General features: G+C 44.4%; 3 protein-coding genes and 1 pseudogene across 13 annotated transcripts; all 4 read right to left on the bottom strand.

The window, feature by feature from the left end:
- Positions 1-14,351: 14,351 nt before the first annotated feature.
- Positions 14,352-147,636, bottom strand: SRGAP1 (SLIT-ROBO Rho GTPase activating protein 1). The gene is made up of 22 exons (XM_066634383.1): positions 147,411-147,636; positions 71,836-72,031; positions 68,425-68,587; positions 63,328-63,390; positions 55,026-55,208; positions 50,016-50,144; positions 43,991-44,212; positions 43,092-43,193; positions 42,381-42,578; positions 42,186-42,270; positions 39,713-39,740; positions 37,820-37,853; positions 35,757-35,817; positions 34,569-34,646; positions 30,464-30,598; positions 28,889-28,994; positions 26,826-27,050; positions 24,621-24,700; positions 22,480-22,660; positions 20,679-20,813; positions 20,002-20,347; positions 14,352-17,697 (listed from the first exon to the last, which is right to left on the bottom strand). The coding sequence occupies exons 1-22, from the start codon at positions 147,475-147,477 to the stop codon at positions 17,320-17,322; spliced, it is 3,195 nt and encodes a 1,064-aa protein (XP_066490480.1). The 5' UTR covers positions 147,478-147,636; the 3' UTR covers positions 14,352-17,319.
- On the bottom strand, positions 107,571-107,687 carry LOC136658188 (5S ribosomal RNA; annotated as a pseudogene).
- Positions 147,637-172,387: 24,751 nt separating the features above from the next.
- RXYLT1 (ribitol xylosyltransferase 1) lies at positions 172,388-185,244 on the bottom strand. 2 transcript variants are annotated; one of them, XM_066634010.1, is made up of 6 exons: positions 185,060-185,244; positions 183,088-183,249; positions 181,036-181,138; positions 178,066-178,380; positions 176,960-177,130; positions 172,388-174,409 (listed from the first exon to the last, which is right to left on the bottom strand). In XM_066634010.1, the coding sequence occupies exons 1-6, from the start codon at positions 185,208-185,210 to the stop codon at positions 173,989-173,991; spliced, it is 1,323 nt and encodes a 440-aa protein (XP_066490107.1). In that variant the 5' UTR covers positions 185,211-185,244; the 3' UTR covers positions 172,388-173,988. The 2 variants fall into 2 exon arrangements, with proteins under 2 accessions (XP_066490107.1, XP_066490108.1); XM_066634011.1 differs by lacking the exon at positions 185,060-185,244 and adding an exon at positions 184,213-184,288.
- Positions 185,245-205,096: 19,852 nt separating this feature from the next.
- Positions 205,097-255,799, bottom strand: IMPDH1 (inosine monophosphate dehydrogenase 1). 10 transcript variants are annotated; one of them, XM_066633353.1, is made up of 15 exons: positions 255,371-255,799; positions 238,518-238,566; positions 234,848-234,949; positions 234,068-234,145; positions 232,049-232,255; positions 231,538-231,625; positions 229,923-230,122; positions 225,039-225,129; positions 223,847-223,933; positions 221,476-221,619; positions 220,909-221,053; positions 220,111-220,254; positions 219,017-219,078; positions 206,081-206,122; positions 205,097-205,915 (listed from the first exon to the last, which is right to left on the bottom strand). In XM_066633353.1, the coding sequence occupies exons 1-15, from the start codon at positions 255,466-255,468 to the stop codon at positions 205,881-205,883; spliced, it is 1,572 nt and encodes a 523-aa protein (XP_066489450.1). In that variant the 5' UTR covers positions 255,469-255,799; the 3' UTR covers positions 205,097-205,880. The 10 variants fall into 10 exon arrangements, with proteins under 10 accessions (XP_066489450.1, XP_066489452.1, XP_066489451.1 ...); XM_066633355.1 differs by having other exon boundaries at positions 218,995-219,078; positions 255,371-255,798; XM_066633354.1 differs by having other exon boundaries at positions 205,097-206,122; positions 218,995-219,078; positions 255,371-255,798.
- Between the last annotated feature and the right edge of the window lie 968 nt (positions 255,800-256,767).

Here is a 256,767-nt window from a genome sequence, read left to right as displayed (position 1 = left end):
CTTGTTTTTCCAGTTCTGGTCCAATTGATTAGCTCTAGCAGTGGCTAACAAGAGGACCTGGGTTTCCTCAATGGTGAAACCCTTAACAGTAGGTTTGCCACTACCACTCTGGTACAACCAGACTTCTCAGTCTCAGAGGAAACTTAAGTCAACAGGCTTAGTAGCCAACTCTTGCAGCCCTTGGCACTCCACAACTTACAGGGGTCCAAGTCTCAGGATTCTGGTCTTAAACAAACATTAGTAGCAGGTTGAATGGCTAGGCCAGATTTAGATGCATCCACACTCCCCCAGTACTCAATAAAACACAGACAAAAACATATTTGGTTTATTTTAGATATTAAAGAAGGTTATATACGTAAGGACAGGAACAGAGATCGTAATAGAATATATACAGAACGCAGACAGATAAAAGTTAAACTTCCTAAGAACCTAATACATACCCAGGTGGGTATCTCTGAGCCTAGTCTAAGAGGGATTAACCTCCTACCTCATCACATGTGACTATGTAGGCATGATGGAATAGTGAAACAGTCACACCTCTTCCCAAACGGAGTCCTTCTTTATACCCAATTAAAAGTCAGAACCTGCTGTCAATTTGAGAAGGTTATGTAACTGACAAACTACTCACCTGCATGCCATTTTCAGTCAAGGGGGCCTTGGCTAACTGATCATGGTGTGGTCACTCCAGACCAGATAACAAACACCTTCCTTAGCACACTAATGAACTACTTTTCCAGGATGGACAAAGGCAGGTCCCAAATGGCATCAAGCTACAGCCTTCCTTGTGGTATCTGAACCTGATTTTCCCCTTTCTGTGACGGTACCTGCTACTTTTCAGGTAGGGCTCATATTTCATTTGAAAATAAGCTCATTTGAATGACTCCTTGGTGCTTATTCCCCATGAAGGTCAGAAATTTCATTCAGTTGAATGGCTCTGGAAGTTGGGGTTAAAACTTCCTCCCCTGCTCCATAATTCAGAATTGATCCACAGTACAGCAACTGAAGAATGGCTCCCTTTGGAGTTCTCCAGTGCCATAAAGCTGATGTTCCAGTGGTGTAGAAGGACGGATGTTGCTCAGCAGTCTGGGACCACTTTTCAGACGGCTACGTAAGTTGCATATGCTGGCTGTCCAGAACTGTCATTGAATATGATATGTATCAAATAAATTGGAATGTTTCCAATATAGATTGACCAGTCCAAAGCATGCAGCACCCCCACCCCTCACTTGCAGTGCTGCTGACAGATGAATCCCTACATCAAAGACCTGCAGGAATGGCAAGTCTGTTTAGTCATCTAGACCTGGAGCAACCAGACACCCTTCCGTTTTGGCTTGGCTATCAGCAACAAATGTGAGCAAATCAAGTCTAGCTAGGAATTAGGATGTGATTTACATGTTTGCTTTGTTTGATGTGTTTTCATTATTATTTGCTATTTACCTTCCCCCCCCCAACAGAAACTGGAGCAACACAACATCAGGGGGCTTCTGGGGGAAAAATAGCAGGCACCAGAATCTGACTGCCAAAATGCTGTGAAGATTGAGCTCCCCTGACTCCTTTCTTTTGCCCCATAGGTTTCCCCATAGGTATTAAGCAGGCCCACTACCCTGCTTGTATAGTGTCACCAGTTCAATCTTTGGCTTCCAGTTAAGGAATCTCTGGTGGCATGACTGGGGAAGGCCCCTGGTTGAAACTGATGGTCCACGGATGAGGTGAAACATTGGTCTGAGCTGGCCACGGCCACGGCCACGCCCTGCATCTATATATAAAGCACGAACCTGCCCTGTAATCACTTCCATGGCTCAGAATAGCAACTTAAAAGCTTTGCTCATTTCCAATTCCATAATCTTGTCACTTCAGTTAAAGGTCAGCCTTCAAGAGGGAGAGTATTAAAAGTAGATTTTTCTACTGCAAGTCTACTTGCAGCTCGTACATTTTTAATACTGTGCGCTTACATGCAATGTTTTCCTTAAAAGAAAAAAAAATCCATTGCTATCATATTGAAAACAGAAAGTGTTGAAAGTTGAGGGTTCTGGTGAATGTTAAGGTATGAGTTGGGGAGAGTGAGTGAGCAGCATTCCTTCTTACAATTGTAATGGTATCAAAAAATTTGTTCAAAGAATTGATTTCCTTGCCCCTTCTTTATGGCATTCACCTTCATTAGGCCTAGTTTTATTTAAGCTCCTGACAGAAAAACAGAGCCATACATTAAGTTTTAAGGCAGCCCCTGGCAAGTCCTTGAAGAGATGAAGGATTGGAGGGGGTCATAAAACTCCAGGGCAGTCGGAACATAAGGCAGGTGGTGCCCTCCTTCTCCACCTGGTACCTGGAGAGACTGAATGACCCTCATAAGAACATAAGAACAGCCCCACTGGCTCAGGCCAGAGGCCCATCTAGTCCAGCTTCCTGCATCTCACAGCGGCCCACCAAATGCCCCAGGGAGCACACCAGACAACAAGAGACCTGCAAGGCCTCCTGGGAATTGTAGTTAAGAACATAAGAACAGCCCCACTGGATCAGGCCAGAGGCCCATCTAGTCCAGCTTCCTGTATCTCACAGCGGCCCACCAAATGCCCCAGGGAGCACACCAGATAACAAGAGACCTGCAAGGCCTCCTGGGAATTGTAGTTTAAGAACATAAGAACAGCCCCACTGGCTCAGGCCAGAGGCCCATCTAGTCCAGCTTCCTGCATCTCACAGCGGCCCACCAAATGCCCCAGGGAGCACACCAGATAACAAGAGACCTGCAAGGCCTTCTGGGAATTGTAGTTAAGAACATAAGAACAGCCCCACTGGATCAGGCCAGAGGCCCATCTAGTCCAGCTTCCTGTATCTCACAGCGGCCCACCAAATGCCCCAGGGAGCACACCAGATAACAAGAGACCTGCAAGGCCTCCTGGGAATTGTAGTTTAAGAACATAAGAACAGCCCCACTGGATCAGGCCACAGGCCCATCTAGTCCAGCTTCCTGTATCTCACAGCGGCCCACCAAATGCCCCAGGGAGTACACAAGAGAACACCCCCTGCATTTGACATAGCCCACTTCTAAAATCAGGAGGTCGCAAATACACATCATGGCTTGTAACTTGTAATGGATTTTTCCTCCAGAAACTTGTCCAATCCCCTTTTAAAAGCATCTAGGCCAGATGCTGTCACCACACCTTGTGGCAAGGAGCTCCACAGACCAACCACAGTGGTTGTCCTCACAGTGGACTTTCACTAATGGGCTGCCAACTCTGACTGAAGCTATTCTTGGAGATTATTTTTTTCAACATAGTGTTGTGCAGGAAGCTCCAGGCTTGCTTTCAGTAGTCACCTGCAGATTGATGCTGGTTCCTGGAGACTCCAGGCCAATCTCAGAAAGTTGGCAACTCTTCTCAATGATCTGTACTGGGCTGGCGATGTGACTGCCCCTTCATTCACATGTGCTTTGAGAGGAAGAGAGTCCAGAAAGAATGGCTGTTTTGTCCTTATGTTCTCCTGTGTTTGGCTTTTGGAAGGATAAGAACTTAACTGTTCTGCACTTGAGTGCTAGTGTGAAATGTCTGTCTTTGCCTACAAATTCTCGCACTCAGTAGCAGGGTGTCCACATCTCTGTATGTTCAACCTGTGGAGCAGAAGCTTGCATCTGTTTTGGGGAGCCTCAGTAATACTTCAGGGTGTGTGTTGGGGAGCAAATTCAAAAAGTTTTGGGAACACAAAAATTAGGCTGAATTTGCAAACAAAAATAATCCAGGAATTGCCACTAGGGGGTGATATTAAGATAGAAACTCGAAAACCAAGTATATAAAAGTGACTTTTTCTAGTCAAATGTCCTGCTTTTAGCTGTCACAAAAGCTAGGAATGATGCCTGCTGTTGGTGTCTCATGTGAATGGGGCAATCCACACACACAGTGCCCACATTTTTGCCACAGATACAAAGTTCTGTCTCTCTCACACACACACAGACCCAAGACTGAAAAAAAGTTCAAAAGTAAGGTTGAACTGGCAATTATGTCTAGATTCATATTGTGTTGTCCTTTGGATAATTGTGTATAGTTTGATCTGGTGCATGGTTTGCAGCTGTAGCTTTTGTTTTGTAGATTGGACTTCTCCTTTTGGAGAAGGAGAGGAGGAAGATGACGAGAGGGTAAGTGTACTCTTTCTGACTCTTTGTCTTTCTAACTCCTTGTCTTAAATCAACCTTAAAGCAAAATTGAAAGTTAGCACCTAAGGGAGGTGCGTAGGTCTACTCTGAGCAGGAGCAGAGTCCTACTTGTGAGTAAAAGCCCAAGGGTCAGGCACTTAAATCAAAGTTGAAAGTTAGCTGCACCTAAAGTAGCACCTAATCGAAGGAAGGGAGGAGGATAAAGTGGAAAGCAGGTTTTTCTACTTTGTTTTAAATTAACCCTATACTTAACCCAAGTTAAACTTAATCTAAGTTAGAACATAGCCTAAACAGTTCAGTAAATTGGGACACAGGATCTAGAAAGCAATAAATAATTAAACAAACTCAAATAAAAACTAGCTTGAGGTTACAAAACAGTCCAGCCTAAGAGAACAGAACTAGGAGGGAAAGAACCTAGGAAGGGCCAATTCCCAGCCACCCAGGCATAGTCCATTTTAGAAATTCAGCATCACCACCTTTAGGAGGTGATAAGAGCCCCATTAGGCTAATCCAAGCACTCCATTCAGGAGCCTGCAGAGTAGGTTACGACCATCAGCAGCCTTTTGTCTTCCTGAGCTTTTGTAAACTCACCTGGGAAGACCAGCCCCCCTTTCAATCAGCAAGGAAGGAGGGAGGAGGAGCCAGCCAGGAGTATAAAGCTAGGCCTGCCATCGCGTGAGGCTCTCTCCAGATGCGTGTGGCCTCTGGGAACCCCAAGTGCCTCTGGGACCCCAAGTGCCAGGTAAACTGAGAGTTTAGCATCTGGGCGAGTTCAGCAGCAGGGCGAGGAGGCCAGGGCCCCATACACTGCCCTTCCTCTTCCCTTGAGAAGAGGGCTGCTAACCAGTGTAGGGTTTTTAAAAGTACCCCTAAATAAAACAACAGCAACAAAAAAGCTATGCAGTCAGCCAGCCAGCAGCAGGGTGGGGGCTATCCAGTGTTCTGCATTGAGTGCCACATGTATGATTATATGTCTCTGGGGCATAAGTCATGGGTGTGTCCTCGGTGCAAGGAGCTCCAGGGTCTCAGGGAATGTGCCCGCTCCCTTGAAGCCTTGGTGGCCGACCTGGAGAAGCGCAGGCAGGCAGAGGAGGACCGTGGGGAGACTTCTGGGGACAATCAGGCTTCATCCCAACCTCAGGCGTGCAGCTCCTCAGCTGCCCGGGTGGGAAGTCTCGGGACTGGAGGACGTCATCCTGGAGAGGAGGGAAACAATCCCCTAGGGGGGACCCCTTCTCCAGGGGATGGGCCCATATCCGAACGCACTCAGGATACTCCTCGGCAGGAGGGGGGTCGGGGGCTTCTTGTAGTGGGGGATTAGATTATTAGAGAGGGGGGTTTGCGACGGATGTGAGGACCGCATGGTGACTTGCCTGCCTGGTGCGAAGGATGCGGACATCACTTCTCGTCTAGACAGGCTGGTAGACAGTGCTGGGGGAGAGGTAGTGGCTGTGGTGCATGTCGGCACCAACGACGTGGGCAAGTGTAGCTGGGAGGTCCTGGAGGCCAAATTTAGGCTTTTAGGCAGGAAGCTGAAAGCCAGGACCTCAAAGGTAGCGTTCTCTGAAGTGCTACCTGTTCCACACGCAGGGCCAGCTAGGCAGGCGGAGATCAGGGGTCTCAATGCGTGGATGAGACGGTGGTGTAGGGAGGAGGGGTTTAGATTTGTTAGGCACTGGGGAACGTTTTGGGACAAGCGGGGCCTGTACAAGAGGGACGGGCTCCATTTGAACCAGAATGGAACCAGACTGCTGGCGCATAACATTAAAAAGGTGGCAGAGCAGCTTTTAAACTGATCCCTGGGGGAAGGCCGACAGGAGCCGAGGGGCATCCAGTTCGGGACTCCTCATCCCTATGGGATGAGGATGGGGAGGTTAGAGAACAACAAGACAAAGGCAGAGTAGGATAAGAAATTGGGAAAGGTAGCGTGATGGGATGTGATAGATGGTTTGGCACAATGAGAGGATGCGGGGACAAAGGAGTGAAGAAGCAGCCCATCCTAGGGCATTCTGTGTACAAATGCTTTTATGCAAATGCCCGAAGTCTACGAGCAAAGGTGGGAGAACTGGAATGTCTGGTGACAAGGGAAAACATTGACATAGTGGGCATAACGGAAACCTGGCGGAATGTGGAGAGTCAGTGGGATAGCGCAATCCCGGGCTATAAACTCTACAGGAGGGACAGGCAGGGGCGTGTTGGAGGTGGGGTGGCCGTTTATGTTAAGGAAGGGATAGAATCCAGCAAAGTAGAGACTGAAGGTGGGTCCGACTCCACTGTAGAATCTCTGTGGGTTAAATTACCAGGCTTGTGCAGCGATGTAATACTGGGGGCGTGCTATCGTCCTCCAGACCAGAAATCTGATGGGGACCTTGAAATGAGGAAACAGATCAGGGAGGTGACAAGGAGGGACAGGGTTGTAATCATGGGGGACTTCAATTATCCTCATATTGACTGGGTCAATTTGTGTTCTGGTCATGATAAGGAAACCGGATTTCTTGACGTGCTAAATGACTGTGGCTTAGAGCAGCTAGTCACGGAGCCCACCAGAGGACAGGTGACTCTGGATTTAATATTGTGCGGTATGCAGGACCTGGTTAGAGATGTAAACGTTACTGAGCCATTGGGAACAGTGATCATGCTGCAATCCGTTTTGACGTGCACGTTGGGGGAAGAATACCAGGCAAATCTCTAACAAAAACCCTTGACTTCCGACGGGCAGACTTCCCTCAAATGAGGAGGCTGGTTAGAAGGAGGTTGAAAGGGAGGGTAAAAAGAGTCCAGTCTCTCCAGAGTGCATGGAGGCTGCTTAAAACAACAGTAATAGAGGCCCAGCAGAGGTGTATACCGCAAAGAAAGAAGGGTTCCACTAAATCCAGGAGGGTGCCCGCATGGCTAACCAGCCAAGTTAGAGAGGCTATGAAGGGCAAGGAAGCTTCCTTCCATAAATGGAAGTCTTGCCCTAATGAGGAGAATAAAAAGGAACATAAACTGTGGCAAAAGACAGTGATACAGGAGGCCAAGCAAGACTATGAGGAACGCATGGCCAGCAACATTAAGGGGAATAATAAAAGCTTCTTCAAATATGTTAGAAGCAGGAAACCCACCAGAGAAGCGGTTGGCCCTCTGGATGGTGAGGGAGGGAAAGGGGAGATAAAAGGAGACTTAGAGATGGCAGAGAAATTAAATGAGTTCTTTGCATCTGTCTTCACAGCAGAAGACCTTGGGCAGATACCGCTGCCCAAATGGCCCCTCCTGACCAAGGAATTAAGTCAGATAGAGGTTAAAAGAGAAGATGTTTCAGACCTCATTGATAAATTAAAGATCAATAAGTCACCGGGCCCTGATGGCATCCACCCAAGAGTTATTAAGGAATTGAAGAATGAAGTTGCAGATCTCTTGACTAAGGTATGCAACTTGTCCCTCAAAACGGCCACAGTGCCAGAAGATTGGAGGATAGCAAATGTCACGTCTATTTTTAAAAAGGGAAAGAGGGGGGACCCGGGAAACTATAGGCCGGTCAGCCTAACATCCATACCGGGTAAGATGGTGGAATGCCTCATCAAAGATAGGATCTCAAAACACATAGACGAACAGGCCTTGCTGAGGGAGAGTCAGCATGGCTTCTGTAAGGGTAAGTCTTTCCTCACGAACCTTTTAGAATTCTTTGAAAAGGTCAACAGGCATGTGGATGTGGGCGAACCCATGGACATTATATATCTGGACTTTCAGAAGGCGTTTGACACGGTCCCTCACCAAAGACTACTGAAAAAACTCCACAGTCAGGGAATTAGAGGACAGGTCCTCTCGTGGATTGAGAACTGGTTGGAGGCCAGGAAGCAGAGGGTGGGTGTCAATGGGCAATTTTCACAATGGAGAGAGGTGAAAAGCAGTGTGCCCCAAGGATCTGTCCTGGGACCAGTGCTTTTCAACCTCTTCATAAATGACCTGGAGACAGGGTTGAGCAGTGAAGTGGCTAAGTTTGCAGACGACACCAAACTTTTCCGAGTGGTGAAGACCAGAAGTGATTGTGAGGAGTTCTAGAAGGATCTCTCCAGACTGGCAGAATGGGCAGCAAAATGGCAGATGCGCTTCAATGTCTGTAAGTGTAAAGTCATGCACACTGGGGCAAAAAATCAAAACTTTAGATATAGGATGGGTTCTGAGATGTCTGTGACAGATCAGGAGAGAGATCTTGGGGTGGTGGTGGACAGGTCGATGAAAGTGTCGACCCAATGTGCGACGGCAGTGAAGAAGGCCAATTCTATGCTTGGGATCATTAGGAAGGGTATTGAGAACAAAACGGCTAGTATTATAATGCCGTTGTACAAATCTATGGTAAGGCCACACCTGGAGTATTGTGTCCAGTTCTGGTCACCGCATCTCAAAAAAAACATAGTGGAAATGGAAAAGGTGCAAAAGAGAGTGACTAAGATGATTACGGGGCTGGGGCACCTTCCTTATGAGGAAAGGCTATGGTGTTTGGGCCTCTTCAGCCTAGAAAAGAGGCGCCTGAGGGGGGGACATGATTGAGACACACAAAATTATGCAGGGGATGGACAGAGTGGATAGGGAGATGCTCTTTACACTCTCACATAATACCAGAACCAGGGGACATCCACTAAAATTGAGTGTTGGGCGGGTTAGGACAAAGAAAATATTTCTTTACTCAGCATGTGGTCGGTCTGTGGAACTCCTTGCCACAGGATGTGGTGCTGGCATCTAGCCTAGACGCCTTTAAAAGGGGATTGGACAAGTTTCTGGAGGAAAAATCCATTATGGGGTACAAACCATGATGTGTATGTGCAACCTCCTGATTTTAGAAATGGGCTATGTCAGATGCAAGGGAGGGCACCAGGATGAGGTCTCTTGTTGTCTGGTGTGCTCCCTGGGGCATTTGGTGGGGCCGCTGTGAGATACAGGAAGCTGGACTAGATGGGCCTATGACCTGATCCAGTGGGGCTGTTCTTATGTTCTTAACTACAATTCCCAGGAGGCCTTGCAGGTCTCGTTATCTGATGTGCTCCCTGGGGCATTTGGTGGGCCGCTGTGAGATACAGGAAGCTGGACTAGATGGGCCTGTGGCCTGATCCAGTGGGGCTGTTCTTATGTTCTTATGAACTGCAGAGGGAAACAAAGCAGACTTGAAGCAGTCAGATCTCTGGTTTCATTTCACCCTTGCAGAGGAGGGTGGGAGGGAGGGAGGAAGGGTCTTCCATTTCTATCACGGCAGCAGCCTTTGGGAAATGCTTAATCTTTTTCCTCACACAGGATTTCCTGATCTAAGGCACCATCCCATAGCTGCCCTTACTCCCACCAGCAGGTGGGTGAGGGATGGATGACAGTGACTCATATTGCAGTGTTCCTCAACTAGTAGTACGGGTATCACCAGTGGTACTTGAGGTAGTGTCTGGTGGTACTGGTGGGACCCCCAGACATCTGCTGCCCAGCAGTGAGACAAGTAACATGACAAAAGCCCTCCTGTCTACACTAAGCCTCTTACTGGTGTTTGTCACATAGCATCTGGCCTCTCAACCCAGAAGTAACTAGCAATGACAACATCACCAATAGGTGGATCATGCGAAGTGGTACGGTGGGGGAATCGATGCTGAGAAACACTGCACTAGAGGACCCACAAAGACACCCATCTGTGGGTGGGGCGTTGGCAACCACAATAGAACGAGTCAGTCAGCTGGGTCATGCAAATGATTCAGGCCGTTTGGGGGTTGGCACAAGCAGGCGGACCCTCGGCCATCACCCGATCAGGCTGAGCTCTGATGCTGCTCCTGCTCTGCTGTTGGCAATTAGATGCTGGAGCAGAGTTTGAAACCGGAAATTACAAACCCTCGCTTTCAGTCTTACCGCAGGTATGTAATATTTCTCAGCCAGGACTCGCTTTAGAAGATAATGATATTCAGTTGGTTACTATGGTAATGATGTACTAGTTGCCATGGTGCTTGAGTATATATTTTTTATCAATTTCTTTGAAGACAGCAAACTGCAGGTGGTCTTCAAATGTAATAATATGGCTCAGAAATGCACAATGTGCAGGTAGTCTAGATGTAACATTAGATGTGCAGCAACTGTATGAGGCGTACAGAGCAAAGAAAGGAATCAAAGCTCAAGCCCCAGCGTCTTGCCCTTCATTCTTCTTACATCCACTTTGTCCCAAAATATGTTGTTTTGCCTTGCACAAGATTGTGAAAATCAAACCATGCCTCTTTACTATGTCTTGTTCCTGCAGTGTCTTCTGTCTCCTTGTCACATCTTGAATCCCCACATCTTTCTTCAGGAGTCAGAACTATTCCACAAAAACCATCCATCCAAGACTTTGCTGATCACACATCCAGATTAATGTTTGTTCTACAGGTGAAATGCACAGTTGCCTTAGGAAATGTAATTGACATCTTTGAGTTGCAAGGTAAACTGACATACGCAAGCACCACACATTTGGTGGGGGCAGGCTACAATTTATGGAAATGATGATCTATGAATCGGGAATCGCTTCATAGTAACTTGTCCCCCACAAACTATGTCCAAGTTTATTTATAGCAATTATATCCACACCAAAGTATGTCACTCATGCTTTATGATGCCACTCATGCTTCATGATGCAAAAAATATCAGAATGCCAGGTGCAAGGGAGGGCACCAGGGTGAGGTCTCTTGTTATCTGGTGTGCTCCCTGGGGCATTTGGTGGGCCGCTGTGAGATTCAGGAAGCTGGACTAGATGGGCCTATGGCCTGATCCAGTGGGGCTGTTCTTATGTTCTTAACTACAATTCCCAGGAGGCCTTGCAGGTCTCGTTATCTGATGTGCTCCCTGGGGCATTTGGTGGGCCGCTGTGAGATACAGGAAGCTGGACTAGATGGGCCTATGGCCTGATCCAGTGGGGCTGTTCTTATGTTCTTAACTACAATTCCCAGGAAGCCTTGCAGGTCTCGTTATCTGGTGTGCTCCCTGGGGCATTTGGTGGGCCGCTGTGAGATACAGGAAGCTGGACTAGATGGGCCTATGGCCTGATCCAGTGGGGCTGCTCTTATGTTCTTTCAGTTGTGGTCTTTAGAGATCACAGTATTGTTTCTTAAAAACAATAAAAATTATTGATGTCCACCCTCTGTTCTTGTTGCTGTACTTTGCAGATTATATGAATAATGCTGGTTGCTGTAACTTGCAAGCAATCTAGGGTCTCCCCCCATTTCCTTTCAAATTGTTCCCATTAAGGTAGTGATTTTCAACATTTTTCTTCCCCCAGCACTCTGACCTCTAAGGTCTTCACCTCTTGAGATGTCACTTCTGGGAGACTCTTCCAGGTCCTGAGCTGTATTTCTAGGGCAACTGTCTATAATAATTAACTATCCCTCTTCCTCCACTGGCTGAAGTTGCCCTAGGAAAAGAGCTGCAGAACCCCAAAGTTTTTTCCAGCAATTTTCAACCACTGTGCTCCAAGTTCCCACGGCACACCTGTGGACTGTTTGCAGCACACCAATGCGCCACAATACGGTGGTTGAAAATTGCTGCATTAATGGGATAGAAGTTGGTTGAACAGTGAGAATGATTTCACTTGAACAGCCCTCTTTGGAGGTATTCTTTATTCATCGCCCACCCTGCATTTTCCTGACAGGGTTGGCAGACATAAAAAGGAACATTTGCATTAGTTAAATATTGAAGCATCTCATTAAAGCACAAGAGGTTGCATGGTTGTAAGGTGTAAGGGAGGAGGCCACACATTTCGGCTTAACTTCACTGCTTCCAAATGCAGCTACCGTTGAACAAGATTATTTCCAGAGCTAAGTGGAAGCTGTACATGGCATCAAAATAATATAGCAAGGTCCAGCACCAAAAAGACAATGCACTGAGTCTCTTTCCCATAAAAACATATTGCCTTGGTATATTCCTCATGCATTATGGTTTCACATCAGAGTACTAGAATAACCCTGCTCTGTAAAAAATTGGTTATTCAGTCTTTATAATATGTAGCTTTCCCTTGCAACAAACTTCATGGAGCTGTCAGAAAATGAGAGGCTCCCCAGTTCTCAGAGTATTTTGAAACTCAAAGACATGGCCTCTCCATAACTGCTTGGTGGATTTAGGGCTCAATGTCCAAAACCCAGAAGAAGCAACCCTGATGTACCGTTGAAAGCATTATGTGCTTTCACTTGCCCCTCCTCATCACTTCTGATGCCCTTTACAAATAGAATTTCCTCCAAGAACGCATTCAAACACCCTTAGCCTAAATGTCAACACTCTGCTTGTGACCAAGTCCACAGCTTTTTCCGTTGTGTTTGTTGTTCTTCTAGCCCAGCAATTGTAAGCCATTTCTGCTCAAAGTGGCATATACGCAACAGGGACCAAATGTGTATACCAGTGAGCTGGGAAAAAGTGGGTTAAAATGGTGCACCACAGCACATTGGTGTACCATGAAATGTCCACAGGTGTGCTGTGGTAGTTTGGAGCACAGTGGTTGAAAATCAGTCAAAAACTCTCCCAGAATCTGCAGCTCAGTTTTTAGAGCAACCATCTGTAGTAATGAATTGTCTGACCCTCTTTCTCCGTTGGCTGCTAGTGCAGGATGAGGGACAGGCAATTCATTACTACAGATAGTTAAGAACATAAGAACAGCCCCACTGGATCAGGCCATAGGCCCATCTGGTCCAGCTTCCTGTATCTCACAGCAGCCCACCAAATGCCCCAAGGAGCACACCAGATAACAAGAGACCTGCATCCTGGTGCCCTCCCTTGCATCTGGCATTCTGACATAGCCCATTTCTAAAATCAGGAGGTTGCACATACACATCATGGCTTGTAACCTGTAATGGATTTTTCCTCCAGAAACTTGACCAATCCCCTTTTAAAGGCATCCAGGCCAGATGCCATCACCACATCCTGCAGCAAGGAGTTCCACAGACTAACTACACACTGAGTAAAGAAATATTTTCTTTTGTCTGTCCTAACTCTCCCAACACTCAATTTTAGTGGACGCCCCCTGGTTCTGGTGTTATGTGAGAGTGTAAAGAGCATCTACCTATCCACTCTGTCCATCCCCTGCATAATTTTGTATGTCTCAATCATGTCCCCCCTCAGGCGTCTCTTTTCTAGGCTGAAGAGGCCCAAATGCCGTAGCCTTTCCTCATAAGGAAGGTGCCCCAGCCCCTTAATCATCTTAGTCGCTCTCTTTTGCACCTTTTCCATTTCCACTATGTCTTTTTTGAGATGTGATGACCAGAACTGGACACAATACTCTAGGTGTGGCCTTACCATCGATTTGTACAACGGCATTATAATATTAGCTGTTTTGTTCTCAATACCTTTCCTAATGATTCCAAGCATAGAATTGGCCTTCTTTACTGCCACCACACATTGGGTCGACACTTTCATCGACCCGTCCACCACCACCCCAAGATCTCTCTCCTGATCTGTCACAGACAGCTCAGAACCCATCAGCCTATATGAGAAGTTTTGATTTTTTGCCCCAATGTGCATGACTTTGAGAAAATGAGAAAATGAGAAAAATGCTTTGGGACATTTAATGAGTTATTGCTTCCTACTGTCACCCAAAGTTCAGTGCCTGTGAATAGTTGCATAGATATTATAGCAAGCATCTGTTTGTCATTGAGACAAACTTGTGGGATATAAATTATTTCAATAAATCAATAGGAGACATGGCCTGATTCCAGCCATGATTCCAGCACATGCTCAGAATGGTGACTACCTGTCTGATCTGTGTATCCATGGCAGGCAAATAAGTTATGTTGCTCTTATATAGACACATAAGATCCTCTGTACAGGATTTTGTATAGCTTAGTAATCAATGGTGAACAACAGGATCCTGTTATAGGACAATGTCTGTTTTGAGTTCCTGGACTGTAGTACACCCACTCCTAATTTTTTTATGCTGGCTGGCAGAGCAGTTTCGGTATTTAATGGGCCTGATGCTGCCTTAATAGCAGTACCTACCTACTTGACTGCTAACATCCTACCTGCTCAATCTGCATAATTGTGCATAAACATTGCAAGACTGCTCTCTCCTTCAAACTTACTAACCTTGTAAAGCTGCCCTGTATCTTCCCGTCACTTAGGGAAGGGGGGAGGGAATGCAACATAATATGAAGCAGATAGTAGTTACTGAACATTTGCAAAGATATGCATGGAAAACACACTGACAATTACACACCATTAAAACAAGACACAGACAGCTATTCTCCTTTATTATAAAGTTACACTATGAGAAACAAATCTGAATGTATATTGAAGTCGGCAATGGTACATGCCAAAATGTACAGTACTATACATAAAAGTGCATTGTCACAACAGCTTAACAGTACATTTTTTCTTCTTCTTTCAGGACTGTGCAATTGTAACTTTTCTGTTCTTGGAGAATGGAAGGAATGCAATGAGAGTACAAGAGCCGAACATGAAATGGAAATGCAACAGTACAAGGCTAAAGCTCCTCTAAAAATGTAAAGGCACTTCACATGTACATACTACGGATGTACATTGACACAATTAGGTAACAGTCAACAAGCAGAAAGCTACCAGCACTGCAATCTATCAAACTGACAGTCAAGGACAATACTGATTCCATTAGGTACACAGGCAGGACTTTTGACGGTGCCTGTCGTCGTATCGTCTTTCCTGGTACATACCCATTCACTATACTTGAAGTAGCTATAATAAACCATCAAACACACATTTTTACTCATGTGAATGCTGCAAGTGGAAGCATTCACTAAACGCACTGTTCTAATATTTTTCTTCACTAAACAATTTCTAATATAAGCAATATGAAGGCCAATACAGTTATTCAGACATATAAAATTTCCCTATGCAGATTCAAAATACAGGCACCCACCTCAGTTATGTCACAATCTATGTAATTAAAATCACTAGGCTAGAACTGCACTTAAAGGAAAGCTGACACTTCTGTTTGTCCCAAGGTCCAAGAGTTGGGCTACATAAGACAACAGGCTAGTATGGTCATTGCAACATTTTAACAATGATTGGTGTTGGCTACATGCTTTCACTACAGTGTACAGGACCTTAGTTAAGTCTCCAGGGTGCAGTCAAGAGATATGTGACAGAGTTCCTCCCTACATGGTGGCAACTTTGGTGAGTGTACGATTTCCTATGGTCTCGTCTCCCATGGATACAACACAATTCAGAAGACTACATTCGGAATCCTACAGTTTAATCTAAGCATGTTTCCACAAAAATAAATCCCACTGAGTTCAATGGGTGAGTGTGCTTAGGACTGCACTGTACGGGGACTTTTCTTTTTTTACCTTATTAGGCAATCCAATTAAGGACTTATATGAATATCACCGGCTATTTGGTTTCAAATTCAGGCTTGTAAACTGTCGCTTGCCTGGTATAGGAGGTGAGTAACAGTTGCCTCCAGAAGAAAAGGGCAAGGAAGTAACAAAAGATAGTTCTTTTTTTTTTCTTTTTTAGACCATCAGTAACCAAACATGACAATGTGCGGGCAGGCAAGCTGATGCGCATGTTTGTAGGCTCATAACGCTCATGAACATTTTTGCAAGACTATGTAAATGTCTCTGCCATGACCGGGTGTCACGGCACACAGCATCCCAGTCACCTAATTATAACCAGTAAACTGCCATGATAATAAATCAGTTCCAAAATCATGATAATAGCAGTTCTGCCAAACTGTTACACACTAACAGGTTGTGTCACAGGACAACTACTTTGCCCCCATTTATAATTCCACAATGTGTGAAAAGTATTTTGCTGGAAAAAGTCAAGTCCTAATGTGACAACAAGTGCTATGAGAGAACAAACCCCTTATTTGGATCCAGTTTTGCATGTACAGTAGGATATTGTAAGAATCTCCTCCACCCCTACCCATCCCATCCCATCCCACCCCAGTTTATCGAGGAGTTCACACTCCAAAGCTGGTACTTACACATGATTTCAGTTAAGTGGCTGACTGATTAACAACACAGGATAAATTAGCATGTAGAGGAAGAAGGTGACCTTGTAGAACATTCATGGAAATGATATGGCTTAGTGTTAGTTTGTGCAAAACAGTTGTACAGTTAGTTCATATGCAACAGCAGCAGCTAAGACCCTAATCATGAAGCACTAAGCAGGCTGATAGTTTTCACTCACACATACACAAACATGAAAAAAGTACTGACATTTTCCATTTGGAAAAAAAGTGGTTCTGATATATTTTATTCAGATTTTAGAGTAGAAAACAACATCTTTGCCCTGTTTCGTCAGTAGGAGTCATTCCAGTTTAGAAACAGATAAGTCATTTTAACAAACAAAGAAATGACACAATTCTTTTTTACATATTGTGTATCATAACCAGTGAGAATACAGCAGCTTCAAACCATGGGTTTCACAATCTTTCTTTCACACTTTGATCAAGCCCAAGGAATGTTAAGGAAAAAAAAAGTTGTTCAACTAAGACATTTTACTGCAGAAACATCCCAAGTATTGGCTCATAAGATTGTAAACATGTTTTGTAGTGAATTGTTTGTGAGAAGGATTTGGTGAGTAAAAATCTAGCTTTATTGCAGTGCAACAAGCCTGAGTGCAACCACTGGAAGCTACTCAGTAGCCTCTTGACAAAAGTATTTACTTTAATTTGGAGAGCTGCCATCTGCATCAGTGTAATAAGCACATTCTTTCCCCAGACTGTACTATATGGCCAATGTGTCTTGATTCCACTTTCCCTGTTCACTTCATATAGGCCATTTAATAATTCTCAGGTGCCAACTTACAGCCCTTACCATATTGGATCCATACTGGAGCCAATTATACAAACAAATCTATTAAATTAATCCTTTTCAAATCAACATTCATAAGAGTTCCTTATGAAGTCTAAACATTAATGTAAAGGTTTGAACTCTGTGGGGTTGCTGGCTGTGACCTGTGGTGCTTTGATTAGAAAAGGTGCAGTGTGGAAGTTTCAAGTATGTGTTCCTGTTGTTTTAAAATGACTCACTGAATTGTCCAGTTTAAAACTGAACCCATCTTAAATGCCCACGTTCATGTAGGTAGCTCAAGACATTATATTAAAAACATGTGAAGACAAAACCTCTGCCATTAAAAATACAAACTAACTGTGTTGCGGAACCCAGGCATTTCTCAGTGATCCACTTTTTTGGGAGTTAACTCCATGCTTGTCACGTACATTGACAAGTTGGGTTCTACATTGTGCAAGACTTGTCTGTTGGACCTTGGGAAGGAGAGGAAGGGCCTATGCTTGGGTTTGTTTTTGGAAGAACGACAGGCTTTGGCCTAAGGGCAGGTGGCTTCAGTTGCACTCCCATTCTGGGTGCCACCAGGGGCTTGAAGGTACTCATGGTATCGCTGGAAGAGCTCGTGCTACGCCGAATCTGAGGCTCAGTGTTTCTTAACACCACACTGTGAAGTGGACTCAACAATTCTGTTGAAGTGGTGCTGGAAGGAGAATTTTTCATTTGTTCCAAGGTATCCAGCACAACATCTGGAGCATGTTTTGCAGAACTCTGACGCTCTAGTTCCCGGAGTTCATTCAGAGCTGTGTTCATTGTTTCTTCAATATCCTGTTCAGAGGAAGAAACGCACCAATGAAAAATAAACGCTAAGTACCAAAGAGAGCGCTAGGGACATCCAGACATGACATTACAATTGCTTTATGCATTTGCATCAAACAGCTGTCAAGAAAAAGTGAACCTGTACTGTATTTTGAACTTGTATATTGCAACTACAAGGCCCATATAATCAATCAATTGATCAAGATTAATCAGTATTATTTAGAAATGTCAATACATCTACAGATAACTATATCATATTTATAGGACACATGTTGACCCCATTCCAGCTGACATTAGTCGTCACTGAAATTATATTAGTTATGTGATGGGCAGCCCAATCCTACCTAAATCCCCATGTGGTGATGCAGCAACGCTGGTGTGCATACTGCTATATCCTGTGAAGTATTTTTGGCTGCTGGAGGTCTCTTTGGGCTAAGCAGACATTTTCCTCCTTACTCCAAGGTAAGCCTCAGCAGTGGGTGCAAAGCACTAAGTTTTGCAGGAAGCCTCACCATGGTGTGCAAGTGGCCCCTCCTCTTTGGAGCCATTCCAGGTGGGTGGAGCAAAACAGAGGTGAATGACAGAGGAGACCCAGAGAAGAGGTGAATGCCTCCGTTTTGCGCCTGGAATAGCTCTGAAGGGGAGGGGGAGGGGCCACTTGCACACTGCAGTGAGGCTCCCTGCAAAACTTAGTGTTTTGCACCCCCTCCAGCTATGCCACTGGTTCCAAGCTCATTTAGTAGAAAAGCTGAAGTGGGAGAAGGGAGCCACAAGCTTTCAGGGAGGAAAGAGAGATGGGCTTGTTTAGTTGCCCAAGAGAGTTGAACCTTGTTTGGCTAGAACAGGGGTGCCCCAACCCCGGCCCTGGGACCACTTGCAGCCCTTGAGGACTTGCAAGCCAGCCCTCAGGGTGACCCCAGTTTCCAATGAGCCTCTGGCCCTCTGGAGACTCGCTGGAGCCTGCACTGGCCTGATGCAATTGCTCTTAGCATGATGGCCAACTGTTTGACCTCTTGCATGAGCTGTGGGACGAGGGCTCCCTCCTCTGCTTGTTGTTTTATGCCTGTGATGCAGCAGCAGCAGTGAAGGAAAGGCTGGCCTTTTATAGGCCTTGAGCTATTGCAAGACCTTCAGTCATTCATTGTTCCATTTCTAATATATTCATTTATGTAAATTTATTCAAATTTGAAACGTAAATTAATTCTTTTCTTTCCTGGCCCCCGACACAGTGTCAGAGAGATGATGTGGCCCTCCTGCCAAAAAGTTTGGACAGCCCTGGGCTAGAACAAAAGAACACTATTTTCTTTATAGTGAGGAGCCAGAGGAGGAGAGGAGCCAGTCACAGACCAAACAAGAACAAGACCAGGTGTTTCCTGCTTGTCTACAGCACAAAAACTATGCTTTGAAAGTCAAAGTTCAAGGGCCCTTCCAGACACCTTAGCAAAAACACATTTTATCTTTAGCGCTATTGTGGTATTTTCAAGTGCTTAAGCAGAAGCACACAGAAAGCCTTGGTGCGATGGCAATTGCGGGCAAACCCCCCTTGTTAAACGGCAAACCGACAAGGCTGCTAGTTCCCAGGCTGAAGTGTGACAATAGCTGATACAGCACTCTGAGAAAAGAAGCACCCATTGTTCTCACCCCTGTATGAGATTCTAATGTGGCTTTATCTGAGAACCGAATGTAGCAATGTTGCAAGTACAATAAAAACGCAGGAGGAGGCTAGCAGAATCAGCTTCTCTCTCTCTCTGCACTCTCAACCCTCAATATGTCTGCTGTCTCTTGATTTTCTGTCTGACCATTCAAGGCTTCTGCTCTCGCACCTATATCCAGCAACCTGACCCCTGGGCTTTGGTTGCTCCCCCAAGGGTCACTGCAACATGCTATAATGCACAAAGAGTGGGTCACCTTGCTGCACGTCAGCGGCCTTGCTGTAGCGAAAGAGCTTTTAAGAAATGGGGTTGGACGACTACTCTGACACTTGCTTTGCAAGGCATGGAAGGCTGTAAAGAAATCCAGTCAGTGCCAATACACTTGCAACCACTTTCCTATATTGCAGTAGGTAGGTTAGCTACTATTAAAGGTCATGGGGTGTGCGTGTGTGAATTTTCTAACAAGGTTATTAGCTGTCTTGTGTGCCAAGGATTAAAACAAAAGACCAAACAAAAACAACACAACTCATGCTGGGTGTGTGGAAGAAGGGCAGATTGGCATACACTAAATCTGTTTGCTTAGTGTATGGCTCAGAAACCACCACTAAGACGCGAGAGCATGAGAACCTTGCTCCCTTCTATAAAAACGAACAAGACATACCTGAGCAATCGATTCTGGGTCAAGTGGCTTGTGGTCATTGAAAACTGGGTATTGGCCAGATGATGTGGATCTTCTGATTGGAGGGCTGTCCATTTTCTTCAGTGATTCGTGCCTACTAATATTGGTGAGGCTGCCATGCCCTGGTCTCCGTCTTCTTTCTGGACTGTCTGTATTGAGGTTGCGATTCTGAAGGACAGTTCGAGAAGTGCTGTGGCCTGGTGCACTTGGGGAAGCCAACTCCAGTGCGGAATTAGCCAGGGTGTGTGGCGGGTGAACCGGACAGTGGCCGTCACTGGTCCTGCCAGGACGTCTTCCAGGAACCGACAATTCGGCTCTCTTGCGTTGCCTGTACATATATGAAGAACTCCTGTCACTACGTGACCAAATAATTTGCCAGTGAAGTGTAGTAGTAGGAATGTAGGCTGTAAAGTAAGTCACCCATTCAAATGTTACCTCAGCCATGCAAACTCCAGGTGGCCTTAGACAAGCCAGTCTCTTCTCAGTCTCAACCTCCCATCAGCAATAAAACTGTGTATCGTAAACAGTTATTGCAGGAATTCCTGAGATCGTTTATGTGAATGAAGTGCTTTGACACTCTCAAGCACTACGTAAATGCCAAGTACAGATGCTGACACTGACAGAAGGAAATGTAACAACTTACATCCTGCCAAACTTACCTTCCTGGATATATATCAGGATGACGATCTGTGGGTGAACTCATGTCCTTAGAGGAGGACTTGTCCTCTGTTACTGCCCCACTGCTGGTCTTGCTGTCTGCTTTCTGGCTTAGAGTGTCTGAGAACGTATCGTCCCTGAATAGGAAACAGACAATATTATTCTAGGGAAACTCACACATTTTGGGTGGAAAGAACAATCACACTCTTGATTTTTTAAAATATTGCTTTACAAATGTTTGATCACCCAAATATACAAATTTAAATCAGAAAAAAATGCTGAAAAGAAGAAAGATGATACACAGCATCCATTTTAAACAAATGTTCTTCTCCCTGCTTCCACCTCATTCCCAGATGTCTCTGGGAAAACCACAATGATCGCTATCTTTTGTAGACATGAAGCAAATACATGATCCAGTGTTGGTCAGAATGAAGATTGCGGTGGAAAAATTAGGAAACTCTCTGGGGACAGAGAAATATCGTCACCAGGACTTCGCTTTAGAATTTTGTTTCTAATTTCAACTAAATTTCATTTAGAGGCGGATGCTCCTAAATGATATTTTGCAGTCTAAATGATGATTGATAGAGATTATGTGGAAGAAAACATCAACATATCAAATTAAACAGCAACTTTGATGCTTTTAGCAGTCTAGCAGTGGAGTAAGATTTTTTAAAGGAGAAAGCTCTTATTTTTATTTAAATTCAATTCTTAAAGAGATACCGTGTTTCCCCAATAATAAGACCTATCCCGAAAATAAGCCCTCCCCTTACTGTGTAAGATTCCTCTAAAATAAGCCCTCCCCCGAAAATAAGCCCTATTGAGATTGCTACTGTAGTGAAGGTGATCCCCTGCACTACACGCTACATTACGGTACCCTCTGTATGCACCGTCCCCCCCCCCGGGTGAAACGCACGCCGCGCTCCGAGCTGCATCCAATCAGAGCTGCAGCAGTGAGCGCGTCATCCTGTTCTTCCCCAGTGATTTGCTTGCTGGCGCCATTGAGAGCAGTGCCGCGGAGGAGAGCTGAGGCAGGACAACATTAAAACCCGGTATGTAAGCGGGAGTGAGGGGGCATGATGGAGGATAAAAGAAGAACTCAGGAGGCATGATGGAGGATAAAATAAGCACTCAGGGGGCATGATGGAGGATAAAAGAAGAACTCAGGGGGCATGATGGAGGATAAAAGAAGAACTCAGGGGGCATGATGGAGGATAAAATAAGCACTCAGGGGGCATGATTTGTTCACATTTACCTGTTTATTAAAATTGCTGTCAATGTTCATTAAAATAAGCCCTCCCCTGAAAATAAGCCTTCTGGTGTTTTTCTGTCCAAAAAAAAATAATAAGACAGTGTCTTATTATCGGGGAAACACGGTAGCAAAAAATGATATTGCACTGTATATTTATGAAAAAAATTTATGTGCACTGCAAATGACACAGAATTTGATACTGAAAAGAAAAAATGGTTTGAATTTAGAGCTGTGGAACAAAGAACTCTCACTACTGCAGTCTTAGATTTAAGTTTTGTCTTTCTCTAGCCTTCTTTGAGCAGAATCCCTGCCTGGCGTCTCAGTGAGAAAGAGGACAGTGTGCACACATAGGAAGAATAGTGCTTCTCTCTGGGCTCAGCAAACCATCCCAGAGTCCCAAGAGTCACCCCATCCCCTGTGGGTGTCCAGTGCCCCATCCCAAGGAACGTGCTATACAGTTTCAAAACTAGGGTTTGGAGAACTGCTGCCAGGGAGGTTCGTCTGGTCTACGTTCAGTATAGAAGAGGCATTTCATTTCCATGAGCTGTGCTTACATATCTTGAACTACGATGTACTGGTGAGGTACAAGGCCATCAATTCCGTTATGTCTTCCTTCCCACCAGTCATCGGAAGCTCGATGATACAAAAGCAAGGAGGCGCCTTTTTTAAAGGAGAGCTCTCGCGCAGACCTTCCCACATAGTCAAACTTGGCAATCGCTTCTATCGGTTCACATTCTGTGAAGGAAAGACAAACCAGAAGACCTCACACCAGAAAAAAAACAGTTTCAGAAGAAAGCAGCAAGAAAAGGTAAAAAAACACAACTTGAACTGCAAGTTACACACAGTGGGCACCCAGTACCTGCAGGCTTGGCATCTATGGATGCTAAGCCTGTGCCTCAGAGGGCCTCAAGGATATGACCAGAAGCCACTTAGACCCACACTACAGCAGCCCCACACTAAAGCCCTCCAAGTCCTACCATGATTTGAAGCTGTTTCAACAGCCCCACCCCACAGTGCTATTTTAATAAAGTCATGAATCTTTTCTTTTTTTAACAACTTTTATTAAAATAGCACTGTGGGGTGGGGCTGTTGAAACAGCTTCAAATCATGGTGCCCTCCCCCTTGCATCAAATTTGCACGTAGCTCAAGTTTGATTCTAGATGCATGGATAAGTCGAGAATGAGTGTACTGTCAGTTGTTGACCATTAAACACTAATATTCCAGCTTAGAGGACTTCTTTGTGCTGCTTTTAACAATGAAACTCTGGCCCAAAGACTCTGGAAGAAGCACTGTTATCAACTTCACTTCCTCAGGCTCAGGTCATTCTGGTATCAAGGCACAACCGCCTTTTGCAGACTCCATAGAAAAAGCCTTAGTCGTGTTCTGCAATCAGTGCAAGAGAAAAACGAAATCACTCCCCTCTAGTTGTTCCTTTTGAATTACAATTAAAAAATCTATTTACTTGACTATTCTCTATTTCCTTCCACCTATATCTAGAGATAGCATAGTATGCCAATAATATTAATTATGTGTGATGAATTCCACATCAGCAATTATCCATCTGTTAGGCACTTCCTCAGAAAATTCTCTCCGATTTCCTCTTGAAACAGATATCATAAACTATTTTATTTTTATCTAACTAGAGCAAAATAAATTCTAAAACCCATTAACTGTTGTGGAAGAGGCATTATTTTTTGAAAATAAACACCCCAGCCTTATCAGATAGTTCTTGGACCAATTTTCTGAAAGGCTGATCAAGTGAGAGTGTTTCTGGGACCAATTCCCAGAAAAATATTTTGCTTTGTGTTTCAGAGTAAAATCAATTTATTAGCAAGGCAGCTGCAGGCTGCCACTCCATACAGAACAACTCTCCATTCCTTCCTAAAACTTGCAGCATCCAACCGAATCTTGGCAACATAATAGGATGGCAAGTTTCCAGAATCAATATGTGCTTCCATAAAGATAAAATTCAGTGGAAATATGGTAAAAAGCATCTCAAACAACCCCAAATTCTATACTGATACTACAAACCACAAATTCCACAATTCTCCAAACCCTCACATTGCCGTATCCTTCTTTGTTTTTGATCCCTCGCCAGTTGACCACCTTTGTTTTTCACCAAGCTTTTTAATACAGGAGTACAACTTTTTTCTGTGGCCGACTGTGTTGCCAGTTGGTCTGTTGCTTTTAAGCTATTTTTTTGTTATAGTATTTTTGTATTGTTATTTTAATGCCTTTATTATTCTGGTTTTGTGATGCTTAGCCTCTTTCATTGCTCCATTTTCTGATGTGAAAATCAGGATACAAATGGTTTTCATTAAATATCTGCTGGTTCCCTCTCCCCCCTGGCACACAATAAAATGGACCCAGATTGGTCATGCGGACCACAGCGCAGTACATAACAAAGTTTAAATGGCGCTTGGACCGCAACCATCACCAGAAAGTCATTTGTGCTGCAGGCTGCAGAAACATTTCATCAGTTCATCCTGTGACTGTGTTAACCAGGAAAGAAGCAAGGAAGCAGCTGCCAAAGACAGGCAGACTTAAAAACAAAGATGATATCCCAAAAACACCAATTTAGTACATCATGCCAGAAATTCTTCACCGAAACTCAAGGCAATGAGGAAAACAGGACTTCGTCCATGAATCCCCAACCAACATTTTAGGAGGGAAACAAGGCCAGCGACAGGCCTACCATCTTCACTGGTGTGTGGCTCGGTGCTCGCATCCAGGTCCACTTCTTCCACCGTTCCATGTTCACTGTAAGGGCTGTCGCTGCCGAGATAACCAGGAATTAATATTTCATGAACGGACACACTGGAAAACACAGCACCAACTGCTTCTGAAAATACCACTTAACACTTTCCATTAAGAAAAAATGCTGCCATCATCTTAAATACTTCTGATAGTTGTTTAGGCATTTCAAGACGTCTTCATGCCAGACAATCTGCAGACCATCATATATTTTTCTTTCTTTCCAACTGACACCTTCATTTTTGAGCTGGATAACAGCCTAGGAACATGTGCTTGCAGTCAGGCAGGCAGTAATTCATATTTACTGCCTGCCTGATGAAGAGTTGTACAAGTCACCAGAAGTCCTTCTGGTTAAACATATGTGGTTAAACACATGTCTAACCAGACAGCCATGTCAAACATCAAACACAGCTTGAGGACAGTGGCGACTGGGAACAGAACAGCACTGGAAGGGCAAGGAAAAGGGGGTGCTTAATGCTTTTCACATTGGCTATTTATGCTGCTCCAGTTAGCGGAGAAAGATTTAAGGACCTTCTGACTCTTTCCTCTGCAAGCAACTTTTGATTTAAAAAATAACCTGGGTAATGTTACATGCATGGGTGTTTGTCACCTAGTTTGACCCCAAGTACCAAAGCCTTCTAATGTTCCCTGATCCTTAATACTCTGCAAGGACAGAAACAACATGAAAACATTCCATTTTACACCTTTACAAATAATTAAGTACCTACATTAATTAAGTACCCCTGGGGGCTGGGGTTAAGAATAGGCCCTCAGTTTGGCTGTACTTGTCGTAAGAGGTGACTAAACAGCCACCGGGCAGATGGGACTCGTCAGACTGGGAAGGCAGCTCATCTGAGAGAAGGAAAACTCTGATCCCAAACCTCCACTGCCTCGTGGCTACATCCAGTTATGGAAAAGGCTTCAGGAGTCAACCTCGAGGCAAAATCCGCAGCCGGAGTCCCTGAGGCAGTTCATGGCTGAACACAGTCACGTTCTGGCAACTCCTGCGACGCCGCTGGAACCAACCGTATTGGCCTCTGCCTTTCCATTGGACCATTTCAGCGACGTGGAGAGGGGGGATTTGCTGCATGGGTAACAGCCTATCCTCCATACCTGCTTTACCCAGGCTTCACGCACTGGAGAGGACATTCTGTTCCAGAACCACCATTCAGAGCGTGACACCATAGTCTTTCGAGACTGAAGGATGCCAACAAAGTACCTACACCAAGAGTGGCAACAGGCAGACACAATATGCAGGAGCATGACAGGCACTAACTGGAAGAGAAAACTAGTAATCCTATTTGCAGATATCCTAATTTAAAAGCTTAACACCTAGCTTGACCTGACTGGCTTTGGATTCTCTACAGGCAGGGTTAGCAAACAGGGGTCAGTTACAGAGTGCGATGTCATCATTTTTTGGCACATTAGAAACCATTTTCTAATCACAAAATGGCCTAAAAACACATAGTAAAAGATAGGTGGGGAAACTCTTTTAAATATCACTTAAATTAAAAACATCTAGGCTTCAGGAATCAGATAGATTTAGGTCGGATCAGGTGGGAAGTTCACTTCTTCATGGTAGGACAGATTCATCAAACATCTTAATGGTTGGCAATGTAATTAATAACTATGCACATTATGCTCAAAAACATCTTATTTATATTTAAATGTACAGGTCTCTACATGGTCCTTACAGAGACTGACAAAATAATTAAAAGCCTAACCATCCACTTTAAATTTTTAAGAAATAATGGAACAGTCCTATACCTAAAAACAGATAAAATAGCAGCTTGTTGCAGAATGACTTTTGGGAACTCGAAAAGCCTGGGGGGATACCATTTGCCACCTCAAATATAGGCTTAAAGATTTCATTTTACACAACATGTAGTCATTTGTGCCGAAAAAATTGCCCATCCCTGTTGAAATGTAAAGGGAGTTGTAACGCTCCCCATCTTTTGCAATCATTAAAATGGCTTAGACACAATAATTTATTTGACCTACTGGAATAGAGCTACTGGCATTTGTATGATTTTTCCCCATGAGAGTCTAGTGTGAGGAGAAACTTTACAGAAGCTGTGAGTCATTCATACATAGCTGAGCCAAGGTGATTTTGCTAAATGACTGAAGGACAATTCCTTTAACTCACCAGAAGTCACCCCCAGCCATACATTTTTCATAAACTGGGCCATCAAGCTCCTTCGTGTCTGGGAAAATGGTCTCATGGTGAATGATGATAGTTTTGATTACTTCATTCACATGGGCCTGGCATGACACCTGCTCTTGTATGTCTGGAACAGGCATCAGTGTTGGGCCAAAACAGATGGCCAGGTTATAAGGATCCATCATGTTTTCATCACTGTACTGGGAAAGGCTGTTTTAAAGAAAGAGACAGAAGAAAAGCGGGTATTTGGTCCTTGAGTGACCTTCTAAACAAGAGGGATACTTCATCTGCTCTCACAATATTACTCACCCCCCCCCCCTCCATTTTGCACAGGAATATCATAAATACACATTGATGAAGAAACGTTTTCCCAACTAGCAATGACATGAAGTACAGGCTACTACTTGTGAAGAAAGACTATGAACAGTCAATGGAAAGATACCAGTGATTGATAATAATGCTGCATTTGGATAAAAAAATTAAACAATGGGTTTAAACAAGAATATCAACAACTTGGGAGAGGATTCAGCAGTGAGCAAAGATAATGACCTGGGCTGCCAAAATATTTAAGCAGGCCACCCCAACAGTCTTCAAGTATCTGAAAGGTTGCCATAAATATGAAGAGGGAGAGTTGTCCTTCTCGGATCTTGAAGGAAGGACTAGAGCCTATGAGCTCTTTAGGTTACACAAGACTTGGCAATCATGGCACTTGCTTAGTTCTGGTTGTTTTCTTCACTGTAAAGTGCAGCCTGGGACAATGTGGACTGGAGCCCTCCCACTCCTATGAACACTAAAACACAAATAAACACACCAGCATCTATAGGGTTAAATACATAATTAATGCCATGTCTAACTTTGGCCCTTAATTTCATGTCATAGAACCAAAATCAATGTGATAAAATTGTGTATCAATGTGATACTGGCCTCAGTAACTGAACGACCAACATCTTTTCCTTTTTCAGAAAGCAGCCATAGGCCTCCTCAATTTTGATGGGAACTGTGGCACTCGGAAGCTAAGCAGGGTCAGGCCTGGTTAGTACTTGGATGGGAGACTGCTTGGGAATACCGGGTGCTGTAGGCTTATACCATAGTCTTTCGAGACTGAAGGTTGCCAACCATGTGGCACAGGGGAATCAAACTCTTTCCTGCCTCATCATAGCCCCGATTTCCCTAGTAGCAGAGGGATAAACTTATCGGAGCAACAACTGTCCTGATAAGTTTTCTTCTTCAAAACAACTACCAGTTGCAGGAGCGTGGGCAAATCAGCATGTAGGAAAAGACTTCACCTGTACTGTGGCCCTGATCCAAAGCAACCCTTCTCTCTTTCACAGCTGTTCTTTGAAAAAGATGTTGGGAGAGGCAGGTGGGAGTGGGGGGAAGGGTGGAATGGGGGGCAAAACTGGGTGGAGAAGGGATAGAAGGGGGGCAGGGATGTTGAAGGAGGGAGTGAATCTGGTGGCGATGATGCATGCTGAATCTTATCCCCTGCATGGGCAGTAGAGAAAATAAGCCTCCTCACTCCCTTTCTCTCCTTGGACTCACACCAGCAAAAGAGCTGGTGCAGTTCCAAGGAAACCCAATGGGGAAAGGGACGCTTATGGAGGTGTAAGGGGATTTAAATCCCCCTTCCCCTCTGAAGCCTCCCAATCTGCCTCCCCCTCGTTGGAAACACTGCACCTGTTTTTGGCAGGGCTGCACCAGTGGGGGGGGGGAGGGAAGGATAGGATTTTGCCCTAATTTTCTTGATCAGTAGAATGCCTTCTGACTGTTCCATCTTATCTGATCTGGCAGGATAAATCCGAGGCATGTCTCTTACCCTGCTATCTCCTTGGGAGTTGCACTGTGATATGATGCAAAAACACTGACCTTTTGTTTTACACTTCAACTCTCATTCCTCTTACTGCAACATCTCTCAGTTAACCTAATTTCCATTTGTTTGAAAATCGTAGCTCTGCTGTCAATCAGAATATTCTCTTCTGTGTTAAACCAAAATATACATTTCACAAGAACTGTCAATAGTATTTTGATATGAAATTTAGGGTACTTACTGGTTGAGGAAGGCAAAGAGATATCTCAGCACTATAAGGACTGATCTGGGCAAAGTCAAGAGGAGTTTACGTATATGAAGAGCCCTCTCATAGAGATTTTCTATTCCTGCAACATATAAAGAGACAGTTCAGGTTTTATTAGCTATGTGAAGGTGCAGAATGTGGCTTCCAGAAGTGTGCAGTGGAACCCTTTCTGGAATTTTCTGTCATTACTGTTCACCTGATCATGCTCCAACCAACAGCAAATGCCCAACTACACTCTAAGCTTTGGCTCATGATTAGAACAGTCTAGATCAGTGGTCTTCAAAGTGGAGACAACTGCGAGATGGTAAAGTCATCCCTGGCATGGATGGAGCTTACCATTTTGCCCTGGGGGCCTCCAGATCACCCCGACCTTTGCGACAGCCAGCCAGCCAGCCGCACATGCCCAGAAATCCAGTTGCAAAGCCAGCTGGGGTGAAAGAGTCCAGAAATAGCTGGCAAGTGTGATGATCGGGGGTGATCTGTGGCACGAACAGGAGGCTCCCGCAAGGAACCGAAAGCACCATTCACACGGGGGAGGGACTGGGCAGGGTGCTGGATCTGGCCCGCAGGCCTGAGTCTGGGGAGTCCTGGTCTAGATCAGTGGTTCCCAAACTGGTGGGCTGCAACCCACCAACCTAACTGGAAGATGACCATTGCCCTTCTAGGGGAGCGGCCCAAAAATGACTGCCCCAATGGTGCTGCAGTAATTGTGCTTCCACCGTTACCAAAGGACTTTTTAATTTACGTGGGGCATAGGATCCGGAGGGCGTGGGGGGACTCACACTCCCCTCTGCAGCCCTCCCTGCTGCCTACTTCTAGTTTTCAATAAACAGAAGAAAATTCTGCCCCCCTCTTGATCAGAGAATTACAATTCCAGGGAATCTTCATCCCTAATTCACCAGAAGCATTTTTAAAGAGGATTTTCAATCACCTTGGCACAAGATTTTCAGCCACCATGGTGGCACTCACAAGATGATGGCACTAACACCGGAACCCTACGCACACTTACCTACAGTAAACCCCAGTGAACACAGCGAGACATACAAACAAACGTGAATAGGACTGCACTGCACAGCAGCTTAAAGACAAGTATGTGTGCTTGAAGCGGACAGTCATTTGGAGCCTTTGTGTGCAGGAACAAACATCTCTTCAGTCTCAAAAATACCACTGGTGGTATTTCGCCGTGTGTATCAGATCCACTGAAGGGAAAGGTACTGGTGTATGCATCACCAGCAGACTATTTGCCACGTGATATTAATCCAAAAATTAATAATCTCAGGATGTTTGAATAAAAACAGTTTAGAGAATTTTAGCCAGTCAATATATTTGAATGCAATTAAAGGAATTTCCTTGGCAAGTAGAAAGGACTATGGAGAGAAAACACAACATACGGAAGTTCAAATTATCTCCTGGGTACAAGCAAGATGACCTGCCTGCCATATGAGGAACAAGGAGTTCTGTTGCACATGCATCCACCTGACTGAAGGGAGCATGCCCAGAAAGATGTCTGAGCACCTAATTTTAGAGAAGATAAAGTGAAATTGAACTTACGGACATAAGAAATAAGATCATTAAATCTTTCCTTAGGAAAGACAGGGTTCTCCAGCCCTCGGAAATAGAGCTTCAGTACTCCAGCAACTGAGTTAATGTCATGATTACTTTGGTCATCTGCCAAAGGATTTTCACCTGCAAAAATAAATCAGGTTAAAGACTTCTTGGCAGCCTGGCTGAGCAGCATTTTGTTACACAGGATCCTGAGCAGCATCAACAGTTAATGACCAATTTAGTGACTCCAATCTGTGATTAAAATGAATGTGGTAAAACTAAAACCAGCCACCCCCTTGATTATTTAGCTTAGCAGCGCCTTGTGTCCTCAGTCAGAAGGACTATACCGGGATACGCATGCCATGTGGAATGAATTGAGCCTATTTCTGGACGAAAATCTTTTATTCCATGGTAGTCTCACTGAACTAAGTTGTACTACCCTGGAGTAATTGAACTGAGGACTGAAAAGTTAGTTAAGTCTGCCTTTAGGGCCATTCTCAGTTGTGCTGAATATGAAACAAATACAGATTTCTCCAAGCTGCACATCTTCCTTTGAGCTGAAAATGTAATTAAAGTAACTAGAATCCAGGCCATTTAAGAAACTATGTGAAGTTAACCCCTGCTAACTGGGGAAGAGGCACTTTTCAAGTGGGTTCTCCTCTTTTCTTTATCAGGGGGAGAGTAACTGGCCCTCCTCACCCCAGCAGTGTCTCTTCTAGTGGTTGCCTGCTGGTGATCTTTTGCTTCTTTTCAGATTATGAGTCCTTTTGTGACAGGGAGCCATCAGTTATTTGATTTTTCTCTGCAAACCGCTTTGTGAACATTTGGTTGAAAAGCGGTATATAATAATAATAATAATAATAATAATAATAATAATAATAATAATAATAATAATAATATTTGGCTAATAATAATTTGGCTAATAAAAATATTTGGCTAATAATACTAACAAGTTTGGCTGTACTTGTCGTAAGAGGCGACTAAACAGCCACCGGGTAGATGGGACTCGTCACCCTGGGAAGGCAGCTCATCTAAGAGAAGGAAAACTCTGATCCCAAACCTCCACTGCCTTGTGGCTACATCCAGTTAAGGAAAAGGCTTCAGGAGTCAACCTCGAGGCAAAATCCGGAGCCGGAGTCCCTGAGGCAGTTCATGGCTGAACACAGTCACGTTCTGGCAACTCCTGCGATGCCGCTGGAACCAACCGTATTGGCCTCTGCCTTTCCATTGGACCATTTCAGCGACTTGGAGAGGGGGGATTTGCTGCATGGGTAACAGTCTGTCCTCCATACCTACTTTACCCAGGCTTCGCGCACTGGAGAGGACATTCTGTTCCAGAACTACCATTCAGAGTGTGACACCATAGTCTTCCAAGACTGAAGGATGCCAACACTAATAATAATAATAATAATAATAATAATAATATCCAGAGTTCTGCTCGGTACTGGGATGACAGAGAATGGATTCTAAATGCCAAACTCCATTGGGGAAGACCAGGACTAAATACGTGCTTTTCAATGAGGGCTGCCAACAGATTCAAGTGTTCTTGGGAGGCCTGCTTGTTTTGATTTTAGCTAGCTGATTGACAAATCAACCTACTATGGCGAGAACTTTAGTACCTCCTTGCAGATCCTGTTTAATAAAGGTAACAATTATTTTTTATGATTTAATAATGTGACAAGTCCTTTAATCTTTGAAAGTAATTGTAAGAACTCATCACCTGAATCACAGAAACACCAAATGGTTGACATCACATGCTTTTAGTACAGGACATTTCAAAGAAAAGCAGGGTTGCAATTACCCCTTGCCAATTTGGCGGAAGGAACAGCAACTACCCCAGATGGGCAGGCAAATGAGTAAGCAGTGGGGGTGGAAGTCCTGCACTGCCAAAAACAATCCAGTTCTACAAAAATTGTGCTGTCTGTTCCTCCCAGACCTCAGGCCAAGGGAAGAGACGACGACAGCAGGCACCGAGAGCCCGTCTAGCCAGAACAAGGACCGGCCTGCTGTGACAGCTGGGATGGCATGAAGAGGGAGAGAGAGAGAGGGAGAGGAAAAAGTGGGGTGGGAGAGAGAGATGGATATACAAGGATGGTGTGCAAACGTCAAAATCTACATATTTATGCTGGGTCTTGTGCCTGTTTCACAGACTGCGAAAGTGAGGTGCCAGCAAGAGGACAGGTGCAAATGATTTTCAAGCCTTCCTGATAACAGCCCTTTGAAGAGCAAAGTCCAAGAGTTTCCCACATGGTGGGATCACTGAAAGGCGGCAGTCCCTGCCTCTGGCATAAACAGGGGCAAGAGCAGCAGGGCTCCTGTCCAGTGGACTCCTGTAGCAGTGGCCCTTTCCCTGCAGCTGCTGGCCTCGCAATGCAAGGGCCCCAGTAGGCCTCAGTTCCCTATAACCAGTACAGGTGTGTGCCACTTAATGACCTTCCGATTAAGGACAACAAAGCACAACAAAGACGCTCTTAATGAGACAGTCAGGTCTCCCATAGCCTGCAGCAGAGTGTCTCTTTACACAACAAAGAGGCTCTTAATGCAAAGAAGAGGAAATCTACCTCCAGTAGTCTGCCCAGCCAGCTATTGTTTGGCAGGGAGTGTCCGTTTACACAACAAAGGTAGTAGACTGGGCTGAATGTTTGCTTAAGGACAGAGAACCTATCATTAAGTGATGCACACCTGTATAAAGTCATAACCAGGATCTCTTGGTCAGTGGGCACAAGTGTGTGTGATCCCTCTACTCTTACCATTAACAAGCAGGATGAGTACAGTAAGCCACCTGGTTTCTTAAAGATCTCAAACACTGTTGTATGGTAAGCTGTACCTGCTGAGAAATTCTCCTTCACACACTCCTAGCCCTCCTTCCAGCAAAGTGAAACAAAATGGCAGCCAGAGTATTTGGTTCAGCAGTGCTTTTTTTAAAACAAAGAAAATAGGGGTCATGGCCTCCCCCAGTCCCATCCTAGAGCAAGTTTTACTACTGCCACCTATTTAGTTCCACATTCCCTTCAGATCAAATCCTGACCCTCTTAAACTCAGTGCCTTTCACCATCTTTATGAAAAAGAACACTTCTTCAGAAATTGTAACAAGCAAAGGTTGTCATGGCAGCTTAAGCTCACTGAATACGACACTTAGCATCAAAACTGGATTGCTCTGGCAGCCGCACATTCTCTACCATGCTCTGGCTTAAACAGGGGCAATAGCAGCAGGGCTCCTGTCCAGTGGACTCCTGTAGCAGTGGCAAATGCCCCCTTTCCCTGCAGCTGCTGGCCTCACAATGCAAGGGTCCCAGTAGGCCTCAGTTCCCTCCTGGCAGCCGCACATTCTCTACCATGCTTCAAAATTCTGTCAACCTCAGAGCTTTGAAGAAGATATTTCTGAGCTAGACAGCCAGGCACAACAGACTGAATGAATGTTGACTTTGACAGCTGCTCTGTGTTGGGCAGCCCAATCCTATTTAATAGTCCAATCCTAACCAGTCTAGCACCGGCAGAATGAGCGGTCATGCTTTCACCAGCACCAGTCAAAGACCAGCGCCCACCAGAGCAGGTAGGAATGGGAGCGAAGAATGGGGTGGGGAGGGAGCGGATCAGGTCTGGGAGGGACAGGGACAGTGGCTACCATCGTAACCTATCCCCCTTCCCAGGCCCGATTTCCCAACACTGGGCTGCTTGGACTTGTGCTAGCAATTACGGCCAAATAGCACAAGCTTCCAGTACGTGGAAAGTTAGCACAACCGGCACTGGTGTTCTACTGACATCCTAGGAAGACTGCATCATACGGCTTGACCAGGGACCCCAATGCCTTCTAAGGCACTTTTGGTTTCTCAGTGTAACCAGAAGTCATGTTTTTCGAGCTATACAGCTCAGTTTGAGCCTGGCAGAGACTGGGGATGGATATCCTCGGCCTCAGCTGAGCTCAGACTCCCCTCCAGAGACAAGTGGAGCACAGCTCCCCTCACTTCCGGAGGGGCACATGCAGGGGTGTGTGTGCTGGGGGGGGAGCCCTGGACACGATCTGCAGATAACTGAATCCATGGATATGGCCCCTCCTGTACTTCTCTATTAAACAGCTTAGAATAGTGGGTTTGGAACAAAATATAATTACCTCTCTCAAATGAGTTTTTAATATCATTGACTTCCACCTGGGAGCCTGACACTCTGAAAATGCCCTGGTGTTGAAGACCTGAAAAAAAAATGTAATAAGGTCACACGTGCTATTAAACGGGTCCAAAGACTCAAACTATTTCAAAGGGAAAAAATTACTATCACATTAAGATGTATCTTTTCATTTTGTTTATATCCTGCTCTTTTTTTTTAAAATCTGCAGGTCCTCCTACTGATTTTTAACACTGTATTTCAAAATGTCAACTTCTTATTCCTGCTGGTCCTACCCTTCAGACTGCCCCGGGGAGGAACCCGTGCTGGAGCCTGCTCCTCCTGCTTCCCACAGCTACCTCCTTGTTTCTGATCCACTACTGTTTGTTTTTCACCTAATTCCATTCTTACTCTGCCTTTCCTCAATCTTGCTGCCTTTGTGTTGTGTCCTCCTGTCTTGGGCACGTGCAGTTCTTGCAAACTGTTCCATATTCTCACCACAAAGTAATTGAGGGGGCTGCCATCTTATACACACTTTCCTAGGACTAAGCCCCACTGAACAGAATGGGACTCACTTCTGAGAAGACATGCAGAGGATTGCACTGTAAGCTGCTGGGTAGCCCAATCCTAATGGGACCGCCCATGCCAAAAACAGCCACTGCTGTATCCTCAGTGGGTAGAGAGGCATCAGAGGTCTCCCCGATGGGGCTTCTCGGATCTGACCAACTCAATCCCTGGCGCAGAACTGAGTACCTCCATGTAGGGCTTGCAGGCACAGATGGGGGACAGGATCTGGCAGCAGCCTCTGCCGCCACCTTCAACCCCCTCCTGGACCTGAACGGCCTTCCTCCCTGCCCTCCCCCAACCCGCAGTGCCCCTCCCTGCCTTCCCTGACCCAGAATGCATGTCTGCCACTTGGCAGCAGACTCAACACTGACAGCTCCCGGATCCTTTCTGACCGGTGTGAAGGCCCAGCGCCCACCTTCACTGGCCTCCGTGCCAGAGCCTCCCTCCTTCTGGCCACCGCAAAGTGCTTTACACCACTTTCAGGATGGCCATTTCCCCTGCAGTACATGCAAGACTGGTTCTGCTGAAGAGCAGGAGCAAGCCCTTAGGTCAAGATTAAACCTTCCTGAGTCCTCTTCCTGTGATCAGGAAGTAATTCAAAAATTCAGAAAAAGCACAATTTAGAACTTACCATACAAGTTGATAAACCGGATACAGCTTTCTACTATTAGGGGAATTACTTGCCCTGAATCCTGAGGAAAAACAAATCACCAACAATATGCTACAAATAATGACAAAGAGATTACCTCTGTGAATAGGAATTATCATTAGAGAGCAGGCTCTTACAGTCACAAACTCATAACAAACTGTAAATACAAGTCTGGCCAGAATAATACTTGCACAAGAAATACACTTGGAACATCAAAACCTTTACTTATATATATATTTTTCCCGAACTGATTTATGTTTCTCTGTTTGTCAGGGAGCAGCAAGCAATGCACAGCTAAACAGTGCTTATGCTGTATATGTTTACTGGGGACCAAACAGCTAGTTAGACCTGGCAAGTCTCACACCTTCAAAGAGGGGACTGGCTACTCACCAGTAGTGACAAGGAAGCCATACTGAAAATAGCAAATCTTTCTAAGGCATCTGTGAAATGCTGTCAGCTTCCCTCCCCAAAGCCCACATATGAGACTGGAAATGTGATTATTTGTATCTTGTGTTGGTTCTACCCTTAGAACATTGTTCTACCTCATTTTTAATAACATCTATTACAATGTTGTGTTGCTATGGCCTATGACCAAGACAAATAATAACTGAACCTTTTACTAGTAAAACAGCTACTTGGTCAGCGAGCCGATCTAGTCTGGAACAGGGCAGACAGCCCATTCTACATTGCTTCTCTCTAGGCAGTGCTAAGAGCACTTCTGCAGGCTATTCAGGAGAGAGAAACAGAAATGCTACCATCTTCCAAAATTAATATGCATGATTCTCAATATAAAGCATAAATCAACTTAAAATACATGAACCATATTTCCTGTTAACACACTAAAATCTGCAAGGAATGTAAAAGAGCTAAAGGAGGAATGTTTGCAGTAAGAAATTCAGAGATTAAAAATACATGCATTAATCCATTTCTGCCACAATATGAGACTTGATTCTGTCTGTTAAAATTTCACACTTATCTATTTGAATGCCAGTCCTAAAACCCACCAAGGAGCTGTCTGACCAGCTTATGAGGAAATAACTGAAAGCAGGAATCTGTTTCCCAGGGCTACCATGACTCTTTTCAATGCCAGGAATTGACACAATAGGTTTACTATTTAATCATTATTTTTTAAAATACAGATGATCCCTATAACCCCTGCTAACTGGGCAAAGAGGTACCTTTTAAAACAGTGCCCCCTTATATTTAGCAGGAGGAGAGCAGCTGTCCCCCTTCACACCAGCATGGAGTCTCTCCAGTGGCTGTTGCTGGTGTCACTTCTCTCTCTCTTTCTCTTTTTTTTAAGATTGCTAGCCATTTGGGGACAGGGAACGTTTGATTTATTTTACTGTGTAAACTGCTTTGTGAACTACTTCACACTTACTGCGAAGTGAAAAGTGGTATACAAGCATTCTTAACAACAACAACTACTAATACCATCACCACCACTTCTCTCACAGGATGAAAAACATTAGGGGAGGGGAACAAGATAGACACAATTCTGAGTCAACAAATGTCAGAATAGAAAGAGTTAAGTAGCTCTTCCTCCAGCTGGTTGTCCCCTCATGATTTCAGTGTCATTTTTGTTAAAATAAAAATGTCGGGAAGAATAAACACAGAAGTGCCTTTCATTGCAGTTTGGCTCTAATTTACCAGCAAGTAAGAGTTCTTTGTGCTCACTTCCTGCCCCCACAATACATACCACATGAAATCTTTCTGGAGGCTCTGTCACTACATGACGCAAGGCAAAGCAGTCACTCTCTCTTTCTCAATCGTTTTCACACTCATGGTCTCCTAAGGTTAGTTATAATGCTTGGTCCTCGACCAGAATTATTTTAGCTCTTCTAAATTAGAAACTACTCAAAAGTCATCATAATGGGTAGATGTGATAGACAGAGTGTTTGTATCTTGCAAGGAACACAAAAGAGAGAGGCCAGGCATTTCTGTCCAGCCCCCAGCTTCCCACCCCGCAGACATTACACCTGGGGGTCTTTATAATGAGAATGGAAAACCAGACAAAACTAATGGAGCATTTTCATTTCTTGTACCTGATGTCTGCTGTGGGAATTCCTTCTTCCTCGGCTGTGTTAAAGATAAAATACAGACAAACAGGGTGAAGATTGTAAACACAGAAGTCGCAAAATACTGAGCAGGAGTTTCTAAAATTTATGTAGCGTTAAGAACTCTGAAAGTCATTGGCAAACAAAGTTTAATTCAACTAAAACTTTGACCAGAACATTTTGCAGTTTCATCTCCTTCAAACAATCTGAAAAAATCAATGAAAGAAAGCCCCTTATACCAACCAGCCTCTGAATTCAGCTATTTAATTATTGTGAGGATATTCTATTCTTCTTCCTCCCTGACTTCAGCAAGCATTATACTGAGCAGAGAGGCAGAAAGACTCCCAGGATATATTTGAACTCAATGTACTCAGATTAAACCAGAACACCACAGCCTCTGCTCAGCTACCACCACTGGCTGGTGCCAGTAACTTGATGAACAATTCCAAATCATCGCTGAGCAACCTATAACGTGTTTACTCAGACGTAAATCTAATGGCAATCAATTGGGCTAACTCCCAGGAAAATGTGTACAGGGTTGCAGTCCTAGCCTTATACTCTGATTTAACTGTGGGCTGTCTGGAGTTGGGAGGAGATCTTGAAGTCTTCAAGAAGACTTCACCTAGCACACAGGTCTGTGTGTGGACAAAAGAGTTGGGAGTTCAGGGAAAAGACCCTCATATGCCCCTCTGAGTCCCTAGGAGGAAAGGTGGGTTGATGAGGATGAGGCTCACACGACAGCTAAACAAGGGGTGGCAAAATTACCTGAACAGTATAATGGGGGGGGGGGGGAATAGCTTTCACTTCCATATACAGGGCTGGCCCAAGACCTCCTGATGCCTGCAACAGCTTGCCAAGAGCTGTCCCTCCACCCCAGGATGTTCCAGGCTCTGTTCTTCCTACTCTCCAGTCTCCTAGCTCAACATTCCTTTCCTCTTTGACTCTGTTCCCCGCTTCCTTCTCTCATTCAGGGAGTGCATGGGGGGGGGGGTAATACCCTCCACAAATCTGTACATTTCAGCTTTCTCAACAAAATGCCTATTCAAGGGGATATCACCTATTAAAACAAAACAATATAAACATAACTAACTGGTAAATCAACAACTCCCTAGTCTTTACGGCCCATTGCAACTAAGGCTGCAATCCTAACCTCACTTTCCCGGGTGTAAGTTCCACTGAACACAACAGGACTTACTTCTGAGTAGACCTGCTTAGGATTGTGCCCTAAGTCATACATAAAATAATTACATGGTCTTCCCCCATTTACCCTTGGCACATCCTTCCTCTACCATCTTTTTGGTGCCTGTTTCTAGATGTGTCCTTGTGAGAGACGTGTCCTTTTATCTGCCCTAAGTGCCTTCACTACATAAATAATAACTACAACAGTTGTGGGACCTGGGAAGCCCAAATGAAGTAGGTGTGTCCCCTCCTGGTGCTTTCCAGATTCAGGATATGACCTAGAACATAACTGTGGTGAGGGCTTTTTACCCTCCCACACAGGGACCCCTCAGCAAGACTTCCTTTTCTGTGCATGTGCAACCCAGCTGCAGCTTTCCCCCAGTGCATTCCAAGCAGACACAATCTACGCACATAGATTGACCTGGGGTAAGGAAGCTGGCTCTCCTGCTCCGGAATCCAGAGACACCTGCCATTGCTACTGCATAGAATATGCACAGGGATCACACGGGGAGAACCAGCTGTGCACAGGAGGTAGATGCCAGTGGCAATAGGCACCTCTGGTTCTTGGAGTCATACTAGATGCAGACACATATGTGCAAAATGTATGGAGGAATGACAGCAATTTTTTTCTGCAGTTTATGAACTTCATTATCTTTGTAGATTTTGACAACACAAAGAATGTAAAAGCTTTCAGTTTCTTACCTTGTGGTCATGTATTCTGCTTTATGACCTAGAGGGTATTAACAAATAGTGAAACAATCATTTGAAAATGGTTTTCCTATTTATTTACTTACTCACTAAAGTTTTACTCTGTGCTTCTTCCTGGAAGGGGACCCAACGCGGCTTATAAATTATCAATTTATAAGAATATAAAAAAATCATAAAAAACCTTGAGGTTTCCTACACTTCTGCTGTCATGATCTTCTGTCCTCAGCCATTTTCAGCTGCAACTTCCCCATCTATTTCACACAAGATTTATGCTTGCATGCGGAGGGAATTGTTCCCCATTTTCAGCATGACTTTTAAAATATTCAAAAGCAAAACGGGTACAAAGTACCATTTCAAAGCGTCTCTCTTTTAAGAGCAAAGGGGTTTCAGGCTCTAAGTTAAGCAAAAACAAAATTTCAAGCCGTCTTCCCAGTCTGTGTGTGCAGATTTTAATGAGCTATTCAAAGTTCAAATAAAGAGAGAGGGTTGCCAGGCCTGGGTGGCACATCGCCAGAAGCCACATAATTTAAAATGCATCCTTATTAGCTGTAGCGGCAGTTAGAAAAGTAAACATTTAGAATCATGCCATATAAGAATGTGTTAACTTCAGATTAAGTAAAATGCATTGCATCTTTCCTGCATTTTCATGGGCACCGCTGAGCAGCTCTGTGCAAGTCCCAATGATGCGCACATGGAGGCTGTACCAGTGCATAGCCAAGTACAGAAAAGAGCAATCAGAGCAGTGGCATAGCGAGATGGGCTGCAAAGCACTATGTTTTGTGCAAGTGGTGCCCTCCTCCCCTTCAGATGGGGGGAGCAAAATGGAGGTGAATGACAGAGAAGACCCAGAGAAGAGGTGAATGCCTCCGCTTTTATGCCCAGATTGGCTCCAAAGGGGAGGGGCCGCTTGCATCCCACAGTGAAGCTCTCTGCAAAGTTTAGTGCTTTGCATCCCCTCTAGCTATGCCACTAAGGGTTCAATCCTATCCAATTTTCCAGTTCCGGTGCTGCTGTGCCAATGGGGCATGCACTGCATCTTGTCATAGGGCAGCAGTCGCAGAGGTCCCCTTAAGGTATGGGAACATTTGTTCTTTTATCTTGGGGCTGCATTGCTGCTGCATTGGTGCTAGAAAATTGGATAGGATTGGGCCCTAAATCAGAGATTCATAAAATGATGTTATTCAAGGTGCACTGGATTCACAAATCAGTAGATACTAGTTCAATAGTACCCCAAATTAACACAACTAGGGAAATTAAGTTCCACAGGACAGAACAGCCACCTCGGGTGCCCTCCAAGAAAGGCAGATTACAAATCAAATAAACAAATAAAATAAATAAACATGTTTCTGACTCATTCATACAGCAGCAGGCCTAGTGTTGGGCCCACCATACAATCATGCAAACAGGCTTTAAAAACTCTTAACACTATGGCCCAGTCCTAAACTCTGATGAGGAGAAAACCGTGGGATATATCTGTGCAGAGGGCAGGGAATATAGTCAGGTAGGTATTAACTTCTGCGGGTAGCAGACATTTTTAAACTCATTTTTGCAGGCTGCAACAGCATGATTATTAATCCCACCAGGGAAGGCTAATTTTCTGTGATTCATGATAATACAAGAAATCCCACTGTTACAAGAATTACTCTACAAGGAGCACATCTTGGAATGCAAGGCACGTCTTCTCAATAATATAATGAGCAATGGTACACAGGCGGTTGCCTACAAGGCTTTGGAATGCATTCTGCTAATTATGAGGCACGATTCCAGCCTTCAGGGAGGGAGTTAATAAGTACTACAGCAGAAGATGCAAGGTAATGCTATTAAGAAAGAGAGATACCACCACTCCTAGGAGTTATAACATAGAAATATTTCATACACAAAATGGGTCATATGCGGCCTGGCACAGTGGGATGGCTAATTCTGCCAAAGCACCATTTTTTTCCATTGCAGTCTTATTTCATCCTCCCTATTAGGGTTTTTCCCCTCATTAGTTACAAGTACTAGTTATGTTTCCAAGACCAATTGTGATGATCTAATAAATTATTTACATTTCTCTCAAGAAGCTTTTCTGTTCCTTTTCCAGCAAAAGATAAACAAACAGCACAAAATCCTCTCTGCCTCTCACAGATCCCCTGTCCAGAGTAAAACAGAACTATTAAAGAATTAAGCTTTGAATTGTTGCTCTTATATGCACACACAACACAACAAAAAGCTCTGTTGGCCCTGGCCTGCATCACAGAAGTGATTCCCAAACTGTGTGAAATGCTTCCGCTATGCATTCAAGTGCGCGCCAGGGCCAATGGAACCGGTCGCGCTGAGACTCGTGACCCAGAAGCAGTTTCTGGGAGTTCCCACTACTGCTCTGAGCCACTGAAGCCAGCACAGTCCATGGTGCTTCCTAATATTTACCCACAGTAAATATTTTAATTATAGTGCAGTGCAGTGCAGTTTATTGTGAATTAATTACCTTCTCCAAGCGTTCGCTGCAGTAAATCATGCTTTGCTTGAAGCTTGGTGATGAGGTTACTTCCCTCCAGGTACTCTCTGAACTTCTGCAGAGGGAACGATCAATGCATCTGATATCCAAATATTCTATTTAAGCTTTAAGAATGTTAAATCAAATTTGGATTCTGTCACCCAGGTGGAAAAGCACCCAGCATACCATGAAATAGAACTGCTCTGTCTCCTGCTGGTTAGCTCTTCTCTTAGCAATGCTGGGTTTGCTCAGGTAGGTCTCAGAGACTGTTGATTTCACAGACTCAGTTGAGCGGCTGTGCTGGAAACACTCAGAAACATCATAGTCCTCAATGGTGACCATGTCCTGTATGGTCTGTAAAGTAGCTTCAGCCGTCTTCTTAACCTAGAGTTAACAAGTATTCCAGAATCATTACAGAAAGTAAAACTATTAAGTGAAGTTAATTATTTGATAAAATCACTAATAAAATTATGCAGAAGAAATCTTTTTTTATTGAAAAAATATGAGATTTCAATATGCTCTAGATGTAGCCCCTTCTTTCAAGTAATAAAAGCAGACACCAGCACCCTGCAAGAAATAACGTTACTTACATTAAGCACAAAATAACTATATTGATGCAAAATTCTTAATTGCCGGTCTTCAAGGAGCCAATTGCAAATCCCAAGATAATTACAATGGAAGGGTTTGAAACTGTCACTAAGGATCTAATATTTCCCCAAGCCCACAGATTGAACACATGGAATAAGGATGCCGCCCCCACAAATGATGCCCAGAAAGCCATGCTCAGGAGAGCTCAGTTCAGTAGAATCCCACCCTTACTCACATGTGAGAGTTTCTGACATTGCGAAGACAGCTACAGCACAGTTTTACCAGACCACAAGGAGAGGCAAAGCTTACCTCCTCGTTTTCAATCTTCAGCGTGGCCAGTCGAGACTGTAGCTGCTGGTATCTAAGCATAAGTTCCCCTTGGACTGGCTGCTGAGCACTGACCTGAGAAATCTAAGGAAGTAGATTTCAAAAAAGCAAGCAAGGAAGGACATCAACATACGCACTTTTGCTTCGGCCTAAATCCAACAAATCAGTACTGTAATTGTTAGGACACAGATGAAAATAAGTGATGCTGATTTATGGTGCTTTGAAAAATATTTATTTCAAGCGTACTGGTTGAACTGCTGGAAGTCACTTTCACCTTCAGAACTGCTTGAAGTACTGTAGCACAACAGCACAAGTCTGACCAAAGACCATGATGGGACACAAAAAACAAAGGTGTGTTGTAGCTGAACAGGATTCTACAATACCACTTCCAAGTCTTTGAAAAGTTTTCAACTGTTTACTCTTCGGCTATCACTATACTTTTGAATGTGTGTGGAGCTGCTCTAAGTGTCACAGAGCAGAAGAAGAATGATCTAAACTAACTTTCTGTTTCCCCTCCTTACATGATGAAAGCTATTTGGCCAAGCTGCAGAAAGTTACCAGTGTTGTGGCAGAATTCAACACGCAGTAATGAAGGGTTCATTTGGCATGGGATTTATTTAGAGTAGCGGGCAAATTAAGTTCTACAGAAAACATTCTCTCAATAGCATTCTTGGTGTAGTTTGTTGATCTTCTTGTATCTGCATGAATAATACTGCCCCTCAGTTTATCCTAACCAGACTTTTTGTTTGAGTGGATAAAAGCGAGAGGCTGACAGAAAGGAAATCACAGTTCACAACAGAGGGAAGTGCTCATCCAGGCACAAACAAAAATCCCTTTGGATTTTCTCCTTTCCTGCTTCTAAAGAGTCACCAGCTACTGACCTCATCGCCCATATGGGGCTGGAACTCAAATCTCATTGGAGGGCAAAAAGCTGTCGGATACATCTCCATGAATCTCTGCTTGTCACTTCGAGGCTCCAAATTGTCAACAGCATTCTCAATGATGTCCAGACCCTCATGTCGAGAGGTTTCAAGATTATATTCTGCAGAGAGATATGTTCTTAAGGCTCTGTTCAGGCTTGCGTGATATCCAAGATCGCAACACTAACAGAATATGAAAAAGAAAATATATCAGAAAGTAGACAGCAAATTCCAAAATCATTATCATTAAATACCAGTTGAGAATGGTAATCTGTCAGAATAAAACTTTATATGTGCTCTAGATTATAACAAGCTTTGCAAATGTTAATTAATCTTCACAACAGCAGCAATCTTAAAATATAGATTATTATTGCAGTCTGCAGATGGGAAAGAAGAAAACAAGAGACTTGGTACTAGAACAGGAGTAGTATTATAATAAATTGGTCTTTATATTATTTCAATTTTACTCCATTTTTTTTTAAAAAAACACCTTTTTTTGGAAAAAAAAATAATGCAAACAATATATAAGTGATTTCTAGTTTTGAGCAAGCTTAGCATTGAGAATGGGAAATTATTGTCTTGATCCTAACCATTAGTGCTGACATACATACTCACAATGCCAGAGTATGGGAGCAATCTCATAGAGCAGTGCTTCCCAAACTCCTTCAAGGGAGTTGGGAGCACTGTAAGTAGTTGCAGGGGAGGGAGGCTTATAGGCTTTTGAGGTTCTTGCTGTGGGATAATAGTATTCAAGAAAAACTTCTTTAAAAGCCATACTTTAAACTCCATTTAATCTATATTTAACTCATCCCTTTTAGCAAAGAGCACTTCATTTTCAGTCATGTCACACAGGAAATTACATTTTCATCACTTTTGCAAAACAGAGCTTTGGACTTGTCACTCAAACCACCTTCATACTGCAGAACTTCCCAACCTTTCAAACTAGATCTTAATAGGAGTTTAACAGTGCAGTGTGTTTCAGCTATTTCCTTCTTTCATTATGTGGAAAGAGCTGATTCACCCAGCTGATTATTTGACTGGAATGGCAAAAAATGGAGGACAATCAAAAAGCAGGTCAGTGCAGCTGCTTCCTTTCACGCATGTTAATTCCAATGAGAGCGCAGGGTCATTTAAAGTGAACAGCAGATGGAACACAAGGAAATGACTTCTTTTACAAAGTTGTTGTATTACTGTATCCATAAAATTGGGATGCATCTATAAAATGGGAATACCAATTTAATTTCCAACTCTTTTCAATAATTCTGTGACAAAATATCTTCTTGTTGTGACATGTGAAAACAATTACTTCATCGTGAAAACAATTACTGAAACTGAAGTATATACTACAGTTATTATTATCCCTTCTACCCTACCTTATTTCTAATTGCCAGTTATTAATCTCTCCTTCTGACCTGTACAGATAGTATAGGGAAGGCCGTGATGCAGGCATTAGATCTACAACATGCTCTAGATAGGGTAGCACGTCCTCTGAAAGAGCATGTCTGCAGCCTGGGAGTCTTCCTGGATCAGCAGTTGTCCCTGGAGGGCCAGCTGGCCATTGCACCTTTGCCCAGTTTTGACTGGTGTTTCGGCCTGGACATTCCCTATGGTCTTCAGACAGGGACCTGCTTAGGATACTGACACCATCAGAAACCAAGGGGGTAGTGGCAGGATGCGGGGCCTTTTCAGTTGGGGCACCACATTTCTGTAAAGTCTGAGGATGGCTGCCACTTTGCATGATTTCCGGGTAGGTGCAAAAAACATGCCAATTCCACTTGGCATTTCAGGAGGGAGGGAGCTCTTAGGGAATCCTTTTAAAACTAACACCTACAGGTCTTGGTTGCCGTATTTTTTGTTGTTGCTATTTTTACATTCTTAATTGCATCTGTGTCATTTTAATTGCTTTTAATTTTAAGTTTTTTACTTAAATGTTTTATTATTGTATTTTATTATATTTTATGTTGTGAACCACTTTATGTAGCGGAAAAATGGTATACTTTTAAACAAATTATAGAATGCAAGGTTCACCTCATGTTGTTTCAAGTATACTGCACAGATGTTTTAAATGTACTACTAAAAAGTAAATTTCTTGCATATAGTTCTCATTCTGCATCAAATATTTAAGAAACTTAATAGAGGGAAGGAATAGCTGACATTCTTATCTCACAATATATATATATATCTGCACAATAGAACTAAACACTGAACCTAAGATTGCATCTGACTTTTGCCCCTCCAGTTACTAAATTGTAAAAAAGTTGTGATGCAGAAAGGACTGAAGTGCTATACCGGGGCGTCAAGCATAAGGCCAAGGGGCAGGATGTGATCCAGAAAGCTTTTGATCCAGCCCATGGGCTCTCCCAGCACCACCCTCAGGTGCTCTCAGCTGCTGAGCTGGGCTGAGATGTCACTGCTAAAGGGCTGCTCGCATAACTGGGATCTCCCGTATCTTGAAAATATGATCAAGATTTTTATATTTTCTCTTCTCTAATTTGCAGCTGAGTTTCTAAGTGAAAAAGTGCTTATCTCTGGCCATGACCTGCTTATTGACATCACTTCAGTCCCTCAGCAGGCATCATGAAAGCTATTTCGCCCACTGTATGAAATGAGTTTGACACCCCTGTGCTATACAGTGCAATCCTATGCTTTCCTACTCAAAAGTCCCATCGCATTTAACAGGACTTACATTACATTAAAAGTACAGTCCCCTGCTTGTCCACTCAGAAACCACTCTCACTGTCTTTCAATGGATAAACTTTACAGGGAAATATGCATAGGATTGCAGTTGGGCAGCCCAATCCTAACTAGGACTAGGCATTTATGACACAGCTGACTGTGGGCAGTATATGCAGAGAGTTGTCAGCGGCCATTTTAGATCCATGGCCACAAATGTTGGTGACACTGGTGGTCTCCTATTGCTGCCAGCTACCTCTGGCACAGGTTAGTTGGCACCGGGGGTGGAGAATGGCTAGAGTGGGTATAATGGGGCAGGGAGGGGGACGAACGGGAGTATCTGAGTAGGGGTGGGTGGGCAGGAGGCAGAATGGGAGAGGGAGGGGATGGGTTTAAAATGGATTTCAGAAGCAGCCCATGTCGCAAGTTGGGATTTGAGGAGAATCGCAGCTCTTGACAAGACCACGGGCCTAGGCTACTGAATTAAACACGGCAGTTCAGCTAATTCCAGTTTTTTAAGCTTGAGTTTATATCAGAACCTTAGATAAGAGCCATAAATACCATCAGAAGTTTGGAGTGTTAGGCAGTTATCCAAGACAAAGAGATGAATATTTAAACAAGAAGTTTATGTTTATCACAGGGGAATAGAAAGGAACAAATAAGCAAAGACACTTGCTAAAATGCTTTTTAAAGGTTGCAGCTCTAGCTCTGTACTCTTTTGTAACAGATGTTACGGTTAGGAACAGGCTGCAGAGTTTATCTGAGTTGCGGTACAAGATTAGAAGTTCAATTTTCCATGCATCATAATTTGTATGTTTCTCACTAGAATGATGCTTTCTCAGTAGAATGACTTTCTGTCTCCAGTGTCTGTGGAGATCCCTTTCCTCCATTAAAATGTAAAGCTCCTTAACATTGAAGCTCTAACTCCCCTTCTGCTATGGGACTCCAATCAATGTATCAAATTACAGTTAGTCAACTCTAGAGTCCTGCCAAAACCCAATTCCACCATGGAAAATGTTATGTTTCAACCAAACATGGATACTTCCTTTCTAAGCAGACATTCATCTAAAACCAATTAGCTTACTGCTGCATCAAAGGCTTACATAATCTGTTCCTAGACAGTGAGCAAGAGACAGTAAACAATTCTCTTGGCGGAGATCTGAAGAAAGAAAATACACAGTGGCCTTTATTAGCAGATAAAAAGAGCAACCGTTTGAATATCATTCATCTTAAATGGGAAAGGAACTTCAAATGGAAGGCTCATTTACTGCTTGGTGATACACCATATGCTTTGTATATACAAAGTCCCATGTTCTCTCTACTGATAGTGCATTTTCTTTAGTTTGCTCTGAAAACCATTCAAGTTAAAAGGTTTTCGCAGAAAATGTTTGGAAAAACCCTTAAGTTGTTTCTCAATTTTTTTCAAGAAATCCTGGAAAAGTGGATGAAGTATGGCCCTCCACCAGCCAGTCCCAGGGCCTAGGAGAGGGGGGTAAAGGGGATAATTTGTACCTGGGCCCAGGGTCAAAAAGTGGGCCCAGGAGCCAAAAGAGGGGGCCCAGAAATTTCCTGGCATCTTACATTTTCCTACCTACTCAGAATTGTTGCCTGCACGGGATGCTGGGGACACTACCACAAGCCTGCGGCTACAGCAACTTGCAAGCCATCTGTGCTGGGCCGAGGAATGCATACATGCCAGTCCTTAACGCAGAGTCAAATCTGGGAGGAAACTGGACTGCTACAGTAGCTCTTTGGCGTGTTTGATCTGCTTACCGTGAAAGAGTGTTGAGGAGCTCAGGGACACAGCTGCAGGACTACAGCTGCTGCAGAAGCAAGTTTTGGTGCACACAGGACATTTTCCATTCTAGTGTGAGCCTAAATACAATGATGCTAATTTTCTGTATGATTTTCTATATTTAAAAGATTTTAGAGAGGCTTAGGAGTGCCAATGCCAATGCCACACGGGTGGGTATACCTGTGCCACACAGGTGCCACACGGGTGGGTATACCTGTGCTCCAAAGACTTGGCAGCTGTCACCACCTCCCTCCACCCTGTTTTGCCCCTCCCTGCCCCTATTCTGCTTGCCCATCACCATGCTCCCCCACTGTTTCACCCCTCCCCCTTTGCAAAGGGACCCTAAAGAAACGTTGCACCCCTGATAAAATTCCTCTCAGAGGCCCTGGCCAGTCCTCCTTCCCACAACAGAAACCACAGTTTTGAGAATCAGGATGGACGGGTAACCAGCAATAAGAAAGCCTCACTGGAGACAGGTGACATCTGGTATCCGCTTATCACCATCATTTCCTGCTGAGGACCTTAGAATTTGTAGGGTTTTTTGTATTTCAGTCTTTCCATTGTGAATTAACCCCCACCACCATTTTCTCTGGGATTTCTAAGTTAAAGGAATATGAGACAGAAAGGCTGGGTAATTATTGCTGCATTAGGACTTTGATGATGCTAGTAAGAGTCGACAATTATGGGCTCGATGAGTTGTAGTTATAGTTCAGTGAAAGATGGCTATTTATATCCTAATCTGATAGGTGTTGGAAAGTCAAATCTTCTTTGAAGATATAATACAAAATAAACAGACAAGCCACTTTCCTTCCTTGACAGCTGAAGTTCAGCTCAACAAATATCCATTCTTCCCATTTGACTACAGAATGTAGTATGGTAGAGGGCCATACTTCATCCAATTTTGATTCAGTATAAATGGTTTTAATGCCAGAAGTATTTGTTAGCAAAGGTAGCATGCCTAGCTGTCCAGCAATTTTTAACTGCGAAAGGTCCACAGGTGTGCTGTTGGAGTTTGAAGCACAGTGGTTGAAAAATGATGAAAATTTTTTCAGGTTCTGTGGCTCTGTTTGCATGGAAACTGTAGCAAAGAACAATCTGTTCCTCTTCCCCCTTTGTGTTGGAAGAGGGACAGACAATTCGTAACTACAGAAAGTCGCCCTACAAACAGGGCCATAGAAGCCGGGAGAGTCTCCTGGAAGCCAGAAGTGACATCACAAGAGGTGAAGGCCATAGGAGCTCAGTGTGCCACAAGAAGAAAAATACTGAAAATCACTTTCTTAGATTAACAGTCTGCAACTGAGCATACTACTACATCCCATATTCAAATAATCCCTCCCTAAAGACTTTAATGGCATGATATGTATTCTATAATAGATCTTCAAAATAGACAAGAAATCAGCAAGTTCCATTACAGCTGTGATTAATACAGCACTGATTATACTCTTACTGGAAATGAAAAGCACCAAGAAAGGCCAAACACAATTCCTAGACATAAGACTTGCATGAACATCAACTTACGTCAATCAGATCAGAAAGGTCATGAATATAGTACTTGAAAACGGAAGCATTGGTTGCTTCAAGGGTTAGCAGATACTCATTTCTGGCTTTAATGGATTTCAGCTTGTTTTCAGAATATTTTGCTTGGCGCTGCAAAAAAAATAACGTTAACATGGTGAAAAATGCTTTAATTACCTCAACTTAATCATGCAATGAATTATAAATTTCATATATAAATTTGAGGGCAGACTTCCCTCAAATGAGGAGGCTGGTTAGAAGGAGGTTGAAAGGGAGGGTAAAAAGAGTCCAATCTCTCCAGAGTGCATGGAGGCTGCTTAAAACAACAGTAATAGAGGCCCAGCAGAGGTGTATACCGCAAAGAAAGAAGGGTTCCACTAAATCCAGGAGGGTGCCCGCATGGCTAACCAGCCAAGTTAGAGAGGCTGTGAAGGGCAAGGAAGCTTCCTTCCGTAAATGGAAGTCTTGCCCTAATGAGGAGAATAAAAAGGAACATAAACTGTTGCAAAAGAAATGTAAGAAGGTGATACTAGAGGCCAAGCGAGACTATGAGGAACGCATGGCCAGCAACATTAAGGGGAATAATAAAAGCTTCTTCAAATATGTTAGAAGCAGGAAACCCGCCAGAGAAGCGGTTGGCCCTCTGGATGGTGAGGGAGGGAAAGGGGAGATAAAAGGAGACTTAGAGATGGCAGAGAAATTAAATGAGTTCTTTGCATCTGTCTTCACGGCAGAAGACCTCGGGCAGATACCGCTGCCCGAACGGCCCCTCCTGACCAAGGAGTTAAGTCAGACAGAGGTTAAAAGAGAAGTTGTTTCAGACCTCATTGATAAATTAAAGATCACCGGGCCCTGATGGCATCCACCCAAGAGTTATTAAGGAATTGAAGAATGAAGTTGCAGACCTCTTGACTAAGGTATGCAACTTGTCCCTCAAAACGGCCATGGTGCCAGAAGATTGGAGGATAGCAAATGTCATGCCTATTTTTAAAAAGGGAAAGAGGGGGGACCCGGGAAACTATAGGCCGGTCAGCCTAACATCAATACCGGGTAAGATGGTGGAATGCCTCATCAAAGGTAGGATCTCAAAACACAAACAGGCCTTGCTGAGGGAGAGTCAGCATGGCTTCTGTAAGGGTAAGTCTTGCCTCACAAACCTTATAGAATTCTTTGAAAAGGTCAACAGGCATGTGGATGCGGGAGAACCCGTGGACATTATATATCTGGACTTTCAGAAGGCGTTTGACACGGTCCCTCACCAAAGGCTACTGAAAAAACTCCACAGTCAGGGAATTAGAGGACAGGTCCTCTCGTGGATTGAGAACTGGTTGGAGGCCAGGAAGCAGAGAGAGGGTGTCAATGGGCAATTTTCACAATGGAGAGAGGTGAAAAGCGGTGTGCCCCAAGGATCTGTCCTGGGACTTGTGCTTTTCAACCTCTTCATAAATGACCTGGAGACAGGGTTGAGCAGTGAAGTGGCTAAGTTTGCAGACGACACCAAACTTTTCCGAGTGGTGAAGACCAGAAGTGATTGTGAGGAGCTCCAAAAGGATCTCTCCAGACTGGCAGAATGGGCAGCAAAATGGCAGATGCGCTTCAATGTCAGTAAGTGTAAAGTCATGCACATTGGGGCAAAAAATCAAAACTTTAGATATAGGCTGGTGGGTTCTGAGCTGTCTGTGACAGATCAGGAGAGAGATCTTGGGGTGGTGGTGGACAGGTCGATGAAAGTATCAACCCAATGTGCGGCGGCAGTGAAGAAGGCCAATTCTATGCTTGGGATCATTAGGAAGGGTATTGAGAACAAAACGGCTAGTATTATAATGCCGTTGTACAAATCTATGGTAAGGCCACACCTGGAGTATTGTGTCCAGTTCTGGTCGCCGCATCTCAAAAAAGACATAGTGGAAATGGAAAAGGTGCAAAAGAGAGCGACTAAGATGATTATGGGGCTGGGGCACCTTCCTTATGAGGAAAGGCTACGGCGTTTGGGCCTCTTCAGCCTATAAAAGAGACCCCTGAGGGGGGACATGATTGAGACACACAAAATTATGCAGGGGATGGACAGAGTGGATAGGGAGATGCTCTTTACACTCTCACATAATACCAGAACCAGGGGACATCCACTAAAACTGAGTGTTGGGCGGGTTAGGACAGACAAAAGAAAATATTTCTTTACTCAGCGTGTGGTCGGTCTGTGGAACTCCTTGCCACAGGATGTGGTGCTGGCGTCTAGCCTAGATGCCTTTAAAAGGGGATTGGACAAGTTTCTGGAGGAAAAATCCATTATGGGGTACAAGCCATGATGTGTATGCGCAACCTCCTGATTTTAGAAATGGGTTATGTCAGAATGCCAGATGCAAGGGAGGGCACCAGGATGAGGTCTCTTGTTATCTGGTGTGCTCCCTGGGGCATTTGGTGGACCGCTGTGAGATACAGGAAGCTGGACTAGATGGGCCTATGGCCTGATCCAGTGGGGCTGTTCTTATGTAAATGTAGGAGGGTGTTTCAGAAAGTTAACAGAAAATGACTGCACGCTCAAGATGAAAAAGAAATTGCGCTTACTTTCCAAAATACCCTCACACTTACTTTCAAGTTTCTGTTATGTAGGCTTGAAAAAAATACAAGAATACTTGGTTCATCCCATATGAGATACAAGGTCCAAACATGATGTAGACTAATTATGTTGATGTATTTTATTTTGCAGAACATTTACTTCTATATAATGCTTTATTTATTTATTACAGATACAGGTAAGGAAAATTGGATAGACTTAGGGCTAGGACTACATAGGTTACACACGAGGGTAGTGGCCATCGATTACAACAAACATTAATCCAAACGAAATTAATAATCAATACAAAAATTATCATATTCTTTAACCCAACTGGTTAATACTTTAACATTCCATATTTTTCCTCTAACCTTATCTATCCCATCATAAAAAAAACACTTCAAACTTTTACTTATACACTCTTCTTACCACTAAACTAGTCTCTAAAATAAAATCTTTCTTATCTGATTCTTAATTTCTAATATGACATCTAAAAAAGAAGTCTCCGATTACCATTGTATTACCTCCTTCAATATCTCTTATAACATTATACATCATTTTCCATAACTATCCAATCAAAAAGGCTTCAAATTTTTACTTGTAAACTCTTCTTACCACTAAACTAACCTCTAAAATACAATCTCTTATCTGATTCTTAATTTCTAATATCACATCTAAAAACAAATATCTCCAATTACAATAATATTATACTTCGCTTATCCACCACATATTTATTAATCCAAAATACGGGTTTAATATTTTCTCCAAAATAGACTTCTATAATTTATTTTATTTACCTTCTATTTTATAAAATAACCCTTTTATTTGTCTTAATACCACTATATTTTACACAATACTTATATTCCAAAATTGCAGTTCCATCTAATTTATTTCATATATTTACCACTTTAATTTTCACAATACTTATATTCCAAATTCCCTTTTCATCCACTTTAGTTTAATCTAATTAATAAAATATTTATCTTAATACCACTTAATTTCCACAATATTTATATTTCAAATTTTCATTTACATCTATTTTAATTTAATATGTTTAAAAAAAAAATTCTATTTATTATTCAACCATTTGCCCTTCTTCTTATTGTTTACTTTGTACTCTATCTTATTGGTGTTCCCTCTTAGTCCTCCTACTGATTCTTCCACTTCTTCTTTTTCTTCTTAAGTCCCCCCCTCTGTTTTTCTTTCTTCTTTTTCATTCCGTTATTCTTGAATTCAATCCATAAATTCTTCCTCTTCTTGAGACAGCTTGCTCTCTGAACATTTCGTCTTTTTTTCTTCCTTAAGATTCCCAGTTATAACAATTGCTTCTTCCATCTCGTGTCCCATTTCAAAATACTCCACTTCTTTAACTTCACCTGACATCTGATCCATTCTTTTTTCTTCTCTATTGTTTATAATCTGTTCCCGCGAGTTTACAAGGGAGGAGCTTATTTGCCCAATTTGTTCAGAGAGTTCTCTGACTTGTTGCTCCATTTCTCTTCTAAAATCCATCAGAAAGTCCACCAACAAAGCCTGGCTTTCATGATCATCTTTTAGATTTTCAAAAGCCATTTTTATCAACACCAACTCGAGCCACTTCCTGCAGGGCTACTTTCTAATTTTGTATCCAGGGCTACTTTCCAAATTTTTATATCCAAAAAAAGTCAATCAAATCCACAGTCAAATTAGGTTAGTATGCCTTTAAATGACCAAAAGAAAAAAAAATTCAAGCCTCTTGCTGAGAAACCGAAACCGAAGCCAGCAGTGTCCAGGCTTAAATAAAGGCTTTTTGCTGGGAAAATGAAGGTAGACTTTATTTCCTTCGTTGAAGATTACTTATTTATTTCTCTTCGGTACATACCATTAAAAAAAATATAATCTTGTACTTACTCCAGCAGGGGAAATACCAATTCACCTATTCCCCCCCTGGGTGGCTAACGGCCAGCGTGAATAATCTTGAATTATCTCCTCCTCCTCCAGACTTCTTACTTACAGTTCTCAGTAAAACTTTTTAACGAGCCAAATTCACTCAGTCTTAATAGCTTTTTTTGCTGCAATGTTGTTGTATCTAGGCCGTGGGAGGACGGGTTTTCAGCTCTCCGAGCTTCTCAAAGATGTCGCCCGGGATAGATATGCTTCAGCACAGAGCAAAACAGAGAGAAATCCTTGAAATTGCCTGTTTCTAAGGACCCCCCGTTCAAGCTCTCAGCTCTTCGTACCGTCTTCCTGGCACCGAAGTGTGCCTTAGTTGTTTAGGCACATGAAAACATATCTATTTCACAGTCTCTTCGGGAACCCCCAAAGTTCACTGCAACTTCGCTGAAAGTTAGCTCCCAGAACATTTACTTCTAAATACAGTACACATATTCTGTACAAGCCTAGGCCCCTACCCTCCGAGGAGGACTGGAGCTCTATTGTGGTGACTGGAAATGACTGATGGACTATGAAACCCGTCTTACCTTTTCCTTCATTTTTTCCATTTTCCTCACAGAGCTCCATCGCTGGTGCCGTTCTTCCAGCCGCATATGAAAAACAGGATCTCCTGACCTGCTAATTTGCTTTTCTTCTTGCTTCTCAGCCTCCTTCAGTTTGCTTTCCGCACTGATGCTCTCTGTATGATACATATGGTATGTTTTCATGACCTATGACAGAAAAAGTTCAAGGTGAGCTCAGGGAAAATGAAGAAAACCTTTCCTACTTCCAGGATACCATACAGTGTTTCAATGTATTGCCTGATCTATTTCTAGGGTTCAGGGTAGGTTACAGTACAGGGGCAGGAGGTCTGGTCTAGAGGGTAGAGCCTCCGTCTGCCTAAAGATAACATCCACAAGGTCGCCAGTTCGAGGCCACCGGCACTGTGCGACTTTGGAGTAGCTGACAAGCTGAAGCCGAGCAATTCCATCTGCTATGAGCGTGAGAGGATGGAGGCCAGAATGTGAAGCCAGATTGGAATGAAACACCTTGAATGTAGTCGTTCTTGAAAGAAAGAAACTTCTTTGAAATTGTAAAAATCCCTAGTTAATAAGGGATTTAATAAAGCCTGCCTGTGTAAACCGCCTTGAATAAAGTCTTGAATAAAGACCAAGAAAGGCGGTATATAAATACCTGCTGCTGCTGCTGCTGCTGCTGCTGCTGCTGTTATTATTATTATTATTATTATTATTATTATTATTATTATTATTATTATATTTTAAAAGAATAAACAAAGTGTTAAATAAAAGCCTTTATAGGCTTAAACAACAATGAATGTCTCTAAAGGAAAAGAAATTCAATCATTGTAGGGCACAGAGAATATTTCTCTACCTATAACTTGATCAGGAAGGTGCTTTTGGTTGATCTCCCAAATGGTAGAGATTTGAACTGTTCAACAGAAATGAAATGCAGGCTGCCCATTTTCACTACTGGGAGTATAACAGTGGTTCCCAAACTTTTTCGGGCTAACGCCCCCTTGAGGCCCAGGAAAAATTCCTAGCACCCCCCATCTCTTTGCTTAATAGTCTACTGCAAATTCAAAACAAGTAATACAACACTATAAAAAAAAAGCGTATGTATTTGACAAATAAATCTAGTAAACAGTATTTACAGTTAAATATATAACATTTAACATTTTTAATAAATAACATTTTTAAAAAGCTAAATTTGCATCTCTTCTGCAACTATGTTGTCTTCACAAGTTTAATGGGATGGATGTATCTGGTGTAGGGATATCAGCTTATCAACATCTGGCTGGAAAGAACTAAGGAAAAGTCTTAGATCCCCACGTTCAATAATGTTCAGTCTGTTTCTTTGCTTGGAAAGTAGGTAGGCGACTGCACTGAAGCCTCGCTCCACTAAATATGATGTAGGGAAAGCAATGAAGTACATCTTAACTTTGTTCCACAGTGCAGGGTATCGGCCAAAAAATTTTTTTTGTAACCAAAAGTCTTGATATGACTGTTTGAACTTTGGCCTGAGCTCAATGTCATTTTGGAGTGAAATAAGTTCTTCCTCTACCATTCCTGTTTCATCATTGCCGATATCTAGGAATGGATTTATCACCCAGTCTGGTATCTGAAGCAAAAAAAGATCCTGAAATCTATCAGACATGTTTCTGTGCAACTCATCCAGGTGTGCACAATACACTTGTAGGTAATCGTCTGGTATGCTTTTCTCCTCCAATTCAGAGAGGCTCGGAAACTGAAAGGGCTCACGACGGGCTATGTTACGTCTGAACAACTGTAACTTCGAGCGAAACGTGGAGAGAACAGATTTGACTTTGATAAGGCTAATCTCATTTCCTTGCAGTTGCAGATTAACTTCGTTAAACTTTGTGAATACATCAGACAAGTAGGCGGTATCATGCTTGATGTTTCTTAGTTCATCAGAGAGAACAGGATTGTTGGAAGAATTCAACAACTGTTCCAAAAACTGAATAGAAACGTCTCAGGCAGTTTCCCTTTGACAGCTTCTTCTGTGTGCAACAACACTTCTGTGTTGCAACAACTTCTTCTGCAACACTTCTGTGTTGCAACTTCTGTGTGCAACAACAAATGTTCAAACTCTTCATCGTTCTCAATGCAGAGCTGTCGAAACAATCGAGAATTGAGAGCATGTGCCTTAATTTTATTTATCGCTTTGATAATAGTGTTTAATGATTCGTGAAGTCGACTGCTTAGGTTTTTTGCGATCAAATGTTGCCTGTGAATTACACAGTGGACTGTAAACACACCAGGTACAGCTTTTTTCAAGAAACTGATGAAGCCACGGTAACGACCTGTCATCGCAGGTGCCCCATCTGTTGCACAAGCAAGAATGTTGGTAAGCGGGATATCTTTCTCCTTGGAAAAAAGTCTCAACAACACGAAATACTGACTCCCCTTTTGTATCTGTTTCTAGTTGTCTTGCAAATAACAGCTCTTGAACCAAACTTTCATCTTTGACAAAACGAACATAAGCAAGAAGCAAAGATTGATTGCCTGGAAGAAAGGACTCATCTAATTGTAAACCAAATTCTATTGTTCTAAGCATGTTGCACAATGTGTCTTCAATATTTTCAGCCATTTCATCCACTCTTCTTTGAACAGAGTTATCACTGAGTGGAATAGCTTTAATAATTTGTTCGGGTGACTTGTGTAGAACTGTGCGCAGAACCTCACTGACTGCTGGCAGAATAAGCTGTTCCCCAATTGTATGAGGCTTACCAGATCTAGCAATTAGCAATGAGATGCAGTGATGACGCAAACCATCACTGGATTGCTGTGAAGTGCTAGCAAACATATTTACAATATTTTTCCTTTTCTGTAATTGTTCCCGAAGTGACTGAAAATATGCTAAGGTTTTGTCTGCTTTATCAGAGTGCATTTTCTTCAAATGCTGTAGGAGCCTGGAAGGTTTCATGGCTTCATTTGAAAAAACTCCCTCACACAGTAGGCACATTGGTTGCTGCTCGTTATTTGGTGCTGGTACAAATCCATATTTCAGATATTCCACACTGTATTGCCTACACTTCTTTTTTGTTTGCTGTGTTGGAGCCATATTTTATTCTGGAACAAGAATATGCAAATTCTTTGCAAAGCACGCACTCACTATTTGCAGCAAACTTTGCAACCAACCTTCTCTGCAGAGTCTGCAGAAGTCTCCAGCAGGCCAAGTCAAGAAACACCTGTGCAAATCACACACCACTATTTGCAGCAAACTTTGCAACCAACCTTCTCTGCAGAGTCTGCAGAAGTCTCCAGCAGGCCAAGTCAAAAAACACCTGTGCAAATCACACACCACTACTTGCAGCAAACTTTGCAACCAACCTTTTTGCATCCAGCATCAACCATCTTGTATATGTATAAATTTATAAATAAATATGTATAAATATATTGCATATATTTTTTATCTTGGGGCGGGAGGGTGCATGCATGACGGGATTTTCTTTGGGGCAGTGCAGGCAGATCCAGAGGGGTTGGGGGGCAAGACTAGTTAGGCTGCAATCCAAGCCACTTCATTTCAGGGGGCTTACTTCTGAGTAGACACAACTGGGATGGGGCTCAGACTGGGAGATAGAGGCTGCAGGTGCAGGGGGGATTGGGAGGGGGAGATTGCTGGGCTGGGGGCGAGCCCAACTGAGTAATGGACCTTACTTATGAGTAGACACAAGTAGGATGAGTAATGTTTTTAACGTAATGTATTGAGGTTGCAACCCTTAAGACACTTTCTTGGGCGTAAGTCCCATTGAATATAATGGAACTTACTTCTGAGTAGACAGCCTCAGGATTGCACACTTATACTTCCTTCTCCTCTTTTACCTGGATATCAATGGAGAAGGCTGCTGCTGAGCTGTGTTGGTCCCAGGCAGGCAGGCAGGCAGGCAGCACAACTCCGCTGCAGAGGCTGTGGTGGCGATGGCAGGCACACGGCACAGGCAAGCAGCTGTGGCCACACAGGCAGCAGGCAGGCACCACGACCAGCGCTGAGGCTGTGGCCACACAAGCAGGGAGGCAGGCGGCAAAGCGGCGCAGGGGAAGAGCACTCACGAGGCTGTTGCCTCAGAAGTCTGGAGTGCTCTGAGCGGTGAGGGGGGAGGAGCCTCCTTCTCCCGCTCATTGACTCCAGGCAGAGAAAAACAAATCAGAGGCGCAAGGACAAAGCGCGCCAAATTCAAACACTGGCTGCCTGGAACCCCTTTTTTTTGGTGGCGGCCAGCGTTTTTCACCTGGCCTGACCTGTCACTGCCCCCTATCGCCCACTTTGTCCCCATCGCCCCCCTAACGCCCATTTTACTTTCAACGCCCCTTGGATCTTTCCAACGCCCTCTGGGGGCGCTAGCGCCCACTATGAAAATCACTGGAGTATAATATTTCTCTACGTTTAAAGTGGCAATAGATACTCTTTTTGACACAATGTAACAGTGTTTGAGTTCCCGCAAAGCACCTAGCAAGGAGGAACGGTCTTCCTCCCCTACTCTAAAATGTTCAAGCAAGTCCTCTTAGAATAACACACCTGTAAGCTACTCCTCTGAAGTCCTGGAAGTAGTGAAAACTCTCCCTGCTGTGGCACAGGGGCTTGCCAATCCAGAAACAGCACAGTGACTGAAGGTGATAGATGTCCTTCAGGGTAAGTAAGGGGTCCTTTTTGAAAAATCCATACACTGGCTTTTTTTAAAAACAGAGATGCAGTGTTTGTGGGTGGGGGGTAGAGTCTAAAGGAGTATTAAAACAGGTTTTTAATTTGTAAAGACAGCATCCAATCAACCATAAACCGTAAAAAGGTAAAAGATGTCAATAAAGCAGATTCCTACAGAAGGCTCTGTAACACAACATCTTTGAATCTTGCTGTGCATCTGGGCACAAACAATGACCACCAACGGGAGTAAATAATCTTAAGACACAGTGCTGAATGGTGAAACACAGTAAAATTGGAACAGACTTCTGGTAAGGGAGGTAAGTCAAGAAGGTGTTGGACGTGTTTGTAAAAAGCCAGAACTACAAGCATAGCAAAAGGAAGCACATGCATGAAAGTATTTCACACATTCAACATATTAATATGACATACTGCATTTTAACTCAGTGTTAAACACCTGATTCTTTTCAGAAAATGTTTTGAATTCTAATATAATAAAGAACGACATAAAGTTGTAGAAATCTTAGGCTTTCTTTAATTTTAATACACCAAACTGAAAAGGATGAAATATACCTTGGGTAGATGTACCAAGAAGAGCCTTTGAGAAGAACCTATTTCATAATTTCCAGAACTCAGGGCATCAATTAAATTTTAACAGTTCATTCCTGGAGTCTCTGCTCCATTCCCCATTTCAGAATCAACCCAGTCTTTTGACTAACCTCTGCAGGCCAAACCTCCAGCATTTGTTCCTGCTTGTTCATTGTCTCAAATCTGATCATGTCTACAGCAGTAAAGCCAAATGCACTTGCATGGAAATAAAATCCCCTGAAATGACTTAATATCATGTACTGTGCATGGTACAATATCTCCAGTGTGCGGTGGCCACTGTATTTCTGCAAGATCAGATCAACCAGACATACAAAGACAGTGTTCTGATATCCAGTGAGATTGTGTGTGGGGGGGGAGGGGTCTTGAAAAACTCATCTATCAGGAACACAGATATAACCAAAGCTGCCTTTCTAACAGCAGTGTCCCAACAAGCCTTTGTGGGCTTTAAATAAAGAAAGATCTAGATTTTGGAGATGTTGTTCATTTCATCTGCATGTCTCACAATACTGAAGCTTTTTATGCTGAGCATGCTACAAAATCACTTTGTAGTTCATCTCAAAGGCTGGAAATCTGGGATTCAAAGAGACCTGGACTTCCAACTGCTTAAAGCACCTTTGAGTACAAGCAGTTATTTTTCAAAATCAAAAAGGCTTTTCATGCTCTGATACCTTCTCAACAGTAGGGGGGAAGTGTTTTAGACTTCAGTGAACTCTTCTCCTAGGACCCAGACCTCTGTCATAAACATATGGCATTCATAATCTATTGGTTTCAACAGCTTTGTTAAAATATACTCATGTAATGGCATGACACCTATTTTCAGATAATGAAGTGGCTGAAAATGAGTTGCCAACATTGACAGGAAATAAACAACTGTTCTTGGGGGATTAACAAACCATGTGTTACTTCCAATTTCATTTTGCACACATTCAAATCAGAACTTTGATTTAACCAGTTGTCCAAAAACGTGATGGAAGTCCAAACCTATACAATAATAGTGCCTACTACTATTAGTGTCTACTAATATTATGTATGGATTTTAAAATCCTAAGGGTTTTGGGGAGGGGGTTTTCAAGTTCTCCTTGATTTATGAATATCAACTTTGAACAGTTGAACAGACGTATAAACAGAAGTATTACTAACTGAACTCATATTTCACAGAAGTAAAAACAGCCAGGAATTAATCTGATGAAGTATTTAGGTTTCCCCTTGATTTGCTCTAATGGACTTTTAGCTATCACACACACACTAACTTTATAACCAAATCCTATCCACTGGTGTATCTCCACGTACCCTGACGGTGTAGAAGTCTGCCTGCTGAAGGACATGCCACTGATGCTGGCCCAACGCCAGAAAAATGCTGTGCCATTGTAGATCAGATTCATTTGGATGCTGACACAACTCTTCTGGGAGGAGACTGGGGTGTGACGTGGAAGGGACACGGCAGGAATGAGGAGGAGTCAACTTACACCATAATCTAACCTCCTTTCAGATGATGGATGTGACCCCAACACTGGAAGAACACTATGCCAATGACAGAGCTGGCACAGCCCCACAGGAACAACACTGAAGGGTAAAACAGTAGAAAATTGCACCTCCCACTATCCCCACCCCAACCACTTTATTACAACAGCGCATAGGTGCTCAGTCATCACATTCTGCAGCCACCCAATAGTTTTCAAGGCAGTCCCAAGCAGAATGCATTGCAGTGTTCTCTTCTCTGTGTGGCCAAGTAGCTATTCTACTGGGTGAGTGTTATGTTACATAAGATGACATATTAAAGCAATATGGCTTTATCATACAATTATAACAATTTTCTCTGCTCCTAATAAGCAATTCTGTGCACAGCCTTAGATCACCATGATTATTCTATAGTTGTAAACACCTTCCACCCTTTTGTACAAGCACAATTTTGCAGTAAACACCCAAGATTCACTCAGATGATTCAATCCTGCTATTACTTGTCTAGACAGAACAATTTAACCAGTAGAAATGCCAATGTAATTTTTCCCAAACAGAAAAAACCATGTAGCTATGTAACATGTAGAATCATATATTTCAGAAAAAAAATTTGTCAGTTCACAAGGGACTGAAAAAGCACATCAAACAATGTAAATGGAATGCAAACCCTTCCAGCTGGGGGCTCAATCAAATTCAATCCAGCTCTGACCAAAACCACCCCTTGAGTGCTTTTACTGTGTCAACACAAGGGCCCTGTCCTGTTTGCAGTGCAGGTGCATGCAGGTCAGACACACTGTACGTATCACAAACCTGAAGAATACGTTAGACAGACACGTTTAAGTGAATGCAAACTTACCATGCAACTAGCTCATCCTTTTCTCTATAGCAGTATTTTGTTCATCTTTGCTCAACTTCTTATTCCATCAAGAATTTGTTTCAACAAGTTGCACATGCAACCACAAACCCCAGCAGCCTTCTCAAATAATTCATTACCCAACCACGCATCCATTTTGCATTTCATCAGCATCCTCAAATCTACTTCTATAAATAATCCCAATAGTAAATAGATCCTCAAATATCAAAAGGACCAGTCAGAGGGCTCATGGCACTACATTGCTAAGATCTCTACTAATGGCTAGAATAAGCCGCCTTGTGGCACAAAGCATGGAAGTCTTTCTTCTGCTTCCACTGAAGTCAATGAAAAGCTCCTATTGACACGGCTGTAATTCAGAAAGCCAGACATGTGTTTAAGGCCAGGTGCTGTGAAAAACATGAAGCCCAACTATATTATTCTAGATACATAAAGTCACAAATTACAATGAACCAGCTAAATGCATTAAGTATACTAGACAAGTCAAGACACCTCTAAATTCTAGCTAAGCACATGGTGGATGTTACAAAGACAAGTCAGTCTTAATTGTCTTCCAGAAGTTTTAGAAGAATGTCTCTCCTAAGGCTACTTTAACAATCTTATTTGTGTAGATGTTGTCACGGAACTAAAACACAGTATTATGCCACAGGATGTTGACTCAAAACAATGTTAATATGTATTAATGGATTTTCAATGAAACATTCTTGCAACCAAATCCAAATCAATATGCTTACCGTATAAAGCTCATTAAGAACCCTCATTAAATCCTCATGAAGCTGGAATGCAATCTCTTTGCTCTGTAATTAAAAAGAACTTATTAGGCAATAGTCACTTAAAACTAGAGCTGAGCTGCAACAGACCACAGTTTTCACTGAAGCTTCTCTGCAAGACAAAGAAGTGCTCCTCCACGTGATTTTTCACTCTCCCTTGTGAAAGGGAGAAGAATTAATCGAAGAGATGCTGGAGAAGGAAACGTGGTCCTTTTGCTGAGCCAACTGGGCAGATGCTCTTCGCTATGCCGCAGTTAACTAAACCATCAGAACACAGCAAGACAGAGAGTGTCAATTAGGTTGTCTCACTAATGGGGTCATGTCCCCCCCCTAGAGTATCCATTCAGTACAAAGGCACTGAGGCTTTGTATACTTTTGGTGACATCACCACACTGTGGCTAAGCGACATTGTGATGTCACATCCACTATGTGATCCCTGATTAGCTAGAATCACTCAGATCCACATGGAAGAAGGGCAACGTTTTAATACAAAATGTATAATATCAACTCAGTGTTGCAGAATGTGATGACAGTGCCCACTGCACCTTACACTTGTCACTTATTGCTTGCAAAGTGATATATTGGCCCTACTCAGACACTGCCTGGGAACAGGAATATATGCATACCATGGTTCAAACATTTCCCCTTCACATGTTAAGGGAGGAAGAAGTCTTCTTATCTTGGTTTAAAGCAACCATGATGGGTGAACCTGGCTTGTTCTTGCCAGAGTTTAAAAACGAATCAGAATATGGAACACTGGTTAATCTCTGTTGTGCATGACATCTGAATTGTGCCATTAATTCCAAAAGGGTAGATAAAAGCAGTTGGCTATTGCAAACAAACAAAAAAAGACTTGTGGTACCTTGAAAACTTAACATATTCTGCATAAACTTTCAGGAATTAGTCTTCACTTTATCAAGTGCATGCTGCGGTATCATCAGTTGGTATGTGTGCCAACTGTGACAATTATATGTCATATCAAAGTCAAACTTTAAATGGACTTCTAGGATATTATGTCTTGAATAGCAAAATTAATTTTGGCTCCAGAAGGACTTCTTCAAGCACTGATACAAGCTTTCTCAATAGGACCCTGAATGGTATCTCAGTATCTTTCAACTTTGGTATATGAAAAAATGTACCATGTACACTTCACACTGCTGACCCCAACATCTGATTTAAAGAACTACCTTTTTCTTTTCTTTCTAGATCTTTCCCGAATAATGCCTTGACACGGAAATCTGGTGCCTAAGAACTTCAAAGACAATTTACTTGTCGGCAGAAAATGAAAAGTGCATAGCCTTCTAGTGTGTATTTATATGGGAATATTGCATTCAATTAACGTCTCCTTGAGCCTGTACATGGTTTGAAAGCTCAAGCAGAAATGACCTTCTGTTAAAACACTTTTTAGGGAGTTTTTTAAATATGATCTAAAAGCTTTTATGAACATCTATTTGGCAATCCTGTTGAAAAGCAAATGCTAGTGTTTCCAGTTAATTGGATCCTACAGCTACTGAACACCTCACAGCATATTTGGCTGGATAACAAATGAAAGGAGCATCTCTCTCCTCAGACCCTGATCAGAGACAAATTTAATTATTTTTTTAAGAGAGAAATGTTTATCACTAACATAGAATTAATGGTGCCACTGTGGTAAACATCTTAATTGAAAGAAGAGCTTATTCTAATTAAATTAAAATGTGAAGGGATTAAATAGCTGTTTTATCTCCCTCACCAAGAAACATTGAACGTTTTAACCGAAAAATTAGTACTAAATGTGTGCTAAAAGCTATTGTGCAATGTAGCTTTTAATTCAATTTAAACATGTATTATTTTTACTATTTTGCACAGGATAGATATTCCAAAACGCCATTAGGAATTTTGTAATCAGAAAGACAGATGGCACAAGCAACATGAATTTGAACTCAACCATGTTGCAGAATTTTACAAGTGGCTGAAAAGAGAGTGTTGCGTGTCGTAGAGGCTGATCCTCTGACAGCAGGACAGAGGCAGGAAAGCCCAGTGGAAATAACCAAACAGCGCCCCTTTAGCTGTCTTGAGTATAAAAATGGAAAGCCAAAAATACCCTTAAAAACTAGGTTATGGTTAAATGACTGATGGACATATCGCCAGCTAAAAATACTTCTTTAGTTCAGAGACCACAGATTCCCAAAAAGACAGCAGAATGATTCAACACTACAAGGCACGAATGCTTGTGATATGGTGTGCAAAGGTCTCTGTGACCTTGCAGTAGTTTTGCAATGAACACAATTAATAGCTACTACTGTATATCTGTTAAGCACAAAATAAGCAAAATAATGGCCCACTCAGGTATTTTTCTCATACATTTATCTCTATTCTTTTTTAATTGGTATGTGTAGAAGTTACAGTGGATGTCAGATATAAAACTTTACACTTTGATGTGCAGAGGCAGTGAACCATAGGACTTAAGACCTGCTATCAGGCTCCCAGAGCAACTGATCCCTCTTGATGTGATACTGAGGGCCCAATCCTATCCAACTTTCCAGTGTTGATGCAGCTGTGCCAATGGGTCATATGCTGCGTCCTGTGGTGGGGGTGGCTGTCACAGAGGTCTCCTCAAGGTAAGGGACTGTTTGTTCCCTTACCTCAGAGCTGCACTGCGGCTGCATCAGCACTGAAAAGTTGAATAGGATTGGGCTAAATGGAACAGAAAATAAGATGCCAATCTGCAGGGTAGTTTAGTATCAGGCTGCTCACAGGTTAAATAAGTCTATAGCTTCAAATCTCTATAGTGATTCACCTATTTAAACACACTATGATCACTAGGTTAATAAAATATACAAAATACAAGTAGACTTAAATCTTACATACAAAATATAAGATTTAGATCCCCTTCCTCCTCTGTAAGCCTGCTACTCTGCTACGGGTCTCCTCAGGCCCACGCCAGCAAAATCTCTGGTGCAAGTCCAAGGAGAGAAAGCGGGCACAGAAGCTGCAAAAAGGAAGGACCGAATCTGGTCTGTGCCATTGCCACTGGATTCACCCCTCCAGCAGCCTCCCTGTTTCCTGTTCCTCTCCTCTCCCCTGCCACTGCCTTACCTGCACCAGCAGGTCCAGCGACAGACAGGGAGTGCTGTCATTACCTCCACCAAGTCATTGCCACCCTGCGTGGTCTTCTGTCTCCTCCAAGCTCTTAAAGGGACATCCCTAGATAACTAGATTGCCTTCACTAAGCCTGCAGGCTCTTCTTTCTCCTTCCACGTTGTTAAGGGGACATCATTACTTATGTGAGGATAATTAAATTAATGGTTCAAAAGGGGTATAGGCGCTGTGTTATGGATTGTTATGAAAGGATATGGGGGGAGGGATGGTTTTGCCAAACCACTGCCTGAATCTCTCCCAGTATTGCTGTGCCACCCCCAATTCTGCCAACCATACTTCCCAAATTATGCATCTTCCTAGTGGCGTGAGCACGTGAGGTCCATTTGTCTGCCTGCATGGACAGCATGCGTGCTTCCTTGGCATCCAGCACTGCCATCTCTGCTGCTTCCCCTAATGCCCACAGAGGGAATGATGAACTCCTAGCATTCTATCCAATGGCCATGAGAGAAAGTGGTAGAAAAGGAGACAGAAGCACAGGATGGTGAGTGACAGAGGTGAGCCCCTTGGCCCCACCTGTTTCACTTACCTCACTCTCTCCTGGTGTCCAGCACTGTTGCTGCCACTACTGCCTCTAATGGCCACGGATGGATTGCTGAGCTCCCAGCATTCCTTCTGCTGGCCATTGGCAGAGGTGGAGGGAATAGTTGTGGTTCTGAATGCCAAAGCAGAGAGGTAAGCACTAACCCTCCTCCTCTCATGCGTACACACACACTTGAAGAGAATGCAGTTGCTTCCGACTCCATGGAGGCAGCAGGCTGGGAGAGGCTGCAGATGGGCAAGGGGTACCCCCCAATTTGCTGCCTTCTGCAACTTGTCACCTGATGTAAAGTTTACAAAGTGCACTAGCCCATTTCTGCCCAGCCCACAGGTGTACACATTTTATCCCTGTTGTGTATGCAATGTTGGGCAGAAATGGCTTGCCCTTGCAAGTGAGGATACTACTTTATGTATGCTCTATAGACCCTATCCCCATCTTATTCCATTGTTTCTTGTGGGAGAAAATTATACCAATATAGGCACAGATGTACATGAGGTCCCCATTAACTCCTATTTACATTATTTATTTGGGGGAAATTCCCATTTATAAGTCCAAGCTTTCCAGTTCCTCACCCCCCACATAAATATATATCGCGCAGGGTTGGAGGTGGCTTTGGCGCAACTCAGGGCAAGAAGTTACTTTTCCCCTTACCCTGAGCATTGCCCCATCCACTGTATTGGGGCTACTTGGATCTGTGCCAGCTAAATTGCTGGCGCAGATTCGAGCATCCTGGTGTTAGGCTGGGCTGCTTGGGAAGGTGGTTAGGATTCAGCCTAAGTGCCAGAGACTGGTCCAACCCCACTCCCGGGCCCAGTCCACTCGCTGCCCTCCCTTCCTCCACCCACCCCAGAAAGCCCATGAAACGTCCTCCTCCCACCCTTCCCAAATGCCAGCTCACTCGAAACTCCCACACCAGCTGGTGCGCACTTACCTTTGCTGGGGCTTGCTCTGGCGCAGGGAGGCCAGCAAGCATCCTTGTGTTGGCATCCCCAACCCCCATGGTGACAAGAATGTGCTTTACGGCATGCTCACAACACCTGTATGCTGGCACAAGCCACTTGCACCAGCTTAAGTGCTATCTAGGATTGAGCTCTAAATGTATGACCTCTTTCCCCCTTTACTGCAGATAACACAAACCTCTTAATACAAATGTTTGTTTCATTTACCCTTCCTATATTTAAAGAGTATGTTCTTGAAAGCCCCATCACAGAAAGCACTTTCCTCGCTACCTTTACAGTAAGAAATGTCACCAGGGAGTTTGTAATATGCTGAAGTAGGATAAGTTATTACATTACAAAGTTTCCTGCAGAGTATTCATTTAAAATTTATGCCTTCCGACACTTCCATCTCCATATAAAATCTGAAAAATCATAACAAAGTACCTTCTTGAACATCCTGGTGGAATCTTCACTGATCTGCATAAATCGCATGATGACATTGTTCAGGTAGATATCGCTTAGAGTTGCATGATCTTTGCTCTCCCGTCTCACTTGGTTGAGGAGTAAATACCAACAATTTACTGGAGACAGCAGGTTCTGGTCTTTCCTAGTAAATGCACATATTGGATATAATATGTGTGTTTGACATACCTTCCTGCAGCAGGCATATTACCAGTTTCAAACAGAGACATGGCCACAATATGATTGTACATTAAAGAACTACTGGTTTTAATGAACATATTCAGGCTCTGATGAGATTCTGTAACACCCTTAATCACACTTCAGCGTTCACAACCAAAATGGCTGAAGAATGATCGGTAGCTTCCTAGTATTATATCAGCAACTATTTTATGGGTGGATGGGGAGACGGTTCTTACTCCATTTAGTTACTTCTGAACCCTTGTCATGAATATGTACATGTTAGGCCTAGGTTAGCATGTAGAGCCTGAACCAAACTAAGTAACAGAGAAGTGGCTAGCAGTTCCTGGCTGCAAGAATGTGAGTAAACAAACAAAAAGATTGTTGTCTCTCCTTTGCTAGCCAGAAAGGACAGACAACAAGAATTACAACCCATTGGAATGTAGCACCTTTGCAGACAGAAAGGTGCCCTATCAAGCTGATGAAGTGCAGCTGTGGATCTCCAGTTGGAAAGGGTAAGAACTAGGAGGGCTGGCAACCAGACCCACTTCGAGAAGGTTCTGTCCTCAAAAGTTCTGATTGGACAGTCTAATAAGTATGAAGTCACCTCAGTACTATTAGCATAAGAAGTATAATAATGAGTGCCCAAGGGGTGTGTCCGCTTTTTCTTGGGCAGAGTTTTTGGGTGCAACATCCTGCACGCTGTGAGCTCCACTGTCCACCATGGGCATCTGGCCTCACAGGTAGCCTGGAGCTAAGAGATCTACAAGAGTAACTGACTCTGGTGAGAGATAGGGATTAATAGAGATAGCCAGCTAGTTTTATTATTTTATTGCAGATATGTTTCCTAGATGTTTATGCCTCTAGCATTTGCTGCCTTACTGTAACTTTATGTAACCTTATGTACTTAATAAACTAAAATCTCTTTTACCAAGTTGTTTCTCTGTCTGTTGGAGACAAAGGTTCAGAATCCTGCCTAGACGTTCAGCAAGCTACCAAGTGCTCATTGAGGTCTAGTAACCTGAGGACTGAAGCTTTAATTGGAAAAAGCACTCAGTGCCTGCAAGGGATAGAGTTAAGCCTAGAGGGTCTCAGTGTCCCTGGACTGAGGCACTGGCACATACAGGGTGGTGGCAGTACTACTGAACAGGGGGGCCTTGAGGGCTTTAGGGTTCAAGAGCCAAGAACTCTGAGCATCCCAAACCCCCCTAAGTTTGCCACAGCCCTGAACCAGGAAGTGTAATTAACACACAGTGCCAGCCTAAGTGCTGGTTCTGCCAGTCCAGTGACCTTTGCGCTGACCCAGAGTGTTGCAAAAGTATTGTAAAGTATGTATGTGATGACTATAGAGTGAGCAATGTCAGCAGGAAGGACTGCGTTGGCCCGCCAGCATTGCATCCAAGCCCGTGGTTGAAGGCCGAAACATGCTGAGCGGCATCCAAGTAGCCCCACTGGGCAGGCTGGGGCCTTACTCAGGGTAAGGGACAAAATACCACCCTCAGGAGACCTTCAGACTGCTTCTTACCTACAGTGGCTTCAGCATGGGCCACTTGGCCCAGCAGGTTAGGATTGGACTGTTAGATTCATTAACAAGGCGTGAGTTCTGTGTGAGTAATCAGACCAAAAATATGCAGAATGTTTAGAATTTACATTGTAGTTCCTATTTCTCAGCATTATATCAAAGCAGGAAATTAACAAACAATAGAAAATAAAGACTTGTCCAGATGGCAAGTTCTAGTGTTTCTAGTTCAGAATTGTAATGCATGACAAGGAAGATGGGAAATATGCAGGAAGACAAGGCACTCTCAGGCTCACTGTGGGAAAACAAGCCATGTGGATGGGGAAGACAAAAATATACTTTGGACAATACTAGGATTAGCATCAAGTAGGTAACTATGTCCTTGTGCTTCTGCTTCTTGCACTCACACTCTAATGTTTGAAGAGAAAAGGATGGTCACCTCCCTCCACAAGTTTCCCCCAAACTTCTCAAGACAACAGGACCATTGCAGACACAATGAGCTGCATCCAGAGTTTAGTGTACACCTGAGCCAGTGTTTACAGTGAAGGAAGCCACTTTGCCCACTCCATTCCTCCCCCCCCCCCAAGCCCTTGAGCTTCCTGAAAAATCAGGGGCCTTCTGGCAGTGACAAGGTGTGTGTGTGTGGGGGGGGGAGGGATGCATAGAAAGCCAGGCAGCACGGGAGCTTCATAAAGGAGGACAGGATGGGGAAGCTGGCTTCCATCAGCAGAGCTTCCATGAATGTTATTATCTAAAGCAGTGGTTCCCAAACTGTGGGTCCATGGCCCACCAGTGGGTCACACCCAATTTTTGGTGGTTTGCAAAACTGACAGGGTAGATTAGGCTTCAAGGGTTAAACACTGGGAGCACTGCTGCCCAATCACCATAGCCTAGATTAGTCTATGTGCATCAAGATTTGAAACATTGGGAGCACTGCTGCCCAATTGCCAGTATAGCCACAGAAGCCTGAGCAGCTGGTAAAATGAGATTTTTTTGGGTGGGTGCTGATGCTAAAAAGTTTGGGAACCGCTGCTCTAGAGTCTAGATGCAACCCACTGTTTTCTTAATTCAAATGCCTGTGTTTAATCCAGAAACTATGCCACTACTGCATAGTTAACCTGATCAAGTGGATAACTGGATAGACATGAAGTCAGTCAGATGTACAGACAAGAACCAGAGAAATTTGGACTTCAGATCCTTCTTTCGCCACTAACCTGCTGAACAACCCTATCCTTCCTCTGCTCATGCAGCAAGGATTCCTGGTTTATGTAATCCACGGTTCTGAGGGTCATACAAAGCTGGGAACTGTATTTTAACTCTGTCATCTAAACCAGGAAGTGAAACCAACTTCAAACTGTAGTTTCACATTCTGATTTGGAAACCAGAGTTAAACTACAGTTTCTAACTGTGCCTAAGCCTTGAGCTGTAGTTTATAGAAACAGGACACTCAGTGAGTATAGGAGATGAGAGAGCAAACAAGGCCTGCAGTTCTACAGGGCTCACTCGAACAGCAGGAAACTACATCTCTCTGCTTCACTTTTCCATCAATAAAATGCACACAGTATTACTCCAGTTCCCAGTTGATTAGAAGGATCAACGACGTCAACAGACCTTGTGCCATTAAAAGTATAATACAGATACTGTGATTTTAATATTATACTAAACAAAGCAATTCAAAGTAAAGAGCTTTGGCTTACTTGTATTGTTGATGATCCTTGGTACTTCTTGTTTTTGCCATGAACCTTTCTGCTAACTTTTCTAGATTGCGAGAGTACTCAGTCTCTATTTCAGCTTTCTTGCGGAAAAAATCCTGAAGGTCTTGAAGAAGCTGTACCCTCATCTCAGTCTGCTGTTCCAGGCATTTCTGTTGCTCTATCAGCTGAGCTCGAATCTCTGCAAGGGAACACACAGGAAAACAGATAACAGAAGTTGACAAAGCCAGGAAAACAAACTGCCTAACTTTTTCACATAAAGGTTCATAAACTTATGAAGCACTTGATACTTTTTTGTATTACATTACACAACTTAGCAAGAATCACATTATTATTAACAACAGTATTTATATACCGCTTTTCCACAAAAAAATTCACTAAGCAGTTCACAAATAAAATAAATTATTATTGTCCAATAATATTCTACTGTGTAGACTGCTCAGCTGGTTCATAGTGCAGCAACCTGGTTGCAAACTGGTACTGGGCAAAAGGAACACGTTATACAAGCATTAAAAATGCTATACTAGATATCAGTTCATTCCCAAGAGCAATTTAAAATGCTGGTTCCAACTTTTAAAACCCCGACAGTCTTGGGCCCAGGGTACCTCAGATAATACTCTTTCACAAACACCCCTTCCCCTGCAAAGTTGTACAAAATCCTGGCCATGGCTGCTTGATGTTCGACTGGTAGCTATGAGAATCAAAGCTTGTTCGGTGGTGGCATCTATTTTGTGGAAGTCCCACAGACTTTTGCCAAGTCCACCCTGTCCTTTAGGAGCGTGTCCAAGGCCTTTTGTTCCAGAAAGCTTTCTGGTAAGCTGGTTGCATAAGCATTTTAATTGCTATATTAAGTCTGGATAATTTTACTGCTGACTTTTGTGCTTTGTCAGTTTATTGGCTGTTCAGTGTCCTGATATTTTGTGAGTTTCAAGTTACATTTCTGCATTTGGCTTTCGTGATAAGACTTTAAGGCACCTGCAGATGGACCAAAAGATGAGGTAAACATTTTAACAAATGACCTGAAAGTGGTTTAAGGACAGAAAACTAACAGCCCAATTCTATGCACACCTCCTTGGAAGTAGGTCTAATTGTATTCAGTTGGACTAATTCCCAGGTGCGTATAGGATTGCAGCCAAACAATCCAATCTCCCCCATGAGATGCAGTGGCCCCAATGCAGTTCTGCTGCATCCTATGGAGGTTACTGAAATGCTGGCAGGCTCCTTGAGGTAAGAACATAAGAACATAAGAATAGCCCCACTGGATCATAAGAACATAAGAACAGCCCCACTGAACAGCCCCATAGGCCCATCTAGTCCAGCTTCCTGTATCTCACAGCGGCCCACCAAATGCCCCAGGGAGCACACCAGATAACAAGAGACCTCATCCTGGTGCCCTCCCTTGCATCTGGCATTCTGACATAACCCATTTCTAAAATCAGGAGGTTGCGCATAAACATCATGGCTTGTACCCCATAATGGATTTTTCCTCCAGAAACTTGTCCAATCCCCTCTTAAAGGCGTCTAGGCTAGACGCCAGCACCACATCCTGTGGCAAGGAGTTCCACAGACCGACCACACGCTGAGTAAAGAAATATTTTCTTTTGTCTGTCCTAACCCGCCCAACACTCAATTTTGATGGATGTCCCCTGGTTCTGGTATTATGTGAGAGTGTAAAGAGCATCTCCCTATCCACTCTGTCCATCCCCTGCATAATTTTGTGTGTCTCAATCATGTCCCCCCTCAGGAGTCTCTTTTCTAGGCTGAAGAGGCCCAAATGCTGTAGCCTTTCCTCATAAGGAAGGTGCCCCAGCCCCTTAATCATCTTAGTCGCTCTCTTTTGCACCTTTTCCATTTCCACTATGTCTTTTTTGAGATGTGGCGACCAGAACTGGACACAATACTCCAGGTGTGGCCTTACCATAGATTTGTACAATGGCATTATAATACTAGCCGTTTTGTTCTCAATACCCTTCCTAATGATCCCAAGCATAGAATTGGCCTTCTTCACTGCCGCCGCACATTGGGTCGACACTTTCATCGACCTGTACACCACCACCCCAAGATCTCTCTCCTGATCTGTCACAGACAGCTCAGAACCCATCAGCCTATATCTAAAGTTTTGATTTTCTGCCCCAATGTGCATGACTTTACACTTACTGACATTGAAGCGCATCTGCCATTTTGCTGCCCATTCTGCCAGTCTGGAGAGATCCTTTTGGAGCTCCTCACAATCACTTCTGGTCTTCACCACTCGGAAAAGTTTGGTGTCGTCTGCAAACTTAGCCACTTCACTGCTCAACCCTGTCTCCAGGTCATTTATGAAGAGGTTGAAAAGCACCAGTCCCAGGACAGATCCTTGGGGCACACCGCTTTTCACCTCTCTCCATTGTGAAAATTGCCCATTGACACCCTCTCTCTGCTTCCTGGCCTCCAACCAGTTCTCAATCCATGAGAGGACCTGTCCTCTAATTCCTTGACTGTGGAGTTTTTTCAGTAGCCTTTGGTGAGGGACCGTGTCAAACGCCTTCTGAAAGTCCAGATATATAATGTCCATGGGTTGTCCCACATCCACGTGCCTGTTGACCTTTTCAAAGAATTCTATAAGGTTTGTGAGGCAAGACTTACCCTTACAGAAGCCATGCTGACTCTCCCTCAGCAAGGCCTGTTCGTCTATGTGTTTTGAGATCCTATCTTTGATGAGGCATTCCACCATCTTACCCAGTATGGATGTTAGGCTGACCGGCCTATAGTTTCCCGGGTTCCCCCTCTTTCCCTTTTTAAAAATAGGCGTGACATTTGCTATCCTCCAATCTTCTGGCACCGTGGCCATTTTGAGGGACAAGTTGCATACCTTAGTCAAGAGATCTGCAACTTCATTCTTCAATTCCTTAATAACTCTTGGGTGGATGCCATCAGGGCCCGGTGATCTTTAATTTATCAATGAGGTCTGAAACATCTTCTCTTTTAACCTCTATCTGACTTAATTCCTTGGTCAGGAGGGGCCATTCGGGCAGCGGTATCTGCCCGAGGTCTTCTGCCGTGAAGACAGATGCAAAGAACTCATTTAATTTCTCTGCCATCTCTAAGTCTCCTTTTATCTCCCCTTTCCCTCCCTCACCATCCAGAGGGCCAACCGCTTCTCTGGCGGGTTTCCTGCTTCTAACATATTTGAAGAAGCTTTTATTATTCCCCTTAATGTTACTGGCCGTGCGTTCCTCATAGTCTCGCTTGGCCTCCCGTATCACCTTCTTACATTTCTTTTGCAACAGTTTATGTTCCTTTTTATTCTCCTCATTAGGGCAAGACTTCCATTTACGGAAGGAAGCTTCCTTGCCCTTCACAGCCTCTCTAACTTGGCTGGTTAGCCATGCGGGCACCCTCCTGGATTTAGTGGAACCCTTCTTTCTTTGCGGTATACACCTCTGCTGGGCCTCTATTACTGTTGTTTTAAGCAGCCTCCATGCACTCTGGAGAGATTGGACTCTTTTTACCCTCCCTTTCAACCTCCTTCTAACCAGCCTCCTCATTTGGGGGAAGTCCGCCCGTCGGAAGTCAAGGGTTTTTGTTAGAGATTTGCCTGGTATTCTTCCCCCAACGTGCATGTCAAAACGGATTGCATAAGGGAATATTTTATTTTCTTGTTGGCATCCTTCAGTCTCGGAAGACTATGGTGTCACGCTCTGAATGATGGTTCTGGAACAGAGTGTCCTCTCCAGTGCGCAAAGGCTGGGTAAAGCAGGTATGGAGGATAGGCTGTTACCCATGTAGCAAATCCCCCCTCTCCACGTCACTGAAATGGTCCAATGGAAAGGCAGAGGCCAATACGGTTGGTTCCAGCGGCGTCGCAGGAGTTGCCAGAACGTGACTGTGTTCAGCCATGAACTGCCTCAGGGACTCCGGCTGCGGATTTTGCCTCGAGGTTGACTCCTGAAGCCTTTTCCATAACTGGATGTAGCCACAAGGCAGTGGAGGTTTGGGATCAGAGTTTTCCTTCTCTCAGATGAGCTGCTTTCCCAGGCTAAGGAGTCCCATCTACCCCATCTACCCGGTGGCTGTTTAGTTGCCTCTTATGACAAGTACAGCCAAACTGAGAGCCTATTCTTATCCCCAGCCCCCAGGGGAGAGTTGATTTAAGAACACTGATTTAAGAGACACTGAACTGCTGCCATGCCACGTCTGTCCTTCCTCTCCTCCTTGTAACTTCTAATGCAAGTAATACAGTATAGAGCAGCCATTTTCAACCTTTTTCAGCTCACGGCACACTGACAAGGCACTAAAATGGTCAAGGCACACTACAAGTACAGTTTTGTACTTACATTAAATTACTACATTACAATTAATATAATTAATACAATTAAATCATTACATGACAAAGGACACAATTCTAACCAGGTCTACTCAGAAGTAAGTCCTATTTTGTTCAATGGGGCTTTCTCTCAGGAAAGTGTGGTTAGGATTGCAGCCAAAGACTCACAAGAAGTTTGGAGAGTATATGTGATTCTGGAAAGGAGGAAAAATGTTGTTATTAAAGTGTAATGCCAGAAAGTGCTGGCAAAGAGAGGTCAGACTGAGCACACAGTGGGGGGGAGGGGCAAAGAAGACACATCTGAAAGAAGTGCAGGATTCAGCTGGAGTGGGGGGGGGAATGTGAGGAAAGTGATTCTGGACCTTTGGAAGATAAGGAGGAGTGAAGGGAGGGGCAGTAAGAGAGGTGCTGACTGCAATTATGAGATTTGGGGGGAAGGGAGTGGGGTGGGGAGAAGTGCCAATTGCCTGATCCTGTATTTAAGAAAAAAGAGTGCGACCAAAAGCCCAATCCTAGGCAATATGTCTACTCAGAAGTAAGCCCCACTATAGTCAATGGGGTTTACTCCCAGGTGATTGTGGCCCACAGCCCTTCCCCTGAAAGATAAAAGACAAGGCAGGGGGCACCAGGACCCTTTGAGCCAGCCAGTTCTTGGGCTGGTGGCTCAGCAGTCTCGCTCCTTCCTACCTGCTCACCTGTTCCTGCCTCTCTTTTTCTCACTCACTCCGCAGGCTTCTCTAGCTGCCCAATGAGCATGCGGGGTGGACTTGATACCCAATCCTAGGCGTGTCTACTCAGAAGTAAGCCCCATAATAGTCAACGGGGCTTACTCCGAGGTAAATGAGGATCGGGTTGCAGCCTTCCTCTCACTCAGCAGCAGGAGATGCAAAGCAGCCACAGCTGCTCCTTTTTCCCCTGGCTACTGCATGAGGGTCAAAGCAGCCACTTCTCCCCTGCGCTCCTGGCTGCTGCCTGCCTCCTCCGGGCCCCGCGGCACACCTGAGGCTGCCTCGCAGCACACTGTGAAAACAGCTGGTATAGAGCATGATGTCACTGAAATGTTAAGTCTCCCTGCCCCCCACTTCACATCATTTGCAGGTGGGGAGGAGGAAGACTCTCAGTATAATGACATCATGTCAATCACATGCTGTTCGTGTTAGAACTTACAAGGAAAAGATGGAGCTGTGCCAGTTCTATCCACGCTGTATAATGTCTATCCACACTGTATACTGAAATTGCTGTTACTGGGTAAAAATCTCCACCTTGAGAAGTGACATTGATTGCAATGTGAAGCATGAGGTAACTGGAGGTTGGAACATTCATATCTTCAAGCATGAAAGCATCTGTTTTCACTTGGTGCTGTAATCACAGCTGGTAATTTTTTTTTCTTAAAGGAGTCTCTCATTGCAGAGAATGTTACGTTCGTTTCCTTTTTAAAACTGTGCTTCCTTTCTTCATTGGCCCTGCAACCCTGTCAGGCCTTTCAATATTTGGACTACGATCTGGGACAGGCTTTGGTACATGATCTCCATCTATAGCAAGTCTTACAGAAGATACTTTGCAAAATCCCAGCACTGTGTTAAAATGCCTCTCCACCTCCCCCCAAGTTTTAAGAACAGGATTTAGCACAAAGGCTCTTATAAGGAGGAAACAAGGGAAAGCAGCACCTACACCATGACCACACTTCCTCTTCCCTTAAGGACCACAGCTCAGGTGTAGAGAACCTGTTTAGCACATGGAAGGTCCCAGGTTAAGTCCCTGAGATTGTTAGGTAGGGCAGGGAAAGACGTGTGTCTGAGCCCTGGAAAGCCACTGCCAGTCATAAAAGGTCATACCGAGCTAGGAGGGCACTGGCCTGACTCCATAACAGGCAGCTACACAGGTTCTTATGCTACACTTCCAATCTGCTTTTTTAACTGTGAGAATCTGGAAAAGTAGCTTGGGGTTCGGCATGGGCATCTTGTGACAAATGAACACTGACAAGACACCTGTGAGCATGCAAAGCCTGTATGCACCTCACTCTGGGTCCTGACTTTGGAATGAGGAAGGGCTTCAACATCTGTAGGAAAATCCTCCCCCAAGATGCAGTGGTGTAGCTAGAGGGGCTGCAAAGCACTACGTTTTGCAGGGAGCCTCAGCACGGCATGCAAGCAGACCCTCTCCTTTGGAGCCATTCCGCTTGTACGCCTCCGTTTTGCTCCCACCACCTGGAATGGTTCCAGATGGGAGAAGGTGGGGCCCCTTGCATGCTGCGGTGATGCTCCCTGAAAAACTTAGGGCTCTGCACCCACTAACACTTTAAAGCAGGGGTGCTCACACTTTTTTGGCTCGAGAGCTACTTTGAAACCCAGCAAGGCCCGGAGATCTACCAGAGTTTTTTTTTTACAATGTTCGCGCCATCATAACATATAACATTTATGTGTACAATGTATGTTGGTGTACCTTGCATAACCGCATGAGCCAATATTGGATTAACATAGGCTCCATCATTACTAAGAGTAAATACCAAATTACTGCTAATTGCTATGGAGCTTTTAGTGCCCTAGAATTATGCTCAACTCCACCAAGACGTCTGTATTCCCATCAACCAGTTCACTTACCAGCAAAACAAAACCCCGTGAGCATTCTCACTGCTTAATACCTTGAGAGAACTAGCATGTTGCAATGACAAGGTTGTTTACATAATAATTACAATACAGTAAAGCAAAAAGCCAGTCCATATGATGCATTTTGTGGTTTATGTTCACAGCTTGGAGTACACATAAGCCTGAGAAGGGGTTGGCTGTCCAAGCGTTGCACTGGCCTCATTTACCAAAAAATTATTTTCCAAGACCCACAGAAGCACAACACAACCTGTTTGCCTCTTGGGGAGCGGCAGGAGACTCTCACCACTAATTCATCATATACGCACAGCACAGTTCAGCCTGATGCACTTTTTGCCTCTAACACCATAATATTTCCTATAGCCATGTAAGAAAGCTTTCTAGCAAGTGTCCTGTTCATCCAGATGAGCCTGTTGTACTGCTTTACATAGTTGTGCAAGGCCTTTTAAAGGCTCTAAGCTATTCCAAGACCTTCATTCAGACATATAAGTTCCATCTCTAATATATTCATTTATGTAAATTTATTCAAATTTGAAATGTAAATTAATTCTTTTTTTCCCTGGCCCCCGTGTCAGAGGGATAATGTGGCCCTCCTGCCAAAAAGTTTGGACACCCCTGCACTAGAGGCAACTCAAGATAGGTGAGGGGATGATGGTCGGAGCACCCCCTGTTCTGGAGGCACAGGTGCACATGCTGCAGATGGCGCTTGCTGACCTACTGGTTTGCAGCTTTGTTCATCCCTAGACCTATTGTTGTGCCCTAAATGGTCAGGCTGTGACTAGCGATAATTTTCATCAACATCATCTCTTGGCAAATCTTCAACATTCTCTCCTGGATTTGGACCTGCCAGTTATCATTCGCCCCTCTAGTGCTTGGCAAGCAAACTTCAGAAACTAAAAGCAATATTGAGGCTGACAGCACCTCTGGAAGTTTGAATAAGGAGTATTTATTGGTGGTTCTTTGGCTACAAAAAGTTTGCTGCTTGAATGAACATTATATTCACAATAAGTTTAGCATGCCTGTAGCCCAAAAGTCTTCTTTTGTTTTTATTTCTTAATTTGTTGTGGTTGTGTCTCTCTCCCCCCACTTAGTACATGCACACCAACTACATCCTTCCCAAATCTTCTCAATCAGTTTCATGTGCCCTACAAAAGATGTCAAAACAAAATTAGTTTGTCTCCCAAGTTCTACCAAATTACTTGTCTTTTGCTGCTAGAGATGATACAACTGCTATTCTTCTGCACTAACTGTGATTCTTGAATCCCATCAACCAGTCAGATCCTGGCACACCAAACCCAAAACCACCACTGAGCTTGTATTAAGATGCTTCTCAGTAAGATATGCTAAGAGTGCCAAAACTCTCCATGTGGCTGCAGGAGCCTTTGTTTTCTGTTCTTGGCTATTCATAATCACAGCTGATAGTCATTTGGTTGCCTGTGCTCCAGCACATCTGAATGGGTGGCACTCTGCCTGCCCACAACTTGGTAGCAGCAAGCAATGCTGTGCAACATTTCTAGAACCTTCTCTCCTGCAGAAAATGGCCATCTGTGCCAGCAATTAAGTGCTGGCACTACATCTGTCCTTCATGTTGATCACACAGCAAAGTCTGTCTTTTGTTCTTTGGCTGGTGGGGTCTGGGAACTTGAGGTCAAATCAAGGAAAGGAACAGAGTCTTCTCTTGCATTAAATGTCCCAGTTTGATCTGGAAATGTTATTGATCAAATGAAGCAGAGGTGCATGCTTCTCATACTAGCATCTGCAAAGAACTGAGCTTGGGATGGAGCTTTGAATTCAGCAGCAGTTTCGGTTGTCTCACACTGATGCTGGAAATGAAACTGGAGCTAAGAATAAAGTGGCATATCAGAGACCAGCTGCCATGCTGGTCCAAAACTCTGCCTCTCTTTAATCTTGCAATGACTTCTGTCTGTAGTGCTGGCAGAGGCAGGTTAGGAATGACACACAGCATTAACAACAATGTTCAGGGGCACGTGGTGCATGACACATCCTGTCCTCCACTTTGGTCTGGTGAAGAGATGCCTTCGGACATGACACTCACACAAAAACATTTTCCCCCCATGCAGTATCAGGCCTCCCTCACTGCCAAAAGGCCAAAGCTACTGAAAACTGTGAAAAGAAAATCTAAAAAGGAAAAGAATTAATATACTCCGGGACCCTGTAGAAGACTGTGCTTACAGCTAGCTCAATGGAATCATGATAGGTGGCTGGCAATCCCACAAGAGTTGCCAGGATGTAGTTGAAACCTTGCTTTCAGCTGAATGAAGCTTTAAAATGAATACATCGCGTGCATCCCCCCCTTGCGCTCTGAGAGCTCTCTAAGAGTAGAAAATGACTTCAATAACTCTCCTTCAAATGACTCTCTCCTTTGTAGCACTGCTGCAAATGCTAAGCATTCAAGAATCTTTCGACAAGAGCATTTTGGAGGACAATCTTCCACTCTTCCCTGTGAGTGTGTCATAGATTTATTTACATTTATTCAAATATTTAATATATTTTGCTACTGGTTCCATGCTCTTTAAAAAGGTCACACACTAAATCCTCTGCATTTGAGGCACGCTGCCAAAGGCAATTAAAGTACACGGGGTAAATAATGGAAGAGGAGAGCAACCACACTTTGCATAAAGCAGTCTCAATGACAGAGCAATGACACAGAGCATAAAATAAATGATCAAGGATTCATACAGAATTAACCAAATCTCTGAAAGTTCTCTAACCATTTGGTTATTGAAATATTATTTCAACCAGCGATTTACAGCCCAGTCCGATCCAACATCCCAGCATGGATGCAGCCGTGACAACAGGGCATGCGCTGCATCCTGTGGTGGTGGGGCAGTCATGGAGACCTCCTCAAGGTAAAGGAATATTTGTTCCCTGACCGTGGGGCAGCATTGTGGCTGCATCTGCACTGGGAAATTGGGTAGAACTGGGCTATTAGGCTGCAATCTAATCTAGGAGCAAGCACCACAGAACACAGTGGGACCTCTAAATAAACTTGCATTTAGAAAAGCCAGGATGTAGGAGTGGGGAAGCAGCGGTTCACATTCCTGCCCAGCCACAAAGTTCACTCTGAATCAGTTACCAATTCTCTATCTTCTGAGATGTAACCTGCACCAAAAGATTGTTGTAAGAATTAAATGGGGGTGGGAGAAACTTTTATGCCACCCTATTGGAGGAAAGGCAGAATACTAAAAAGATGGGGCTCTCAGGCTGCAGCTTGCAAGTCACAAGGGGATGATTTGTTTTTTTTATGCTTATAAAGAACAAGTTGGAAAACACAACTACAGGGTCTCAAACATTCAGAATTCTGACTGGTTTTGTTTCACACTGGCTGTTGTTCTACTCATCCCAGTAAACACCAGGAGATTTGCTTAAAAGAAAATCAGCTGAAAATCTGGGCTGCTTGTGTTCTGAAGTCTGGGGTTGACAAATCTGCACGTGGTTCTAGCATGATAAAATGCTGTGCATTTTATTCAGCTTAACAACTGCTTACACCATTTTAGACATTTCTGAGGTAGAAAATCAGGTTCCTGGCTCCAAATGAAACTTGTAGGGTAGGTTGCAATAGCTCCAAATTCTGTTGCTGAGGGACAAGGAGGCTGCTGAGAAGATGAAACGCTGATTATTCTTGGGAAGCTTCTTAATTCTAGCTTCCCACTGCTAGAGAGTTTAAACAGGATTAAAGAGCCTGTTTAATTAAATTTAGCTTTAATTGCTACAAAGGAAAGACAGGATGACCCTCTTGGGATTCCTCTTAAGGGTAGAGATGGAAAAAAAATATTTAACATCTCAAGCTTGGGATGCCAAGCCACTGCCTGCACCTGTCAACTAGCTTTCCCCTTCTTTTCCCTCCCCCAAGTAAGTTACCTAAAATAATATGCAGGTTAATACTCATTTTGTATGTTAGATGAAATGTGAGATAAAAAGGAAAAAGGTAAACTTACGGTAAACAATCCTCGTGTTGCATCAGTGCCAGGTGTTCCAAGTGTGCCATAAAGCACATTTGTGGCGCTGTGTGAACAGGTAGTGCTGGCAAGGAAGGCCTGAGCCAGCCGGCTGGCTCTGGGTCTGCAGCCTCTGAAGCTGGCAAGTACAGCACCGAGTGGCACAGGGGTGGGGGAGGGTAAAACAGAGGGGGAGAAGGGATAATTTGAGGCAGGGAAGGGCAGGGTGGGGTGGGGTCCATGGAGGAGGCCTCCACCATATCCTATTTCTCCTCCTGGACCTGGAAGCCATACAAGGGGCTTCTTGGACTTGTGCCAGCAACTTTGTTGGTGCAGATCACCCCATTGGGCAAGCTGGGACTCGACACAGGGTAAGGGATCAAATGTTCTTATCCAAGGAGACCGCCAGCCTGCTCAAACCCAGCGCTGCATACAGCATGGGTCATATGGCCCTGCTGCACCAGCGCTGAATAGGATTGGGCTGCCCATTTGAAGCTAAAGTGACAGACCATTTTATAAGAATATGTTTAACTGTTAAATCTCACACTGACACTCACTGGCTTAGCTACATGTTACATATTCTTCGAAGACAGAAGCGTTTAGTCTTTACAACAAGGTCCTGTTGATTCCTCTGGAATAATCCTAATCCTAATAACACTTGCAGTAAATGCACATATTTGGCTACGCACTTTATACTGTTAAATTTACTATGCTATTATTTACACATATACTGCATATGACATACATAGAAGCAGCTGCTTTATCCAGTCAATCAATTAATTGGACCAAGTGCTTGAAAGGTTCCCCACTGGCATCTCTACACTGCTGACATGGTTGACTAAGGGATCTGCAGACATGTGCTGGGGTGGTTCCACACATCTCTTTGGTTGCTTCCCTTAGATATTCCAGTGCTGCAGGTTTTCTGCAAAAAAGTATATATGAATTCGAGCTCATTAAAATATGTACACATTTTTGGGAGACACCTTGTATTCAAGTCTTTTAAATACATTGGACTACAATATAGCTCTAATTGTGAATTAAGGTGGCTCAGGGCTTCTTCAGACAATACCTGAAGATTATCAGAGTAAGACAAAAGTCACCTTGACTGCAGTGCAGGGCTAGCGCCAGCTTGCTGGAATCCCAGGACAAAGCCCTGCACTGGGTCTCCTGATGCTACACTGAGTGCTACCAGTATTGAGAGTTTAGGGATTGGTCTGACCAAGTGAGGACTGTGATAGGCGTGGACCCTCGTCCAGGGCCCAACCAGGCTGAACCTGATGCCAAGCCTGTTGAGATGCACTGCATGTGATCAAGCTCAATCTGGGGCAATGACAATACATTTATTCATATCCCATCTTTCTTCCATCATGGAACCCATAGAGGTGTACATGGGGTTCCTAGACAGTCTCTCATTCAGGCATGATCAGATCAAAAGTGGCTTCATTTCAGCTAGAAAGGACTATCATATGCCCTTGTGCCCATGACCTGGTACCAAGCATAAAGCTGCGTGAATTAGCTGAATCCTTTCCAACTGGGACTAAACTTAGCACAATGCAGACAACACTGGACTACATGGGTTCAAATCCCCCATCAGCCATGAAGCTCAGGCCAGTCGCTCTCTCAGCATGATCTACTTACTACACAGAGAGAAAAGCATAAAATAAAAAGATATATACATGTTCAGCCCAATCCTAAACAACTTTCCAGTGCTGATGCAGCTGCAATGCAGCCTTGAGATAAGGAAACGTTTGTCCTCTTACCTTGAGGAGGCCTCTGGGACTGGGCCCCTCCCACCATAGGATGCAGTGTGCACCCTGCTGCACTGGAAAGTTAGTTGAGACTGGGCTGTTTAACTTGCCAACAGAATCTGCAGCAAGATTTTCATTCTACCTACATAACAACCTTACTAGCAAACAAGCAACAACACTAGCCTTGGAAACTGAATAGGAAAAAGGGAACATTCACAAACTAGTTTAAGCAGGGTAACCACAACAGAACTCGTGCAAGGAAAGCGCCCTACAGGTAGACCACAGCTGCGATACAAGGACATCTGCAAGAGGGATCTGAAGGCCTTAGGAGTGGACCTCAACAAGTGGGAAACCCTGGCCTCTGAGCGGCCCGCTTGGAGGCAGGCTGTGCAGCATGGCCTTTCCCAAGAGACACTTGGTCAACAGTCTGAGGCTAAGAGGCAAAGAAGGAAGGCCCATAGACCAGGGACAGACTGCACTTGCTCCCAGTGTGGAAGGGATTGTCTCTCCCGAATCGGCCTTTTCAGCCACACTAGACGCTGTGCCAGAACCACCTTTCAGAGCGCGATACCATAGTCTTTCGAGACTGAAGGTTGCCAACTACCTGTTGTGATTACACCTCTGGTGCCATGGTTGTTTTGCTCTCAGTTAGCATCTGACTGACTGTGGGAGGGGGGGAGATAGAATGTTGCCCTTCATTAAACTTGGTGGTGACACTTGACTGGGGGGGTGGCACTTGGCTGGGGTGACACCTTTCCCATACCCAATATGGCCCACCGGTTTGATTTATGCAGAGTTATTACTAACAGGCCCTATTGACTAGGGACAGTATCAATTGTCTTATGCTTGTTCTTTGTAAATCACTTTCCCCACTTTGTCTTTGGGGGATTCCTTTTCAAAATGTTGCTTGTCAATTGTAATCCTTCAAGTGTCAACCCTCTTCCCCTAAGTTCCAAAACTGAAAATATTTCAGTGCTTGCAGCAGTGGTAGGGAGTAGTATCTTTTCTCTGGTGCACAACCCCAATCCACCATGTAATGCACAGGCCACAATTACACCTGTCGCAGCTGGTGAGGTTCATTCCAAACTCTAAATAACTTTCTGGAAGGCAACTGTTTTTCTTTTGCATCCTTAACAAAGCAGACAGATATCCCCTTTGATCAGTGCAGGATCAGCCATTGCAGCATCAAGCTGTAAGATTCAAGCTGCAACAAAGGGGTGTGTGCGTGTTCAAATGGTATGACAACAAATTCACAAAGACGTCTCAATCACTGCAATGTATGTTATTATTCATCAAACATTCATTTGTAGTGTGGCTGCTTACTGTGGCAAAGGTCTGGCCAGCACAGGCTTCTTGTGTTACGGGCAGATAACATTGGCTTTGGGGTATAAACGTAGTTAGGTTCTTCACAGATGCATACGGTTGGAACAATGAGTTCATATTACTCATGCCTGTTGAAGCTGTGTCTTTTCACACTCAAGCTGAACAGGGCTATCACTTCTGGACAGACTACAGGTTGGCAACTATCCATTCAGCACTTGGCATGTGGTGATCAGTGCCCTCTCCCAGATGTATTTTGTGATACATGATGTTTCAGCTACTTGCCACACACACATCCTCATAAATTATTGCAAACCTACGTACCAAGTGAAAATTCTCTTACTGACAGTGCAATCCTATGCAGCGCTGGTGCAGTGGGGCCTCCAGGCCTATGCTGTATCCCTCACTGCAACTGAGCAGGTGAAAGGTCTCCTTGGGGTAAGGGAACATTCATTCCAGCCTGCTTGATGGGGTTACTTGGATCTGTGCCAGCTATTTACGATGGGGGTTAGGATGCTCTGCTGCCCCAGCCCCTCCCAAACCTGAACCACCTGTTTGACCTGCTCAGAAACACCCCCTCTGGACCACCCTCCCACCGCCCCTCTCCCCCTCCCGGCACAAACCTTATATTCACTGGCAGCTAGTGGGCAGGATGTGGTGTCCATGAGATGGCACAGGCATTCCTGCCTGTGCTAATTACTTGCTGGATATTGAAAAGCTATTTACAGTACTTTTATGACACCCAGGTGGTGCTCACAGCCCACAGGATTGGGCTCTGCTTATGAAAAACTGAAATGCTTCTGAAGATTAAGATTACCCAAGTGTTGTTATGCACTGAACACTGACGTCAACTTAATTCCCTGCTATTGTATAAGCAAAGGGTAAGAAGTGAAATGGAAAGAAAAATAAAATGCTGTACAGCATATACAGTAGTTCTAATCTGCTAAACTATGTCAATTTCTCCCATCAGCCAAGCCTGGCAAACAGGGAAAACTACTGTACCTCTTGCAAAAAGGTCTACGATAACTATGAGGTCTCCCCCCTTAACCAATATAAGTTAGTATTTGATTAGGAAAAGCAATTATGAGCACAGTGTATAAAAATCAAGTCAGTATAAAAACCAAGTCAGTCTTGGAATGTATGCCTAGGAGTAGATAGAACCTCAAAGTTAAAGAGTAATTAGATCTGTTAGAGTAAAGATCTAATTAAACAGTAAAGATCTGTTAATTGTTTTCTTAAATTAATTTTAAATAAAATTTGAGGATCAATACTGAAGATATTTTTTATTCATCAGCAGCCCTTACTATAACAGTTCAGCTCTTGGAAAATTTATTTATTTGGAAGGCTATCTGTTACACGTAGGGATGAAAGAAGGTCAGCCATGAGGCAGTGTGGAATTTTTTAAGTATTATCCAGAGGGCAGGAAATTGTCAATTATTCAGCTTATTGTTACAGTTTTACCAAAATGAGGGAAACATCTGGATTTTCTGCTCCAGTCACAAACATTTCTGGGCAATCTCCCAGCATGAAAGCATTTATTAACTGGTGTGATTTGTTCAATAATGGAAAATATGAATTTTACAAAATTTTAAACATACTTTGATTGCATTGTTGCAAAAAATAAAAATGTGTTTATCCTGAGGCAGATAACTTGTTTTAACCTGGTTTGCCAAACATAAATAGTCTGTGTTAGCTGAACTGTGAGAAATAGTTTTCGTCAAGCAGTAGTGTCGTGTCACCTGTTCTGAAATACTTTTGTTGGCATCCTTCAGTCTCGGAAGACTGTGGTGTCACGCTCTGAATGGTGGTTCTGGAACAGAGTGTCCTCTCCAGTGCACGAAGCCTGGGTAAAGTAGGTATGGAGGATAGGCTGTTACCCATACTATACGTAGCCATATATGTAATGGTAATTTTAGTTGGCTAAGGAATCAATAACTTTCAAACAAGTCAGCAAATTAAAAAAAAAACAAACACCTTCCTTGCTTGGTTGACTATCCTATACAAATCCCACAGAATTTTCATTCTCCAAGGTGCAATGCCACCAAACAGCATGCTTGAAAGGTATTGAACTACTGATAAATACCAAGTGAGGTGACCCTCCCTTCACCAGCTCCTTAAGGAGGCAGTCCTTTCAGTGCTTGATTCTACTATGGAAAGTGCTTATAAAACCTGTCATCGCTTCTAGGCATTTCTTGATCTTTTCCATTTGCATTTTAGCGGCATGGATTGCTCACAGAATGCAGGAGACCTTGGCCTTGTTTTTCAAGCTGTCATTCACTCAGCGTTTAATCAATCCAAAGTGCTCTCCCACCTCTCAGGCACTCAGTCCCAGTATTTGCATGTGCTCGCCTGTTAAGTGTGCAGGAGAGAACAACATGGCAGCAGCTTCACTTCAGTGGAGGATTTCCAGTTCTCTTAGAATATCAATTTTCTCCTTCCTTCCTGGTTGCCATCATTCTTCCACAGAGAGTTCAGGTGTGATTATTTTTTTTTAAGATCTTGGTTGCCATAAGGGCAATTTCCTTCAGTACTACCATATTTTCAAAAGCTACTGAGTATTCATTAGGAGTGTCTATTACACCAGTGTTTCTCAAACTGCGGCTCTGGATCCACTAGGTGGGTCGTGAACCAATTTCAGGTGGGTCCCCATTCATTTCAATATTTTATTTTTAATATATTAGACTTGATGCTGCCATGGTATGTGACTGCATTTGGGGAAATCTTACAGAACTACACTTTTAACAAGCTACTATGTATATTCTTTTAACAATGATAGTAAATGGTACTGACTCCTGGGTAAGTGTGGATAGGATTGCAGCCTAAGATTGCTAAAATTTTCCTGATTGATGATGTCACTTTCGGTGATGACATCACTTCCGGTGGGTCCTGACAGATTCTTATTCTAAAAAAAGTGGGTCCTGTTAATAAATGTGTGAGAACCACTGTTAATTACACCATTTCAGCTAAGAAATGTCCATTTAAAGTAGGGCCATCTGGCAGACCTAGTGACTCAGACCACGAGCCCATTACTAGGACCCTTTCTGGAAAAGGTGAGGAATGAGCTCAAAATGAAATTATTCCTTTTGACTTTAGCAGCAGAACAGAGAAAAAGGAGACTCGGATTGAACGATAAGCTGCTTGAAGGGATTAAAAATGACAGAGAAAGTTAAGAGTTGGCCTGTAGTGGACAAGGCCAGCAGAAGACAGAGCTGCAAATTCACTCTACTCAACCCATATAATCCCCCGCCCAAGGAGAGCAATAGATGTGCATGCGGCACAAAAAGTGAGCTCCCTGCACAAACAAGTGCATAAAGATAACAATGTATGCTAGTCAGGAATCTTCCAGGTGCTTCTGACTGAGGACTCTAACACACACACCCAACAGCGTCCTCAAACTTCACTCCTGTAGCTGCGTATGAAAAGACAAGGTATTCCACATGGATACGCTGATCCAGAGAGTCTCCCAGTGAGGTTCCCATCTTCACTGTCCAGCTGGCCCACTCTGGCCCCAAAGCTTTTTCCCTCTCAGACAAACTGGTGCCATTTTTGCTTGCAGGGTCCTTAGGAGTGCTGTATCTCCAGCTCACACCCCTCAGCTTCTCCATATACACTACCTTCCAACGTAGTGGGTGCACAGTGAGATAGGAATGTGCCTTCCATTTGCGGTCTTGTGTGTTACCTCTCAAAAGGGTGGCTGTTTGCAGGCTCTCTTGTATTTGTGCTACCTGATAATTTACAAAAAAAGGTCTGCAGGGAACTTAGGAGCGTGTCAGTGGCTGGCCTCCTGCTGCCTATACCATGACAGTGTACACTCTGAAAGGTACCGTGGCATTGTTGTGTCTTGTCTGAATCCTGGGTAGTGGGGCAGTCTTGGGTTTAGTCATAAACATGCATCGACGGATTCCTTCAGTCTAGAAAAAAAGGCGCCTGAGCGGGGACATGTTTGAGACATACAAAATTATGCAAGGGATGGATAGACTGGATAGAGATGCTCTTTTCCCTCTCATATAACTCCAGAACCAGAGGATATCCACTAAAATTGAGTACTGGGAAATTTAGGACAGACAAAAGAAAATATTTCTTTTCTCAGCATGTAGTTAATCTGTGGAACTCCTTGCCACAGGATGTGGTGATGACGTCTGGCCTAGATGCCTTTAAAAGGGGACTGGACAAATTTCTGGAGGAAAAGTCCATCACGGGTTATAAGCCATGATGTGTATGTGCAACCTCCTGATTTTAGAAATGGGCTATGTCAGAATGCCAGATGCAGGGGAGGGCACCAGGATGCAGGTCTCTTGTTGTCTTGTGTGCTTCCTGAGGCATTTGGTGGGCCACTGGGAGATACTGGAAGCTGGACGAGATGGGCCTGATCCAGGGCACTGTTCTTTAGTATTATTTCCATATTCATGGCTCATCATTCCCTCTTCTGCTTCCCAGAAGAGGAGGAAGAAGAGGAGGAAAGGCAACCCATGCCAATTTCAGGTACAGAAGAAGATACAGCTGCAGCAATGAGGGATGGTGACAATCTATGTTTTAGGGAAGAGGGGAATGGGCCACAGTCTACACCAGAGATGTCAAACTTGTTTCATATAGTGGACTAAATATCATTTATGGCCTGCTGAGAGCTGGAAGTGATGCCATTAAGTAGGAAATGACACAATTATGACCAGAAATAAGCACTTTGTTCTCCTTTAGGAACTCATTATTTTCAAATGACAGAAAATATGCAAACTTTTATAATATTTTCAAGATATGGAAGGATCCAATTATCATGTGGGTCACCCTTTTGGCAGTACTGCTTCTGCTGAGGTGTCACTCTGCAGCTCAGTAGCTGGGAGAAGATTATGGTGATGCTGGGAAAGCTCAATTATCACGACAGCTGGTCCAAAGCTTCTGGGGGCCATACCTGGACCATAAGACTTATGTTTGACCCCCTTGGCCTATACAAATCAGGAAGTAAAAACCCCAAAGCTTTGCATCAGAACCAAAGGAGGTAAAGGGGGGTGAAAGGACATGGGTTAATGAGGCTTAAAGTTTGTTTGCTTGCTTAGGAAATTAGTATCCTGTTCTGCTCATATGGTTACAACATAAAAACCAAAAGCCAGCAAATTGGCAGCAAAAAATAACCACAAAACACAAATAATCACACATCCCCAGACAAAAGAAGAACCACAACCCAGCACAGCAACTTATAACAAACCACAACTGCATGTCGAAATTGGCACAGGTGCTGATATTGAAACAGGCCAATGCCTGCCATGGTGACCATACCAATCCTGAGTCATTTCTGGGACAAGAATTTCAGATTAAAACTCTGTTGACACTTCAGTGTCATGCCTGAGACTACACTGGCCTGTTCAGGTACAGAGACTACTCGGCAGCAGGGTGAAAGATATCCCACCAAATCCCATTTCTGTCTTGGTCGCCCAGCATCAGGAACAAGCACTCATGCAAACCACGTGACTGCTGAGCAAAGCACCTAGATACTGAGCTGGACACACAAGAGGCTACGGAGACCTTGCCTCCCCAGCCAGCCTAGTTCACTGTAGCATTCTGAAGCCTGGCAAAGGGTTGAGAGGAGGCACCCCCATCTTCACCATTTAACCAGGTTTTGGTGATGAAAGTGAGATTGGCCTACAAATTCCGGATCAAGTCCTTGGCAACTGGAGCTTTACCACCGACCACTACGGCATTAAGCAGCAACACTTTCAGCCCACAGAGATGGTCAGTAGCACCAGCATTGTTCACGAAGTTGGGAGAAGAGAAAGACTGGATAAAAGAATGGCTGTTAATGGCAAACCTTCTGTCATAAAGGCTTTGGTATAGGCTCAAATGACTGGCTATCACCATCACAGATCACACTGATGACTTCATGTGATTTTAACTTTCTACAAAAAAACCTTTTTTGTAGGACTTCCTCTTTGCCGACGATGCAGCTGTCACTACCCACTCTGCCAAAGATCTCCAGCAGCTCATGGATCGTTTTAGCAGGGCCTGCCAAGATTTTGGACTGACGATCAGCCTGCAGAAAACACAGGTCATGGTCCAGGATGTGGACTCACCTCCCTGCATTACAATCTCTGCGCATGAACTGGAGGTTGTCCATGACTTTGTGTACCTTGGCTCAACGATCTCCGACACTCTTTCTCTCGAGACCGAGCTAAACAAGCGCATCGGTAAAGCAGCTACCACGTTTTCCAGACTCACAAAGAGAGTCTGGTCCAACAAGAAGCTGACGGAACATACCAAGATCCAGGTTTACAGAGCTTGCATCCTGAGTACACTTCTGTACTGCAGCGAGTCATGGACTCTTCGCTCACAACAGGAGAGGAAACTGAACGCTTTCCACAGGCGCTGCCTCCGACGTATTCTCGGCATCACCTGGCAGGACAAAGTTCCAAACAACACAGTCCTGGAACATGCTGGAATCCCTAGCATGTATGCACTGCTGAAACAGAGACGCCTGCGTTGGCTCAGTCATGTTGTGAGAATGGATGATGGCCAGATCCCAAAGGATCTCCTCTATGGAGATCTCCTCTATGGAGATCTCCTCTATGGAGATCTATGGAATGACTCGTGCAAGGAAAGCGCCCTACAGGTAGACCACAGCTGCAATACAAGGACATCTGCAAGAGGGATCTGAAGGCCTTAGGAGTAGACCTCAACAAGTGGGAAACCCTGGCCTCTGAGCGGCCCGCTTGGAGGCAGGCTGTGCAGCATGGCCTTTCCCAGTTTGAAGAGACACCTGGCCAACAGTCTGAGGGAAAGAGGCAAAGAAGGAAGGCCCATAGCCAGGGAGACAGACCAGGGACAGACTGCACTTGCTCCCAGTGTGGAAGGGATTGTCACTCCCGAATTGGCCTTTTCAGCCACACTAGACGCTGTGCCAGAACCAGCTTTCAGAGCGCGATACCATAGTCTTTCGAGACTGAAGGTTGCCAACAACAAAAAAACCTTTATTTTCATACTCTATTTTCAGTTTTTCCTAGCTGAGCAAGCATTCATATGATGTGTGCGCCTCCCATATCAATTTCTTTTAAAGGTACAAAGAAATAAGCATCTTTGTCTTGTGCTATCACATTTGCACGCTGCGGAGGCATAACAGCTGTAGTTGGGATTAAGTACAGCAGAAAATGAACAATCAAAGTAAAGCCATAGAGAGTAGAAAAACATGAGGAAGGAAGAGGAATGTCCATATCTGACCTCTCTCTCTCTTGCACTTGGAGCAGGAGAACAAACTAAACACTCACTGAGCTATTACACGTTAGTAATTATTATGCTTTTATAGCATCAACCTTGTTATTCTAACGTGCAACAAAATGTAAATTTCAAAACAATTCAGCATCAAACAAGATGTCCATAGTTAGCTATATACTTCAAACGACAACAGTTTCTTCTGCCTAAAGTGTTGACTTAATATGCTTATGATGAACATGTTGGCAACCTTCAGTCTCGAAAGACTCTGGTATCACGCTCTGAATGGTGGTTCTGGAACAGCGTCTAGTGTGGCTGAAAAGGCCGATTCGGTGATGAACACAGTTCAGTCAAAGCCATGTACTTTAAAGTCCCTTGGTTTCAAATGCAAGAGCACTAAGCACAAGCTTAATTCTGGCTCTTTTCACATGTAATGCTAAACCATGGTTTGGCACTACGTGAACAAGTTGCACTTTTCTTCCTCTTCCTCTTTTCTGTTCCAATTTTCTCCCCAATTTCCTGTACAGCACAAACCATACTCTGCCATCATACCCAACAGCAGCAAACTCAGGTCTTGTGTTGAGACTGCAGTCAAACAGGGTCATCTGCAAAGAATATGGAGGTTTTGGGATACTCACTCAACTCCAGAAGTTTGCATAAGTTATAGTGCATGTCTACTCAGAAATAAGCCCCACTGAGTAATTCCAATGGGAATTACTTTCAGGTAAGTGTGCACAAGTCTGTGTCCTTTGTAACTTTCAAATACAAAAAAATCTCAAAACTAGACAAAAAAGTTCCCCAAATGCTTTGATTCTAAAGTAGCCTATGGTTAATGACAGATTGTGGACTCCTAGAAAGGTGTTCCTGTGCACTGGAGTTTTGGGCTGGTGGAGAAAGAAAGTACCTTCAGTGTAAGTGTTGTGTTGCAAAAATAGTGATATTTCATACCAAAAACACAAAAGAGACTCACTGGAGGGAGAGAGGGAGGGAGAGAGAAAGAAACTGGGAAGAATATTTGAAACAGAAAAAGATGAGGCTGGCTGGATTGCTTACTCCAGAGCAAACTCCACTGAGCCCAGATGGGACTTACAGGAAGCATATGCTACAATATTTTGTTATAGGGCCCCTCTGATAAGCACATGGGCAAATTATCCTTCAAACCACAACTGGAATACTTGATTTATTCAAGGTTTCCAAACGAGTATTGGAAAAGAAGTGGAAACCACGTGTGACCATTTGGAGGGTTATTGTGTGACCATGTCAAACTGTGGTTTGTTCTGAACTGGTCATCAGAACAGTCAAAGTACACAGGAAAAGTAGGAGGGAGTACACAGTCCCAAGGCTTCCTCATGTAAAACCATACCGTGACTGGGTATTACATAGGAACTGAGCCTCTGCCATTGAAATCTCAGGCATGCAGAGATGATCAAGGTCGACTGCTTCGTGGCTATTGTTCTTTCAATTTCTAAAAATGGCATCTGTGATAACAATGCTCTTCTATTAGACAGACAAATGTTATATCCTTGTTTCAGAGAGGTATCTGTTTGTGGGTATTTCACCCTGCTCAGGTTAGGAGCAGGTGTAGATTCCTTGGATGTCACCTCCTCAAAGCTATGTACCTTGTTACAGATTTTATTTTTAAGATGCACATGCAGAAATGCCACAGTCACACAGAAAAGCACTAATGGAGCTGTGATGTAAATGCCTAGGAAATAAAATTGTGTGGTAAATGACCTGTATAAAAGTTATTTGTGACACACCTTTTAAGTGCTTCTACTGAGATCCTTCTAAAGTCTAGCACAGACATGTTTTTAAATATATATTTCACAACTAAAAGTCGGAAACGTTTCAGGTTAGGTGTGAGTCAGTTTGCGCAGAGTACATCGTCTCAGAAGGAAAGAGGAAAACTGTCCTTATCACTTCCATTAGTTTAAAAAAGCAAAACAACATATGTTGGTTAGCTAGAAGTGCATTGTTTAAACTTCCAGGCATGTCCGGCTGCAGCCTACCTGCACACTCAGCAACTGAGATGATGGGGCAGAACTGAAATTATGACAGGCCACTCAGAGCCTGCTGTGGACAGAAATAATGCTCCTTTATAAAAACAGGAAACTACATAGAGGACTGCATTTTGGCACTCTTACCATTACTGGCACCTGGCCTAATGTGGTATCATCAAAAAATGGTCAGCATGAAGAATTAAAGAGTTTCAGACAAGAAAGGTTGTTTCTGTTGTTTTGACTCCAACAAATCAAAAGAGCTATTCTGGACACAGGCTTTTATAGTCTATACCCGGGGTGTCCAAAGTTTTTGGCTGGAGGGCCACATCATCTCTCTGACACAGTGTCGGGGGCCGAAGAAAAAAACCCAATTAATTTGCATTTCAAATTTGAATAAATTTACATAAATGAATACATTACAGATGGAACTTATATGAACAAATGAATTTTACTGAACTTTATAATACAAATACACATGAGAACTATAATACAGGCAAAACACATGAGAACTATGAACTTTGAGCACTATGAACAACATTGAACATTATGAACTTTGAGCACTATGAACTTTCAATGAGAGCGGTAGAGCTGTTGCCTTGATCTCAATAGTTCACTGTAATCTGGTACTAGTTTGGAGGAGCCAATGATCAATAATGACTTCAAATGCTCATCAGTTAATGTGAACCTGTATTTTGATTTTACATATTTCATTTTTGAAAATGTCTGCTCGCAGAGGTATGTTGTCCCAGAAACAGAGAGAGATCCACGAGCAAATTCTTTCAAATTTGGGAATTTCCCAGGCTGCAGAGATTTATAGAATTGTGCCAGGGTCTCCTTCCTTGTGCCTTGCTCTCAGCAGATCATTTGACTGCAATTCAATTATTTCCATTTGGAACTGATCTGGCAGTCTGTCCACGTCACAGTCAAAGGGATTCTGAAACATTTTTATTTCCTCTGCATGAGCATCCAGGTCAGAGAAGCGTTCTGTGAATTGTTTGTGCAGCTCCCTGACTTTTTCTGCAGCAGATGATGATGGAAATGCTGCTCCAGTCTCAGCCCGCAATTTTGCACAGGTGGGTAAGTGCTCCAAGTTCTGGTGTTGTACATTCCTTCCAAGGAGCAGCAGTTTGGACCTGAATGTCTTCACAAGTGAGAAGACATCACTGATTAGATTGTTTTTCTCTTTGCATGCTGATATAGAGTTGGTTCACATGTGATATCAAATCTACAAAAAAAGCCAGTTTTCATGAGCCAGTCAGTGTCATACAGGCCTGATACATGGTGATTCTTCTGTAGCAGAAATAATTTTATTTCCTCTCTGAGCTGGAAAAAGTGCGAGAGGACCTTCCCGCAACTGAGCCATCTGACTGCTGTATAGAAGGGCAAGTCTATGATCTCTGAATCAGTCTCCTTCAGGAACTCACGAAATTGGCGATGAATCAGCCCATGAGATCTTGTGTAATTTATTGTCTCTACCACAGGTTTCAGAACACAAGTCATGTCCACATATTTTACACACAGTGCTTGCTGATGGATGATACAATGCAGAAACATAGGCTTTGATAGTCCACTACTTTCCACTCTTCTTGTTATTTGTCCAACCAACCCTTTCTTCACCCCAGACATGTTCTTTCCTCCATCAATTGTCACATTTCAGCTTACTCCAGTCCAGTTTGCATTCTAATAAAGACTTTTCTAATTCTTTGAAGATGTCTTCCCCAGTTGTTGTGTCATGCATGCTGTGCACTGATGCCAATTCTTGAGTCACATTAAATTCGCTGTCGACACCACGGAAGAACACCAGGAGCTGAGAGGTGTCACACACATCTGTAGACTCGTCGAGAGCCAGAGAGTATACCTGAAACTGGTTTGCCTTGTCTACAATTTGATGGACAATGTTGTTTCCAATATCTTCTAATCTTCGCCTTACAGTACTTCGTGACAGACTCATCATGTTGTAAGCACTTTCAAAACCTGGGTTTATCTCTTCCACCATATCCACTACACAGCCTTTGATTAGTTCTGCATCTGTGAATAGCTTCCCCTTTCTAGCCAATCTGTAGGTCACCTTGTAACTGGCCTTGGTCAGAGCTTCATTCTCTGTTCTCCTATGTGTGAACACAGCACGCTGTGACTCCAAATTTCGTTTGAGTTGCTCCAGTTTCTCAGAACGCTGTGCTCCTGTGTATTGCGAGTATGTCCTCTCATGCTTGGTCTCATAGTGGTGACGCAGATTGTATTCCTTGAGAACAGCAACGTTCTCATTGCAGATAAGGCACAGAGCTTTCTCATTGCAGTGTGTGAAAAAGTACTTGGTGCTCCATTCTGGGTTGAAAATACGGCCCTCCTTGTCCACTTTTCTCCTCTTTCTATCCATACCTGAGGGAAGTAATGAGACAGCAGTATTAGTAATGTCACTGATGTGTGTGAGCTCTCTCTTTCTCACTCATACACACACAAACGCAAGAACCTACCTCTTGGCCAGGAAAAAGCATACAAAGCCAGAAATACGTGGAGACATAAGCTGACTCTGAGGCAGGATGCCCCCACAGATATAACTTGTTCAGAAACAGGCAGGATGTGCCCTGAAGCACACACCTTTTGGCAAGGAAGAAAAAAGTAAAAGGTCAAGGAACACATGGAAATATCAGTGACAGAATAGTGGAGTTACATACACATTTTGCTGCACAAAACCCCACCCCTAAAGAAAGAGAATTTTTAAAAAATTATAAAAGCAGATATATCTGAGGGAGGAAATGGGAAACACCAGAGGGGGTGCTGCCCACCGCACATGGCCACAGCAACTGAGCAAGCATTTTAGAAACCAGAGGCAGACAATGCAGGGCTGGTGTGCATATTTTATCCAGGAAAAGGGGGGGGTGGAAGGAGGAGAGAAACCATTGGTAAAATTCCATAACACAGCAAGCGGTTTACAAACCAGAGGCAGACAATGCAGGGCTGGTGTGCATATTTTATCCAGGAAAAGGGGGGGGTGGAAGGAGGAGAGAAACCATTGGTAAAATTCCACAGCAGAGCAAGCACATATTTTGGGCAGGAAGGTTGCAGGCGGCAGTAAATAAAGAATAAAGTATTTCTAAATGGGGACTCACTCTTTGTTTCGAACCAAAGGAGCTCGCTCGCACGCTCTCCCGCCCACCCGCCCAACCTCTCTCGTGGAGGTGGCGACGCAGGTGCTCTGTCTCTCCCTGCTGCTTCAGGCTCCACGTGTTAACCGGGAGCTAGGCAGGGAGAGACTCAGTTTGTGCATGGGCACAAGTGCTTTCAGTGTTAAGGTAACACGAGACCTGCAAGTCTCGCGTTACTTTAACGCTATAAAAGGCCCTGCACAGTTTGCAAGGCTAGTCTTTCCCTCGCTGCCGGCAGCAAGGGAAAGACATATCATGAGCTCGCTGGGGCAGCGCGGGCCACGGTGATACTTCCGAGGGCCATGTGCCCATTGGAGGTGCACGACCCACCTGGGGGCCGGATGGGGACGCACCGCGGGCCGCAAGTGGCCCGCGGGCCAGGGTTTGGGCACCCCTGGTCTATACAATGCCTTTTTTTGCTGCTCATTTGGCCAAGCTCTTTCTTTACACTCACACACACACAAAGCAACAAAGGCCATTTTGTACTTGTAAATTAAAAACATATTAAGCAAACTGTCATGTGTAAGTCTTATTACCCATTCTGGAAACTGCTGGTACTACTAGTGGTTATCATTAGATGATGAAATCCTTCCACATGCCTTATGTCTCCAAAGCAAAAAATAGTCATGCGTGCTGCTGTTCTACCTATAGCCTGAGGCAGCAGGTGGCAATGCCCAATGTGACATAGGCCATGTCTTGTACTGAAGGATGGATGGGCATGGAGTGCAAATAGACATTGTCCTAGAAGGTGCTTTGTCTCCAGATGTGCCTTGCAATACACATATCCATCCATCTGGAGGCACATCTGCTCCTCATATAAAGACATGATTTCACATTCCACAGAGGGAATTGTATGCAGAAGACTATTTCCACTTATTGCAAAAGGACTTGAAGGCAGCAGCCCTTCCCAATGGATTAAGTCCTAAAACACTCTTTGGAATTTTCAAATGGTGACAGGTATTAACATTTTAAAATTGCTGTTTAAATTGTTTTCACTGATGTTTCAATTGCATTATGTGCAGTGATTTTATTGCTGTTACGGTTTTTTGTAAACCACCCTGAAAACACTGTTGAAGAAAACAATAAAACAATGTTTTTTAAATGCTATGTAACATTCAAGCCAATGATTTTTCATCATATCCCAATGCATTTTCATAAGTCCTCATCCCTTTGGCTGTATCCCACCAGCCTTGTGGCTACTGTCCTCATATTTCAGGTCAGCACTAATTCCCACAATGATTATTCCATTGGCTCCTGAATACCATCAACAGAAGTAACCAATAGGTTTTTGTATATATGAGTGACATAATCTGAAAATTATACTGATCTGGCCTAGTATGGGCACAGACCAAATTTAGTTTGAGCTGACAGATGCAAACCAATTCCAGTGTGAGCTGCTTGTTCTTTCCCTTTCCAGAATATTTTGAAAGGTTTGCAAAAAACTGGATCTTTATTTTCCCACTGTTTTATTTCCAAATGGCACATACAACATGGAAAATGGCGATGTCATAATATAAGAGCACAATTCTATCTGTAGAAGTGCTGGCGCAGCAGTCACTATGCTGGCATAAAACATCATAAAAGCACCTAAAGTGCTAATTGACAACTCATGAAGAAGCAATGTCAGCGGGATAGCCTGCACTGGCCCTGAGCCCCTGGCACCGTCGGAAGTGAGTTCCACACTGACTGGCACAGAGGCTGGGAGAGGATGGCAGGAGGGAGTTTTGGAGGTGAGGGCATTTCTGGGTGGGGAGGGTGGAACAGGGGTGGATCGGGCCCAGGAGGGGGGTGGGATTGGTGGAGGCCTTCTCCATCATATCCTAACCCCTCTCCCATCCCAGCTGGCATTACACTGGGCTGCTTGGATGTCCATGAGCTATGTGGTTAGTGGAGTTTCAAGTAGCCCATAGGGCAGACTGGGTGTTACTGGAAGTAAGGAGGAAAATAAATCTTTATCCCAAGGAGACCTCATAAGAACATAAGAACATAAGAACAGCCTCACTGGATCAGGCCATAGGCCCATCTAGTCCAGCTTCCTGTATCTCACAGTGGCTCACCAAATGCCCAGGGAGCACACCAGATAACAAGAGACCTCATCCTGGTGCCCTCCCCTACATCTGGCACCTCCAGGCACCTCCAGGCACCTCCTAATCTGAGCTGGATATAGCACAGACTATGTAGCCCTGCTGCGCCAGTGCAGTTTAGGATTGGGCTGTAATTCATTTTACAACCTATGAAAGCTAAGGTGTTGGTCAGCAAAGGCAAGTACAGAGGAAAGGAATATTTTAGGCAGAGGCTTCTGAAGGGAAGGTCTCAAAATTGAACACAGAGTAGGAGTGTAAGAGTAATGCATCTCACATGACAATCACATAACTTGATGGCCTGTCTTTCCTGCTTAAATCAGCCAGAATCTCATCTATCCAGAAGAGCTGCAGAGGGAACTACACTTATTCCTTCCAATCACTGCCACTGCTGCATAAATTCAGGTTTTTTACAACAACAGCTGTGATTAATGGAAGCAGCAGCAATGACCTATGCGTAGAAGATGGATTTTGGACAAGCAGAACTGACAAAATCAACCAATCACTGTCTGGTAACGGAAGATCTAGCTTATTAGTGATATTGATATGAGACAGGTAGAAGACAGAAAGAAATGCTTGGGTTCAGCATGATTTGTGGTGATTCACACATTTATTTTCCTTTTTTCCTACTCCATATTCTCTGTTAGTTGCTTAGGGTTTTCAGCAATCTCTATATTGGCAACCTTCAGTCTCGAAAGACTATGGTATCGCGCTCTGAAAGGTAGTTCTGGCACAGCGTCTAGTGTGGCTGAAAAGGCCAATCCGGGAGTGACAATCCCTTCCACACCAGGAGCAAGTGCAGTCTGTCCCTGGTCTGTCTCCCTGGCTATGGGCCTTCCTTCTTTGCCTCTTTGCCTCAGACTGTTGGCCAAGTGTCTCTTCAAACTGGGAAAGGCCATGCTGCACAGCCTGCCTCCAAGCAGGCCGCTCAGCAGCCAGGGTTTCCCACTTGTTGAGGTCCATTCCTAAGGCCTTCAGATCCCTCTTGCAGATGTCTTTGTATCGCAGCTGTGGTCTACCTGTAGGGCGCTTTCCTTGCACGAGTTCTCCATAGAGGAGATCCTTTGGGATCCGGCCATCCTCCATTCTCACGACATGACCGAGCCAACGCAGGCATCTCTGTTTCAGTAGTGCATAAATGCTAGGGATTCCAGCACGTTCCAGGACTGTGTTGTTAGGAACTTTGTCCTGCCAGGTGATGCTGAGAATGCATCGGAGGCAGCGCATGTGGAAAGCGTTCAGTTTCCTCTCCTGTTGTGAGCGGAGAGTCCATGACTCGCTGCAGTACAGAAGTGTACTCAGGACACAAGATCTGTAGACCTGGATCTTGGTATGTTCCGTCAGCTTCTTGTTGGACCAGACTCTCTTTGTGAGTCTGGAAAACTTGGTAGCTGCTTTACCGACGCGTTTGTTTAGCTCGGTATCGAGAGAAAGAGTGTCGGAAATCGTTGAGCCAATGTACACAAAGTCATGGACAACCTCCAGTTCATGTGCAGAGATTGTAATGCTGGGAGGTGAGTCCACATCCTGAATCATGACCTGTGTTTTCTTTAAGCTGATCGTCAGTCCAAAATCTTGGCAGGCCTTGCTAAAACGATCCATGAGCTGCTGGAGATCTTTGGCAGAGTGGGCAGTGACAGCTGCATCGTTGGCAAAGAGGAAGTCACACAGACATTTCAGCTGGACTTTGGACTTTGCTCTCAATCTGGAGAGGTTGAAGAGCTTTCCATCAGATCTGGTCCGGAGATAGATGCCTTCTGTTGCAGTTCCAAAGGCCTGCTTCAGCATGACAGTGAAGAAAATCCCAAACAAGGTTGGTGCAAGAACACAGCCCTGCTTCACGCCACTTCGGATGTCAAAGGGGTCTGATGTGGAGCCATCGAAGACAACAGTACCCTTCATGTCCTTGTGGAAGGATCTGATGATGCTGAGGAGCCTGGGTGGACATCCGATCTTGGGGAGAATCCTGAAGAGGCCGTCCCTGCTGACCCGGTCGAAAGCCTTCGTGAGATCTATGAAGGCTATAAAGAGTGGCTGTCGCTGTTCCCTGCATTTTTCCTGCAGTTGTCTAAGGGAGAATACCATATTAGTGGTGTCATCGACATGGAGCTGAGCAGACTGCAGATGGACATCATCGCCCTTCAAGAGACTAGGCTGCCAGATTCCGGATCTGTCAAGGAGAGAAATTTCTCATTTTTCTGGCAGGGAAAACCACCAAACGAAACCAGGGAACATGGTGTTGGCTTTGCGGACAGAAATACTCTGCTGGAATCCATCATCCCACCTACTGTGGAAAGTGAAAAAATTTTGTCCCTGCAGCTCCAGTCATCAGCAGGACCTGTCACACTCATCAGTGCTTATGCACCGACTCTGTCGTCTCCAGCAGAAGCCAAAGACAAATTCTACGATGACTTGGCCACCGCTATCAAGAAGATCCCTGTAAAAGAGCTATTGTTCATCCTCGGCGATTTCAATGCTAGAGTTGGTGCTGATCACAGTTCGTGGCCCACTTGCTTAGGTCAGTTCGGCACTGGGAAGATGAACGAAAATGGCCAACGCCTGCTAAAGTTTTGCTGCCATCACGGTCTCTGTGTCAGCAACACGTTCTTCAACACGAAGCCCCAACATAGAGTCTCTTGGAGACACCCAAGATCAAAGCACTGGCACCAGCTCGACCTGATTCTCTCCAGACGCTCCAGCCTTCCCAGCATCAAGATCACACGCAGCTATCAGGGTGCTGCCTGCGACACTGACCACTCCCTGGTGTGCAGCAGAGTGAAACTGCAAGCAAAGCGACTGTATCACACGAAAAAGGAAGGAAGACCTCGCATTGATACCAGCAAGACCCGGGATCAGAGAAAAGTGGAGGAATTTGCACAAGCACTTGAGGAATCTCTTCCAGGCCCAGCCGATGCAAACGCATCCAACAGACGGGAACATTTCAAGAATACCGTTTACAACACCGCCTTGTCCATATTTGGCAAGAGGACCAACAAGACGGCAGACTGGTTTGAAGCCCACTCTGAGGAGTTGACACCAGTCATGGAGGAAAAGAGGAGAGCTCAAGCAGCATACAAGGCCTGTCCCAGTGAGTGCAACCTGCAGGTCCTCCGAGTCCAGCAGGCTGCCAGGAGATGTGCTAACGACTACTGGCTCCAGCTCTGCTCCGAGATACAGATAGCAGCTGACACGGGCAACATCAAGGGGATGTATGATGGTATCAAGCAGGCCCTAGGTCCAACACAGAAGAAAATTGCCCCTCTGAAGTCTGCAACAGGCGAGGTCATCCAGGATCGGGCGCAGCAGATGGAACGCTGGGTGCAGCACTACTCTGAGCTATATTCCAGAGATAATGTAGTCACTGAAGAAGCGCTGAACAACATTGAGTGTCTGCCTGTGTTGGAGGAGCTTGACAGTGAACCAACCCTAGAAGAACTTCACGTGGCCCTGGACTCCCTTGCCTTTGGCAAGGCACCAGGAAAAGACAGCATCCCTGCTGAAGTCCTAAAGTGCGTCAAAGAGATCATCGTCACTGAGCTGCATGAAATCCTCTGTCTCTGCTGGAGAGAAGGTGGAGTACCTCAAGACATGAGGGATGCAAACATCATCACGCTGTACAAGAACAAAGGTGACAGGGGTGACTGCAACAACTACCGTGGCATCTCTCTCCTTAGAGTTGTAGGAAAGTTGTTTGCCCGAGTTGCACTAAAGAGGCTCCAGGTACTTGCAGAGAGTGTCTATCCAGAATCGCAGTGTGGATTCCGAGCCAACAGGTCCACCACTGATATGGTATTTCAGCAATCAGTCACATAAAAACCATTTTAAAATGTAACATATAACTTTGATGCACTGGGGGATTGTAACATTTTAATTCAGCACTGAAACAGACCCTTACTATTTTATTTTACTTTATTTTAATTCTGCATCATCTCATTTAAACCCACCATCTCCAATATTTGCATGATTACCGAGGTTTCAGGAGTTCAGCTGCTCTAGAAATTCAAAACTATTTAGAAATTACATGGGAACCATTTCATCAAAACATTTCATGAATAATAGACCCTGGTTAGTTTTAACTAGCAACTGAAATTAACATTTCTTACAAATATTCAGTATCCATTATGAAAAATGTTGTTGGCATCCTTCAGTCTCAGAAGACTATGGTGTCACGCTCTGAATGGTGGTTCTGGAACAGAGTGTCCTCTCCAGTGCGCGAAGCCTGGGTAAAGTAGGTATGGAGGATAGGCTGTTACCCATGCAGCAAATCCCCCCTTTCCACGTCGCTGAAATGGTCCAATGGAAAGGCAGAGGCCAATACGGTTGGTTCCAGCAGCGTCGCAGGAGTTGCCAGAACGTGACTGTGTTCAGCCATGAACTGCCTCAGGGACTCTGGCTCCGGATTTTGCCTCGAGGTTGACTCCTGAAGCCTTTTCCATAACTGGATGTAGCCACAAGGCAGTGGAGGTTTGGGATCAGAGTTCTCCTTCTTTCAGATGAGCTGCCTTCCCAGGCTAATGAGTCCCATCTACCCGGTGGCTGTTTAGTCGCCTCTTACAACAAGTACAGCCAAACTGAGGGTCTATTTTTATCCCCAGCCGCCAGGTATATGAAAAATAGACATTCTAAAAGTTGCACAAGACACCTAATTTAAATTTGGCTTCAGAGCTGAAATATTAACTCTAGAAACAAACTCAACCTACTTATTGGGGTTATGGATGATTTAAACTCTCTTTTATTAAAAGGTGAAAACCTGAGTTTAATAACACTTAGTTCTTCATAAAAAAAAACCCCAGACCCATCAATAGCAGTAATCAGCAAGTGAAAACTTGCATGATTAAAAGCTTCCCATCTGGAGTGCAGTTTTAGTTGGATTACAACTGTAGGTTTTAAAACAGATGAAAAATACCCCCAAAAGAAAACAAAACCCAATTCAACTGAGTCTCTATTTTTGACATTCTTACTTTTAAAATGAGAATTTTTAATCGTACAGAGACACCCCAACCTTTCCATGAACTGTGCTCACAGCTAAAAGGATATTAAAAAACACTACATAATTGTATGGACATCAAATATTCATACGCTTCTCTAATATGTTTCATTTGAAAGCTACAATCACACCTTCAGTATATGATGAAATTGTGTTTTATCCGGGCAAGTAAAGGCAATATGTAACTATTGCTATGATAAGAGGCCTAATCACCCCCTCACTCTCTTGTCATTCTCCATATGCTGTCTGTGCATAATTCATAGGTGATGCCAAATGCTGGGTAAAGGAAGTGCCCTTTAAAACATTAACTTTTGAAACTGACAGAGTTCCATGGCAGCCTCTTAAATACTGCAGTCACAGGCCTGCTTGTCCTGAATTATTTGATCGTTGGTGGTGTAATTAAGCAAACACATGCACAGCTGTATTTGAACTCATCTGCTGAATGCGCTGTATGACCATCTCCAAAGTCTGTCTCCAATATCATTTTCTTTCAGTTGGGCTCCAAAGCTGGAAGGGAGACCTGTGGGCAGGGGTTGCAGGAAGGTCAATAGTAGGTGGGGAAAAATTTCTCACCCACACTTACATGCCCCCTTTCTTCTTTAAATGAGACTTGCCCTTCCTGTGACGGGGCAGGCCCATGTTTAACGAGACAGATCTGCCACTGCTGTGTGCAATTTGGGCCTGAGCCAAGCAGAATCTTCTGCTCCTCTCAGTCATGCTTCAGCATGTCAGAGTGGCATTTTTGTGAACTAATGAAAAGCACCCAATTCAATCCTGGACATTTCCACATCAGCATTGAAAGAGACAAACTGGACAGCTCTGAAAGCTATGTAAAAAGCTATTTATTTAAAGCATTTATAACTCTCTCTCTCTCTCTCTCTCTCTCTCTCTCTCTCTCTCTCTCTCTCTCTCACACACACACACACACACACACACACACACACACACTGTGGGTGCCCACAGACATGGCTATTGTCATCTCCTATTGGACTCAATTGTGTGATAGGACTGACCTCAGCTTCTTGGTGCTAGGCTAAACACAATACAAATAACACAGGAGAGACTAGATTTTTCCAGGGCAACAGTCACCAGGATGATTTCAAAGAAAGGTTACACTAAATCAGCAGTTCTCAAACTCTCAGGGAGAGTTTGAGATCTGTTAAGTGTTTGCAGGGGAGGGACAGCAACTCATTTGCCACTATTGCCAGGTAGGAAAGGGGTTTTCAACTTACCTGGGGCTTGCTATGGCTCTCAAGGAGGTCCAAGGAGCCTACAGCCCTCTTTGCAGCCCTCCCTGAGCCTCCTATGTACTGTAAAGGGGGGGGGGGAACACAAAACCCACTTCCAGTTCTGGAAATGAGAACTCATTGTGGAGTTGTTGAATTCTGCAGCTAAATTTAGTTGCTAAATAAAAGGAAGAGAACAAGGAAGAAGAAGAGATAGAAAAGGGTTACAACCCATAAATCATGACTTGACAGAATGAACCTTTTCCATGTATTAAGAGCTTATTGAAATTACATAATTCATGAAACACTTGCTATGCTGTCAGAATTCGACAACTTCATAATCAATTCTCATTTTCAGCCAACAGAGTGGTACAGTATTTTCTGATATAGCTTGTGTGGGGATATATCCCACTGCTTTCTCACAGACATGACCATACAAACAGTCTTAGCACAGGATTAAAAAAGTTAAACAAGGTCACACTTAGGGCATTACAGATTAACTCAGCATGGAGTCCCCCAGGTATTCTACCACTCCACTCAACAGACTGCATCCCAGCAAACAATTTGCTTCCACAGCCCAATCCTATGCCCCACCATCCTCTGTCACACAGCCACACTTACGGAATGCATGCTACATGCAGTGGGAGGGGGCAATAAAATGGCCCACTATGCAAGTACAAATATTTTTTTCCTTACCTCCTGGTAGGTTGCCTGATCACCAGTGGGTCTCCTCAGACATACACCAGATATTTTGCTGGTCTAAGTCTGAGGAGAGGCAAGGGGTATGTTGGGCTGGAAAAACAGGCATAGGGTCCCAGCACATGCTATTGCCATAGAGATCCTTCTCTGCCCTCTCTGTTCCTACCTCTTACCTTGCATGACCTGCTCCTGCCACCACTTCATCTGCTCTGGTGCACAGAGCTGCTGGCCAATAGCACTGGTTGCTCTGTCACACACAGCAGTGCACCACTGATAGCACAGTGGCAGACTTCATAACAGCAGAATGTAAGATCTGCTGTCGTAAAGGCCCCACAGGATCGGGCTGTTAGTCCGCTTTCCACAAATGTTTTTCCCTCTGGTGGCTGCCGGTCGTCCAGCAGCTCTCTTTGCAACTGGTTGGCAACCTTCAGTCTCGAAAGACTACGGAATAAGCCTACAGCACCCGGTATTCCCAGGCAGTCTCCCATCCAAGTACTAACCAGGCCTGACCCTGCTTAGCTTCCAAGATCAGACGAGATCGGGCATGTGCAGGGTAACAGTTGCAACTGCAGCTCAGAAAAGTGATGAAGCCAGGAGTGGCAGGCAAGACCAGTAGCTGACTACACGGAATGTTAAAAAATCAGAACAGGTTTAAACAACAACAGAAATTACAGAATTTTAAAAGTGAAAAAATGGTAAGCAAGTATAAGACTAACCTTCTTCACAACAGCAAGCCTGTGCAAGTTCAGAAAGTGCAATGAAAACAAAAAGGTGGGGAAAAGAATAGAATTATTCCTTGCAAACTATGCACTGTATTAACTTTGACATGATGACAGCGAAGCATCAGGCATAATGAAGTTATGGGAAACCTACTTAGGATTGCTTGAAAACATTTCAAATAATGCACAAAAAGATATTTCTCTTGTTGAAAGAGCACAAAAGGTCATCTCAAATACTGACTCAGGGCTCATGTAAAATTCCCTTTGCTCTTCCAAATTTAGGGTCCAACTGTTTCGGGCTAGTATGCCAGTTTTTTTATTCAGGAGTGGATGGACTGGGTCCTTTGCAGATCAGGACCACAGTGTGGGGGGAGGGGATTTAGCCCTTTCTCACTGCCACAATGAACTGGGCCCTCTGCAAGTATTTCCCTGGAAAAAAGTTCACATGGGTGCCATGGGGAACTTTTTTCCAGGACAAACAGTAGCTATTGGAGAATCCAGACTGGGGCCATGATTAAACCACCTCCTCTATGCCATGGTCCCAATCTGGCTATTTACTTTATAAAATGCCAGGTACACTAGCTCCAGTTACAAGCATAAATCTCTAGTTAGATGCTGAGTTTCTGAAGAACTGGGGAATTCAAATTGTAAGACTGCAAGTGCTCTACTGTCCAAGTATCATGCAATTCACTCACCAGGAGGACCTCTAATCATCTAGTAAGCTCTAGAACACACTCTCTCACTGGCGTTGCTAGCAGGGTGCGGGTCGCACTGCATGACATGCTGGAGTGTGTGTGTGTGACGCATCCTGGGGGAGGACATGCTAACATCGCGGCATTAGGAGCTACCCTGTCATGCCATACACCGTTGGATGTGGAATGTCCAGTGGGGTGCAATGCAAAAAACACAATTGCAATAGCTCCTTTCGTTCAAAAGTTATGGTCAAAATACGGAACAGAAAAAAATGCACGGATCCCTAAGGAAAGTGAGCCGTATCATGCGTTTACTCGCGAGCAGGCATACTTGCCATAGTCCATCGGAAAGGGCAGGCTGAGAGGAATCCAATGACACCAGAATGGTCCTGATCCAATGAGCGCAGTCCCCCAAAACACAAACAGCGTGAGTAGGCGAACTTGCCTTAGTCCGTGGGAAAGGGCAGGCAGAGAGAACTCCAAGGACATCAGAATGGTCCTGATCCAATGAATGCAGCCCCCAAAACACCCAAGAAGGAAGTCCCTCCCTCCAGCAGTCTATTGAGCTCTACGGAAAGCAAACTCAGCCAAATGGTCACATTTACTCGTGAGTAGGCAGACGTGCCTTGTCTTTTGGTCAGGCCAGGCAAAGGGGAATGTGAGGCCACCAGAAGGGTCCCGATCCGATGGAGCTGGAGTGCAACAAATGCTCCAGAAGTCAGCCTCCCCCCCACACTAAAAAGGACAAAAAAGAGGCTTCAACTAGTAAGGGGAAAGTTTTCTGTTTTGCACTTGCAAAGCCAGGTGGGTCTTTATCTTGATATGCCTGAAATAGAAGAACTGGGCACTGGGACGGCTGGAAATCTCACTGATTCTTGGGGGGGGGGGTAATTGCAGGCAGGCTACAGAGTAAGCTCCATTGACCACTGTGGGACTTACTTCAGAGTAGACATGCATAGGATTGGGCTCACAGGCTGCAATTCTACCCACACTTTCCTGAGAGTAAGCCCCATTGACCACTATGGGACTTACTTCAGAGTAGATTCACTTGGTAGAACAGGACTGGCTTGCCCTTATTTATTTCTTTTCTTTTAATTATTTATAATTCTTTATTTTAATTTGCTTGATGATGTCACTTCTGGCCATGAGATCACTTTCAATGGACAGATTGTCATTCTAAAAAGTGGGTCCCAATGCTAAAAGTTTGAGAACTGCTGCAATAAGTTGTTGACACAGGGTGTGTGTGTGTGTGTGTGTGTGTGTGTGTGTGTGAGAGAGAGAGAGAGAGAGAGAGAGAGAGAGAGAGAGAGAGAGAGTAACTCTACAAGTTTTCAAAATAGTTTGGAGGAATAATACCATCATGTTATATATCAATCAATGTGCAATTTCATGCAGAATTCAATGAAACAAATCACATTGAAATGTCTGTGTTCTAACAAAAGGTACAGCCAAAAAACCAGTGGGGGCAGGGTGATGGTACATCACCATGCCCACCACCTGGGGTGTTGCCCTGCCCACTGCATGGGGTGATGTGCAGACCTCCCGCATCGGGTGACATGAATCCTAGTGACACCACTGCTCTCTCTCTCTCTCACACACACACAAATGAGCTGCATAGTTCACTATCACAGTGATGAATATGCAAGAAACTGGATGCAATATCTATTTTTTACCAAAATGCTCTAATCTACAGTGCCATTAAACAAAACAAAAAAACCCACTATGGTGCTACTTTTCAAGTTTTATCTGAAGGCATCACTCAGAGACAATAAAATTAATGTTAAAGCTATTTCAAGTTGTAAAACTATAGTCACAAACGGCAGTGCTTAGGGCAAAGTATACAACTAGATAAAATTAATTCAATCCCTCCTTTAATTCCCAGGAATAAATTTAAAATTTTGTGACCAACTTCTTGCTTGGATATCATCCTAACTCTTTAATTTCCTAGACCAGTATCATTTTAATGTTATCATCAACTCATTACTTGGTGCCTTGGTGATTCACCGGCAGTTCAATTCAAGTTCTGTGATTGCCTCATTAAATTCCTGTCTCACTTCCATTAACATTTTATAAGTTTCATGGGATTTTGGTACGTTATGTTCCAGCTCTATGTGGTTAAAGTTTTCTTTTCCTTAAATGTTTTATTTTAATGATCACTTATGTCCTTTTACTGGAGATTGTAGAAACAGTATGCTCTAAGTGGTATGTCATTAATGGATCTGAAGATGATTGCCTTCTTGCCTTTGGACATAAATCTGTAAGACATTGCAAGCTTTTCGGCCCATGTGTGCGCACATCACAATATGTTTTCATACTGATGCATCTCATAATGTGATCTGGGTTTCATAATAATGTTGCATCAGGTCTCCAGAGAAACATATTGGATGCATCTATAAGTGAGCAACAAAACGTATGTTACCAGTTCAGAAGACAAAATTCAAGAACAGATGTTGTGATTCAAAAATTCTGGTGACTTCTTCATCCACATCAATAGAGAAAGGGGCCCATTTCTGATCTCTGGGACAATTACGCAAGACAGCAAAGTATTAGAACTGATTTACACATATTAGATGGAAGTTGTAACATTCTGAAGCATACCACTTTGGTCTGCAGCTGGGAGTTGCGATTCTCAATTCCCCCCCACTGGGAAAAGGCCTGTGCATGCTGTAAACTATAGATCAGAGAGAGGCTTATATTAATCTTTTCTGCCCAGTACGCTGGTTTACTACATGCAGGAAACTTTCTCCTGTGGGAGAGCAACAATTCAGAAGAGCAACCCCTGACTTGCAGTCTGAAGAATTTCAGATGAAATACTCAGATTAATACAATCTCATTCTTACAAGAGACATTCATATAGACTTTTGTATATGCAAAAGGAAGCAGATCTGTTGGGCAAGAGGCCTTAATATTCACATACATGTTATTCAAAGCACAGAGCATCAGAATAATAAATCACAGTGTGGATATGGCTCTTAATGTTCATTGTCTACAAGGTTATAATGGAAAGTATAAGCTTCCTCTTATACTGTGGATAGCTGGCAAAAAAGTGAACTAAAATGAATCAACAATGTTTGAGAAATTGGTATGGAAGGAAACATGGGAATTGGGTCAGCTGAACTTTGTTTAATTTGAAAGTTGAATTTAAGCTTAAAGTTACTAAATGCTAAACTGCTGTATTCTCTAAAAAATAGCCTGTTGGGAACTGACTGTGGACTTTCAATTTAAAATGTCCTGCTAAATAAATACAAATGAGCAATTATACTCTGGCCTAATAAAAGCATGCCATATGTCCTGTAATTTCAGAGAGAAAAAGAACAATAGTTCAGTAAGTGTTACTGCAACAGATCTGTACAATACAAGATGCAGCAGTGCTTAGACTGAGCTAAATAGTTATTTTCTTCAGAACAGTAGCTCAATGTCAGCAGTTTTTATTAAAATATTATACTATGGGAGGAAGGCCCCAGTCTTATCCCATCTACATAAAACATATAATTTCATTTTCTTATAGTTAATAGTCCCCTATTGCAGGAGATGACTTATATCTTGATTGAGAAAACATGCTCATCCTAATCTGTCTGCAAAACCATTGGAACTTTATATACAGACATGTTATTTTCTGATATGTTTAAACTGATGTATCTTATATTGATATAAGACCAAAGCAATAGAAGATGCTTGCATTCTAGGTATCTTTACAACTAGTTTATATTTCATTCTTCTAAGAAGCACATTTGCTTTTCAACAATATTTAGGATATTTTAGGACAAATTATTGTTTAACTCATTTACTGTTGTGAAGAGACTGGTAGATCAACATGGAATCTCTTACATTGTTCTTGCCTGGCATTTGCATTTTTTGCAGTTTCATTAGTTTCCCTAGTAATAGTTGCTATGATCACTTCAATATTAAGCAAGACCCAGAACATAGTTGTCCTGCAGGAATTTCCAGCCTCTGATTTATTAGCCCCCAAATGCATTGGCTGGAAAATTAATCACCGAATTATTGTCTTTTTCATTAACTTTTGCCCCATGAGACTGAATTTATATTATTTCTTTTATCTTGATTTTTAAAAACTCAATATATTGTTCTCAATATAGTTCTAGGGGGAAAAATTCTGATTTACAGCCACATTCATAGGCCTAACTCATCACATACAACCGTTCTCAATAGTGATAAACTGCTAAAACTGAAAGCATCTACACCAGCTCAGGATTAGTTTGTGTACATGCAAGATTATGCACTTCCTGATTCTAAATCCCATAGAATCCAATGAGATTATTTCTACTTACTTCAGTGGGCTTCAAACTAGTTCCATAAGAATCTAAAGCCTGGAGCAGCAGCTGCCAGTTCCAGCAAGCCTGAGGGTAATAAAACATAAAAATCGAAACAAGGAGGCAATGCTGTTTCCTACCTGCTGATAATTAGGACTTGTTTTTAAACTACTTGAGGGATTTAGAAAAGGAACCTTATGATTCCCAAGGGCTACTGCTACAAATGCTACTGGGAATGGTTGTGGTACAGGATCCAGCAGCTGTAATAAGGACAATTGACAACCTCCTAAAGACGTCCTGCTTTTTCATTAAATAGATTTGTGTCCCACTTTTTGACTAGAAATTATGAGCCCTTTTCGTGGCTCACAACAAACATAAAATGTAATAAGCTTATGCTATCTCCCCTCCCCCCCCCCACATCCACATGCAACAGTCTCCATACAAATACTGTAAACTGGAAGTGGAAAATTGCTACCAATTATTTCATGACAATACACTACGTTATTCACTGAAGATAACCCTTAAATGTAATATTCCCTGCTTTATATGGCTCGGTCATGTCATGAGAATGGTTGATGGCCGGATCCCAAAGGATCTCCTCTATGGAGAACTCGTGCAAGGAAAGTGCCCTACAGGTAGACCACAGCTGCGATTCAAGGACATCTGCAAGAGGGATCTGAAGGCCTTAGGAGTGGACCTCAACAAGTGGGAAACCCTGGCCTCTGAGCTTGGAGGCAGGCTGTGCAGCATGGCCTTTCACAGTTGGAAGAGACACTTGGCCAACAGTCTGAGGCAAAGAGGCAAAGAAGGAAGGCCCACAGCCAGGGAGACAGACCAGGGACAGACTGCACTTGCTCCCAGTGTGGAAGGGATTGTGACTCCCGAATCGGCCTTTTCAGCCACGCTAGATGCTGTTCCAGAACCACCATTCAGAGCGCGATACCATAGTCTTTCGAGACTGAAGGTTGCCAACACCATATTTCTATTACAGTCTTTGTTCATAGTTATAATTTGGGGGGAGGTGGAGGAAAAAGGCCAGAAAAGTCTTTATTCTGTTGGTTACATAGTTGGACAATTTAACTGTCCAATAATGTTGCTGACATAAAGGTTAGAACATTTGTCAAAAGTTGATTTTCACATGTATGCAAGAAATTGGGTCTCTTAAAAAAAATGACATAGCCCAGTGCTATCTGTATTTATTCAGATATTCATTCTGCCCAGTGCCAGCTTTCAGGAGGCCGCCCAGTGTTACATGCCCCATTTCAAAGCATGCGTGCATGCATATGTGCCAGCCATCCACGTGATGGATACAAGTCCTCCTCTGGTTGCCCACAGCTGCAGCAGCACAAAGCTCAGGTGCACTGCTGCCAAGTTGTTCCCCAACAGGTAAGACTTCTCCTCACTGGGTTCTGGGTTCTGGGTCACTAGGTGGCTTACTGGATAATGGTGGGGAGTAGCACAGCAGCAGCAGATCACCCTGCCTTCTTTCCCCAGAGCCATTTTTCAATGTCGAGGCACCCAGTGCATCAGTGGAGGATAAACGCCCAGGAACTAGAGAATGGTGCCAAGGAAGCAGTGGATGGGGTCCAACGGATGGGGTCCAACGGGGAGGCTTACCAGGAGGCAGTGGGGAACAGACCATGAGCTGCAAACCAGCCAGGCTTCTTCCCCTGCCACTGCTGGTCCCAGAGTCAAGAAGTGCAGGACATCTAGAAATAGTTGACACACTGGAGGAATAAGTTGGGATGGTTGCTGCTGTTTCATTTCTATGGTATGGTACGTGTGCCCAGGCAGCCTTGCAGGGTTTGACAGGGCCCTGCAGAGTTCTACCTATTTCAGAGGGACTTACTTCTGAGTAGGTGTGCACATAACTGTGGCCTTAGAAAGCCAGAGGGACAGGTGGATGGCTAAGAGTGAAATCTGTTTTGGTGACATTTCTTTCTCTGATGCATTTGAAACGCATGCATTCATCCAGTACACTAAAATTCAATTTCTTTCCCACATCAATTTCTACAAACAGTTACAGTAGAGAATCTACAGCACACAACCATTTGTATGTCAAGCTGTTGATGCTCACATGTTTGCATCAGGATTAAAGAATTTCCCTTGATTGAAACAGATTGAGAGCTAGAAAAAGCTGAATTACTATGTGGATATTTGAATAGGATGAGCAAGCCAAGGTCTTGGTAGATCAAGAGTACCAACTCTAGGTAGATCTTTGCTAAGTTAATTATTCAAGAAGGAAGAAAGGGAGGGGGAAAGATGAGGAAAATGAATAATCACTTTGTTTAAAAGCATCTTTTGAGAGGCACTTTCAGAGCCTTTCCAGATGCCACAGTTTATGCAAGCAGCCATCACTGAACCAGTCAGATGACATCAGCCATGGGCTTCCATGGGGGGGGGGGGGGCCAGAGGAACATTCAATCTACAAAGCCCAGTTATTAGTAAATAGCTAGTCTTGCATCTTGCCTCAAACAAGACTCTAATACCTCTTTTGCCTTGGCATATGTTTTATATGGCTTACTCCCTAATAAGTGTGCATAGGATTGCAACACACTTACTTGAGAGCAAGTCCCTTTGAACTCAGTAGGGTTTAGTACTGAACAAACATGCATAAGAGCAATTAATTCTGTAGAGAAGGGAGAGAACTTTATTTTCATCTTCGCAGCACTTTGAGAAGTGAAACTCCAAAGGAGGTGACAACTGTTGTCTTTCTTCAACTTCTGTTTTGTTTCCATAATCCAAAATGAGAGTGAGAATGGGGGAAAATCAGCTCATCATGAGAACCCATTGAAGAGAGAGTCATGGGGGAGCAAGTCATTATCTACCCCTTTACAGGTACTCGGTCTTTAATTCGAAAAATGGATCAAAACAGGAGAGGTGGGCCAAAACGGTTTGTCCAATCTGCCTAAAATTTGGTGTAGAGAAAATAAGACAACACCCACCCATGTTCCCAAATCTGGTGCAGTACCACTAAGAAATGACTGAGAAACAGCACTTTAAAATCCTATTAAAAGGTTAAACAAAAATCCTCCCTTTTTCCAAAATAAAACAAGCATTGGGGGAGGAGTGAAGACAGGATTAGATAGACTCTGGCACTGATTCAGCAAGGCAATTATGGTAGTCTAAACAGCTGTTATAGTCAGGTACAAAATTTCCATCTTCAGAGGTAATCTACCTCTGACTGCCATGTGCTGGGAACAAAGCTGGTCTTGTGCCTTCTCACTCTACCTGTGAGCATGCCAGGGGAACAAGGATGGTGAAACAGGATGCTGGACCCTACGGACCCTGGTTTGTTCTAATGTATCCACGGGACTTCTGTCAGGTATTTAATGGTGTATTTAATGGTCTCTTGGGATGCAGACTGGGGGCCCAGCCAGAAGGACCTCGCACTGGTCAGAGGAAGTGCTACCACCTCCAGTTGCATTACTGGACAGTGGAGGTGTGAATGGTGAAGTACGGCGGGAAGGGGTGGGTGTAGGTGTGGGTCCTGTGTCCACAGCAATGCTATCAGGTGACTGTGGCAGGCTCTTGGACCCCTCTTTGGCACAAACACCAACAAATCCAGTCTTGGGATTTCCCACCCCCACCCCAGCCCTTCTTGTTTGAAGAACAGCTGTTTTGGAGGGAGCTCAAGTCGCTTTCCTATGGAATGAAAAGGCCAAGGAGATGGCTGGAGACGCTGGCAAACTGCCCATTCCCCAGGTCCCCTGGGGGCTGGGGATAAGAATAGGCCCTCAGTTTGGCTGTACTTGTCATAAGAGGCGACTAAACAGCCACCGGGTAGATGGGACTCATTAGCCTGGGAAGGCAGCTCATCTGAGAGAAGGAAAACTCTGATCCCAAACCTCCACTGCCTTGTGGCTACATCCAGTTATGGAAAAGGCTTCAGGAGTCAGCCTCGAGGCAAAATCCGGAGCCGGAGTCCCTGAGGCAGTTCATGGCTGAACACAGTCACGTTCTGGCAACTCCTGCGACGCCGCTGGAACCAACCGTATTGGCCTCTGCCTTTCCATTGGACCATTTCAGCGACGTGGAGAGGGGGGATTTGCTGCATGGGTAACAGCCTATCCTCCATACCTACTTTACCCAGGCTTCGCGCACTGGAGAGGACACTCTGTTCCAGAACCACCATTCAGAGCGTGACACCATAGTCTTCTGAGACTGAAGGATGCCAGCTAGTAATGGTCTCTTGTTAAACAAAGGTTGTGTTAAGGAGTAAAACATCAAACTCCTATGTTTAATGAGATACTGTAGCTGAAGATGAGTACCCTAAATAATGTGTAAAAGATTTTTTTAAAATCTCTGTAAAACGTAACACCCCATTCCCCTCCAAAACTTCATCCAGACAGGACATGCATTGGAGAGCTCTGTTTTCTGGACTTTTTTAAAAATGGAAATGCTGTAAATAAATAACCTGGATTCAAAAACCCAGGAATCATCAAGCAGACATTCATCAGACATATCTCAAGCAGTGATTGGGGAAATTTCACCTATTGAATTTCTGCCTATTGACCCCCCCCCCCAGCCCAATATCAGGCTGAAAGACTGACAAGCTAAGTGTCAGTTTCACCATTTACAAAATCAGCACAATAGATGAGACTGTACAAAGTCTTCACGTGTTGCATGGCATAGAAATTAAGGTGATTCCCATGCTTTCTGGAGCATGTATGAAAACTGGAAGCACCTTAAAACTTACTGATTTAAACTGAAAGTTTTAAAATACTTGAATATACCTTTTTCACCTTTTCTTTCTTTCTGAGAGTTGTACACTGAATGCCAGAGAGTACAGCTTCTACATGGTTTTAAAAGATTGACTATACTGCAGCAACAAGGCTTTCTATCTCATGGGTGGATAGCTATATCAATCCTCATTATATGGAAGTCTGATTGTGTGGAAAAGGTAACTAACTGCAAGGCAGGAGGATACAATGACAGGTGGAAGAAGTTATTAATGACTGAAAGCAAGACAGGATGAAGGCAGTGTAAAGCAATAAATGGTAGCAGACAAGCACCTGAGGACAGTCTAGCAGACTTCTATCGATTAGTACCTCCTCCGAGTTCAGTGTGGACTGGCCCAATAAGTAAAAGGCACTGTACAGGAGCAAAAGGCATCACGATCTAAAATAAAAGCAGTGCAGACACCAGCAGCAGCCACTGAGAGGGAGAGCGTGCTGGGGTACAGAGACATAGTTGCTCTCCTCCTGCTAAATATAAAGGTGCTACCACTTAAAAGGTGCCTCTGAGGACCCAATCCCGAGCTGGGCCAGCACCGCTGATGACTTCCAGTGCCATTATTGGGGGTCGCAAATGTGCCATAAGGCATGCCCACCACACCCTGTGCCAGTCCAGTACCAGTCAGTACTAAGCCCAGCACTGGCTGGATGCCACCCAGAGATAGGTAAAAGCTCTGGGTGGTGGTGAGGGCTTCGGGGGTGGGGGTATGTTCTGGGGCAGGGTGGGGGGAGGAACTGAGGTGAAGAAGGGTGGAACCAGCAGAGCTCTGCTCCATCAAATCCTGAATGCCATGTCAGACTTCCGGCCTGACATGGAGTCTCTCAAGTCTGCACTGGCAAAACAGCCAGCACAGACTTGATAAGCCCCATTGTGGGGCTTGGGACTTTCACCAGGGACACAAGTCCCCTTCCCTTGAGGAGACCTCTGGCGGCAGCTGCAGTGCCACAGAATGCAGCAGCAGCCACTTTGGCACCACTGCACCCGGCAGCGGAGCCTTTAGGATTGGGCTGTTAGCTAGGAATAGAACAATGAAACGAGGACCATGAAAGAGAAGTGAGGAAAGGGCAGGAGTGATGGTGACAGTGTAAGATAAAGGGAACTACCTCAAGCTTCCCTGAGGAAGGATACAAATATGATGAGTACAAAAAGACTTCTGATACGGAGCTCAGCAATGTAAGTTCTATGAAGTGGAACAGGCAGCCCAATCCAAACCAAAGTTCCTCGCTGCAATGCAGCGGCACCAGTGTGGACCCCATTGCATCCTGTGTGGGAACAGACACTGGTGGAGGTGTTCCCAAGGAAGGGAACATTCATCCCCTTCCCTTGATTAAGCCCTGGCAGCTGCTATGGGACTACTCGGGTTCACACCAGCAAAGTCACTGGCAGAAGCCCAAGTGGCCCTGTGTTTGGGAAATCAGGCCCTGGAAGGGGGACAGGATGTGGCTGTAGCCACTGCTGCTGGCCCTGCTCCCTCCCCACCCTCTCCCACCCCATTACACCCCCTCCCGGCCTCTGTTCCACCCTTTCTCTACTGCTCCACGGCTTGTGGAGAGCCTTCCTCTTCCAGGCACTGGCCTCTGACTGGTTCCAGCAAGCCGGCATAGGACTGTCTGCCAGCACCAGTATCCTCCATGCTGCCGCAGTGTGCCTTAAGGAACATTTGCAACGGTGCACATGCCCAACCTGCCAGTGGTAAGTGGCTTAGGATCAGGCTGTTATGCAAGATTTTGATATTCCTAAGAAATATATTAATAAATTACAATACTCAAACAAGTGAGAAAATTTCTTAGAAAAGAGCTAATTAAAAAAGATAGTAATAAAGTACTGTAGCCTGCAGCAGTGCCACTATATACAAAAGAACTGAACAATGCTCCCTTGCAATCCTCAGTATCAGATTGCATCCATTAGTAATTGCTGAATTAAGCTTTTAACAGCAACAGTAGTCATATCCATTCATGCTGCTGACCTCTGCTTTTCTGAATGAATTACGAAGAGGAAAAGAAAAGTGTGGCTTCCACAAAGCTTCCCTTCCAGCACAGGAAATCCTGTGTGCTTAGGCACAGAGTGTGTCATGCACCGGGATTTCATTCTACTCCCATTTTAACGCCCACATGAGCAGCCTGTCACAGGAAATTATTCCGTATTTTCAGTAGTCTCCGGACAGTGCCTCTTTGGATACAAGGTCAGCATGAATACATCATTGCCTCCTTATCAAGGCAAAGCAGCTGTGAGGAGGATGCAAGACACAATATAGCCTCACGCTGCTGAATGCCTCTTTTCATGCAGCTGAAGCACATTCCGCTCTCGTTCGAGGTGCTTTTGTGTCTCATGACGTGTTCCCCCCATCTAGTCAAATCCACAAACTTCTTTAAGATATAGTGATTAATGCAGGAGACAAAACTGAATCTTCACAGTATACAGACATTCCCAACAAGGAATGAAATGTGGCCAAAGTCCAGGTGAAAAGTACAAAGACAAACTCACACATAAGCAAAAATAATATATAACAACGATGAAGGAAACGCCACACCAGTCTCTTAGTGGCAGGCAATCTAAACACCATTCCCTGGCAATCGACACTCTTCCACCTCAACTGCACATTACCTGCAGCAGGTCTGCCTTCAGTCCCTGAAGACGAAGCCTTTGCTTGCTCTCAACAGGATAAAGTTCAGAACTTTCAGCTTCTCACTTTGCCCAACACACCATGCTTGCAGTTAAATCAGTTCACATATTCAGCTGAGACTGACAAACACTGAGTAGTCAAAGGGTAACAAACCAAGTGATGTGTCTGCATGTACAAATGAGCTCTCTGAAGATCAACTGCCCTACATCCCAGCTGCAACTCATAGCCCACTGACCTATATGTGGTCATTATTGGTATAGATTTTTAAAAGTACCAACCAATCAACCCCAAAAATAGTATTATGATTGCTCTGAGCACACATCTGCATTAAATGCAAACACAGTGGGCCCTCCTTACCTGCAGGCTCAATACCTGCAGATCTGAGCATCAATGGATGCTGAACCTGTGCCTCCTGGATGTGACTGGAAGCCACTTCTGGTTCACATCAAAGAATTCTGGTTACACCCGGGAGATGTTCTGAGGAGGCTGACGTGACCTCTGGAGGGCCTGCACGGCTTCCAAGTAAGTTTCTGTGGCACTGCAACCCTGGCCTGCCATGGATTTCAGTATCCATGGATATTGGTACCTGTGGGGGGTGGTCGTGGAACCGATCCACCATGGATCACGAGGGCACACTGTGCATACATAATAGTGTGAGTTTCAGAAGTATTTGAATAGTATTACCAAATATATTACCAAATAGTATTACCAAATATACCAAATAGTATTACCAAATATACCGGGTAGATGGGACTCGTCAGCCTAGGAAGGCAGCTCATCTAAGAGAAGGAAACTCTGACCTCAAACCTCCACTGCCTTGTGGCTACATCCAGTTCTGGAAAAGGCTTCAGGAGTCAACCTCGAGGCAAAATCAGGAGCCGGAGTCCCTGAGGCAGTTCATGGCTGAACACAGTCATGTTCTGGCAACTCCTGCGACACCGCTGGAACCAACCGTATTGGCCTCTGCCTTTCCATTGGACCATTCCAGCGACGTGGAGAGGGGGGATTTGCTGCATGGGTAACAGCCTATCCTCCATACCTTCTTTACCCAGGCTTCGCACACTGGAGAGGACACTCCAACTTCGCCATACGGCGTCGGCACAACACGGGAAGCAGCAGTTTACCGGTTATAAGTCTTTGCTCGATTGGCGTAGAGCATGACGCCAGGGGCTGCTTCCGACGGTGGGAGAGATCATTGCATCTCATTGGGCAGCTACCGCCCGTCTTAAGCTGGGCAGTCCCCAGCCAGTAAGGTGTTGCCTCGCCACGGTCCGTTAACCTCATGGGGTGCGTGGGGTTTAGGGTGAAAACCAACAAGCGGATCGACAACTCTGCACCATGCAACAGAAAACTACTGCCCTAAAGCTGGGCACCTGGAACGTTAGGACAATGACACCTGGCTTCTCTGATGACCTGCAAGAAATAGACGACGCACGCAAAACAGCTGTCATCGACATGGAGCTGAGCAGACTGCAGATGGACATCGTCGCCCTTCAAGAGACTAGGCTGCCAGATTCCGGATCTGTCAAGGAGAGAAATTTCTCATTTTTCTGGCAGGGAAAACCACCAAACGAAACCAGGGAACATGGCGTTGGCTTTGCGGTCAGAAATACCCTGCTGAAATCCATCATCCCACCTACTGTGGGAAGTGAAAGAATTTTGTCCCTGCAGCTCCAGTCATCAGCAGGACCTATCACTCTCATCAGTGCTTATGCACCGACTCTGTCGTCTCCAGCAGAAGCCAAAGACAAATTCTATGATGACCTGGCCACCACTGTCAAGAAAATCCCTGTAAAAGAGCCATTGTTCATCCTCGGCGATTTCAATGCTAGAGTTGGTGCTGATAACAGTTCATGGCCCACTTGCTTAGGTCAGTTTGGCACTGGGAGGATGAACGAAAATGGCCAACGCCTGCTAGAGTTTTGCTGTCATCACGGTCTCTGTGTCAGCAACACGTTCTTCAACACAAAGCCCCAACATAGAGTCTCTTGGAGACATCCAAGATCAAAGCACTGGAACCAGCTCGACCTGATCCTCACCAGACGCTCCAGCCTTCCCAGCATCAAGATCACACGCAGTTATCATGGTGCTGCCTGCGACACTGACCACTCCCTGGTGTGCAGCAGAGTGAAACTGCAAACAAAGCGACTGTATCACACGAAAAAGGAAGGAAGACCTCGCATTGATACCAGCAAGACCCGGGATCAGAGAAAAGTGGAGGAATTTGCACAAGCGCTTGAGGAATCTCTTCCAGGCCCGGCTGACGCAAACGCATCCAACAGATGGGAACATTTCAAGAATACCGTTTACAACACCGCCTTGTCCATATTCGGCAAGAAGACCAACAAGGCGGCAGACTGGTTTGAAGCCCACTCTGAGGAGTTGACACCAGTCATTGAGGAAAAGAGGAGAGCTCAAGCAGCATACAAGGCCTGTCCCAGTGAGTGCAACCTGCAGGTCCTCCGAACTGCTCGCAGCAAAGTCCAACAGACTGCCAGGAGATGTGCTAACGACTACTGGCTCCAGCTCTGTTCCCAGATACAGATAGCAGCTGACACGGGCAACATCAAGGGGATGTATGATGGTATCAAGCAGGCCCTAGGTCCAACACAGAAGAAAATTGCCCCTCTGAAGTCTGCCACAGGCGAGGTCATCCAGGATCGGGCGCAGCAGATGGAACGCTGGGTGCAGCACTACTCTGAGCTATATTCCAGAGAAAATGTAGTCACCGAAGAAGCACTGAACAACATTGAGTGCCTGCCTGTGCTGGAAGAGCTTGACAGTGAACCAACCCTAGAAGAACTTCACGTGGCCCTGGACTCCCTTGCCTTTGGCAAGGCACCTGGAAAAGACAGCATCCCTGCTGAAGTCCTAAAATGCTGCAAAGAGATCATCGTCACTGAGCTGCATGAAATCCTCTGTCTCTGCTGGAGAGAAGGTGCAGTACCTCAAGACATGAGGGATGCAAACATCATCACGCTGTACAAGAACAAAGGCGACAGGGGTGACTGCAACAACTACCGCGGCATCTCTCTCCTTAGCGTTGTAGGAAAGCTGTTTGCCCGAGTTGTACTAAAGAGGCTCCAGGTACTTGCAGAGAGCGTCTATCCAGAATCGCAGTGTGGATTCCGAGCCAACAGGTCCACCACTGATATGGTATTCTCCCTTAGACAACTGCAGGAGAAATGCAGGGAACAACGACAGCCACTCTTTATAGCCTTCATAGATCTCACAAAGGCTTTCGACCTGGTCAGCAGAGACGGCCTCTTCAAGATTCTCCCCAAGATTGGATGTCCACCCAGGCTCCTCAGCATCATCAGATCTTTCCACAAGGACATGAAGGGCACTGTTGTCTTCGATGGCTCCACATCAGACCCTTTTGACATCCGAAGCGGAGTGAAGCAGGGCTGTGTTCTTGCACCAACCTTGTTTGGGATTTTCTTCGCTGTCCTGCTGAAGCAGGCCTTTGGAACTACAACAGAAGGCATCTATCTCCGGACCAGATCAGATGGAAAGCTCTTCAACCTCTCCAGACTGAGAGCAAAATCCAAAGTCCAGCTGAAATGTCTGCGTGACTTCCTCTTTGCCGACGATGCAGCTGTCACTACCCACTCTGCCAAAGATCTCCAGCAGCTCATGGATCGTTTTAGCAAGGCCTGCCAAGATTTTGGACTGACAATCAGCCTGAAGAAAACACAGGTCATGGTTCAGGATGTGGACTCACCTCCCTGCATTACAATCTCTGAGCATGAACTGGAGGTTGTCCATGACTTTGTGTACCTTGGCTCAACGATCTCCGACACTCATTCTCTCGATACCGAGCTAAACAAGCGCATCAGTAAAGCAGCTACCAAGTTTTCCAGACTCACAAAGAGAGTCTGGTCCAACAAGAAGCTGACGGAACATACCAAGATCCAGGTCTACAGAGCTTGCGTCCTGAGTACACTTCTGTACTGCAGCGAGTCATGGACTCTTCGCTCACAACAGGAGAGGAAACTGAGCGCTTTCCACATGCGCTGCCTCCGACGCATCCTCGGCATCACCTGGCAGGACAAAGTTCCAAACAACACAGTCCTGGAACGTGCTGGAATCCCTAGCATGTATTCACTGCTGAAACAGAGACGCCTGCGTTGGCTCCGTCATGTCGTGAGAATGGATGATGGCCGGATCCCAAAGGATCTCCTCTATGGAGAACTCGTGCAAGGAAAGCGCCCTACAGGTAGACCACAGCTGCGATACAAGGACATCTGCAAGAGGGATCTGAAGGCCTTAGGGATGGACCTCAACAAGTGGGAAACCCTGGCCTCTGAGCGGCCCGCTTGGAGGCAGGCTGTGCAGCATGGCCTTTCCCAGTTTGAAGAGACACTTTGCCAACAGTCTGAGGCTAAGAGGCAAAGAAGGAAGGCCCATAGCCAGGGAGACAGACCAGGGACAGACTGCACTTGCTCCCGGTGTGGAAGGGATTGTCACTCCCGGATTGGCCTTTTCAGCCACACTAGACGCTGTGCCAGAACCACCTTTCAGAGCGCGATACCATAGTCTTTCGAGACTGAAGGTTGCCAATACAATACCAAATATAAAAACCATTGTGACCAAGGACCTCAACAATGTAATACTGTTATGGTCAAAAGGTTTTCCTTTAATAGAGTTTGCGAGGATAGATATCCACTTTGTTTAAGCTATGAAAAACATATTCAGGCAAGTCATATTCCAGGATCGCAGTCATCGACTTGGAGAATGAGAAACAGCCTCCCTCAGTGCTTCGCCACTATTAGTCAGAAAGTGTTATTCACCTCAAGAGGAACTCCAAATTTAGAAATAAGAGTAATGTTTAAGTACTGACTTGGCAACAGTCATTTTTCTCATGCACCAAGTCTAACAATGTGGGCTTCACAGTGAACAGACGTACTCCATAACAGGCAAGAAAGATATCCTTTTGTGCTGTAGTTTTTGTGTTATCTGTAAAGCAACTCTGGTGGTAAGTTTACAGGGACAATTGCAGTGACCATCTGTGACTGTGAAATAGTCTTGCAGCCTCTATAGAACATCTGAATTCAATGCCACCACATTCTTTCCTGCTGAGGCTTTCAGACCCTTTGAAAATGTAAAGGAAAACAGATATATTCAGGACTTGAAAGAAAGTGAGGGCTCATCAAGTCTGACCCCAAGCAACTAGAGGCATTTTTGGAACAATATGGCAGATGTTGGGCTTCGTTAACTTTCATCTTTAGCCAGATCCACACAATTTTTAGTTTTATCCCATTTGCTGTTTTGTGTGCGTCATTACTGCCTATACAATTGGTGAATATACAAAGTTTTGCTTTTGTTTGTGCTACTGGATATAATGTAGAAAGCTGTGTGTGATTTTAGTGACAAATCACATACAGCTTTAAGCTGTATGTGATTTTCTAAACATAATGTTCAATAAAAAACATTTTCCTTGTTTCAAGTCATCCTACACAAGAACTCTTAAGATTGCACACCTTAAACTTCTCTATATGATAAAACCAACAGCTTTGTTACTTTGCTAGAGTTTTAAAATTCTACCAAGTTTTACACTAAAAGCTAAAATATCAAAATACTGTAGCTTTTTCTTTCAAAAAGAAACTGTGAATTAAGGAAGAAATAGCTGATAAATGTTTAAAATCCAAAGAGCACTCTTACATAACAGCTAATAATTTTCAGACAATTTCAAGAAAGTAGCACAATTGCAGGCAGGTTATGAGAAGGGAAAACAGATAACTAACATCATTGGGTGAAACAAGGTCACAAAGGTCTTGTTTCACATTTTGCAGCACTGGGACATTTAATACATACATCCAAGAGCAAGAACCCATAAATAATTTTTCCTACTGGGACAGTCTCTTGTTCAGAGTCATTTGCCCTCTGGAACTGGTAAGAAAATACTTTGATAGCTTGCCAAAAAGCCTCAAATACTTCACTGCTCCAAAACCTGTGAACAGACTATGGGGACTGAATATCCAAGATTCCACAAGTTCTCACACATATTCAATGGTTTTCCCTACAAACATAAGGACTCCAACATGGATAAATGTAGAGAAATCTACAGGAATTGCTATAACTGAACCTGCATTACAGACCTATCCATCAAAAACCAACAGTGTCTATTTATTAGTGTGCCACTAATTTTTTTTCCATCTGGGAATTAGTGAGCATGATGTTTGCCACCACTGACAAGAATCATGCTACTCTTGTCCATTTGTTCACACACCAAGATAGCATAATTTCAACATGTTATAAAATTCTAAGATTAACTTCACCTTACGGCACATTTGCAACAACCAGTACCAGTGGTATGCTCATACCATCAGCGCTGAAGAGCTCAAGATTGGGCTCCAAGAGTCTTGTGGCACCAGACGGTTCAAATGTAGCATAAGCGCTTGTGGACTACAGTTTGGCTCATTAGATGCATGAAGTAAAATCATATGTAGGCAGTGTGTGTACACATTGAGATAAAAGTAGAAATGTGCAGATAAAAGAACAGAGTCAATTTCTAACTATTAACAACTGGTTAGTTAACTCTGAAATAAGATAAAAATCCATTGTCTCAATTGAGGCTTGCATCCATTTGAACAATAATAATATAATATAATAATATACAGTATTTATATACCGCCTTTCTTGGTCTTTATTCAAGACTTTATTCAAGGCGGTTTACACAGGCAGGCTTATTAAATCCACGCAGGGATTTTTACAAATTGAAAGAAGGTTCTCTCTTTCAAGAACCACCACATTCAAGATGTTACGCTCCGATCTGGTTTAACATTCTGGCCTCCATCCTCCCACGCTCCGAGCAGATGGAACAGCTCAGCTGCAGCTTGCCAGCTGCTTCAAGGTCGCACGGTGCCGGTGGCCTCGAACTGCCGACCTTGTGGATGTTAATCGAACTGCCGACCTTGTGGATGTTAATCTTCAGGCAAATGGAGGCTCTACCCTCTAGACCAGACCTCCTGCCCAGTATTTAATGAGACTCAGTATTTAATGAGACTCAGCACCAACCTCTCAAAGTTCAACTGAGACAATGGATTTTTATCTCATTACAGAGTTAATTAACCTAGCACTGCTACGTGGTGGTGATCACCATGCTTTATCTTGCATGCTTTTATGCTTGTTGCAAGACCAGACTTGTTGCATTCACACTTGAAATTGACACTGTTGGCAGTACACATGCCTGCCAACCGAGGGTCCAATCCTACCGAGGGTCCAATCCTACCCAATTTTCCAGTGCCAGTGCAGCTGAGCCAGTGGGGCATGCACTACATCTTGTGGTGCAGCAGTCACAGAGGCCCCCTTAAGGTATGGGAACACTTGTTCTCTTACCTTGGGGCTGCATTGCAGCTGGAAAATTGGATAGGATTGGGCCCTGAGGAGCTACAATAAATTTGTTAGACCTTAAGATGCCACAACTAAAGTAGCAGCTAATAGGCTTGTTCCATAGCTTTGGAAACCTTTCCCTCTGTGGATTAATGGATCTGTCATATGCTTGATTTCACAGCTAAAGAAAACAAGACAAAACACCCACAAGGCCCTCACCTCTATATGGCAGAACTTTTCCTCTTTGAGCAACAATACATCCAGAACACAGTCTGGTATTTGGTATCCTGTTCTTCATAACCTAAGATTCATAATCCTTTGTGCCTTGTGCACCCCTAGGAGAATTTCAAACTGCTCAAGCACGCTCTCTATTTTTTTTTGTTCATTGTCAGTTATTTGCTATTTTCTTGAAATTACACTGCACATAAATGGCAAAAAGTGGAACCAAAACAAAATTAAATTTCAATCACAGAAAAAATGTATTTGCTTCACTGAATTTGAAGACATCAAAAAACTCATGAGAAAAATAAGTCAGAAGGCTGAAAACAATAAATATTATGGCCAATAAAAATATATATTATTGGCTTTTGTTGACTCATCAATAGCCAGGGCCAAATTCAAACAGCTTAAAAAACTGACCTTGTCCAACTAAAAAAATGTATCAAAATTTTTTTTTAATACTAAGAGCACCTGGACCCCCTTCACATGAGCCCTCAGGTGCAGGCTCCACAGTTTAAGGACCCCTGCCCAAACAGGCTCAAAGAACCATTAAAAAAGGAGTTTTTGAATCATCATAAACAAAATAATAGATATAGACATAGTAGAGCGGCAACATAGTTAATTTAAGAACAAGAGTTAAGATGTAAAAAACCTTGGCAAATAAAGAAGGTGTTCACCTGATGCCAGGAACCACCAGGTGACTCTCCCTGGGGAAAGATTTCCATAGACGAAGTGCTACAACCAAGAGGGTCCCATACCAACAACTTTTTGTCTAACCGCCAACGGGTGGGGGCCTGGAGTGGGAACTCTGAGAAAGATCTCAACACTTGAGCAGTGTTGGAAAAGACAACTCCCAGCAACAAAAAGGTTCATGTGGAAAAGACAATCCTGAAGGCATTCAGGTCCCTTAAAGTACATCAGTCATTTAAAAGAGAAAGCCAACACATTACCTGAGATCCAGTTTAGCCATTTTAAATCTGGCAGGATGTCCCATATGCCTGGTCTGGGTGGAAGTCTCCAAGCAGCCTTCAAGGGCACCCACATTCAATGCACTGCAATACCCTACCTTGGCCAGGTGATTACTGTTCAGGAGAGGACACACCTGCCTAAGTGGCAGAAGGTGTGTTGGACCACAGGCGCCATTTGGGGATATTTGAGTAAAACAGAGTCTAACAGCACCCCAAGCTGTGAACCAGATCCTTGAGGGGAAGGGCAACCCCACCCAGAACAGACAGGACACCATCCGTCTTGGGTGAACCAGCCACCAATGTACTTTCATCTTGTCTGGGCTAAGCTTCAGTTTATTTGGCTTTCATCCAATTGTCCATTACCTAAATGATCATAATAAAAAGAAATGCTTTTAGGCCCTGCCAGACAGCTTCAAAAGGGAGGGAGTTCCATAAAGTTGGTGCATCTGCTGAGAAGGCTCTATTTCTGGCTGCCGTTTCTCCCACCTCCATATGTGGCAGTACATCTAAAAGGTCCCTCTCGGATGACCAGGGAGGGTGAACCAGATTACATGTTGGAAGGTGGTCCCTCAAATATGTTGACCATAAGCCATAAAGGGTTTTAAAGGTCAGGACCAGCACCTTGAACTGGGCCCGGAAATAAACCGGCAGCCAGTATAGCTCCTAGAGTACAGATCTAACAGAGTTGAACTGCCAACCTCCAGTGACCACACAAACTACTACATACTGCACCAACTGCAGTTTCTGAACTCTCTTCAAGGGAAGCCCCATTCAGAACATGTTACAATAGTCTAATCTTGATGTCACTATGGCATGGATCACTGTGGTGAGGTCTGAGCAATCCAGGTACAGCCACATTTATGTATGACTTTATGACGCTAAACACGGGTAGCAGTATATGAACACATGAAGTTGCTTTATTTATTTTTGCTTTATTTTTTTGTTTATACCAAACAAAACCATTTCTCCATTGCCCAGTACACTGACTGTCAGTGGCTCTCCAAGGTTTCAGACAGGGTCTTTCCTTGGAGACGTTGGGGATTAGAACTGGAGCTTCCTGCATCCAAGCATGGCCCTTTCACTGAAGAAAATTACCATCATTTTACAAACTACAATATTATACCAGCAATAAATCAAGGTGGCAGTTCTCAAACTCACCACTGCTGTGATGCCCTGAAAATGCCCAGAAGTGACGGTGACACGAAACGCATCATGTGGTGACACCACTGTCATTCGCTTCTGGGTTCTGAGGCCTAACACAAGCCTCCAAACAGCAGTGAGAGGGTGTACTGCATTGCAATACACAGATCAGGATCCAGAGAACTGATACCGCCCTGGCACTGCAGAATTCACAGGTTAAGACTGAGTAGTATGCTGGTCAAAACAGAACAGGCTCCATATAATATATATGACAACGTGGACTGTTTTGATAATGTGGTAATCCTATAATTAGTCATGCAACATCATTAATCGAAATGTATTAACATCAATGACATTACTATATACTTAAGTACTTAATATAAATATAGTAGAGCTAGTCAACACTGCTGACAGATGTTGACAACAGTCTCTGACAATAAAAGGCCTTGCACAAAGCAAGGCTGATCTTTCTTTTGCTGCAGCTACTGAATCACAGATGTGAAACAGCAAGCAGTGGAGGGAGCCCTCATCCCACAGCTCATGCAAGAGGTCAAACAGTTGCCCTCACACTGAGAGCAGTTGCATCGGGCCAGTGTGGGCTCCAGCGAATCTCTGGCACGTCAGAGGCTCATTGGAGACTGGGGGCTCCCTGAGGGCTGCATTGGGAGTTCTCGAAAGCCGCAAGTGGCCCCAGGGCCAGGGTTTGGGCATCCCTGCCAAAGGCCAAGAGACCCTGTGTGGCTAAACATATCTGTTATAAAACTGTGACACTATTTTTGAGGAACAGCAAAAACTGTTCATTGGATTTAAAAGTAGGTCTCTTGCTGTTACATAGGTTTAAAAGATTAACATGACAAAGATGTCAGCCTTTTTGTTGGGAGGTCTGGATTCTGTGTGCATCTGGACATAGCAAAGTGGCTTTCCAGTTATTCATCACCCTGATAGTTCAACTAAAACCTGCATTTCTAAGACCTTCACAATTTAAATTGTGCTATTTAAATTGGGCTATGTCAGATGCAAGGGAGGGCACCGGGATCCAGGTCTCTTGTTATCTGGTGCACTCCCTGGGGCATTTGGTGGGCCGCTGTGAGATACAGGAAGCTGGACTAGATGGGCCTATGGCCTGATCCAGTGGGGCTGTTCTTATGTTCTTATGTTCTTAAATCTTTTGCAGTTTGAATATTTTATTTAACTTACAAAACCCAAAATGACATATTTCAAATTGCTTTACTTCAATAAAATATATGCCGTAAGTGTGGCTGTAAAAGCTCAGGCCACAACCACTTCTCAACATGCCACCATTACAGAAAAGTGGAACCTTCTGAGGTTTGCTGAAGGGGCAATGGCTGCTGTGAGGGGTCCTTGTACAGGGAGAAGAGTGGGATAAAAATTCAGTAAATAATCAAACATGTTACAATGAACTTGCTAGGCAAAATATAAGGCTAAAACCTACAAAGCCCTAAACATCTTAACTTCTACATAGCCTAAAAAAATACCCTTGCTATGGCAGTCACCTATATACTACAACCATGATTAGCCTTTATATACAGGAAGGATAATGGAATTGTTTGCACTTAGATTGAGGCATACCTGTCATCACTATGTCCCAGTCTGATCCCTAAGAGATTTGCTGCCACCAGAGATGGAACTGAGGTCTTACCTCAAGCCTTCCCTCCAGTCTGATATTAGTCTTCATTGGGGCTATCCACAATGCCAGGGAATTGAAAGGAGTACCAACTATCTTTGATTTCACACATGCACTCACTCCCAGAGCACAGACAGCATTGGCCCAAGTGGTCCACTAGAGAGTAAGTAGGCAAATAGGGGCCCAATCCTATCCAATTTTCCAGTGCCGGTGTAGCCATGCCAATGGGGCATGCACTGCATCCTATGGTGGTGAGGCAGTCACAGAGGCCTCCTCAAGGTAAAGGTGCTGGAAAGTTGGGTAGGACTGGGCCCTGACTAACTCTTGACTTAAGCAGACAAGAAGTGTTCTTTTAAAATACAGAAGAAATAAGTGATTTGTGGGTTTCTAAATACTAAAAGATAAATCAAAAGCAGTTTCTGTTGCACGTTCCCTGCACTAAGAAATCCATTACACTGGATTAAGTGTGGAATCTCCATCATCAGAGAGGCGAGCATCCTGGGACAGCTAACTCTGCTCTTCAATGCAGCAACAAGCACTCAATCTTCAACCCAGCTTTCCCATTTTTAAGAGGGATTTAGCTTCTCTCAATAGCTAGTCCTGAGATAGGGAAAGTTATTCTAATCCCAGAATATCTCCTAAGAAACTATTATAGTGGTGAGTGGACTCAGCTAGGCAGGTGTACCCAGAACCCAGTGGGAGGCCAACTGGGACATTCCTTGCCCACTGTTCAAAAGAATGTTGAGGGAGGACCAAGCAAGGACTTCTGGATGGGTCATATTACCAGGCCCTCTGACCTAGGGAGAGAGATGTAAATGGGAAAGAATTCTTCACGGAGGACTTTAGTCAGACATTGAAAAAACAAGTTATGGCCTTCACAAAGTAAAGGCTGAAGTTCTTCAGTTTATTCCTTGAACACGTCAACAAGAACATAAGATGGTTTATTCATGTGAACCAGTTGCCAATTCTTGTCCTTTAAAGTATGTTTATAAGTAGAGATTGTAACCTACATAAAGAAAACAAACTGCTAACAGTTTGACAAAAAGATACATTTTTTAAATCAACAGCAGAAAAGCTCAAATTATGGGAAAATAGGTAGGGATCTCAATGAAATCCCCAACACCACCCTCCAACTCCCCCAAGTTCAGTCACATAATGGCCCCATACTGCCTTCTTTAGAGAAAGGTACCAAGAAACAGGGAGGTAGATCTGGTCTCACTGTAATTCAAACACTGAAAGAATTTACAAATAATTTATTTCCATTTTGTTGTGGGGTTTCTTTTGCGAGTTTGCTATACTTGTCGCATATTATGAAGGTCTGCCTATTTATAGTCACAAGGTTTCTTTTCCATCTCCCCCTATGTTAAATGGAAACTGCTTTAAAGGAGAAGCAATTTCACACTCCATTTCTTGCTTGGTTATAGAATCAACCAATGATGTATCATAGTCTACCTCACAAGCAATAGTCCCCATCCTGAAGGTGATCACTTTTTTGTACATTCCAAAAACTCATACCACTATGTAAGGACTGGGCTCTAGCATCAGCTTTTGCATCAACTGGTTTAAACATTACATAGAAGTAGAGAGAAAGGCAGATAACCCTTCTTCCCCAACATCTGCTGCCAGTGATGATCCAGTGCCAACCCAGAGCCAGGACCACAAGATTGCCCTCCCAAGGAAAAGTCCCCTCCCATACTGGCTGCATCCTGAGGCCTTCTAAGATCTCCGGAAGGCCTTAGAAAGGTACTTCAGGATTTTCGGGGGAAACCGGGCAGCATGCAGCCTCACGAGCCCTAAGAAGACCTCCGGATTAACTGGTAGGGTTAACATTCTTGCTTAACTGAAGAACTGGACATGCAGGTAACCAACCTGCAGAGAGAAAACTAACTGAATGTTAACAGAAAGCAGGAACTGTCCTGCTTTCTGTCAGTCTCCCCAGCATAAAGGCTGGTTGCCTGCACGTCTGGCTCTTCAGTTAAACAAGAATGTGCCTTTCTTAACAAAAAACACCCATGCTTCCATAGCTGCTTAAGAAAAACAAATATAACAGGTGGTTCAGGGGGGTCCCTGAAGGAAACTGGTGGTTCAGGGGGGTTCCCCCATTTAAGTGAAACCGTGGATACTGGATTCGTGGATACACCTATAATTACTGATCAATGCTAAAAGCTACCTCAAAAATGGAACATTTCTGTTTACAATTAGTAACTTTCAATCTGGGCCAACTGAGAATCGCATAGCATGTAGGAAGCTGGTCAAATCCCGGTCCATTCAAATCCAGATGAGCTCTGGTACACTGGTGAGCCGCAAAAACTCTGCAGATGTGCCATGGGAGTTTGGGGAAAGGTCACTTATTAGTAAGGCCATTGGGGGATGTGAGCCCCCAACCAGCAGCATGGTGTGCCTTTGTCAATTGTCAAAAAACTGATGGCATGACTTGACCATTTTAGTACCTTGTCAATGTCCTCAAGACGAAAAAGCCTGAAAATTACTGCCTTAGGCAAACTGTGTCTCCAGTATCAGTGTCTGCCTCCAACCCCAATCTGTAATATGGGGTAGTGCCAGCCTGTTGTGCGGGGTTGTTTTGAGGATTGCCGAGACAATGTGTGTTAAGTACTTTGAAGACATTATGAGAAACGGAATTCTGCAATCTATATATTTGATTATATTTCGTCATTCATAATGTTCATGCTTTGCAAATTCATAATGTATGTCTAATTATGTTTTATTGTATTTCTATATAATTTTGAGTGTAGAAAAATTATTTAACACTATTTTAAATAATTTACACTCAATATTTGATTAACAGTACGCAGACAAAAAAAAACCCCAATTAAATCCATCCAGCCTTTTGCTCATCACTGTTTATTCAAGGTAAAGCCAAGTATAAGTAACTATAAGCAACTGAGTGCAAACCTATTCCTATTTACTCAGAAGCAAGTAGCGCTGTGTGCAATGGGGCTTACTCCCCGGTAAGTGTAGGATTGTAGCCTGAGTGACATAAGTAGTGGCTATGAGAAGGAGCTGAAACTTGAGGCTCAAATCTCACCTCTGCCATGAACTCACTAGGAGGCCTTAGATAAGCCATCCCCCCCTTTAGCCTCAGTGTTCCGCAACTGCAATATAGGGATAATAATTAATACTATAGTGGGTTGCTGTAAGGTCAACAGCAAAGATAAAACATGTGATGCGCCTTACACATTCAGAAAATGCTATACAAAATGTTAAGTAACCCTGTGCACTCCCTGGCACAAGAAACAAAGAAAACACACATACAACAAGCACAGTTGATTCTGTTGTGTGTGTGTTGTTTTTTTTAAATTAAGTAAATAATCACCAATTGGCTTTACACAGGACTGCAAAGTTCACATCCAGCATAAAAGACAGATCTACAATACAGATTGTACAATTGTTATTCTACAATAGGAACATGCATGTGGGCACAGTGATGAATGAAACTTGCATGGAGCAGGAAGACAGCAAACCGTGAAAGCTCATGCAAACCATAAACACAACTGTGAAATCCTACACACTACAACAGGGGTGCTCACACTTTTTTGGCTCGAGAGCTACTTTGAAACCCAGCAAGGCCCGGAGATCTACCAGAGTTTTTTTACAATGTTCGCGCCATCATAACATATAACATTTATGTGTACAATGTATGTTGGTGTACCTTGCATAACCGCATGAGCCAATATTGCACAACACAACATAATTAACTATAATCATTTTTTGTAATTACTTGAGTTTACTTTGATGACTTGCACTGAAGTGAATCAGCCAAGGATGCATAGTCCGGACAGTAGCTGCTGACAGCCAGCCTCAAGCACACTTCCAAATGTTCATCAGTCATGGTGGAACTTAATGATCTTCATGTAGGAAAAGGCTGACTCACATAAATAAGTGGAGCTCTTCCTGCCTCAGGTGCTCTTATATCCCTGAGGGCCCTATTGCCTTCAAATGGCTGCAGCTATGCAGCACACTCTGCTGGATGCCCAGGCCTTACCCTTAAAGGGGCCTCTGCTGACACCACATCTACCTCCTCACCAGATCTTCCTCAATTCCAATACAAGTGGGGGGGGGGGAACAGATCTCTATACAGACCAGTGCAAAAACAGGGGAAAGGTGTGGGGGAGGGAAGATCTCTATATAGACATCACAGCAAGACCAGTGCAAAACCCCTTGCACACAGAACCAACAGATGGAAGTGGGGGGGGGGCAGATCTCCATACATACCAGTGCAAAAACAGGGGAAAGGTGTGGGGGAGGGAAGATCTCTATATAGACATCACAGCAAAACCAGTGCAAAACCCCTTGCACACAGAACCAACAGATGGAAGTTGGGGGGGGGGGCAGATCTCCATACATACCAGTGCAAAAACAGGGGAAAGGTGTGGGGGAGGGAAGATCTCTGTATAGACATCACAGCAAGACCAGAGCAATACCCCTTGCACACAGAACCAACAGATGGAAGTTGGGGGGGGGCAGATCTCCATACATACCAGTGCAAAAACAGGGGAAAGGTAAGTCAGTCCCAGTAGAGTCAACGGGGCTCACTCCCAGGGATGTGAGGACAGGAGAGAAACCTGCCAGCGGCTCCTCTCCAGGTCTACTCACGAGTCAGCCCCAGTAGAGTCAACGGGGCTCACTCCCAGGAATGCATGGACAGGAGAGAAGCCTGCCAGCGGCTCCTCTCCCAGGGAGGAGCCTGCCAGGGGCTCACTCCCTGGGCTCACTTGGCTCACTCCCTGGGCTCCCTGGACTCACTCCCTGGGCTCACAAGCCTGCCAGGGGCTCACTCCCAGGGATGCGTGGACGGGAGAAAAGCCTGCCAATGGCTCCTCTCCAGGTCTACTCACGAGTCAGCCTCAGTAGAGTCAAAGGGGCTCACTCCCAGGAATGCATGGACGGGAGAGAAGCCTGCGATCGACTCATTTTGCCTTGATTGACCAGTCGATCGAGATTGACATATTGAGCACTCCTGCACTACAAGACAAGACATTCATTCGATTCATTCCTGTCCTGCATAAGACTTGGGTTGGCAGCCTTGAGGCTCTGGGTACCACACCCCATCAATAATCTCCCCCAAGCCATTCTGGAACTCTCTTATTAGCACTCTGCCAGGCTCTCCAGAAGGGAATTAAAGATTTAGAGAATTCTCATTTACCAAATGTTTCAGTGACTTTAACCTCTTGACCCAATGTGGCTAGCTGACCCATTAACATTATTAAAATCAATTGAATGGGTAAAAGGTCTTGCAGAACCAAACTCCACTTTGCACAGGGCAGCAACTACTTCACACTGCACTCAGCCCAGCATGCTTATGTTAGCCGCTCACACACCATGCAGGATAACCAGCTCTTTAATGAGCAGTACACTGCTCTGAAATGGGGCTTGATTTGTGGTCACTTTCTCTAAACTAGGCAGTATGTACAATACAGATACGAGCGGCTTGAAAGCATATATAAATACATTTCTTGATGAGCTGCAGGATTCCCCCCCCCCCATCAAGTATAATAAAGAAATCAGTAAGGGAAAGGGAAAACCTCAGCTTGCCAATTCTCAGGATTTCATACTAATTATTCATTAAGAAACATCAATATACACTGCCCGGCAGCATTCTTGGAGGCCCTACTTAGACTCAAAACATGGACTGTGGTTTCAAGCTGATCCTACATAAGAAAAATTATTCCTGTCACAATATCTTGAGAGAATCTGGCTTAAAAATAAATGAAACTTGAAGGCACACCTAGGCATGTCTACTCAGAAGCAGATCCCATTGCTTTACTCCCAAGAAAAAGGTGTATAGGATTGCAGACTTTGAGCCCAATCCTATGCCTGTTTATGCAGAAGTGAGTCCCATTATAGTCAATGGAATTTACTCCCAGGAAAGTGTGGATAGAATTGCAGCCATTGTCTTTAATGTGTGTGTCACATATGTATGAGATATAAGTTTTCTTGATTTATCTAATCCACAAGTGTGTAACAACATTCATCTGAAAGTGTGTCAAATCTCAAAGTAAGATATCTTGAAGGAATGAAGAAGGAATCTGAAACCACACATTTTTAGTACATATACCAGAACGTTTATTATCTGCATTTTGAAATAACCAAAAGCTACAATATTACAACTAACTGTGCAGATGTTCCCATAACAAATGTGCACCCTTTATGTTCTCGCGCATAATTTGGCCATGAGAGATTGTATCTTGTATCCTTTTGACAATTATACTTCCAAGATTTATTTTGTAAACTGCCTTGAGGACCCTTAAGTAGGGTAGAAAGGCAGGGTATAAATTCCTTAAATAAATATAAGATTTAGTATGTGTTAACTCTTTATAGCAATATACTGGACACCAGGTCACTGCTATACCTTGTATATCTTATTTTGGAGTTTCTGTACATAAAATTTTTTTACAGTTAAACACTGAGGTTACAGAACAGCGATCATTAACAAATTCACCAGGATTTTTCATGGTCCGACCAACAACTTCAGATAGTTCCATCACTATAAAAGTAGTAGTTCTGTAGTTGACAAAAACCTGAACAATTTTTGAAATGCTAATCAAAGCAACCTGCACATATAAGTTTATCCACTCAATTTTTCTTTGACTCTGCAGTCACTTGGCAGAGGACTGAAAATATTCCTTTTCATGTCCTTTCCTTACCATGAAAGCCAGTTTCCCATCTTCACTTCATACTCAAAAGCATCCACAAGCCACTTAAATTGCTGCCATCAAAAATCCTACACAGCTGTTATCTGGACAATGCATCAGCATGAATCCTTTTTGAGTAAGAGTATTTGGAAATTATGCAATAATTTGCAGACCACAGGCACTTAAATTCATCTTTAGACTTTCTTCACATCTTATACTTTTTAAAGAGATATAGGCAAGTGTGCAGGGCACAAACACATCTGGTAGCCACTGGGGAAAACAGGGTGCTGGAACTGATAGACCTCTGGTCACATTCAGCAGGGTTCTTGGGTTCCTAGGACAGTGCACATCTGCAGAACTCCAGAGCAAATGCTGCATCTGTTCAAGAGCCTGAATGCACAATTTATATGAATCTATTGTACTCATTTATTTCCCCACTGTGGCTAAACATGGCGTGTTGCAATTACTACTTCATGGAAGTCACCATCTGGTAAATCAGCAACATTTGTAGTAATTCCAAACATGGTTTACAAGAAGTGCCACATCAGAGAAACCAATTACAGCATCTTTCTTGTAAACTATTGTTTTTGCTCTCTACGACATTTTTATGAAGAGAATCTTTTTTTTAAGTCACTCTGCTCACGAGCAGTGCATGTTTCCGAGCCATCCACAGAACTAAAATGACTACTTGCAGTTGTACTTAGGGACATTAGTGGACCACAAGGAACACTGATAAGATGACCACAAGTAGGCAGAACCTTGGGATTTACTCCAAGGGTCCTCTTACCTGAAAATCATCTCATAAGCATGAACTCTTTTGGGAAATGTGAACGTGATGGTCATGTTCCCTGCTGAACTCACAAATCATATAGCCATTTGCACCCATCTTCCCCTCAATCCTACTACTTGGATTCAAGTTCCTTGTGCTATACATGCTTACCCTAGATGGGCACCTGGATAGGACCAGGCTGCTGGCCAGAGCATGCTGCAACAGCAGAAGACACTTCAACTGTCGCAAAAGGCCACCAACAGCATGTGGAGTGCTCCCCTGGCAGCCATTTTGGGAGCACTGCTGCAAAAGGTAGCAGCATTCTATGGCCATTGCTGGTTCCCATCATACACTCCAGAGCAGGTATGACAGTTGGACAGGGGGTAGGAGCAGGGGTGGGGAGATTGTGGAAGGGGTGCATCCAGCTGGTCAGGATGGTGTGCAACAGATCCTATCTCCTTTTTCAGTAGCCTCCCCAACCCTTTCACCTGCTTGTACTTGCACCAGCAATGTTAACGGGAAAGAGATTTAGGAACAATACAAAATGACTGAGTAATGCCGTGGCTCAAATGAATCCCCTAAAGTTCTGTCTTCCGGGGACACATGTGGAAAAGTAAGAGCTGGATGCCAGTTTTGAACTTGAAATTTACTGAAAGAAACCAACATAAATTACAGTGCCAGTTTTGCGTCAATAATTGCTAAGAACCGTTTCACTTTTCCCCCCAAGCATTATTATTACCGGCTTAACAAAAATTGAAATTGTTTATGTATCTTGTCTTTGTCCTGTTCATAAAGTTAACTTTGCAACTGGCAGATGGAGATTTGTGCCAAATCAGAACTGTTACTTAGTGAGAAGCTTAAGTATTTCAGTACAAACTCATTTTCCCCCTGGGGGCTGGGGATAAGAATTGGCCCTCAGTTTGGCTGTACTTGTTGTAAGAGGTGACTAAACAGACACCAGGTAGATGGGACTCCTTAGCCTGGGAAGGCAGCTCATCTGAGAGAAGGAAAACTCTGATCCCAAACCTCTACTGCCTTGTGGCTACATCCAGTTATGGAAAAGGCTTCATGAGTCAACCTCAAGGCAAAATCCGGAGCTGGACTCCCAAAGTTTTCTGAGACTGAAGGATGCCAACAACAAACTCATTTCCAATTCTAAAACATAAAGTACAATTTTAATGTAGCAAAAAACTCAGACTCTCGGCGTCTGAGACAACAGCTATGTCTCTCGCCCATAAGACATACTCATAAGGAAAGTCATAGTTCTGCTGCTCACACATCTACAATAAGCATTATCAAATTTTCCCTTCAACACTGGTTTGCTTTCGAGAAGTAGAATACAAACCAAATGTCAAATACTAGCATTATGTTAAAAAGCAAAAAGAAAGAACAATGTGAAATTAGGAAAATAATTTATGTTTGAAAAGCTGTAATTAGAGTAATTCCCCTAGGGGCTGGGGATAAGAATAGGCCCTCAGTTTGGCTGTACTTGTCATAAGAGACAACTAAACAGCCACTGGGTAGATGGGACTCCTTAGCCTGGGAAGGCAGCTCATCTGAGAGAAGGAAAACTCTGATCCCAAACCTCCACTGCCTTGTGGCTACATCCAGCTAGGGAAAAGGCTTCAGGAGTCAACCTCGAGGCAAAATCCGGAGCCAGAGTCCCTGAGGTAGTTCATGGCTGAACACAGTCACGTTTTGGCAACTCCTGCAACGCCGCTGGAACCAACCGTACTGACTTCTGCCTTTCCATTGGACCATTCCAGCGATGTGGAGGGGGGGATTTGCTGCATGGGTAACAGTATCCTCCATATCTACCTTACCCAGACTTTGTGCACCGCAGAGGACACTGTTCCGGAACCACTATTCACAGTGCGATACCATAGTCTTTCGAGACTGAAGGATGCCAACTGAATGAGAGTAAGTTATCCCAACATGTGGTTTTCATCCATATGAACCCTAAATCAATGGACTACCACACTATGTGCTACAACATATCAGGGCAAACATAAGCAGAAACACATTCACCTCCTTGAATGGAGGAATGTGCGAGCTCCTCCTAAGCAGCTTCTGGAACTTGCAAGTTCCCTTCTTCACAGCATGTATCGGAAAGTAGAAAAAAAAGCCACATGCACAACGTGGTACAAATTGGTACCATGGCTCTGACCTCCCTCCCTCATTTGAAAAACAACATATCTGCCATTCAAACAAGCGTTCACATGATGACACTAGGGAAAATTACTGAAGGTTGCTGAAATCTTCACTGCTAAGAAACCTGCTGGCTCTGGCTTGACCACAATACACATTCCTAGATATGCGCTTCTTCATAACATCCTTTGTTTACAGGCTCTGGGCGAAGACTCAGCAACTGGCCCACTCTGGTGTGCCAGTGGGGGGGCAGCAGGTTTGCCATGTTACCAAGGCTAAGCTCAGCGCCTGTGTAGATAACCACTACAGTCCATAGAGTTACATCTGAACTGGGTCTCTGACTAATAACAACCATTTATCATGCAGCGGAATTTGACTGGACTTACGGAAAACATTCAATCAATAATAAAAAAACTACAACAATAAAGCTAAATACAGATAAAAACACTAAAATAGACTAAACATCAGTGCACAGCATAGCATTTAAGACTAGTTTTACACATTATGGCCACCTCATGGAGAGTACTTTACATAGCTTCACATAATAGCCATTACCAAATGTTAGCTGTGTACATGCATAAACCACTTTATCCATAATAATTTCATCTTATTTATCATATCCATTATTCAGAATAATATTCACTATGCCACTGTAACCCTCTTTTTTTGGAAGTTCATCACATCCTGGTGAAAACTGCCAAATCAGCAGCATCAACTGCTGAACAAACAGAGTATGTAACATAGTAAGAGCTACCACAGTGAGTAATTTAGAGCAGCTTGCACACGGCTGTAACATATTAACTCATCCACAGAAGTATAATCATCGGTTCTCTGTAAAGATGAATAGACAAAGTAAGAACTCAAGAGCTTATTCTAACCCACAGGGTGGGTAAACTTAGAACAGTTAAAGCCCTGGAATGACAACTTTTTTGCTTACAGTATCTGAAAATAATGGCACTTCCTTTTATTCATTCTTCGGAACTGTTTCACTAAAAGCACAAGCCTATGCATGTCTACTCAAAAGTAAGTCCCATTTATTTCAGTGGGAACAACTCTCCAATAAGTGTGTACAGGATTGTCACCTAAATTGCCCAACCATCTCTTAATGGTATTTAACCCATTTCTGCCCAGCCTACACGTGTACACATTTGATCCCTGTTGTGTATATGCAATGGTGGGCAGAAATGGCTTAAGGCACATGCCCTCAACTTGTTTTGAGGACCGTTTTGTTAGTTCTTTAATTAAGAATGAATCCACACATTTCTTTTTAATTTTCTTTCCAAGTCAAAATGCAACTTGAAAAAAGTTAAAACTAAAGCAGCAATCTTAAACTCATTTCTGGAGAGCAAGACCTACTGAACACAATCAGACATACATCCTAGTCAAAATGCATAGTATGGCGCTGTAATAGGTCTTGTGAAACTCCACTGACATTAAAGACTGAACACAGCTAATCATGTTCAGATCTCACAGACATAGTTTATGTATTCTAATTCTGCAAATGGTGTAAACAGATTATCAATCACTTTGAAGTCTTTTTACATGTTCTTCCAGCAAAACATTGTTTCTTTGTTACAAATTAACAAGAGTCCCATTCATGCTGTTCTCCCTGAAATCTGCTTCAAATTTACCAAGACACCTTGAAAACACAGCCAACCTGCCTGAAGACTTATTTTGACAGGCAGTTTCGCTTTATTAGTCTCACAGCTCAACTCTGCATAGAATTGCAGCTTTATAAACTTTGGACTCAACTCAGAGACATTCACAATTATTCAAACATAACTAGCCATCTCTGGATGGTGGTGTGAAAATACTCAGAAGTATGTCCCAATAGGGCAGATAAGGATTGAGGCATAATTGCTGAATGGCTGCTTAATTTACAGCACACACTAATGCATGTATACTCAGAAGTCAGTCTCATTGTGTTCAATGGGGTTTACTCTCAGGAAACTGCATATAGGATTGGAGCCTCAGATAGCTCCTGTCAACCATGGGGAAGGCGAAATGTGAGCTAGAATAGGCTGGGAAAGGTGCACGAAGCACTGTTTCCCAGATGAGGAGGAAGGAAGGGGAGGGAAAACAGTTATGGAAGTAGACTTTCATTCACTCACATGCTCAGGAGGGGAGCATCATATACAGCATCTCTCTCTCATAAGTGTGACCTCCCCAGCCACACAGCACAGCTCCCCTCACCTCCGGAGGACTGAAGGGCCTCTGAAACTGAGGAGTTTCCTTATCTGGTTTCTGGAATGCAACCCCCTCCCCCCCCGGATAATGTGGGAGGCCCAGATTTGCACATCTTAGGATACATCCCTGAACATTTTCTACATTAAAGGGTCAAACATGTATCACAAGCACTCTAGTTATACTTACAAAGACTCAAACAGCTACAGTAGTTTCTTGATGACAGGCTAGTTTAAAAGCAGCAGGGTATTATCAGAAGACAGTTTCTAATGATGAGTTGTATCATAATCTTGACTTGTGTGAATAAAAGGCACTTTTATCCATGCAAGAGGGAGGACTGATGATTAAGAACATAAGAAGAGCCCCGCTGGATCAGGCCAAAGGCCCATCTAGTCCAGCTTCCTGTATCTCACAATGGCCCACCAAATGTATCCTTAACCTTGCTGGTTAAGGATTACCAACTCCCCTCTCCCTCAGCAGCTTCCCATGTCACATCTCATGTTGCTCCAATGAGTCCCCTAAACCTATTTTCAGAGCCTGTAAGGGGCTGCAGTGGGAGGAGGGTATGAAAACTTCCTTCCATGAGCAGCAAGGTTAAGGATACAGCCAAATGTGTATCATACACTAGATCTGACTACACAATGCATGTTGAAAGTAGTAAAGAATGTGTTCAAATTGCAATAAAAAAGGTTCATCACATGCACTTACTATAACATACAGAGTCTTAATACAGCCTAAACTGGTTTCCAGCCACCAGACCATGGAACATGACCAACAAATACCAGAAAACATGAACAAGCACATCAACAGAAGAAAGGTCTTGTTTGTTTCCAACAAGCATTTCTACACAAAAGCTTCCAGTCAGGAATCCAGAATGTAATAAAGTTAGAACAAGAGGGTTTGTTCTTTGAATTCTGACTTCTGAGCTGCCTGTGATGGAGCAGGAGAAAGATCTTGGGGGGCTGGTGGACAGCTTGATGAAAGTGCCAACCCAATGTGTGGTGGCAGTGAAAAAGGCTAATTCCATGCTTGGGATCATTAGATAAAGTATTGAGACTAAAACAGCTAATATTATGCCATTGTGCAAATCAAAGGCAAAGCCACATCTGGAGTATTGCATATAGACCTGGTCACCAAATCTCAGAGAGGATATAGTGGAACTGAAAAAGGAACAGAGTGACCAAAACTATTTCTGGACTGAGTGCTGGGAGAGTCAGAAGAGATGAAAGAAAATATTTCTTTACCCAGGGTATAATTAATTTGTGGGACTCCTTGCCATAGGTTGTGATGATGGCATCTGGCCTACATGCCTTTAAAAGAGGAGTTAACAGATCGATGGAAGAACTGGCCATCACTGGTTACAAGCCCTGATGAATATGTGCAACCTCTTGGTTCTAGAAACAGGCTGTCTCATAAGGCCAGATGCAAGGGAGTGATGCAGTGATCTTGTTGTCTTGTGTGCTCCCCAAGACATCTGGTGGGCCACTGTGAGATACAGGAAGCTGAACTCATTAGGTCTTTGACCTGACCCTGCAGGGCTCTTAGGAAAGTGTTACTCTTCTACAATGTTGTAACATAACTAGGGAGGCACAGAAAACAGAACAATCAAGAGAAATACAGTCAAGGTGCAGTATCAAAAAGGCAAGATGGTGTTTTTCTTTACGGTCAAAAGACTGAGTTTAGAAGGTTACTGAACATTCCTAAGTACAGATGGTCTCCACCAGCAGTTCTATATATACAGGACAGAGCTGTAAGTCCGTTGACCACTTTCCCTTCTTTGAACTGATGCCTAACTGGTCTGAAATATGTTCTGCCAGTTAGAGAAACAGAACTCCCCAGACACCTTAATGGGCTCTGCAAAGCAAAATTAAGCACTACGCAGCAACTGAGGTCCATGTTGCGAGAGGTGCAAAACCAGATAGCATAAAACCAGTTTCCACTTCAAGATGAAGTCCAGAATTACTCTGGACATGCCGGCAGAGGAAGATTATGCAGATCAAAGACTCTCCTGGCCCCCGTTTTCCTTTCCATTCCATTAAATACTAGTTTTTATCATCTGAATGACTCTGTGATGAGTCTCCACCTGGACATTAGAGCCCTAAGTATCACCTAAAATGGTTTTGTTCAGCCCCATGACACACGTTTTTATGGCTTTATTGCACTTGTAATCAGGGTGATTAGGTGATACAAGGGTGAATTTTAACCCACCCATTTGAATCCATCAGGGACATGCGGTGGGTGGGGAGGCAGGTGAGGCAGAGCCTCCCCACTGGAGTCCTTTGAGTGCAAGCACTGCCAACCCATGCACAGAGCCACAGTGGCGGTGCTTTTCAGAGGACTCCAGGGGAAGGCTCTGCCTCCCACCCACCGCACATCCTTGGAGTCCCTGCAGATTCTGGGGGGTGGGGTTGTTGGGGCTGTGTCCCACTGACTGACTGCAGGCACGTGGACCTGATCCCAGGTTGGTCAGCAACAGCACAGCACCCTCCAGGCTGACTGTCAGGACTCCAGGGTCTCAGAGCAGAGCCTCCAGCCTGCAAAGCAAACGCTCTTCCACAGCGCCTCCTCCAGGCAGGGTCTTCTGGCCCAGGGGGCATCATAAGAACATAAGAACAGCCCCACTGGATCAGGCCATAGGCCCATCTAGTCCAGCTTCCTGTATCTCACAGCGGCCCCACCAAATGCCCCAGGGAGCACACCTGATGACAAGAGACCTGCATCCTGGTGCCCTCCCTTGCATCTGACATATCCCATTTCTAAAATCAGGAGGTTGCACATATGCATCATGGCTTGTACCCTGTAATGGATTTTTCCTCCAGAAACTTGTCCAATCCCCTTTTAAAGGCATCTAGGCCAGATGCCATCACCACATCCTGTGGCAACGAGTTCCACAGACCAACGACACGCTGAGTAAAGAAATATTTTCTTTTGTCTGTCCTAACTCTCCCAACACTCAATTTTAGTGGATGTCCCCGGTTCTGGTGTTATGTGAGAGTGTAAAGAGCATCTCCCTATCCACTCTGACCATCCCCTGCATAATTTTGTATGTCTCAATCATGTCCCCCCTCAGGCGCCTCTTTTCTAGGCTGAAGAGGCCCAAACGCCGTCGCCTTTCCTCATAAGGAAGGTGCCCCAGCCCAGTAATCATCTTAGTCGCTCTCTTTTGCACCTTTTCCATTTCCACTATGTCTTTTTTGAGATGTGGCGACCAGAACTGGACACAATACTCCAGGTGTGGCCTTACCATCGATTTGCACAACGGCATTATAATATTAGCCGTTTTGTTCTCAATACCCTTCCTGATGATCCCAAGCATAGAATTGGCCTTCTTCACTGCCGCCGCACATTGGGTCGACACTTTCATCGACCTGTCCACCACCACCCCAAGATCTCTCTCCTGATCTGTCACAGACAGCTCAGAACCCATCAGCCTGTATGTGAAGTTTTGATTTTTTGCCCCAATGTGCATGACTTTACACTTACTGACATTGAAGCGCATCTGCCATTTTGCTGCCCATTCTGCCAGTCTGGAGAGATCCTTCTGGAGCTCCTCACAATCACTTCTGGTCTTTACCACTCGGAAAAGTTTGGTGTCGTCTGCAAACTTAGCCACTTCACTGCTCAACCCTGTCTCCAGGTCATTTATGAAGAGGTTGAAAAGCACCGGTCCCAGGACAGATCCTTGGGGCACACCGCTTTTCACCTCTCTCCATTGTGAAAATTGCCCATTGACACCCACTCTCTGCTTCCTGGCCTCCAACCAGTTCTCGGTCCAGGAGAGGACCTGCCCTCTAACTCCCTGGCTGCGGAGCTTCCTCAGCAGCCTCCGGCGACAGCGCCTTGCGAGGGTCCAGACACCCCACGTCCACGGGTCTCCCGCATCCACAGCCTGCCGCCCTTTCAGAGAACTGCGAAGGGTTCGCGAGGCGAGACCCGCCCTGAGGGGAGCCCGGCTGCTTCTCCCTCAGCGAGGCCTGCGCGCCTTCGTGCGCTGAGATTCCCGCCCCGCGCCCGTCTCCTCAGAGGCCAGTCCCCCGGCGCTGCGCGGGGCTCACTCCCGGGGCGGCGAGGGGGCAGCCTTGGGCCGACCCCCCGCAGGTCCCTCAGAAGTAAGCCGGTCACGGGCAGGGGCTTCCTCCGGGCCGAGGCGCCGGAGCCCGAGAGCAGACGCGGCAGGGCCGCCCTTACCTTTCACTTGCGCCTCGTACTCGGCCACGATCTCTTTGTCCTTCCTGCCTCTGCCGGGCGCGGACATGGTGCCGGCGGCGTCCGGGGGCGCGGGCCTTCAGGCTAAGCCCGGGGCCGGCTCCATCTCCTTCGGGGCTCCTCGCGGGCCAGGTGCGCGCGGAGCGGGACTCCCGCGGGGCCGCCCAGCAGCCGCAGCCAGAGCCTCGCCCGCCTGCAACAAAGTTCTGCGCGCACCGCCGGCCCCGCCCCGCCCCGCCCCCTCGCGCCGCCTCCCCTGCTGGCCCCGCCCGGCCCGCGCAGCTGCAGCGCCTTCCTCTCCTCTCGTCTCCTCTCCCGCGACCTCCGAGGCGCCGCCGCCTCGCCGCCCGCCCAGGAGCATCCCTCGCCTCGGGCGTCCTCCCGCCCCGCCCCCTCGCCGCTCGCGCGTGGCCGAGGGGCAGGCGCTGGGAAGCCCCGTACGGGGGTCCGCTGCCCGTCGCGGCACGTGTGCGGCGCTCCCCGGCCCCCCCCAGACGCTGCCGGAGGCCGGGGAGAGCGGCACGGGCTCGGCCTGCCGCCTAGGCTCCACCGCGCAGCCTTCAGCCCTGCCCGCTCCCGCCGAGGGACGCGCAGGGGCTCAGGCGGGAGGAGGGGGCTCGGCGACTGCGCTGGGCCGAAGCACGAGCGCCGCGGGGAGGCTCGGCCTCGCCTGCCCCCTCTGCCGCTGCAGCCTTCCCGGGAGCACCCGCGGCCGCCCCACCGGCCTCAGGGCGCCGGAGCAGAGCAGAGCGCCTGGCCAAGTGGTGCGACTTGCGGGCTGCGCTCCGGCGCGCGTGGGGACCGGCCACAGGCCTCTGTGCCCCGGAAGGAAGCCCCTCCCCCCAACTCGCTTCATGGCATCTCCAAGGCAGGGGAAGAGCATCGCCAGCTGAGGGGAACAGCACTTGGCTCAGGGGCACCTTCTGCCTAAAGGGGATCCCCACCCGCAAGGGCTGCCAAGTGGTGTGAAGGGAGGTTGCTGACTGGGCTGTGTGCCCTCATCTGCTTCGTCCGTTTGACCTCCAGCAAACAGGTGTGGTGGGACTTGAAGCGGGTTTCAAAAACCTGCCTGGCCAAGTCATAGTGGGACAGAAGTGCGTGTGCACCAAGCCACTGCCAGGCCCCTTCCCACTAAAGCAAGGAGGTATCCTCCAGCCTTTGTTGTGTGTCAGTCTGATGAAAGCAATAACCCAATCAATCATTTCTAGCTGAAAAACCAAGAGTTTCAGGGTTGCCCAGTTGCCTCTGGATTGGTCCCCAGACCTGGAGGCAGCAGAGCAGACAGGAAAGCTCTTGCACCATTCCTGGTTTCCAGCAGCCATGGAGGCCTACATCAGGCTCTGAGAAGCCTGGTCCACATCTGATACACATTTGTTTTAAAGGGCAGTTGTGTCTGCAGACCGGACTGTGACAGGATGTCTCTGGGATCTCTTGTGTGTCGGCCTGCTTGCTCATCATGCACCGAAGTACATCCAGCCACATGCAGCTTGTGTGTGAGTGAGCAGTGAGAGCCACTTTCCATATATGGGCATCAGGTGACGCTGGGTATTCATGTTTCACAGCGTGTTTGGGAACATGCCGAGAATCAAAGCTTTTTTCCAAGCAACGGAGATACATTTAGTTTACGAATTCTATTTGGACTCTAGGGCAGCTTGGCTGAATTGACCGAAATAACCATTGCCCCTTCCTCGAGGATTGCACATTATTACAAGGGTGTAATCTCCTTCCAAGATGTTTGAAGCAGTCCATAAGCCCAAAGCTGCAGACTAAAGTAGGCTCAGACTGAAAATCACATTGTGGTGGCTGGGATCATCTTGTGTCAGCCACATGAGAATTTGAGTTTTTTAATAGTGGAGACCAAGAAGGGAAAGACTTTTGAGGACACGGGTGAGATTATTGCAGAAAGCCTATTTTTATAAATACAAGCTCTGGAAGGCAATCATCTAACTTAATGCTTTCATTAAAAAAAAACTGGTTTGTTTTTCATTCCCTTCCATCTCTCTACTTCAGCTCTCACACAAGGCAGTTTGAAGCCCATCTCACTGAAGTGTGCCTTTCTGCAGCATTTCAATCCAGCAGCAATGTCAATCTCTTCATTGTTCTTCCTGCTAAACTGTACACCTTACAAAAGAGAGTCCATCTAGCATCAGGCAAATAAAATCTAGTCTTCAGAACAGGTATATTCATGACGCCAACCGAAGTGGTCACCTCAGTTAGTAGGTTGGTGAGGAGCACTTATCGCTGTCTGCCTACTTGCTACAGCTGCCCCCCCTCCTTCCACGCCCTGGAGTAAAAAAGGAAGAGAGGGACAGAGAGGAAGAGGAAATGTTTTGGGGAAGAGAGAGCTGGGATAGAACATTAGAGAGTGGGAGAAATGGAGGCTGGCACATCATCAGGTAAGGGAGCAGGTTTGGACATGTGACCTCAAGAAGACTTGGGCCAGCCCTGCTAGGATAGTTTGTGGCAGATGCACATTGCACATATGTCCTAGTGCAATGGTTCCCAAACTCACAGAGATGCCATGAGATGTCCCTGGGGCCTCTTCTTCACGGTTCTTCCGGGCACTGCTCTTCATTAACGGACAGCAAGATAAAAATTAGCATAAAAAACATGAAAACCAGAGCAGATAATCCACAAAATTGGACATCAAAGCTAGGGGTGCTCTCAAATGTTTTTATTTTTTCACAGATTTTGTTCCCCACCCCCACCCCAGGACAAAAAGTGCTGAAAGCAGTCTTATGTGTTTTTATTCCAAGGGTACATTTTTATAAATTATAATCACTTTAAAAGTGTACTAGGTCAGTGATACTAGTGTTGGCAGATGCAGCCACAGGATCCAATCCTATCCAACTTTCCAGCACGGATGCAGCTGTGCCAATGGGACATGCACTGTATCCTGTGGGGGGGGGGCAGTCACGGAGACCTCCTCAAGATCAGGGAATGTGTATTCCATTATCTTGGGGCTACATTGCTGCTACAATGGCACTGGAATATTGGACAGGAAGTGCTTGGAACAGAACCCACGTAAATAATTAGTCTCAACCTGTACTCAAAATACTTGAGGTCCAGGGCCTGTTTATTTTTGCATAAGAAGCCCAGTAAGGCAACATGTACATTGATTGCTCTATAAATCATCAAACAAGCTAAGGATGTATTAAAGTTCTGAAGGGAAACATTGGGTTTGAAATATATACATACCTTTTGCATCTTGTATTTTTGTAATTGGGCATCTACTTCCTGGTGCTAAAGCATACCGTGAGAATCAGTTTCTAGACTTTAGTGGAAATGTTGGGGCTTGGAATTACAGAGATGAGCTTTTGTGCCTCACCATAATAAAGCAATGATGTATGCTGAGGCAGTAATTTGTATGCTATTTCTTGAATATAAAGACAAAAGACTAACAGAATGGTGCTTAAAGCCTTTTCATTACAGTGTTTCATTATATGTTCTCATTAGATATCGGAGTAGTTGATCATTGTGGTACTAATAAAAATACGCTATTCCTGGAATATCACTGAGATAGATGGGTCACACTGCTTAGTGAATCTCATCATTCCCTTTAAATAAGAGAGCCAGACACTAATTTTTCAAACAATGAACAGATGACAAACATTCATCAAGCTTTATGAAAATCTTAACTCAATTATATTCTGGCTGGACACAGTCGCTAAATAAAAGAACACAACTCTAATTGAAAAAGAAAAACCTTTTTATTGTTATTGCAGACATGCCCAACTGTTCCCAGTGCTACATTCTGAGGAATTTTTCATGTGTAGTGCCTTCAAGATTAACAAGGAACTTGAGACTTGTTTTAAGAATGCAAATTTATTTAAAAGGCCCTCTTTAAAGTTACACAGATTTTTTTTTGGCTGCACTAATTACTGTTCCACTGTATACATAAATCCTGCAGGTAGAAAAATCTTGCTGCCCGCCAAAAAAACAAACAAAAAAACCACAGTGAGCATAAAGAAAGTATCCATTGTGATTCAGATATAAATAAAAAATAAAGCCACATTGCTCATTTGAGACCAGAATATTTTCTTCAGTTTGTACTGTACATTTGAAGCATAAAAGCAAACGAAAATCCCGATTGCACTTCCTACATGTCTCTGTGTGCTCTTTGGTGGCTCAAGAGAACATAACCCAGAAGCCATGTAGAAGAGAACTGACACTGTTCCTTAAGGAGTTTTTACTATGTTCAGGTTATGAGATCCATTTAAAAAAAAAATCAGTCTCAATGGGAATGGATTTATCTACAAAGGTTAAAAGCAGAATTTCAGAAATCAGGTCAATTTCCTGGACATCAGATCCTATTATGTTTCTTGGAGTATATGTTCCATAAAATATAAATCAATTGGTGAAGTATAATGAGAATGGGAAAAAGAATTGGTTGAGGGGTTTGTTAAGACTGTCATGGATGGGATGGATTGCTGTCATTAGGATGAAGGTTCTTCCTAAGATACTCTTTTTATTGGTACACATTCTGCTGTTGATAGATATGAGCAGGGCTTTTTTTCTAATGAAACGCAGGGGGACGGAGTTCCGGCACCTTTTTGCAGGGGCCTCTCCCCTTTGGAGGCATTCCAGGAGGGGGGAGAGCAAAATAGAAGCATTCGTTGGGTGGGTGCTGGGGCATGCAGGGTGGGTGGGCACCTGGCCCCTGCCTGACCGCACAATGACCCCCTCATGCCCCATCTCCAAGCTCTCGCCTGAGCCCAGCCTGCCTCCCCTCCCACCGCGCTCTGCTTCCCAGCGCAGCTTCCAAACCGGTGGAGGGCGCGGGAGAACGTGCGCCGATGCCGAGGAGGAGGACGGACAGCCAGCCAGCCAGCCAGGGAGACGGGCTGTGGCACCCACGGAATGTCCAGGTACTGGCTTGGCGGAGGAGCAGGGGAAGGAAGCTGGCTGGTGCAGCCCCGTGCCAATCTGCAGCACGAGCCTAGGCGTGTCTACTCAGAAGTATGTCTCATTGTGCTCAATGGGGCTTGCTCCTGGGAAAGGGTGCATAGCCTTGCAGCCTGAGAGCCCAAGCCTATGCATGTCTACTCATAAGAACAGCCCCACTGGATCAGGCCATAGGCCCATCTAGTCCAGCTTCCTTTATCTCACAGTGGCCTACCAAATGCCCCAGGGAGCACACCAGATAACAAGAGACCTCATCCTTGTGCCCTCCCTTGCATCTGGCCTTCTGACTTAGCCCATTTCTAAAATCAGGAAGTTGCGCATACACATCATGGCTTGTACCCTGTAATGGATTTTTCCTTCAGAAACTTGTCCAATCCCTTTTTAAAGCCGTCCAGGCCAGAAGCCATCACCACATCTCTTACTTACTCAGAAGTAAGTTTCATTATGTTCAATGGGGCTTACTCCCAGGGAAGTGTCATAGCCTTGCAGACTGAGTAGACAGGCAGAGGAAGGGCTCTGTGGCTGCAGTCCTCTCCACACTTTCCTGGGAGGAAGCCCCACTGCTTCTAGTGGGACTGACTTCTGAGTAGACAGGCACAGGAGGGGCCCTGAGGCTGCAGTCCTCTACACTTTCCTGAGAGGAAGCCCCACTGCCTCTAATGGGACTGACTTCTGAGTAGACAGGCACAGGATTGGGCCCTGAGGCTGCCATCCTATCTACAGTAAGCCCCATTCACTAAAGTGGACTTCTGAATAGACATGCATAGGATTGGGCTCTTAGGCTGCAATCCTAGGCACTTTCCTGGGAGTAAGCTCCATTGACTAGAACAAGACTTACTTCAGAGTAGATATACCTAGGACTGGGCTCTTAATCCTGGCAGAGATATATATCTGCACCCGTTTTCACATGCTAAGGGCAGATGAAAAGGGATTCTACGTGTGTACAACGTGCTGTCCAGCCTTGCCAGAGATCCTCCTCATCCTTCCCCCACAAGCATGCCAGCGTTTGCAGCTCCTCTCCAGCAATGCACAGCAGCTGCTCAGGGCAGCAGAGAACATACAATTGCATGCCAAGCGCCTTTCCAAAGACACAGAGTATTCTGATACCTGAATTAAACCATATTTAATTGCTTGTTTGCAAACGTAACTGTTTCTATGTGCACCTTAGGACCTCTTTCGTGTAAGAATTCCTTTTTATTCTTACTGCCCCAGTTGCTTAGAGTAATTTTATTACATGGAACTCATGTAAGCCATTTTTTGGAATCCATTCACTGCTTCCTCTCCTCTCCTCTCCTCAATGCCACACTACATACTACACGCTACAAGTGCACCTGTACAGTATTTTTCCCCATGTGTAGAAAAAGTAGCCAGAGGGAACGGGATGTGAAGATTGACAGCCCAATCCTATGCATGTCTACTCAGAAGTAAGTTCATCTGTAGGGGGGAAGCACATAAAAAATATTTCTCCAATTAAAAAATGGTTTGTAAATAAATAAATAAATAAATAAATAAATAAATAAATAAAAGATTAACAAGTTGTGAGTTCCTGCACCTTTTTATTTCCAAAAAAGCACTGGATATGAGTACTCTGAAGATGTGGCAAGACATAATATCAAGATTCATTAGAAATCATAAACTAAAGAGAATTGCAATGCTATTGTTGCACAGTATATTTCTTGAAGAGATCTGAAAGTCCAAGGTGTATGTATTATTATTACACAGTAAAACTCTCCACCTTCCTTACTTGACTTTTTCCCCAACATGAACAGAACCAAGTGTACTGGATATGAATTTCTCTGACAGGCTCTGGCTTACAAGTCAAAAGATAAGAAATAACATGCTATCTTCTGTAGCACGGCTCTTCAATATGTGGAATAAATTGAAGATGAGGATGGGTCCTGGATGATCACCAAAGACCTCTGTATTTCTCAGTGGGGAGACTCCAGATGGACTACCATAAACAGGAGATGTGGAGGTATGGAGAGAGAAGAAACTGGGAAGGCTGATCAAACTGAGTGCAAGAGCAACAGATAATTTCTTTTGATGAGATTGTAAAAAAGGGGAGGGGAAGATCTTCAGCTTCCATTGGTCCAATTCTTTCAGATTAAACCCACTACACAATCCTTTATTGTAAAATGTGGTCAAATGAGATAAGACAGCATTTGTGGTGGTAATTAGTACGTTATGAGTAAGAGTAATGGATTGTTAGTGGCAAAGTCAGACAAAGTTGTTGGCATCCTTCAGTCTCGGAAGACTATGGTATCGCGCTCATTGATTCCAAACTTTTATCATTAGGTCTGTCCCTCGAATCCCCTGCTGATATTAATCTTCATAGAGCCCATTCAATTATTAAGTCTAAACTTTGGGAACTTGAAATCAATCAACTCTCTTCCAATCTCAACCCCACCTGTTCTCCCCGGTTTTTTGGCCTCCTTCCTTCATTTGGCCATTCTTTTAACTATTTCTGCTACCCCTGCTAACTGGTTAAGAGGCACTTTTTCAAGTGGGTGCTCCTCTTTTATTTAGCAGCAGGAGAGTAACTGGCCCACCTCACCCCAGCAGTGTCTTTTCTAGTGACTGTCTGCTGGTGTTGCATCTTTTTAGATTGTGAGCCCTTTTGGGACAGGGAGTCATTAGATATTTGATTTTCTCTGTAAACCGCTTTGTGAACTTTTTATTGAAAAGCGGTATATAAATACTGTTGTTGTTATTGCTGTTGTTTCAACATGTTGATTAACCCTACTAAGAGGAGTGTGTTTATGCTTACGAGACTTAACATCTTTCCTTCAGCCGTTCACTCTGGTAGATTCTCTAATATCCCCCAGGAACACAGATTGTGTCCTTTTTGTTCTTTAGAACTGGACAGATTGGCCCACATTCTGCTATCTTGTCCGGCCCACCAATTACTCCGAGAAATACATCAATTTCCTGTATTTTCTTTCCCTTTAGGTTCCCTCACTGAGATTTTATCTGCCCTCTTGAGTGACTCATCTGTAGCCACCACCAATGCTGTAGCAGAATTTCTCTCTGCAGTTTCTAAGTTAAAACCTTCACCTTGACTTTATCTTTGTTTTTTTTTCCTTTCTATCTTTATCCGCTTGCTGCGACCTTTTCCCTTGGCAACACAGCCATTGTACTGGTTATTATTATTGTATTGTAATTTATTGTTTTATCTTAATTTACTGTTTTTTATGCCAATAAAGGTTTTGGAATTGGAATTGGATTGGTATCGTGCTCTGAATGGTGGTTCTGGAACAGAGTGTCTTCTCCAGTGTGTGAAGCCTGGGTAAAGTAGATATGGAGGATAGACTGTTTCCCATGCAGCAAATCCCCCCTCTCCATGTCGCTGAAATGGTCCAATGGAAAGGCAGAAGCCAATATCGTTGGTTCCAGCGGCGTTGCAGGAGTTGCCAGAACGTGACTGTGTTCAGCCATGAACATCCTCAGGGACTCCGGCTCCTGATTTTGCTTTGAGGTTGACTCCTGAAGCCTTTTCCATAACTGGATGTAGCCACAAGGCAGTGGAGGTTTGGGATCAGAGTTTTCCTTCTCTCAGATGAGCTGCCTTCCCAGGCTATCGAGTCCCATCTACTTGGTGGCTGTTTAGTCGCCTCTTACCAAGAACTACAGCCAAACTGAAGGCCTATTCTTATCCTCAGCTCCCAGGGGATAGACAATAAAGTCAGACAATATGCAGATAATAAAGAAGATTTGGAACCTCTTTGCAGAACCTCTTTGTTATTGGTATGTATGGGGATACACATGTATGGGGATACAAACTAGCTGGAATCCCTAGCATGTATGCACTGCTAAAACAGAGACGCCTGCATTGGCTCAGTCATGTCGTGAGAATGGATGATGGCCGGATCCCAAAGGATCTCCTCTATGGAGAACTCGTGCAAGGAAAGCACCCTACAGGTAGACCACAGCTGCAATACATCTGCAAGAGGAATCTGAAGGCCTTAGGAGTAGACCTCAACAGGTGGGAAACCCTGGCCTCTGAGTGGCCCGCTTGGAGGCAGGCTGTGCAGCATGGCCTTTCCCAGTTTGAAGAGACACTTAGCCAACAGACTGAGGTTAAGAGGCAAAGAAGGAAGGCCCATAGCCAGGGAGACAGACCAGGGACAGACTGCACTTGCTCCCAGTGTGGAAGGGATTGTCACTCCCGAATTGGCCTTTTCAGCCACACTATTCCAGAACCACCTTTCAGAGCGTGATACCATAGTCTCTCGAGACTGAAGGTTGCCAACTACTACACATGTGTATGTTGCTCCCATGCAGGGATCTTTGACCATTGGCTTGTGGAAGACTCACATTGTGTATTGGCATGTGAGGGGATAACAGAAGAGACAGGAGCCAGAAATAAATGAAACAAATACTGATTTCTTGAGGGGATTATTTACCATAAGGGGGGAGGAAAGCAATAGAATCAAGTGGAGACAATAGAAAATGCTACATGGTGCAATTGATCAGACAGAGGCAGTAGAAATCCTTTTCTGAAATTGACAGGCCTGCAAAGAGAGAGGTAGCAAACCAGACTGCAATGGGGAGGAAAGTAGACAATCTGCCCAAAATTCTGAAAAGGAAGAGGACAGGACAGCTACCTTTCTTTGCATCTGCCGATTGGTGTGTTACTGAGGATGCTGAGCTGGACACTGGATTGTTTGGGGAGACAAAGCTTAAGAGCTGAGGTTCCTGGATACTAATAAAAATATGCTTTTCATGGGTAAGGGTGGAGGAGAGACTAAGAAAGAGACAAAGAAGTGGCTCTTTCAACATGCCTGGGCTCCATGCTCTTCTGGCATTAACTCTCGGCCAAATACATGTCTTTTTCTCAAGAAGAATAGGGGGGTTCTGTAACTAACCACAGGCCAACGTGTATCCTCTCTGGGGACGAGTGGAAACAAGTATGTGAAGCCCAAAATGTTGGTGTTGGCTTGCAAATAAATAGCATGAACACAACAGCTCTCTTTTGCGTAGCCACTCCAGGCTCAATCATTGCCCACGGGGCACTACCTGTTATTGGCATCCTGAATGTTCTGTGAAGGATGGAAATGATTCTGCTAATAATTTCTAAACTTCTCTTTCTCAACATCCTGGTCCTGATGCTTCTAGAACTTGACAGTTACTGAAACTCGAGTTTAAAATATCCCTAGTCTTTTAATAATGGACAGTATTACACATTCATTGTTAATAATTTATATAGCACTTCACAGTCTAAAAGTGCTAGAAAATCTCTCTCTCTCTCTCTCTCTCTCTCTCTCTCTCTCTCTCTCTCTCTCTCTCTCTCTCTCTTAGCAGCCATTATTATTCATCATGTCCTGAACACATCCTTGATCCGGCAGCCCAATCCTACCTAAATTCCCATGTGGGAATGCAGTAGTGCTGGCACAGCTTCTGCTGCATCCCACAGGGAATTTTCAGCAGCTGGAGGTCTCCTCAGGGTAAGTCCCACCAGTGACTATGGGGCAATGCAGACTTGCATCATCTCAGTTGCTGGTATAATTCCATGTTGCTCCATGAAGGTGCATCAGGCCCTGGAAGGGGCTCGGGATTTGGGGTGTACTACCAGTGATCCCATCCCACTGTTGAGGTCATTAAAGGACCAATGTCAGTTGGTGGCTACAGTTGCTCTGTATGCTTTCGAGGCAGTACACCTTGTACATGAATGGGACTTACTCATTAGTGAGTGATGTAGGAATGAGTGATCTCCCTGTAAGGCTGCTCTCATTGACTCAGTGACATAGCTAGGCAGGGCAAAATGGAGGCATTTGCCTCCCTGCATTTACCTCCATTTTGCTCCCACCACCCAGAATGGGTCCGAAGGGGAGGGGGAGGGCTGCTTCCACGCTGCAATGAGGCTCCTGCAAGACTTAGTGCTTTGCACCCCCTCTAGCTATGCCACTGCACTGAATGAGCCAGACTTCGCAAAGAAATGTGGCCAAACCTCACAGTCTGGGAGCTTTGATGGGGCAATTTAGATGAACTAAGAACTGTGCAGAGCCTTTCTCCTCAAAGGCCACTGACTGGAGATATTCTTCTAGCTTGCATGTGGAAGTACTTCTGGGACTGTAGATGTGCTCACTCAGCTGTGCAGGCATATTTTCTCCTCTTCCTTTCTGACTATTAGTGGTTCTGGCTTGGAGGAGTTGTCAGCATGTAATTGACAGTGGCAGCACAAGTACTTGGCTCTGTGACCAGAGTCATCATGGTCGGATGGGAGGCACAGAAATAGCAGTCGTGGCAAGCTTGTTTATGTCTGGTGATTTGAATGGTTATGAACTGTGGTCGTGCCTGCGTAGTTGCAACGTATGCATGTGTTGCCCCCGAGGAGATCTTGAGAAGGCGATTTATTAATTCTGAAGGCAGTTATGACTGTGCTCAAAAGCTGATTCTACTCAAGAAAGAGAACAGCTGGAAATGCCTTCTGTGCATGGTTTCATAGATTTCTGCATGGTCAGGGCTATTCTGACTGATAATGATGGCACCAAAGAAGGTGCACTTCTCTGCCAGCAAGCCCTCTGCAGAGAGCTGCCCTGTGGAGCTGTTCTGACTGGTGCGGGTCCTACTACACTTTGCAAGGCAGATGAACAGCACAATCCTATCAAGATTCCTGCACTAGGGTGCCTCCACTGTATTCAGAGTGGGAATAAAACAATCAGACACTGCACACTTGGGACCCCAGCATCCTGCACTCTTGTTAGATCCTGTTATGGCTACTATGTCACCATAAAGAGAAAAAGATTTCGATTGAAGAGGTCACCCCCAAAGCCACAGAACAGTGTAAGGCACGTGTGCAAACAAGGCTAGAAGGTGCACAGAAAACAACATACTCTTGAGTAATTTTATAGGCTGGTTATTGAAATATGCATATTATTGTTCTCATGAACTTTTTAATTTTAATAATTTAATAAGCTCTATTTTAAATAATTAAAAAATCTTTTATCTCATACAGCCCAGGAATGAATGGCATTATTAGTACTTTTTTTGGATCAATGCATTTCTCTGCTACCTTCTATATCACAGCCATTACATGATGTCACCCATTACAATGAAGCTGGTCTCCATGATTTCACCTTGACATAATTCCATTCTCATGTCGTCATAAATCAGAGCTCATTTCGGTCATTGTTATCAGGATGAATGGACAACTGAGAAGGAACAGGGAGGGCATGACTGATGGCAGTAAAAGGGCTTAAAAGGCAGCCGCAATGATGATTGCCTTTAAGCGTGCTCCCGGTCATTCCCTCCCTTTTCCTTTTTCAATTTTCCCTTCGTAGGCAAGAGGTCCACATTACCAGCAAGATTAATAAGTGGCAATTTGTCCTCCTGGATAAATGAACATTTAATGCCTGACAGAGTAAATCTGCAAGAATATTTGCCGTCACTTTCCCTTCCCTTTTTGTATGTTTGTTATCTTCTGCTTTTCTGATGACAAATACTAGCTGTAAACAGATTTTCCCCCTCCCCACTGGTTATTAAAAAATACTTATGAAATGGAAACTGTTCTACTTGATACCAACAATGGCAGGATTTTGCATATCTTCTAACAGCTAGATATGGTACCATTGTGGCCAAAGATGTTATCTGTAGCACTTCCAAGGTCTATAGAAGATGTACCATACATGTACCTACAGCATGAACAGATACGATGGTGACAATTCAAATTTTATGTTCTGTTGACTATTCCAGAGTCAAGCAAGTGCTTGAATCTCTACCTTTCAGATCAATGTGATTTAAAAGTGCTTAAGTTGATCTGGATCACAACATTTTATTTTTCTGCCCACATTTCAGGTGCCACAGCTCCCCCATGTGGGAATTAAAGACAATTATGCCAGAAAAGAGTCAAAAAGTTCCATGCTGCCTCTCACCCCCATTCCAAATTTTCACATTCTTAAGAAGCAACTAAAAAGCAGACTTCATTGGTCCACTTGTATTGTTGTTATTATTAGATTGCAAACAAAATAAATTCATTTGTTCTAGGTCCAGTTCAAACCAGTGCTTCTTAGAAAGTATTGATCTGAATACTGCAAAGTTTTAAGTGTATATTTTATGTTTCACTGTATTGACACTTCGTTTCCTCCACCCACCACACTTAATTCAAGAAGAATAAAACTGTACTTGAAAAAATAAAAGTCCAACTGAAGAGCCCAATACTGAATATCTTCCCAGTGGATTTATGTCACACATGAATTCCAAAATACTACTGATAAAGGTTGCCTTGAACTAAATAAAAATACAAGAAATCAAAACAAACAAAGCTTGGGAGATCTGAAAGGAAACTTCTGCTGTGTGCTGTGGGGGCACTAGTGTAGAGGGTCCGTGTGGTCAGGACAACCCTTAAACCTGCAGTAAACAGTGGCAGTGCCTGTGAATGGGGACACTCTGGGGGGTCAGTGCAGGGCAGAGCCTCAGGCAACCTGCCACTGGCTGTGTGAGTCCATTCCCTCTACAGTAACCTTTAAGAACATATTACTGGTATGGTGTGGCATATTGGTGTGGCATGAAAGGTCCACAGGTGTGCCACGGGACTTTGGAGCACAGCACTTGAAAATGGCTGAAAATCTCTTCTGGGTTCTGCAGTTCTGTTTCTAGGGCAAGTGTTGGAAGTAACAAATTGTCTGCCTTCTTCCTTTGCTGGTGGAGCGGGGGGGGGGGGGCAGAGCTGGCAAAAGAAGAGGGTCACTTGCCCTAGACAGTTGCCCTAGAAGCAGAGCTGCAAAACCTGGAAGAGTGTCCTGGACGCTTCACAGATTGGCCAGAAGGAGGCAGGGGCAGAGGTGGAGCACCCCCTCTTCTTCTGTCATGTTCTGCCCAGCCTGTGTGTTTGACGGAAGTTGCCAGGCGGGAACCAGCAGGTGGTAGAACTGGGGGGGGGGGGAGGAAAGTTGTGGCATGGCGCTCTCCTCCCTTCCCTCCCCCGGTCTGCTGTAAATGACTGAGAGCCCAATCCGATCCAACTTTCCAGGTCCGGTGTAGCCACAATGCAGTTCCGTGGTAAAGGAACACGTTCCCATGCCTTGAGGAGGCTCCAGGGACTGCCCCTCCAGCACAGGATGCAGCGTACACCCCACTGGCACAGCTGCACCAGCACTGGAAAACTGGATAGGATTGGGCCCTGAGAAGGCAAGGAAGAGGCCAGGGTGGAGGCAATGATAGATGGTGGGCTAATGTGCACATGGACACCTCGAAAATAGAGGATGGGGGGAAATGGGAGGGCAGAAAATTAGGGCACTGCTTTGGGCATCACTTCAAAGTGGACTGTACCTGAGCCCAGTACATGGGGAGAACTGTGCCACCATGATGACATTCCTCAGATCACATGGTATGCTTGAATGGATCGTGCAACACTGTCAGCCATAGTTTCTATCTTCCAGCTAAGGGAAGACTTGAGGGGGTAGATTTCCATTGGGGGGAAAAAATGTCCAGAGACTGTTATGTAACACAGCTCAGTGATGGTGCAAGCAATTCTGCTGTCCAATGCTGCTGCCACCTCTGTTGCACTCTGAAAGTAAAAACCTCTTACGTTCTTCCATTGCTTGGTTCTTTTCCCAAACCAGGAAGCGTGGAACTTCCTGGGTTATTTAAAGGGACCACATGAAGAAAGAGCAGGGTCCCTTTAAATAAACCCAGATGTCCTTCACTTCCTGGCTTGGGGAAAGAACCATGCAACAGAGGAAGGTGAGGAAGCAGATGATCCCACTTGCTTTAGTGAGCAAGAAGTAGATAAACGTGACTCACATCCATGGCGAGCTGGAGGGAGGCAGTGACTGTGGTAGCAGCAGACTTGGGGTGAAGGGCATCCCGAACGCACCACTCCTGATGTGAGTTGCATCGATCGCTTCATGGCTGAGCCCGCCCTGACTCGTCCAATGTGGCATATTGATCTGGGGATACTGTAATATCAGATTCTTTTCCTGATCATAATAATACAGACCCGTGCAAGCAATTGTCTCTCAGCCTAACAACATGTCTCACGGTCACTGGTCACTGCAAGGATAGACAAAGTAAGTCGGGCAAAGCACTTTGCACACTGAAACATGGCACATCAATCATGACATTGCATCCTTTTGTTTAAGAGGCATGCAAGGGAAATTAGGCTGTGTATAAGGTTGAAATAATCCTATTTCAATAATGCATGACTGAAAATGGAGCATGAGTTTGGAAGCTGAAATACAGGACTACTCTTTCTAAAAAGAGAGAAGGAGTTTTCATTTTTTTCTTTAAAATTATGGCCCCATCCCTGCTGACAAAGCAGTTACATATCATTGCATGTCATATTTAGTTCCACAAACTATAATTTTCTCAAAATTAAGGGGTGTTTTAAAATGTCCTAATGATAACTTGTTGAAGTACAAGAGGGAATTCTGAAAACCACTAAAGTCCAGTGTAGTTTGAGGCTGTCTTCTGTGGGCTAGATATTTTAGAGACGTTTAGAGCAAATGATGGCTCCAAAACACTTTCTCCTGAATTCACATCAAAGGATTTGCTAGACTTCCAAGGATGGATGTTTTCTATTTCATATTTCACTTACGGCTGAGAAACAGCTGTCAAGTGTGTTCTGGCAGTGCTGCCAAGGAAGGTAATGTGGCAGGGAAGGCGGGGAAAGGCAGAACCGGACTAGGGAGGGGGCAAAACTGGGTGGGGAGAGAGGAGGACCAAGGATGGGCGGCTGTGGGAGGGGGTGGCTCTGGAGGTGATGGCATGTGCCAGACCCTATCCCCTCTGGCAGCGGCCTTCCTGCCCCCTTTCTCTCCTTGGATGTACACCAGCAAAATCGCTGGCACAGGTCTGAGGAGACCCATTGCAGGATGGGAGTTTTACGAAGGTGAAAGGGGAACTAAATTCCATTTCTCTTCCAAAACCTCCTGCTCAGCCCCCACCCACCTACCCAGCTGGATGTAGCCTGTGCCTTTTCGGCATGGCTGCACCAGCAAGGGGGGGGAGGGAGGTTAGGATTGCGCTATTAATTCTTAATTAAAAGCCTCTTGTTTGTATGAAATTCTTTGCACAATGTAGGGAAGGGGCACTTTGTTTTCCATGATGGTGAGAAAATTCATAGATGGTTTCAAAGCAATCTAGAAATATCCAGTCTAGTGGAACTACAAATTAAGCAGGGGCTGCTGTCAGACCTTAGTTAACTAATTCTAATTAAGAGAGCCAGGGTAGTGTCGTGGTTTGAGAGGTGAACTTAGACCTGGAAGATCCAGGTTCAAATTCCCTGTCAGCCGTGAAGCTTCCTGGGTGAGCTTGGGCCAGTCACTTTCTCTCAGCCTCACCTACCTCACAGGGTTGCTGCGAGGACAAAAGGAGGGGAGCAGCTCTGTACACCGCCCTGATGAGCCCTTTGGAGGAAGGGTATAAAAAGGTGAACAATTTACTTTAGAAATGAAAGTAGAGGGATTGCGCTACACTTCTGCTAAACCGGAAGTGGAGCACAATCCCTCCACTTTGACTTTTGCAGCTTTGGGGAGCCCTGCAGACAGTCGCACAGGGCTCCCCACACCCTCGGGAGGCTGCAGGAGGCTCTGGTAAGTGCACCCAAGCCCCTGCATCCCCCTGAGCAGCGCGATCCTGAGGATCATGCCACTGCCTCCCCCGCCCCTGCTGTCTCCCCTCCGCACCGCAAGGACGTATGGCGGTTTTCAAACTGCCAGAGAGGGATCTTGCGCATTTCCATTACAATTAGCTCAAAGTTAATGCTCCCCCTTTATATCTAACAACTCTGCTCTCTCTGTGTGTGTGTGTGTCTCCACGTTTTAATGGAACGTCTTTAGCTATGCAAATGTACTTGATCAGATTTTCTGTAGTGCAAGATTGGAGCTGTAGCAAGAGAACACAGACCTACAAACGGTTGCAGGCCCAATTCAAGTTAGTGTGGAAACCACTGACAAATGGCTTCCCTGAAGTCAGTTGCAAAATGCCTACATAAGTCATGGAAGTATCAATCAGATATAGTCCTTCTGGCAGCCAGCTGGTAAGCCAGCACTTGTATAAGAAGGGAGAACATGATTAGAGAAGCCCCCACAGTATAGATACGTCACATGCTACCAAAGCAACATGGGTGCCAACCATTAGGAAAGAGTGTTTTAGCAATTACCAAACTGTCTCAGTAACACATGGGTGGGGACTGATGGCCCTTCCAGACCAGCAAAACACCCAGATTTTATACAGTTTTTTATGTTCAAGTTATTACAAAGCCTTGGGTAGCGCTGAATGCAGTACCCTACCCCATGATGTGGATAGGCAGGGAGAGAGACTAGCCTTGCTACAAGGTTGTAGTCCTGCTGCTTAAAAAGAAGTCATGAGAGGGGTTGGATGACCGCATTGACTCTGACTTTGCAGTGGCAGAACCCACAGATGGAGCAGGAATTATGGAGCAGAGCACCACTACTGTGGTAAGGACTGTAAAGGAGCACAAAGCCAGCCAGGATACAATGGGAAGTAAAACCAGATTCGAAAACAGTCTAGTAGGGAGGACAAATGTGAATCATAGGCATTCTCTGATAGGTGCCTGTGACATTTATGCTTTCTGGCTGTTTTTGCCCCAAGAAACAGTTGCATTTCAGGGCTATGACATTTTTCTCGGCACTCAAATTGCAATTCAGTGGGAAAATGCTACTCTTCCCTTATGTTTGGGTTCAAAGGCATGTTACCAGGCAAGGCATGTGATCAGGGGGTGGGGAAAGTCCAGTGCTTCTAGCTATTCATTTCTATTCCTAGCCCCCTCCCCCAAATCTAATGTGGTGGCCTCAATCCAGCGAAAGTTCAAGTCCTACTCAAACCCCATTAATTTCAGTTGGGACTTACTTATGTCTAACTTTCTCTCCTTTGGGGGCCAGAGAGCACAGTGTTATTGAGAAGCAATTAGACTGGGCAGGAGCAGACTTCAGGAGTTAAATATAGACCTAACGGAAGTTCTGAGCCAGGAAAGACCTTGTGGAAGTTAGGATGGGAACAATCGAAGGCCTGTAAAACAACAAGTTTAGGACCACACGGCATCAAATGCAATTGATGTCGTTCATGTGATTTAACACATTTTCTTCCATTAAAAAAAAAAAACTAGACCGTCATGCTTTTCAGGATTTTAGTTAATGAGGTTCCAGCAATACTGAGCACAATACGTGGTCTCTCCTCCTTCCTCCATGTTGCTTGAACGCTTTGCTGAGCAAGAATTATAGTCTGCAAGGTGCGCTGTGAAAATGCACTCCAAGTATCTTAGTAGCCAGCACTAACCATTCTTGAAATACAACCTAAAGCCAGGACATTGAACTGAAACAGCAGCTGCCCTGATCCCTTCTGGATTGCTAAAACACAGCTGAAAACTTTGTTATGTGTAAAACGTGGGCTCAGTCTGAGGAGGACCAGAGGGAAAACTGCTGCAGGAGAGGAGGCTGCAGTACCAGGAGAGGGAAGGTAGAGGCTGCTGTGTGCAGAGGCCTATAAAAGGGGCTGCACAAGCAAGGAGGGGAGACCACCAGGGAAAAGCTGTTACGAGGAGCCTTGGAGAGCAAGATCTGCAGAGGAAGAAAGATCACCAGGCAAGCTGGGAGAGAAGGAGCTGCAGAGCGGAGCTGAAACCTGAGGCTGAGGAGACCAAGCCAAAGGAGGAACTTAGGCGAGAGAGCTGCAGCAAGGAGCCCCTGGGAGAGCCACTGAGAGCCAGGGAACAACCAGCCAGCCTTTGCCTCAAGTCCTAGTGCCTGCCTCAGGTCCTCACTCAATCAGGGAATTTGGAACGAGGGTGTTGTCATTTGGGTCAGGTTCCATTCCTCACAATAAAAGCCTTAAAGTTACGTTGGTTTCAGTGGTCTCTTTTGATCCTGCATAACAACTTGGAAGATATTATATCAGGAGCTGGCAGGATGTAGCAGGGAAAGTAGAGAACTGCAGCTAGAAAAACACTCCCCTCCCTGAATCTCAGGGTTGTCAAGGAGTAGCTCTAAGGATATGCGCAACTGAATGCCACCTGAGAGTTTCGTGAAACTGAAGTAGCCCATTATACACTGACAAGAATCATGTCTGACCTCCAGCATGGAAAATGGTAATCTTTCATCCCATATGTCCGCTGTAGACTGTGATCATATTATGCACATATTATGTGAAAGCCATAATGTGACTTCAGAGCAAGAATAATCTCATCCTCAAAAATAAGCACAGCCAATTGTGTTAATGACTTTGAGTTTACTATGGGAGATAAAGTGCCAGGCACGTAATGTGTCACCAAAAAGATGATCAGCTCATCTGTCAGCTCTGCTGGTGTCTGTTTAGGAAGGGAACCAGTTCCAGGCTCCCCATCGGTCAGTCTCACCAATAGTTATCAGTGTTGTCAGAACTGATAACCCCCACTGTCTGTTTGGTGAGTTCAATCCTCAAAGGAAGTCAGAAAACTCTTATTTTGAGCAGCACTATTGTGAAGAAAATGGGGTAATAATAGAACAGTTGATGCACAAATCAGTGTAGGTCCAAGTGGGGCAAAACTCTTGAGTTCACTGGTACATTCAGGGTTTATCTGGCTGTACTGTAACGATCTAGGAAGAAAGATCTTGTAGTTATGATGCAAAGCACAGTTGAAATATTAGCTCAGGCATGGATAGAAAATTTTCTGTGATTGCAGCAGCTGGAAAAACGAAATTCCCCTCAGTAACGCATATGGTTTCCCCAGGCAAGTACATATTAACTGAAAGGTGGGGCTGTTTGAGTGGAAATGTATTCTGAAATAAATAATTTGACGCACAGAATCACAAGAGACACTCTGTGTTTAGAACAGTGCAAAGGTTCATGCAGAGAGAAAACAGAGTTGTGGATTTACTGATTGTTGAGATAGGTCTATGCTAATAGCTTTTCCTGGAAGTGCTGCATGATTCTGTGGCATAGCTAGAGGGGGTGCAATCACTAAGTCTTGCAGGGAGCCTCCCCGCAGCATGCAAGGGGCCCCTCCCCTTTGGAGCCATTCCAGGCAGGGGAGCAAATGGGAGGCAGAACATTCTTTCTACTAGTGTTTTGACTTCCTAAAAATTACCGTACAGAGCTGAACCAAATCAAGTTTCTATCCTTCTGAAGGGTCTCTCCAGGAATTAAATTATGTCCCAGTATTACTAGTCTAATTTGACTGCTTCTTAAATTTATCTTATTAGTTGATGCATTCCATTTCGGCTCTCTGAGAAAGGATTATAAATGGCTGCATACACCTGGAACCTCTATTAAAGTATCTGAGACTGGAGATGGGGAGATGGAAATGGCTTGCAAGCCCCAGTACTCTGAACCCTAGAGACTTAATTAGCAACTTAGGATTTGCCATTAGCAAACGTAATTAGCAGAGAGAATTTACTGGAACAAACAAGCATGAATGGCTGTGAGCATTAGGAGCTTCAGGGAATGGGCCCTGCTCATGAGCAGGGAAAGTATAGAATCATTTATATTTAAAACTTCCTCATGGAAATGACTCTTTCTGCAAAAACACACATGCTATCAATAATGGATATATTTTTATCCTTTCTGTATGGTAGGAGAAAGTGGACACGGCTTTGAGACAACCTGCTTCAGTACTGTGCTTTTTACCCTTAATGAATATTCTATACACTGGGAAAGGTTCTGCTCTTTTCCTGTTCGACAGAATCTGTGCAATGAGCATTTGCTGCCTGGGCCTTATTGCCCACAGGGCAGCATTTGACCAGAATACTGACTACTGGCAAAAAGACAAGCATCCTTTTTTTGCATTTTGCTAAGTTTTGCTTTTGTTCATGTAGCATTTGCTATATGAATCGCTTCTTGAATACGAAGTTTGCATCTTTCAATTGTTTTCCAAAGCATCCCCGATTTGGACATCTCGACATTTCAGTTCTGAATGCCACATTTATTTATTTACTGCGCATGTATGCAGTGGCATAGCTAGGAGTGCAAAGCACTAAGTTTTGCAGGGAGCCTCACCATAGCATACAAGCGGCCCCTCCCGCTCAGCGCCATTCCGGGAGGTGGGTACAAAACTGAGACATATACCTGGCTCCAAAGGGGAGGGGCCGCCTGCATGCTGGGGTGAGACTCCCTGCAAAACTTAGTGCTTTGCACCCCCTCTGGCTACACCACTACATGCAAAAACCTTGCGCTTAACAGTTGAAAGGGAGACCAAACTGCAACATGTCACAATATCTCCAGCATGCGCATGCAGCAATAAGTAACAGATATCTCCAGCATGCGCATGCAGCAAAAGTAACAGTTGTAGCTGGTTACATTTTTTGGTTATGCCCCTGAAAAAGGAGTTTATGGAACATTTATATTACCACTTTTCAACAAAAATGCTCATGAAGTGGTTTAGGAATTTAAAAAAAAATGAAAGGGTGGTTCCCCACCGCAGAGGAACAAACAGTCAAGGACAAGCCTACTTCATATATGCACATAAGCCCCATCAGGAGAAAAAGCTGACCTAAGCTAGTGTGTTAGAACATAAGAAAACCCCAAATGGATCAGGTCAAAGGGATAGTATGCCACCATTTCTTCACCCCCACCAGAATGGCCAGGCTCAAGCAGAAACCTGCTGCTCTCCAGGCAAACAGAAGCATTCTGTCAGAGCAGGTTTCCTAAGGGTATCTGGGAAACTAGGCCGGAGGATACACACACTTGAAAAATTCCCTTTGCTCCTTGCATCTGAGATGGAGCACAATGTTATTACTCAGAGGAAAGCCCGTGTGTGCATAGGATTGTAGCCTGAGACTGTTACTCTTTTAAGAACAAGGACTAATATTTCCTCTGTATATTTGTTATATCCTGCCCTAAACCCTAAAGATTTGGTAGCTTTTAAAACATCATAAATGCTACAGAGAGTTTGTGAGTGGAGTGAAAAGCCTGAAACACCCCTTGAACCTGCACTTTACCAATTAGTTATGATGCTGCATAAGCAGTTTGTCTGACCTAAAGCTACTTATGGGTCATTTTCAAATATTTATTTTTCAAACACAATCAATGACAATTTGGAAACATGCATTATTTGGACATCAGTTAAATTACTTAAAACACCTTCAGGAGCAAACACGTTAAAGGTGTTATCATAAGCTAGTAACATCCAGAGCCACATTTATTTGCAACCAGGGCAACTGTTTGGACCACCGATAGGGGGGAAAATGCTGCTCATGGAGGAAGTAAATTAATACCAATATTTCATATAACATGAGGCAACATGTCACAGAATGATCTTGGGAGATATTTGGCATTCTATTATGAGCTAGAAAGAGAGGCAGTGCTAAGAAATGGAATTATACTGCACTCCAGTGGCACAGACACAAGCCTAGCTATCTAATCAGGTGTAGTGCAAGAGACCAGGGTTGTGGGGTGTACACACAATTTGAAATCCCAACTATATTATAGTTCTTTACCACTAGAAATCCTTGTAAAGTGAAAAGCGGCCCTGACCAGAGCAAATATGCGCACACCCATCAATTCTATTCTTCTGCCTAGTAGCTCAAGATATTAGCCTGATTTATATGTGTGATCCATGAGAGGAGAGCCACCTGGTGGCCACTCCCTTGAGGCAAGCTGTGAAGTGTCTTTCCCAAATATTTTTTGGGATTTTTAATCATGCCATCACAGACACAAAATTGGCCACAACTCCACAGGAAGAAGACCGTTTACACAGATGGCAGGTGTAATCCATGGGTGCACTTTTAAGCAGTTCCCATGACCTGAATTTCTGGAAACTGGAACAAACCTCACTAAAGGAACAAGACTGTCCTTAAGAACTTAAGAAGAGTCCTGATGGATAAGGCCGAAGGCCTGTCTAGTCCAGCTCCCTGTACCTCACAGGGAACAGGATGTCTCAGGGATCAGATCTCTCAGGGAGCGTACAAGACAAGATTCCCAACCCCTATTGCTACTCCCTTGCATCTGACATTCTGAGGTAGCTGACTTCTAAAACTAGGAGGTTGCACATACCCATCATGGTTTGTAACCTGTAATGGAGTTTTCCTCCATAAGCCTGTCCAACCCCTTTTTAAAGGCATCCAGGCCTTCATCACCATATCCTTTGGCAAAGAGTTCTGCAGACTACTTACACGCTGAAATCTAAGAATTTTTTTTTGTCTATTCTGCTTCTCCTGACACTCAATTTTAGTGGATGTTCCCTGGTTTTGGTGTGGCATGAGAGGAAAAAGAACACCCCCTCTATCCATTCTATCCTGGTTTGTCCAGCTGCTGCCTGTGTTTGTGTACTATTTAAGAATTTTCAATACCAAATGCACATTATCAATATAAAATCCCCAATGTGGAATGCAACAGAACCATAAAACAATGCAAAACAGCAATTCATAGCAACAGCTGACTAGCAACAGCTAGTCATAACAGGAATGCTCAGATCGGTCCCTGAAGATGCAAAAGGGGAGGAGGAGTAATAACCTGCCTCCAGAAAGATAACAGTGAGAGAAACATACCCATCTCCTATGGAAGATACGATGAAAGTGAGCGGTAAATAAAGACAGAACACCCTCCCTTCTGTAAAACATCCTGGAGGAGATGGGCACAACAAATTGGTTTTTTGCCTTAGATCCCTGGCAGCTGAAAACAGGGTTAGTTAGCAAGAAAGGGCTTGAGGGTTTAGTTGTTGCTTATGGTTTTCTTCTGTAAAGTTGCCTTTGTGCCTTACTCAAGTTCCCGTGTTTATTACACTTACTCATAAAATACCTGTTTGGATAAAGATATCCAAAGAATCTGCATGTGAAGCTTGGAGGGCTACCCCCCCCCCCAGCATCCATTGCTTTTTGCTACTTACAGGTACAAGAATCTGGAGACTAGAGGTGCTGCTGGCCTTACCCAGATAACCTGGTAAACCAGGAAGTGGGGACAGCAAAGATACTGGCTGGACAATTAAGTCTTGGAGAGCTCAAAGGCCACAATTTGGCCTCTGCATAAAATGGAACCTGAAGGCCTCACATTTAAGCCTTAAAAAATGGCACAGAAGGTTCATATGGGAGATCTTTCCTGCAACAATCAGTACTAGATCATTTGGGGCAGAAAGGTTAAAACCAGCATCTTGCATGAGGCCCAGAAACCAACTGGCAGCCTGCTCTGCAGTTTCAAAATTGTTGTAATAGGACTATGGGCCCAATCCTACCCAACTTTCCAGCACTAATGCATCCACGCCAACAGGGTTTGTGCTGCATCTTGCAGAGGCCATCTCAGGATAAGGGAACATTTGTTCTCATACCTGGTGGCTGCATCAGCACTGGAAAATTGGAGAGGGTTGGGCCCTATGTCTACTTATATCTGGAAATAGCCGAGTGGCAGCATTCTACAGTAGCTGACATTTCTAAAATGGCTTCAGGGCAAGTCCCAGGTATTGCAGTAGTCTGACCCAGAAGTCACCAAAGCATGGATTAAATTGGCTTGGTCTCCATGTGCAAAGTGACAAATTACTTCTAAGAGCTCTAGATATATAACAGTGACAAGGAGCCCAATCCTATGGGCTCTAGTGCCGTCTCTGGGTGTCACAAACGTGCTGTAAAGCATGTCTGCAAGACCCTTCAAGTAAGCTGCACAGGTGGGGAGGCCTCCTCTCCTGGATCCTCTCCTGGATACCCAGTGTCAGGCTCAGAAGCCAACACGGGGCTTCTCATGTATGCCCAGCAATTTAGTTGGCAGACTTGAGTAGCCCCATTGGGGGGGGGGGGCTGGGGCCTTACTTGGGGTAAGATGACTAATGTCCCTCCTGCAGCTGAAACCCCACAAGATACAGCAGTGGCCATTTCAGTGCCACTGTATCCTGCAGCACCGGGAAGTTCAGGATTGGGCTGAAAGTCCTGTTTCTGGGAAGACAGGATTTTTCCACCACAGCTAAGAGTACAAAGAACATTCTGCTTAGCAGCAGCCTACAAAACATCATTAGTTTTCTTTGCAGGAAATTACTAACTATGTTAATTTGAATATACAGCATTCTGCTCAATGAACTTCAGCTTTATTCCATTCTGGAAAAAGCAAATTAAAACCCCACTGTGTTCTCATTTCACAGAAGGCCTTTCCCATCTAAGCCACATACACCATCTAAGTCAAGCATCTTATTTCCCACTGCGGCCAACCAGATTTAATAGAATGATATACCACTTTTAAAAATACATATTCACAAAACAGTGAAAGGATGAAAAACATAAAACATGAAATAAAATAATTTAAAAGAGAAAGACAAAGTTTAACAGCTAAAGACTCCAGGAGCCAATTTTGTAAAAAAACCATACAACAAACGTAGAATCTAAACCAGTCCATTAAAATCAGAGAACAGCTGCATTTTGCCCTAATTTAAGTTTCCAGACTGTCTTCAAGGGCAGTCCCATGTCAAATTCATTACAGTAATCAAGCCTGAATAAAACCAGAGCATGGATAGCTGAGGTTAGAGCTGCTTCAGATAGGTTCACAGCTGGTGAAGCATCCAAAACTGGTATAAGGCAAAGCCAACAACTAACTATCCAAGGTAAGCAACTGGATCCAGAAGTACCGCCCAGGCAGTTCTGGGGAGCCCATAACCAGCAACAGCTTTTTCCCAACAAATTTTATTTGATCTCATTGTGACAAACCTGTTTCCAGAAAGTATGTACTGAAATACTTCCTTAGTCAGGAAACAATGAAACCACAGGTACTGTAACTAAGGGCGCAATCCAGAGTTGCCCTTGGACTGGCACAAGGGACTTGCGCCGGCCGAGGAGGGTCACAAACGTTCCATAAGGCAAATCTGCACCTCCTCAAGAGTTGGCTGGGCCAGTGCAGCGACATGTACTGGCCCATGGAGGCTGAATCCAGGCTCCGCGCTGACTTGGGGAGGGAGTCTTGCATCGGCCAAGCTTGGCCGATGCAAGGCAATGGGGTAGGCGGGGAAGAGGTGGGAGGGAGGTGTTCCAGGGCGGGGGAGGTCCGTCCTGGGGGTGGGTGGGCAGGGAGCAGGAGGCAGAGCTGGGATCCCAACCCCTATTCCCAAGCAGCACAGAGTAGCTTCAAGCTGCTCTGCTCTCCTTGGACTTGTGCCACCTCTGGAGGAGACCCATTGGGGCTGCAGTGGCTTACCCAGAGGTATGGGTAAGAGTTTCCCCTTGTCTCCAGTTGAGCCACTTTGGGGCCCTATCTTGTGCTGGATACAGCGCAGGCCTCCTGGCCTGCCTGTTCCAGTGCAAGATAGGATTGTGCTGCACATTTCATGATAAGCTCTAAGAATGTGCTTCCATTTTTTTCTTTAGAGAGATCAGCTTTTCTAAACAGGTTCTTAAATTTTCAGGCGAATGTGTTTTTTTTTTAATCAATTTTTGGGTAGGGTAAGAAGTGGGGAAAACTATTAAAAGTGTTTGCTCCAAAAGCATTATTTAAACAGCTCTATAGTCAGGGAATTAAAAAAAAAAGAACACCACTTTTAAAAATGTTAATATATACAGGTAGTATTTTCTTAAAAAGTTTCCCTAAAATGGTACTTCCAGTGGGGTGGGTGTTCTGGCATTCACACAGCATCTCCACATGACAGGCAAGCATACACATGCTTTTCCCACATATGAGTATAGCTGCACTGATGTGAAATCAATGTGAAAAGCAGCTTTGGACTTTCAATTGACTTGTCTTCTTTTTATTTACATAAAAGTTCATTGCACAGTCACCAGAAATGACACTTTAGCTTATTTTTGCACTCGTCTAGTAGTTAGCCACCTTTATCCTTGGACAAAAATGAATTTTTCAACGTACTAATAAATTTGTGTCTCAATTGTGCTTTGAATTGCCGATACCATTCCATAAGCTTTTTTCTCCTTTGAATCTTTTGTTGTAAGGTCATATTTTGCTCTTTTTCTAAAACCGTAGGAAGTTCTTTCCAGTTTTTAATAAAGATAAAGGGAGCTCCCATGGTCTTCAGTAATTGCAGCGGAGCACTGTGGTACATGGATGAATTGCCACAATTGCCTGGTGTCATTACATCTTCGACAACAGGAACAGAGCCAAGCGCACAAGCCTCATAAATTCTGTAGCATTCCGTATTGACTCCCAAGGGGCACAATGTGAGATCACTCTGTAGCAAAGCAGCTTGATAGTTTCGAAGGCTCTCATTAGTTTCTTGAGGCCACCACCTAGAAAGAGACAGAGGAGGCTGAAAATGTACCTTTCTTCAAAGGCAGCCATACTATCCAGATAAAGGTAAAAGAGCCACACTATAATAATAAATAATAATAATAATAAACTTTATTTCTATCCCACCCTTCTCCCTAAAGGGACCCAGGGCGGCTTACAACATATTAAAAACAGATTAAAACATAATTTAACATAGATTAAACAAACATAATTTAACAAACAGATTAAAACAAATTTATCTGTTTAAAACATATTAAAAACACATTAACTATGTTAATAGTTAACATACACTAACATACACTATGTTTTTAGTGTAGCCACTTAAACACCCCCAAGTCTTGTCAAAGCAGACAAAAGAATAAACAACAGTTCTTTGGACTTCAGTCCTGAATTTCATATAGCACAATCCTATGCATGCTTACCCAGACATATGCCCTACTGTGTTCAATGGGGCACTCTCTCAAGCAAGCATGCACAGGACTGCAAACTCAGCCCATTGTCAAATATTTTCTTATTTACAAGATTGTTAGCCTTCTTTATGGTCCCATCAGAGGACCCAGAAAGGCAGCATACAATATTACGTTAATACATTTTAAAACTAGCAACAAGAAAAAAAGATAATACAGAGAGCAGACTCTGTAATGAAATGAATATCAATGAGAAATATCACTGAAATTTCTCAAATGATATCAATGAGAACTGAACTAAAAAGATTCAGGAAAAGACTACATGAAACTGAAAGATCTTAGCTGCCTCCTTAAAAATGGAGCATACTCGGGTTAGCTGTGGTTCCCAGGGGAGAGAATTCCACAAGCAGGGGGCTGCAGCAAGAACGCCTGGCCCCATATCCCCACTAACTGTGGCTCAGACATGGGGGGATGCTGAGCAGAGCCACAGATGAAAAATGCAGACTGCGGGTGGAGTGATTTTCGATAAGACAGACCTTCACATATCCCAGTGCTAAGCCATGCAAACCTTTATAGGTAATTAACTGGCACAATGGCAGCCAATATAATTCACAGAACACTAAAGTAATGTGCCAAAACTGGCAAGCAAAACATGCTCTAGTGTCTGCATTTCATACTAGTTGCAGCCTCTGGACATTCTTCCAAGGGCAGCCACAAACTGAATGTGTTGCAGTAGTCCAGTAGAGGGACAGCTAAGGCATGGATCACTGTAGCCTGATGCTTTCTTCGGGAAGGGTCAAAGCTGATGCACCAGTCAAAGGTTGGAAAGGCATTCCTCGTCACAGCCATTAGCTATACCTCCAGGAGCTATACCTCCAGGAGCAAAGTGGGATTCAAAAGCATCCCCAGGCTGTGAACTGGATTCTTAAATGAGAGTGTCAAAACAGGCTGTAAACCCACTCAAGACTTAGCTTCCCTAATCACTAACAGAACCTCTGTCTTGCTTGGATTAAATTTCCCCCAACCGCTTTTATCCAGGTACCAGTTCACAACTTCCCCAGCCAGTCTATTATCTATTTATAATCACACCGATAATTTAGAGCACATTTATGCACATGTCAAATCAATATTTTTCCCCACGGTGAGTTTAAGTGGTTTTAAGTGCAGAATTCAAGTCTGCCTGCAGCATTCTCTGCTTACGTCTTCTGTTCTTACTTTTTATTCTAAATTACACTTCTGAGAATGCAATGAATGTATCTATTATTCCAACTGCAACAGTTCTGCACTGTAGAAAACTTACAACAGAAAAGTCTATATTTTCTAGCTCATTATTTACATTAACACTTTTAGACTAAATACTACTATCATTGAGATGGCAAAAATGAAGCTTATATTTAGAATCTGTAGCTCAAGTAACTTGCTAAGAAACTAATTACATATTTTCTTTCTCAAGAATTGCATCGTTTTTGATTTCATGAAGTCATTTAAACTCTAGCTGCCTTCTTATTTATTATCATTTTTCTTCTGATAGCTGACAATCACCTGAAAACTGCATTTTGTGTTTGTCTCTAAGTGGACTTTATTCAAAAAAGAAAAAAAATTTCATAAACACAGGTAAACAGGGAAAGAGGTCAAGTTATGTCCTGAGAAGCGAAAGCAGACAGGATGCCCTGCAGAGCTTTATAAAAGGGAATTACACAAGCAAAAGAAATCCTTTTCATAAGGTCACTTTCTAATCTCACCAAGGTAAAAAAGCTGAAGAAAACCCCTCTTACAAGTTAACCAGAAACACTTTCCAAGCTGGCTCAGTTTGCTAGAAGAAAATGAGGAATGATTGTGTTACGATGCTCAGCTGGAACTACCTGGAGTCTGGCATTCTTCCAACAGTCACCAAGAATATGGCCATAGGATGTGTGGGAGTGTAAAATCAGACATGAATAAAACAGATCAGTGATCAATACAAGAGCCTGCACTCCATCAACATGGAGCACATTGAGCACATATAGAATTTTTAGAAGGTGCCATTTTTTGCTGGTTGTTCCCATTTTTGGTGGTTTGTTACAATGCTGATTCAGTAAAGATAAGCATGAATATTTTCAACTGCTTAAGCATTTTGTTGTTGCTACAAACTATAGTTCTTACTCTTCTCTGGCTGAAATCAAGCAGCGTTGATCAAATCCACCTTGCTTCAGTACTTCCATTAGGGTCTCTCTCGATGAGTTCTTATAAACAGTTCCTAAGAAATTACACTGGTACAACCTGGGAGCATGGAGCATTGACCAGCTCGGTTCAACAACTGGAAAATGTCTATATCTGTAATTAACAAAACAACAAACTGTGTATAAGGCAATTAGCGCAAGAGAAAGATTAATTAACTGGCTTTTTGAACCAGTTATTCATTAAAGCTGCAATGCTAATGCTCATTTGAGGCACAGGAACCATTGCAGTCTGCCGACTGCTTTTCTGCTATCACTTTCTTCAAAACCTGCTACTCTTGATCTATAGCCACTTTTGTGCCTGCATGTTCAGCTAAATGAAGCAACTTTGGCATTGGCTCCTTTGAAACTGACATCCCAGACTTTTTTGCTAAAAGTGCAGGCTGAATAAGCTAATTGAAGTTAAAAAGCAATCCTTTCCTAGTTCCTTCTTTAAAAACAGTATGTTAATCTGACACCTCTTTCTTTTGGCTTTTTTTCTGCCATCATCTACACACCAAATGATGCTTCTCCTCTCTTTTCCATTCTGCTGAACCCAATTAATATAACCTTTATATCAGAACATCTACAAAACTGTGCATAGCACAATTCTATTCATATCACCATATTATTCCTGCCTCTATACAGCAGTGATAAAATGTCATAAAATTCAACATATAATTGGATTCCTTTAATTAGCTTCTCCATAACCATAATTCATTTTCTTAAAATCTCTGTGAATGCCAGTACCTAGTACTCTAAACCACACAAGTTAAGATCATAAATTTGCTCACTTAAAACTGTAGTTTAAATAATAAAACACTCTTGATTCCTAAAATGTAAACGCTAATACAGAAAGTGAAAACCAGCAATATTAGTCAAATGCTACCACTTGCTATATCAATATCTATAGAACAGCAACTCCACAAAGCTTTCTCTCCAGATTTCATCTTGAACAAAAGTGATACATGACAATAACTAGAGGTAAACAGGCACAATTTACAGGTCATGTGTAAATTCAAAAACATCTATCTGATTACATCCAACACTTACGTAGTGACTCCCAAGGGCCACTGGAAAATGTCTTCTTCGTTCACTAAGGGGCTATCATAGATCACAAAGAGCAGGTCCACGAAACCACCGTTGTTTTTCAGGTAAGGGTAAATCCACTCATTTCTGCACTGTTCACTTCCAAGCAACACAACAGCAACATGCTGCAGCTTGTGAGTTTGTACTAATGTTTGTGCATAATGCAGCCACTGAGTGGCATAGGAGATCTTTCCTTCCTCTCTGCCATTCAGTACAAGAACCACACTGTCGGTTTCTACTGAGAAGTAGCCAGGGACTACGGCTGGACCTGTGATGAAGCTACGAGCAACAAAGCACAAACATAGAACAGTTTTACCATTCAATACAATGTGCCAGAAGGACATTTTAAACAACAGCAGCCACTGTTTCAGTTTTGTTGCCCCACTGGTGCTCCAAGAGATTTGGTCTTCTTCTCTCACCAGGGAGAAGTGGGTGAACTTTACATGAACTTCATATTATATATTTAAAAGGTTAAAAGTTAAAACTCCACTTAAAGGCTCAAAAGGAACCCAGACTGCCTGTTTTAATAAAGTTCCATCAGAGGAACGTATTCCTATAAGGAAGAAGTTCACAATTTTGGTTTGGCATGGTGATCACCTGCCGAATGAGCCCCCAGCCTGTGCCTCCTGTTCCTGTCCAAGAGCATGGCAGAAAGGTGATGGGGGGCTTGTTTGGCTGTAGCGTCCTGGAGTGCTACGGCAAGACAGCGGTCAAATCAACATACAGGAACCCACATACAGTCTCTTTCTGCAGAATATAGCAGAATATACAGCCTGAGCCAGGGTACTATAGGGACTGCCTATTCCCATGTAGTCCAGCTCATCCCCCTTAGGTCATCCGGTACAGTCCTGCTAAGCCACTGGTTCCCAACCTGTGGTCTGCAAGACCCTGAGAAGTGTCACAAGGTCCCAGGAAAAAAAAATCACCTCCAATCACTACCAGCAACTCACCAAGCAAGCGCTTCCTCACAGACCACCAGAGAGGGCAGAGAACGGACCACCTACAGCCACAGCCGGCAAACAAAAGCAGCAACCCAGAAATCTTCTCCATATAATAATTCTAATAAATCCCTAATAAATCTTCTCTAATTATTACAAACTGTATGTTTTGTGTGCGGGGGGGGGGGGGTTGCATGGGGTCCACGGCAAGTCTAATTTTTGCCTCAGTGGTCTGCAAGCTCCCAAAGGTTAGGAACCACTTTGCTATGTACTCCACAGCCATCGGATGTAAAACAGATGGGAGCAAAAGACAGGGCACTCTCTATTGTGGCACTGCATCTCCGGAACAGGCTTCTGGACAATCTATGACCACTCCCCTCTGTACAGCAGTTCCGACAAAGTTTAAAAACATGTTTATTTTAATAAACTTTTGAAGGGGGAAGGGGGGCTGCCTCACTGCCATCTTATAACTACTGAACAGTTTTCTGTCACAGCTCTTTGTACTTAATTGGGAATGTTTTGTTTATTTATTGATGCTATTTCATTGCCTGTTGTTCTGTTTATTGCTGTTATTTTATTGCCTGTTCTATCACCATCGGTTTGCTGCATTTTAAATTTTAACTGATATTATGTTTGATTTTATTGTAAGCCACAATATTTATTTACTACTAAGTAAATAAATTATTTAAATAAAAAAAAATGAGCAGCATTTTGGGGGAGAAAAAATGCTGCTTGGTTCATGGCCAAGTGGAGGTTAAGTAGTCTCCCCCCTCACATCTCCCTTCATCCTTACTTCAGAACTGGGAAGGCTGGCATATTGCCTTTTAGTTGTGCGGGGAACCCTACACACCTCTGCAGTTCCAGTCTGGAAGGAAAGCTGGGATTTGATTGTGTTCTTCATGAAGGGGCACCCCACTTTTGCCATACTGAGGGAATGGAAAAACATGTGGAAATCTGCGACAGCAGATCAGCAAACACAACTCAACTAATGCTTTTAAAATGCTGCACTGTCAAAAAAGCATATTCATGTTTGGAAAGCAAAATGGGAGACACTGTTGTCCCCACCCCAACTCCTTCTTTTCTCCTTTTCCTAATACAAGCTCAACCTTGTTATACACAGATTTTTTTATACACGCATTTGACTTAACATGAATGGCCACTACAAATGAGAAGAAATGTGCTGATCCCTGGAGAAGGGGAAAAATGCATCCCTTTAAAATCACAGTCTTAAAAACTGTTTTTCTTATTGTTGTAGAGTCATGCAAGTGATTACAGGTATAACCTAATTATTCACAGATTTTTCACCTCAAAGTGATGAGAAGGGCTAAGAAGGGCCCCTTAAATTAAAGGGGAAAAGTCATTTAACAATAGCCTCCTTAATGTGAGAGGGAAGTCAGCTGACAATTCATCAATCATTTTCTCTCTAGGCAGGAGCAGCTTCACTCCAAGGCAGCTACCTCTCCCTTCCCCCTGAGCAAGTGAAAGAAAGATAATCACTCTGCATTGATGAAGGGAGGGGTCGCTGGCTAGGAGTGAAGCCTTTCTAAGCGCCTGGAGGAAGACTGATTGATGGATTGTCTTCTTAATGACTTGTCTTATATTGTAAAGGTCAGCAAGGCTGTTTTAAAATTGCCTAGCAAAGGGTCATTGTTTTTTAAATGGATTTTCTTTAATGCTATTTTTGCCATCCACTTGAGTTCAGGGAACAGAACCCAAAGAGACACAACCTGTACTCTCTCCCACCTCTCCAGCCAGTTTGAGCACGGGACACTTTGAACATGCCACCTGCTCCTTCATTCTCTGCCAGAATTAAAGATCTGCAGGATGGAAAAAGGCAGGCTGGATTCAGCAAAGTCCCATCGACCACAGTTATTTTTGCATAAAAGCTTTGTTTGGAAAATGCCAGTCATTTACATGTATGATTAATATTTAAGTCTACACTAGACAATAAATTATGACCACAAAACTGAAAAGTGACATCATTTTCAGTTGGTACCTGAAGAACCAGGTTCCTGCTTTTATGCTGCCTTCTCTCCATTGAGCTGATGCATCTGCAGGCTCAAGGGGACCTTCAAAGATATGCTGCCAGAGATAAAGGCCTAGAAGAAAAACACCATTGATAATGTAGTGGTCAGGGATACATTTTGACTCTGACATACCATAGTGTTCCTATCAGGAGAGAAGAATGCAGAAAGGCCAAGCAACTAAAGCAGTCTGATGTCAAGAAAGCAGCACAAACTGAAGAAGTAAATGTGGATCTACAGTGAAGCAGTGCAATGAAAGGGGTTTGGAGACCTCAGCAGGCAATAAAAACAAGGAGTCCAATAGGGAGGCAAATGGGATTCTTACACCCACAGGGTGTGAAATGTAGGAGGAAAATTGGACTCTGTCACTCTCTGGGAAGCAGCCCTTTATGTATGTTAGGCTTCTAATGTACAGATGTAGCACAATTAATCAAGGGGAAATGGCACCAGCAGAACCCTGGGATACAGACACATGACTTCAGTACTGTGGACTCTTGCTGTGTAACAGGCACAAAGCAGGGACGAATGGGGTTTGTCTTTGTTCAATGAATATGCAGGCCCAAACAACACACTATGCAAATATACATCAGAAATGTTGGAGATGTTGTGGAAGGGAAAGGGACCCTTTCTCAGAGCCCTTTCTCTGCTTATCATTTCCCCACTCTCATTTGCCTCACCTCCACCTCCCCACAGGGTTTTCAATGCACACTTGTGAGAGCACACATGCATCTGAAACTCCATGGGGGAGATATTAAGTAACAATTGGTGGCATGTTCCTGACTGGTCACTGAAAGTGACTTTTCTTGTTCTAAAAGTACCTGCCTTTACAAGCATCTGTATATCATGTGCCATTTGGGCCACAGTGGGCAGCCCAATCCTATTCAGCGCTGGTGCAGTGGCGCTGCACAGCCCATGCCATATCCAGTGCTGAACTTGAGCAGGCTGGAGGGCTTCTTGGGTAAGGGAACATTTGTTCCTTTACCCTGTGTTTAGCCCCAACATGCCCAATGGGGCTACTTTGATCTGCACCAGCTAAATTGCTGGCGCAAGTCCTAGCAGCCCCATGTATAGCTTCCAGGCCTGGGACAGGAGTTAGGCTATGATGAAGGCCTCCTCTGCCGTCCCCACCTCCCTCCTGGGCCTGAACCGCCCCCTCTCTGAAACACTCTCTCCCCACCTCCATTCCGCCCTCCCCCAGCCCGAGCTGCTCAGTGCTGCACTTTTGAGTGTCAGTGCTCTCTGCTCACAAGTCATCGCAAATGTGCTCTATGGCACGTCTGTGATGGCTAGCACTCCACAGCAATCTCTGCACCAGTATAGGATTAGGGACAAAAAATGCACTACTTTCTATAAGAAACAATTGGTTATAATGAAGTTTGGTAACAATGGATAACCAAAAGACAAGAATTACATACAACTGAAATTATTATTATTATTATTAACAGTATTTATATACCGCTTTTCAACAGAAAGTTCACAAAGTGGTTTACAGAGAAAATCAAACAAACAACTAATGGCTCCTGTCCCAAAAGGGCTCACAATCTAAAAGGATGCAAAAGAACACCAGCAGGCAGCCACTAGAAAAGACAGTGCTGGGGTGAGGAGGGCCAGTTACTCTCCCCCACTAAATAAGAGACCCCTTTAAAAGTGCCTCGTACCCAGTCAGCAGGGGTAAGGGAAATTTTTGCATTGTAATTTTTATTTGCAGCATTTGTAATAATACAGTTTCTTTTCCAATATATGGTACTAGAGTTAATTTTTAATGTAGGCAGGCAACATTGTATTCCATCTCACAAGAGAAAAAAGTACTACTCTCATCCCAATCAAGTTTACACAGAAGCAAGGCCAACAAAAGTTAATAAAATTTATTTCCAAGTAAGTATGGAAATAAATATGTGGAGGATTGCAATATAAGGCTTATGAAAAAATTAATCCCACTGAATGCAGTAGGATTTCAGAATAGGTTTGTTTAGGATCCAGCAAAAGGATAGGGAACAATCACATTATTAATTACGAGTGCTTACCAATAGCTGCTTTCCCCCAGATTTGTACTCTGAAGTCTGTTCGATCCTTATGTAATTTCATCTCTTTTGATAGCTGAAGGCTATTTGCAGACTTTTGCAGCAAATCATTTTTCTCATCAACTTCCCAAGGATTCCATTCTTCAGTTCCCAACACAACATGCTCTAAGCATCAAAGACAGAGAGTGAATGAATGTTCACAAAAGACAAACCACCACTGCACCACTTCTCAGAAACAAACAGTATGCTCTCACAAACCCACGTGGCACATATGCTTAAACCAGGGGTGTCCAAACATTTTGGCAAGAGGGCCACATCATCTCTCTGACACTGTGTCAGGGGCCGGAAAGAAAGGGTCAGGAAACAAAGACTTAATTTACAATTTAAAATTTGAATTAATTTACATAAATGAATGTAGGAAGAAACTTATACGAATGAATGAAGCTTTTGGAATAGCTCAAGGCTTATAAAAGACCTCGCACAAAGCAAGGCCAGCCTTTCCTTCACTACCACTGCTGCATCACAGACATGAAACAGCAAGTAGTGGAGGGAGCCCTCGTCCCACAGCTCAGATGAGAGGTCGAACAGTTATACTGAGAGCAGTTGCGTCGGGCCAGCACGGGCTCCAGCAAGTCTAAGGAGGGCCAGAGGCTCATTGGAGACTGGGGGCTCCCTGAGGACCTGATTGGGAGCCTCTGAGGGCCGCAAGTGGCCCCCGGGCCAGGGTTTGGGCCCCCCTGGCTTAAACTATCATCTAAAGTGCATGTGTGCTTTTCTGCAACCAGAGAAATATGTACCAAGACATCAATCGCAGTTCTCTGGAGTGTGTTTATTAAATGTTGCCCCTTCGCCCATGTTCACGTTCCTGAACCATCTATCTGACTGATCTTGTCCCTTGTCCTCCTCAGCACGTTTGTATCTAATTAGGCTAATTCAGATAGATACTGGAGGTAGACTAAAGGAGAGCATCTGTGTTGAGAAACCTCAGTTTATTGGACCTACTTGTAATGCTGGGCCAATTTATGAACTGAATACCAGTCCCTTCCCAACTCTGAATGCCTGCTGAGTTGTTAAACATGCACATCTGCGTCCAGCATAGCAGACACCTGAACTCAGCTACAGCAATACCTTTGACTTTCATCACTTTGCTCTTTCAGCCACTTTCAATCATAGCCACATTTCAAGTATCCTCGACATGCTTTCCTCTTTCATCCAACCTCCCACGGCGGTCATCAGTGTCCTTATGTGCTTTGTTCCTGTTTGTTCAGGTGAGTGTGTTATATCGGATTTTCAGCCAGTGTGCTGCCGCAGACTGGTGTGCCGCAAACGGTGCCAGGGCTGCAGGAGTCTGGGGTGTCGCTTGTTAGCGGGCCACTGGGGGACGTGAGCCCCCAGCAGCCAACCGTCAAGACTGACGAAGTGCCTGGCCAGCCTCGGCGCCTGCTCGACGAGAGGCTGAAAATCAGCGGAGGCGGCCGGCCTTGTTACGCGCGGCTTGACTCAAGGCGAAGGCCCTGCGGGCGAGAAGGGGCTGCGGACCCCCGAGGAGGGAAGACGCGGCAGACTGCGGCAGAGACGGCCCTGCGAGTGGCCGCGGTGCCAGCCAGGGATTTTCCAGCTTCACGTGAGGGAAGGGCCCTGGACGGGGAAGGCAGCGCAAAGGCGGCCCAGCCAGCCAGCCAGCCAGCCAGCCACTCTCTGCAGGCACTGCGAGGCGAGCCACCCCTCCGCGGCCCGGGGCCGTGCGCTGGAGCAGGGAGGGCCGGCGGCCGGCTTCCTCCGCCGGGTGGCGCCCTCAGAGCGCCGGCCCGGTTCAGGCTCCGCCAGCGGGCAAGGGGCCCTGCAGGCGGCCCGGCCGCGGTCCCGGCGGCTGCAGCGGAGCAGGCCCGGCCGCGGCGAGCCAGGCAGGGGAGGGCGCCGCCCGGCCTCCCCCCGCCACAGCCGCGGTGCGCGGAGGGCGGCCCCTGGAGGTTACCTGGCGCCGGGTCCCGGTCCCGGTCCCGGTCCCTGCCCCTGCGGCGCGCTGCGGCGGGCGGCCCCAGGAAGACGCAGTAGGCGGCGTAGAGCGAGAAGAGCGCGTAGGCGGCCAGCAGCGCCCAGCACAGGCGCCTCCGCGCCGGCCGCATCCCGCGCGGCCCCGCTTCCCGGGAGGCCGGGCCGGTCCCTGAGCGCAGGGGCGCTGCGGGCAGCCGCAGCCCGGCCCTCCGGCAGGCTTCTGCCGAGGAGCGAGGCCCGCAGCCCGGCCCAGGCCTGTCCGCTCTGCGCAGAAGCCGGTCCCAGCTGGCTCCGGGGAAGTGCGGAGGGCTCAGGCTGTGCAAGCCGGGCAGCGGCAGCCCTGCGCCCCTCGCTCCCAGGGGACCCTCCTGCCCCCCACAGGCAGCCTCGCGGGTGTCCAGAGCGGGGGGGCGGGCCGGGTGGGGTGTGACAAACAGGGAGAGGCTGCGGTGGCAGGAGGGCCTTTCCAGCAGAGAGAGGTGCGTGGGGGCTTTGCCCACTGGGCCCAGCTCCCACCACGCTTTCTGGGCTTGCTGCTGGGGTCCGCCTCAAGTGCCGCTGGCGGAGAAAGACTGCTCTCGCTTAGCCCCGGCTGGAGGGATGGCAGCGCAGGGCCGAGCCTTCTCTGCAGCGGCACTGCAACCTTGCGGTTTCCTGCTGGGGAACTGAGAACTTGCCCTCCGTCACGGTCTTCTGGGAAGAAGATTGGCATTTTTAACAAATTGTCTTCTATACTGTATATTTTTGTATCTGGAATTGTCAGCCACCTTGAGCATTTGCTTCACCATTGGAAAGGCGGGATACAGATCTTCTAAATAAATAAAATAAAAACCACAATTGTGAATTAGGGTTTGTGCTGTCCCTGTAAATGAAACTGTAAGTCTCACACTTCCAGGTTGCAGGGCAGCCACAGTAAGGACCTTGTGCACTGGTTCCCAAACTTTTTGGACTGGCAGCTTCCTTGACCTACAGGGCCACTGGCCACGGCTCCCCATGAGGGCTACAATCCTATACATTGTATAGGGCTGTTGGTTTTTCATAAGGATTCAGTGGCTTGCCTAGCTCACAATTTGGGAACCACCGGTTAGTGTGGTTTTCCCATCCACCCCCTTTTATTTTTTCTTTTCTTTTCTTGGTAGTGCAGAGGCAGCAGCCCCAAGATGGCATCAGGTGGTGTTCCAGCTCACATCACCCTTGGGTTTGCCGCCCCCAACATACTTCTGTATTTTGTATTAACCTGGAATACATACAATCCACTAAGGTTGCAATCCTATTCACACTTACCTGAGAGTAAGTCCCATTGAACTCAATGGGACTTAGACAGGCATTGGATTGGCTCCTAATTCTCCAATCTCAGTTTCCCTTAATCTATGGCAGGGGTGCCCAAACCCCGGCCCTGGGGCCACTTGCAGCCCTTGAGGCCTCTCAATGCAGCCCTCAGGGAGCCCCTAGTCTCCAATGAGCCTCCGGCCCTCTGGATATTTGTTGGAGCCCACACTGGCCCAACGCAACTGCTCTCAGCGTGAGGGCAACTGTTTGACCTCTTGCTTGAGCTGTGGGATGAGGGCTCCTTCCACTGCTTGTTGTTTTATGTCCATGATGCAGTAGCAGCAGCAAAGGAAAGGCCAGCCTTGCTTTGTGCAAGGCCTTTTATAGGCCTTGAGCTATTGCAAGACCTTCATTCATTCATATAAGTTCACCTTAAATATATTCATTTATGTAAACTTATATTCGAATTTTCAAATTTTAAATGCAAATCAATTCTTTTTTTCCCCCGGCCCCCAACACAGTGTCAGAGAGACGATGTGGCTCTCCTGCCAAAAACTTTGGACACCCCTGATCTATGGCAACAGTGATCTATTTATGATACATAAATCATGCCGATCAGCTCTTGGTAACCAGCTGTAAAAGAGAACTTTACAAAATGAGTCTGAATTATTTATACTGAACTGTCATCTCAAACTGAACACATCTGTTTCTGTATGTTGGGTCATCTAATTCTTATCGGAATACCCTTGCAAATAGAAGACAGTTTCATTTCAAAAGAGGGGAAAACACCACTTCTGATGTGTCCAGTCATGTGCTTGTTATAGTTCAGAAGAGATGCTTCAGGATTTACAATGGCATTTCTCATCTTTCATAATTTTGAATTTTATGATCTAATTATAGATAATCTAATCTAAATTAAATGTCTAATCTAAATTAGATGTCTCTGTCTCTGGTAATCTAAATAGTCTCTGTTACCATTTTCAGGTATAGAGGAGGAAAGCTGTGTGGATGCTAACTACTATGTTTTTGTGTGTTGTGGTCTTGATTGTAAGCCTTGTGGAGTATGACCTGTATTCCTAGGTAGTCTGTACAACATTTAGGTTTTTCTTAGGTACTCAACAAATCATAACAATTTATATTAATTTTATGAAGCCCTTTTGAACTCAGTGGGACTCGTTTCTCCATACATGTCCCATACATACAGGGTTTCACTCTCACAGTTTCAGGCTTAATGGCTGCTGTCTAGACTCCACTTTTGGGGATAAGAACATAAGAACAGTTCCACTGGATCAGGCCATAGGCCCATCTAGTCCAGCTTCCTGTATCTCACAGTGCCCCACAAAACGTCCCAGGGAGCACACCAGATAACGAGAGACCTCATCCTGGTGCCTTCCCTTGCATCTGGGATTCTGACATAGCCCATTTCTAAAATCAGGAGGTTGCATCATAGCTTGTACCCCGTAATGAATTTTTCCTCAGAAACTTGTCCAATCCCTTTTTAAAGGCGTCCAGGCCAGATGCCATCACCACATCCTGAGGCAAGGAGTTCCACAGACCAACCACACGCCGAGTAAAGAAATATTTTCTTTTGTCCTAACTCTTCCAACACTCAATCCACATCATGTGGATGTCCCCTGGTTCTGGTGTTATGTGAGAATATAAAGAGCATTTCTTTATCCACATCCCCTGCATAATTTTGTATGTCTCAATCATGTCCCCCCTCAGGTGCCTCTTTTCTAGGCTGAAGAGGCCCAAACGCCATAGCCTTTCCTCATAGGGAAGGTGCCCCAGCCCAGTAATCATCTTAGTTGCTCTCTTTTGCCCCTTTTCCATTTCCACTATGTCCTTTTTGAGATGTGGCAACCAGAACTGGACACAATACTCCAGGTGTGGCCTTACCATAGATTTGTACAATGGCATTATAATATTAGCTGTTTTGTTCTCAATATTTTTTCTAATGATCCCAAGCATAGAATTGGCCTTCTTTATGGCTGCCACACATTGGGTCGACATTTTCATCAACTTGTCCACCACCACCCCAAGATCACTCTCCTGATCTGTCACAGACAGCTCAGAACCCATCAGTCTCACATAATACCAGAACCAGGGGACATCCACTAAAACTGAGTGTTGGGCGGGTTAGGACAGACAAAAGAAAATATTTCTTTACTCAGCGTGTGGTCGGTCTGTGGAACTCCTTGCCACAGGATGTAGTGATGGCGTCTAGCCTAGATGCCTTTAAAAGGGGATTGGACAAGTTTCTGGAGGAAAAATCCATTATGGGGTACAAGCCATGATGTGTATGCATAACCTCCTGATTTTAGAAATGGGTTATGTCAGAATGCCAGATGCAAGGGAGGGCACCAGGATGAGGTCTCTTGTTATCTGGTGTGCTCCCTGGGGCATTTGGTGGGCTGCTGTGAGATACAGGAAGCTGGACTAGATGGGCCTATGGCCTGATCCAGTGGGGCTGTTCTTATGTTCTTAGTCTATATCTAAAGTTTTGATTTTTTGCCCCAATGTGCATGACTTTACACTTACTGACATTGAAGCACATCTGCCATTTTGCTGCCCATTCTGCCAGTCTGGAGAGATCCTTCTGGAGCTCCTCACAATCACTTCTGGTCTTCACCACTCAGAAAAGTTTGGTGTCGTCTGCAAACTTAGCCACCTCACTGCTCACCCCTGTCTCCAGGTCATTTATGAAGAGGTTGAAAAGCACCGGTCCCAGGACAGATCCTTGGGGCACACTGCTTTTCACCTATCTCCATTGTGAAAATTGCCCATTGACACCCACTCTCTGCTTCCTGGTCTTCAACCAGTTCTCATTCCATGAGAGGACCTATCCTCTAATTCCCTGACTGTGGAGATTTTTTAGTAGTCTTTGGTGAGGGACCGTATCAAACGCCTTCTGAAAGTCCAGATATATAATATCCACGGGTTCTCCCACATCCACATGCCTGTTGACCTTATCAAAGAATTCTATAAGGTTTGTGATGCAAGACTTACCCTTACAGAAACCATGCTGATTCTCCCTCAGCAAGGCCTGTTCATCTATGTGTTTTGAGATCCTATCTTTGATGAGGCATTCCACCATCTTACCCGGTATAGATGTTAGGCTGACCGGCCTATAGTTTCCCTGGTCCCCCCTCTTTCCCTTTTTAAAGATCGGTGTGACATTTGCTATCCTCCAATCTTCTGGCACTGTGGCCATTTTGAGGGACAAGTTGCATATTTTAGTCAAGAGATCAGCAACTTCATTCTTCAATTCCTTAATAACTCTTGGGTGGATGCCATCCAGGCATGGTGACTTATTGATCTTTAATTTATCAATAAGGTCTGAAACATCTTCTCTTTTAACCTCTATCTGACTTAATTCCTTGGTCAGGAGGGGCCATTCAGGCAGCAGTATCTGCCCGAGGTCTTCTGCCATGAAGACAGATGCAAAGAACCCATTTAATTTCTCTGCCATCTCTAAGTCTCCTTTTATTTCCCCTTTCCCTCCCTCACCATCCAGTGGGCCAACCGCTTCTCTGGCGGGTTTCCTGCTTCTAACATATTTGAAGAAGCTTTTATTATTCCCCTTAATGTTGCTGGCCATGCGTTCCTCATAGTCTCGCTTGGCCTCCCATATCACCTTCTTCCATTTCTTTTGCCAAAGTTTATGTTCCTTTACTCAGCGTGTGGTCGGTCTGTGGAACTCCTTGCCACAGGATGTGGTGATGGCGTCTGGCCTGGACGCCTTTAAAAGGGGATTGGACAAGTTTCTGGAGGAAAAATCCATTACGGGGTACAAGCCATGATGTGTATGCGCAACCTCCTGATTTTAGAAATGGGTTATGTCAGAATGCCAGATGCAAGGGAGGACACCAGGATGAGGTCTCTTGTTATCTGGTGTGCTCCCTGGGGCATTTGGTGGGCCGCTGTGAGATACAGGAAGCTGGACTAGATGGGCCTATGGCCTGATCCAGTGGAGCTGTTCTTATGTTCTTATGTTAAATATCTGTAGAAAAAAATGAAAAGAGCAGAACTTGAAACTGCTATATTTATTTTAAATTGCAGGAATAAATAATACAACAATCTTTGACATAAATACTAACGCTTTCATGGCCGGTATTTGTGACATTGAAATGAACAATGTTCAGATTAATAGGCCGCGGTCAAATAAAGTATCACTTAACAATAGCTTTATTCAACAGCAGCCTATCAGTCTAAACCTCACAACACTTTTTTATTATCTTTCCTAACTATATAATAAAATGTTAAAGCACACAAATCATTTTGAATAATCTTGTGAATTGTGATGGTAAAATTTAAGTCTCTTAGAAGTTTTAATTTCAGGCATATCTGTTGCAGTTACCCCTGGGGGAGCAACCAAAGCCCAGGGGTCAGGTTGCTGGATATAGGTGCGAGAGCAGAAGCCATGAATGGTCAGACAGAAAATCAAGAGACAGCAGACATATTGAGGGTTGAGAGTGCAGAGAGAGAGAGAAGCTGATTCTACTAGCCTCCTCCTGCGTTTTTATTGTACTTGCAACATTGCTACATTCACTTCTCAGATAAAGCCACATTAGAATCTCATACAGGGGTGAGAACAATGGGTGCTTCTTCACAGAGTGCTTCACAGAGGAGCTCCAGAAGGATCTCTCCAGACTGGCAGAATGGGCAGCAAAATGGCAGATGCGCTTCAATGTCAGTAAGTGTAAAGTCATGCACATTGGGGCAAAAAATCAAAACTTTAGATATAGGCTGATGGGTTCTGAGCTGTCTGTGACAGATCAGGAGAGAGATCTTGGGGTGGTGGTGGACAGGTCGATGAAAGTGTCGACCCAATGTGCGGCAGCAGTGAAGAAGGCCAATTCTATGCTTGGGATCATTAGAAAAAATATTGAGAACAAAACAGCTAATATTATAATGCCATTGTACAAATCTATGGTAAGGCCACACCTGGAGTATTGTGTCCAGTTCTGGTCGCCGCATCTCAAAAAAGACATAGTGGAAATGGAAAAGGTGCAAAAGAGAGCAACTAAGATGATTACGGGGCTGGGGCAGCTTCCTTATGAGGAAAGGCTACGGCATTTGGGCCTCTTCAGCCTAGAAAAGAGACGCTTGAGGGGGGACATGATTGAGACATACAAAATTATGCAGGGGATGGACAGAGTGGATAGGGAGATGCTCTTTACACTCTCACATAATACCAGAACCAGGGGACATCCACTAAAATTGAGTGTTGGGCGGGTTAGGACAGACAAAAGAAAATATTTCTTTACTCAGCGCGTGGTCGGTCTGTGGAACTCTTTGCCACAGGATGTGGTGCTGGCGTCTAGCCTAGACGCCTTTAAAAGGGGATTGGACGAGTTTCTGGAGGAAAAATCCATTATGGGGTACAAGCCATGATGTGTATGCGCAACCTCCTGATTTTAGGAATGGGTTAAGTCAGAATGCCAGATGTAGGGGGGAGCACCAGGATGAGGTCTCTTGTTATCTGGTGTGCTCCCTGGGGCATTTGGTGGGCCGCTGTGAGATACAGGAAGCTGGACTAGATGGGCCTATGGCCTGATCCAGTGGGGCTGTTCTTATGTTCTTATGTTCTTATGCTGTATCAGCTATTGTCACACTTCGGCCTGGGAACTAGCATTCCTGTCGGTTTGCCAACAAGGGAGGGTTTGCCCGTAATTGCCATCGCACCAAGGCTTTCTGTGTGCTTCTGCTTAAGCACTTGAAAATACCACATTGTCCCCCTTTTTATTTATTTAAATTTTGAGATAGCATTTCATGAAATCAGTGTAGGCTTTGTTAGCCAAACAAGAAGACTTTAGGTTGGCATTGTGGGGTCATAACACCATGCAAAATGGACATTGGGATTTCACCATGAATTACATTTACATTATAAGACATTGCATCATGAGCTATGCAAACATTGGGAAAGTTTTTTTAAAACTTGGTTACATACTATGCACTCCCTTAAGGGGGGTGCTAAATAACTATCTTTTAACACAATTATAAAAAGCAAAAACAAACATAAAAACAACAACATTGAACTTTTTATTAGGGGTTCTTGGTTCACTGGATGTCTTCAGGAAACTTTAGTGCCACGCATCTTCGTTTCTGTGAAAATAAACAAAATAGCAGAACTTCGCTGCTAGGTTATTAATAAAGCTTGCTTTTTCACTCTGGGTCCAACAATTATGTGTAAAAGCACATGGGGGGTGAAAGCACATTATATTTGCATTTAAGACAGGGGGCTTCTGAGCCTGCTAAGGTGTTGCTGAAATATATTTTAGTGATCTCATATCCCTCATTTTTTAATTATTTAAATAGAAAATTTGTAAGATGCACTGTATATGTGTGTTGCAAGGTCTAAGATGTTATAGGAGATACGCTTAGGTTTGAAAACAAACTGAACAGGCAGAAGTGGTGATTATTCTTAGGCCTTTAGTTGTCTAAACTTCTTAAGGGATTATTTTTAAGCATTGAGAATGAATATAATAGTTAGAATTCAATAAAAGGTTAACACAGCTTCTTAAGGGAACATTTCTAAGCATTGAGAGAGTGTTAGAGTTGAGAGTGAGTGAAGTCATATTAACATCTTAAGGGATTTATGTCTAAGCATTGAGTATGTGTGAGATTCAGAAGTGAGAAGAAGAGAAAAGCTTGTGTGTGTGTTATTACAATGTGGGGTTCTTTCCTTGAAACACATACATTTTTTACTGGAGACAATTTTGTTGTTCCATCTTACACATACAATTATCATATACCTCCTGCAGTCAGCAAATGGCATTGCACTTTCAATCACAATGACCTCATGTCCCGTAACTATCGTATGACTTACTTTGGCCTTAGAAATGCAACATAACTGTTGCTAAAAACACTATCTTTTGCACGTTTTGTGAGAACTTGATCTTTGAACTGGCTGTGTTGCTTTTTTGAACTTTTTTTGATATAGTTAAACCACCACAACTAATTTAAAATATTATTATCTGCCAGTTATGTATACACTAAAACTGATTTGAAATAAAGAATAAGAATATAAAGAGAGCTGGTGTGAATACTGTTATGCATGCTTGCTGCTCTGGAAAATATTGGATAGCTATTTACTTATATATGAAGTCTGAGCTTAAAACTATGCTGCTGAGCCTGTGTATTAAAAGGAAAGACTAATTTTTAAAAGCACACAGGACAGGGAAGATATATATTTTTTTTTCTGTGGTTTGAAGATGCTTTCAAATCAAAAAGTTTTTTGTAGTTTGAAAACAAAGGAACATTCACTGTGTTTGTATTTTATCTATTGTGTTGAGAACACTGGGCACACAGCCAAGTTCAGCAATCCGTTTGACTTTTAGTTTTGAACTTGCTTGGACATTTAACTTAACATACTTTCTAACATGTGGAAACCAAAAGAAGGCTTAAAACAATGAAAACAGGCATATATACAGGTAACAAAAGAAAGATCAATATGGCATTCTTGGCTAACTTTACAAAACAATTGTTTAACTAACATTTTATAAACTGATAAATAAAAAGGCATGGTATCAGTATGGAATTAAGAAACATATAAGAATAAAACAAAAAGGCCTTAAGGGCTTGATTAGAATTATGGGACTAGAGAAAATTTTTTTTGATGGAACAGAATGAGACTAGAAAATCATTTTCTGATGAAACAGAATGGGATCAAAAAATCTTTTTCCTGATGAATTTAAACTATGGGATCAGGAAAAATTTTTTGATGAAGCAGAATGGGATCAGAAAATCATTTTCTTGGTAAATTCAGGGAGGTCCTTTAAGGGCCTGATGAAAGCCTTTGGATCAGAAAAGGTTTCTGATGGAACAGGATAGAATCAGTCAAAGCTATGGGAACAGGGAGACTTTTAAAAAGCCTGAATAGCTTTGTTATTACCTTTACATAAACATCTTAAAAAAAAAAAAAAAGATATAACTGACTAAAACTAAACTAAAATACGGTTTAGTTTGACTTTAAAGCAGTGATAACTGCTGCTGATGGACAAAATGGCTGATGGTTGCCGTTCTGAAAGGTGTGTGGAATGAGAAACACTGAAAAATTTGGGAACTACTACAAACTAAGCTGAAAGGGAGGGGTGAGTTTAGCTTGTTGGTAGCAGTTTGAGGATCAGAACTGGTTTTACTGACCTTCCCTTTGGTATATAACTACTTTAGCAATGGGGATTGAGCATCTGACTGGTTTTAAAGAGAGATTTGCCTGTGTTACTTGGGCAAGCTTAAAATCTTAACTCTTTGTTTTTTATAATGGGTAGAGTGATTGTTAAGACTTCTTGACTTTGAAGTCTTATTGCTTGCTCCCTGCTTTTTCTAACAAAGGAAAATGATGGCTTTTTAATAGAAAAACACATTCTTTGAAAAGTTAGTTAAAAAATAAAGCTATTTAAACATCTGGGGAAAAAAATAGCTTGTGTTGCAGGATTTTGACCTTTCTTAAGGTGGTCAAACAGTAGTTTTAACAATTGTTACAAATGTTGCTTTCAAATGTTGCTATTACACTAAAGTTAACTGTCGGGGGACTTTTAATTTAGGTGTTGCAGGTACAACATGAAATAATAGCACTTTATACTTTTTACTACAAATAAAGTGCTTGTGTTTGCACCTTTTTTGATACTATATAACAACTAAACTGTTATGAAATTTAAGGCAGGTCCTATAAGAAAAAAGGATTTACTTGGGAACCTGCTATTAAAATCCATATGATAAATGGCTATAAGGCTCAATTTACGCTCAGCTGACACGAAGTTGGGCTATTTAACATGCTTTGGGCTGTTTAGCATGCTTTTGGAAAAAACTTAGCTAATGATACTTCTGGCTTTCTTTTTAAGTGGTTGGAATATTACTGCATTCTGTGCAGGGGTTCTTAGGAACTTCCAACCATAGGGAACCAAAAGATATGTATGTTTTGTACCTTTTTGTAATTCTTTAGCATCTGTGCTAGTGATGCTAACTGTTTTTAAATGTAATCTGTACCTCTTTTGGCACAGAATGGGGGAGAGTTTTCTTTTTTTGACTGTTTGCCTTTGGGCATTCTGACCTTGTTTTACAGGGAAAACTATGGACAGCTTTAAAGACTCTTTTGCTATTAAGTTTTTTGATGCTATTGCATTTTGAGCCATGGTTTCTATATGGGATGGCTGCTTGTTTTAGCTGGGTTGGTGCAGAGGAGGAAAAAGAGAAATATAAGCTGATATATAGTCTGGCGGAAGAGGGCTTGTAGCACGGTTTATTTCCTCTAACTGTGTTTGCAGCTCTACTTGTAGAGCGTAAGTTTGGATGGTAAATTAAGTCTTTGACCTCTTGGGAGGAAACATGGTGCTGAGCTTTGCTAAAGAGAAACAGTAAATCATTGCTGCAGTATTGATAAGCTTGTACCTATACTTATCAATGCTATACTTACCTGGATCCTGAAATCAGGATGAGTAACCTGTGCAAGGCGGGTAAGATAGCTGTTGTCGTGGCCCCTCTTTCAGGGTCAGACGAAACGTGACCCCTGTTTCAGGGTCATGTGAAGCAATGAATGGGAAGCAACCTGAAACAGGCTACTTGATATAGAAAAGAGTATAAAAAGTGTGTAGCCGAAGGCTTGTACTATTTTTATACTTACTTAAGTACTTATGCTTACCATTGGGATCTCGAAAGATGAATGAGCTCTTTAACCCTTGCCGGGCGTTGATAAGCGATTTTCTTGGCCCCACGGGCTGGGCGCCTGATGTAGCAGCGCAGAATGCTGCTCTGGGAAGCACCCAAGGCTTTTGGGGGCCTTGGTGCTTGATGGGAGACACACAAGACTGTACCTTGTTGCCTGAGGGAGAGTGCTAAAGAGAAGCACTCTGAGGGTTTGACAGTTAGAATTGGAGCAAGTCAAGGCAATGAGTTCGGAGGCAGAGGGCAGGCCGTTTGATCAAGACCACCTGGCTCTACTATACTCGCTCATTGCAGAAAGTCTCTGCCTGCTGCGCTAGATGTAGCAATAATGCTACCTGGGAAGCAGCCCGAGACCCCGGAAGTCAAGGACTGCTTGATGTGGCGCAGAAGCCAGAGCAAGAAAGGATCCCCATTTGCTGTGCTAGATGTAGCTGCGAATGGGGAACAACAAAAAAAGTCAGGCTGCTAGAAATAAGAAAAAGCAAGGGTTCCTATGCCAGGGTGCCAGAAGTCTCTGTGCCATTGCTAGAAGTTGCAGAGGGTCCCTGTTGTTCCCAGGTTCAGATGAAGCAATGAATGGGAGCAGTCTATAACAGGTTGCTGAATAAAGCAAAGCAGAAAGCAAAGCAATTTGTCTGCCATACTTGGCTGGCCCACGTCTGGGCACCTAGCATAGCCACAAAGTTGCTGAGAAGCAAATAGACCTCAAAATCAGATGCTTGTAAAAGCAAATGCAGTGAGAAGTCAGAGAGACAAAAGAAATCCAAAGGTTGCAACGCAAGGCTGCTTGGAAAACACACAAGGCTGTAAGAGTGAGGCTAGAGCAATAGAAAGTCAAAGCAATAGGTGGGAGGTAGACAGCGGACAAGCTGTTTGAATAAAAAAAACAAGACAGCCTGTCTACTGTACCTGATTGTTGCAGAGAGTCTCTGTCCTAGGAGCAGAAGTCTCTGTCCCAGGATTAGAGGTCCCTGTTCTAGGATTAGATGTCCCTGTTCGGGGCGCCAGATGTTGCAGTTACCCCTGGGGGAGCAACCAAAGCCCAGGGGTCAGGTTGCTGGATATAGGTGCGAGAACAGAAGCCATGAATGGTCAGACAGAAAATCAAGAGACAGCAGACATATTGAGGGTTGAGAGTGCAGAGAGAGAGAGAAGCTGATTCTACTAGCCTCCTCCTGCGTTTTTATTGTACTTGCAACATTGCTACATTCACTTCTCAGATAAAGCCACATTAGAATCTCATACAGGGGTGAGAACAATGGGTGCTTCTTCACAGAGTGCTGTATCAGCTATTGTCACACTTCAGCCTGGGAACTAGCATTCCTGTCGGTTTGCCAACAAGGGAGGGTTTGCCCGTAATTGCCATCGCACCAAGGCTTTCTGTGTGCTTCTGCTTAAGCACTTGAAAATACCACACATATCAAAATCTCTATAGAAGCCTTTTCCTTTGCAATTTTTTTCACCAACTTCTCCAGGTGAAATATTGGGCATGTTCAACTGATATAGATGCCATACCAACTAGTCTCTTTTGCAACATTATTACATATACTCAAAAACGTTGCAAAAGAAACTAGTTGGCTTGTTTTTAAATACTTAAGCTTTGGGAAACTCCATTTGCCACTGAATGGAAATGTAGAAAGGATTCCTGGTGCAACCAGGCACATTATTCAGGAGTTTTTGTTGTAGTATGAAAAGAAATACTCACAATGGAATAGACCAGTGGTTCTCACACGTTTAGCTCAGGGACTCACTGTTTAGAATGATAATCTGTCAGGACCCATCAGAAGTAATGTCATGACCAGAAGAGACATCAATAAGCAGGAAATTTTTTAACTATCCTAGGTTTCAATCCTACCCACACTTACCCAGGAATAAGTTGCATTTACCATCATTGTTAAAAGAATATATATAGTGGCTTGTTAAAAGTATAGGTCTGTAACATTTCCCCAAATGCAGTCACATACCATGGTAGCATCAAGTCTAATATATGAAAAATAAAATATTGAAATGAATGGGGACCTGCCTGAAATTGGCTCGCAACCCACCTAGTGAGTCCCAACACACAGTTTGAGCAACACTGGTATAGACTTTGGAAAACTTTGAGCTATTGCTATAATTTCACAGCACAGATCTTCAGCATCATAATCTTAGTTTGTTCATCATTTTTTCCTGCCATTTTGCATGCCTTAATGTCACCTTCAGCAGATATTTTGTTGACACTGTACATATATAGGAATCCAAATGGGGAATTATATTGTAGCTGTTGGAATCTTTCTTCAACAGATTAGCTTAGTAGAAACCTTCTCTGAATATCCACTTTGGATCTTCTTAGACCTCATGCTCAAAATGCCATTTCCTTCTTTCTCCTTTTTCTAACTTATTCTGTCTTGTTTGGTAGTATCTCCAGCTCTTCTACAATCTCAGTAACATTTATCAAAACTTGTTGGCAACTGTTACCCTGCATGTGCCCGATGTTGTCTGATCTTGGAAGCTAAGCAGGGTCAGGCCTGGTTAGTACTTGGATGGGAGACCGCCTGGGAATACTGGGTGCTGTAGGCTTATACCATAGACTTTCGAGACTGAAGGTTGCCAACCATTTGTTGACAATCCTCATCACACCTGCACCCCACAAAGTACTTCTTGGTCAGTGGCACTGCTAATGAAAGTTCAGCGGATGCCAAGGTCTCACCTTTCTTACTTCCAGGTAACACTTAGCAGCATCCCTGCCATGGCTTAAAAACATTCAATGTAAAACAGTGCCCCTCAAAGTTTAGTACCACACTTCTCTGAGATCTGCATGTTAGTTGGCAACCTATAGCAGTTGACCTAATGATATCATTTGCCTTGCTGATATATCAGCTTTCTTATAGCTGCCCCATATTGGCTATTGTTTGACAAAGGTTATTTATTTTGTTTAAGAAAATCAGTTTCCATCAGTGTTGCTTCTGAGTACTTGACTCTTAGGGATTCTACTGTCTAAAGTCTTTATCTTTTGACTTTGAAGGTGACTTCCATCTTCTTCCTTATCAATCTGGCTGCCTAAGTAGTAATTGGCATCTCCCGCTTCCTTTATTTCCACTTCTTTGTTTAAATGATTTGCAAGACCCTTATAATCCTTCCATAGCAAACAATCAAGTTATTGACATGAGTCAAAGGATAAGTACATTTTTCATCTCTGTGTCATACAGCCCTTTCTGAAGTTTACACACATGTTGTGCCTTCTTAGTGCTTGTGAATCTTAGGTGCTTACCACTCATTTATCTGGAAAAAGCTTTGCTCAAGTAATCTGAGAGTCCATGCATCAACTGTAGTGTGTGACATGGAGCCACTCTGAAACCTAACTAGTAATCATAAAAAAGGCCAGTAGATCACAGTAGGTCACAAGCATTCAAATGTTTGCAAAGAAAGGGCAACAATATATTATTCAATATATTCTATATTACTCAATAGGGAGCATACTGATGGACACCACATAATCTGTGCAACTTTTGTGCATTCCTGATTTGAAAGCCAATGGGGCAGCACTTGTGTGGTGTCTAGGACCAATGAATCCTTTAAGCACAGGACAACCTCCCAACTCTTCCCTTCCCTTCCCCTTCTTGACTTACACCAGGAGAAACCTTGATGTAAGTCTATTTTAGGAGCTGTACCAGGAAACTGTATGGAACATTATAGATAAATGTTTTGCTACCCATGCAGAGAATGAATTGAGTAGCCAGTGGTCAACAGACAATGAACAGGAACAGACAAGGAACAGGAGTATGTCTCCATCTAAGGATGGAAATAATTCCAAGGTGTTTTCTCCTTAAATGTATAAATTTTCTAATAAAACTCTTGCTTCAGAGCATGCAGAGTTTTTCTTCCACAAGTTGGTGCTGTATGACTTTCTGTTAGGGGTGTGTCCCCGTCCCCCCCAGCACAGTGTTTCCCAGTACTGAAAATCCAGGTGCCATTTCAAGGGTAAGAGACCTTTTGAAATCTTGGAAGTTGGGTTTTCAGAAAGAAATCTTTCTCTTATACACCTCTTTGTTGGACTTACACCACCAAATTTGCTATTAAGAGTCAGACTCCTTAAGGGAGAAACAACTAGGCTTAAAAGATGCCATGGTGGCAACAGTTTCCCATGTGAAGAGATTTGACAAACTTTGAGTTGCATGGTTGCCAGTTTACAAAGAAGCCCCATGTGAGCTCATGAAGCATGGAGAAGCCAATGTTAACTGCATGTGCTGTAGTGGCAATTGGGAGTAAGAAAGCATTGTGTGAAGAGAGGCAATGGGGAGTGAATAGAAAAAGAAAAAACTCTTCTCCCCCAAATGATACCAGCACAAATTGTCAAGAGTACACACACATAGTTACAAGAGGTTAGCAAAGGATTTTCAAAAACTGGTCTGGTCAGAATCATCCTGTGCTTCACAGTTAATTAAACTACAGTTAAATCCTTGAGACTGGGATGAAGAAGAGCCTACTGGTGCAGCTGATATTTTATTTCAGTCATTTTTGTTATTTAGTAAGTCTTGAAAAGTGCATGCCCCAACCAAAAAAAAACACAAAATGAAGTTTAACAAAAAAAAGTGCAGAGTTGACTCCCTTGATAGGATGGTTTTTCTGCATATCAAAAACTTGAGCTTGCTCAAAGTTGATAGAAAGATTATGCTGAAGGAGTTTTGGAAAGTGTTAAAAAAGACTAAGAGAAACAAAGACACAGAAAAACTACTAGGGTTAATTGCAGAAAAGGTGTTTGGAAGATAGTTCATGTTACAGAAGAACAGTTTTGAGGAAAAGATCAGGAGTTCCAAAGAAGCTGCTGTTATTAGTTAAAGTTTGTGAATGTTACGTTTGAGGCATCTGGAGGCTATCATAGATGGTGTAGCCAAGTGACAGGATTACAGTGCTAAAAAGGGAAATAAGAGCAAGTTCTAACATTTAGGAATGTTTAAAATTCAAGACAAAGTTTCACATTTTGTATTTTACCTCTGTTTCACTAGTGGGAAGAGGAGGTTTTCCAAATAATGTAGTTATGAGTTATAAACCAGTTCTGGAGACAATGTGTGTGTGTATTAATCCCAGATTTACCCACCCCTCTTTGAAAATGGGAAGGCACAATACAATGTTTTTTGTCTCTTAACAGTTTTTCTTCATTGAGCTAGGACCTGAAATAAAATTTGTTGTGCATGAGTACTGTGATATGACATGTGTCACGTAAATGCATATATGCATGTCTTGTGTTTTATGTTTATTTTCTCTTATTTTGGGTTATTTTCATTTTTTAATTTTCGAGTTCAATTTTTATACCACGGTTTTTGGTATTTATTTTGACAATGTTAGCATTGTTAATTTTATTTGGGTACTTAATCGAAATAAATGTACCTATATTGACTGATTTCAACAGCCCCAAAACCTAAGAGTGGACAGGTATGTCAGCACCAATCTTTTCTCTGTCCTCCATTTTAGTAACAGCTTTGGCTGGGAATAACATAACATTTGGCTGGTGAATAACATAAACATTTGGCTGTTACTGTTCTTTTGCTTCACTTTGCATATACTTTTAAGGATGTTCCTATTCTTAATACTAAATGTATATATTATCTAGATAAATCCTGCTTGATGGGTTATGCTGTTTTATGTTACAACTCTACTTGATATTCTCTAGCTATCTGTTATTTGTAGTTATTAAAAGTCTTAAACAGCAGATTGAAATGCTTACATCCATATTTCTTTTTTTATTTGCCCCTCAGTCTCCTCAAGCAACTTTTAAGGAACTTGCTGGTCACCATGATAGGCCCCAAATTCAGAAAACTTTATAGGAGACTGAAAAGGTGGCATCTGCATCCAAAAGATCACTCTGAATGATTCCCAGAAGGCTGCCTGATGACATCCAAGACTTTCATGCTACATGTTGCCTATATGTACTATGAGATACTACACATGAGCAAACATTAATTCAGTTCAATCTGGTTGGTGTGTTCCAAGTTTTGGCTATAGCCCAACAGTATTGTCATGGCTTTATATGCCATCCACGTAATATTGATAAACTTCCACATATTAGATAGGTGGTGCCCCCCCCCCCCACAGGTCTAACTGTAAATGCTCAAGTAACTTATATTCAGAAAATAGTTAGAGAAATATCCCCAGGCCAAGACAGATACAATTTCAGTCAGCAAGACATCTTAAAAAGAATGTGCTTATGTGTGGGATATCATTATCTCTTCCAATAGAGGAATTAATTTTACTGATCAGATAATAGAGGAACTTTGTTAAGTAGTACAAATACATCAACATCTTCACTACCCTTATCACGAAGAATCTGCTGGGACAGTAATGAAGAAAGCATTATCCCCTACTTTTTCTCTATTTTTTTCCCCCATGGCACATTTTTTCTGTATTGTTTGGACAGTTAACTCTCCAGAAGCTATTGCGCCAAAGCTTCTGGAAGTTACTCTGCAAACAGCCTAGTCTGTATGGAATTTCGTTACTAGAGGAGAAAACTCATAGGGACATGGATTTGGACTCCATCTTCTGTCTGAGATTAGTAACTGCTGCTAAACTAATCTAATTAGCAACAGTTACCTTATCTATGGGGTAATACGCTTGTCCATCTAGGTCAGGGGTCTCCAAACCCCAGTCCGGGGGCTAGATGCAGCCCGCAGCAAGCCTCTTTCTGGCCCACAGCCAACCTCTTGTCCCCTGAAAGCCTCTGGCCCACTCAATGGAACATGACCAGAGCTGTGCTCTGATTGTGTCTGGAGGGTGTCCAGAGAGGTTGAATGAATGAGCCCATTAACTCATTTATTCACTCATATGAGTTCCATCTCTAATTTATTTATTTAAATTTTATATTTAAGATTTTTTTCTGGCCCTCAACACCACGCCAGATATTTGATGTGGCGCTCTGGTCAAAAAGTTTGGAGACCCCTGATCTAGGCTAAAGGAGTAGATTGGAGTCTCCAGTCTTCCAGTGAGACAGCCTGAAGACATCACTCCAGCCCAGTGATAAAACTTCCAAGCTTAAAGAAAGGTGGGTGGTTTTCCATTGGTCAACTGAACTTCCTATTCTTTGGAAGCTCAGAGAGGAGCACTTGCTTGCACAATGGTAAGTGAACAGGGTTGAGGAACATGTGTCTTTGTCAACATGTGAATTGGAATTTGCTGCACTGAGTCTAACGTGCACCGAGCTTATTTGGCACAACCAACTGCAAATGGATCTTGGCATACAAGTGCCAAAACCCATTAACGTGATGGAAGACAATCAGGCGGCCATACAGATGGCTACGACACCTGGCGTAAGGGGGAGATCGAAACACACTGATGTGCGCTTCCATAACATAAAGCAATGTGTTTCTGATAGTCTTATCTCCCTGACCCACTGCGAGTCCAGCCAAAACGTGGCGGACGCACTAACAAAAGTGCAATCCACAATTAAGCATCAAGAAAACTGTATGATGCTGGGGCTAAGGGTCTGAGCAGGATAAACTGTCCTGAACCAAGGAGGAGGATGTCAGGTCTATGTTCTGGATAAGGCAGAAACACAGCCAACAAGGTGGTTCAGGAACAGGTGCAGATTGCTGGAGTCAGCAGGATCAGCAAACACCTGTGACTGCCTCACCCTGGGTGTGGCTTAGCCTACACTGATTGGCCACTCCCACTACTTAATGTTTGGTCTGTTGAGCTTCCAGTGCAGCAGTAGGAGTGTAGTAGGAGACTACTGAACTGCTGCCAGTAACTTGGGAGGCTGGATGTGAGTATATACATGTTGATACTGACCATGGAATGAACTTTGACTGTGTATCTTGGAAAACTGATTTGGATTTGTTGTTTATGGACTGACTGCTCATCGTGCTGACTAGGACTGTTTACTGACTACTCTACCTGTGATAACCCTTGCTCTGAAATATAACCACTGCATTCAAAGAACTCTGCTACTGTATGCTGTTTTGTGTGCCTGCTCATCCAAGGTTCCATACAACTCTTTACCAGACAAAGGGTTGCAACTCTAACATTCTTTGCCACAAAAGTAGGTTAAGCTAGGGACTGTGTAGTCAGGATCGTGGTAAGTAGTTTCCCCCCCCTCCCAATCTTTCCAGTACCTTTATAACTTTTCCAGTTTGAAAATACTGTGCACATCAGAATCTGCTGCATCTCAGTTTCATCTCCTGGACATTCATTATTTTTGCATCCACAGTGAAAATTTCTTATGCTCCTGCCATTTTTCATCATCTAGCTGTACTTTTATATACTCCAGCCAGAAGATTGGGTGCCTATGAAGGGCCATCAGGGGATATCATCCCTGGAACCTTGTTGGAGAGAACCCTACCAGATTCTGATTGTCACAGAAACTGCAGAATGAGAGACATTGGATCAAGCAGAGATGATGATGGAAGACGTCACATCAGACAGTATCTGGGCAACACAGGGAGGAAACTTGCATTTTAAATTTTTCTCCACATTACCTTTCCTCTGGATGTGCTTATTTTCTATTGACAACAGAGTTTTGCTTTATGCGGGAGAACATTCATAAATGGCGCCTCCCCTCTGCAGTAGTCCACCTCTGTAGATCTGGTCAGAGATGGGGAGATGGTAGGTTGCTGCCATGCCCTCTTCATTCATTTCTGATTGAATGATGTCGTGAATTATGCCACTGTGACCCAGAGTCAAGCAAACACAGGACCACTGAATGTCCTTCTTCATGAATTGTGCTCCCAGACTTTTTTCATTTCTGCGCTGACTAAGCAGGAGCCAAATAGGAGACAGATGGGTGTGTAGAGAAGCTGTAATCAGAAAATTACATCCCAATAGAAAAGTGGGATATTGCCAGCTGAGGACAAAAGTGGGGAGGTCAACAGACAGGGCTGCATGCATCATTTCTAAGATGTTAGGTGTTTTGAAATCTTTTGTCCAATCATCTTCTCAACTATTCTGTGAGGTCAGCCTTCATTTGCACAATGCTGGCCGGGTAACATAGTGCCTTCCATGCTCTCCATTGAGTTGCTAAAGGGAACTTGGCACCAGCCATAACCAGTTAGTGGTAGGGACTCTGAGGTCAATTTTGTGTATATTCCATTTTGTAGTTTGCAGAGAAGAAAAGAAACGTGTGTGGAATTTTTATTCAAACCCTGGGAGTCAGGCACACAACCCAAATTCAATGTGATACAATATTACCAATAATACAATGGGCTCCAGTAAACACAAAATTTACAGCCACAGGAGGGGAGGGACTGCAACACTGATATCAAGACACTGAAGAGTTTTCACAGCAGGAGAAACTGGACTCAATTTTCTCTGGTCCCAAATGCTATCTGCATATTTTTGGGAATATGACCCAAAAATAGTTTGGGCAGAGGCCAAATCATGCCCATCAGACCATTCAGGACAAGCTGCTATGCAGGTAACCAGCAGCATACCAGCCATAATCTCTGCTGATGAAAACCCAGGATCCCAAGAAAAATGCACAGCCTATCTGCATTCCCACTGGGTATTCTCCTTATCCCAATACTAATATCGCTAGAAAGGAGTTTCTGAGCATATCTGAGAGAGATAGAGAGAGAAACGGGGGATCACCCTGTTGGGAAAGGGTGATCAAGAACAACAACAACAAAAACTTTTCATCTTAAACAAGATGGGGGAAGTGGAGAAATGAGGTGTGCAACTTTCCAACACCCCCAGAGTGCTCATAAGAGAAAGGGACACGGGCAGACAGCTCCTCTCTCCATAATCTTAGGATTTACTTGTACTCAGTGACAGCAGCTACTAGCAGTTGCCCCACCTCCTCATCCACAACTGGAGGTCAGACTACAGAAAAGCAGGGGGGCAGAGTTCAACTAACCCTCCTCCATACTTAAGAAGTTTATAGGGTTCTCAGCAGGTCCTGCTCATGAAGTTGGTCCCCAATGAACAGCTCTTAGCACTGGAATGAAGAGATATAGCAAGTCAGATACAGCCAGCTGTATGGTCCATAGTACAAATCTTTGCCTGGAGGTCCAGCCCTAATTTTAGGGAAAGGTGGGCCTTCAGGTCAAGCGTGCTGGCAATTGATAGCAAAAAGAAAAGGGATGGTGGGACCTGCTCTGACCTCTGCTCCAGAAGCCATCCTCAGTATAGCTGCTTCTTGTAACTGCAGAAGGTGGGGGAGGGCAGAGGAGAAGAGACAGGAAAAAAAGAACAGAGAGGTCAGTCCCCAAAATGCAGCAGTTGATCACATTGCCCATGCTCTCCACACACAGAGATGGGGGAGGCAGGGGTAATGAATCTACCATCTAAAATTCCATGATGTGTTGCATTCAGATCAGTAGTACTGTGGGCCCTTGGCAGTGCCACATTTACTTATGGGCTGAGCAGGATGCAGCCCAGGGCCTCCTAATCAAAGGGAGACTTGGCATCCTGCCAAAAAAATAAAATTTTAAAAAAACTACCATTACTTTCATTTCTTTTGTAACAATAAAAATCAGGATGTGCCTTCACCAAAATAATATGTAAGCACAAATCCAAAATTCAAGAACACATTGATGGGAGTTCACTTGCTCGTTTGCTCCATCCATTCATCCACCCACCTGTCCATCCATCTGCTTAAAACATTATGGGCAGAGAAAAAAAAATTTCTTGCCTTCTGAGTCAAAAGTTCCCAAACATTTAACAGATACAAGATGGACGGCTCATGCCAAAGCTATTGCAGCCACCAGTGAAAGTTATGCTAACACTAACCCTAACACTGCTGAAGCCCTCAGTCATATTTACTGTGATGAAACTGTTGATGCAAGAGTTTTCAAAGCATGTCGACCTTATTCTAGTAACTAGCAGATGAACTCATGCACTTCTGGAAGTGGCAAACTCTGGTGGCAAGTACATCAATCTTACCCTGAAAATTTCCGACACCTAGATATAAATCAAATACAGGTGGAGCCTATTTATGCATGTCTGTTCCTTGACCCCCTTCGATTAAGAAAAAATGTGTTGTGCTAAATTGCATAGAGTTATGCAAATACGCTGCAGCCTGACACCTGGGGCTGGAAGGAAATGAAGGCAGCATTCTTAATCACCTCCCCCTCCTCTGCTCCCTGCCCTCCACTCCCTGTACTCTGCCCTCCCCATTGCCAACTGTCCCAGCCTCTTTCACAGGCCAGGAGGCTGGGATGCTGAGCTTTTAAGAATCCAGCCCTATGCATTTCTACTCCGAAGCAATGCATTGACTACAATGGGGCTTACTCCCAGGAAAGTGTGGAGAGGATTGTAGCCTGAGAGCCCAGTCCTATGCCTGTCTACTCAGGAGTAAGTCCCATTCTAGTCAGTGTGGAGTGGATTGCAGCCTGAGAGCCCAGTCCTATGCCTGCCTACTCAGAAGTGCCATTTAGTCAATGGGGCTTACTCCCAGGAAAGTGTGGATCAGATTGTAGCCTAAATCTCATGCTTTGGCTTGCTGGGAAGACTTGCTTGCTGGGCTGTTTTGTTTCTGTAGGCTGGAGCACTGAGAGCCTGCACTATCTCAGTCTGAAGGGTGGAGGAATTCGGCAAACACTCCCTGGGTTTTTAAAAGCAATTCCCTCTGTTACTACTGCACCTGTCCCTCTGTGTGTGTGTGTGTGTGTGTGAGTGAGAGAGAGAGAGAGCGAGAGAGAGAGAGAGAGAGAGAGCGCTCTACTTTGCTGCACATGTTCTGGCTACAGAGGTTTTCTGCCCCCTCTTTCCCTCTTCAGCTTCAGCTGGCTCAGGGGCTCCAGGAGTCTTACTGTTCCTTCACAAGGGGAACCTCTTCCAGGGCTCCAGGGCTATTCCCTGCCTGTTCGAGGCAGGGGATTTTTGCAGTGTGTTGGGCTGCCTTGAAACAGAGTGCAGGGCAAAGGAGGGAAAAGTGTGTGTGATTTTCAATTCCCCCCACCCGATCTGCATTGAGACAAATCCGTAGATAAAAATTCTGTGGATAAATAGGTTGCACCTGTAATATTCCAGGAGAAAATTTGGACAGCTTTTTTTCAAATGTGGGAACAATTTTCAGATTGTTTCTGTATAATGGTTACTAACAGGACTGGCAAAAGATAATTTTCTGGACTAAAAAGGGTAAAGAATTACTTAGGATCAACAATGTCCAAAGATCAATTGTATGTATGATCTATGCATTTTCTGCATAGAAGATGATAAACTGAGACTTACTGATTTAAATAATTGATAAGTTTGCATCCAAAAGCTTGACAGAAATTGATCTGACTTTTTATATGGTGTAACATTATAACACAATTATGACTCCCCTATCAACATTTTGTGCAAACATCATTAATTCCATAGTTTTGTAAACGTATCAAAAGTTATACATTTATTGTCTTTTTACCAATGCTAAAACTTCAGTAATATTCTACTTTCATTGAGTACATAAAGAAGAGAAAGCAGTTCTGTTTCTTCTGGTCAGATGCTATAGGTCTGGGCCTCCCAAAATCTCCTAGCACAAGGCCTTCAATTGCTTTCAACTGGAATTTGCCCTTAGCATTCGGTGGGCTTGTCATCAGCAGATTCCACCATTTGCAGATGCCAAAACTGCACCTCAGACGGCCTTCAGGATGTGACTGGAAGTCACTTCCAGTCATGTCTGGGAGGTATTCTGAGATGTGCGGAAGCCTACAGCATTCCCTGGCCTCAGAAAGCTTCTCCAAAATGACTGGAAGCCACTTATGGTTCGCACACACAATTTCTGATTGTGTCTAGGAGGTCAAGGAGGTGTTCTGAGGCCAGGGAAAGCTCTTGGAGTGGGCTTCAGGCCACTTTGTGCCTCAGAACTCCCAGAATAACCTGAAATAATGTTCGTGAACTGGAAATGGCTTCTGGTCAATTAGGGGATGTGTTCTGAGGGGGTGAAGAGGCCCTCAGAGTGGGCTGAACACTCAGCACAGCCTCCAGAGGCCCTGGTGTGGCCCTAAAATGTGTACTGCATAACCCCCCTCCCCCGTGGATTCCAGCATTCCTGGATTTCAGTATCTGCACAGGGTGAGGTGTGGTCCTAGAACAGATCTCTTATGAATACTAACTATATTCATAGTGAGAAAGGCTGTGGGCTGAGCTAAACTCTAGAGACAGACACTCCAAGAAGGCCATATTGTGACACAAGCCCTACTAGCCCAGCATAGTTACTCTTGTCACTGCTGGAGGTGCTAAGTGTTCCAAGCAGCTTTCCCCAAACCTCACAGCTCACACCCTGTCAGGACCAACTTCACTCCTGCAGTTTCCTTAGCTGCTAGGAGAGGCTCAGAGAAATGGATGCCTTGTCCATTACCTTCTTCCTGCCCATGACCTGCCCATGACCTGAGGAAGACCCTGAGGGGAAAAGAAAGCTAGGAAGAACCCCAGATTCTGTGTATCTTTCCAGGCAATAAATCAAAACCAGGCAATGCCTAGAAGCAAGACTCTGCTGGGAACATAATTCTCTGCACTCCCACACCTAAATTATATATACTGATGTTTCTGAGCTGTCTTGGGATGGATCAGGAAAGAGATCTTGGGTGCTTGATAAAAGTGTCAACCCAATGTTCAGCAGCTGCGAAGAAGGCCCATTCCATCATTATAAAATGGACTGAGAATAAAACAGCTAATATCATAATGCTGTTGCTGAAATCAATGGTATGGCCACACCTGGAGTATTGCGTTCTGGTTGCCACATCTCAAAAAAGATATAATGGAAATGGGAAAGGTGGAGAAGAGAGCAACCAAAATGATGACTGGGCTCAGGCACCTCCCTTATGAGGAAAGGCTACAGCATTTGGGGCTCTTCAGTCTAGAGAAAAAGGAGGGGGACATTGTCGTACACTTGGGTCTCACTCCCAGGGTTTTGGGTGCTCAGAGTTGTTGGTTCTAAACCCTAGAGACCTCAAAGATCCCTGTTAGGTAGTACTGCCACCACCCTGTAAGAGCCAGTGCCTCAGTCCAGGAAAACCAAGACCCTTTAGGCTTAACTGTATCCCTTGTAGGCACTGAGCACTTTCTTTACTTAAAGTCTCAGTCCTCAAGTTACTAGTCCACAATGAGGATTTTTGGTAGCTTGCTGAACGGCTAGGCAGGATTCTGAACCTTTGTCCCCAACAGACAATGAACCAACATGGTAAAAAGATTTTCTACTTTATTAAATACATAGGGTTACAAAAAGTTACAAAAGGCAGCAAATGCTAGAGGCATAAAAAACTTCTAGGAAACATATCAGCATAAAACAACAAAGCTAACTGGCTAACTCTATTATTCTCTAACCCTCACCTGGGTCAGCTTCTTTTGTAGATCCTCAGGCCAGTTACCTATGGCTACATGGTCCTGGTGGGGCAGGATGTGCACCCACCACCTCTCTCACCCCGAGACAAGGAACAAAGACCCTGTCCTCCGGAAGTGGGGCTGGAAGCTCGCCCTCTCAGCTCTTCCCTCCCCCCTGGAGATCTACCTGCATTCCATCCTTGATGGGTGTCTTTCTGGCTGCCTAGGTGCTACATAATCACCTTCCATTGAATTGTAAATTCTTAGCAGCTAGGACTGAAGCCCCTTCTGTGTTACTGGGTTACTTGGTTCAGGCCTTGCAATGCTACTAGGCCTGAACTGTACATATTCATGACAGACATGATTGAGACATACAAAATATAAAATAGGTAAAGTGGATAGGGGGATGTTGTTTTCCTTCTCACACAACACCAGAACCAGGGGACAGCCACTAAAATTGAGTATTGGGAGAGTTAGGACAGACAAAAGAAAATATTTATTTACCTAGAATATAATTAATCTGTGGAACATCCCAGGACTCCTGGGATGTGGTGATGGCATCTGGCCAAAATGCCTTAAAAGATTGGACAAATTTCTGGTAGAAAAATCCATCACAAGCCATGATGGGTATGTGTAACCTTCTAGTTTTAGACGTAGGCTCTCTCTGAATGCCAGGTGTAAGAGATTGCAGGTCTCTTGAGGCCACTGTGAGATACAGGAAGCTGGATTAGGTGGGCCTGTAGCCTGATCCAGCAGGGCACTTCTTATGTCCCTTACAGTCACTCTCACAAGAAAACAATGGAAAATTCAATTAGCTTTTGATATTTAATTGTTCTTATAAATAAGCTCCTGGATGTTGACTTTTGCTTACTAAGAAACAAGGCTTTCTTACTGAAAGGTTGTGGACCTGACTTTCACTATGCTTGTATGAATTTATTTAAGGGATTTCTAACTTAAAGGTTAAAAATGTGCAGATTCACACCCAGATTCATATCTCGAAGGCAACTGGGGGTAGAGAACACGGCAGGGAGTGCAAGCAGGGCTGAGGGCTGGTCAGAGATCCAACCCTTGTGTTCCCAAGACATATAGGACGGGATTTCCAACCTTATGTTTTCCTCATAATGTAGGATTGTGGAGGGGGAGAAGTTCCTTGTAAGTGGTTCATCATCATCATTCTTTATTTATGGTCACAGACCCAACATGTGTTTCATGCTGCTGTGCAAACCTCTTCTCTGGTTGAATGGAACTTGGTGATGACATCATGTGACATCATCAAATGTCTGGGTTGCCAAGCTTTGAGCTACATGACAATTGTCTTTGAGCTGCACAGCAGTGCAGTTTGATGGAGGCAGTAGAAGGGGAACTTAACACTTTCCCTGTCTACTGCTACATCTAGCTCCCCCTAGTAGTTTAAAATGATTTTTTTCCACACAGTCGAGATGCCATGGAGCAGAAGTAGTCTATACAGCAGCATGGACACCTTACAGGGATCACTGTACCTCCTCATTCCCACATTATGAAGAAAACATAAGGTTGGGATACCCCATGAAGGGTTGCTAAAGGAAATGGCCAGCAGCTGATCTCTGGACTGTGAAATATTTTGGACCCCCAGTATGCCAGTTATAAGGCTGTAACAAAATCTTCAAGAGATCTAGGCCACTAACTGCAAATTGACTTCAGCTGTGTGTTTCAAGAAGGAGGGTGCAGTTGTTCCTAAACTGGCCTGATGTTATCATCTCAAGACAGGGCAGAAGCTGCGGGCAATGAAATGACTTGGCTGATGTCTAGAGCGACAATGGAGGAAAATCTGAGATAAGTCTGACCAAAAATGGACTAGAGTCCATTGTAGGGCAGTGATGGCAGCAAATACAGTTTCTTTCTCTGCCTCCATTGCATTTAGGGGACATCCACTAAAACTGAGTGTTGGGAGAGTTAGGAAAGACAAAAGAAAATATTTCTTTACCCAGCGTGTGATCAGTCTGTGGAACTCCCTGCCACAGGATGTGGTGATGGCATCCACCCTAGATGCCTTTAATATGGAATTGGACAGATTTCTGGAGGAAACTCCATCACAGGTTACAAGCCATGATGGGTATGTACAGTTTGAGATTAGCTGGTTGCTCATTATGAGGGCTGGGAAGGAATTTTTTTCTGTCATCTGAACTGGCTGTGGATGCCTGTCCCACACTGGTGAGGGAGGGAAGGCATATTCAGTGGGTTTTATGCATTAAGAATTGGTCACAGTGTTTAAAAAAGTAGCACAAGTTAAACCTTACTGCAATCTGGTGTCTTTGCAGTGGTGTAGCTAAGGGGGGTGCAGGGGGTAGCAGTCCCACCAGGCAACAACCTTTAGGGGGGCAGCAAGCTGAACTTGACACTAGTGGCCAAAATTGTGAGAATCTTGGTATGTATGAATAATACCATCATGTTATATATCATTGGAAAGGTAATTTAATGCAGAATACAATGAAACAAACCAAATTAATATATCAGTTTTCTAGCAAAAGTTATGGAAAATAAATCTGAAAATGAAAGTACAACTTCCTTAAGGAATAAAAAGTGGATTTCTTTAACTCAAAACTGACTATAAGACTGATTGTTCTGAGAGCCAATGAGATGTTGCTATCATACAGCATGGAATCAATGTTAATATGAATCTGTTCTCATTTCCATGTACCATAATATAGTTACTCCTGCTAACTTGTAAAGAGGCACTTTTTGAAGTGGTGCTTCTCTTATATTTAGCAGGGAGAAAATAACCATCCCTCTTCCTCCCGGTATAGTGTCTCTAACCAAAAAGGGGCACACTTTTTATTTCTTTACTTAATTAAACTTGATTTTGTCATGGAGGGGGGGCTACAAAATCTTCTTTTATCCCAGGTTGCAGATAGACGCCTTAGCTATGCCACTGGCTGGTGGGAGCTGGCAGATCAATTGGGTGGTGAGCTGCTGGGGGGAGAGGGCAGGTTTCCCCCCAATCTGCACTTTTTAAAAAGCCCAGAGGTGATGTCACTTCCAGTTGTGACATCACTTCTGGGGCATCACTTTTAGCTCTGCACTGGGCTACGTATTCATTAGCTACGCCACTGTGTCTTTGCTGGGGGATGTGTGAGCATAAATAGAATGCTAGATGCAGGGAGGAAGCAGTGAGATGCAAATATCTTGTGGTCTTTTGTGTGCTCCTGAAGCACTTGGTGGGTTGCTGTGAGATACAGGAAGCTGGACTAGATGGACCATGGACTAGATGGATCCAGCAGGTCTCTTCTTATGTTTTCATCTGCAAGGAGCCATCCAGCAGAGCTTTTTCTAGTCCTTTGTGATCTGCTCCACTCAGTCTCTTTGGTGAATAAGTTGGACAAATCATTTGCCCACTGTGATGAGTTTTCAAGGCACTTATATTCATCATGACTTGGACTCTTTACAGTTCCAGAAGCTATCCAGAATATATCCAGAAGATTGTCCCTATGATATCAGCCATCATTATGATTCTTTTCAACTGTTACAGCCTGAGGATGTACAAAGGGTCCTGTTATGAACAGCGCAAGTCTGTATCAAGTTGTTAGTTGGACCAGTGAGAAAGTATGCAATTAGAAAGGAATGTATTATCTGCCTTCAGTGACCAGGGTGGATGGGTAATCAAGGAGGACCAATTGAAGAGTAAAGTACCTTCACAGGTGAAGAAACTCTTATCAGAAAATGATTACCACAGCTATGTGTTTGAAGATGGGGAGGGGAAGAATTAAGAGCATTAGCAACTAGCCTTCTTCTAGAAGTTTCTAGTCATCAAGCAACCTGGTTGGTTAGTATAGTAATTATTTGGTCAGCTCATTAACTATTAGCATAAAAGGATATAGGTAAACCCCAGGGTTTGTTCCCCTCCAGGCGGAGAGTCTGAGGTGCAGCCTGACCTGCTGCTCTTGACCTGGTTCCTTTGTCCATCATGGGCTACTGGCCTCATCAGTAGCCCATGATGGGAGCCACTTGTGTTTCAATACTCTTCTGACTCAGGTGGGAAATAGTTAAGTAGTTAAGAATAGGAAGCTAGTTTAGTTTTGCTATTTTAAACCAGGGGTGTCCAAACTTTTTGGCAGGACAGCCACATCATCTCTCTGACACTGTGGTGGTGGCTGGGGAAAAAAGAATTAATTTTCATTTAAAATTTGAATAAATTTACATAATATAAATGTATTATGTTAGAGATGGAACAAATGAATAAATGGAGGTCTTGCAATATGTCAAGGCCTATAAAAGGCCTTGCACAAAGCAAGACTGGCCTTTCTGCTGCCTCATCATAGACGTGAAACAGCGAGCAGTGGAGGGAGCCCTCAGCCTGCAGCTCACTTGGGAGGCTGAATAGTTGCCCTCACGCTGAGAGCAGATGCATTGGGCCAGCATGGGCTCCAGCAAGTCTCTGGAGGGCCAAATGCTCACTGGAGACTGGGGGTTCCCCATGGGTTTGACTGGGGGTCCCCAAGGACTACGAATGGCCCCCAAGCCAGGGGTTGGGCGCCCGTTTTAAACTTATCTATGAAATACATCTGTCTGTACCCTTGCAACTGTTGCACTAAATTTACTGTGTAACATTGTTCTCTTAATAAACTAAAATGCAGGTTGAGGCTAATTATTTGCGTGGGTTCTAAGCACTCATGAATGGCATGAGTGGATGGCAAAAACCGAACTATAGCAAATCAATTTAAAAAACAAAGTTTCTTTGCTCCAGTGATTTAAAAACAGCCTTGCTGACCTTTGTGCTGTTAAGATAGAGTCATTAGGACGACAATTCATCAGTCAGTCCTTCTCCAAGAGCTTACAAAGAGCTGAGAGCTTACCTGTAGCACCTCCCTTCACCAATGCAAAATTATCACCTTTCTTCACAGGGGGAAGGGAGGGGTTGCCTGGAGAGAGAAGGATTGATGGATTGTCAGCCGGCTGCTCTCTCTCTCTCTCTCTCTCTCTCTCTCTTACTAACGAGGCTATTGTTAAAGGACTGTTCAGTTTTTAAAACTGATTTTAAAGGGATGCACTTTTCCCTTTCTCCAGGGATCAGCACATTCCTTCTCATTTGCAGGGGCCATTCGTGTTCAGTCAAATCAGTGTATAAAAAATCTGTGTATAAATAGGCTGGACCTGTATGTTTTACATGGCTGTGTTATTGTGTCCTTGGAATACAAGTCCAGAATTCTCCTAGCCACTAAGGAAGCAACTAAGTAATGTACACTGCAGTTTAGAGTCTTGAGGGCCAAGTTTCAAAGCAGAAGGGAGTCCTGTGCCTTCAAGAGCAAAGCCTGGAGGATCCCAGTTTCCCTGGCCTGGGATGCTGGTTGATACAGGGTGGTGGCAGTTCTACCAAGATTGGCTTGTAAAGCAGCAAAGAACAGTAGGAAGGGTGAGTGCATGGACAGGACTAACACCCCTCCCCCCCGATAATCACAAGTCCTCTGGAATTTGAGACCATTATTGTGCCTGCTTGACTTTGCCCATCATGGCTATTTCTATATGCCAGGGCTGGTCTGGCCAATTGGGTGAAACACATTCTAAATTCATCTTTGCAGGAGGGAGTGATGCTTAGCATCCTAAAGAACACAATTGTGTGTCCCCTCCTGAAAATATCCATCTTGACTCCACCAACCTAAACAACTACTAACCCCCTTTCGTGGGTAAGGTGATTGAGCAGGTGGTGGCATCTCAGCTCCAGGAGGTCCTGTGTGTCCAGATAATCCCATGAGATGGATTATCTGAACCCCTTCGAATCTGGCTTCAGGCAGACCTTGGGACAGAGACAGCCTTGTCACCCTGTTGGATGATCTTCACCAAGGACTCGACTGCGGAGTGCATTCCTGTTGGTTCTGCTGGACCTCTCAGTGGCTTTCAATACCATGAACCATGATATCCTTCTGGGTCGGCTCAACAAGCTGGGGATTGGGAGCCCTGCTTTGCCATGTTTCCGTTCTTTCTTGGTTGACAGATCTCAGATAGTGATGCTAGAACTCCTGTCCAGCTCTTTGGCCTTTACATAGATTCCATTCTGTCTCGGCATCACCTGGCAGGACAAAGTTCCAAACAACACAGTCCTGGAACGTGCTGGAATCCCTAGCATGTATGCATTGCTGAAACAGAGACGCCTGCGTTGGCTCGGTCATGTCGTGAGAATGGATGATGGCCGGATCCCAAAGGATCTCCTCTATGGAGAACTCGTGCAAGGAAAGCGCCCTACAGGTAGACCACAACTGCGATACAAGGACATCTGCAAGAGGGATCGGAAGGCCTTAGGAATGGACCTCAACAAGTGGGAAACCCTGGCCTCTGAGCGGCCCGCTTGGAGGCAGGCTGTGCAGCATGGCCTTTCCCAGTTTGAAGAGACACTTGGGCAACAGTCTGAGGCTAAGAGGCAAAGAAGCAAGGCCCATAGCCAGGGAGACAGACCAGGGACAGACTGCACTTGCTCCCAGTGTGGAAGGGATTGTCACTCCCGAATTGGCCTTTTCAGCCACACTAGACGCTGTGCCAGAACCACCTTTCAGAGCGTGATACCAGAGTCTCTCGAGACTGAAGGTTGCCAATACTAATACTATTCTGTCCCTCAAGCTTTTTAACATCTACATGAAACTGCTGAGGGAGATCATCAAGGGATATGGCATCAGATGTCACCAATATGCTGATGACAAACAGCTCTACCTCTCCTTACCATCTCTTTCCATGTCTGGAGGTGATTGGGGTCTGGATGAGGGCCAGTAGGTTGAGATTGAATCCAGAAAAGATAGAGATCCTTCTGGTCACAAAATTCTCGATGCAGGCACTTGCAGGAAAGTCATCTGCTCTGAATGGATCACACTCTCCCTGAAGGAACAGGTGCGCAGTTTGGGAGTGCTCCTGAATTCACAGCTTTCCCTGGAGAGTCAGGTGGCAGCAGTGGCCAGGAGTATGTTTGCCCAGCTCCTGCTGGTGTGCCAGCTGTGGCCATACTTGAGTTGCTGAACCTGACCGCAGTGATCCATGCCCTAGTGACATCAAAACTGGATTACAGTAATGTGCTCTATGTGGGGCTGCCCTTGAAGACAGTTTGGAAGCTGCAACTAGTGCAGAATGCGGGTGGTCACTGAAGATAGGTGGTTTGATTCTGTGAGATTGCTGCTTCGGCTACTGCACTGGTTGCCCACTCATTTCTGGTCCAAATTCAAGGTGCTGGTATTGATCTTTAAAACCCTTCACGTTTTGTGGCCAGGTTATCTGAGGGACTGCCTTCTCCCATATATTCTGGCCCGCTCTCTTAGGTCATCTGAGAGGGCTTTCCTGCAAGTGCAGCCTTTCTCCCAAGTTAGGGTGATGGTGGCACAGGGGTGAACCTTCTTGGTAGTGGCACCACAATTATGGAACTCCCTACCAGGGGAATTAAGAGCTACCCGCTCCCTCATGGCATTTTGGAGAGGTTTGTTCTGCATGCAAATCAATGCTCTGCCCCTGGAAGCCTCTCCATCTGAAGTACCAAAGAGCAGCTGTTAGGCAGACAATACCATGCAGGATGGACCTAGGATATGTCTCATAGGGAGGTGGCTTTGCAAATGTACTCCTAACATTTTCAGTGGCATTTGCTCCCATGTAAGGCTTCTTTTGCTCTGCTATCTTCATCATTATCCAGAGAGCAAGGGAATCACCCTGCCATATAGTGGACTGTATATAAGCAACAGTGCCAAGAAAAATGCCTAATTTCCTCCCCTCAAATGAAAACACATGTGTCCCACACAACTCCACATGCCCAAAATCATCAGTAAACAGAAAGAAATGCCTTGGAATGCTTCAGAGCATATCAAACAAAAGGAGAGTGTGCTTAATATCAGCCTCCCCCCCCCCCAGGCTGAAAACCTCACTTTAGTGAGGGGAAATTTTTTAGAGACCTCTCCAATAAAAAGAAACTACTCATTTTTTAACTCAGAACTGCACATCTTTGGGCGGAAAGGAGGCAAGAGCTTTGACAGAACCATTTTTGTACAGGATGTAGAAGCATTCTAGGAGGGATCCTGAACAATCAGAAATGGACAGAATAGGTTGGAAACAATTTTCTCAGACAATCATAGATCAGAGTATGTGCTTTAAAAATTAAGAAGGAATTGCCAAACACAGTTAAAACAGAGAGCATATCCTAGAGGTGGTAGGTGAACGCCACAGACTGAATACGTGGATAAGTAGGTCTTGGGTTGGGCTAAGATAGGAGGAAGGCTTGAGAGTAGGAAACATGTGTGGGAGGGTGCAAGCACCTCAGAAAGCAGGAAGAAATAAGCCAGGGTGCCCAAACCCCAGCCCTGGGGCCACTTGCAGCCCTTGAGGACTCCCAATGCAGACCTCAGGGAGACCCCAATCTCCAATGAGCCTCTGGCCCTCCAGAGACTTGCTGGAGCCCACACTGGCCTGACGCAACTGCTCTCAGCCATGAAGGCGACTGTTTGACCTCTCATGTGAGCTGTGGGATGAGGGCTTCCTCCACTGCTTGCTATTGCACATCTGTGATGCAGTAGCGGCAGCAAAGAAAAGGCCAGCCTTGCTTTGTGCAAGGCCTTATATAGGCCTTGAGCTATAGCAAGACCATTCATTCATATAAGTTCATCTTTAATATATTCATTTATGTAAATCTATGTAAATTTATTCAAATTTTAAATGTAAATTAATTCTTTTCCCCCTGGCCCCTGACACAATGGCAGAGAGATGATGCGGCCCTCCTGCCAAAAACTTTGGACACCCCTGGAATAAGCCATCAAAAGTTGACAGTAAACTTACGAATGGATACTATGAATGCCACCTTCAATCTGAGCTGACATTGTTCGCTTCTCAAACTTCAGTTCGCCAGAGTACATCATGGATCTGGCAAAAGAAAACAGAAAAGGGACTTAGGGCCTTTCCCTCAGCAGATGGGCCATGGTCTCCTTTCCCTTGCTGCCCCCCCTCCCAGCAACCACCCATCCAAAATTTTAACTGAAACTCTTAGTGCTCCAAACTCCAATGTAATCTTTAGGCTCTTGCATGACTTTAGTAACACTCCAGTGTCTGCTTTATTGATATTTTATCATTTATTTTATAGCATTTTAAAGTGACTGCAACCCATTTGGAGTTTCTGCTTAAAGTCAGTTGGCAGGGTGTAAATGCAAACAAAGAAGGAGTTGGATGACTTTTTCTAAGAAAGAAAATTTAAAAAGGATTACTGGTTGCTTCTATCCATGACAGCCAAATCAGAACCACCATGTCCAGAATAAGTCTACCTCAGAACACTAGCTATTAAAAGCTCCTTCATGCAATGCATAAGAGACTTATGGAATATGTTGCCATAGGACAGGCGTGGCATTTAATTTATAATGAGGATTAGCCACATTCAAGGAAGTTATAATGATAGGTCAGTCTATCACTGTAAATCTCCTGGAAATAACAGTAAGAGAAGGATGCTGCCTTTGTATTTCTGGCTTGTGGGCTTCCCATCTGGGGAATCTGCATGGGCCACTGTTAGAAACAGGATGATGGACCCTCCCTAGAGATCTGATTTCATAGGGCTGCCCTCTTGTGATCCAAAAAGGATGGCTATGTCTCCATGCTCTGGCCTGCAAACATTCCAGCAGCATCTGAGCTAGTCTCATTCAGAGTGAGATCCTATGTTTGCCATAACAACCTTCCTGATTTCTGTGGTCAGCCACAGCTGATCCAAAAGTAACTTGGCTCCAACTGCACCAGATAAGGAAAACAACCTGCATGCCATGTCTGCAGGTGTCCAATCCATTTGCCACTCTGAGGCTGCCTGCAAGATATGCCCAGGTCATACCCTCTCTCCAGAAAGTGATGGGAGGGTAGCCAACACCCCTTGGCAACAGCAACAGCAACAGTGCTGATCCTCACAGACCTACTCACCGCAGGATGGAGAGGCTTTTTGCACCAATGTCCTGGCAGCCATGCTGAATGCCAGCAATCAGGTAGGGCACAAACTTCTGGATGGAGCCCTTGTCCTGGATGGAGCCTGAGACGCCTTGTGCCACCTTCACTTTGTTCCCCTCACTGCAGGCCAAGAAGAGATTGTAGAGTAAGCTGGTGTTTCTAGTCCAAGTCTGTCCTCCCTCTCAAGTTGGTGGATTCCCAGAGGCAGCTGAAGGGCTAGTGAAGGAAAGAGTGCTGGACCGGATGTAGTTCCTCTGTTCTATTTCAGCAAGGATTTATTTTTGCTCAAATAAGCCAGTCTTCAACCATCTCACTGCAAACCTCATGGCAAGCACTCCCATTCTCCCACACACCTGCCCTCTACCTGTATAGTTAGGTACTAGTTGAAGACCAAAGATGTCCATCTCCATAAGCTATGTCTGTCGCAGGAGACTATAAGCCTCCATTTTCATGGGCTTTTAGCAATATTCCTCCATTAACTGCACATGGCCTGTGGGCATCCTGACCCTATCAAGCATATGAAAACCTCACACAAAGTCAAAAGTCAACAAGTTGCTCAGTCTGTGTTGCCAGGACTCCCCCTCCCAATATCTGATACAGAATTTCTTTCCTAGTCTTAAGAAGATATTTTTGTTCCACATCTAGCTGACTTTTACTACTATTTACCTTGCATTGGTTCCACATCCAACTCCCTCCAAGCCATCACTTCTATCAGCCCTGCTCCCATTTCAGGCATGTGCACTCAGTCCCTTCCCCACCTACTTCCCTGCATACCTGAAGTAGTGCTTCTGACTGATGCTGTTCTTCTCCACTGTTTCAAGTGAGCCCATCCCATGGTACTTCTTCAGCTGCACTCCATCAGAGAAAAAGTACTCACCTGGAGCCTCTGTGGTGGTGGCTAACAGAGAGCCCATCATAACTGCAAGGGAGGTACAAATGAGAGCGTTACAAATCACAGTCACTGAAGAGGTATAAACCAGAGGCTATGCACATCTACACTTTCTGTGGTTTAACACTGTGCAGGAATGCAAGAGCCCTAGTGTAGGGATGCCAGATTTTGGGGGGCAGGGAGTATCATAATCCAATATGTGAAAATAAATGAAAATGCAAAAAGCTGGATGTTTCAGACCAGAATGTATACAGAAAACATATGCTGCTTATTAAAAGAAAAACCTACAAAATCTGTACTAAACTTGGTTGAAAGACACAATGTCAGCCTAGACACTATCAATAGTCTTAACCAACTCACAACCAAGCTGCACCACTTGGAATGTTCTTCCTCATTTTCTGCCTCCACAGGGGAGGAAGCTCACCTGGCTGGTGACACACAATCCAGCTCACCTGTGGAGGCTCCCAAGGAGAGGGCCTTGACCACATGGCCCATGGTCTGGATGCCGTCATCTGCGATCACAGGAACAGCAAACCTGCGGGCATACTCTGCTACCTTGTATACTGCAGTGCCTTGAGGGCGACCACATGCCATCACTGAGCAAGAAAGAGAGAGTGACCAAGCATACAAGGAAAAGGTCATCATGAATTCTGCTTTAAAGAAACACCCTTATAAGTATACTTATACTAGACTTATACTGCTGCATCTGCAGCTATCATTTTTACCCATGCTCAGTTTCTTATTCTGCACCTCCATCAAAGTGTCAATTCAATTATCTTTGCACCACACTGCTCTGATGCAGGTTGAATATCCCTTATCCAGATTGCTTGGAATGGGGTCTTGATATTAGATTTGTAATAATTGCATAAATATAATGAGAAATGCTTCCTGTTGCTCTTTTCACTGTCATAGGTGTGTCCTTTCATATAATGAGGAAACTATAGAACTATATTATGTTCTATATAATAAGAACATAAGAAGAGTTCTGCTGGATCAGGCCAAAGACTCATCTAGTCCAGCTTTCTGTATCTCACATGGCCCACTGAATGCCTCAGAGAGCAAACAAGACAGCAAGACACAACCTGTGCATCCCCCTAGATCTGGCATTCTGAGGTAGATATTTGATCTAATGTTTCTAATCTAATTTTTCAACAATGTCTATAAAGGTACACAACTGTTGCTGGCAAACTTCAGTCTCAAAAGACTATGGTATCGTGCTCCGAATGGTGGTTCTGGCACAGCGTCTAGTGTGGCTGAAAAGGCCGATTTGAGAGTGACAATCCCTTCCACACCGGGAGCAAGTGCAGTCTGTCCCTGGTCTGTCTCCCTGGCTATGGGCCTTCCTTCTTTGCCTCAGTCTGTTGGGCAAGTGTCTCTTCAAACTGGGAAAGGCCATGCTGCACAGCCTGCCTCCAAGCGGGCCGCTCAGAGGCCAGGGTTTCCCACCTGTTGAGGTCCACCCCTAAGGCCTTCAGATTCCTCTTACAGATGTCCTTGTATCGCAGCTGTGGTCTACCTGTAGGGCGCTTTCCTTGCACGAGTTCTCCATAGAGGAGATCCTTTGGGATCCGGCCATCATCCATTCTCACGACATGACTGAGCCAACGCAGGCGTCTCTGTTTCAGTAGTGCATACATGCTAGGGATTCCAGCACGTTCCAGGACTGTGTTGTTTGGAACTTTGTCCTGCCAGGTGATGCCGAGAATACGTCAGAGGCAGCGCATGTGGAAAGCATTCAGTTTCCTCTCCTGTTGTGAGTGAAGAGTCCATGACTTGCTGCAGTACAGAAGTGTACTCAGGACGCAAGCTCTGTAGACCTGGATCTTGGTATGTTCCGTCAGCTTCTTGTTGGACCAGACTCTCTTTGTGAGTCTGGAAAAAGTGGTAGCTGCTTTACCGATGCGTTTGTTTAGCTCGGTATTGAGAGAAAGAGTGTCGGAGATCGTTGAGCCAAGGTACACAAAGTCATGGACAACCTCCATTTCATGTGCAGAGATTGTAATGCAGGGAGGTGAGACCACATCCTGAACCATGACCTGTGTTTTCTTCAGGCTGATTGTCAGTCCAAAATCTTGGCAGGCCTTGCTAAAACGATCCATGAGCTGCTGGAGATCTTTGGCAGAGTGGGTAGTGATAGCTGCATCGTCGGCAAAGAGGAAGTCACGCAGACATTTCAGCTGGACTTTGGACTTTGCTCTCAGTCTGGAGAGGTTGAAGAGCTTTCCATCTGATCTGGTCCGGAGATAGATGCCTTCTGTTGTAGTTCCAAAGGCCTGCTTCAGCAGGACAGCGAAGAAGATCCCAAACAAGGTTGGTGCAAGAACACAGCCCTGCTTCACGCCGCTTCGGATGTCAAAGGGAGGGGCACGAGAGGGGTTTGTGTGTATCAGGAAGTTGAATAGGGAGCAGTGGTGAGACAAACGGGATGCAGGGAGAGGGGCACGAGAGGGGTTTGTGTGTATCAGGAAGTTGAATAGGGAGCAGTGGTGAGACAAACAACCCCACTTAAATACCCCTATACTCCACCCCCTAATTTCCCAGTAATCAGTCCCACCTGTCCTAGACTCCTGAATACTGGGCTCATTCTTAATTCCTCAGCTGTTCTATGGATCTCCCCCTGGCAGTTAATCCTTTCATACACAACAACCATACTAATAGTGGTCTCTGAGAAGCAGTGCACAGGAAGTCTCTATTACTACTTTTCATTTCTAAAGCCACACTCTAGGTCTGAGCACAGATGCTGAAGCTTACACTATGCAGTGATCAAATCTCCAACGAGAGCAGGAGTGCCCCCACCAAGCTGTTCTCCCACATGGGACCTACCTTCCTGCGTGATACAGATGCCACAGCCCACGCGCAATGCATCTACACCAGCATCGATGAGGTTCTTGGCCTGGGACGCTGTCACCACTGTGCATCCAATAAAAAACAGGGTCACCTATGAAATATCTAGCCAACAAGTTAACTACAGGTTGAGTTTATTTATCTGCAGATTTTATATCTGAGGATATAGTTCAACGTGGGTTGCTTCCGTAGATGCTTCTGAAGCCTGTAGAGCTTGCACACAGCCTTTATGGACCTCAGAATGGCCTCTAAAGATTCTAGAAGGGCACTTCCGGTTTTAGATCCTAGAATACCACTTTCAAGCATGGACTCTAAGGGCCTCAGACTGGCTCTGGACACAACTAGAACAAGGTTTGAGTCATGTTCAGGGCCCCAGTGGGCCCGCGAATTTAGTTGTCTATGGTTTTCAGAATCCATAGGGGATCCAAGAATGGATCTCTCAAGGATACAGAGGCACCACCTCTGCTGGCGTTCTTTTGCATCTTTTTAGATTGTGAGCCTTTTTGGAACAGGGAGCCATTAGTTGTTTGATTTTCTCTATAAACGGCTTTGTGAACTTTCTGTTGAAAAGTGGTATATAAATACTGTTAATAATGATGATGATGATGATATTATTATTATTATTATTATTATTATTAATAATAATAATAATAATAATAATAATAATAATAATAATAATAATATAGCGGTTAGCCAAGAAAGGAGCTCCCTGGGCACTTTTGGGGGAATTTCACTTCAATTTTGCTTCACCCTCTTTAATCTCTCCACCTCTGTTGCTGTAAGATTTCTCCTGCAGGCCAGTGGAAGGCTGCCCAGGGCACTTGTTCTCCTTGTCTTCTCCAAGGTAAGCCAGTGCTCCAGACCACAAACCACAAAACAGGTTTGGACAAGTTTCTGGAGGAAAAATCCATTATGGGCTACAAGCCATGAGGTGTCTGTGCAGCCTCCTGATTTTAGAAATGGGCTATGTCAGAATGCCAGATGCAAGGAAGGGCACCAGGATGAGGTCTCTTGTTATCTGGTGTGCTCCCTGGGGCATTTGGTGGGCCGCTATGAGATACAGGAAGCTGGACTAGATGGGCCTAAGGCCTGATCCAGTGGGACTGTTCTTATGTTCTTATGTAAAAGCACTTGAATGGCTCCTGCCCAAGGAGGCTTCCCAGATACTCACCATTGCCACCGACAACTTGCAGCTCTGGATATTTGTGCTTTATGTACTGGATCATGCTGATCTGATACATGGAGTTCCCCTGAGTGGAGTCCTAGATGGAAAAGGGAAATAGGAGGAGAAAGAGAAAACCAAGTGGTCTGTTAGTTTAGAAAATAATGCAGACATGGGGAAAGGGTGGCATGCTTTTCACCTCCAAAGTGGCTCTTAAAACAAAAATCCCAGAAACAATAACAGTGGTTTTCAGGTTTTTTAGCATGGGGCCCACTTTTTAAAATGACAATCTGTTTGGGACCCACTGGAAGTGATGTCATTAACCTGGAAGTGATGTCATGGCCGGAAGTGACATCATCTAGCAGGAAGTGACATCTTTGTGATGCCAGTGCCAGAAGTGATGTCATCAAGCAGGAAGTGATATCACCGTTCTCACCTAGAAACTCATAAACTGCAGGAGACAAAAGAAAATATTCCAACTAAGAGGACCAGAGTGATTAATTTAATTCGAACTTGAGATAGAGCATCATGAGTCCTAAAAAAAAGTGCACACAGAGAATAACAGCAGTTCTCCCATGTACCCTTATGCAGCTGCATAAGAACATGCTCAGAATCTACAGAGGACAGCAATGTGTGCTGGGAACTCTTCCAGAGACCACAGTGCCTCTGACATGACAGGCAGGGGGCACAGGGTGAGGGAGAGGTGTTGCTGAAAGAAAATGTAATGCAATGTGTGGGGAAAAGGGAATGGAAATGGCTGGAGGGAACCTCCAATCCCTCCTCCTATTCCAAGTTCCTATTCACCCCTGCTAACTTTTAAAAACTTTTTAAGAGCATTTTTTCAAGTGGGTGCTCCTCTTTTATTTAGCAAGGGGAGAGTAACTGGCCCTCCTCACCCCAGCAGTGTCTTTTCCTGTGGCTGTCTGGCAGTGGCATTGCTAGGGGGATGTGGGGGTGCAGGCTGCACAGGGGGGTAATGCACACTGGGGGGATGTCACGCTAAAATCACAGTGGTTAGGAGTAAAACTGTCATGTTATATACATTTGGATGCAGAATTTCCAGCAGAATGTAATGTGAAAAACCAGAGTGAAATCTCTCCTTTCTATCAAAAATTATGGCCCAAAGACCGGAGAACAAAAAATGCATGGAGCCCTATGGAAAGTGAAATGAGCTATATCACACATTCACTTGCTAGTAGGTGACCTTGCCTTCGTCCATCGGAAAGGGCAGGCTGAGAGGAATCCAATGACACCAGAATGGTGCTAATCCAATGAATGCGACCCCCAAAAACACCTGAGAAGGAAGTGCCTCCCTCCAAGCAGACGAATGTATTGAGCCCTATGGAAAGCGAAACTAAGCCTCACGGTTGCGTTTACTCAAAAGTAAGCAAACATGCCTTGGCTGCTGGTCTGGTTAGACCAGGGGTGCCCAAACGCTGGTCCGGGGGCCACTTGCGGCCTTCAGGGACTCTGAACCGGCCTGTGGGGATCCCCCAGTCTCCAGTGAGCTTCTGTCCCTCTTGAGACTTGCCAGAGCCCATGCTGGCCCAGCGCAACTGCTCTCAGCATGAGGGTGACTGTTCAACCTCTTGCATGAGCTGTGGGACAAGAGCTCCCTCCACTGCTTGCTGTTTCATGTGTGTGATGCAGCAGTGGCAGTGAAGGAATGGTTGGCCATGCTTTGTGCACGGTCTTTTATAGGCCTTGAGGTATTGCAAGACCTTCATTCAGTGACATAAGCTCCATCTCGAATATATTCATTTATGTAAACATATTCAAAATTGAAATGTAAATTAATTCTTTTATTTCCTGGCCCCTAACACAGAGGGATGATGTGGCCCGCCTACCAAAAAATTTGGACACCCCTGGGTTAGACAAAGGGGAATGTGAAGCCACCTGAATGGTCCTGATCTGATGGAACTGGAGCTCAACAAATGATCTAGAAGGCAGCCTCCCCACCCCCCCAAAGGATCAAAACAGAGGCTTCAGCTGACAAGGTGAACTTTTTGAGTCTTGCAAAGCCAGGTGGATCCTGACAGTGATCTGGTTTAAACAGAAGTTCTTAAATTGAACTGGGCAGTGGGTAGGGCTGAAAACCTTACTGATTTTGGAGGGAGGGTTATTGCAGGCAGCCTACAGAGGAAATTCACTTGGTGGAACAAGGCTGGCTTCTGCTTATTTAATTATTTGTTTTAGTTTAATTATTTACACTTATTTTAATTTGCCTGGTGATGTCACTTCCACCATGACATCACTTCTGGTGGGTCTTGGACAGATTGTCATTCTAAAAAGTGGGTCCCAGTGCTAAAAGTTTGAGAACTGCTACAATAAGGCGTTAGTAAATTTTTTGCTGAAAAGTGGCATATAAATACTGTTAATAATAATTCCCACCAGCATTCACTTAATAACCCCTCAATAGCACCCCCAATACAAATCTTTCCACTCATTTGGAGTAAGTAGTATAATCTGAGGAACTGCTTGTGCCTTCCATTTCTGGTCCCTTGTGGATATGGTAAGATTTACACTTGGAAACTGAAGTCACTTCTGTGTAAGTAGAGTTTGTAAAGCTTGTAAGATGTCATTGATCTCAAAAGGGGAGACTGGAAGGAAGGAGAAAAGAAAAAACTTTCCAAGCAAATCCTGCCAGGGCATTTATTTCTCCTTCTATTTTTTTACATCTCTGTTAGATAATATTTATTGATGCTATTTTTTAGACAATATGAGATCCAATAGTCACAATGTGAGATCCAATTTCACAAGAAAATGCATCTCCTTTTCTCCAGCTTTCTCTGTTGCATGAGCTTTCCCATTGTGTGGTGAGGAATGATAGAAAGACAAAAAGATAGAGGCCAGGAAATAGTACCTTACTTCTTATTTTCTTCCTTTCTTGCTTTTATTTTAAAGGGGGGGGGGTGCATTTTAATGCATCATTCATGATATCTGTGTACTTATTTAATTGTTGGCAGGAAGATTGCCTCCGCATACTTGCTGCTGCCCAGCTCAGAGCTGCATGTGTCCCACACTACTGGTTGCCGTAATGGATCAAGAGCCAAATACTTTGTCCCCTTATAGTCAATGGGGCTTACTCCCAGGAAAATGTGGATAGGATTGTAGCCCAACTCATCCCTTTCTAAATTCTTACCCCCCCCCCCCCAAAAGTAAGAGTAGCTACTGAGCAGGGTGGGAAGCAATGAGTAAGGCAAACTCCAAACTCATCCGAGCTCCCAGTCAGGCAGTTCCAGTCACTTTGGGGTGCTGGTGGCAGCTCTCCTGCTTCTCCCCCTCCAAACGGCTTCTTCTCTCAGAAGGTGGAGGAAGCTTTGGGTCAGCAACCCCCTGCCTCTGCCACTCTCCCGTCCTCTTGCTTGCCTGCCTGCCTGCCCACAAGCCACTCTGGAGCCTCCTGTTCAGGCGACAGCAACTGGTGCTTGGGGGGGGGGTGGCCCCCTGCCTGCCTGCCAGCCGCTCTCCCCCCCTCCCCATAAGCCACTCTGGAGTCTTCCCTCTTACGGCTACTGGTGCCTTGAGGCGGCAATCACCCCACCTCTGCTGCTCTCATTCCCTTTGCCTGCAAGCTGCTCCGAAGCCTGTGGGAAGGTTCCGCCAGCTTCTAAGATGGCAGCAGACTGCATTCTGAGACCCACTGGATATCAGATTGTGACCCACCAAGCGGGTCACGACCTATCATTTGAGAAAGACTGGCCTATAACAACACACACATTCCAATGATCTAACAGCAACTGGAATGTAACAATCCTGTAGAATAAACAAAACGCATTGGCTCAGACAGCAAAACCGACCCTCCTATGAACTGCTTTCAGTTTTTTTCCTCTTTTTTTCTTTTCAAGGCAAACCGACCCTCCAGGCAGTGAACATAAGAAAATAAGAAGAGACCTGCTGGACCAGGCCAAAGGCCTATCTAGCCAAGCTTCCTATATCTCACAGAGGCCCACCAGATGCCTACTGACAGCATGTGGGACATTGAAAAATAAAATAGCCAGAAGGCAGACTAAGATTTTTAAAGGGCAAGGGCTTCAGTGCTCTGTGGCTCTCTCTGTGGCTATAAAAACACACAACCAGAACATTGTTACAACATAAAATAGAATAAAAATTATAATATAATATAGTTTTTCATATCATATAATAAAAATGGCAGAAACAAAATTCAGGTTGAGCATTCTTATCCACGGATTTTCCACCTGCAGATTTGGCTCAGTGCAGGTTCCCTGACCCACTCTGAGCCAGACATGTCTCAACCCAAAGCCTCCAAGGGCAAAGGTCACTTTTGGTTTTACAGGAAAACCAGAAGCGGCCTTATAAGAAGTGGCCTCACCCCAGCACTGTCTGTTCTAGTGGCTGTCTGCTGGTATTCATTTGCATCTTTTTAGACTGTGAGCCCTTTTGGGACAGGGAGCCATTCGTTATTTGATTTTTCTCTGTAAACCACTTTGTGAACTTTTAGTTGAAAAGCTGTGGAGGCCGTGTGTTGTCTTCAGAGGGTTAACGGTTCCTTGAACTGCGGATTTCATTATCTGCGGTTTTCAGCATTCGCGCAGGTTCTGGGAACAGAACCCCTGCAGGTAACAAGGCACCATCTGTACGTTTGAACTGTTTCATATGTGCAGTCTGCTGCACTCCACTTCTCTTGGCTGCATGCTGCTGTTCACAGGACTGGGATAATCTCTTCAAGCTTCCAGTACTGGTTGCCTGTGGAGAGGAGACAGCAACAGAGCCACCTGTGGATTCTAGGCTGGCCACAAGAGGGGACTGTGAGGGCCCCTCAGGATTCTAGCCTGGAATGCCAACCCTTTCTACCCTATAACAGAGCAAGCAGGACCATCCAGCATCTTCCAAAACTCTACAGTGGAGCAGGAAAGAGGTGGCAGTACCCACCAGCACAACTACATCCGTGCCTGCTTGCATGAGAAGGTCAAGCCGGTACTTGTCATCTTCACGGGTGCCGATCGCTGCACCACAGAGCAACTGCTTGTGAATGTCCTTGGAGGCTAGTGGGTAGTCACGGTTCTTCTTCAGGTCTGTGCGGGCGATAATGGCTACCAATTCATCCACGTCATTCACAATAGGAAGCTTCCCTGGAGGACCGGAGAGAGGTGGTGAGATGATGGGCTGCTTTGCATGCTATTAGCTACCACAGGCCAACTATTAGAGAGGAGAAGGGGTCTCTTCCACTAACAGAAAAATGGGTAACACCCCTGTATGTAGAGGTAGATACACTAGATGCTAAAGCCCCTTTGTTCAGCTCATACAAGGCACAGAGCCCTGACCCAATGGAGATGTATGAATCATCACAAATTGGGATGGAGGCAGTAAAAGTAAAGACAGACATGCAATGCCTGCTTGTTCTGACAATGACAAGCCATGATACAGTTCGTCAAGACCAGAACAGCCAGCCCTAACAAGAAGCAGCACTCCACATTCTAGGACAGGGGTGCCCAAAGTTTTTGGCAGGAGGGTCACATCATCTCTCAGACACTGTGTCGGGTGCCAGGGAAAAAAATATTAATTTACATTTAAACTTTGAATAAATTTACATACGTTTACATAAATGTATATATTAAAGATGAACTTCTATGAATGAATGAAGGTCTTGCAATAGCTCAGGGGTGCCCAAACCCTGGCCCAGGGGCCACTTGCGGCCCTCGGGGGCACCCAATCTGGCCAACTGGGAGTCCCCAGTCTCCAATGAGCCTCTGGCCCTCCAGAGACTTGTTGGAGCCCATGCTGGCCCAATGCAACTACTCTCAGTGTGAGGATGACTGTTCGACCTCTCACCTGAGCTGTGGGACGAGGGCTCCCTCCACTACTTGCTGTTTCACGTCTGTGATGCAGTAGTGGCAGTGAAGGAAAGGCAGGCCTTGCTTTGTGCAAGGCCTTTTATAGGCCTTTTATAGGCCTTTTATAGGGCTTGAGCTGCAAGACCTTCATTCATTCATATAAGTTCCATCTCTAATATATTCATTTATGTAAATTTATTCAAATTTTAAATGTAAATTAATTATTTTTTCCCGGCCCCCAACACAGTGTCAGAGAGATGATGTGGCCCTCCTGCCAAAATGTTTGGACACTCCTGCAATAGCTCAAGGCCTATAAAAGGCCTTGCACAAAGTAAGGCTGGTCTTTCCTTTGCTGCCGTTACTGCATCACAGATGTGAAACAGCAAGCAGTGGAGAAAGCCCTCATCCCACAGCTCATGCAAGAGGTCAAACAGTCACCCGCACACTGAGAGCAGTTGCGTTGGGCCAGTGTGGGCTCCAGCAAATCACTGGAGGGCCAGAGGCTCACTGGAGAGTAGGGGCTCCCTGAGGGTTGCATTGGGAGTCCTCGAGGGTTGCAAGTGGCCCCAGGGCTGGGGTTTGGGCACTGCTGTTCTAGGATATGGGGGTATTTTCCAGTCTTCCTTAGAGAAATTATTGAGGGGAGGGGGGAAAGAAAGCCTGGCCCTCAATACATCTATTGAGGACCAGATGGACCTTCTCGCTTCCAGTACCTTTTTCACTCTGCTGCAGAATCTGGTTTGCCTCTTTTAAGGTGACGCCAGCTGGAGCCACAACCAAATCATTGCGCTTTGTCATTACCTGTGGAAGAGAGGAGAGAAAGAGAAATGTAACAGATAGGTGTAAAGTGAACTCTCCCTCCCATGCAGATCTCTCTTCTCATTTTGCCTGTTCCTGATAAATTGCAGACACTCAGCAGGAAGTTATAACTAGGCACTTGGGGATCCCAGAGATCCTCCAAACTCAATGAATCTTTGCTGCATGACAGCTGTCATTCTAATGTGGAAGCAATATGGACAACAGCAGTGGGACCCACCACACCCCCTGAACAGATCAGCAAACAGTGCCCCCAAAATGTCATTATTGGCAAGGTCCACCCGAGGCTTGAGACTAGTTCTGTTTAGTGGCAGTCTAGACATTCTATTCCAGTTTACGAAAAGGGAATTTTGAAAAGAAAATGGTACCCTACAAACAAGTAAAATTCACATTCCTATCCTGCCATACCTCACTGAGGGGGACGCTGTAGTCCTTCTCAGAAAGGAAGTCAATGTCTCTGGAGGTCACAATGCCCATCAGCTTGCTGCCCATCTTCCCTGTTTCTGTGACTGGGACACCTGAGAAGCCATGCCGGATCTTGGCCTCAAATACATCGCCCACTGTGTGGGTTGGGCTAAACACCAAGGGGTCTGTGATGAAGCCCTGCTCAAATTTCTGTAGCAGGAGAAAGTTGGAAGAAAAGATCAAAGAGTTCTAATTTAAGACAAAGCATATCATTTCAGCTATATGACAGAAATCTTTCCCCTGCCTTGGGCCCACTCTCAACTTTATCAGAAAAAACTACCCTTATAGGTAGAATAAGAGCATAAGAAAAGCCCTGCTGGATCAGGCCAAGGGCCCATCTAGTCCACCTTCCTGTCTCTTACAGTGGCCCTGCAGTGTAAGACACACAAATCCACAAGATACCTGCATCTTGGTGTCACTCCCTTGCATCTGGCATTCTGAGAAAGTCTACTTCCAAAACGAGAAAGTTGCATCATGACCTGTAACTGGTAATGGACTTTCTTCCAGAAATCTGTACAATCTCTTTTAATGGAATTTAGGCCTTCAGATGCCACCACCATATCCTGTGGTAAAGCATTCCACAGACTAATTACACACTGGGTAAAGAAATATTCTCTTTTGATTGTTCTAATGCTCCCAACATTCAATTTTAGTGAATGTTCCCTAGTTCTGGTGTTATGTGAGAGGGAAAAGAACATCCCTCTATCCATCCCCTGAATAATTTTGTATGTCTCAATCATGTCCCCATTCAGGTGCATTCTCAAGAGCTCCAAATTTTCTAAGAGCTCCAAATATGCATGATGACAATTATAGGAGCCCCTGGCCAAGGTCTAGAATGCTGTACCAGGATTTTTATCATACTCTCTGCTGGCATCTATCTGGCATCTAACACTGGTTAGACCGTTGCCCCCCGATTGGTCCAGTCATCTGCCTCCCTTCCAAAAGACTTCAGAGGGTCAGAGAGGCTGTCTGCAGCCTCCCTGATCTTCTGAAGGTCTTTAAGGTCCTCAGAGGGCCAAAAAACATCACTTATGGTTTCTCAGGAAAACTGGAAGTGACATTTTTATGCTCTCAGAAGGCTTTCTAATGTGATAAAAATGTCATTTCCATAAGAACAGCCCCACTGGATCAGGCCATAGGCCCATCTAGTCCAGCTTCCTGTATCTCACAGCGGCCCACCAAATGCCCCAGGGAGCACACCAGATAACAAGAGACCTGCAAGGCCTCCTGGGAATTGTAGTTTAAGAACATAAGAACAGCCCCACTGGATCAGGCCAGAGGCCCATCTAGTCCAGCTTCCTGTATCTCACAGCGGCCCACCAAATGCCCCAGGGAGCACACCAGATAACAAGAGACCTCATCCTGGTGCCCTCCCTTGCATCTGGCATTCTGACATAGCCCATTTCTAAAATCAGGAGGTTGCACATACACATCACAGCTTGTAACCCGTAATGGATTTTTCCTCTAATTTCCCAGAGAAACAGGAAGTGATGATTTTCAGCCCACTGAGGGCCTAACAAGCAGTGGTGTAGCTAAGGTATCTACTACCCGGTGCCAATGAAGATTTTGTGGCCCCTCCCCACCACAAAATCAAATCAATTAATTAAATAAAAAGTGTGCCCCATACTGAGCAAGCAGCCTTTTTTTTTTTTAACAAGGCACTACTCTGTTCCCAACAAAACTGACACCCAAAGATCTCCCTGCCACTGTCCCCTAGCCCCTTCTCATTTCACAAGCACCTTCCCCCACAAACAATCCAAAAGATGCAGAAGAGACACCAGCAAAAAACCACTAGAAAAGACACTGTGCTGGGATGAAGAGGGACAGTTACTTCCCCCCTGCTAAATATAAGAATAGCAACACATGAAGTGCCTCTTTGCCCAGTTAGCAAGGATAAATATATTATGATACATGGAAATGAGTACAATACACCATCAGCTCAAGTTGCCACAAAAGACTCACCTTCACCTTATGGACCTGGTTGGCCTGAAATTCTGGGGTGCAGTTGTGGTGGATGATCCCAATGCCACCCATAAGCTGCTGGGCAGAGAGATGGTTAGGAGATTGAGAGGGAAGTTCCAAAGCCACAGAAGCAAAAAGAAGCAGAGGGGAACCAAGTCATTCTGCCCAGCTATATGCTGTAAGACCAGTAGTTCACACACACATATTTACTCACTCACACATGCACACTTGTGGTTTGAGTGCCACAGGCAGAGAACAGAAAGATGAAAGCAGCTTTTGCAAGAGAATTGAAGCCACATGCTATCCCCAACACAAAATTTATCTCATGAACATTAGGAAATATGATCCAGCAGAAAAGTCCTTCAGTCCCAAATATTACAACTGATCACCCTTGACCATAAGCGAGATCCTTTCAACGTCAGCCCAAAAGAGGGGAAAAACAGCATCTTTGGCATAGGTTCCTACCATCCAATCTCTTGTGCTAGTTCTGCCACTTGGCAGGAGAAGGCAGGGAATTCTTCTTGCCCCACTTGGACATGACTCAATGCTTGAGGCCCATTCTCCTCTGAGTTTTGAGGTAGGAAATTTCCATCTCTGGAAGACAAAGCCCCCTCCCCCAAACTCTTTGGGCACTAGGTGCACTGTTGGTTTTCAGCAGAGACCTTCTTGGGACTCTCATTCAGTGGGAATGGAGTGGGGGAAGAGACATGAATGAGAAAGTAAAAAATGGCCATGCCTATAGTTTCATCCCTCCTTCACTTTCTTGTTGCAACCACTTACCGCCATTGCAATGGCCATGTCTGATTCTGTAATTGTGTTCATAGGGGAAGAAATTAGAGGTGTCTTCAGTGTGATTTTGCGGGTCAGTGCCGAAGTCAAGTCCTGCAGAGAAGAAGAGAGAGCATAGCTCTCAGCTCTGAATGTCACTGTCCCACAGTGCCAAACAAAAAATATCACCATAATAATAAGATCACTTGGAACCCTCACCTCAGAAATGTATTCATTACTGAGCTGCAAAAAATGGGATATGGGCATACGTAGGGGAAGAAGAATGGGTAGCTGGTAGACCCATGCAAACTGCAAGTACACTGCATAGAACAGAGTATGGCAGAATCTCAACTTTCCCTTCAGACAGGACATGATTAGCAATTAGTGAACTGCACATCTCAAAGAATCACTGCAAAAAATGTAAAAGGAAAGCATACTGGCATTTAGCTTTTCCTTGGAGCTAGGAAGACTGACCTGGAGCACAATGATGCAACCAAGACCCAATAGAGAACATATGGTAGAACCATAAAATCTCTCCAACTTGCCTGAGTTTCAAAAGAGAGACTCCTTGCTCAAAGAGAAGCTACCAGCTAGAACTGTGAAGGAAGCCTCATTAAAAGCACCTGTCCAATCCAGCTGCAGTGGTTCTGATCCTCTCCCCTCTCTCAATCACCTTTTGTCAGGGTTGGAGCATAATCCAGATAGAATCTGCAGGCCACTGGGTTCTCTACCCGTCATAAAAACATAACATAAGAACATAAGTCCTTGAAGTTCTTGAAGTCGCATTCCGTCCTTGAAGTCGCATTATGAACTGATAAGGAGAAACTGTCTCCTCGACACCTATAGTTATTGCTGTCCCTTTCCTGGCCTCAGCTTCACTAGCTTACCTGGCAAATTAACCAAGAAGCCACTCCGGCCTAATCAGCTCTTCCTTAGTTATTCCGATAGGACCAAATTTTCCACACAGTTTTCTATTTATTAAAATTTATTTGATTCCTTCTAAATCTTTGAAATTCTAGACTTTTTATAGCAAGTCAAATCCTGATGAGTATAACATCCAATTTAAAATAATAGTTTTCACCCCAAGCTGTGACCTAGACCAGTGGTTCCCAAACTATGGGTTGCAATTCACCAGTGGAGTCATGACACAAGTTTTGGTGGATTGTGAAACTGATAGTTGAAAGGAAAATATATTGAGACCTATGGAAATTTAAACAAGAAGCACGTGTGCATTTAATTATAAGTAGGTGAATATGCCTGGCCCATTTTTAAGGGCAGGTCGAGAGAAACGCAATGCCACCAGAATGGTCCTGATTCAATGAACGCAAGCCCCCAAAAACTCTCAAGAAGGAAGTCTGCCCCTCCAAGCTAACAAGGAAAATATATTGAATCCTATGGAAAGCAAAACTGAGCCACATATGCATATTTACTCACAAGAAGGCAACTGCACCTCAGCTCAGGCAAAGGCAAACACCACTAGAATAGTCCTGATCTGATGAATATGGAGCTCAACAAATGCTCCAGAAAGTGCCTCCCTCCACCATAGTAAAAATAATAGAAACAGGGGCTTGAGCAGCTGTTAAAGTGAAACAATTTGTTGTTTATTTTGTCTCATAAAGCTAGGTGGGTCCCGACAGAGTGTTGTTTTAAAAGTTGGTCCTGGTACTAAAACGTTTGGGAACCACTGACCTAGACACATGTTTAGCAGAAAAGGGAAGGGACTGAGACAAGCTGGAAGCCCATGTTTAAAGGAGCTGGAGACAGGGTTGAGCAATGAGGTTGCAAAGTTTGCAGACGACACCAAACTTTTCCGAGTGGTGAAGACCAGAAGTGATTGTGAGGAGCTCCAGAAGGATCTCTCCAGACTGGCAGAATGGGCAACAAAATGGCAGATGCGCTTCAATGTCAGTAAGTGTAAGGTCATGCACATTGGGGCAAAAAATCAAAACTTTAGATATAGGCTGATGGGTTCTGAGCTGTCTGTGACAGATCAGGAGAGAGATCTTGGGGTGGTGGTGGACAGGTTGATGAAAATGTTGACCAAATGTGCGGCGGCAGTGAAGAAGGTCAATTCTATGCTTGGGATCATTAGGAAAGGTATTCAGAACAAAACGGCTAAAATTATAATGCCGTTGTACAAATCTATGGTAAGGCCACACCTGGAGTATTGTGTCCAGTTCTAGTCGCCGCATTTCAAAAAAGACATAGTGGAAATGGAAAAGGTGCAAAAGAGAGCAACTAAGATGATTACGGGGCGGGGGCACCTTCCTTATGAGGAAAGGCTACGGCGTTTAGGCGTCTTCAGCCTAGAAAAGAGACGCCTGAGGGGGGACATGATTGAGACATACAAAATTATGCAGGGGATGGACAGAGTGGATAGGGAGATGCTCTTTACACTCTCACATAACACCAGAACCAGGGGACATCCACAAAAATTAAGTGTTGGGAGAGTTAGAATAAAACAAATAGACAAAACAAATAGACAAAAGAAAATACAGTGGTGCCTCGCAAGACGAATGCCTCGCACACTGAAAAACTCGCAAGACGAAACCGTTTTTGCGATTTTTTCTGGTGACTCGCAAGACGAATTTTTCTATGCTGTGCTTCACAAGACAAATTTTTTCTATGGCCGTGCTTTGCAAGACAAATTTTTAAAATTATAAAGTTGAAGTTTTGTGCTTGAAATTTTTGAAATCCTCTGTACAGTATGTATGCCTTTAAAGAGCACTTAATATACACTTTGTAAACCAAATTTGACTTTGTTCTGACTTTTTTTGCCCATAGGAACGCATTAATAAAATTTCAATGCATTCCTATGGGAAACCGCGCTTCGCAAGACGAAATTTTGGCAATACGAAACGACTTGCGGAACGAATTAATTTCGTCTTGCAAGGCACCACTGTAGTTCTTTACTCAGCATGTGGTTGGTCTGTGGAACTCCTTGCCACAGGATGTGGTGATGGCGTCTGGCCTGGACGCCTTTAAAAGGGGATTGGACAAGTTTCTGGAGGAAAAATTCATTACGGGGTACAAGCCATGATGTTTATGCGCAACCTCCTGATTTTAGAAATGGGCTATGTCAGAATGCCAGATGCAAGGGAGGGCACCAGGATGAGGTCTCGTTATCTGGTGTGCTGCCTGGGGCATTTGGTGGGCCACTGTGAGATACAGGAAGTGGGACTAGATGGGCCTATGGCCTGATCCAGTGGGGCTGTTCTTATGTTCTTATGAGCTGGACTGTGAATTTGGTACAGAGAATCTAGGAACAAGACCCAGCTCTGGTAGAGATACTTTGGGCATCCTTCAGAAAGTCACTAATTCTCAGCCTCATTTTTCTACCTAAAACTGCCAAATTAAGTCCACCAACCTCTGGGAAAGCCATGTTGTGAAGCCAAATGAAACATGAAGCAATTTGCTAATTAATCAAAGTGGTTAAACAGTAGCAGAAGGGAAGGAGGTTTGGGACACACATACCCCACATTTAGTCAGGGGCCAACTCCCATCCAGTGTCAGCTTATCACCTGAGTTTATCTGTCTCCTAAGTTGATCTCATGCAGAAGAATTAGGAACTGAATTTCCCTTAGACTGGCAAAGCAGCATGAGGCAGCTTCACGCCTGCACCAGTCCCTCTGACACCACAACACAGGCAAATGCCATGGACCAGCAGCAGACTCGAACTCACCACCTCATCCGCTGTGAAGTCAATGAAGCCCGGAAGAATCAGGAAGTCACTGAGGAAACAGAAACAAGGGCCCATTAGCTTGCCTCTCTCTGCAACTACTGCTGAAGTGATACCCTCTATGTATGGCAGGATCCTGACTCATGGAAATAGGCAAGGGACCTCCCCCCACCCCCAGTTCCTAAACTGGGTCCAACTACACCTCTTCAAGGTCACCTCAATGACGCACACAACAGGTATCACTCTGTATCCACAGGGGATATGTTTCCCCTATGGATAAAAAGGAACCCTACAAAAATGGTTCAAAAATTCCCGCCCCCATTGTGCAAATGAATTATCTGCTTGGGATTGCAGCCTTTCTGTTACTGTTCCTAGGGCCTCTCTGGCTCTTGGCTGACTGTAAAGTGGAAGTAGAAAGCACTCACAGGAAGCGAGGCAGAGTGCTGAAAAGAATATGATGCTTATCATAGACTTCAAAGAGCTTACTGTCACTTTTTTCAGCTCTCTGCCTCACTTCCTGTCTCTATTTTGCCGTCAGAAAAGAGACAGAGAGACCCAGGAATAGCCGCAAAAAGGTTGCAATCACAAGCAGATAAGTCGTATATGTGATGGTGAGGGTGGTTTGAACTGAAGATGACTGAAACCATGAATACCATATCCATGGCGGGACACCTGTATTTCTTCATGTGGGTTGGGGGGACCTCTTCCACATTACCTGACAGGCAGGTTCTCCAGGTTCACCTATTGTGGACACAAGGAGTGTCAGGAGTTTGTGCCCCAGCAGCCATCTGAATGTTTATCTGCAAGACTACAAGTAGGGCCAAGAAAGCTCCTTGCTTGTCATGAAGGGAAGTACAAAGTAGACCCTGCCTGGGAAAGGACAATGTTCCTTGTAGGCTCCTTGAAGAGCACAACTAACAGGTACAATACTCTTTATGGAGAACAGCTCAAAGAAAGTCTGCTCTTTGTCCTGGAAGAGTCCCGGACAGACACAAGAGAGTCAGAGCACATAAAGCAGGGAGGAGAGAGAAACACTACCAGAGAATAGGAAGAAGACTTTGTTGTACTAGGAGAAAAGGGTCCGGTTTCCTGACACAATCTTACTACAAGATGAGTACACCTTATCCAAAATGCCTGAGACCAGCAGTGCTTTGGATTTCAAATCTTTGAATATTTAGTATTGTGATTGCATGAGGTGTCACTGTGCCTGCAAAAGGACAGAAGGGGAAGGGCTCAGTCAGGTAGGGAGGGAGCGCAAGGGGAGCAACAAGGTGAGGATGTGGGGCAGGAAGCATGAGTGAGTTTTAGATTCGTCAAAGGTCAAGGGGGAGGCGAGAATTCTCTGTGCTGTTTGGAGGCCGCTAGGAGGACTGCATGTATTCCTTAGATACTGGGAAAGAGTAAGAGGGAGGCTTGGCTAGGAGGGAGAAAGGGGCAGAAGGAGGCTGCAGAGTTGTGACCCTGAAAAGAAAGAGTGCAGTAAACAAAAGAGGGAGTGGGTCAGTCGCTTGGCCTGCCTCTTAGTTGGTTAGTTTATAGAGGGTGTAATCTGATAGGTTTCCTTCAGCGCACTGCTTGGCCTGATGATTGCTTGCCCACCATACTTCACTCGGTTGTTAACCCTCCTTAGCAGAGCAGGAGTTAACCCACCTCATCCTGTCAGAGCATGCAAAGTCATGTGTTGGCAAAGGAGACGAAAAGGGAATGGGGAGCCAGGGTAAGGGGCATGTGCTCGTCTGCCTGCCTACCCTTGGCTGTGATGTGCAGGTGCAGAACTCTTTCTTGCTTCTGAGGTATCTTTCCTTTTGCAATGACATGGGAAAACTGGCACCTGTACAAGTGTGAGTGCTCCTACTGGTATGAAGAAACTAGAGTGGAACTTATTCCTGCTCATGTAGGGTGGTCATTCTAACACCATACTCTTCTGTGTGAGTAATGCACACAGGTCTCAGTTCAAAATTCAGATTTTGGAGCATTTTGGATTTTGGAATTCTAGATAAGGAGTACTCAATCTGATCACAGCACAAAGCCAATGAAGTTAGAGAGAATAAAAAACGACTGGGTGTGTGTCCATCAGAATTACCTACTGAACAAAGTATTCTGCAGGAAGCATCTTGAGCCCTTACGTGGCTGTGGGTTTTCTACAAGCAGGACCAAATGGAGAATCCCCCAGCACAGAATTCAGTACTTATCAATACCAGCCCAGACATGGAAAACATAAGGGGCTCTTTCTGAAACAGCTATGTGAAGAGGCCTTGGGCAGCCCTCTTTTGAGGGAGAGAATAGCAGAACAAAGCAAGGATTCCACTCTCAGGGAACAAGAGAGATTCCTTGGTCCAACAGAAATCACACAGATATACATGCCACAAACCCTTCCTCTAACACTCTGGCCTAGTGTTCAAGGCAAACAAGCAGCAACTCTTAGTTTCACCCATAACAGAAATAAGGAAGCCAAACCATCACCATTAGAATGGCACCTCACCTTTCTTAACCATGAGAGAGAGAGGGAGGGAGGGAGAGAGAGAGAGATGCCATCAAAAAATAGGTTGTTCTTTGCACCATTAAGCTTCCAGATGCTTTCCAAATGCAACCCACATGAAGTATATTATGGCCATCTATATGTGACATCACCAAGGCATAGTCAGATGTAACCTGCCCAGGAACAGGCATAGCTGGCGCATCAACCAAAGATGGGCTAAGATGTTCCACAGAAGAGATTTGAGCATTCACGCTCAAAGCCAAGTTCATGATCATCCAAAATTGCAAGCCTGAGCTTTCTAGGGGAGTGCCAGAACCACATGAAATCCCATTTTCTTGCTGGTGGTTTTGCTGACCAGGAGCATATCTGTCTTGCCAAAGTCTCCATTTATTTGGTCTCACACATTTCTTTACTGCCCCCAAGTACTAGTTCACATCTTTTTCAAAACTTTGACAGTACAGGTGGAGCCTTTTTATCCACTGATTTTACATTCACTGATCTGGCTCAATGCTTTGAGACAGACTTGGCTTCACCTGACCCCTCTGAAGAGGATTAGAGCAGTGCTTGGGACCCCTCCAGAGGCTTTCTGAAGCCCACGGAAGCTACTTTTCTGTCCAAGGCCTCTGTGGGCTTTAGAATCATTTAAAAGTCTGGAAAAAAAATGCAACTTCCAGTTTTCAAGGGCTTAAGGGGCTGAAAACTGCAGATTTACTTATTGTGGCTCCTGGGATCTTCAGGGGGTCTAAGAAAGGATCTCCTGCAGATACTAAGGCCCCACCTGTATATCACAAAAAGTAGAGCTTGATGCCATCTGCATATTATATAGAAACCAATTTTAAAACCTCACATACAAATTCATGGGAGACAGAAATGAACACTGCAGAATGCAAGCCTAGGTGCTAAGCAGGAATTCCCCAGACCAGAAGAAAAAAAAATCCATTGCAAGTCTTAGCAGCATTCCAGAAGGATACCATGGTTGGTGGTACTGAATGTGGCTAGAGGGTCAGCAGAACCAACAAGGACTTCCTTCTCCTGTCAATTGCTGGAATAATAGCTTATCTAACAGAGCAGCTAAAGTAGTCTCAGACCCCAAAAAATTTGATGTAGTGGAAACGGAAAAAAATACAGAAGAGAATGACCAAAATGGTCACTGGGCTGGAATAGCCCCTTTACAAGGAAAGATTACAGTGTTTGGGGCTCTTCAGTCTAAAAAACAGGCACCTGAAGGGGGATATGATTGAAACATACAAAATTATGCATGAGAACGATAAGCGTGGATAGAGATGCTCTTTTCCCTCTCACACAACACCAGAACCAGGGGACATCCACTAAAATTGAGTGTTGGGAGAGTTAGGACAGACCAAAGAAAATATTTCTTTACTCAGTGTCTGGTTGGTCCTGTGGAACTCCTTGCCACAGGATGTGGTGATGGCATTTGGCATATATGCCTTTAAAAGGGAATTGGACAAGTTTCTGGAGGAAAAGTCCATCACAGGTTACAAGTCATGATAAGTATGTGCAAGCTCCTGATTTTAGAAGTAGGCTACCTCAGAATGCCAGACGTAGGGGAGAGCACCAGGATGCAGGTTGTTTCTTGTCTTGTATGTTCCTTGAAGCACTTGATGGACCACTGTGAGATACAGGAATTTGGGCCTTTGGGCCTGATCCAGTGGGGTTCTTCTTATGTTCTCATGTGATGCATTTGTCTGAATAAGTGTACTGCTCCAGTTAGACCCAAAGAACCAGTTTCATCCATATCTGCCCAGCCATTTCTAGCTACAGAATCTATGCCATCTTCACAGGCTCAAGATTCTTTTCATAGACAGAACCTCCAAAAACTTGGAATTGTCCAAACTGGCCCTCCAAACTTAATAAGAATGTTGCATTGTTGTTTAAAATAATATTCAGGAGACTCTTGTTATCCATGAAAATCTGCCCCTCCAAGCTGACAAAGTAAAAAGTATGGAGTAACAAAAATATGTGTGTAACTGAGCCACATGTGCATGTTAACTTATGAAGAGGCAAATGTGCCTTGACTCTTATGGAAGACCAGTCAAAGGGGAATGCAAGGTTCCAGAATGTTCCTGTTCCAATGAACATGGAGCTTGACAAACACTCCAGAAGACAGTAATAAGGATAAAAACAGAGGCTTGAGTGTCTGGTAAAGTGAAACTCCTTTTTAAAACAAGTCTCATAAACCTGAGTGAGTCCTGATAGAATATCTTTTTTAAAAATGGGTCTTGGTGCTAAAAAGTTTATGAACCACTTCATTTAGGATATGAGAAAAGAGAGGGTCTGCAGCTCAGCAGTATCTCCACTTGGATGTATAGATGGCTGCCTTGCACTTGGACAGAATCAGGTTCAATTCCCATGTCTTCCAATTAAAATAATATGTAACATAAGGAAATGTCCTGGAGAGACTACACTGAATTAAGTAGACCATCTCAAAAGCTGTGGGGAGGGAGGAACCATTTCCGGCACCAAGGGCTACCTCTTCTACTATCTGGGTTTGTGTATGTTATAAATCAGCAATTTTCAACCTTTTTCATCTCATGGTACATTGACAAGGCACTACAATTGTCAAAGCACACCATCAGTTTTTTGTCAATTGACAAGGCATACCACATTGACAGCAGGGGTTTGCATCCCCCAGTGGCCCTACTAACAAATGAACACCCCCCCAAACTCCCACAGCACACCTGCAGACCATCCGCAGCACACCAGTGTGTCACAGCACACTGGTTGAAAATGGCTGTTATAAACTTTTTCAAATTACATTTCAGTGGAGAAACAGCATTTTTTTCACCAATAGCCTCATTCAACAAAATCTTTTTAAGGTTGACAGCTGATCAGGGAATAGGCATATGGTATTCTTGCCATACAGTATTTTTGAATCCCCTTGTCCGACTGCTGTTGGGTTCTTTTCATTTCCTAGGCAGTAGTTCTCACACATTTAGCACCGGGACCCACTTTTTAGAATGAGAATCTGTCAGGACCCACCGGAAATGATGTCATCACCGTGAGATCATCAAGCAGGAAAATTTTTAACAGTCCTAGGCTGCAATCCTACCCATACTTACCCAGGAATAAGTCCCAATTGCTATCATTGTTAAAAGAATATACATAGTAGCTTGTTAAAAGTACAAGTCTGTAACATTACTCCCAAAGCAGTCATGTACCATGCTAGCATCAAGTATAATAAATTAAAAATAAAATATTGAAATGAATGGGACCCACCTGAAATTGGTTTGCGACCCACCTGACCCACAGTTTGAGACCCACCTGAATGGGACCCACCTGATGGGAACCACCTGAAATTGGTTTGCAGGAGTCCTGACCCACAGTTTGTGAAACACTGTTCCTAGGGATTGAAGCACCACCACTGAACTCTCCATTTGACAGGCACTGCCCAAAGTACTGATGACTATTTCTGCATCGTTTGGCCTAATCTCCTAATCCCTTTTATTGGAGGCTTTTGTCCTTGGCATGTTCTCTAAGCAACTGTGCTGCTGCTTGTCTGCTCTGCCAGAGAACAATAGCAAAGAGGAAGATCTACAAACTAATCCAGAGAAGTCAGTGAGGGCTGACAACTTCCTTCCTGAACATTTGCCACAGTGCTGCAGGTTAAAAAAGTATTAGAATGGTCTTTTAAAAGAATGCATGCTGCTTTAGGTGTAAGACGAACATGCCTTGCTGAGGGAGAATCAGTCTGGCTTCTGTAAGGGTAAGTCTTGGCTCACAAACCTTTTAGAATTCTTTGAAAAGGTCAACAGGCATGTGGATGCAGGATAAACCGGGGACATTATATAAGTGAACTTTCAGAAGGTGTTTGACATGGTCCCTCACCAAAGGCTACTGAGAAAACTCCACAGTCAGGAAATTAGAGGGCAGGTCCTCTCATGGATTGGGAACTGGTTGAAGATCAGGAAGCAGAGAGTGGGTGTCAATGGGCAATTTTCACAATGGAGAGAGGTGAAAAGCAGTGTGCCCCAAGGATCTGTCCTGGGACCAGTGCTTTTCAACCTCTTCATAAATGACCTGGAGACAGGGCTGAGCAGTGAGGTGGCCAAGTTTGCAGATGACACCAAACTTTTCCAAGTGGTGAAGACCAGAAGTGAAGAGCTCCAGAAGGATCTCTCCAACTGGCAGAATGGGCAGCAAAATGGCAGATGCGCCTCAATGTCAGTAAGTGTAAAGTCATGCACATTGGGGCAAAAAATCAAAACTTCACATATAGGCTGATGCAATGATTCTCACACTTTTAGTACCAGGACCCACTTTTTAGAATGGCAGTCTGTCAGGACCCACCAGAAGTGATGTCGTGGCCGGAAGTGACATCATCAAGCAGGAAAATTTTTAACAATCCTAGGCTGCAATCCTACCCACACTTACACAGGAGTAAGCCCCACTGACTATCATTGTTAAAAGCATATACACAATAATCTATTCAAAGTACAGTCTGTAACATTTCCCGAAATGCAGTCGCATACCATAGTAGCATCAATTCTCATATATTAAAAATAAAATATTGGAAATGAATGGGGACCCACCTAAAATTGGTTTGTGACCCAGCTAGTGGGTTCCGACCCACAGATTGAGAAACACTGGACTAAGGGTCATGAGCTGTCTGCGACAGCTCAGGAGAGAGATCTTGGGGTGGTGGTGGACAGCTCAATGAGAACGTCAACTCAATCTGCGGCGGCAGTGAATAAGGCTAATTCTATGCTTGGGATCATTAGAAAAGGTATTGAGATAAAGCTAATATTATAATGCCATTGTACAAATCGAGGATAAGGCCACACCTGGAGTATTGTGTCCAGTTCTGGTTGCTACATCTCAAAAAGGACATAGTGGAAATGGAAAAGGTGCAAAAGAGAGCGACTAAGATGATTACGGGGCTGGAGCACCTTCCTTAGGGAAAGGCTATGGCGTTTGGGCCTCTTCAGCCTAGAAAAGAGACGCCTGAGGGGGGACATGATTGAGAAATACAAAATTATGCAGGGGATGGACAGAGTGGATAGGGAGATGCTCTTTACACTCTCACATAACACCAGAACCAGGGGACATCCACTAAAATTGAGTGTTGGGAGAGTTAGGACAGACAAAAGAAAATATTTCTTTACTCAGCGTGTGGCTGGTCTTACCCAGATTTTACCCCTGCTAATTGGGTAACAGGCACTTTTTCAAGTGGGTGCTCCTCTTTTTAGCAGGGGGAGAGTAACTGGCCCACCTCACCCCAGCAGTGTCTTTTCTAGTGGCTGTCTGCTGGTGTTCTTTTTGCATCTTTTTAGACTGCGAGCCGTTTTGGGATAGGGAGCCATTAGTTATTTGATTTTTTCTCTGTAAACCGCTTTGTGAACTTTTAGTTGAAAAGCGGTATATAAATACTGTTAATAAATAGGCTATGTCAGATGCAAGCAAGAGCACCAGGATGCGGGTCTCTTGCTCTTTTCCCTCTCGCACAACACCAGAATCAGTAGACATCTACTAAAATTGAGTGTTGGGAGAGTTAGGAAAGACAAAAGAAAATATTTCTTTACCCAGTTTGTGGTTGGTCTGAGGAACTCCTTGCCACAGGATGTGGTGATAGCATCTGACCTAGATGCCTTTAAAAGGGCCTTGGACAAATTACAAGCCCTGGTGTGTGTGTGAAGGAGGTGTGGGGAGTTGTAGGGGTTAAAAGAATTATAGAGGATGATTTGTTGGGGGGAGTACAAAACAGAGAAGGACAGCATGGGAAAGGAAGTAAGGACCTTTGAAGTTAGAACTGCAGGATTAGGCAAAGTGAGGGGGGAAAGGTGTGAAGTATTTGGATGGGAGAGGAAGAGTTAACTTTGAAGTGGAAAGTAAAAGAATCGCAGAGGGCCAGATGGTCTTGAGGAATAGGAAGGATAACACCAGGGCGTGAAGATAACAGGTGCATAAGATGAGACTGTGCCAGGGAAGAGAAGTACGTGCAGGGGTTCAAATTGGATGGGGGAGGGAAGCAGACCCAAGATATGATTGGTTAATTAGATAAGTAGGGTGAGTATGACTCAGCAACATTATAAAATATTGATTGGTGGATGGGAAGATAAAGTTGCAACAAGCCTGATCTCTGGGTCCCCTCTGGGGTTGGCGAAGGCCAAAGGAAAGCTCTGCTTCTTGGAATACTCTGTTGGAAGAAAGATGTAAGTGTAATATGTATGTGCAGAATAGGAATAGTGAGGTTTATTGTTTTCTCTGTGGCTGTATATGTACTGACATTCCAGTTGCCCTTGAGGTGCCCACTGTATTGGGTGGCAGCTGTGTAAGTTAATGACCTAGACTACAGTAAAGAACCTTTTAAGTGGATTCTAGCGAATGAATATTCAAAGGGGGGGATTTGGATGGCTCAGAAGAACCCAGGGGCTTTTGTGGGCAACCTACAAATGGAGCTGGGGTGGCTCAAGCTCCTCTCAGTGGGTATGTGCAACCACCTGATTTTAGGTGTAGACTACTTCAGAATGCCAGATGTCCTGTTGTCTCATGTGCTCCCTGAGGCATCTGATGGGCCACTGATGGGCATCTGATGATGTGAGACACAGGAGTTGATCTAGATGGGCTTTTGGTCTGATCCAGCCTGGTTTTCTTATCTTCTTATGTAAGGTGAAAAAAGTCACTTCTGGTTTCCCAAGGAAACTGGAAGTGATTTTTCAGCCTTTTAGGCCATTCTATGCCTTGTAGAGACCCTGTACGAATGCATGCGGCTTCTATGGGGCTCAGAAAAGCCTCCAGAGGTAAGGGGAACACAGCTCCCCTCAGTTTTGAAGGCTTTAAACAGATGACATTGTTTAACATCAGTGTCACTTGATGACAGGAGTGCAGGAATGCATCTCTGTTGTTAAGTGGCATACACCTATACTTGGCTCCTTGTCCATATTAATTTTTAAAAGTAAAATAAATATATTTGTCACAAACAAAACACCTCTTTCATTCTCTTTCGTGTGCAACTCTGCTAAGAATTCCAGCACTATCATTCTTTAAATCAGGAATGTCAAACTTGTTTTATACAGCAGATCAAATAGCATTTCAGGCACTTGCTGAGCAACAGTAGTGATATCATTAAGCAGGAAGTGGTGTCATTATGCAGATAACGACCAGAAATAAGCACTTTTTTTCTTAGGAACTCATTATCTCCAAATGATAGAAGAGGAAATATGCAAATCTTGATCATATTTTCAAGATATGAGAGAGTTTAAGTATCATATAGGTTGCCCTTTCAGCAGTTACATCTCAGCACAACTCAGTAGCTGAGAACAGTTGATGGTGGTGCTGGAATAACATGAAGGTCAAATAAAGAGATCCCAGGGTGTATCTGGCCCATGCTTTAAACGCTCTATATCTGTATTTGTATTTCAATTAAAACTGCATGGTTTCTTCAAAAGTACAGAAGCAAATAAGAAGAGCTCTGCTAGATTAGAGTTTGATAAAAAAAAAAAAAAAGGATTGAGCCCTCCCAGGCACCCAACCATTTTTAGAGGTTTTAGCCGCCTCTGGCCTGCTTAATGACTCTAAATAGCTCAGAGGACATTGTTCAAATAGAACTTAAAACCAGTCCTGGTAGAACTGCCACCATCCTGATTCTGCCAGTGCCCCAGTTCAGGGAGGCTAGGACACTACAGGACTGCTCTAGCCCTTACAGGAGCCACACTCCCTCTCACTTTGGAACCAAGTCCTCGAGGCTCTAGACTGCAATGTACATTTCTTAGTAGTTTGATCAAGTGGCTAGACTGGACTGCTGACCCCCGTTCCTATTACAAAAAATTGCGCAGACTTGCAAAAGATATTTTAGCTTATTAAAGAGAATAAGATTATTCTCATTTGTAAGAGATACATACATTTGGAAATACATTACTTTAAAATAACAAAGCTAGCTTCCTAACTATACTTAACTACATGTCTATCTCTTACCTGGATCACTGAAAGACAGTTTGGCTACCTGCTGAGCCAGGAACCTGTGATGGAAATAACAGCCCAGACATGAGCAGCAGGCAGGACTGCACCCAAGACTCCCTGCCTGACCACACACCACACCTCTTGGGGTCACCTTTTTATCCCTTTATGATAATGACTCCTGAACTAGCAACTAGGGTGCTAGTTCTTGAAGGGGCTAGTTGCTGCTCCTACCCTTCTCATACTGGAATTACACAGCTGAAGCAAAACTTCTCTTGAAAAGACCACCTTTGCATGAGAAGAGTGCTCTGCCTTCTGATGGGCTACCTATCATCCCTGGCCACTAAAGTAGAGGTAACACATTCTTTTCTACCCAGCTAATTGCCTTCTTCCTCACAACTCCAAGGAAACTGTTCCAAATTGGTTCAGACTGGGTCTAGATTTTAACCGATTCATGACACAGGGCAAGGACTACCTAGTCCAGCCTCCCAATCTCACAGTGGCCTACCAGATGCCACAGGGAGTACAGAAAACAACAAGATACCCATATCCTGCTGCCATTCCCCTTGCATCTGGTGATCAGAAATCAGACTACTTCTGAATCCAGGAGGTTGCATATGCCCATTATGACTTCAGGGATGCTGAATTCCCTCCTGGAAGCTGAAGCAGCTACCACCACCTGAACTCTCCTGGCACATGGTTAAGAAACTTTTCTCTGCTTATATACAACATTTAACATTTTGTACCCTGCTTTATGGCCCTGGAAGCTACTCTATTTCACTTGACATCTAGGATTTAACAATTTTACTCACTATGAACTCTGAAAACATAATAATGTTATCAGGATCAGGCCAAAAACCCATCTAGTTCATGTTCTGTATCACACAATTGCCCACCAGATGCCTCAGGAACACACATGACAAGAGAACTGCCTCCTAGTGCCATTCCCTTGCATGTGGCCTTCTAAGGTAACCTACTTCTAAAATCAGGAGGTTGCACGTACCCATCATGACTTGTAACCTGTGTTCAACTTTTACTTCATAAATGGGTCAAATCCTCTTTCCAAGGCACCTAAGACAGGTGCCATCACCCTGTTGCAAGGAGTTCCTTAGACAAATTACATGCTTTTCTTCTGTATGTTTGAACTCTCCCATTACTCAATTCTAGTGGAAATCCCCTGGTTCTGGTGTTGCATGAAATGGAAAAGAACATCCCTCTATCCATTCTACTCAACCCACTCAAACCATTAATCCCTCTCTTCTGTACCTCTTCTAGTTCCATAATGTCCTTTTTGAGATGTGGTAACCAAAACTGTACACAATACTCCAGGTGTGGCCTTAGCATAGATTTCTAAAATGGCATTATAATATTAGCCATTTTATTCTCAATATCTTTTCCAATGATCCCAAGCATGGAATTAGCCTTCTTCACCGCTATCACACATTGGGTCAACACCTGCATTGAGCTGTCCAACAGTGCTCCAAAGTTCTCTCTCCTGATTTGTCACAGAAGCTCAGAACCTATTAGCCTGTACATAAAGTTTTGATTTTTTTGCCCCAATGTGCAATACTTTCCCCTTTCTTACACTGAAATGAATCTTCAATTTTGCAGCCTGTTCTTCCAATTTGGAGAGATCCTTCTGGAGCTCTTCACAATCCCTTTGGGTCTTCATCATCCAGAAAAGAAAAAAAATTGGGTCATCCACAAACTTTGCCACCTCACTGCATAACCCTGTCTCCAGGTCATTTATGAACAGGTTGAAATGCACTGGTCCCAAGACAGATCCTTGGGGCACACTGCTTTTCACCGCTCTCCATTGTGAAAACTGCCATTGACACCCATTCTCAGTTTCCTGGTCCTCAACCAGATCCTAATCCACGAAGGGATCTGCCCTCTTATTCCTTGACTGTGGAGCTTTCTCATCAGCCTTTGGTGAGGGACTATGTCAAATACCTTCTGAAAATCCAGATATATAATATCCACAGGTTCTCCCACATCCACGTGCCTGTTGACCTTTTCAAAGAATTCTAAAATCCTTATGAAAGCTTTATGAGGAAAAACCCTTATGAAAGCCATGCTGATTTCCCCTTCGCAAAGCTTGTTCTTCTATATCAGGGTGTCAAAAATATAGACCACAGCCCACAGACCATGCCCACAGCCCACAGAAACCATTTATCTGCCCCCCATGAAGACTGGGTGGGTGGGTTTTCAGCCGTAACTAATGACTGCACTTGTGCCTATCATCCATAGTCAATTGTGTCTGCTCCTTGCCTGCATCCACTCATTGTGTGAGACTGGGGTTGGTGGAAACTCCTGGTTGGTGCTTGGAGTCTTTGGAAGTATCTGCTTGGTGGTCAAGAGACTGCAGGCTTGGGCATTCTAGAGCTGACAGTATCATAGAAGAGGCCACTTGCAGTCAAAGAGTGATGTCAACAAAAGACATGGGAATTCTTTTAGACCAGTAGTTCTCAAACATTTTAGTACTGAGACCTACTTTTTAGAACAGGACCCATAAGAAGCGATGTCATTCAAGTGGAAAGAATGTCATGGCTGGAAATGACATACATCAAGCAGGATGTGACATCACTGTGATGCCAGCATCGGAATGATGTCATCAAGCAAGAAGTGACATCACTGTTCTCACCTAGGAACTCATAAACTGTGAATAACAAGAGAAAATATTCAGAATCCCCCCATGTTCTGTCCTTGTGCTCCATATGTTGAATACCTTAAAGAACTTGAGTTGAAGAACTCAACAAGGGCAGCAATGTTTTTAAAGGACAGCAAATCTGTTTCCTACGAATGCCTGTGTTTCAACCTGGTGATCTTCAGTGGGCCAGAAACAAAACAATTTTTCCTTCCCCTCCCACATTTGAAATATTATAAGGTCCAATTCTCCATCTCCTGCCAAGGGCAAGATAAAAAAATTGGCTCATTGAAGTGAATTGGAAAAGTTCAGTTCAGGAGAGTTATTGGGAACCACGAAGTTAATATTGAAGTCATTGTACCTCATTGGAAATCATTATATTTGCCCCTTTACCAAATCCACAATCCTGTTCACTGATTCAAACTTGATGTAAAATTACTTAGTTAGCTAACCTTTTCATGAGTTGCCAATTGGTTAATCCCATACAGCAGTGGTTCTCACACATTTAGCACCGGGGCCCACTTTTTAGAAGGAGAATCTGTCAGGACCCACCAGAAGTGATGTCATAACTGGAAGTGACATCATAAAACAAATAAAATTTTTACCAATCCTAGGCTGCAATCCTACCCACACTTACCAGGAGTAAGTTCCATTTACTATCATGTAGTTTGTTAAAAGTACAAGGTTTTCAAAAGTACAAAAAGTACTGTAACATTTCCCCAAATGCAGTTACATACCACTGTAGCATCAAGTCTAATACATTAAAAATAAAATTTTGAAATGAATGGGGACCCAACTGAAATTGGCTCATAACCCACCTAGTGGCTTCCAACCCACAGTTTGAGAAACACCGCCATAGAGGTTTCTGCAGTTCCCATCAGCCATCTTTTATTCACAGTTTTCACTAGCTAAGAGTATAAAGCTAAGAGAACTAGCTAAGAGTATAAAGATAAGGTCTGCTTGCAAGAGAGCCTCTTCACGGTTTGCGAGTGGCCTCCTTGGGACACAGTGTCTCCTGGAACAAAGTGACAAGGGAACACAGAGCACATTAGGTATTAGTGCAAGTTAGCAGCGGAGTGAGGAAGCCAGGGACCCAAACACTGTCTTCACTTCCTTTGAGCAGAGGGGCAGCAAACCAGTTTAATCTGTTTTAAGAAACCCAACACACAAAAGTAGGCAGCCAACAGCAGGGTGGGAGCTATCTAATGTTTTGCACTGAATGTCATATGTATGACCATATGCCTCTTGGACATAAGTTATGGGTATATCCTTGCTGGAAGGAGGTCCAGAGTCAGGAATGGGTCTGCTTCCTTGAATGTTGTGGACCTGGAGAAGCAGAGGCATACAGAGAGGGATCACTGTGAGACTTCCAGGGACATTGCCCCAACCTCAGGTGGTCAGCTCCTCAGCTGCCAGGGCAGGAAGTTTTGGGGCTAGATGACATCATTCTGGAGAAGAGGGAAACAATATCCTGGGGGAAATGTTCTTCAGATGATGGGGCCCATGTTCAGTCATACAAAGGATACTCCTTGGGAGGGGGGAAAAGGGGATAAGGACTTGATTTGATTTTCAGGAACATGGAGGGGGGGGGGGGCTATGTGATGGATGTGTGTACCAGATGGTGACTAGCCTGGCTGGTGCAAAGGCTGCAGACATTACATCTCATCAAGATAGGCTGGAAGAGAACACTGGAGAAATAGCAGTTGCAGTGCATGTCAGCACCAAGGATGTGGGGAAACATAGCTTGGAGGTCCTGGAGGCCAAATTATGGTTGGAAGCTCAATGCCAGAATGCTGAAGGTAGCATTCTAAGAAGAAGCCAGCTATGAAGGCAGAGCTCAGGGGTCTCCATGTAAGGATAAGAAGGTGGTGTTGAGAGAAGGGGTTTAGATGCTTAGGCATTGGGAAATATTTTGAGACAAGCCAGGCCTGCACAAGAAGGACAGATTCCACTTGAAACAAAATGAGCCAGACTGCCAGTATGTGATGTTAAAAAGGTGGCAGAGCAGCTTTCAAACTGAACAGGGGGGGGGGGAGCGAAAAGGAGCCAAGTGGCATCCGGTTTGGGACTCCTCACTACTAAGGAATGAGGATGGGATTATTTGAGAACAACAAGGTAATGACTTAGTAGGAATTAGCAGCATGATGGGATGTGACAGCCTGTCTAGCACAACAAAAGGCAGGGAATAAAGGAGTAAATAAGCATTTCATCTTGGGGGACTCTATCTACAAGATATCTTGCAAATATCAAAAGTCTCCTAGCACAGATGGAAGAAATGGAATGTTTAGTGGGTAGGGAAAATATTGATGCAGTAGGCATAATGGAAATTTGGTGGAATGTGGAGAACCAGTGGGATACCGCAATCCCAGGCTATAAACTCTATAGGTGGATCAGGGAGGGGCATGTTAAGAAGAGCCCCACTGGATCAGGCCAGAGGCCCATCTAGTCCAGCTTCCTGTATCTCACAGTGGTCAATCAGCTGCCTCAGTGAGCACACAAGACAAGACACTATCTGCATCCTAGTGCCCTCCCCTGCAACTGGTAATCTGAGGTAGCCTACCTCTAAAACCAGAAGCTTGCACATATCTTGCACCTGTGATGAACTTTTCCTCCAGAAATTTGTCTAATCCCTTCTTAAAAGCATCTAGGCAAGATGACATTACAATTTATTGTGGCATGGAATTCCACAGATTAATTACATGCTGAGTACATAAATATTTTCTTTTATCTGACTTTTGATGTGTTCTGGTGCTATGTGAGAGTGTAAAGAGCATCTCTCTATCCACTTCATCCTTCCCCTGCATAATTTTGTATGTCTCACTCATGTTCCCCCTCAGGCTCCTCATTTCTAGACCGAAGAGGCCCAAAAGCTGTAGCCTTTCCTCATAAGGAAGGGGCCCCAGCCCAGAAATCATCTTCATCGCTCTCTTCTGCACCTTTTCCATTTCCACTATATCCTTTTTAGATGTGGTGAACAGAACTGGATACAATACTCCAGGTGTGGCATTACCATAGATTTGCACAACGGCATTACAGTATTATGCATGTATTATGTATTATAGTTATCTTGGAAGCTAAGCAGAGTCAGGCCTGGTTAGTACTTGGATGGGAGACTGCTTGGGAATACTGGGTGCTGAAGGCTTATACTATAGTCTTTCAAGACTGAAGGTTGCCAACCAATGCCTTTCCTAATGATCCCAAGCATAGAATTGGACTTCTTCACTGCTGCTGCACACTGAGTTGACACTTTCATGAAGCTGTTTCCATTTCCAGGGGGAGGGAGTTCCACAGAGTGGGAGCTACCATTGAGGAGGGTGTCTTTATTGCCAGCATCTGCTTTATCTGCAGTGGTTGTGGCACAGTTAGATGATCTGAGAGGATGGGTTGGATATAGTAAATCTATTTATATATGCATATGTATAGAATTAAGTCTAAAGTTAATGAGCGAATTTTAGATGGGTTTCCATTTAGTTTAATGTGTATTTTATTTTTAATTTATTAGAGCTGATGTTAACATGGTATGTTTGGTAATTAGAAGCTTGAAATGTTTTTTAGGAGCACTGCAGATGGATGTATTTTTTTAATTGATTTTTTATTCATTGGTTAAGTAAAGCTGAGAGCGGGAGAAATGGCTAATTTTCACAATGAGAATCAAATGACTGCCTCTGCGAGTATGGCGGCGGGGGTGGACGATTCCGACTATGGCGCGGCTTGGGGGACACTGGGTAGCTACCCGGTCCGCCCCTCCGAATGCCGTACTCGGTTGTCCCTGGGCCTAGAGTCTTCGCGTGAGTAGCCTACCCCGTCCCCACTCACTTGTAGGTGAGGCCGTCGGCGGTGGCGAAGAGCTGCTGCGCCGTCAGGCCGTCCTCGGGCACGTAGCCCGTCCCGCCGCTGATCAGGTAGTCCGCCATGCTGCGGGAGAGACAGGCACACAGGCGGGGCGCGGCGTCCTCTCAGCTCCTTGGCCGCGCCACGCAGCGGAGGATGAGGAAGCCGGAAAGCCTGATCAGGAGATCCGATAGGCGACAGCTGCTGAGGATGCGCAGAGCTGCGTCCTGCGAGGGATTCCGAACTAGCAACAGTGAAGTTAGCTGATCGCACCCCTGCCTGCCTGCCGGCAGATGCCCATCTGTGTTTTGCAGGAAGCGGGAGGGACAGCACTCAACTGTCCTTACGCCAGGATCTCTCTTGCATCTGCAGACACCCCAACCAGTGTTCCCCTACCTCCCACAAGGTGCCAACCGATCACTCCTCTCTCCCACTCCAGAGCGAGGAGGAGTGTTTGTGTGATGCAGCTCCTTCTCCACCAGCCAGGGCATGCCACCAGCTGGCAGTAGTCCCAAGTGCATTGCTCAACCTCTACATCTAACAATGCCCTGAGAGAGGGAAGCGGCAAAACAGGCCCATGGCAACCTTTGTTTTTGCGCTGAAGAGTCAAGCCAGGCTGCCTGTGACTGGCAAGGGAGGTGGTCACTCAGGACTGCTCCAAAGAGGGCTAAGGAAGCCCTCACCCCAGGGAACACACACACACCTGTTGTTCTCCTGCTGCGGATGCCACAGGGCAGAGAAGTTTGCCACTTCCTGCAAAGGTGGCCTGCAGGCTGCCAGGGCTCCTTCCAAGCTGGAGAGGCTGCACTGCCCAGCCCCTGAAGCACCCCACAGTTGTGTCAGGCCTGGCTCCTGCTCTGCCAAGTGAAGGAGGGAAGCAGACTGGCCACAGCATGACAGGGGCTGCTGGGAGAGGGGGCAAGTGCTGCGCATCGCTCTTCTGGCTGCACTTTGTAAAGCCACCTCCTGCCAGATGGCCTGGAACGGATGCTGGGAGGGTACTGCTCTTGGACTCTCCATTGGTGTGTTGAGAGACGGGAGCCATTGACAAGACCCGGCTATTTGAAGTCTGACCAACTCGGATGGATCAAGAGAAGCCACCAAGTCTCAAGTGGTGGCACTGCCCCTTCTGAGGCATGCGTCACTTTCAACAGCTGAGTGGCCAGTCTTGACATGTTGGGAAACTTCAGATAATTGGGAATATTTGTTTCAGCTCAACTGGATATTGGGGGGGGGGGGGGTGTTAGGCCTGATCACATGACCTTCTTCTGCTGTTCAGAGACTGCCTTGCTCACCACCCTATAATTATCTCCTCTGGTGAATTGCTGGGAAAACAGGCCAGAGCATGGTGGCCCAAGCAGCACACAGGCTACAGCCCTGCC

The sequence above is a fragment of the Tiliqua scincoides genome, chromosome 7 (assembly GCF_035046505.1).
Source record: "Tiliqua scincoides isolate rTilSci1 chromosome 7, rTilSci1.hap2, whole genome shotgun sequence".
Taxonomy (NCBI): Eukaryota; Metazoa; Chordata; class Lepidosauria; order Squamata; family Scincidae; genus Tiliqua; species Tiliqua scincoides.
Note: the sequence above shows the minus strand (reverse complement) of the source record. Positions and strands in the feature narration are given on the sequence as shown.

Bases quoted from the DNA above. Each gene is read 5' to 3' on its own strand.
- SRGAP1 (XM_066634383.1), bottom strand. From the start codon at position 147,477: ATGTCCGCGCCCGGCAGAGGCAGGAAGGACAAAGAGATCGTGGCCGAG. The intron at 55,209-63,327 runs GTAAGCATATTG...TTTCTGTCATAG, and splicing joins TTCTTAATGAGCTTTATACG to GTCATGAAAACATACCATAT. The intron at 22,661-24,620 runs GTAGGCCTGTCG...TTTCCTTCACAG, and splicing joins GCCACACACCAGTGAAGATG to AATGTGAACCGATAGAAGCG.
- RXYLT1 (XM_066634010.1), bottom strand. From the start codon at position 185,210: ATGCGGCCGGCGCGGAGGCGCCTGTGCTGGGCGCTGCTGGCCGCCTAC. The intron at 183,250-185,059 runs GTAACCTCCAGG...TTTGATGCTTAG, and splicing joins GGACCGGGACCCGGCGCCAG to AGCATGTTGTGTTGGGAACT. The intron at 177,131-178,065 runs GTAAGTGTTGGA...TGTTAATTACAG, and splicing joins TGGCCCTTGGGAGTCACTAC to ATATAGACATTTTCCAGTTG.
- IMPDH1 (XM_066633351.1), bottom strand. From the start codon at position 255,468: ATGGCGGACTACCTGATCAGCGGCGGGACGGGCTACGTGCCCGAGGAC. The intron at 238,567-255,370 runs GTGAGTGGGGAC...CTGTTTCCTCAG, and splicing joins GCCGACGGCCTCACCTACAA to TGACTTCCTGATTCTTCCGG. The intron at 234,146-234,847 runs GTAAGTGGTTGC...CTCTCTGCCCAG, and splicing joins ACATGGCCATTGCAATGGCG to CAGCTTATGGGTGGCATTGG.